Below are 262025 nucleotides of genomic sequence, written 5' to 3' on the forward strand. Positions count from 1 at the left end.
TTCTCTATTCGGCCAACAAAACGAAACGCTTGACGCACACGCACGACCACAAAAAAAAACCGAACCCACGAAGACGTCCGGTACGTTCTCCATGCGAGCCGTGCATCCAACCTCGTCGTTCCGATCTCGAAAGTCCTTCATCCCACACCGGCTAGTTTCCCAGGGCACGTGATCCTCAAAAAATGCGACCTTCGATGCGTTCTCCGTTCTGCGGAAGCGCTAGAAACAAAAAAAGCGCGAATCACGTGTGTATGTGTGCGTGTGTGAGTCGATCTGTTTCATAACCTCACCACTTCTGCCCGGGAAAAGCCGTCGGTTGTCCGGTGCGTTTTTCAAGGCGGCCATTTTTGACCACGTTTTGATCGTAGCGTAAAATGGCCGCTGCGCATACATACACACGCACGCGCCCAAGAGCCAATGGAAGCAGGGATTGAGCGTTCCATACCACAGCTGGCAGGGACGAGGACAACAAGGAACAGAATCGTGGAACGGGTTGATGCACACATTCACTCTCACACACACACACATCACCCCGGCACACACAGGGTGAAAGGTTCGCGAAAAACACCACACCTTGGAGAAAAATCCGATCGGGACGTGAAAGAGGTACGGACGTGGGAAAGTGGGCGAGATGAAAACCGTACACATTTAAGGGAGAGAAGAAAAAAAAAACAGCAAAAAAGCGACAAATACCGCGGCGCGAAACAATGATCATGATGGAGAGGTCAATGGAAAGATGATGTTCAAATGCGATTTGAATGATTTTTTTTCTAGTGTTAAGTAAATACAATATTATACATATTATAAATATATACACGGTATTAGATAAAGATAAAAATCCGTTTGCGTTTGTTTTCCTCTGCTGGCATGCCATCAATACATCCGAACAGACCGAATATGAAGGCGGCATTTCAGCGATGGAGCCGCCTGGTACCCGGTATCGGTGGAGACGCCTGGTACCAGTGCAGGCACCCAAGCAACGGAGGAGCTTTCAAAACATATGGGAAGCTTAAAATTCCGAGGCGTCGAACAACCATTTATCGGACATCTCGTTGGTAGTATAACATTTCCGATTTTTGCTTTAAAAGCAGGCTCGAAAGCTCTCGTACGTTAGCGACCGGTCGACTGTCGAGGTGATCGGATGCACGCATATCTCACACAGTCATTGTACATCGGGTGTAGATTCACATGGTGGATTGCATGCACCGTTTGCACCGGTGATAGAAAAAAAGCGTGTTATTTTGTAACGGACGGAATAGCGGTAAAAATTACACAGGTTTTGTCAACGCCGGCAAAAAATGTAAGGTCAAGCCAAACGTGGGAAAAACGGCCGGCACGGGCCTAAACCTATTCAAATAAAGGCCTCATCCCACTGCAGCAAACGCCCGAATCAGAAAGGGCAACGCAAATGGCTTGCGAGAGCCAAACAGTGGGCTTATTTTCTCGAGGTGTTTTTACGCTTAAGTAAAATGGTCGTCGAATGGAGGGAAAACGGCATGCATTAAATCTTGTGCAGCGATCTCGCTCGAGTTTTGCCAGAACGGGACAAATCATCGTTTTGCGTGTGCCAGAATGATCGACATGCTTGAATTTTACCCTCAATCGAAGGAATGAAACCCTTCGAATCGTGTGACAAGCTCGTGTATGAAAACTCCATGTATCAGAGGAGTTAAAAAGCGCTCGAATTCGGACATCGCTAACATTAAAGCAAAAATGTTTGTAGTGTGATGCCTCGGTGAAGGAATCCAATCTCAATAGAGTCATCCAGTTCGGGTGGAGGCGCCCAGCACCAATGGAAGCTCTCGATGCCGGTGGAGGCGCCTGATCTCAGTAGAGCCGTTAGGTGGAGGCGCCTGGTGGTTTGTACGCTTTCTGGCGTCTATGATAACTTCTCGATTGCAATCAGCTAATGAAAGAAAACATCTTTTCTACCACTGTTGGATTATCGTGTGACGGCAATGAATAACTATAAAGAGTATTTCCTCCCATCCTTTTTACCAAATCCAAATTATATCTGTTTTACACATTATTGCATAAAGTGGCACGATGGATTGGATTTATTTGTTACGAAAATAACGACCACAACATGAATTGACGTTGGGTGAAGCTTTCGTCTCATTAGTTTCGCCAAGAGAAAAAAAACTATAAGGAGTATGGACTTGGCAAAATTTCACCAAAAAGAGTAATAAGTAATAAGGGTCGAAAACAAGAGAGCTTACTCGCATTTCTTTCGATTCAATCCATGCTGACGTTCTCGGAAAGCCTGGAAACAGTTTCGAAATAACAAGCATTCAGCTTTTGACCAAAATGCACCGGGACAATTTAACTAGTCATCACAAAAAATGTATATATTTCCTGCGTTAGTTTCGTTACTCAAGCATGCTCAACCGCTCAACCAAGGGAGTGCCTGCTAGGCCTATGGCGCCACTAAAGCTCCTTCGCACACATCTTAACACATAAACCGGACGCCATCCGCTTCCCGGCTCGGCAGTCCTGGTGCGTTCTACGCAAATCGCGATTCCTTTCCACGTCGGCACCGGCTGGACCGGGTGTTCTCACCCACACGCGGCTCACGTAAACGCCGGCAACCCAAACTGCTCCGGGCGGAAGTCCTCGAGGGATTGTAGCACCACTGTCGCATGCCGGCGCTGATCCTCCTCAATGTGCGGATCGGGTACCATGACGGCTTGCATACCGGCCGCGATTGCCGCCGTCACGCCGTTCGGGGCGTCCTCAAACACGAGACACTGACCGGGTGCGGGTTGATCCGGGAAGCGTTCGGCGGCGACGAGAAAAATGTCCGGTGCCGGTTTGCCCTCCTTGACGGCGGGATCCGACGAGCCCATCACCTTGTGACCGAACAGCTCGAACAGCTCGCGGTGGTTCTTCGTCTTAACCTCGACGGAATCCGCACCGGAACTGGTGGCCAGTGCGATCGGAACGTTGTGCTTGTGCAGATGGCGCACCAACCGTTCTGCGCCTGCGAAAGGACGAAAGTGGTACACCAATTAGTATTCGCCATTTTTAGGGGACGCGTACGGGGACGTTAACACGACATCGAAAAGGGAAGACAAAAAAAAAGAGGGACTAGTGCAAACGATCAGCCAGGACCCACGGAAGGAAGCAGAATGAAATGGAGAGGCGCATGCGAGGCTGATGCTAATGAAGCGACAGGAAACGGAGGCACATGCTAGCACCTAGAAGGTAACTAGCTAGGACTACACACACACACCCACACATACACACATGCACATGGGCACACGGACGGACCTTGCATGAGCGGTGCCCGGCCGAGGTGAAGCAACTGATCGCGACGGAATCGCGCCAGGAACTCCTCCACCGTGCAGGGAAGCTTCAGATCGTTCACCAGTATCGAGCAGGTGCGCTGTTCCGTGGTGCCCATCACCTTCATGCGCGTCGGCCACGGGTAGGGTGAGTTGTACGATTTCAACAGATCCCGCAGGATGTTTTCGTAGATCTTTTCCGTGTCTGCCAATGAGAGCGGGGTTTGTTTTTCGTTTTCCCACCCCGACAGCCCCGTGACAGGTGCATGGTGAGGTAGAAGCAAGCGGGATGTCGCGCAGGACGTACATGCCATATACCGGGACGGGATCGAATGGAAAGTGGGTGGCGAGAGACCGGCGGAAGTGCGGACACAATGCGAAGGATTTTGGAGAAGAGAAAAAGAAAGAAAAGAGAGAGAAAGAGAGAGAGAGAGAAACAAACACGCAACATTAGTTGGGAGGGTTCAGGGCAGGCGCAGATTACCTGGCATCAGCTGGCAGTTTTCCATGACGGTGTTGATCCGCTCGGTTGAGACCTGCACGTACTCGGCCGGAGTTAGTGGCAGCTCGAGGGCGGCCACGATCGCTTCGGCGGCTTCGTCCCGCTGCAGACCCATGATGGTTTGCTTGATTTCCCACGTGTACGTCTTACCGTACGGTTCCGCGATCGATTGCGTGACCTGCGTGTAAAGAGTTTCCGTGTCTGAAGGGCGACGTCGCGCGTGCGCCACCAAGAACACGGCACGGACCCCATAAGAAGGCGCGTTTGTTTGTGTTTTTTTTTTGTTGGTCGGTTGATTGGATGATTTGTTTTAAAAGGATCATGTTACAAGCTGGCCAAGAAGAACGAGTCAAATCCACCAAAGGTCTCATTGTCAAGGCAACCGAACAGGTGCCGTTGAATTGACATGCACGATTGCTTGGATGCACAATGGAACCCTTCGTGCTAAGGCCCCATCGTGTGCATTTAACAAAACTACCACTCGAGAGCATTCGCACGTGAGTTGCTTTTTATTCCCGATGCGTCACCAGCACCGGTATATATCGATACCGGTTTTGTGTTGCGATTGATCGACCCAAGGATGTAGCTGAACGTTTGCCAGCCGTGTTCGTACCTTGAGCGCAGCAATTTCTCTCCATTCATTTGCACATATCAATTACTATGAAATTGGCACACCACGGGAATAAAAAAAAATCCAAATGATTTTACTAGCCTGCTATGGTGCATAAATATTTGTACACCGTTCCTCTTCGACTGATAGCATTAGTGACGTCGTTCCGGGCTCGAGTGCGTGCGTGATCGTGCCGTATTCACTCCCCTATCGGTTCAGCGTCTTATCGCATGGTTGCGCATGTGATGCAAAGCCTGGGTCTGGCGGTAAAAAATCGTGCAAAAGTGTAAGCAAACCACCGTCGTATGTCGTTGACAAGACAGCTGATTATGAGTCCAAATCATACGAGCTCAACAAGCTCATCTGCCAGCACGAGGATTTTCATTTACTGCCTGCCTACGCGGCACGTCAGCCCTGTACCCAAGGACACTGGAGCTTTGTTGGTTCGATATTTAATCAATTTTACTGCACTCCGCCTCCGAGCTGGATGCGTTCTTAGCGAACTGGTGGGCAATGCAATGCAGCAACAAAGCAAACTCACAACCTTCATATGGGGATGATGTCCCCCACGCACTCCCACAGCTTTGAAGGATGAGAACGACAGAGCGAAAGAGAGAGAATGAGAGAGAGAACGCGCGCGAGCGAACATACGACCGTTCGAGTGCATCACGCAATGAAACCGCATCGACCAAACAAACTTGACACTGAACTGAATGGCCTCCCCGTGGCAGGTGCAGAACCTACACATCCTTCAGTTGCCTCCGGAAGCGCCACCATGCCGTAGATGGCCAAAATCTAAACCGAGCAGACCGACCGACCGACTGGGTCCGTCCGGCATCTGGATTCCGGCATACTCACCGAGCAACAGCCCGTCCATATCGAAGATGCAGTGCGTCACTTTTCCGAGCGCCGACATTTTGCTTCCGGTCGCACCAAGCACCGAACTACTACTGCTGAGTAGCCGGCTCATCGTGGCTGCGTCGGGTTATATACGTGCGCTCCTTTGTGCAGGCCCTCCGTGCCAGGAGGTGGATTCGTCCCGCGCCCAGTGGTGCTGCAGTTCCGGCCACACGATCGCGGTGTGGAAGGCGAAACAGATGTTTTTTGTTTTCCCAAAGCTGCCACCACGGCGGGAAGAAGAACAGAACGAGAGAGCCGTTATTGCATCGTGTTGCGAGTAGAACCGGAACCGACCGGAACTCTCTCTCTCTCTCTTAGAGGATTTCACACTCACTCGGGTTCGGGTCGTTTGCGCGTTTTGCCCAAACGGCTGCAAAGAGGCGTAGTGTCCTTCGGAGGAGAAATTCCACTTCCGGCGTCGTGCCGCTTGTTGCTGAGAGAACGAAAAGGAACAAAAACATGATGATATTAATTCTTGCGACGGGCATTTATCATTCGTGTGTACGTTTTTTGTATCCAAGAACGGCTCTTGTTGGGTTGCATCGCTTCATTCAAGTGAGTGGTATTAGAGGGAAAATTCCACAAGGACACAAGGCAACAAAGCCATACCATACAAAGTGCGTCCGTGTGTCATCGTGTTTTCCATCACGCAAATGGCGTGGTGCGTAGTCGATAAACACCGAATTAAGGTCATTGTCAATAGACACTATGATGCACGTACAGCAGCAGCACTGACTAAACAAGGGCACGGAGCGTATGATCGAAGAAGGCGTGCAAATTTCCTAACCACAACGAGCACGGGAATTGTCCTAAGATGAGGGAGTGAACCCTTTCTGTTACTCCACGGCAACCGACCTCAATAGTCCATTCGCACGCGTATCTTTGTAATCAGGAACTATCTCATCTGCCACCGACGGCAGCACGACGCCTGTTGAATGGCCCATGGTGGCACCATCAGAAGATAACGCACAGCAAGTCCACCGGAATGGCGAGCGACCGTTTCTCCGCTTCTTGGCTCTTCTGCACATTCTTATGTAATTGACGGCCCCGATGTCCGCACGACAAGCTGCTTTGTGGTGCGCACCGGAACGGCAACACAAATCATTCCTATCACCGTACGGCGAGGGACGGCTTTTGTTTGTATCGCAGGCGGCTATGGAAGGGATGATTCTCGTTGTTTACCTTTGCGTTCGTACAGCAAACGTACGGATCATGCACGCGGTGGGCAATGTTCTGAGAGACAGCAGCAACGGAAAAACGCACGTGAAGAAAAAGAAGCAACCTTTGGGTGCATACGCGCGGAGCACTAGCAACTGCACACTTGCCAATGTTTTGCTGCACTTTGTCATGATTGCGTGGATCTATTTGACGTTTAGGAACAGCATGCCGAATGCCGTCATGTTCAAATCGGCAGTTAGCAGCCACCGCTGGCGGAAGTAAATTTAAATCGCGAAATTTGTTTCCGAAACATTTAACACAGTTTTTGCTCGATGTTTAAAATGTATTTCAAAGCATTATTGAATTAAAGCTTAGCAACAAACCTAAGCTGTCAAAAGGCCTGCATATCAATATTAAACCATCTGAAACATTGAACTGATCAACAAACAACCATTCACGACAGTAGTGAATGAATGCACCTAACTCGCTACAGCTATCCTATGTTATAGAGTGGTGTGGATACTAAATCATTCAAAAGAAAAATACTCGTACTCAATTGAAGTTCACAAAATGATCGTTTTGCGCGTCTCGATATGGAAAAAGACGCGTTTCGCCAAACGGCAAACACCTTCCAAATTCAGTCTCGTTCTCTGGCCTGGGTAAAGCAAACCTTTATCTAAACATTAGATATTCCTATTCACCCTTTGTCCTAACCTAACTCTTTGTTTTTCGCTCATTTTGGTTTTTTTTTCATAATAGGTGAATAAAATACATAATAGCATATCTTTTTTCTCTCTGCCTCTCTCGTTTGTGCATACGCACTATTATCACAATCACACCTCAATGTATACAGCATATGCTCGGAACAACGCCCCGAAAACCTCACATATTGCGCTGTTCGATTCATGACTTCTTTAGCACATGTATTGCGCAATCGTAGAGACAATAGTTTTATCTCATCGATGCGAATTGTGCATTTGACTTACTAATGACTCTCGACAGATAACCGATGACGACCACACGCGATAAGTCTCGTTTATACGTTACGGGAGCAAAGGTACAGCACTTCCACTCCGGTTCCGTTTGCAGCCCGTCCCATAACCATTTGGCCAAGACCTTGCGGAAAATCGCCACCAACTCTGCCAGCTCGCGTGTTCTTTGGTAGTCCCGAACCCGATGGTTCTTCCTGGCTTAGGCCACCGATTATTTCGCCGGACTCTCAGGGACGTTGTCGATCTTTGGTTCCGTTAAGGCACCACATACTTCCCCACGCAGCTGTCCTTCCTCCGGGTCCCATTTCTTCTTTGCCCGTTCGAACGCTTCCACGATGCACGACCGGAACAGCTTCTGGTGCAGCACGTAAGCACTCACATGGCCAGCGTCGAGGTAGCGAATTTCGGCTCCCGGCCAAATATCCTCCAGGCTCATGCACCCGTCCCGTGGAATGTACGCGTCGTCCTTGGCACAAACGGCGATGATCAGCGAAGTGTCGTAGGGCACGGAGAAGTTCTTAAGGTGCGTGCATTCGTCCATCATCCCGCGCATGAACTGCAGCGCCTCCCGTTCCCACCAGCGCTGCTTTGTCGTGTCGATCGGTTTGCGTTTCTCCAGCGATCCTCCTTCCGGGGTCGCAGCCGTTCCCCAACTGATGTACTCCATGATCTTAGAGCCGACCGATTTGGTAGACACGGGAAGCGCTTCCGATTTGTCTTCCGGCTTCACTTCCAGGATCAGCTTGTTGCTAGCACGCGAGCCTCCTCCTTCGGCTTGCATCTCTTCGTTGTGCCGCTTAAGCGCTAGATGGATTTTCAAGTTCAGCTCGTCGATTTCCTCCTGCGTTAGCTCACACCGGACATTCGACAACAGCTTGTTCAGCAGCGTCTCGGATAGATTCAGCGCGTTCGACTGGTTGATGAGAATTCGATTTTTCGACTGATTCTGCTCGCATTCCGGTGTGGTTTCGCGAATTACGGTCAAGTTCACGTCCGTTGATGGATCGCCGCACACCAGCTCCTTCGTGTCGCAAATGTCCAGCCGCAACTCCTCCACCGATTGGTTGAAATTCTGTATGAAATGCTTGCCGGCCACAAATGCGTCATCCACTACGGTGACCATCTTCGAGAGACGCTCACGGAAGTTGCCATCGGCGAAGTACTGCGTCTCAAGGACATCCCAGTTAATGGAATTGCTCATGACGCCCTCGGTAAACACGGACGATGCCGTCGACCAGGATAGGCATGGCACGAGCACGAGCGGTTTCGGCCAGTTTGTAGCCGCTAACGATGCCATGTGGCCTCCCATCGAGAGACCCGTTATGCCGAGTGGACCATACCCGTTCCGTTCACACCAATTCAACAGTACAAGGGATTCCAGTACCAAGCAGCCTCCCATGACAAAAATGTCGGACACATTTTGCAAACTGGAAGCACTATGAAGGGGAAATGCCAAAAGCAATCATTAATGCATGGTACAAGTGTGATGAGGCTATCAACCGATACCTACCGTTGCTCTTTCGGCTTCCGCAAACCGTAGAATGGGTTTTCGAGAATGATTGCACCAAGATTCGCCTCCTTAAGCAGGGGTTTTGCGATCAAGTTACGTCGTTTCCAGAAGTACTGAAATGAAAACAACGAACATTAATCAACATCAACACACATGTTCCTCATCTCCCGTTCCACATCTCTCGTACATGATCACCAGTCCCGGCCAGATGGATACAAATCGGCTTGAAGCGTTCATCGTTCCACTTCAGGGGCAGCAGGATCTGGAAGTGAGCGTGCTGGGCGACGTCCGGCACCAATCCGGGCATGTAGATTTCAAGCGGCGAGATGAACTTGCCCTCCAGAATTTTGCAGTCCGAGTGCAGTTCCTCCTTTGTGATTTCGACCGGGTAGTCGCGTGGAACGAGTTGTGAACAGGCCGCTCGGTTCGAGATTATTTTCCGAAACGCGAACAGTCTGCATGTTCGGGGAGGGTGGGCGAAAAATCAACAGAAAATCGTCCGATCAGGATATAGTGGTTGAATGGCTTATTTTTAAAATGACAGGTAGCAACGATTTGCGTCAGCAAGTGGGGAAAAGTCCATTCAACTATGCTTCGTAGTGGTTTAAAAATAATGCAACATGAGTGTTTCCACACTTTGAATCAGGTCATTTGCATGAGATGGAAACCACACACCACATGTCGCTACCAACAAGGAAGTAGTTTTCAACGCTCCCTTGGATGGGGGCTTTTTGATAGAAAGGCCTTGTCGCGTTTGAATGCGCATTACATCGTTCGGTTGGCCTACGTGATCACAAGCATGGGCTTACTTTTCGCTGGAAGCTATAAGACGCAGTAGTCTATGCTTCGATTTGCATGCACGGGGGGTGCTAGCTGAGAATAATTTGAACAGAGTAACGTACAAACGAAAGCATTAAAAATTGAATAATGAACATTTGTACTTATTGTTGGTTCGCTACGGAGTCGCCAGGCTTGCAGAATTTAGCATTTGAAAAGCGTTAGTAGAAACCATGTGCCAGTCATGCTGCCGGCGAAACGTTATCAGTCAGTTTAGTTACACCGACAGGTGATAAGCAAACTTCGGGTGCAGTTCTCATTCCCTTACTCAAGTGTAGCTAAACCAAGGCAGGCGGAATAAAGGGGCAACCAAGCATAGTGGGTGTAGGGTGCTATGCTTTCGTGATATGTGAGTGCGAAAGTTGCGCACCACTAGCGCAACAGTGTTAGTGAAGCGGCCGAAAATATTTCTTGTTTTTGTTTTGACCGCGATCTGACGTTCCGCTGGCGCAACCCATCGTACGATGTTTATTTTATCCATCATCCAGCACCGCGATTGTGCGTGTGACGTGCGTAAAAGAAATATTGCGTCTTTGCGAAAACGGATATGTCCGTGAAAAGATGACACGCCTCCCGCAGTTTAGGGGTTGCAAAATTGAAATAACATTCGTGACCGCACATGTTGGATTTCAATTGCTTCCATGAACTTAAAACGATCCAGAAACTTCGTTAACACGTCACACGCGATATCAAATAGTCCTGCCGCCACACGGCACCGGTAAAGAGGTCGTCATTAGTTATTACTATAAATAGCAAATTTGGGAGGGAGACAGACCTCGCCGCCAAGTAGTGCATACTTGGTGGCGGGAAATCATATCAGGCAGCCAAATTATGTAATTCACGTTCGGTCGGATGATTTCTTAGACACACAGAGAAGATGCTGGCTATTTTCGAACGATGGCAGGTTTGGCGTACCTTTCGAGATTTTCTGGCTTGCCCCAGCCCTTGCAGAAGAACTTGGTCAGCAACAGCGACCGATAAAGCCCGTCTAGGCGCGATGGCGGCATATTGGCTCAGCTGGTTCCAGGCAGGTGGATCGGTACGGCAATCAGATTGGCTTCAGTGTTGACTTGTTAGAATTTGTTTTCACTTTTGCACCACCACTTTTCCTTCCACAACACAGATTTTCGAACAGCAGATTTTGTACGATTTTCTTTAATTTGGGAATAATTGTCACAAAGCAGATTCCTTTTTCATTAAGCAGTTTACATACACGATTATCCTCCGATTATTATCCTGCGTTTACTACCACGCGTCTGTTAACATATTCTACTCGGGGCACGATTCTTTGTTGCCACTCCACTTGGTCCCACAGCTTAACAACTTTTTACGTCTTTTAAACCAACAACATTCTACCCAATGGTAGCAAACACGCTGTTTTCGTCTTCACCCTACCGTCGACATCAACAATTATTCGTTTGATTTTCGCGGAGCGTACGCGCGCGAATCTCTCAGCCGTTCGACGGGTTGTACTTTATTGAAGCGATTGAACCAAAATAGAAGGGATTTTCAGTACTTAAATAATTTTGAATAAACAAACGCACACAGATGTAGCAATGAAGCTGATAGTAGAGAGTGGTATCGTAAAAACACTGTTTTGACACTTGGATGAATGAACAAAAAATCAAAACACTGTTTGACAGTTATGCTCCCGAAGTAAATAAACATTACCAGATTCAAACTTTCGGTTATGCTTAGGTGTACGAACTATATGCTGTGCTTGAAGATGAAATCATAAAACCTTATTTATGTTAAAATCAACACATGTTTTTGAGTGATATAGATATTATTATTTAGTACTTTTATGGATACTGAAAGCTTATCTTATCTATAACCACTATTGGTAATGTGCCAATGCTTCCTAACTTTGTGGATATGCGGAGAATCAACTTTCACGACTAACCGACAGCCCATTATTACATCTTTTCTAACTTAGCAAAAAATAAATAAATGAGATACTTCAATGAAAGAGTTAAGCAAAGAGGATACTTGATCAATGCCAATATATAGAGTGCACCAAACACACAGCACAAAAGACAAACAAAAACAAGCCATTTCGTCGAGTGCCAACTATCTCACCTTCTACCTTCAACCACCACTAAGGATCAATAGCGTGTGGACGAGCCCCCAAATATGTGCTCCTTGTTTACGGCTTATATTTATAGCCTGATGAGCCAGGATTATACATTTTATGTGTTCTTTCGGTTTGTTTTCACGATTTCTTTACAAAATACGACTTTGGGATAAAACCTCTCATATATATCTATTTGCACTTATTGTTTACGTCGATCGTTGTTTTACAAAACCGATCTACACTCTGCCCGCATAGCCAGCTATTTGTAGAGGGACTGTTTATTTAAATCTAGGTTATTTTTGCCGCTAGTATCGCTCTGCTTTGCGCCAACCCGGCGCAATACCGGAAACGCAAATGGGTAATACATGAATGTAAATAGCGCTCACAGCACTCTTAAGCCAATTGCGCATCGATCGATATCTCCGATATGAATATCAAATAGATCTGGGACAGCGAAACTGGCACATTTACTACGAATTTGTCATCAACAACTGTAAAGGCCAAATACAAACGATCAAGTCGACATGGTATGAAACGAGGGGTTAAATGTACCTTTATTGAAAAATCTCAAATCGGTATGCAATACATTGAATGTTACAAAATCGGATTTATGGACGCCGTTTTATCCTGTCTTACGTTCCACTGTGCTAACGGATGACACCCCAGCGTCTTCCATCGTTCCTGGTTCGGGGATCGTTACAGCTCCGGTCTACTGATCGATCATGCTTCAAGTCATTATATGTAACATTCGATGCTCAGCCCGTGCAGATCTTTGTAGATATCGGTACAGACGCGATGCTTACGGTATGAGATATTTAGATTTTGTGATTCATTGTAAAGATTAACTCTTTTTTTTTGCAGGGGAATTGTGGAGCTTACATGCGCCACAACAGTTGCTCGAATTCCCTCTAATACCACAGCATGCCTACCCCTTCTACGGGTAACGTTCGCCCAACGGTGCTGATTACTTCACGAAAAGAACCGAAAATGCCCAAGACACGCGTGTTCAAGCCCCATTATGTCTTAATCCGGCTTCCTTCTTGGGCCACGCTCAACACAATGTCTATTTACGATCTTGTGCAATATGCTACTGTTGAAAATATGTAATTCATTCATCGTAGACCTGGCGGCTACGCTACTATGTTGTTTCATATAATTCATCATATCGGATGGTGTTATTTACAGACATTGTAGCGCATGTCGTGAAAGTCAAATAAATGTATGAAATGTGTAGCTTAGGCGATTACCTTTTCCTGTTAATTTAAGATATTGCCTCAGTGACCATGTTTACTTGCTACATACATTGAAAAAAGAAACCCCAAATGTTAAACTATCGATCGGAGGTATTGAGAACAATGTAACCAAAAGCGTAATTGAAAAAAATTACTTCCAGTGTTTCTTGCTAGTGATCGCAGGCCACTGGGCCGAACGGTGATTAAGAAAAAGAAATTTTATTTACATCTTGGCTGTAGAAACAACATAAAATTGAAGCCAGCATATAGGCTAAAATTATCAGTACCAAATAACAGACGCCGCATTAATAACAGTAATGCCTCTGTGAAAAAACTAACCTTAACACTCACGCTATAATTGAGGGTGAGGATCTCGAAGTAGTATGTTTAACCATGTTCAAATGTAGAAATGTTTTGTTTAGTTTTCTGCCTCCTTCTTTTTAATACATGTTTTTAATCTTTTTTCCTTTGAATTCGCAAGAGGATGTACCCGATCCTACGCGTAACTACTTTTCATAATCACTTCATGCTTTTGTGGTTGCTTTTTAGCCACAAAACACATGCTTCGTTTTAAGTAAATTTATCATAAGTTATCGTTTATATCATTTCAAAGATATAATAAACGATATACGTACTTCAATAGTATATCGATTCCGGATAGCTCCGGTACCATACATGCTCACGTATTCGATCGCTACGCATTAGCTTTTTTGTCAACTGGACTCTGCAACGGATTTTCTTACCGGATTTGTCGAATAATATTCATATAAATTCTAGCATGTCTATTGCATTCTTTAGCAATTGGCTCATGAAGCTACTGTATTGTAATGCGGCGTTAAATAAAAAGAAAAAATGCTTCACAAGTTCCTATCAAAATCTTCTGTCCGTGTCGTTTTCTGCCATTTTGCTTTAGCTGTTTAGAACTGTTGCTACTTGGGTAAATTTGGTTGGCGATAAGTTATACAAAATTGGGTAATACAAAAGAAAGATCGCAATAAAAGTCTACATTAACAGCACTATTATGCTTGATTGAAAACAGAATTATTTTAATTTCTGCCTTGAAATCCGGTCGTCCGGTTATAAACAGTGATTCCGGCATTCGTTTTGTTATTTGCCAATTTTATATAACTAAGCAAAGTCCCGCTTAAAATAATGCAATCCAAATCTTCAATGATCATCGAGCAAATGGGGTGATCATGATGTGTTTTTTTAATAGGCAATAGTATTCTAGCGTTCCTCAAAATATAATAATCATTTGAAAACAAGCCAAACGTTCATCCGGGGCATCGTACAGCATCCAAGTGAAATTTAAAAATCAATTTATGAGCTTTTTGCGCTATACTCGTTATTTCTGTTCTAGCTGCAATCAGCATAGTTCGCTCGTTCTATAATCGCATTGTTTTCTTTTTTCGTTTCCAACATATTCTTTCTATCTTTCTACGGTGCTCGTGCTCTGTCATTCTTTCATACTCATCTCCTAAATCTGCAATCGATCAATTATGTACATTTCTCAGGCGTTTCTTTTGTGTCAAACCTGAGCACTTAATACTACTAAATATAATCTGTTTAAGATTCTATATATTCATTTAACCATTTCCTCCGGTCAAGAGCCTGGCGCAAAGTTAAATATTAACCCTCGCATTTACCATTTTTTTCGTCAATGTTGTCCTGCTGTCCGACGCGTGCTGCTGTCGAATCCAAGGTATGCGGTTAGATGATTATTATGCTTACAATTTACAAGAAAGAAAACTGTACTGTCTTCCAGATAATTCAAAGGTGTCAAAGTTTCTTGATTTTTGTTTTAATTTATGTGCTTTGTTCTTCCGCTCACAAGCAGCTATCTCACATTTATTCAACGTATTTGACGCCAAAAAGTCTTACCTTGAAAAGCATTGTAATTGCGGATGCGCAGATACATAGAATGTATCAATGGGCCTTCTTGTCATTGTTCTACGGTACGTGCCATCCATCGTATATGTACTTCCCAGATCATTACAGCTACGCACACATGATTTTGCAGAAATTTATCTGGAAGAAAAATCATATTATAAAAATTAGTGTATTTATCAATCATATTTCATATCGTTTTTGCACTTGATGCCATGAACTAACGTACCTTCAACGAACAAGTTCATTTGCCTTTTGTCTGTTACTTAATAGTTGAATGTTTTCTTCAGTCATTCGCTGCAGTCAACACGCAGACACACACACCAACATTCATATCTGCCAGCTACCTCTATCGAGTGTTACCGCCTTTCTCATCCTACAGCCACCACCGCGATAGCACCTTTTCTCTCTTCTGCTCAGCACGCTACGCAACGGCAGCAGCAACAGCAGCAGCTGGAACAATTACATTTTCCTTCACCTGATCCTTATTACTAGCATCACCATCATCGTCAGAAGGAGATCGCTCATCGTGAGGCGACGAGTCTCCGTTGTGGCACATCGCTTGGCGATGAGTCAGTCATGAGCAGGCCACCTCGGTTGCTGCCGCAGCAGGGGCCGGATTCGGGCTACCATTGTTGCTGGTGCTGCTGTTGCTGCTGCGAGGATTGCTACTAGCGTGAAGTGTCGATTTCGTCGCTTCGTAAGAGTTCTCCTCCTCGATTATATCGCCGCTAGCAGCGGGATCTATTGATGACGTCGATGGATCATTAGTGTCTACCTCTGCGCCGTTTACTGGACATGAAGGGGAGGTGGAGGCGGATAGCTTAGGAGATGAGGATGAGGTGTGATTGCTGACATTATGATCGCTGATGGCTGTCGCATCGTCTGCTTCTATGAAGGTATTTTCGGTGGCCATTCCTATTACTGTCGATGATGTGCTACAGAAACTGCTATTTGAAGCTCCTTCGAACTGTGCGTTAGAACGGATTGCAGGGAAGAAAGACAAAACAAATAAAGTTGTAGAAGTGAACGTGAAAAAAATTTAGCAATGGAAAAATAAACTACACGGGTACGACGACGGGCAAATACGACAACGGTTAGGCAAAATTATTTTACCATCGTCTTAATCGTGTCAATATTAAGAGGAGATTGCATAAAAACTCACGGAATCGTTTCGACGCTTTTTGCTTGCACTGCCATTGGCCCCCATCGCCGAAATACCAGCAGGACTGCTAAGAGGAGTAGTAGCGTTAGACGAGATATCGGTGGATTTTCGTTTGCGAGAAGCAACATCCGCTGGCGAAGCAGAGCCGTTGTTGTTTCCACTGCCTCCGGCGCTGCTCGACTGCGTGTAGCTGTCGGAGATTTTTCTTTCACGCTTCAATAGGTTCGGATCGAGATATTGTGCCAGCTGCTTTCGGCGAACATGTCTGGCTTCTATTTTCATGCCATCCTTCAATAACTTGATGTGTACCTGTAAAACAATTTTAGCCATTAAAAAACCTTCATAAGGGCTGCAGCAACAACAAGTGTCGAGCCCCACGGTGCTTTATTTACTTACCGCGTGCTTGTGTACGGAATCAGTGAAGTTTTGTATACTTTCGGTTAGATCGACGTTTAAATTTTCGGAACGTTCAAATTCTAACCCAATGAACCAGAGTGAACAGAACGCGGTCGGTTTGCCATCCGCCCCGTTTAATGTGGTGCCAGAATTCTGCTCATGCTGCTCATAACATTTTGGATTCACATGTGCCAAGTTGATGTGCTGGTTGCGTTCTAAATTTTGAATCAGGTACCGTATCTTGGATTCAACAAGACCGCACCACTCCAGATGATCATCGGCATTGCTGGAACTCACTAGCAATACGATAAAATGACGATACCTATAACACACAAAAATTAATTTTTATACGTAAAGTGAAACAAATTTGTAACCATCAACGATTTACTGTACAGGGGCGCTGGGCGCTGCTGGATGATTCGCTTTTTTTTTAAGTTTTCTTAATCATCTCAAATTTCTCAACAATCATAGCTCAGTCAAGATTCCTTAATTTTTTTTCCATAACACAATGTCTTTTTTCAGTATATATCGCCACATTAATAACAAACAAGAAACATACCGGTAGAAAAAGCTCGGTGCTTCGAATAACTTTTCCCACGTCTGCTTGCCCATCATAATATCGTCCGTTATCTGCATACCACGATTGAACTCAGTTAACATTACTTTGCGTGTTGAGCTAGAAACGTTGAATGTGGAGTTTTGCTGCGGATAGGCTGGCGTAATGATTGGCATCAGGTGGAACCGGTCTTGAACATTTACTCGAGGATCCCAGACCTAAAAACGAGATACGGATCGATCGTATTATGACCACAAAATTATGAATGTTTTGCTGCACAAGACAAAAACAAAAACAAATTACCTGAAATCCGAGATTTACGTTATCGGGCTGCTTAAGCAACACGGGCTGGGGCCACTTCCATCGAGAGAATACGAGGAAAAATTTATGCACCAATGTAGCGGCTACCGCATTTGGATACAGCTGACAAGTGCGAGCAACCAGCATAGCCCAAGAAACACCACCGAAATAGCCAAGCGAGTTGGAATAAATTCCATGTCCTACAGAACAGAAACAAATGACAAATACGTGCAAAACTTTGCGGCCGTCATTCACTTGTCTTACTCTTTGCCCAAAGTTTAATCGTCCGCAAAGCAAGGCGAAAATTGTCGATGTTAGGTACGAGCCGCAAAATTTCATCCGTCACGCGGCAACCGTTCAAGCTGCGGACAGACTTTTGATCCAGATTCTTCAACAGTATGTCATCACGCAGATCAAAATTGTCGGGAATTTCCTTTAACGCCAGCCTCGCGAAGAGCAAATCTATTTCAATACCATCGAAATTCATCTTTATAACAGGTACAAACGCTTCCTCCACAGCCTGGAATTAAACGGAAAGGATCAATAAAACTTTTCCAACATGCTTGAGGCACATTTCGATTATAAAGGCAACACTTACTCGACACTCGGTGACTTCGGGTTGTTGCTTCAACAGCTCGAAGAACGATCCGAAGTAATCGGATCGCTCAATGTTGCGTGGGGCTACGCACAAGGCGTCGATATCAGCACCCTTATGGTGCACTCCGAGTCGATAGGAGCCGAAGGTGTAAATTTTTCCCCCTAGCTTTTCTGCCATCGCTTCGGGCATGTTTTTTGTTACCGAGACGTCACGCACCCATTGTTTGACGAGTGTATTAAGCTTGGCCAAAATTTCCATCCGGTGATTCAGTTCCGCCTCTGCTTCAAACACATTGTAAGGTTCTGTTGAAAAACAAAAGTACAAGTGAAAACAAAAACAGAATCGATACAAATGCTACAACAGGTAAAATCTAAAAATGATGCATATCTATCACGGTATTCAAGCTAGAAACGTGAAAAAACTGCATTTTAGCACAATGAAACTTACCTAAGCTTTTTTCCAGCTCCTTCGTTTTTTGGAAATCTTCCGGTTTTGGTTCGGCTGTACTAATGGCCGACGTCATGCCGAGTGTTTTCGTGGACGAACCGGCGCCTCCACCATTCGCGTGTGAACGCTCGGAATTCCACATTGTGAGTTGGAGTAGTATCGACTGCTTTAGTAACTATTCAAGTAAAGATGGTCAAGCTATCTCGGGTGTCTTGTCGTATAGGTTAAATTTGTTATACATTCGTCAAAAATAATATACCAGGTTTTGTCTCACTAAAAAATTGTAGAATTTTGGCAATCTGCATGAAAAGAACGACTGGGATAACCACCTTAACAGCTTCCCATTTCTACTGCCAAGTAACGCTTGTTTCTACGTCGCTGAACATAAATATAACCGTTTTAACGATCAACTACATCATCGACAAGGTGAATAGGTTGTAACTTTATCTAAAAAGCATTATAGTATTAGTAGTTTTGTAACATCAATGATGAGAGAGAACTCCCTGCAAATTTCTTCTCTTAAATATCTTACCATAAAACGAAACACAGCAAATTTATACTTTTCCCATTGTAACGAGATCCAATTAGACAGCTCATATACTTTGCAGAAATATCCGATCAAGCAAACGGCAAAAGTTCGTCCTTTTCCACTTTCATTTCTCATGCACAGAAGAAATAAGCATTAACAATATTGTTCCTTTCCGTTTAGAACATACTTCACTCGATCTCCATGAATCGTAGGATTACCGTTTGGCTAAGCCATAGCCTAAGTGAGAGATTTGTTCTACAATTAAAAAAAAAGATTAGTGAAAGTGATACAATATTCCATACAAAGACAAAACAAATGCTTTGAGCAAAATTTATACATTGGCCCCGATACGATAAAAACGATAAAAGATGAACGAAGGATCTGATGCATTGAAAAAATGTTTAAAATCGAATACGAACAACGGCATCCGCGTCCCGCTTCGCTCAGAAAATCTGTCTCCCTTGTTTTAATGACTGATAACCACAAGGATGGGCAGATAATCGTATCTTATCGGTGGCGAATCTCGATCACCCAGGCTGGCCACTGTCAAAGGAACCGCTGGACGCATCTAGAACGCCCGCACAACCCGTCAGCCAACAAGCGGCAACAACTTTCTATGTGACCATGAAAAATATAAAGAAAACGCTTCAATACTCACCCCGTCCGTTCGCGCTTGCTTCACGCCGCGTCGTCGTCGGTGGTCGTAAAAATGAAAAGTCAGCGTTTTCACCAGCAGTACAGCGTAGAAATTCCCTTTCCACAGTGACAGCTCCGGTTCGGATGGCAGACAAGAAAGAAAATTCGGGGTCACGCACGTCGACGGTCGCGGTCTGTCCTCGTTCGGTGGCTACTCGAGGTGGTGATGGAAACAACCACATCAATTACGGACTAGCCACGGTGCTGGGAAAATGCAACAGCCTCGCCGATGCCGCGTCCGTTATCTTCGTCAGCGGGACAGGGAGGAGAGAAGGGCACGGAATAAAAACAAACGTTCTAGGACGAGCGCGGATCCCACGGGCTGGGGGAAGCAAACTAACGAACGAAGGAACTCGATTTTGGCAGCAAAACACGCCACGGGTGGGAAAAAAGGGATGAAAATTGCAACCAAAACTATTCACACGGGCGCTTCCAAAAGGGCACGACACACACGCACACACACGCGCACGCACGCTCCATTTACCGACGGAGCAACCGTGGTAGCGAAGGAGGATGAGTACACGGTAAATTCATCCAGTCAAGTAGGCTCTGGTTCACCGCCAGCTCACTGCTACTTACGACCTCGTGGTTACGATTCCGTCGCTCGTTCGAGGACCTACATCCAACGGTTGGTTGCGTTTTGGTTCCGACAAATACGCACGTACAGCGTTCGCAACACAAAAGAGGGCTCTGCTGGTATGGTGACGATGTCAGTCGCAAGCCGCAGCGGATTCACACCGTTCTACCTCTTCCGGGGCGGCACCATTGTAGGCATCGCGGCGGATAGAAATTAAGGTTGCTACACTTCCTGCAAGCTGTCCGTACCAATCGGAACACCACACGCTTAGCCACTACCGTATTTTGTGTATGATATTCTTTTTTTCCTTGGCTCACTCTTTACTAGCTTGCTTTCTGCGTGTCGTGTTTTGCGTACACAGTAGTGCGAATATGGTGCTTCTTTTGCGACAAGCAGTCGCACAGACCAACCAATAAACACGTAAAACCGGCTCGAACCGAACCGATCTCCGTTTTCGTACACTACGGCAACGCGTTGAACCCGTCCGGAAAAAAGTTACGCGAAATCTTTTCAACACTATTTAACCACGACCGTGCTTTTTGCTTCTTCTTTTTCCAGCCCAGCCAAAACGGGCAAGATGGCGGTGACAGATACGCCAAACGCCCGATACCAGGCAGAAGGTTGACTCAAATCAACGTTTTGGCACATGGTGACCAGAGTGATTGGTTTTCAGTATTGCTTTCATATTCCATTCTTTTCCCTAATCACGTGAAATTACTAATGAAAGATTATAATCATTTTACTGTCCAAATGTTTGGACAGTAAAAATCCAAATGTTACTCAAATCTTTATCTTAAACTGCAATATGATAAAATTACTCGCAGCTATAACCAGCTATCTGACTAGCTGTGCGTCGTGTACTAAAAGAAAAGTTTTAGTACAGCATGTTACAGCTACGTCAGAATTTCAATTCATAGAAAGCCTTAGCTTAGCAAGGCAGACCTTGGCCATACATTGGTTGTTGAGTCGTTCAAGAAGAAAGAAATAAGGAAGGTAGGTTTGAATTGAAAACTGCCTGATATATAGCATTATATTAATTCAATTATTTTCGTTTCTTGATTGCATTACCTTTTGGTTTTGCATAGTCTTTGAAGGCAAATCACAGATTGCGGTCTAACTAAAGTGAGATGACGAAGGGTACGTCCAGCTTTGGAAAGCGGCACAACAAAACCCACACGTTGTGCCGCCGTTGTGGTAGATCGTCCTACCACATCCAGAAACACACCTGTTCGCGATGTGGCTATCCAGCAGCCAAAATCCGGTCTTATAACTGGTCGGAGAAAGCGAAGCGCAGGAAGACCACCGGTACTGGCCGCATGCGTTATCTGAAGGTTGTGCGTCGCCGCTTCCGCAACGGTTTCCGTGAGGGCCAGGTGGCCAAACCACGCAAAGCAGCCGTATAAGCAAAAACCTTTAGTCTACTAAAGTGTTATCCCTACCACCCAGGAAGGAATTCATAAAACGTTGCTATTGTAAAATCATGCTACTGGCGGGCCAAACGAACGAACGCCACACTAACGTGCTATCTATCAGATCAAGAAACAACATCCTCTTCCAGATATTCTATTTGCTGATAGTGAGATTTCCGTGGGTGGGTGTGTAACAGTAATCAAAGATGTTGAATAAAAGTCCATGCTTTGCATCAGACGGGCTTAATATTTATTTAGTATTTGGATGTTTAGTATGGTTGGATGTTCAACATAATTGAAAGGACGAAATAGACATGCACTGATTTATTATTACATACTATTATGAGTACAAATATGTTCATCTGGTCAGCGTTTTCCGTGTGCAAATTCTCTTTTCACTATTTGATTCAAACAAGGAAAACACAACATCGCTACGTAAAACCTGCACAATACCGCGATTTCTCACTAATGATACAGAAAAATTAAGAAGCACTGATAATGAACCAGCCTCCGGCAGATCATTTCGACCTTGTCTTTTCGTTAAGACTTGCAGTACGGGGTTCGTTGAGCGCGTCCTAAAATATTCCATGATTAACACGTTCGTTTCTCGTACGAATTGCTTGGTATCGGTCGGTTTAACCTACACAATTATTCTAACACACTGTTTTTTTTTATTACTGTCCTATATCCGTACCTTTCCCTTCTTTTTGGGTAAGAATACTATATTCGTTCCTGGAATGCGGCTTGTAACCGCACCTGATAAAAATCGCTGATGAAATATATGCATCATCAGCTCTTTTTAATATTTTTCCGCTGCTGGTTTTTTTTCTGACACGATTTGTTGGTGTACAATTAAAATATTTTAAAAAAATATATAAAAATAGTTATAAAATGATGAATATGAAAGCTGTACAATCAAAAAGGGTACTACGGAACAATGCTAGATTGCCGAATATTGCATCTTCATCACATGCTGAGACCTATTAACCAAAGTAACTGTCCTTTGACTGTGAAAAAGAAGAAGAAAATTTACTACAGTAGCAAAATAATTGTTTACTCTACGGACGAGTGTTGGAATTTTTTTTCTAAAATACAATCGCATCAGCCACCCTCCTTATAGTTTCCCGGCAACTTTACTGGGCTGTAAGGATAAATCAATAATCTCCTATTTAAATTATATTAATTTGTTTAGCTTATCTATGTTTAAATCTTGGGTTTCAGTTGTTCTGTTTTCCCTATGTGTGTTGCACTGTAAAGCGTGCTATTTGCAATCAGAAGGAATCTAAAATAATTTCCACAATCTCGTCGTTAAACCGCGACGATCTGGGTACCTTAATGTTCCCACAATCCTGCGATTCATTCTTCAAAATCAGTTCCATCGTCCAGATACTCTTTACTCTGCTAATGCTTCCGCCGTCGGAGTAGGTTCACTTTCGGCGGAGCCTTTTGATTGGATGTATGTTTCTTCCATGCAGGAAGCTTCTGATTGAGAAACTGCCGGGGGTACGACTTCTTTAGGCTCATCGAGAGTAGTGGGTTGTTGCGGACATTGATCACCCTGCTGTTGCTGCTGCTGATGATGATCGTGGCAATCATTGTAGGATTCCGGCATAGAAGCTGGATCCATGGTAGAAGGTGAGCCGCCCCGTTGTAACTGCTGTTCGTATTGCGTAATATGGCTTTCGAACCGTTCGTCGGAAGCTTTAAAGAACTGAGATGAGTCATCCTGTGAACTGCAGCCGGCGGTTGAACGTTCGGCTGCGGAAGCCATCGTTACATGGCTTTCTTCCACGCCGAATTGATGGCGCCTATCTCTTCCGTTACCTTCTCTGTCATTGCCATCGAGATGGTCATTCGGTATGTTCTCATCATTGAGCGGATTGGTGCTGAGTGGTTGCTCGGCTTCTTCCTCTGGTTCCGGCGAGTAAAGGATGGGCTGTGGCCGTTCATCATCCGGATCATTATTTCGGTTACGATAGTGATCCCGCTGGTATCTTCTATCTCCTGAGACATCCGTTTCTCCTTCTTGTCTATCGATTGCACTATTCCCGGTCTCACCGGCATGTTCAGGACCCGAATTACGTTCATCTGCTCCGGGCCGGTCTTCGGAATCTGACTGCCCTCTTTCGCGCCGATGGTACCGCTGTTCTTGATCGTGTGATTGCTCTTGCTCATTAGATTCGTTTTCCCGAGAATGCCCACGTTGGCGCTTATTCGAACCAAACTGCACCTGACGCCCAGTTGTCGATCTATTGCTCGCATCATCCCAGTTCTCATCATCATCGTCCCATCGAGCGACTCCGGCTGGGCGATTTCCTCCGGTTCCACGATTATTGTTTCCTCCACGGGCATTGTTAAACCGCTGACCACCACCACCACCGCCGTCACCACTTCCAGTGCTTTCATCACCGCTGCGCCAGTTCTGTTGTCGTCCTCTTCCGCGGTTGCCTTCGTCGCGATTGCCACTATTGTTTCCGCGCCCTCCGGAGCGATCGTTCCAATTACGGCGGTTGTTGCTATTGTTGCTGTTGTTGCCGCCAGAATCATAGCCGTTACTGCTCTCGTCTCGATCGAAAAAGCCGCCCTGCTGTTGGCGATCTTCATTGAAGAACTGCCCACCACGCTGCTGTTGTTGGTTATTGTTCCTTCCACCACCGGAGCGATTTCCAAACATTCCACCACCGTTGTTTCCTCCGCGGCCATTGCCACCTCCTCCTTGCTGCTGATTAGAAAATTGTCCATTGCGACCGCCTAAGTTTCGACCTCCACCATCACCGCCGCGACCGCCTTCGTCACCGAAACCACCGGTGGAATTACTGTTGAATCGATTTTGTTGAAAGTTTCCACCTCGCCGTGTGAAGTCAGCTTCGCGATTACCAAAGTCTACAACGAAAGAAACATAAATGGATTCAATTTTTATAAGTAACGAAAAAATCGAAAGCCTTCACGCTACAGCGTATGTTCATGAACAAAATAGATACAAGAACAAGGCTGAAAAGAAAATCTGATAGTGCTGCATAACTTACCATCTCCGTCGTTTCCACGCTGGCCGAAATTGCGACCACCACCGGCTCCACCGCGCTGTTGTTGATTGTTAAACTCGAGCACACCAGCCAGCTCTCGCAACCTCTCTGACAGTGGTCTATCATCCGGATTGGCGTTACCAGCGCGGAAATTATTTCCGCCTCGATCATTCCCACCGCCCCAACGGCTTCCACGTTCTCCGCGATCACGACGACCGCCACCATCACCGCCCGGACCGCTCCGATCAAAGCCGCCAGCACGTTGATCGCGATCTCTGTTACGGTCGGTTCCGCGGTTTCTACCATGCTCACGACCATCGTCATTGGAACGCGAAAAGTCCCTCGATCCGCCCCGATTGCCTCCCATATTACTGTCTGCTCCTTCGGCATCATCACTGCCACCGTCCAACGTGCCTCCGTTATCCTGTAGATTTGCGGCCGCAGCGACTATAGCGGAGAGCGCAGATCCGGCCGAACCAACTCCAAAGAAACCACTGGCTCCGACTGCTCCCGGAGGCCCTGGTGGTAAGTTGGCGTTTGGAGGCATTAAAGGCGGTGGTGGTTGATTAAAGAACGCGTTCGCATTCTGCCCTCCACCGACCATTGGAGCTGTGGGCGGATATTCATCCTCCATCTCGATGTCCATATCATCAGCAGACGATTTGCTCATGTTGGAGGCAGAGTTCATCAAACTTGATGAATTACCACCATTGCCCATCATACCAGAAGATGCCGCACCCGCCGTAGGAGGAGGTGGTGGTAAAACACCAAAGCCTCCCATCGGTAAGGGGGGTGGATTTCCGGGCAACAACATACCAGGCGGAGGCACATTGATTCCCAGCCCGGGCACCATGTTGGGCCCGATCGGAATTCCCATCGGCATCGGTAGGCTGCAAAAAACGTTCAAAATTAGTTTTACTGCTGTTATCACAACTACGATGGGTCGAACAGATATACTTACCGCGCAACCGGACCCATAGGAAATGGTGGCATGCCCATACCGAGCATAGCGTTTGGCGGTGGTTGGCTCGTGTCAACTGCACTGAGTGGAAATAGCGTCGAATTAAGCATTCCTGCGGCTGCTGCGGCCGCTGCTGCAGCTGACGATAAATCGGGACCATCTAGTTTCTTCAAGCCCATACCCGGGCCCAGCCCGAGGCTCAGTGCTGCGGCAGCTGCTGCCGCAGCTTGTCCAAGCCCGGCTGCTCCGCTGGCGGATGATTTCTCCTTCATCCACTGGGGCATCGTGTCCTCATCGAACATCCCGCCGTCCTCCAGCGATTCCAGATCCGTGTTGGGACTCAATTTCGACCAGGGAATGTAGCTCACTCCCAGATCGAGATCCCAATAGTCCTTCCATTCCTTGCTTTTGACGCCCTTACCGGCGGCCCACGAAATCGTTATCGCACGCCCGTGCATCTTGTGGTTCTTGAGGCTTTGCATGCATTTGAATGCGTCCTGCCGTCGGTTCATCACGATAAACGCGCAACCACGCGGTGGAATCATGTCAATGCTCACGATGTCACCATATTTGCCAAATGTATCGGACAGCTCTTCCTGCTGAACCAATTTCGATAAATGGCCTACCCATAACGTCGTGCTGCACACTGTTGTGAAAAAGAGAGTATATATGTTGAAAATTATAGCGGCGCAAGAGATAGGTCATTTCTAAATTACGCGTTTCCATCGTACAGCAGCAGCATCAGCACCATGGTCTATGTCATTGATTCCCTATATGCCAATATACTCTACATATCATAAATTTTTCTTTTTGCTCGATAAACATTCCGTCAAATCCCTCTCTTAGTGTTTGTATTTGCGTGTAATTTAAAAAATACAACAAAGCACAAAATAATTTCTCTTCAAAAATATTTACATAATCGCCCACATGTCGTAAATATATTCCATAATAAAACGAAATACGATACAACAAGTACATTCAGTTGTTTAAACCCACATTCTCTCAACGAGAAATAAAAAAAATCACAAAACGAGCTGATGTACTCGTTCTAATCATAGCACCAAAACCAAAGCACATTATTAACCTTCTGAAATGGATGAAGGTCATGGAGAGTATTTGAAGAATGGGAAAGCCAGCCGAGCCTGTCGCCAGTCGATAGCCAATAGCTTGTTTGATGATGCACACCCATAAAACGTGTAATAGAGGGAAGCACATAAACAGTTTAGAACGATCATAACACACAATTGTTGCACGGAATTGCAAGAAATATCTAAATTTCATGTTAGATAAGGCGTTTTCTTTTCACTTTCAAACGCTTTTGCTCATTTCAACGAATTGGCTTTTGCCGCCGCTTAGTCAACGGTCACACGTTTAGCTTGCACGCACAAACCAGGGTTCGGATTTTGGAGCTGTAATTTGCATGGGAAACTCCACTGGAATGTACCGACGAAAAAGCAGCAACGACCCATCGGTTGTTACAGTGACCTGGACATGGACATCAGGGAGAGAGTTGCTGCTGTCGCTTTGAATGAAGTCGCTCGAAAAACAAATCTCGCCGGGTGTAACGCCAGGTCTGCTCGCCTTACCACTGAGGTGCTCTTTCTTCATTTCCGGCAGTCCTTTCCGCTTACGCTCCCGTTCATGTTCCTTCTCTCGTTCACGGTCCTTGGTCGAAGTGCTACCACGATCGCGCGAGGAACGCCTCCTGGAGGACCTCGGTGACGGTGATCGTGACCTGGAGTGTGATCGTCCTCGACCACTTCGGCCACCGGTTCCACTGTTACCCCCACCACGTCGCTCGCGCGGTGATCGTGATCTGCTTTTGCGCCGCGATGAAGAGGACGACTTGTAGCGATCGCTGTTACCTCCTCCGCTTCCACTAGCACCACCGCTGCCACCGTGACTAATGCCTCCGCGGCTGCTGCTGACTGGTATAGGATCTCCGAGTATCTATGATTGTGGAGCAAGGCAAGCAGACATTGGTTGGGATTGTGCGCCGGCATATACAGCCCAGACCGATGCACAGTCACGCGCAAAACACAAAACGTTGTGTGTGTATGTGAGAGAAAGAGAAAGAGAAAAAGAAAATGGGAAGAAAAGATATCGTTTAAACGTGCATATCCCGTGCAATTCCGCAACAGTCGTGTGTTCTCTCGATTCGTTCCGATCGTTCAATCTCGACGGGTGTGTAATATCTTTGTTTTCCCTAGCAACGGCATATGTTGCACTCGGTGTCTTCTAGCCTCCTAGGTTACGCTCAACAGCGCTCAAGAACGTTACGTTCGACATGGCTCGATTAGACTACATTGGCTTTGGCTTTTCCATTCAAACTAGCTTTGGGTTCCCATTTACGTATGTATGCGTAATGTTGGAGCAATCGAATATTTGTAGAAGGGAGAACAAGGTACAACATTTCAATCCTATTCAATTCGAATAGGAAGGAACTTACCGTACATCCAACGTTGGCACACTTCACGCGCTCCGCTCGGCAAAGGCAAATCGCTCTGATCCTTTGGAAGAAAGGACAGAGATCACCGGGCGGATGCGAGGAGCGTTGCAAAGAGGTACATGCGTAGTTGTCGTTTTACGTGACTTTAGAGCGCCAATCTCACCGAACTGTATTTAACCCTACCTTTGGATGCGGTGGCTCGTGTTTTCATCACCATCCTCTGTTGTCCGTGGATCGTCGAAATTCAAGTTTTTTACATACATGCCATAAATAATAAACTATCTGCCTTACACTTAACAATGTTAGCTATCAAAATTCATCACTTATGATTGTATACATCATGTATTAACCCCTAATAAAAATTCTTTGCGAATGATCATATTAAACGATGCTTTGATTTTTTTTTTTCAGTTTACTGATGAATTCATTCACATGAAATCGAATAATATTGTGCTCATTACGGCCGAAGAAAAAAAAATTCTAATCTTATGAAAATGATCTGTTTGACGTAAGCATCAAAATTTTAATTGAAAAAAGCATGAAAATGAAATGCTTTTTTGAAAGAAAAAAAGTTTTCCACTTATATAAAATTGACAACCCAGATAGTTTTTTTTTTAAATGGGTCCAATGCTACTCCGCCATTTGATATCTGGCGGAAACCCATCCAATATTCACAGAAAATTGCAATAAAAAGATAATCTCTTTGTTCTCACAAATGGACGATTGCTACAAACTTGCATTACACAAACGTCGCCATGTAAAGTTTATACTGTTAGATTATTTAACATTACACACCCAAATGGATCACCGATGGACGAACCCAACGTACCACCACTGCCATGTGCTTGCTGTTATTAAATCAATAATACGACAGAAGAAACAACCAACATGTGGTCCATTATCTGTCAATAATATTCACCTCAACTCCAGTTATCGCTACGTCGTTATCAGTATCAACATCTTTCGCTGACGAGTGGCCTAGATGTTGATGTGCAGAGATCAAGCATTGTGAGGATTGGCAGCCGGATGCCCAGGCATGTGGTGTTTTCGTTTATGCGTAATTTAGGGGATAGAAAAAGGATATCAGTAAAGGTATTATTTTGCTGCGGCGTGTAGTATAAAATGCTTACCGGCGTTCAAATCGATCGGTGGTTGTCGACTTAGATCACACTCGTTTGCGAACGGTAACTTCTTGAGGACGCTGGCCAGATGCTTTTCGAATTGTTCCTCCTTCAGCATCATCTCCGTCAACTTCGTTTGTTTCTCTTCCTGCTGCTTTAGTTTCTGCAAATTCTGCAGCTGCTTCAGCACGTTCGGATCGGACAAAATCTGAGCGATGTTGCCGCCCGGAACTTGGGTAAGATCCGGTATACCGGCACTTCCCGGTAATGGTACCGAGGGTGAATTCTTATCATCATCATCATCGCTCCCATAGTCGAAGTCTAAGAGCTTTTTGTTGAATTTAACCTGATCCTTAGCGGCAATCGTACCGGCATTGGCAGCACCGCCGGCTGCCTGATCGCCCGATGTTTGTCGCATCAGTATCTGTTGGAACTGCTGCAGCTGTCGAATGGTGGAAGGATCAAGTTGTTTCTGCGAAAAATGAGATCAACCCTCACCGTAACGAGGGTGAGGCGATACACCAATTGGCATGAGAATATCATTCATAGTTTCACAGCCGCACCGTCGCGTACGATTGCATCGTATCATTACCGTTTCGCCCATCTGCAGCTGACCACCGTGGTCATCCATAACACCGCCCATGGAACCGCCCGCCGGTGAATCGTGTGAAACCCCGCCCGGATTCATGCCGTTTGCCCCCGCCGCTTGCTCCTGCAGCATTTGTGCATTGTACTGTTGGTGAATCGGGTGATCCGGGTTGGCAAGGTCGAACAGCGGTTGGATCACCTCAGGCAAAAACACCATGTTCTTTTGCCATAGGTTCAACACCCGAATGATTTTACTCTGAACGGACGAAGAAAATTCCAATTAATGTAGGCAACGGTTGACGTATGAAACGCGACCCAATTACCAGTGCCCGTTGCCATGGCATCGAAGCCTACCAACGTAGCCGACACAAATTAGCTTACCTTATCTTCTGGAGGACACCGAAACAAATGGGCAAACGTGGAACCCATGTTGCGGGCGAAACGCGGGGCGAACACGTCCTTGTCCGGACCAAACTGGTGACGCGACTGCCGGACAATCGAATCAATCACGTACAGGCCCGGGATCTTGTACTCGCATTTGCACTTTTGGATGAATTTTTCCACACTCTGCACCACATGCTTGTAGAACTTGATCGCCTTCATTGCACTGCGTGTAATCGAGGCCATTTTGGCCTTCGAAATGGGCGGCTTCGACTCATAAAGCCCGGAGAGCTGCAAAAGAAGCACAAACGAACAATGAAACAATGCACTTCGTTATAGAAATTTCGATTCGAACGCATCGCAAAACACACTCGTCTGTCAACAAACATCCCCATGCATTCTACACTACGCCCAGCGGGCACAGGTTGACGTTTGGCCTATGTTATAATTAGCACTACACAATTATGTCGATAATGGTAACTATTTATGAATATTGAGTTCCACACACTTCATCCGACACCACGAGCAGGTGGGTTTTCTGTGCGCCACCAATGACCGCGGATCCCTACATACACCGGTAAAAAATAAACCACACCACGGGGTCCCGATTTATTAGCCAAGGAGGACATCACTTTGTTCACGTTTGCTTATCAAACGCACTTCTTTCCCCGCTACGCAGAAACTTCAGTACGTTCGCCCTTCACCTACTACCCAGCCTCTAGAAACACAGGTTCCTCAAGGGACGGGTCACTTTGAACGTAATTCTCACCTCCTGGTTAAACACCCGGACTGTCTCCATGCTGGTTGCTTCTATAGACGACGCCACGATGATGGATTTTCTGCACTGGGCACCACACAAGAACTTCGAAATGGACCACAATCTACGGCGACGCGACAGCTGCCATAAAGAGAGCAATTTTTGCACACCAAGTCCTAGCCGAAAGGTAGCACGCGAGCTAACACTTTGGTTACACCGTTCACTCGGTGCTAAATTCACTTAACTATCGCCGAATGTCTTCTTCTCGGTGACAAATCACTATTTTACAAACAAATCGGGAGTGAAAAGAATGCTGAAAAGATCCCGATTTGCAGAGTGCAAGCGAGCGTAAGCAGGGAATTTTCAAAATGGCTACCAGCTGTAGTGGTGGACGGGCTTAGTTGGACCTACGCTCCGGAGTAGTACTAAAAGAGAAAACACATTCAGCCCTGGAAAAATGAATCAAACATTAAGCATCCAAGGTATATATGGGTTGTTACTAGTGTGTGATTCTCTATTACATATACATTCCATTGTTTAGAAGAAACTTAAAATACAAATCATCTTTAGGATTGTTTAAAACTCCGGAGCATTTACTCTCGTGCTGATTAAATTACTTTCCGCGATTGTCCACCGCTACCGGCAAATTTTGACTGCAGCCGCTGCACGTCATACCGACAACCGTACGTGGCAGTTAAACGATAATATTGATTGTCGAATCGACTGTTTAAATTCGCATTTTTAATGAACTATCGTTTATGGATATTACATTAAAAATTACAAATTAAGTTAATTCAGATGTAGCAAATATTTTATTATGAACCAGCGAGTCTATCTATACATTAGCGTGTATTATGATTATGTATAATTGAATGTTCAATTCCTTTTTACAAAACTGCGCTGCTATATGACCGTAATGGTGTAACCTTTCGTTGTACTCATTCCGACTATAAAGATGGCGTACTTTTCCGTGTCAAATGAAAATTCGTGAGAAGCGTCGTGATTCGAGAAAAATAACGCAACCGTGTATTGAAAATCGACACAAAACTAAACATTGTGTTAGCATTTTAATAGTAGCTTCATACGAAACCCTGTTTTGCTTGGTGGTGAACTTCACCGAATTTTCCGTGCGTTGGAAAAAGGTAATGAAAAGATGCTTGCCATGCATTTTGTATGTTTGTTCCGGTACTAGTCGATGATCGCGTTTTTGAGTGATAAAAATATATAAATACAACAATACTCGACTTAAATCGATGCCAGATTTCACGTACCATTTGACCATAAGTTAAATCAAATACATCGAAAATGTTTGCTGTGCTCGGTAGTGATACGAACGGTACGATTGCTAATACACCTCGCTTTTGCATCACAAGCTGCATATTAGTAGTAATTCGGAATGCTCCTCCGATATGCCGGCGCTTAGTGGTGGATTCATGCCAAAACAGCACAGCAGACGATGAAGGATGAAAAACAGCCAAAACAATGCAATTCCAAAGCGCCCAAGATCTAAATAATCGAATGTCATAGCTTCGCTCCCAAGCCGAGGTGTTGCTGAATGCGTCGTAGCCAACTGTAACTGGGTCAAAACAGAAGAACGCCTTGACGATGCTTGTGTGGATAAGCATACATTCTTCGATTTTCATTGCCTGGCCTTTGGCACCGTCTATAATGGGTTTGTGGAACTCCTCTAGCGTCGTCGTACGTTCGTCGCATTACAGTTCTAAAATCCGCGCGGCTTACTCGATCGATTGCGTGTCTAAAATGGTCTCGCGTAGCCACGGTTTCTCGTGCGTATTTGTGTAACGTCGTCGCGAACCCGCCTTCGAATATGCTTACCGCGGTCCCGTCTCCGCGCAAACGGTTATCGATTCCTCTAAGCCTACCGCGTTCGGGGTCGAAGTAAACAGCAAGCGAAAGCTGAATACTAACAGACGCCGGGTCTATCGCGCGTACCGTTCTAGGCGCTCGCGTAAACGATCTCCGCGGCGTGTTTTCGCGATTTCCACACCGTAATCGCACGGAACGCAGCTATATTCGCAGGTAGAGGAGCTTCCACAATCCGAGATGGCAGATATGAGGCGATTTACCGACGACACCCTACCGATTCGGTGCGCCAGTGAAACAAGAATACATTTCATCTCTAGTAGCCTGAACTAAAATTTCTTCCATCGTACGAGACGTGGTACTAATTCCGATTGCTTTTCTTGTTTTATCGCTTCGCCGTACCCTCACCTGAAGATGCATACGAGCACACTTTTCACACGCGCTTGATTTGCGCGAAATCCATGTGTCGATTAGATAGCGGTTCTGTGTAAAGCGAGCGAATCAAGACACATATTTCCCAGCCGGCGAGATCTCTTCGCCACTGAAGCGTTAGAAAGACAAAAGGTTGGGTTTGGGTTTCAAAAGGACTAGAAACCTGTGCCGTGTGCTTGCCGGAAACGTGAACGAACTGAAAAAGTATCGCCGAACATTCGCGCGGGTTGTTTCCCGAGATCCGAGCGGTTGTGTACACGTACGATTATTTGTGCCCATCATTGCACGATGTCGGTTCGTCGACGCGAGATAAGTCCTCCGCCGCGTGGAATCGGAGGCGGGAGTGGTGGTGGGCCGCTAGGAGGAAGCAGCAAGTTACGGATGGATCGCAACCCAAGCCGTGCTAAGATCACCGGTAAGTAATAAGTATTAATTCAAGAGAAACTTTTCATTTATTAAAAATAACATTTTTCCACCTTCTAATAAAATAATATTTAGACCCAAGCCATCCCGCAGGCAAGCGGAAGGAGCTTGATAATGTGATGAAGAAGGCCCGTGCCTTCCCGAACGAAACTTGGGACAAGAAGCTGCTGGAAGTAGAAGAAAAGGATCCTAACAGGTGGCGGCATACCGGCTACAAGAAGCTGTACATTGAGGATGATCCGAGTAGTTCCGATTCGGATCGTGGTCCCGGGGGTGGCCGTTACGGGAATGGCGGTGGTAGACGCAGCCGGAGCCCTCGATCACCGCGTCCCACACATCGTCGTTCACCGTCACCGTTACCACCGATGCGGAAACGTCACATTTCACCCCATTCACCGATCGGGATGCGCCGTCGTTCGCCTTCACCGTCACCAGTCGTTCGCAAGCCACCACCTCCGGAACCGAAGCGTCGACCACGGTCGCCTTCACCGCGAATGCGCCGCAAATCGCCACTTGGAATGATGCGACGCCCAATGTCGCCTGGTGATATTAGAAGACGTTCGCCACCCGGCATGGGACCGGATTCGCCACGCCGGTTGCCTCGCCGGATGTCGCCCCATCTGGGACCGCCTCCATCGAAGGGCGGCCGATTGCCGCCAATGCCACGGTCGAAGAGACCTCCGTCACCACCACCTAGGGTTAGTAGGCGTTTGTCCTCATATGTTTGCCGCATGTTTCGGTGGTGCTTCACATATAGAATCAAATCCAGAGGAATCGTGCATATTGCCAACTCTAATTTTAATGTGTTTTGCGTGATGGCACATTTGTTACATTGCATCGAAACGACTTAATCTTGGTCCTTACTATTCAAAATTAGATGAGTGTGTGTAGAAACGAGTTGCTGTAACTAGTTTGATTCTATACGGTTTGCATTTATATTTCATTTCAAGTAACCAAACATTGTACTTATTTCAGCAGAAAATGTCGAAAATCATACCGTCCTATAATCATACCAAATAACCCGCTTTATCTGAAGCGTATATACTGTTGTCCCAAGCCTTTTTTACTTCAAGCATAAATAGGAGTAATTTACAAAAAATAATCAGAAAAGTTTAACTGTGTAATAGCAAAGGCTCTCATAGAATCTTCAGATACGATAGAAATCCGTAGGGTTAACTTTTCATGGATAGTACATTACTACAATTGAGCAGCTGACTCAATTCGTCTTCTTTCAGTAGATTGTTTTTTTAGATAAGCTCTAATTAAATCATGATTTGGGAGTACTGGTATCGTTATTATCATGGCAGACAAAGTAATCAATATTATTCGTCTTTCGTTGATTGGAAATTCGTTATTCTGCTAGTCAGCGGAAAAGATAATCGTTTTATTCTGTGTGTTTCAGTTGCATTTGTTATTTGCGTATGTGTGTGTATGAAGCATGGAAAATTAATATTTTTTTCTTTTATTTCCATCGCTGGAAATTCCCGCCGGTCGGGTGTTGCGTTATCGCTCATAGATGAGTCGATCAGCATCGATGAGCAGCTGTTCCGATGATTCCTGTTCGGGTTGTTCTGTTGACGATCCGCGCCGTCGTCGACGTTCTAGGTAAGTCGTACATTACCCTCGTGTGGGCTAAACGATAGTGCCATCAACAGTGTTATTGTTGATTGTGATGAAAATACGGTCGTCTGAGACGCGTCCGCTCGACGAATCATTAGTTCGCTCGAATTCCGGTTGGTAGAACATGGTTTTTATTTAACATACGTACTGAACTACCTACATAGATCTCGGTCGTTTTCAAATCCGCGTCCGCGTGCTCGTTCGCCGCCGCACAACAACGGTTCGAAAGGCCTCCGTCGCGACGGCCTCGCGGGTAATCACGAAAGTCGGTTACGGCCAATGAGCCCACCACCAGTAGATCCACGCCGAAAACATCAACCTCCACCGGAACCGTTACCGAAGGGTCATCGTGGGCTGGAGAAGGTAAGAATCCTCGAAGAAAATATTGCATATTTCATAGCTCACCGATCGATTTCCTTTCAGGTTCCTCGTGATCATCGTCCTTCGCGATCGATGCCGCAACCGCCACCAACGGAGCAGCGTACCCGGCGTCCGCAAACACCAGATTCCGATCGTGCGTCGTCCCCACCGAAGCGTTCTAAGCACACCAGCAAACCAACAGCTTCGGGTTCACTTCCTGAGGACCCACGACCTGCAAAAATTCGCTCGTCGAAACAGCAAGCGCCACCTCCGCTACCCATTGCGAGCGCTGCGAATGGTCACGATACTGGCATAACTGGTGTGTCATCTGCAAAGACGGTCCTTGCGACTGGTTCTGGGCCAGGTCATAAAAAGCCCCACAAAGAAAAAACTGTGGAGAAGCTGCGTGCGCGTGTAAAAATCGAGGGTGAACCAAAGCGTGCCCGACCACGATCGCCCTCCAGCGGATCCGAGGAGTCGAGCAGCAGCGAAAGCTCCCTTCCACGCTTTACTGCTACTACACGAATGACTCTATCTGAGCGGTTCGGAAAAATGGCTCAGTGGAGCGTTGATCGGTCGAACATGGAGAATATGCGCATTACGAAGAATTCGTCCGGTGGTGATCTTAAAGTGATGATCGAAGAGGAAATGGAAGCACCACCTGCACGTTACACGTAAGTAGTCGTAAATAAATGTTATCTTGGAGATATGATATTTATAGTAATTGTATTTTCTCCATTAGTTATTCGCCCGCACCGGCAGGGCATTTCCCAGAGGAACTTATGACGACTGGACCGAGTGGATTGTCATCGTGGGATGACGTTCGAGTGCGATATGAATATTACAAGGGTCGTGGTTATTTGCGAGATCTCGATTTACAGGATTACATCAAGTGGGAGGAATGGTGGTACAAGTACCAAGAATGGCTTAAACAGGAGCGATACTATGAGTTGTGGGAACGTTCCCAGATGAACCGGCGACGAAAGAAGATCCCTATCACACAACGGTTGAATTAGGATATCGTCGACCCAATGTTGTCGGGTAAATAGAAACAACAACCAACGATGTCGATAATCGAAAAGATTCACAAATATGTGTGTGCGTGTAGATGATATTGAGCTGATCCTTATCATTTTGCCTAATTAGGTAATTCATGAATGATCTTAACAACATAGCTGTTAAAAGTTTTGTGTCATTTACTTGTTTGATACCATATTATTGGTATTTTTTATGTGTTAAAATAACAAAAACAAGTGAAGCAAGCGCAAGTCTGTTGGAAGCAATTTTTTATCTCTCCAACGCATATTCTTTTATATGATTATACAATAGTTTTATAATTTTGAAATCCAATGTTGCACGGCTACATCGGGGATATCATAGTTTAAGAAAAGATTGAAGTACGAGAAGCAATGCCGTGAGTGTTTTTCTACTCTTCTCACGATGCGCCGCAAATAAATAATGTGAAGCAAGGATATCTCAATACACGTAATGCTATACAAAAACTTAAGCAAGTGGAAATAGTAGGATTAAGCATATTTATAGAACCACTAACGTGTGACTTTAGTTCCAGTTTGGCGATGAGTTTGTTTAGACAATGAGTGGATGTGACAGTAAAGAACAAAATTGATCTTAAATAAAAAAGCTTTCTAAGGAAGAAAATGTCATAAATATCCGCATTTCCTTTTGGGGGTTTTCGTGGGTTCACTGTTTTTTTTCACGTATTGTAATGTCTAGTTATTTCAAATTACAATGATTTTATTTACGCGCCGCATTGCTGCTGTTTGTTACATTCTTGGGTTTTTTTTCTAACATTTTAAGATAAACCTCTTCGAACTTCTATTGTGACTTGGCCAATGTTTCAATTTGTTTGGACACATCCTCGGCCGTAGCGTTCGTTAATGCGACAGATTTTTCCTTGCCAAGTTCTGTAAAATGTGATTCAATGATAGTAGGACACGTATTGAGCAAAAACATTACAAGTTCTCTTAGTTCAACCTATGAGCTTACCATAACGGGCCCAAAGTCTAGGTTGTACTCCGCTGCATTCGCGCACCAGTATCGGAAGAGACGGATTGTCTCGCTTCAGCTGGACGTAGCGTGTATTCACGAAGTCACTGCGGTATCCGAACGAGAAGAGAAGTAGTTGCCGCCGCCGGAGGGCGATTGTGTAACATAGAATCACTTTCGTTGAACAATCCTAATACATCGTTAATTCAACGGTGTACTTACCGCACACCCTTCGATTCTTCACCCGTCTGGCAGAGATGCAATCGAAGCTCCTTCACGGACGGGTTAAGCCGTGCAAAGCGAAGCACAGTCAACCTCATGTTGTTTTATCCTTTGGTACAAGAGAAGTTTTCGCAACGATTGAAGAAAATCATGCACCGCAGAAAAACAAACTTGGATTTTGACAGCACATATCAGGTTTATGGACAGTTGTCAAATTGATGGATTCAATTCCACTGTTTGAGCAAGGTCGTGTGCTACATTTGCTATTCTTTTTGTTACGTATGAGAAAGACAAAAAATACCTTAATTTTCAAATAATTTCAATGAGTTAGTACTAGGATTTTGTTAGCAAGGAAAGTTTTTGCTTGCCGTACGAGGAGTCGACATTCGATTTGGACGTGTTTCGTTAAAAGCATGACAGACGGGATGGCCCGAGCTATGCCAGTTGATCCTTTCGTTAAGTTGTCAGTTGCGTAGCACCTATACCCGGCAGTGGACAGAGAGAGAGCGTCCGAAAACAAATCCTTTCTTCCCCCATTTCCTCGACGGTCGTTCCTTACGTCCAATACATTTGCTATTTGGGTAGGAATCGTTTGTCTCTTTGCTATCTCACTTCCACGAAAAACGCGTCCAGGCTGATCTGACGCGTGCCATTCCTTTGAACCGCCTTGATTGCGTTTGGCTGCCAGGCGCTGTGTGGTGATTGTGCTCGGCTCGTTTCACTAGTGCTTGCGTTTTATTTCGCTGGTTCGTCGTTTCGTTGCAGATGATGCACGGATGAAATCGTAATACTGTGTGTAGAGGGTACAAAGTGGTGTAAAGTTTTGTGTGTCGCTGGATACACGACACTGTGCTAAAACGCAGAAAAAAGGCAACGAAGCCGTCGAAGTAGGGCAGAACAAAGGTTCCAATCAGGCAGTGGAAAAGTGTTGCGATCCCCGTCAGCAGAGTGGACGGTTGAGTTTTTGCTAGTGAAAAGGAATCGCTTGCAGTGGTCAACGTTGCGAAAAATGGTGCAAATGAAGGGTTTCGAACGGCAAAGTTCCTTTCCTCCAACATCAGCTCCTTGATGGCCGTAGGCCGTGGCATAGCTGGGTGGAAAAGGAACTGTCAAAACAGTGGTGATGTGCAAATCGCGGCGGTGCAATTAATGAGCCGATATTATCCAAGGCAATCACTGTTCGGCGAGGCCACACTCGTTATATTCGCGTTGTGGTTGCCAAGGTGGCTGTTTAAGGTTGCAAGATCGTACATCCGGCGGCTGGATTGTTTGAAAGTTCTGCCCTAATCCGCAACTCGCCTGGGCGCGGTCGGAACCGAAAATACTAACAAACATGCCTACACAGCTATTCCCATTCGAATCCCTCTTCCACAAAGTAGGACGGTTCCTGCAGCGAAAAGCGATTATTCTTATCGCGCTTTGCTGCAACCGAATCTCTGCTTTGAGCAGTTATTACGAGGTTGCTTCGTTGCGTGCATCCGTGCGTGCGTGTCGAGGAATTTAAGAAAATCAACAACCACTATTCAACTGTCAATAAAGTGAAAAGAAACATCGAATTATTGAACAAGCAAGCACCAGCTAAACTCGTGAAAGGTTGCTAGCGAGTTTTCCTTTGAGTAGTAGAAGAGGTTAAGTACAAATCAAGCAGCAACAGCCTACTATTCTTCCATCTTGTGTGATGAAAAATCATAATCTCCAAAAAAATGTGATCTCATTCCGCAGCCCGGTGGCATTTGCGCTAGGAAGTGTCAACCACCCGGAATAGTAGCTGCATTTAAACCCACACCCCTTCGTGCTATTTGCTTCCTCATGCCGAAAGACCCGGTCTGTGTTGGTGAAGCATATTTTCGTTCTAATACCGACCACCTGAAAAAGTGAGCATCTTTCCGTGGGGTCGGTGTTGACGTTGAGCGAAAGAGAAGCTAAAAGAGAAAACAAAGAGTGCGTCTACCGAAGGGGTTGTTGGGTTGGTTGGTGGGGGCAGTGAGGGATCCACCGGTGCAAGTGCACTGCTGTCGGTTTGTAGTCGCAGTCGCTATGCCCACCCGTAATGCCCCATAGGCCCGGTAGCAAAAGAAGATAGACCGCCGTGGGTTTAACGTACTAATGTGCTGTGGTTTTCATTATAGGAAGTGAAGCGGGGTTGTGTTGAGAAGAGAATATTTCATTGCTCCCTTAAGGGCACGATCGCGATCGAGGGTGGCTGGCTAGTGCGTTTGGTGCTCGGTGTACAGTGTTTTTAGTGGTGGACGGCCACCCCAAACTGTGTACGGGAAGATCCCCCTGTAAGTGTGCGTACGGTGCGTGCAGCGTATTCGAGCATAACATGCCTCCGGGATCGTCACGGGAACGCATCGAAGCAGATAAAGCCGAACGTCGTCTATAAGAATATCTGAACAAAAGCGAAACCGACCAAATATACGCCACAGAGGCACACGCGACACGGTTCCCGGCACATTCGTGGTTTTGGTGGCCTTTATGATCGACGACGGCGCGTGTTCATAATAAGCAGAAAGGAAGAATTAAATCATCATCAAGAGCAGCAACAAGCAGCAGTAGCTGCATCCGCGCAGTGGGCTCGACTCCGATCGTTACAAAATTCCTTCATAGCGTCAAGTCTACTGCGTCCTTGGTGACCAGCGTTGGCCTCCTATCCGACTACTAGATGCATTCGACCGAACCGGTACGGTGTACTACGTTCCGTGGCTAGGAGACGGAGCGAAAGGCAAATCAAGGCATCCTTCTCTATTCGAAACTCGTCGCAGCACCGATTCTTCCTTTGGTGATGGAAAGTTCGCGCAATGAGTCGAAAATGTCGCGCCTGGCGGATTACTTCGTCATCGTTGGATACGATCACGAGAAAGAGCGTAAGTTGGATGGTTTTTTTTTACTGAAGAACCTAAATTTCATGTCATGTTGTCGTCTCGTACTTATGTTCTCGTGCTACATGTATGAGCAGCACACAATTCTGCAATCTGCTCGAATCTGTGAGGTGATTTGTTTTTATTTTTTTTTCTGCAACTTAACATCGTTGCAAATAGTTGCAAGGCGGAAATAATACACTGCTGAAACGGCGTAATTATTGTACAAAGGCATGCGGTAAAAAATACCTCCCAATCAGTCGTTCGAACCTTTTAAACTGCTGACTACGGTCTCAGCTGTCCCCCTCTCCACTCGGATGGATTTCAACGGCATACTGATAAATAGTACTGAGCTTCGCTCAGCGACATCGCGTCCCGGGCAATGGTCCACAGTACACGGGCTACCGCATTCTTTATTTGCACACGTCTCCACACACAATGGTCCCGGACTGGGAGAACCAGGTCCGACTTCGGTTCATAATGGACCTGAGTGTGCTACGATCCGTCCCCAAGTTGTCTATCTACAGTAGGCAATGTTATCTGTAGGTTTGAACCTTTCGAATTGAGCCTACTCGGGTGGGGATGCCTCATTTGGTTTGCCCTTTTTATTGATGATAGAAACGCGTTTGGGGCACATCGTCGTACTGGCGATAAGAATTGAGAATGCGAAAATTCCCGCTAATTGTGTGATAAAAAAGAAACTTTTTCGAGGCTTCGACTAAACCTGCCAGAAACTCTTTCTCGACTCGCTAATTTAAGCGTTGAATTAATTTTGATCTTTTTTATTTGATTCACAATCGTACGCGATCATTCTAAGATTAGACTCGCACCTGAGTCATTGTCAGCGATGTAGCGAAATAACTTGTACTATTATCAACCTCTGGTTATTTATGATTTCAGCCACTAGAGGCGACCGGCAGGGACCGATCGTGGTCTTGATTTTATCTTGCCCTGCTCGTTTTACATGATTGTCTATAAAAGAAGTTATCTAACGAATGACTAAACTACCGTATTCATGTTGCGGCTGCTGATCGGAGGAATGCATTTGAATTTGACCCGTTTGACCTAAGCCCGAGGCCACGGTCCAGCAACTAATCAAACCAATCTTCTTTCTCTTCGCACTATCGCGACACTATGCGTAATCAATCGTTGGCATTCTTCGTGTACAGTGTTTCTTCGTTTGCTTTAGAGCAAATACAACAACAAAAAACCCGCCTTCGCGATCGAGTACAAACGCACACATGTTTCCAGCCGTACACATGTGATCGCGATTAGTGGGAGAGTGTTTATAGTTTCCAGCGTATCGGCAAAAAGTATCGCACGGATCGGTCCCATTATCCCGGCCCCAGTGGAGTATCGCCTTTTTGCGCCTTCATCCGTGGGTGGATAAATCAACAGAGAAAAATCACTTCAAAATCGTCGGCGGCAATGGTGGCGTTATCGGACCTGCACGCACGAAATTTCCTTTTCGCGATCTTTGGATCGTAACCGGCCGTTTTTGTTTCACTTTCGAACTTTCCGTGCCGATTGGTTGCGTGCCGCCAGCACACGATGGTCACTGACACGAGTAATAAGTTGTGTTTCACTTGCAGCTTCTTGTGTTCGTCACGTTCGCTCGAGCATTGCTTACATTAAGGCACCACCAACACCATGGGGAGGGAAATGTGTTATGATTTCGAAAAGCGAAGAAGTAATACTCCAATATGTTTGTTTTCATTTGCCTTAATTTGGAAAATTTCATACCACGGTCGGTCACCGTTGAAGTCGTTTCTGGTGACCGATAAATGTGATGAAGCGAATCGCTTTTTCGGGATTATGAAGTTCATTAGTTTCGGAGATGTTATTCAATGCGAACGTCTGGTCATATTTTACATATATAGATTCGATTTAGTGACGATCGTTCATATTGGTTCAAATTTACTTGAAATTTATTTATTTTTTGTTTATTGAATGTATTGTTTTATCTGTTTACTACAAACAAGGGGGGATGTTTAGTCATTCGTAACAATGTCATTTAATAGCTAACTTTCTCCACGATGCTGCGCTATATCGGTACTTTTGTCGTTGGTCATGAATTGCTTCGTGTTCTTGTAATTCGCTCACTAATCATCGAAAAGCATAAGTGTAGCATTATTTAATGATAAATTTTATTGCAACGCAATTGATTTCACTGTGTATTTCAAGAAAAAAAAATTAAGCCGCGTTGTTTGCAATTAACGTTGCCGTAGCCTTCATTTAATGGCGATGGTGACTCACTTTCGCCATCAATAGCCCCACTCTAGCAAAAAAATCAAGTCTGGCCAGCATGCAGAGGGAATGAAAAATGGCAACATTAGAAAAAAGTAACCAAGGCAGCGTGAAAATGAAAGAAAATCATTGGCCAACGAACGTGTTAGTTTGTCGAAATGAGCCGAGAGGTGATGAAAGAGTTTAGTAACTCACAGGAAGATTTGAGCTAGCCTGGGCATTTTTGCCGTCAGCATTTACGGCCAACGTGGAGTAACGGAAAAACATGTCCAGGTACGATACGAGGGACGTATCGTCGTTTCCACGTGCGGATTGAGTTGGAGAGTGAAATCTATCTCGCGTTAAACCACATACCAGCACCGGGGGGCCACGTGGGACTATGATAGGGTGCAATGAAAAACGACGGTGTTAAATCGCGATCGTTACTTATTTGTTTCTTTAAAAACAACAGATATGGAACATGTTCGTGTAATATTAACCCACACAATGATACAAAATCGTGTGGATTTTATGAATGTGATAATTATTGATCTTTGAACCATTTCTACAATGCAAATTTCTCGCCAACAAGTATTGCGTTTATGAAAGATGTTTTTACGATTTTATCATGTTTCTCGTTTTCGCAAGATGCTTGATCCGATCGGTCGTACATTGCGTCAACTGCCAAACGATTCTGTGGAGGGATGTATGGTCATGCATAAGCTTATTTAAGTGATTTGATGACGGTTTGCTGATTCTGACTCATACAACATCGAGCGAATGCAGTAAGCAATGACTTTCTTGTTTGATTTAAACCAACCATTATGCATCTCCGTCTGCGATATTTTTTTGTATATACTATTTTGGCCACAAATTTACCTCGCGATAGTGTATAGTAATTATTTGAGAAGAATTTTTATCACTTTTCTTTTTAATAACAAATGTGAATGAATGTTTGAACGAACATCCTTATTCAGTTGTTTCAATTGCCTCAAGCTGTAATGATTTTGTATTTTTTTTTGCTACAGGCACAGGATCGAGAAGTGGGAAAATAATTCAAAGATTTCCCGAAAAAGACTGGCCCGATACACCGTTTATAGAGGGCATTGAATTGGTGAGCATATTTCAAAGCTTCGGTGTAGAACCGTTATTAACTGGATTGTCTTTCTTTTTTTAGTTCTGCCAACCGCAAGGATGGGCCCTCTCGACTGTCCGGCAGGAGCCGCAATTCTTCGTCTCGGTTCTTACCGACATGGACGGCAACCGGCACTACTGTGCGTGTCTATGCTTCAATGAAACAATCGCCATCACGCCCAGCAAACCGATCGACGAGGAGGAAGAGGACGACAATTTGTCTCCATCGAGTGGTGGCCGTGGTGGAGCCGGTGGTACAGGAGTACTGGCCAACAATGGTCCTCCTTCAATAACGCACCACAGCATCATGTACGCCCCAAAGTGTCTCGTAATCGTGTCCCGACTCGAGTACATCGAGGCGTTCCGTAACTGCCTCGGGACGATCTATACAGTCTACCTGGAGAGTCTCAAATTCCAGCTGCACTATCTAATCGGTAGTATCCTGGGATGCATTCAGGTTCCACCACCAGGAGGGCCACCGGTGCGCTTCTCGATTGGTGCCGGAGACAAGCAGATCCTGCAACCGCCACTTTCCAATACACTACCCGTGACAGGCTCGTGCGTAAGCTTGCTCTTCCACCAACTGGGTATCAAGAACGTAATGCTGCTGTTCTGCGCCGTTATGACCGAGCACAAGATATTATTTCACTCGACCAGCTATACACGGCTGACGGACAGTTGCCGAGCACTGACGGCACTGATGTATCCCTTCCGGTACAGCCTCGTTTACATTCCGATATTGCCGGCATCCCTGCTCGAGGTCCTAACGATGCCGACGACCTTTATTATGGGCATCCACAGCTCGCTCCGTTCGGAAATCAGCGAAATACTGGACGTCATCGTAGCCGATCTCGACGGAGGATCGATACACATTCCGGAATCGCTAGTGCCCCCGATCGCTCGGCTTCCGGCGGCCCTGTGGGACTCAACCGAACATGCCCTTCGAATGGTGCTGCACCCCGAGTTGGCTCTGGCCGATCTTGCGTTCCCGCAGGGCAGTAATGTCCATGTTCCGGGACTAAACAACAACATCAACCAGAGTATGGCTGTGGCACCGCTCAGTGGCACCAATGGGTACAGTTTTCGTGAGCAGAAAAATGACGTCATGCTCGACAAGGAAATAAGGGCTGTGTTTATGCGGCTTTTCGCGCAGCTGCTGCAAGGGTATCGTTCCTACCTCACGCTCATTCGCATCAATCCGAAGCCCATCATTCAGTTTCATAGGGCTGGATTTCTGGGAGCTCGGGAGCTGCTAGATTGTGAGTTCCTGTCGCGCGTGCTCGACAGCATGTTCTTTACCGGTTTCGTAACGGAACGGGGACCACCGTGGCGGGCATGTGACGCCTGGGACGAGCTATACAGCACGATGAACGATCTGCTAAAAACGGAAGCACACGATCCCGCCCTAGTGCTCGCGCACATACAGGATCTGGCGAAGCAGCTGTACACGAACGAGTATCCTAATCCGCAACAGTTTCAGCTGAAAATTCTGCGACCTCCGGAAGGAGCATTTGCAAGAATCCATCAGCCACCGATGGCGTTGATCGACGGGCAGGAGGTACAGAACGTGATTAACACTGGACTGCAGAATAATGATCTTCAATCGCGTATGCAGCCGCTTCGGGTGAAACTACGCATCGTTCCGATGGGGCCGTATCTGAAACCAGCCCCGCAGGAATCGCGTCCGATCGTTAACAATAGCGCCCGGAAATTGGAAGTTTTGCGAAACTGCATCAGCTGCATTTTTGACAATAAAATAACGGAGGCACGGAAGAGTTTCCCAGCGGTCTTGCGAATATTGAAGCAGCGGGAGGCTCGGCTTACGATGTGTCGAGAGCTGGCCAAGATCGGCCAGGGCAATAAACAGCTTGATCACCAGCAGTTTGATCTCGTGATAAAGCTGATGAACCGCGCGCTGCAGGACGATTCGGCGAAAGACGAGTACGGCGTGGCAGCTGCCCTGTTGCCCCTGTCTTCGTTGTTTTGCCGGAAACTGTGCACGGGTGTGATCCAGTTCGCGTACACCTGCATCCAGGATCATCCGGTATGGAAATCACAACAGTTCTGGGAGGACGCCTACTACCAGGAAGTGCAGACGGCCATCAAAGAGCTCTATCTACCGCTTGCCAACTGGCCGAAACCTAGCGGTGGAATGCTCGGAGACAGTGTCGCCCTAATGTCGCAGTCTATTTCGCGTGACAAACTGGACCGCGCTTCGATGCTTTCCCGTGCGCAGGAACCATCGGCGCTAGAGATTGCGGCCGATCAGATGGGCAAGTGGGCTACGATGGACGTGAACACGCAGCAGGAGCTGACCAATAAGGAAGAAAGCACACTGTACAGCCACGCGATTCACTACGCGTACCGGATGGTGTACCTGTTGATTCCGCAAGACGTTGGCGGAGCCACAGGTCGTGTCCAGCGGGATAAGGACGGTCGACATCTCGAGGACGACACCAGCGTGTCGAATAGTGTGATCGAATCGCGTAGTCATAACAGCGACCGCAACAGTGACGAGGGTTTTGATGAGCACGATCCGGGCGAAACGGGCAGCGCTGTCACGAAGATGGTCTGCAAGTTTATTGATCGTGTCTGCACGGAAGGGAACGTAACGGCGGAGCACGTCCGGAACTTGCACCAAATGGTACCGGGCACGATACAGATGCACATCGAGACGCTAGAGGCGGTGGCGCGCGAAACCAAGCGGATTCCTCCGATACAGAAACCCAAGCTACAGTATCCGGTGCTGCTGCAAGACGAAAAGATCATTGGCGAACTGCGAGCGTACCTTCTGGCAGATGGGCGTGAGGACAAGGAGGGTGGCAGCAGTGGCACAATGTTGCCGGCCGAAGGCGCCCTTTTCCTAACCAATTATCGGGTGGTTTTCCGCGGATCTCCCTGTGATTCGTACTCGTGCGAGCAGAGCGTAGTGCGGGCGTTTCCTATTTCTTCGCTGACGAAGGAAAAGCGGCTAACGGTGATCTATCTGCAGCACCTGGAACAGGTGTTGCCGGAGGGCATGCAGCTGCGCTCGTGCACCTTCCAGCTGATCAAGGTCGCGTTCGACGAGGAAGTACCGCAGGAGCAGGTCGAAGCGTTCCGGAAAGCGGTACACAAGATACGCCACCCGGAGGATGAGTTTGGACACTTTGCCTTTGCCACGCACGCATTCGCCCATCCCGGGCTGCTTGGGCCGGGTCACAAGGTGAAGGAGAAAAACGCTACGTTGAAGGATTTCGCGAAGAAAACGCTGCTACGGACGGCGAAAAAGGCAGGCTTCAAGCAGAAGGCTGGGGCAACGAAGCGCAAGTACATTCTGCCCGGTGCTATCGAGTATGAGGACACGTACGGTAGTGGTGGGCTGCTGGGTGGCAGTGGACCTAGCGGAGGCGGGAGTAGTGGACCCGGTGGTGGCCTGGGAGAGAATAACAACAACGATGATGATGATGCATCGGACGACGGCACCGACACGCTGCCCCGAGTGCACGTGAAGGACGTGGAACGATTGAAGGAACGAAGCTACGTGCGGGATTGGTTGCGACTAGGACTGGGTGATGTTCAGACGACCGGATACCGGATCTCTTCGGTGAACAGCAATTACAGCATTTGCCGCACGTACCCGGCGATGATGGTTTGCCCGAAAGAGGTGACGGACGATTCGCTGAGGTGTATGGTGCGGTGCTACAAACAACATCGGATACCGGTGGCCACTTGGCGTCATCGTAATGGGGCCACACTGTTGCGTGGTGCCGTACCGCAAGCGAAAGGAGTGATGGGAATGCTGAAGGGACACCCGGGATCAGCGAACACGTCTACCGACAGTACCAGCTTCCAGGAGCAGGATCGTTACTTTGTGCAGGTGATCAAAATGACACCACATACGCGCACGATTCGACACCAGGCGTGGGGTGGTTTGTCCGATTCCAACATCTCGCTGGATTCGCTGGCCCTGACCGCAAGCAATCTAATGACACGCTCGGACATGTCCACTCTGACACCGGATGTGGGACGGAAGCAGCATCATCACCATCATCATCAGCAACAGCACGAAGGTGGTAACGGTGCCGGAGGCCTGTACTCGATCAACAACTCCTCCTTCTCGAGCTTTGGCGCGATGCGATCGAACGCTGCAAAGCCGAACAAATGGGCATCACTCAAACCTAACCGCAATTCCTCGGCCGCGGTTGGAGCGGGTGCAGATTCCACCAGCTTGCGGGATGTGAACCACTGGGAGGGTCCTGGTGGCCATCACCATCACCATGGCGCCGTAGCGGCTGGGGGCCAAGGAGGCCAACAGGCGCATTATGCTTTCCAGCGCATGCCACTCTACTTCCTGGGCGAAAAGTCTCAGTCGAAATCGGCCAAACTGTCCGAGATGTACGCGGAGTTCATCCCCGTCGATTACACCGACGTGCGGCATTCGCGGACCGCCTTCAAAAAGCTGATGCGAGCCTGTCTGCCGTCGTGCGATACGAATGAACCGGAACAGACGTTTGCGAAGCTGGTTGAGCAATCAGACTGGCTGCAACAAATTCGCGGGCTGCTGCAGCTTTCCGGAGCTGTAGTAGATCTGATGGATTTGCAGGAATCGAGCGTGACGCTGGCCCTCGAGGATGGGTGGGATGTGACGGCGCAGATTTCCTCCCTGGCACAGCTGTGTCTCGATCCGTACTATCGCACGATCGAGGGCTTCCGGGTGCTAATCGAAAAGGAGTGGCTCGCTTTTGGGCATCGCTTCGGACACCGGAGCAACTTGAAACCAAACTCAAGCTCCGGTTCACCGTTTGCACCGACGTTTCTGCAGTTTCTGGATGCGGTGCACCAGATCCAGCTGCAGTTCCCGCTGGCATTTGAGTTCAACGAGTTCTATCTTCGGTTCCTGGCTTATCACCACGTGTCCTGCCGTTTTCGGACGTTTCTGTTTGATTGTGAACTGGAGCGTGTAGACTTTGGCATAACGGCGATCGACGACAAGCGCGGATCACTCAATTCGCATCACAAGCACGTGGTCGAGGCGCTTACGATCTCGGATGACGACAATCTCATCTATCCCGGTATGGGAGTTGTTAGTGGAAGTGGCCCATCGGGAGGTGCCGGCGTTGGCGGTGCCGGTGGACCCGGGGGTTCGACTTCAGGGGTGGTGCTTGGTGTCGGACGGGGAAATTCGAACACGCAGAAGTTTGGTCCGTCTCTCTTCGACTTCATCGAGCGGCAGCACGCGAAATCGCCCATGTTCTACAACTTCATGTACACGCCGGATCCAGAACGGACGGTGTTACGGCCACAGAGTGCGATCTCGGTGCTGGAAATTTGGTCGTACTACTTGGGTGAGGAACTCGCACAGGGACCTCCGTACGATCCGGAGCTGGTTGGTAGTGATACTATGGAGGACGATTGCGATTACATGTTCTCAACGGCGTCTGGAAGCGGTGGTTTCGGGGCTGGAAATGCGGGAAGCCTTGGAAGCACCACCGGTGGTGGTGGACCATCGGGTGGGATGATGCTGCGGCAGCCAAGACGCCGTGTAGTGACAGTAAATTATGACAGCTTGAGCCGGTACGAGGCAGATGCGTTCACCAAGTTGCTGGATGAGCTAAAAACGGCCGAAGCCGAGCGAGGCCTGCTACCCCAAAAATGGCGCCAGGTATGGGATAAGCTCGAACCGCCACATTCCGACTCGCTGACACGGCACGCATCATTCAGCAGTGCGCTCGTACGATCGCACGGACGGTTGCTGCACAAGAGGTGAGCATTTGTCACGTGAATTCGAATGGGGATGGTGGGTTCTATACACCTCTTTGCTATCTTTCTTTCGAAGATCAACATTGGAAATCCTGATGCGTGGCCGGCAGGCTGGTTTTCATCAGGAAAATTTCCTGCATCCACATCGGTTCGACAAGCACGTCTATTCGGCACCGGTCAACTGCAACCACTGCGGTAACGTCCTTTGGGGACCCCTACTAAACGGCTTGAGGTATGAGAGGGGTTAGGTGGTTTAAAATTTTGAAAATTTTATATTCAAATAATGATGATGTGTTCAAAACAGGTGCGTTGATTGCGGTAACACGTATCATGAGAAATGTGCGGAATCGGCCCCGAAAAACTGTACCAAATACAAGGCGGTGGAAGGTGGCACTCAACCGACACTCGGTCGCACACAGGGTGATAATAACAGCGTTACATCGAGCGTTAATACGACCAACACGAACAGTCAGCATTATTACGAGCAGTACGACAGTAAAGTGGCCGATGATCGTACCCACGAAGGGTAAGCTGTTTAGGAGGGTCGTGTAAAACAAAAAAACAGGATATTAACATTCCATTCTTCCTCACAGATACCTTTACAAACGAGGTGCAATTTTGAAAAACTGGAAGCAACGTTGGTTCGTGCTAGACTCGCACAAACATCAGCTGCGGTATTATGATACGATGGATGACTGCAGTTGCAAAGGATACATAGGTTAGTGTGCGCATGTGATGAAACAGATTTCGCTAGAACATGATTGTACTTAATGTGGTTTTGTTTCGTTTTTCAGAACTTGCCGAGGTTCAATCTGTCGCTCAAGCACCTCCACAAACGGCTCCGGCTCCCTCGAAGAAGGTGGATGATCGAGCATTTTTCGATGTAAGTATCCGCTGGCCTATTGGCTGAAATAGGCCTCAGGTCCATTTTGTGTTGTTGCTAGAGCTCTTAATTGTGGACTATTGTTGCTTACAGCTCAAAACCAGTCGACGCACGTACAACTTTTACGCCCAGGAAGCATCCAGTGCACAGGAATGGATCGAGAAAATTCAAGCCTGTCTTCAGTAGAAACTACTACCTCGTTGTGGTCAAACTATGATATTGTTCGTCATATGGATACATACGACCTCGAAATCTAGATAAATGAAAATGTTCTCCCGATGGAGGGCGTAGGCCGTAAGCATTCAGCAGTTGTTTTGTACTTTTAGCTGTTGTATTTATTTTTGACTATCTAAGATGTCCTCTCGTTGATGTTACGTTACTTTTTCTCTGCAATTCCTGCATTGGAGAACTCCTTCAAACCCCTTGTTGCAGGATGCTAAACCTCTGCTGCAAAAGAGGGCTGTAAAGTTTGCGATAGAATACCGTGCTACAGGGCGCAAGAACATGATAATGCTCAACAAATCGTGTCCTTGCAGCTAGTGAAATGTCGGCAGATGAGCGAAGCGTATCCTTTTCTCAGCAGCGGTATGGACTGTGGGTTGTAGTTATATTTGTATCCACATTTGTACTGCCGCTTGCTATTAACGGAGGGTTACTGAAGTTTATATGAAACCAGCTCGCTAATGTGTAGCCAACGGGACGAGTGTAGTTTCGAGACGATGCGGGTAATCTCAATCATTCTATTTTAGCAAATAAGGTGGTATCAGTTGCGTTATGCTAGAACTTTGCGACTTCAAAAGTTACAGTTACATTTCGTTTGACATTTGCGTTATATGCCAACAATACGACATTGTTGCGCTGTTCTCATGCTGCACCAAAGCGGGAGTCGCTCCATCTCGTCGATTCTTATCACAACATTACGTTCTGCGAATTGCAACCTCAGTGCTGTTGCATTTTTGATTCCGCTCGACAGGAGCAAAGCTACGTTCACGAACAATGTTTTCTATTATTTCAATGTGATATGTGATGTAATGGTAGTTTTCATTGTATGATAAGTGCTAGCAATAACGCCTCCCTCGAAAGAGGAATATCTTCGATATCAGTAATCGTAAAATAATATTAGACCTCGTAGTCAGTTTATAGATGTAAAATTGTTCTACATGAGCAGTTCGCCAAGGGGATATTTAGTAGCAAATGAAAATGTGAAACAGGACCCACTGTTGCGGTTGCATCTGACGGTAATAGGGCGACATAGACCACTCTATGATCTGAATTAAAACCATGGAACACCATTAGTCGCGACTATGTATCCCACGGAGGGTTAGGTGATGTGTTTCCGTGCTTGTCCGTTTTATTCTCTCCTTACACACGCAACATGGTGACGCTCCATGCAGTGCCATGCCCCAACGTTAGGTTACGATCGGAGCACTAATTATTTGATTGACTGTTCCAAAGCTTAAGCATTCAAGAACTGCCAGTGATGGGTGTATTGTTATTCGTTCATTATCTTCTTTCTTTGTTGTTTGTTGCCGCGGCGGTGAATCTAAGTTGTGCTTCCAAAGAAACAACAATATTGGAATAGGCTAGCGACTGGAAAGCAATGATGGATAAGAAATGTTTATTTGGTTATCTTTGTTAAAAATATCAAATTTCCGTGGTATCAGTAAAACATGTCCGTATGATTGCAGGGCGCAATAGTCGTACAATAAAAGATCTACATTAGGAAAGAAGAGATGCGCATATATTTTGTTGGTAGTATTGTTTGTAAATTCCATCAGATGTTTGTGTTAGATTTTCAACACTAATTCAAGAACTTTCCTCAAGTTGATACAAAATGTTAAGGTCAAATTTTGATCGAAAACTAATGCACTCCCGTGCGCCCTATGCTCGTTGATCGGCTTTTTGGCTAACCTTCCCACCAAATAGTTCAATAGAGCGTTATTTGCAAACGGCAGGATAAAGACTCCGCGAAAAAGCTCCCTCATATCCGGGCCATATCTTTGAGCATGTTTTAAGCTAGTTTCATTAAATAGTATAGCGGTACGGGAAACAGAGTAGTTACAGACACCATCATTGTGGCCCTATTTTTGACCAAACTTCGAAATGATATTTATAGCGAACTAAGCAGCTGAGCTAACGCCATCGTTAGAATGACGCCATGTTTAGACGAGCGTATCATCTGTACAAATGCTCTACCAATTGCGTAGCATACTAGCCCACGCAGTATATTATGTGCTGCCGAAAACAAAAGTCTACATGGAAGCCCTGGCCGAAGGCTGGATGGCCGCACCACAAACAAGTAAATAAATGTATGTTGTATAAATCAAGAAGGAATCAGTGGAAATGATGTATTCTTATGCTCATGAAGGACATTTGTATATGCGTTCTACATTGCTAACATTCATTTATTAACATCTAGCACAAACACTGCCCCGAAAAACGTCTCCGAGTTTTTTGGTTTCGTTAGAAATATTCCCGATAAATAACCTTACATTTAAATGGCGACGATATTTCAACACGATTCTTTGCGAGGATTCGCCTCTTAAATAACCGTGGTGTTCTAAACGGCTGTACCATTGACAAAATCGTACTGCTCCATAGTGGTACCACTGGACGCAGGAGTGCTGAGAAATAGCTGCGAATGCGATTTACGGCGCTCCTGCTCGATGCGATCCAGATCGAACACTGGTGACGGTATCGGTTCTACGTGGTGATGAACTTCATGACGCCGATGATGCTGATGTTGGTGATGAACGTGCCGATGATGCTGTGGCGGTTGCTGTACTACTGTCAGGATGGATCGCACCACCGGTGGCGTGGCCGGTTGACTGATGGGTGAGAAAACCTGCGGCGAAAGGATCGTCGGCCGTCGAGAATGATGGTGTGAGGTTAAATCACCGTAGCTGCGAAACGTATGAGAATCAGAAGAAGACGGGCCCTTTCCCACCGGATGTGATTGCTGATGCATCGCTGCAGATGCATAACCGGGAGGATCGAGATATCGCGGGCAAAGTGGACTCGCCCTGACGCTGGAGGATTGATGATGATGCGATGATTTACCACCCGAACCACTCTTCTGCCATCTTGTACCACCGGAAAACGTCTCCTCAGAGGTGAGATCACCGTGTGACGCGTTAAGTCTAAGCAAAAGAAAGGTTAGTTCGCAGGTGACATTGATTCGTTGATTATCCGACTGGTGAACTTACCGTTCCGGTTCCGGCAACAACAGACCACTCGCAGATACTCGCTTCCTCTCGAGCGCTATTCGCTCACCAAATCCACCGGTTTCGTCCTCTGGCTCGCCACAAATCTCCCCGTGGCGTTGGGCGAAATTCCGCGGCAATGTCTGCCGATAGTCTACGGAACGGGCACGTCCCATCGCATCCCGACGACGGCCATAATGATCCTGTACGTCATCCACCAAATCGTCCAGCGAGTTGTCCGACCGTACACGCTGCCTAAACCCGATCCCACACGACGGTGACTGATCCTGTGCGGTAAACCGACGTCTCGTGTCCGCGACGGAGTTACGTCTCCGGTGAACCGGAACCCTGGTACGCCCGGTCACCGTGCCAGGATCCACCACAAACACGCTCCGGTAGCTGTCGTCCCCGTTACGCCCATCGCTCTCGATGTAGTAGATGTTCTTGGGTTTAGGCCGTGGACCGACCTTCTTGCAGAACTCGTTGAACAGCTTCTCCTTCGAAAGCTCGCGTGATAGATACTGCCGGGATAGGCCACAGATGTTGCTCACCTTCCCACCGGCTGTTCCTTCGTCGTCACTGCGCGTGGGTGAGTGGGTGATACCGCGACCAGATCGAGTTCGTCCTCCGTTAACCTCACCAGCGCATTCCACTCCCATCGGGAGCAGATCCGTGTAGGTTGAAACACTGCGCGTGAGTCTTCCGGTTCGAGGTGACCACCGTGATGGAGCGAACATTGCGTTTGGTGATCTAGTGTCCACACCCGACTCAACCCGGTGTCCTTGTTGGTGTCCGTTGGTGCGTTCGTAAGCCCGAATGCTGGTGAACTCTCCGTTCGGACTGAGCTGCGTCGGTTCCATGTACATCAGATCGCTAAGACTCTTCGACATGCCATCTGACGCACGTCCCAAAGAACGTCCCCGATGAACGCGACAGTCGAGATCGGTTTCATGCTGGTGCTGTTGATCCTGCTGCTGTTGCTGGTGCTGCTGCTGCTGCTGGTGCTGCTGCTGTTGCTGCTCGAAATAATACCGTGGTGAAGCTTCACAACCGAGTCCATCGTACGGATAACGATAATCGACGATCGGTGGACCATCCAGGACCTTGGGTGGTTCGTCACCGGCCGGATGTGGCCACTCGCGCCGATAATGCAGATTGTAATGGATGCCACCGGACAGGTTCTGGTACGTCGGATAAACGGATTGACCGTCGTACTCGTCCTGCTGCACGTTCGAGTAGATCAGCACATTCAGGATGCCCGACAGCTCGGTGATGATGAACCCGAACACGTACAGCAAAAAGCTCTGACCGTACCGGAACGTAAACTGGGGCGCTTGCAGGGACGACCTTGGCCGGAGCTTGGAACCGATCTCCGCCTTCAGTATCGAGATGTACATAATCAGGCCAATCAGCATCAGTAATCCTGTGCGATGCGAAATGGATCCAACCGTTGAAAGTCATCCCTTGGGGCTGCAACGGCCACCCCCACCCCCGGCAACTTACCCGATATTATAAATAGCACCCCGGACACGAAGTAGCAGATTTTGTGCTTCGTCGAGCACATGGCCACCAGGAACAGGCCGTAGCTGACGATGAGCACCCCGTTCGAGGCGAGAAAGAATGGTGACGAGTGCGTTACGGTATCTGCAAATAAGGAGGCCGATAATTATTTCCCACCACCCGCCATTGGTGCTTTCGTGCCCTTCTTTTTCTCGTTTTGGGAGACCGGAGAGGTCCTGACGTGTGCAGGTACACCTCAAACACGCCACGTGTGGTTCAAAAATAACAACGGACTTTGCCGTACGGTCAAGGCGGGGTGGAATTTATTTTTTGAAAGCCCGCTCAATGCACACTCCAGGTAGAGTGGCACTGGGTTTTTGGGGGCTTGCTTAGATTGGGGAAGTGATTTTGGGGACACACCGGATGCGTTCAACCTTCCGTGCATAATTGGATTATCGGTGCCGGATTGTGGCGCCTCGCAAGGCGTTAGGTAATGTGTGCGACCTTCTCGGCACGGGAATTTGGCTTCTCTTTGATCGGCAAACGGCGCGTTTGGATTGTGATCGGAATCAGAAACAATTGCGGCAATGAATTAATGGTGAATTTCCTCGTGCCGACAGTCTACAGTGAAGTAGTTGTGTGGCTTGCTTGGATGAAGCATTATACAGGGTGTCTCGTCACTCGTCAGGGGTTTTCAAACAATCTGGCGAGCAACCACGGGGAAAAGAATTGCAGCGGTCGTGTTAAGCAGCAGCAAGCAAGGAAAATGCTACGGTCGGTAACACACGGAAAGGAAAATCTCGGTCACCTGGCACCCGGCAGCTGAAGTCGAAATTGACCCAAGAGGGAGATCGGGTTAGTAGCACCCCATACCCCATACCGGACACAAGGACACCAGCAGGACGAAAGCGCAGCATCACACCTAATTTGCCAGCGTCGCCTGGCTGCTGGGCGAACATCAAAAGGATTGTGGACATCGATAATTATATTACACCATAATGGGGGCAACGGTCTGTGGTTCACATTAGCATGGAACCGGGTGATCCCGTAGCATGGGGTAGGGAATTGCGAAGAATACAGAGGAAAGGAGGACAAGGGTGCAAAATAGTGACCCCGATCTTAGCGGCGGAATAGAACAATTCGCTCAACAATCGATAACCACCTTTCTGTGGATGAATTGCACACGGAATCAAGCCCGTAACGAAGGGCCTCTAGAGATGGGTTTTTTTTTGTTTATTTCAACAGTTGCTTAGAGGACGATACTGTTGAAGAATATTAAGAAAAAAATCCCGAGTGTTACTTACATGGGATTGCATTCGACGAATCGTTCGGATCGGGACTGTAGCCCTCGGTGGGAAAGTAGTCGATGCTGGCGCACTGGAAATCCGTACCGACGGTGTGTTGCTGCGGTTGTATCGGAACGGTGCCACCTGTGGAAATTGGGCAAAAACACAAAAAAAAGGGAAAATAAAATCATGAGCCCCTCTGAAGTTCTCACTCTGCATGCTAACGACCGTAATCGGTGTTTAAAATATGAACACTAAGCTCGCCTCCAATGCAAGGCTCCTGACGAAAGGACGAATGGTGATGGGGTTTAAATAAAACACCCACACAAAAAAAATCCACCCATAATGAGCGTTGGTGAATTGGATTAAAGGATGGGGAGGAAGAAAAAATGCACACATACACACACACACGCTCGCGCGGATTCATTCAATGTTCCTTCTTCAAGTGTCATTTCCGATGTGTCGAACGCATCCGGCGCAGGGAGCTGTAAAACATGCCCCAAAACCCGCGCGTTTTCGCTTCCTTCGACGGGTAAGAATCCTTTACCGTAAGTCGTTACGAGCCCTTTCCACCTGCCGTGATGAATTCTGGCAGGTGTTAAAGCCCCCATCCCGCCCAACACAACGCCTGGTTTCTGCTCCGATTTCCGATTTCCGGTGTTAACGGTGAACCGAGGTCGCTGTTGGGCCGATGCGCGCAAGGCAGTACCATGGCGATGGAACTCCATCCATCCGGGAGCTTTTATTTTACCGCATCGCTTAACGGTTCGGTTTTTAACAATTTAAAGCCACCGCCGCTGAGAGCACGCGGAACGAGGAGGCAGGATTTATGGAAATGATTTGGCGCTATTTTTCGAACGCACTACGAGCGAAAACCCAAGACCACCCCGGGGTTGTGTTTCCGAAATCGATAGGCGTCACTGGGTGAACCAATGTTCGTTGCCTCGAGCGGCTGCAGCTTGGTAAATTCTAACACCCATTCTCGGTGGCTAACGTAATGCAGAAATTTATGAAATCAGCACCGGACGTACCCTTCGGGCGTACTAGGGCATCTGATTTGTTCCGGATCTTTTCACCCAGGGAACTGAACGCCTTATAATCGGTGCGGGTGAGTTTTTTTTCTTATTCTTCCTCTGTTCATCCCTCGTCTTTTGTACGTGTGCGACCGAAGAAGCAAATGAAATCAGAAATCAATTTTCCATTAATGATCAACTTGGCCGTTTCCATCGCGACGCGATTTTTTTTGAGCGTGTGCTGTTGTTGTTCTTTTCCTGATGTTGCTTTTCTCTGTCCTTCCACGCCCTCTTTCGCTGGTCGGGAAAACAGCTTCCGGTGGTGGTAAGTTTTATTGCATTCCGGCTGGTGGAGGCGCAGAATGGATAACTCGATAGTTTAGCGCTCGACGATAAGCTTCGGTTTGGTGGGAGCAATTTTTGTTTTTTTTTTGCTTCGAATGCACATCCTTACGATTTCCGTTAATAACGACGACTTGGCGTTCGACGATCGGGCTTACTTACCGGCGTACTTGCTGCACAGCATCCAAAGGGACGATTTGGTGTACTTCGTGAAGTAACCTCCGCTTGCGTCGTCCTTGGTGGCCGGTATGAGATGCGGATGCTGGATGTTCAGCTGCTGGTTGTGTAGGTGACTTCCGGTTTGAGCGGGTGCGACTGTACCGGCCGTTCCGTGTGAGCTGTTCTGGTATGGGGCGATCGGGATTTTCTCCTCCGTCAGCAACCACTGGGGGCCAACTACGGCAGCAATGACCAGGGCCAAGGAAAAGCTGCAAGCAGGATGCATGCGACAAGATGAAGCTCGAAGCTCGAGAACCGGAAGGACATATTTCACACACACACACACGCACCTTGAAACAACGGGGGTAACAATCAGCATCCAGTGTTGGCTGCGACTGACCCCGGTTGGCTGATCCGTGTCGGAACCTACCCCAGAAAGGGTTCCCTGGAAGGAGCACATTTTTTTCAACCGCTCTAAACGACTTCCACGACTTCCTTCGGCGGTTCCATGCGGGTCATGGATGCTGATACCGGAATCTTCCCTGCACAACCGATTACCGATCATCGCCAGTTCGCCATTCGCCAACTGCACTTCGATGCCATTCTCGTCGTACGGATTGGATCGCCGACCGTACGCTCCTGAAACTATCCGTTCCGAAACCGTGGGAACTGACCGCGAACCACCCAACCCATCCTGTAAAGGTCTGTGCGGTTGCTCCTGCTCGTACTCGTCCGACCCCGGAGCTAGCCCGTTAAAAGGATATCGTCGTAGAGCGGGTGGAAATACGGCCGGCACGCTCGTATCCAGCAGGGCCGGATCAAGCGGACTGTCCAACGGATGAGACGACTGAACGCCACGCTGTGGTGCCGAGTGGACACGCATCACTCTTCAATTGCCCCGATCCTCGATCAACCTTCACCAACAAGCTCTGCGATCACAGACGTGTCACTAACACTCCCACGCATCGGTGCCTCCCACAGACGGTTTGGCGCAAACACTGCTGCTGGTACGAAAATGGCACACACTACCGATGGGATGGCGGGAAACGACTGCGAGCAAAAGTGCAAGTCGACGACGACGACGAGCGAGCGAGCACGTGGCAGTTGCGGGTCGTTTCGCAGGACACGACCACGGCGGCGCGAACGTCACACCTCGTGCTTTCTTCGTGCACGCGAACGAACGACGATAAGGAGGCGCACATTGGATAAAACATGCTTACAAAAAAAAATGAGTTAAAATACTACCAGGAAAAATCTTCCCGATGCACTGAGAAAACAGACAAATGCAGCACTACACACTTTCGGATTTTCTTAACCGTTTTTTTTTGTCCGAACGCAACAGTCGTACCAGCAAATAATTCGAGTGTCTGTAAGTGTGTTTATTTGAATGCTGTATGTTTTACGTTCGATTTAAGACCACCATTCGCGTCGTATTGCAAACTCTACTATGTACTATGCATAAATTGCTGTGTGTACTTAAATATTTACCATGCTGCTGCTGCGTGGCCCGTTTACTAGCCAGGTAACGCCGGCCTGCCCATTTTGCTACGACAATTCCTGCTTCAAGGATGGTTTAAGTGTGCTTTGTTTTTGTTTACTTTCCAGTAACTGCCTTTGCTTCGCCGTTTTTTATGTTACCACGAATGCGTTTTTTTCCAGTTTACGTTTGTTTTGCTTCCTGCTTCGCCCTGCATGGTGCCTAGTTTGCTGTATCTCTTAATTGTGTGCCATTGCGTGTGTTGTTCTGTTTTAGGATATTCGTTAAACCATCCGCCTCTAGGCTAGTTAGCTTTTTTACCAAACGTTTTTCGCTTTTTGACTTGCCTTCTCGTCCCTGTTTCCTCCAGCGGCATTTCCTTCCTTTCACGTGTGTTTCATTGTAATTTTCGCACCTTCGTACACTATTTCTCGCCACAAAACAACTACGATAAAGCTCTTGCATTGTGTGTGTGTACTTTTAATTCGTGTTTTCTTTGTGTGTGTGTGTTTCCTAAGTAGTTCCATGTAAATATTGTAGTAGAATCGTCCGTCCGCGCTTGAACGACTAAGGAAACTGGGAACGCTATAGGAAATAGAGAACTCAAACGCAGTACAGTAACGGTAACAATGTAGGATGGCGTTCGATTTACTTGGCTGTTACTTGTTCGACCATTCGAAAGAATGGAAGACTGGGACGATTCCAGGAGAATAGTTTACGTCGAATAACTACCCTCCGCCACCTTTCTTTTCCCCGCCCAAGCTTACGTTGATACGGTTTAATCTCGTTTACATTCCGATCGTCCTCTTTCTCTCCTTTCTCTTTCTATTATTAAGGCAACCACAGTAGAAAAGCGTGGATAAGTAGAAGCGTAGAAAATGCGCCCACCCAGCATGTGCGGAGCAGCGTGCTTATCTAAGGACATTGAAGAACTAATGAATAACACGTCGCAAGTAAAACCAGTCGAATAGTCGTACCGGGGCTAAGGTGCAAAAAACCTAATCGGTCTTAGGCTACGAACAGAATTCGGTGCAAACGTAACGACGACAAAGTAATCTCCCAAGCACATTTAACATTTAAAAGTTACAGTACAATTTTGTCTAGATTGTTCTAGTAATCTCGGAAGAAAGAGGGTTGACAAGGACCATGACTGTCGCTGACTGGGTATACTTCGATTGGATTGCTGCTAAATATCATCCTTGCGTGGTAATTACTTTCATCCTAGTGCTACTAGAGCGCCACTACCAACGGGGAACGTGTGTTGTGAATGTGTGTTTGCTTGTTTAAGTGTGAAGTTTTATACTTTATATAATGTTCTTGTTAAGGTTAATACTAATTAATTTTCCTCTCTCGTTATTATCCATTCTAGTGGCTCGCTGCTTTTCATAGGTTTTGTGGATTTGTTTGTTGAAATGCTAATTATTATTCTATTTTCTAATATCTATACCATATGTTCTACTATCTCCTCCCAATGCATCACAAAATGGCTTTAATAGAAAAGTGAAAACCAATCAAAACGATCACATTTGACCTACGTTCCATTTTAACAACTAACAACAACCAACTATGTAGGATGTGTGTTCTATACTTGAAAGTTATCTCTTCTCTCTGGCGCTTCTCTGCATTGCTTGCATGATTTTCGTTACTTCAAATCGTTCCAAAATAGCAATCGGAACTATTTGATTCACTCACTTCGTCTCTACTAGATTTTGCAATTAGAATTGTGATTCCGTTTTTTTTTCTCTTCACGTAAACCGCGCAATACCGATATTGCATCGATGTGTTCCCTTCTATGGCAAACATCCTTCTCCACGACTTCAATCAATGTTGCATTCTTCTCCTTTATATTGTTTCGTATATTTTAAAAACGATTCCTCATTAGTACTCAACTCAATTATTCCGCTGGGGAAAGAAATTTTGTAAGCTGCTGATGTAACACTGATTAAACAAATCAGCACAGATTCACAAATTCGCTGCGCAAAAGCCTAGTTCTTTATTGTCTGCCTTTCAACTTGCTGCAAGTATGACCAACTGTTTTACAACAGTACCAAGTCAGAATAGGAATATCGGTCGTAATTGGTTCAAGAGATAACAGAAGGATATTTTTCACACCTCGATCGTGTGTTTTGATACTGGACGTGGAACGGTGAGAAAATTCTATACTGGAAATATACACATCTAACTGTACCTACGGTACGACAAGTTTTTGTTGAAAGTCTTCCACTCTTCCAATGAATACAATTGAGTTAGTTTCGGTTCAGTAGCGTTAAGAACGACCAAGAGTACTAAAATACATCAGTTGCCACGACGACCCGGTAACAAGGATTGAGAATGGATAAATGTTGGTAACAGTTTCTCAGGTGAAGCATGAACCAAGAGTGCCTGAACGGCATTTCATCCCCGTTAGGATCCTACCAAAATCGTCAAGACTAGTTGGGAATGAGGATAGTTGGGAATCCGACAAACGGTCCAACCATCAACACGAACGCACCCTAGTTGAAGCATTCGTTCCACCCTTCCGCCGGCAGGTTGGTGGTAAATTGCGTTATTCCATTGTTAGCCATTGATTCCAACACTTCGCTCACGTACGCCGCTACGTCTGTTTCACTTTTTTCGGCTAGCTGAATAAACGCATGCTGCAGTAGCTTACCGTATTTAGGACGATCGCGTTCGTCTTTGATTAAACTAGAAGAAAGAAGAATAAATAAAAAACCATTTATTAAATCAATACAATGAAACAAGTGGCTTTGATGGTTTCGATCGAATGCTTACCAGGTATTTACAAAATTTACAAAATCTATAGAAAATTCCATCCCGTTGTACGTAGTAGACAGCCGCGGTGGAGCCCCTTCAACAACCTGCGGTGAAACGAGATCGTATTAGCCCATTTACCATTTACAGGGTAACTAGAGTAACATCTCACCTGCGAAAGCTGCTCGAACACAGATCCCCATTTTGGATAGGGGAATTTTCCCGTGGCCACCTCCATCAGCGTAATCCCAAGAGACCACACGTCACTACGCACGTCGTACCCCTTGGCTCGCTGGGGATCGATACGTTCGGGCTATCGGAATAGGAGAAACACACACACACAAACAATCTATGAATGCAGAAAAACAAACAAAGGATGGCAAATCTTACCGCCATGTACGGCCGACAGCCAGCATCTTTCGTACGTGCGATCGAATCCACCAGCTGACCAGAAATGCCAAAATCGCACAGCTTGATATCGCCATTCCGTTTCAGCAGAATATTGCTCGGTTTTACGTCTCGGTGAATGATTTTCAATTCTTCCTTCAAATAATTTAACGCTCTCACTGTCGCAAACGTGATCTGCGCCAGTATGGGTTCCGGTATGCGGCTCGATTGACACTCGCAAATGAATTTATAGAACTTGTCGAGCGAGGTGTCCATCAGCTCCATGCAGATCCAACAATCGCCCTCCTTGAAAAGCGCGCCGTAAAAGGTGACGATAGTGTTACAGTCGTTCGATTTCATCACGACCTCCAAATCCATCAGGAGCTGCTTTTGCTCCTTTTCGTCTACGGTCGATCGGATCCTCTTGACCGCCATCACCGTACCGGTGTGTGTGAATTTCATCCGGTTCACTGCTCCGAACGCGCCGCGTCCGATTTCACCCTCGTCGATAAGATCGTCGGAGGTGAAGTCGTACGTTTGGTTAGGAGCGATCTGTAGCTTGCCGGCCGCAGCTTGCATCCGGATGTGATCGCGCCTACGATCCGCGATCACCGTTGTTTGCCCACTTTGACATCCTAGGAAGCTGAGTTTCTTTGTCGGTTTCTTCCGATCCGTGTTGTTCAGGTCCAACGGTAGTGGCATGGAGGGACGTATTGATGTTGGTGTGGTTGCTGTTATGCATAGTGAAGCAAGGACATAGCATTTATATGCGGTACACCGTTACCGCACGGAACTATTAGATTCCCACGATGTGTGTTACTTACCTGGCGATGATTGTGAATTCTGATCGTCGGACATTAGCGAGGACTGCGAGCTAGAGTGGCCAATTCGATTTACAAGCGGTAGGCAGTTGACCTGTGTGATCCTCTGAACTTTGTATACCTCGCTACAGCTCCAGCACAAAAAATCGGATCAGATTTCGTTTAGCACCAACAAGCTATGGTAACGTAAAACTGTCGGGCGGTAAAGTTTCTTTTCACACAAATCTGAGATCGTCTGGTTGGGTGGTTGAGTTGATCATTCGAGCGCATGCGAGCAAACAGATTCAACGTTGGCTGATTAATATTAGACAACTCCAATCAGTAGAGATAAACCCTTTTTTGAATAAGAGTACAATTGCTCGGAGAAGAACCTATTTACGGACGGATTAGATGTGTACGTCGAATGGTGTTTAACGGTGGCAGGCGACGGACGGACACACAATACAACCCGATACAGCGACGATGCAGAGGATGCAGCACGACGGTTGAGAACAGGAAAACGCAGGTCACACCTTTCAAACAGGCGCTGTCCGTCGGTAGCAGAGCAGGATATCCGTACTCGACTGATCACCGACTCGTCCTTTTTTCACCTGCAGTATTTTTCAATGCATAAAACGCACTTTTCACCGTTCCAGGTCGCTTTTAGCTTTACTGTACCTCTCACTAGTGTCTAGCTAGAATCTTCTTCCTCTTGCTCTTCAATTTGCAAAACAGGATATTGTCTTCTGGGCCGCACAAATACGGCGTTTGCACAAGAACATATGTGTAGGCATACCACTTCTTTGGTGTTTTGTCTGGCCAACTCCCAATGAGAAAAGAGCTGGAGTAAATTTTAAATAAAGCAATTACAAAATTCTTCACAAGCAACAATACCGACCAAAACAATCGCAAACACACACACACGGGAATATTTTGACGTAACGACGGGCACATGAGAAACGTCAGCATAATTATTGTTCTACATCTGTTATATTGCAATAGTAACTATATTTAAATTTAATATTGTAAAGAATACAAATATTGTATTATACTCGCAAATATTGTATATGCTACACGAATTCCGTATTACATGCAGTACAAAATTACAACGTATAACAGAAATCTGAAACAGCCATGGCAATGATTAGGCACACCTTAAGCTTATTCACTTTGGATGGGTCATACTGTCAAAGGTGAATCGAATTGAGATTCGTCGTTTTGTTGGAGCTCATTATTTACATTTACACTTTGATCGTCGATCCTCCGTAAATGTACGGTTTTTTGTAGAACAATTTGAAGCAGGTTTTTGTTACACTGCTTACGTAAGTTATCTAAAACCATGGCTGCTAAAGAACCCTCACCCATCGTTAAGCTTTATCTGATTATCTACAACGCTGCACAAGTGCTAGGGTATGTAGTCTTGTCCATCTGGGCTGTTGAAACGTGTTGTAACTTTCTCTTTTCGAATTTCACGTAGATGGTGCTATATGCTGTACCAACTGGTAGCTTACTACACCATTGACAAGGGTTCGGAAAAAACTCTCTGGGAATATTTAGGATTCACCGTCATCCTGTTCCAAAATGCAGCCCTATTAGAGGTATAGTCTAGACAACGACGACTTTCCATTATGATCAATTATAGCAATTTCATTCGTTGTTTGCTCTGTCGATGCAATTTCAGATCGTCCATGCTTTCACTCGCATCGTTCCCAGCAATCCCGTCATCACCACGTTCCAGGTGCTATCGCGCGTGATGGTCGTTTGTGGTGTCATTATGGCAACACCGACTGGCAAAGTTTCGCCCGGTCTTCCGCTCGCTATTCTCGCCTGGTCGGTTACTGAAATCATCCGATACGCCTACTATGCGCTCAATCTGGTAGATGCGGTCCCGAAGCTGCTAGTTTTCCTTCGTTATACCACCTTTATCATACTCTACCCGACCGGTGTGACCGGCGAGCTGCTCTGCTTTTACTGGGCTCAATCGCACGTGTCTGAAACGAAGCAATGGAGCATCGAAATGCCCAATACGTACAACTTCACCTTCTCGTACTTCTACTTCTTGTGGCTGGTGATGCTGCTCTATATTCCGCTATTCCCCCAGCTGTATTTGCACATGTTCGCCCAGCGGAAGAAGATTCTAGGCTCGGGTACCGTAGCTGGCAAGCAGAAAAGTAATTGACTAGAGGCTTTTGGCTTCCCAGCCTAAATGATAAGCCGATACGGCGGCTTGATCGTGACTAAGATCGTGTTATTAATTTATTCTTCTTCTGCAATATTTCCATGGCTTCTAGTGTTTAGGGTGGGTTCTATCTCCGTTCATGTATCAGGGGCATTTATAGACTGATAAGTTTAAAGTATTTTGCTTTCTTTTGTCATAGGTTTATTTTTACTATTTCATTCCGAATGGTGATAGTGTGACTTTAATCCTGTGTGCATTATGGGCGTGGGTCGTTCGAAGAGCAATAAAATATTGTAAAAAATTAAAATCTGTGTGTTTTACTATTTCATTGTAAAAAGACAATCAGTACTTCTTTCAAAAATTCTCAATGTTAGCCAGTTTAGTGTGATTTGGCTGCTTTCTGTTGGCCCGCACGACCGAGCACCTTACGCCGCTGGGCGAACATGTGCAGGTACATCTGCGGAAACAGGGGCAAATAGCAGATAGCCATGATCCAAACGAAATAGTAGAAAGAGAAGCTAAAATTAAACCGGTTCGGTAGAACCACGCTCCATTTTCCAGTTTCGCCAAAGTGGCTCTGCGCCCAGTAACCGCACAGAAGCTCGCCCAAGAAACCGCACGGATACAACGGGATGAAGATCGTGTAGCGGAGCCAAACGAGCAGGGATGGGACACTGGAAAGCAGCAGATGGCACACATAGTAGCTGTATCGGATGGTTTCGGTCAGGCTCCAGCAAAACAATGCCAACGGTAGTCCCGGCGACTGCTGCCCGGTTGGTGTTGCATCGATCGCTCCCGCTACTACCATGCAGCGTCCGAACACCTGAAAGAAGGTTATGGCCACATTGCTCGGAACGATTCCGATCATAGCATGCACAACTTCCAGGCATGACAGCATTTGAAAGAAATAGGTTGTCGTGCCCAGCTGACTCCATAGCGTTTGCAGGGACCGGTCGTACACAAAGTAGTGCATCACTAGCTGCACGTAAATGTAAGCCCAACTAAAAACGTATCATAAATGTAATGAATGAACCTTCAGTGACTGTACCCAACTGTATTGGACCAGGAATTAGGAACACTTACCCTGCAAGCTGTGCTAAATTGTATAGCACCAAATATGCTTTTATAAGCGGAGTAGATTTAGTTTTTGCTTCTGATGCCATATCGATGTTACTGTAACTATCCGGTGCAGGTCAAAGGGCGTTTTAAACTGACTATCACTCGCGCACTGTGCACATGGAAGCTAACATCCAAATGCCTCTACTTGTTTTTATTAACTGTTGTGTGACAGTGAACATCGAGGAATGAACATAAGCACGTGCGATAAGACGGATGAATTAATGAATTTCGCTAACACAAGGCGTATTCCTGCAGTTGAAACGACATCGTTCAGCTCCAAAATCACTCATGTTAAAATTCAAATATCATAATCCTCAGAACCATAAATAAATACATTCATACACAATAGTCATCATGTAAAATAAATAACAAGGTAACAACATTTTGTTAGACAATCCTGCTTTATCTGTGGAAATCCGCAAGGACAGCATTTCTTTATTTTATTTTTTTACACTACTCACTGTCCAGTCCCATATAATGGAATAAGACAACAAGCAGGATATTTACACCCCCGTCATCCTTTACTGACCACCGGCTTGGGCTTCCGGCAGGCTGCGAATAATATCGGAGTCTCCGGCGTCGGTGATCGAGAGGGTGCACACGCGGAAATATTTACCGCAAGCCGTTCCCAGCTCAATGTTGTTGCCGTTGTAGTGATGCACGCCAGTCTTGGCCAGCATGGCGTAGTACTCAATTTCCGACTTGCTATATATCAAGCGTTAGGTGAAGAATCAAAAGATGACTATTAGCAATTTTACTCTTACCTGAGAACGAGAGTTTATCCAATTGTTACCAGTCGACATGGGGGCACGTTTTCATTTAGAACCATTTAGAAGTTTGATGACGACACGTAGCTCCAAGACATAAGCGCTTTCCAAGTGCTTCCACAAAATGATTACTCCATAGGTTTTCCAATGGGACACATTAGCGGTAGCTGAGTGTTTATGTCAGCTTGGAAGCATACTTCTCAGTCGCATACGACTCCATATGATTCCAAAAACGTTTCATCCACGTTCGGAAAACTCTACTTCTCAGTAATCCATCAGTCAATGTAAATTTACTCACCGGAGATGTGGCGTGTTATTGGCAATGATAACCAGCTTAGCCTTTCCTTGGCGCAACGTTCTGAGCGTCTGCTTGTAACCGAGGCAGGATTTTCCCGATTTCATCACCAGCGCCAGGCGAGAGTTGATGCTCTCCAAAGCCTTTTTCTGTAATTGTCCACATGGAAGAACAAAAGTAAGGTTATGGCCACACCGTCAGAGGGAAAGGTATCTTATACACGAAATAAAATAACATACCTGTTTCTTGGCGGTCACCATTTTGAACAATCACCGAAGTAGACACGGGTAAAAACCTGAAAATCAGACAAATGTATTAAAGTACACTATTTCAGCGCACAATACAGGAGATTCCATATCACCACGTCTTACCTGCTCAAACGTTTTTAGCGAAAAGAATCAGGTTAAGTTAATTGACACATATTTGACAGAACAACAAGATTTCTACACTACATGATTATGCAAGGTGTGCAGTAGAAAGAGATGTGATTGTTATTGTTTATTTCAATTTTAAACCCCACAAACATGTTATAATAACATCCAATGGAAACAACAATAAAACAACAACTAATAGATATTGCCATAGTCATAAGTCGTCTAAAAAGTTCTTCAACACTCGCACCCTTGGAAAAACTTCATTTCAACAAGGCATAAAAACACTTAAATGAATTAACGTGCTTACACAATTTTAGCTATCAACTCCAAACGGTCATCAGCACAATATAAAAAAGAAAAATATCCAGCATCTAATAAATTTTTTTGAAATTTTGCAGTTCTGATTTTTCAAAAGACCTGTGTTTAATCATTTTTTTTTCGCCAATCAACTCCATTACACGGCAAAAAGATAACACACGGCAAAAAGATCCAATTCAGAAACATGAGATTTTAACACAATTTGCATGAATGCATATTAAATTTTAAATATACTATTTTCAATTACACATTTATTAACGATTTTTGGATAAAATCGCCCTCAAACAGATTCTGTAATTACCTTGATAGAAGCCACAAATGATGCCCATGCAGCAACAGTACATGTAAATTATAACTTATAATTCACCACATATAATACAATTGATCATCATACTGGCATTAGGTTTGTAACTTATTAGATAGCTCATTATGAAAATATTGTAAAATAATGTTTATTTATTGTATTATTAAATTTAAGACGATATTCAATCGCATCGGAGAAATCCATGCAGCATAAAGTACTCGAATTTCACCCTACGTTGGAACATGATTTCAAAATTGTTAAATAAGGTAGTTCACTCTGAATAAAATTTTAGAAAAAATCCAAATAGTGTTGACTAAACTAGTATAGCTTGATTTAATTTAAAAAAAAATCTTTGAAACACTCTAGCTCTTCATTTTTTGCAAGCTTATAAATCATCTGTTGTGTGAGAGATTCTGTTCGTCAAGAAAATTCACTCCCCATTATTTCACCCAAATAGTCTTCACAAATTGGAGTTATTTGGCTGCAAAAAAGTCCCAAAATCTGCGCTCATTAAAAAAAAATATTTCAAAGCAGAAGAGCACAACTCCCCGATCTAGCAGGAATTTGTGGCTATTCGGCCCTACAAATGTCAAACGTATCTGCAAGATGGCGATCATGAAAAATCCATGAACCTACCGCATCTTGGCCACCACTTTAAGTTCGCTGTCTGGCTGGGTCGGCCATATTGTGAAACGTCGTCGCCGGAAAAAAAGAAACGCATCGACAGTGGCAGTGCCGTGAAGAAAGAGATCATTTTCAGCGATTCATTGCGTTTGCAAAAAGACACTGCTCGCCTCGGCTAGCTACTACCGTGGACGCTTAAAAGCTCGTCGGGCACTCGTGCAAAAAGTGTTACTCGTACGTACGCGAAGGGCGATTGCTTTTTCCATTTTCAACACCATCTTTCTGCAGCCGCCCGATTTCGCCCGTCTTGTGCCCACAGCCCGGGTCGAAGAAGCGCCAGGAAGCGTTTTGCTATCAGTGCCGTGTGGCCAGTGTAGTGCTGGCGGAAAATCTTTCGTGTCTCCTGCCATTTGTTCACCGTTCGTGGTTTGCCAATTAGGTGCCTTTCGGTGCCACCCTCGTGAGCGGTGCAATCGGTCGCAGCAGTGTGTAGAGCAAGTGCTCGAAAGTGTAACCGAAAAGTCGTCCACCCGCACCCGTGTCTTCGGAAGTGCGTTGTAACCACAGCCACCGCACCACACGCCAACACTAGCGCTACCGCACACCACAGGGCGGTTTATGCTTGATCGCATCCGTTTGTTTCCGTTCTTTTTTATTCCCCTCTTTCTCTCTCGCTCTCGCTCACTCCTTCGCGTCGTCCCGTCGTTGTTGCGCACCGCTCGGCAAGGCTCCAAGTGTGCAAGAGTGCACGCGCGCGTGTGTGTGTGTGTGTGTGTTCTGTCACCGGAAAGCCATCGAACATCGAACGCCGCCGGAATAAGGTGCACCGCGTTGTGGTCGCGTCTGGGCGTTCGGGACAAACCCAAAAGGACTGCCTCCTGGCAAACGCGCCAGGTAAAAGCAAGGAACGTTTAAGGTGAAACCGCTCTGCCCTACCCTAACCTCCGTATAACCAGTTCCGGGTGGGAGAGAACGGCACAGCGAAAGAAAGAAAAACACACCCTCCAAGGTTAGGCTCGTCTCGTCTCGCAAAGTGAGAGCGTGTGCGAAGGAGGCGGAGGACCTGACGGAACGAAACGAAGCGGAGTGTGCGCTGGTGCATTTGCAATTGTTGCCCTTCGTCGGTATACTAGCGTGTTTGGTAGAACTTTCAGCACACACCAGCAGCAGGAGTAACAACAACTACCAATGTCAACCGTGTCAGATCAGGTAGGCCGGGTCGGAAAAAGGAAAACAAGCGAAAACAAAGCGCCCCCTCGCTTGTGTGGGAGTGGGCGTGGGAGGGGGGGGGGGGTGGCTGATCGTGGCGGTCAATCTAATTTGTTTCTTTTTCTCTCTCTCTCTCTTCCTTCCCTTTTCCCCCTACTTACAGCGGATGAAAGGACAAGGAACTCATGGTAAATCTTCTTCTTCCCACCCAAACACGCAGCATTTAACATACATACAAGCGGTGGGTGGGGCGTGGGGTGCCAAGGTATTCCGCATTGGCCGTTGGGGGTTTCAAGCTGGCGATGGCGCATTCCAAACTTATTTCCTTTTTGGTTATTTTTTTCCTCCAAGCTTCACGCATTGATATTTTTGCGTGTGGTTCCCTCAGTGCCCCAGTTGACATAGTTTGGCAATCGACGACTCAGAAGCGCAATTCGCTGGTGACCCAAAAAAATGGGAAGCAAAAAACAAGCACCGTGAACCGTGCTCTTATATGATAACACTGCTAGGCCGAGGTCCCTCCCTCCCACCCCCATTTCCCCGTTCCTCCCTCACAAAGGGCATCACGTAGTTGAGCCGTTATCTCAGCCCGGCACCATAGATACGGCCGGCCAGACAATGCGCGGGCTTGCTGCAGGTCGTAATTGGCGTAATTGAAATGAGGATCGAGGGTTGAAAGAGGGAGCGTTGGATGAGTGCGGAGGATTTTGATCATTTGCCTACAACCGTGATGAAAATATGGTAAACGTAATTGAACCCAAACCACATGTGTCTTCTTGTAGACATGTTGGGCTTCATATCGGAAACATCGTAACGCAGCAGTGCTTTAGTCAGCTTTGTTTGGGGCAACGTTTTAGCCGAGGATCATAGCGCTGACGTCGAACGGAAGATCCGTTTCCGGTGGGAAGGACAGAGCTGCACACCAGTACCAGTTCCTTGGTGGTGTAGCGAAGTGTCTACCGTCATATAGGGTGATGTAGTTAGACGGACATGCAGTTGGGCACTCTCTCTCTCTCTCATTCACACTCCATTTTGCGGTGTAAACGAATGTGTTGTTTGGAGATCGGCGCGTGCTTTGTGTGGCTTAATATAACCGCGTGCAGCGCGGGCTTGTTTGCACGGGTGGAGTAGAAGGGACAAGACTTAGGGCGACAGAGCACAAACAGGAAGAGAAAATAGCACTGCAGTGCTCTTCGCGATACGAAGATCACCTTCCTTCCACGTTCCGCCTATCCTCAGGCCATTCCGAAGGATCGAAGGGTCTGTCATCGGTCTGGTTTCGGTGGCATCGAGGAACCCGGCATCGAGAGGTGCACATTCCCTGCGGCGTGAAACACTGGTGGGGGGAGGGGACATCAATGCAAAGATCGCAGAAAATAAACGCAGCAGCAGGCACCCTTCGTCGATGGGGTCGATGCTGTTTTTTTACGAGCGAAGCCGTGCGCTCTCACAACACGTCATGAATGAGGAACGGAGTGCGCACACTGCTGCAAGAAGGCGAAGTTAGCGAATAAACACACAGCATGGGAATAGCGCGACAGACTAGCCGATGGAGCAGCAGCAGCAGCAGCAACATCAGCGTCTTCGCGGTTGATGCGAGTGAAAGAAAAAGGAAACTGCGGTTCATCGTTTACCGGTGGTGTGGGGTACTGGCTCTGGCAGTAGAAGGGCACAACCAGCATCACACCGGACTGGCATCGCGGAATCGCTATAGCGTTGTTCTTTTGTGGTCGTATGTCGTCGCGTCATCGTTCGCTTGAGCCGCCCTGAGGCTTCGGGAGAAGATTATCCCACCGCGAGTGTGTGCAATGCTACGAGGCGACGGTCAACGCTTCGATCGTGCGGGAAGACGCTGTGGTTTGAGTTTGAATGTGTGCGTGCGGGTGCGCCCGTTCACCGATACGCCGCTACACCACCAGCCGTGTTAGTGGTGGGAGAAGATCGCGTTTTGTTGCTAGTGCTACCAGTTTGTGGAGGCGATCAAGCGCCAGTGAGAGTGGGGGGAGAGAGCTGGTAAAAGTACAATGAACTTGAAGCTGTGAACCAGTTTCTTAAGACCTTGGCATAGACACACACCCCATCGCGTTTGTTCGAGCGTGCAAAAACGGATGCTCCTTGAATGGTTTTTTTTTGCTCGAGCTGGTTGTGAAAAATTTGACAAAACATGTATACTAAATCGGTGGCGCATATCACGTTTGATTAAAATCAACAAATATGTTTGGCCCACCCAAATGTGGCCTACTTCGTTAGTATTTTTATGTATAACTGTTGAATGGCTATTCCAACGTTAACATACACGCAAATGCAACTAAGCTGCTTGAGTAAAGTGGCAAAGAGTGCCCCTGACAGGCAGGCAGTCTGTTCCAGACCTTCCTATTTTGCATTTCCATGCCGGAAATTGCTTCACACACATCGAAGCAACCGTGTGGTCCAAAAATGCGCAACGCTCTGGTGTCTATCCCCGTGGAGAGAAGCAAGCGTCGGGCGAAATTGATGTCGTCCGTGTGAAATATTACTGTTTGATTAGACGTGGGTGCGTGTGGGTGCGTGTGGGTGTGTGTGTGTGTGTATGCGAATGCGTGAAGCAAGAAGCAATAAATTGTTTGCGACGTAACTGACGGCTGCATTGTCCCTGAGCGAAGGTTGCTATGTCAAATCTTGGATTGGTGAAATATTACAACGCCGAGACATTGCGGCACTGTGACAGCAATTTCTCACGCTTTTCGCTCTCTCTCTCTCTCTATTTCTCCCACAGGAAATGGCGATTACAATTCTTGGAGTGCGCAAGTGAATCACGGTCCTGGTGGGGTCGGACATCAGAAAAAAGCGGACGACGGCTACTACCGAAATCATGGGGCTTACCAAAGTCACGATAGTGTCAGGGTAAGCATGCGCACGGGTTTGGATCGGTTAAAGACGATGCTTCATGTATGTTTTTGGTTTCCTCCGATTCCGGCAGAATGTCGAAAAAGGTATGCAAGGACTTGGACTTGGTTCCTCAGCGCACAACACCGTCGGTGGTGGCAGCGGTGGGGGCAATACCGGCGTATCGAAATACTATCAGCAACAGCAGCAGCAAAAGGAAGCTCCCAAAAAGATGACCTGGGCCACGATCGCTTCGCAGCCGGCGAAACCCCAAGTGAACACCACCAGCACGACGGTCAAGAAGAAGGGCCCTGGCATGCCGCCTCCACCAATGATTCCTGGCAAGCACAACATGGACATCGGCACCTGGGATTCGTCGTCGAAGAACGGCCCCAGCGTTATCGTTCCGACGCCGCCACCGATGATTCCTCCTCCGGTAATCGAGCCGTCACCTCTAGCTGAGCCCGCACCGCCCAGGTCCGGACCCGGTCGCGAGATGGGGGGCGCCTCATCGCAGCATCATAACAACCACCAGCAGAACGTGGGACCAGCGGGCATGCAGAGCGCTAGATGGCCAACGCCGGGTCAGGCCCAGATACAGCAGCAGCAAGTAAACGCTGCGCAACCGAGTGGCGAGAGGAACAACGGTTCTTCCTCGGGAGCCACCCATGCCGGACCCGGTGGCAGCGCCAATGCCACTGGTGGTGCTGGTGGTGGCTCGATGTCGTCTGGACCTCAGCACCATCACAACCAGCACCAGCAGCAGATGCAACAGCAGCAACATCAGCAGGGTCCGCATTCGCGCAACCACCCGTCACAGTATCAGCCACCTCACGCATCACAGCCGCAGCATTCCCATCACCAGGGGCAAGCACCGAACTACGAACGAGCTCCTATTCATCAGCAGCACCATCACCAGCAGGGACCGCCGCCGCACCATGGTAACAATTACAGTCAATCTCGAAATCATAATGCTGCCTACCCTTCGTCCGGTCCGGGTGGTCCTGTTTCGGCGGGTCCCGGTTTGTCGTCGGGGATGAGCGATCGGCACAACAGTGGAGGTTCCGCGGGTGGAAGCTTCCAACAACCCGGCGGTGGTTCGCATCAGTCGCACCACCAGCAACATTCGGACAGGCCATCGTTCCACCACCAACGTGCTTCGAACCATAACAGTGGCGCAGGCTACCAATCCGGCGGTTCCGGGGGTGAACGCGGACAGTACCCATCCAACAGTGCATCATCCGACGTTGCTCCACAGGCTGGCAGTGGTGTATCCGGATCTTCTGTTGCGAATGCCGCTACTGGACCAGCACGATCGCCTTCGCCTTCCGTCTCGGAAAGCGAGATGGCCGTGAAGCTGGCTGAGTCGCAGAAAATTCTCGACCAACTGAAAACCAAAAACAATTATAATCCCGCTTCGCTCGATCTGTTGAAAACGGCTGAATTAGCTAGGTAAGTCGCTTACTGACCACACGTGTTGCTCTATTCTCACGGTAAACGTCTCTTCACTCGTGTTGTTCGTATTTTAGATTCTTTGTCATCAAGTCGTACTCCGAAGACGACATTCATCGTAGTATTAAGTACGAAATCTGGTGCTCGACTGAGCATGGTAACCAGCGGTTGGACCAAGCATTCCGCGAGCGTGAAGAAAAGGGCGGCACGGTGTATTTGTTCTTCTCCGTGAACGGTTCCGGACACTTCTGTGGTGTGGCTCAAATGATGACTGCCGTAGATTACAACTCCAACTCGAGCGTCTGGTCGCAGGACAAGTGGAAGGGTACATTCAAGGTGCGCTGGATTTACGTGAAGGACGTACCGAACTCGCATCTGCGCCACATCCGGCTGGAGAACAACGAGAACAAATCGATGACGAACTCGCGTGACACGCAGGAAGTACCAAATGCGAAAGGCATCCAGGTGCTGCAGATCATCCACAGCTTCGATCACCAGTCGTCGATATTCGACGATTTCCAGCATTACGAAAAACGCCAGATGGAGGAGGACACCCGCAAACACGAGGCACCGCCTCCATCGAACCACTCGTATCACAACCAGCGGGACCGTCGGGAGCACCAGGGTGGCGGCGGAGGTGGTCAGTACTACGATGGGCCAGGAAAGTATCACGGCGGTGGCAGCAGCGGTGGTGGTGGATACAACAGCAAGTACAACGATCGAGGTGGAGACGACGGTTACGATGGCTATGGTAACCGAAGCGGAAATTATCATGGAAATTACAAGGGTGGCAACAGTGGTGGCTACGGTAAGTGTATTTGTTTTCGTTTTACGTGTGTGGCACATCGTGGCTTCCAAACCGTTCCCTAATAACATCCCTCTTCCACGTTTTAGGCGGCTACAATAATCGCAACAGCTACGGTCATCAAGAAGCGGGACGCGGATATCCGAGCTTTGATCGGCGCAACAACAACGGCAACAATGGTGGCAGTAACAACAACAGCGAGGATCATCACGACGGTTCGGCACCAGGTGGCGGAGGCGGTGGTGGTGGCTATCACGCACGCGGCGGCGGTGGCTACAACAACCGTCCCCGGGAGTACTATAAGGATGAGCGTCGGGGACCGAACGACTATGGGCGATCACGAGGCGGTGATTACGATAATGGTCGTGATAGTGACGGGGGCGGAGTGTACCGAAGCGGCGATCGTGATCGCGGATCTTCGCGGGACCACTTCCGGGTAAGTAAGCGCAACGGATTCGTTGAATTTAATACTCTTTGCAAATCGAAGCAGGTTACTCAATTAAGGTACCAATCAACCGTCGGTTCAGCTGAAATGTTGCTACCTTTTTATGTCAAACGTGTAAAATGAAATATTTTCGGTTGTAAAAACAATACAATGATCAGCCGCAGTTAGGGTTTAACATGCAAACAAAAAATATAAGATTTTTTTATATTGCCAGTTATAAAAACTCAATAATTAAAATCCACTCCAAAAACTTAAAATTTAATCTCTTTGTTGGTGCAAATATTTGTAGTTGCTTGAACAGGTTCTATGTGTAGGTTCTTGCTTAGATTTTATATGCTGACACTTATTTTGTTATATCATTTTCTAGGATCGCAATGATCGGATGGGCCCGAACAACAGTCGAGGAGGAGCTGGCAGCAACGGTAGTGGCTCTGGCTCCAACATCTACAGAAATCCGAACTAATCTGAACGTGTATTGTCACAGCAGAGACTGCAAGGTGGGATATTTTAGGGACTTTTGTGTTCGATTCACTGCCAGTCTCGAACACAGTTCAAAGGAGCACCAGCAACGGGGCCGCTCTTTTCTCCATTCACAATTGTGGTTAGAACAAAAATGGCTACAAACGCATTATGGTGTAAATTTGATTGGCGATTGAAATATGTTGGTCAATTGAAAAGATTATCACACATCAAAAAGAAAGGAATGCAGACAAAAGAAAATAACACCGAAAAATAGTACGCAAAAACGCATTAAACAGTAAATTGCGTAGATGTTTGGTATATGTATTAACAGGCATCTACTAACCTACGTCCAGTGCTGTTACGTTCGCTTCATTGGTAACTCCCAATAAGGCTATCTAAATTCGCCGACATAAAAAAAATGAAAATTAAGACCACAGTAAAGTAACGAAAAATTCATAGTTATTCGACAAACTGTCCGAAATCGCATACCCTGCAAGTAAAAAATGAGTGTACAGACAAACCGAGCGAAGAATCAATGCAGTTCATAAACAACAAATATGTTTTAAACAATGAAGTATGTTTTTAATTAATAGGGAAAACGCGGTAAAAAAATGATGAAGCAGTAATGAAATGATGTAACAAAGCAGAAAAAAAGCATCATTAGGAAACAGTAAACACGACGATGATAAGGAATTCTTTCTCCTTTTTTTCCCACGTATGAGATATATAACAGGACGTTGATAGCATCCCGTAGAGATACATAACATACATGGTGTAAACAACAAGAAAAAAAGAGGATAACCCTGATGCGCATCGTATGTTCTATAAATATTGTTAAGTTGTAACTTAAATTATATAAGCTAAGTCGAATGTCGATGAAAAAATTAAATGATACAAGAAGGTAGACGAAGTGGAGCTTGTAAGGAAACGATGCATCTTCTAAACCCAGCAACATTAACAGCGCAGGATGAGAAATTAATACGACTGGTGTGGCACACATAAATACATGAACTTGCGACGAATATGCTATTACTAGGCGGATACATGATTCGAATCGACTGAAAAACGATTAACTACGTTGTTCTCTGCTGCTATAGGATGGTGTCGTTTTAGGGCAGTTTATTGATGCAGGTTCGCTACAATAGCAACATTAATAATACCTGCGTTACTTCTTGATAGGTGAGGTGTATAATTCAACAACGTAAATACGTCTTTTTTTATTTTTATGTTGTGTTCCTTCGACGAGTAAAATCTCATTATACACAGACACCCAATTCACATTACGAAGTGTGGAAGTGAAACGAATCATCCAACTAATAATTGAGGCTGAAAATATAAAGTAATAACCCTCTTCAGCGCGCCCATTGACGACTGATGACTGGTAGGCACTATTTATGGTTTCGATTGTGCTTTAATATATCATGAGAGGTCTTTCGACTGGCATGTTTGGTTCAGATAGTGTCACATTGGAAGATAGTGTCGCCGGCAAATAAGGGTGGTATTATACGGCTAGCGGGGCACGCATGGGGCCACCGTGCGACTAGTAGTGTCGTGAAGTTAAGCTCACCTAAAAAAATGAAGTTAGATAATTTAAAAATGATACCGAAACGAACAAGAACATGATCCTGCATTAAGTGCACACGAAAAGTATTTTTGTAACCTTCTTATTTTTTAAAACGTACGTGCGAAGAAAGTTCTTAACTCCTAAAACTAACTGAGCGTGAGTGTAGTAGTAGTTGTTGTACTAGTGTGATTAAGCTGTTATACACAAAACAGAAACGGCATAATCAAAGCCCAATTTTCGGCGAAAGCAGTGTGTTTGAAAGTTGTAATGAACGGAATAAAGTAAACACCAGGATTACTACTGCGTGCAGGCAAACGAAAATCACATATTAGATCCTCCCAAATGCCACGAAGATAAAAGAAAGATACATGCTTACACAACACACGCAATAAGCTGCAATCGAACGGTTCCTGTAAAATTTTCCAACATTTTTTTTTCGTTCGAAATCTGTAGAAAGGGTTGCTTGAAAACAAGCAAAATAATTGAGTAAAAGCCATTGCATACCCGATCGTGGCCTCTTTCTGTGTGTATGAACGTTTTTGTCTATCGTGTGACCGTAACCTTCAAAATCGCACATTTTAACCACTGTCCAATGACGATTAACCGAAAGAATAAATTTCACGGGAAGCAAAAGATTCACGAACGAAGAATTCTCGTGTAAAACACTAGGTGTAGGTTTTGTGTGTGAGAAAGAGGCATTTACGTGTAGTGTGTACATGCTTGTGTACCCGCGTGTGCATAGATCTCTGCACCTCTGTATTGGCTTCTTTTTTCTTCTTTATCAGGATTTGTAGTTGGAACAAGTGTAGCGGCGGCAGTTTTGTAGCAAAAGTAGAGAAGAATATATATAAATATATATAAAAAAAAGATAAACTCCTAGGGACTAGCTAAATCGTCAAAAACTCTATTCTGCCTGGGGAAAGGAAACAACCGTGAATTCTACACCCCCGCCCCCAAATTATACGCTACTGTTGAACAAAACTCACAAAACATAAGATCGAAAATGAAACAGAAAGCCACTGGTCGTACGCACGATACATTATTTCGTTACTGCTGGATAGAGAAAACACGGAACGACGATTGGAAACATGGCAAATTTGGAGAGTCGCAGAAAAGGGGCAGTCAAGCCAAGGGTGAGTAGGGAGTAAAACCAGCAGTTTGCTCATTGCAAAAAAGAAGAGTTGCTCTTTGCGATGGGTAAAGCGAAAAAGTAATGCATTAGCCGAGCAGAAGGAGGGATGTAGCACTCGACTGCATGCTGCTGCCGCCACCACAGTTGCTTGAATACAATTGTTCCTTCGGGCAGGAAGGATACCCTTCCTGTTGGGTGGCGTAACGCTCGCGGCCAAAGGGGGATGGACATGATTCCCTTACATCGTTAACAATGAGGTATCATACTGTTGATGTTAGGAATAGTTATGTTGCGCTCCCGCGGTACGCGACTATTTACAGCGAAAGGATCGCAAAGAAAGTAGAAGTACGCAGGTAGTACCTTGGCGCAATTTAGAGCGCAAGTAACGATCGGATATTGCAGCACTGTTTGAGTAGCGTAAAGTTGTGTGCAAATCAACCGCGTATGCTGGTTGGGGATGGAAATTAAACAAAAAAAAACTTTACTAGCAAACGGCCCGCATTACTCCTACCTAATGAACCACACACAAACCAATAGAAAATGAGATAGAGAAAAAGAAGGTTAAAAAAAACGAAACTCTACTATGAATCAATGAAACATTCTGCAAAATACTAGAACCACAGGAGCAGCATAGAAGCACGTCGGTGTGTGCATAAAAGAAGACAAAAAAGATTAACAGAATATGCCAACCCACGTAATAGGGCTTACGCTGGGATCGAATTAATGCCTAATGTGTGATGATGAACAAACAAACAAACAAAAAAAAACAAAGGCATGACAAACGAATGTCGCACCAATTTGTGGTAGGGCATGAGCGTAGGCAGTACTTTGAGATGCACTGAATGAAAAGTAACAAACATACGATGAAATGAACAAAAAATCGTAATAAACCTTATTAATAATAAAATTTAACCTAATGGGTGAAATGTAGTGTAATTTTTTCCTGAGAAAACGGTCGTCTGGTTGGCTCCACTGGTGTAAGGGTTAAATGTAATTTTTTTTAATACCATCCTGATTGATCAGGAATTATTTGATATCTGCTTTTCCGATATAAACAGATGTTCCTAAGGAATATGCTCAAGTTTTTATATTAGAGAATTATTTTTTCATTCTTTTTTAATTGTGATAATTTTGAGATATGTTAGCCAACAATGTTTGATCTGCATCCTCGCAAATACTTTTTTGTTGTAATGAATCAAAGACACATGTTTGACGCTGTTGATAACATTGAATTGCTTCGTTTATCGATTGAAAAGTAATTGACATTATTATTTAAGATATTGTGGGGTTAGCAATGTTGGCGTGAAAGAACACAGCAGTCACGTGGATGTGGGAAGAACAACATTTGTCCCAAAACATGTGTTTTTTCTCTTGTTTTAAGTTTATGACGTGATTTTACTATAGTTCGATTTTATCGAACTTTGCTGCACTATGGGATTATGCGTGACAAACGAAACCCGTTTTTATTCATTACTTTAAATTCATCCCAGACATTTATTACAAAAGGCTGTCTTCGTTTTGTGTTCAAAACGAAGCTGGTATATATAACCAAATAATTTAATTTCCATTATGATCCCATGACTTCTGGCCACTGAGATGCCTTAGTACGCTTAGAACGATATGAAAGACGAAATAGATAACATGCAGATAATCACGCATCGAAAAGAGCGAAGATATCGATCATGCTCTGGAGAGAGCTGACCTTCAAATTTGGGAAATGCGTGGGAGCGAGATCACTGATAGTGCAGAAGTACCAGGCGTAAAGCAGCCTCTTTAAACCATGTTCTCCTGGTGTTATAGTCGGTTTTTGGATAGCAAAATTTGATTTTGATAATCTTCTCCGTACAGCGGCGTGCCACGACGTTGTTGTCCTACTTTGGATTTTTTTTTATTTTTGTCAAACATGATCTTTTTGTTTAGTATATAAAATGCACGTGGTTTTTATGTTTTTTTTAAAAATAAAAATGTTTAGAATATAATTTAGAAATTAATTTTTCTTTCTTTAGTATATAAAACGCACATGTGATGTTAGGTTTACATATTTTTATTAAAAACTACCGGCACAATATTACACTTTCACATTTTGTGGGATATTGAAATATTTAGAAATGAAAATTAGAAATTAAATTTTCTTTCTTTAGCACTTGAAACGCACATGTGATTTTTATATTTTTTTATTAAAAAATACGCGCACGTTATTACACATTCAGTGGGGAGGATGGGTTACGGTTGTGTCGGATATATAAATGATTCGCATCTTAATTATGTAAAGCTGAAACAGATACTAGTCCATGTATCAACAGGTAAAATTTAGGGCACGGTAAGTAATATCAAGTGCAATTAACACCACGCCAAATGAGAGCTCTTTGTGTAAGGATAATGCATAATTCGCGAAACATTTGATCTCGGATAAAGAAAAGCAAGGTAGCCTCGCTTTACCACCGGAGAGCAAGTTAGTTTCTACGAATGATGTACATATCGAATTTCCGAGTTAAATCTACTTTTAAGATGCTAAACCTCCATGGTGCCCTTGGTTTATTCTTGGTATGATACTATTAAGTAGGCCATGCGGTATAAGCCTATTGACCAGCATGAGCCGACGTTGGAGCCATATATGTTGCGGAATTTTGGTTTGGTGTGCTGTTCCTTTAATGATATTAATACTCATTTAACTCGATACACTGCAATCAGCTACGAATCTGTTGCAATATAGAGTCTTACTCTCTGCTAATTGCCGTGAAAATATGTGTATATATTTATGTATATATATATATATATATATAGTCAATAGCATCTCTTAACTCGTTTCGCACCCATTTTTGTGGAAATTGGGGCATTTTGTTGTGTCTGTCACAAACTCAAGTGCTTCCAACACTTGATAATAAACAACTATTGGCGGTATTGAACGCGGATAATCGAGATAAATTTTAAAATCATCCCAGATCGACGGATCGATTCCTACACAGGTTAACATTTCGAAGCAACAGCACAGTGGCTGGATGTTGAATAAAATTTAAAAAAAATGCTTTTCATGCAACCGCCATGATGGCGCAGCTTTTCTTCAGCAGGTCAGACCGATAAAGGGTAAATCTAGGCAATATTGTCGACGTATGTTTGTGCTTTTCGTATATTGATTTCTATTTTTGTTTATATGATTTCACCGTGCGATATACTTTCTTTTTACAGAACATACAAAGCAGTTCGTGCGCTCCACCAGTGCTAACGATTGCCATTGGCAGTATAACATGCACGAATATATCAGTCAACATTGTTATTGCTTTCCAGGACAGAATGGAAGCATTATCCTATTTTAGACGATCGGACGGGTCAAAAGGGAATGATCAAAGGAGAGCGATACACTTAGATCCAAAAAGAATGTTACCGGAATCTCAAGTTCGAGTGCAAGAAATGATTTGAAATGAGAGATTCTGGCTATTCGTTCGTTTTATAAACGTAGAGTTGAAATTCAATCAATGAGAAGCACAATCAGCTGCAGATTATCGAATAGTAACAGAAGATAGAGAAAGAGTTTTTTCGTTATTCATATGCTACTAATCACAAGAGCATCAGCATAGGATAGAAATGGAATGTATCAGCTACATTTACCAAGCGTTAAGTGGAATGAAAAAAGAACACTTTAAAATGAGGTAATTCGAGAACTAGAGATAAATGCACGAACAAAAGTGAACAACAATTGGTGACCTTATTTCGGGCGCTCTTATAACCCTAGAATTCCTCGAGGCTCGTTTTTCGAGCCATCGAGAAGCGGTTCGTGAAATCGTCACCAAGCATCACTTCCACCTTAAGGACTTATCGATCTGCATTCCTTGTTGCTTCCAAACCAGGCTCAACCTCCAGTGCTACTGCTGCTGGTATACGACTGCGATGGATTTATCTGAATGCGGATTTTGTTCGAGTCCGATTGAATCTGATGCGCCGACCGAGACGAACCAATCCGGTTGCCGGCTGTTTCAAATGGCATCGACGAGAACGTCAACGAGGCGGGACCTGCCGAAGCTACCGCACCGTATTGGTACTGGGGCAACCGATCGCTGCCGGGAATGCGCGCATCCTCCAGCTGTCTCGAGGTCGGCAACTTAGAAGTCTTTTGCGAGCGCACATCGGACCGGAAGGAGCTCTGCAGCGAGCCAGTAGGCGATGTGGGCGATTTCATGCCAACCGGAATCCGCGAGAGTCCCGTAGGTGAGGTCATGCTGGCAGAAGCGTTCGATCCTCGACGACCCGTGCCACTCGGGGTGATCGAATGCGATGATTCGGTGGAAAACTTCCGCTTAACGTTGCTAACCGGAATCGAGGACGTAGGAGAGCTGGAAGTGCCTCTACCGAGTGGATTTGCCGGCACCGCAGAGGTCGATGACGAATGCATCAGCCTGCCCACTATGTTGGTGGCCGTTGGCGATAATTCCAGCAGTGGTACCGTTTCGTTCGACGGCGATGTTGTGATCCCGCTCAAGTGGTCACCGTGAGCTGGAGGTTGCCGCTGGCGTGGCCGTTGTCGTTGTTGACTACCCGTTCCGTAAGCGGACCCGTGCCGCTGGTACTGTGGCAGTTGTGAGGGACGGCTGGTGGTGTGTGCCGGTGGAGGACTGGTCGATGAATCATCCGACGATTTGACCAACAGATTGTCCTCCTCGTTGGTACGCCGATGACGGTAGGATGGCGTAGCGCCGTTAACTTCCGCCAGGTCCTCCTCTTCTTCGTCCTCTTGATCCACTTCGTCGTTGTTGAAGAATCGGTTGTAGCGTTTCGAAGGAACACCCGGACCGCCGCCTTGACCACCCGCCAGGAGATCGCAATCGAACGGGGAACTGTCGTTGCCACTATTCTGCCGCGAGGATTTAAATGCCCGATAATCGGCTCCACTGCTCCACTCGCCGATACCATCGCTCAAAGGCGACGTAGGTTCGCCTTCTCTCGCTCCCTGCGGTGATAGGTTCCGGTACTGAATATTGTAGTCGCTTTTGTGGCCACGTGTGTCCTTGTGATCCGGGGCTTGCTCACGCTGTTTCGATGGCGCATTTTCTTGAACCCGGCGCGGATTGTCGTAGTGAGATGATTCTTCTCTACGCTCGTTCGCCTCATAGATCTCGCTTCTCGTCATCCGGTTGGAGTACGCAGTCGATTTCGAGGCCACCACCGTCGTTTGTCGTATGGCGTAGAGCTCTTCGGTTGTCTGCTTTCGTAAACTACTGGTGCTGCCACTCGCGATCGTTCCACATCCGCTTCCACTGCCCGACAGCTGGTGCTGGAGTAGTTTAGCCTTGGCCAGTTCCTCGAACGATGTCATACGGTGAATGTTAGATTCGGAACCGTTGCGGCTGCCGTACGATGCTGGAGGCAAACCGCCGCCTACGCTTAACACCAAACTGTTGTGGCTGCTGTGGTGTTCTGGCGGCACATACTTGCGGTTCTTCACGTGGCTGCACTCAATAATGAACTCGCTGTCCAGCGTGGGAGCTGGCGATTTGCGGGACATGCTACCCCGACGGGAGGACGAGGTTGAGCGTCCGTTCGAGGCGTAATGCTGTGTTCCAGGCGGGGACATCGGAGTCGATGGGCCCGGCGCTGTTGGCAGCTGGCCCGTGCTTTGGAAGTCTCCGCTTGGGCAGTCGGAAAATTTTTCACTGGCATACGATAGCATTGCGCTGGGATCTGTAGGTGCGCTGCCACCGTTTCCAGCAGGACTAACGATTTGCTGGAGATAGAGGTCGACTTCGCTGTTGCGTCGTGTTCGAGATTCATCCAAATCGTCTTCGTCGTTGTACGAGGAACGCGAAAGGTGATCTACCCTATGTTTGGTAATGTTCTTGCTGGAATCGGAGCGGTGCGTTAGCCGATCATGGTTATTTGGCACCCCGTAGGTGACGGAACCGATGGCCGAATGTTGCAACTCGTCCGGTGGTGCCGGTGGAACGTAGATCCGCACCACGTCGTGCGGGGACATGGCCCGCGGAGTCATCAGCTGCAAGACGGACGGACTGCGCTCTACCACACTCGTTGAGCCGATGGCGGATCTTTAATGGAGAAAAGTGTAAAACATCTATTAGTTCGCATATTTTGACATCTTTGCAAACCTAATATTTTTCCTATAATACTTAACATAATTCCCGCACATGCACTTCCCATCAGGTACGCTATTACATATTTTCGGCGTCCGTTTCAAATACCAATTAGTGTGTCTCGTGAATTTTTTGTCCTTAAAATATTACCAATCTCACAGAAGACAATTATTTATCATTATCTCTCTGCAACTCAGCAACGTACTGATAAACTCACACACATGAAATTCATAAGGAAAATGCACTTATGAACAACATAACACAGGTTTGAGAGTTATCAATTCTTTAAATATAAGTGTTGAATGCCGCGAATATAATAGATAATATCATCGAAACTAATATCTATCTTGCACTTGCAAGTTTTCAAAACAAATTCGAAACATAAGAAAGTAACAATTTTCTAGAGCAAAGAGATGATATTTTATGCATCGAAATTTGAAACGACTATGAGATCTGAACAAGAGGTTTCTGTGGCAGTATATGATTTTCGAATAAAATAGCGAATATGAGTTTCTACCAACATACTTTCCCAATCCAAATATTATAACTATGTAATAATTAGGTTAATATTGGATACTTCAAAAATTTGTCTCTTGACAAAGTATTGCACAAAAAATTCTCAAAAAAAATATCTATACACACAAAAATACGAAAAAATATGTGGAACAGCAACGTAATTGCATATAATTAAGAAAAACGTAACACAACACAAACTTTACTACATTTCGCTCGTGGGTCACATTCGAAGTTCACGCTTCGAAGAATGTATGATTGATCGTACAACCTACTACTTTGGGCAACGTGCATGCTGCAAATCAGGGCGCACGCCACCAACACTCAACTTACGTTGCGCTTCTAAGCCTGCCCGCCCACGTCGTGGAGGCGGTGGAGGTGGTGGCGTGCGAGGCACCATTACCGGTGCCATACGTCGCCGGTAGCATCGTCGACTGTTTTCGCTTTGATCAGGAACAGAACGACGTCTTGAGAGAGCAGAGGGAAAACGGTAAAACAATACAAAAAGGCACATTATTACATTCTTTCATGAGGCGCAACGAGAATGCGATGGAAGCCAACTGTAAGACGCTATTCTAGGCTATTCTAGCATCACTCGCTTAAGCCTGCATGTTGATAATTGACAACATGTACCAGGCAGATACATAAACAATTACACATACGCTCTAATGATGTGGATATAATAAAATCATAATCGAGTAGGATTTGCATTGCAATGCTAACGTTTAAAAGTCGATGTAATGCGACACTAGTTATGGGCACACGATCAACAATAAAGGACAGATGTGGCTAAAAAAATGTCAGCCAGTAGTTTCATGTTGTGAATTATTTCTGCCATAAAAAAGAACATCAAAGAAAAACACAAAAATGAAAAACGAATTGGTTACTTACACAGGACTACTTTCGCCGTCGCCTTCGTCCTCACTGGGGATAACATTTTGATCCTCGACGCAGAAATCAAACGCTTGATGCGATCGCTGGCTTTGACCACCGGAGAGCACGCTCAAATCGGCCGTTGATGTAACGGATGTATCGGCTAACGATTTTCGAGAGCTTCCTAGCAACGACCCGCCATCTTCCGATTCGGGAATGTGTACTGCAATAGACAGGCCAAAAGGAGGAAGGTGTCCTTAATAATTTAGATTTGAAAATTATTGCTCGTTTTGCTTTGTTGTGTAGTAGTGTTTCACAGAAAAAAAGGGGGGTGCGTGAGACCGCAAAGGTGGCGCAAATAGGAAAGGATAATAAAAAGTATACTCTTAGTGCAGGGTGATTTTTAAAAAATACTGGAAGAAGCGGTGCTCCTGCACGTATTATGAAGAAATGTACAGGCAAGTTTGGATCATAAACTTAGTTACACACCTCTTGTATTCAGTTATGCCACAAGTAAGCGTCAAATAAGGTACGAACCGAAAACGCAAATTATTGAAATTGTCTGTTCAAATGCAAACCCGCGGTAATACTGCGTGTAAAAGAAATGGAACACCCGTTTATGAGAAACATTACTTTAGTGCGGTTTTCATCAACAATAGATTGTAAGAAACATTGAGGTGAAATAGGAAAATCATTGATGATGTAAAGAAAATAACGACATCCGGATGGTTTTAAGCAGTTACCCGTGTTTAGTTGTTGATTCGATCCGCCTGAAGCAGTAGCAATCCGATTGAGATTGGCGATTTCCTGTTCCGTTATTTCACGTCTGAAAAATGAAACGTAAAACAATAATTCTTGGGCTTACTACATAAATGTTTAACCTAAAACGAGAGACCTACTTTAGCTTCACCGTTTCTGTCACCTCCTTTTCTGTTTCTGTAAATTCCTGTTTTCGCCGGCCAATCTGTAAAATAATGCAATGAAAAAAAAAGATTATAATTCCAACACGTTCATCAATGTAAAATAAGTAGTAGCCTATATATCATAAAAGGTATCTTAAAGATACTTCCATTAAAAAATGAGAATACATGTTAGACTGTTTGTGTTAACGATTTGGGATTATTAAATAAACGAGGTACCGTATGTTATCGAGTATAGTGCACACTTAAAAAAAATGCTGCTAAAATAGTACTTGCGGAATAAATTTGAAAGTCACCAAATCAGCAAGTGAGGTTAGTTGAATAATTTTGTGCAGAGAAAGATTTACTGGGTGAAACAGCATATTGAAAGATAACATAATTTTTTAACGGAAAGTTCTTCCCCAACAATTGGTTGTCAAATTTAGGTCCGCACTATACTCGATAACATACGGTATTTTTATCGGGGGAAAACACTAAAATTCACTTTCGTCCAGGTAAAACAAACAAATTATATCTCGCTCAAGCGTTAACCCTAAGCTTTGAAGTTTTAGAACATTGCTTCATACCTGCGCAGCTGCAGTCGGTTCCACGAAGACACCAAACTCTTTTTTTGGCAGCTCAATTTCGCTTGGAGGTGGGGGCAGTTCTAGACCTGCCTTGCGAAGTTCTTCCATGCATTGCTCGAGATTTTTAATAACCGTATCATCATCGTTGCCAAAGTCCTCGCAGAGGCTTGTCTGAAAACAAAACGTGAAAAAAAAGCGTGAGTTCAAGGAGTTCACTGAATTCAACCATCAGGATAAAAATTGAAAGTATAGCGGCAATGTTCCTCTTTACCTGTATATATTGCACAATTTGGTCCATATCACGCAGCTTGAGTATTACTCTCTTGTGCATACGCAGTATGTTGTAGGCCATTGCAGTGACCACTTTTTCCCCATCAAGCAGATAAATGTCCCACACACGCAAGCACAAGCTAAACGGTATCTGCACAATGGCAAGCCACGATGACAATTTCCACGAAAGAGCAGCAGCAAAACGAGTCACGAAACACACGATGGAACATAGTACCCATAATAAATTGCCGAAAACAAACAGAGTACAGAGAGAAGCCCAGTGCAATTAGTGCGAGGATATGATCAGCACGATCGAGCAACGACAGTGCCCATGTAGCCGCAGCGACAAGAAACAGGAAAGAAACATTCATTAGATGGCAATGGAAATTTGCAAGAAACCGACAGTGAACACACACGTACCCTTTCGATAAACATAACAAAGAACCACTTCAACGAGTACAGGATCGAGTCGAGATTGCACTGATCGAAATGTTTTTTAAGCTTTGGTATGAATTTGGTTATGATTTTATCGTGATGTGCTAGGAAACGAGTCAGTTTCGGGAAGCCTGCGAAGAAGAAAAACACCGTGCAGCAGATTAGCAGATAGACCATCGTCATACCAGCACCAGATGGAATAGTTTCGGATGAGACTAATGTAACCGTGCGTCTGCTACGCGTCCCCCGTGCATACCTTCGATGAACAAGCCATGCATGGCAAACTTGGAGTCTGCTAGCAGGATACTTAGAGCCCAGAAAGCTTCCTCTTCCTTCATGTACATCAGCAGCACTCCCGCCAATCCGGACATACCCTGACAATAGCCAACCTAAAAGGTAACAAAATAAACTACTGTAACAACATTTTCTACACGGAGAGGATGTTCGTACAAAAAAAAAATACCTCAGAATTGTACATGCTGTATGCCACCAGCACATTGAACAGGCTTCTCTGCATGTCACTGTATCGCTCGCGGTAGAAAATGTGATCGCGAAACTGCCTATTGACGTCCTTATCGATCTGACGGGCTTCCGTGCTCCAGTTGCGCGCCAACTCCAGCATTTTCTTGTACTTGCCCTGTTCGCCCTTCATCACCTCTTCGAGGTTTAAAAGCTTACACCAAACTTTACCGCGTACCTTCTCAGGAATGCCCTTAAATACTCGTTTGCGTACCTTGGCCTGTACTGCCTTGTCGTTCCAGGATCGCTTCGATGGCTGTGACGACAGACCGAGCAGTTTGAGCCATTTTTTGACGCGCTCCATTTCAATCTCCGTCGCTTTGGCCTCTTGTGGTTCTCGCTTTCGCGGTAGGCGTTTGTCATGGATAAATCCATACCTTCAAGCAATATTTAAGGAGGGGAAAAAGCAGATATATTTAAATAATTTATGTATTCAACGCTTGTAGCTTTAGTTAGCTCATACACGCTAAAAACTAATAAATGGCATCCATAAAACAAAAGCATATCCAGATCCAAAGCATTCAATGTATGTCAAGTGTTGATAAAACTGTTAATAAACCATAAAAAGACAAAACAACAAAATCGAAAAGATTCTTTTGCTTGTGGACAGTTTCAATAGTCAGTTTTAAAGATAATTAATTGTGTATACCATCCATCAATAACATGAAAGATGATTTTTAAGTAAATGGTCATTTCATAGAACCATGTAAACTAAAATTGTTTCATAGAGTTTTATGAACCGTTACATTGTGTGGCACAAGAGGCCTATGTTTATGTTTATCTGCCCTACCATGTTCACTTCGCAATATTAAAAAAATCTGCCTACGCTCCCTGCATCCACCTACTGAATGTTCGATTAGTCGCAAAAATCGTGGGCTCAACTCTGCTGGTGCTGCACCATAAAGCAACGCCTTTGGCAGCCTCGCAACAATCTTCATATTTCCCAATGCATCATTGTAAAAACTACGCCTTCAAAGCAAAGTCTGCTGCATGCTTCAATAATACTAAAGGCTAGATATTGCAAATAGACGGTTATAGATGGGACAGATGAGGCTAAGAACGAGTGTTTTTACCGAAACCTACCAGCAATCGTTTAAATAATACAACAATAGAGCTCAAAATAATTTACGACTAGTCCACTGTACCTGGTTTGGCGATCAGGGGACGATGCAACAAACTTACCTATCCGTATGATGGAACACTTCAAATTGTGGGTCCTCCCACGGATCGATCTCGGCCCCCGGTTCCCGGCCTTTATCGTAGCGCTGGAAAATTTTCTCTCGTTCCTCCTTCGCCCGGGCTATCAGAGCTTCTTCGTCCATACTGCGTGGATGTGTTTACGTAAACGAAGTATCTGGTGGGGAAGAGAACAGACTGCTCACTGTTGCAGCACTATCACTTTGTAGAATAGATCAAATTTGTTCCACGAAGAGAGAAAAACATACAAATAAAACCCATTGTGCAAAATTGCCATCAGTTTGTTCTAGCTTGTATCCGATGATAGTTAGTTTTTTAAGCATTCCTTAACTTTAAGATAACCCGTTCTTCATGGCCGCTTCACATACAACGGTATCACAAGGATATCAGTCACATTCTGTTATTCGCCGCATGACTAATTTAGCCAAATGACACCCAATAGAGTTATTTCAGACTATCTTTCAACAGTCTCAAGTCAATTCAACAGCGCGTGTAATTGTTTCACTTAACATTTGACCACCGACCGACGCATTAAGTCAAGAGTAGAAATGCATGCAATTTTCAGCATTTTAATCAGTTCGCACTCCCTGAAGTCGACGGGTACGTGCTTAGTTGTTAATCATTCGCACTTTCATGCCGCCTCTCAATGAGGGAGTTTTCTCCAAGACTACCTTTGCATCCGGCGGATGGTGAAAGGCAAAACCACGCGTATGCGTTAGTTTGCTGGGCTGCCCAATGATTAATTTCACTCGGTCAACCTTTCGCTAGAAAATTTAATTGATACAACGCCGTGCTACTTTTTGACAGCACACTTAAGAACGGGGATCATAGTTGGCAAGCATCAGATGAAAACACAAGAAAGGAAGTAATACACATCACTCTTCACACCATTCATCTTCGACAAATACCCTTAAATAAACCACCCTTATCATGCGATAGTGCTTTTGGTATCGTGTTGTCGTCCGCTGCGTTATGTTGTTCACTTTCTTCCTGCGTGAAACAGCCTGCCGCCACTTATGTTGTTTGCCGATGCACCTGTCATGTTTTTTTGCCAACTGCCAATAACACCAATAGGAGCAGATACGCCAGCCTACTGGGTTCTCGTTTGTTCGCCCCACTGTGTATGCTTATGGCTCTCGCCTCGCTGGTTTCTACGGGTACCCGTTTTACCCATCACTATAGCGATCTGACCCACTTCGACCCCGGGCCCGGAAGCGTGCCACATTCATTAACCGCCTTCCAGCGCAAGTTCCGGGCGAGAAAAGCTTGCCAGTACGTCAGTGGTAACAGCCGCAGGGAGAAACACTGCACGAATATTTTTTTTCGGGAACACTTCATGCCCACTACACAGAGTCGTTGAACTAGTAACCATTCTGTCCGGTTGCTTGAAATTAAACAATGCTAAAAGTATCTACACTGTCTACTATTCGAATTGATTTTCATGACTAAACGTGTAATACCTTCGTTCTAGTAAACGTAATCAACGCATATCACTTTTCTACGTACTCAATCAACTCTGGTCATCGGCTCACTTATTCACGTGCAAACAGATGAAATTCTTATAGCTGACGCACTTGCTGCTGACGGATTCCACACACTTTATTTATTCTTTTGAAAAATGGGTTAAAACTAGTTTAAATCGCACTGTTTCGGCAAGCTCATCGTAATGGTTTTAAATTGTATGCACGCGCACTGGGGATCGATTGACATTTTGACGGAGAAAGACGACAGCAAACCGACTGACGAAACGACCGCAGTGCAATGCTTAGCTTCACCAACACTTACCAAGTGGGCAGTAAAATCCAGCTTGTGAACCAAAAAAGGAAGCGCACGCAACGTGAAAGGGAGGGCGGTATTTAGTGGAGTTGATTAAAAAAGTTCAACTTGTGTTTCACAAGCACATCACACAAACATTCACAACCATCCATGGTGGGCAGGATGAGAACGTATTGTCAAAACCATTCTGAAGAAATTGTCATATTCGGAAGGCTTGAAACTTTAAGACATCTTATAATATTACTAAAATAATTCTACACAAACAATTATCATTCAGACAAAACTTATAAAAAGCAAACAATATTTGATAAATATTTGTATTAGGTTACACTAAAACATGCGTTCTTCCAAAAATAGCTAGAATAGTTTACAAATATTAACATTTTAGATATTATTTTTATAAAAGTAATGAAGTAATGAAAATTGACGTTCTGAGAATCGCATCAGCTGTAAACACTCACTTGACAGTTCGACACAATTTATAAACATTACATGAACTAGTGCAATCGTGTTGTGCCGTGTTTTGTCATATCACTAGGAAAATATGAATGTACTTAAAAGATTGAATAATATAGCTTATCATTCGTTTCGACGAAGCCTTTGGTAAATGTGAATTGTTTCATCGTAAAATAAACTGTATAACAAAAGCGGTTTCATGATCTTTTAGCACCACCCGAACATGCCGGAGCACATACGAAAGTGATGGTAAAACTTCGGTAACAATCCTTAATAAAGAGGTGGATGCCGGGTTGATGATTAATTCTTACAGCCAGTTTGGATTTCGGTTAAACAACGACATGGTAGTTCTTGGACCGATGGCCATCTTCTCTCGAACTGTTCTATCGTGGAACGTCGAGAGCCACGAGGACATAAACGACCAGTCCTTGAGTTTATTCTGTGCTATTGAGCCAAAAATTGACGTACTGGTGGTAGGCATCGGAGACCACATAATCACACCTGGCTTCTCGAAAAAAATTATCGACTTTATGAAACGATACAAAATCAACGTAGAAGTTCTTGGAACTGAACAGGCCTGCTCGACGTTTAATTTCCTCAACGCTGAAAATCGTGTCGTTGCAGCCGCAATGATTCCCCCGATTACGATGCGATTAAACGAAGATGATCTCATGCAAAAACAGATATCGATCAGTAAATCATTTGAAGTAGCCGATAAATAGATACAAATCACTGTTAGTTGTTTCCAATACTTACAAAAGTTAGCACGCAACAAATACGCGTATTTTCTGTACATAATAAAAAATGCCAGTTCGAGCGTAGATAACATTCATAGGACTGAATTATTGAATTTAAATATCACATCACATAGAAACCATAATTACAAATTATTTGAATAAGACAAAAAAATGTCAATTTTAAAGTTAAAAATTTAACGGAGAACGTAATCGTAAAACAATAAAATTGAACAAATGGTTTTAAGAGGTCTTATTCACTATAAATCAATTTTTTCTTTTATTTCTTTTTTTATATTTTTATGGTATCTTTTTACACAAAATAAAAAGATATTTTAAATCACAATTACAGCTTTCCCGCGCTTCGGTAATCTTTTTCTTCTTTAGTCAGCTGGCACCTCAAAACGGTGAACCAAGAAGGACTCGCGAATCATATCTGCTATTCCGGCGTGCTAAGAAGGCATCTAAAGCTGCCCGTTTCAACACGACCGTTAGGTTTTTTAGTGGGTTTATACTAGAAATATTTTTTACATTTTTTACGTACATTTTTGGTAGTATAGTTGACGATCTGTTTAGTTGTTGTTGTTGTCATTTTGCCTGTTATATCACCCTTAAGCTTAGGTTTTCCAGTTTTAATGTTTTTTTGTTTGTTTTTATGTTGCTTGCTCTTAAAGCTATCCGATAAATTGGAATTCTTAAACAAACTAGTTCCGCTCATATCTAACTCGTAACTTTAGTATTTTATCTGTATTAAAATACGGATAATCACGATCTATACCGAAGCAACGAAATTTCTTAAATAGCAGAGAATGTTAAATAAGAAAAATGAAAGTTTTTTTGTATAACGATAAAGTTCCTTGTAAGCCTAGAGCATATTAACGACGTTAGTCAAAAAATTAAGATTTTACTCTACTCTTCTTCACCTGAGGGTAAAGCTAGACAAACCCAAAAGGAGAGGAGCATGACTTGACGAATGATACGATGCTTTGAGAAGAAATAGATGAATGAATTTTAATTCACTACGTTTTTAGTTGTATGTCGGTTTCAGTGCCCTCGATAGAATTCTTTTTTATGTTGAACATGGCTGTGGAAATATTGGATTTGGGCTGACAAAGATGATGCGAATGGTTAGTGATTTCAAGCGAATGCGTGTAACGGCGAAGAACTAACAAATAACATGTTTATGCTTTGCACATCTTAGTCGCAATTGCAGTTCACAACTCTGTCCTAGAGTACTGCGTGTGCTACTGCATTGTTTCGTTTGTCCGTAGGTCATGCTGTGATGCGAATGTTGGTCTGGCTGGATTGAACCTCTTGCAAGAGCACGTTGCGACCGCTGTTGCGCATCGGCGTGCTGGCACTGCTGCCAATACTATAGCTGCCAGTCGTGGCATTCCAATCGGCCACATGATACGGAGCCGGTGGGTGGTAAAGTGTAACCGAAGCGATATAGTTGTTGGGCATTACCTCGAAAATGATATCCTGATACCCGTAACTAAAGGTTGAACCAAAAACGTTTGCCGTATTCGTCGAACCAACCCGATGCAGAACGACGGGTCGTTCAGCCGGCGCCAAGCGAGATGCGATCGCATCCCACTTGGAATAGGCAGTTATCGTTACGGGAGCATCCAACGGCGCATCTTCGGTGACTCTATAGTGAATAGAATATGCAAACCAATTTAATGTTATGCTAAACATGTTTGGGTGTTTCGAATAATTAACTTAATAAGATTAGCAAAACTTACTTATCCGCAGCCAGCTGCAACTGAAACTCGCATCGGTGATACATGTTGAAATTGTAATGGCCAGGATAGTTTGTGTGCATGATAATCTTCTTTGTTTTGTGAGTTCGTGCGTCAAACAGGACGTCGATGCCTATTGTAAAGTAGTTGAAGAAGAAGTCGCTGCGCTTAGATTGAACACGGCGATGGGCACTTGGCGAATGGATTTTCATTTTATCTTCGCTTTTGAAAAACACCCTGTAAACATTGATATTGTTCGTCATTACCGCCAAGGATTGTATGTTCATGTGTTGTGCAAAATTTACCTTGAAGGAGCACCAAGATTGCTAGCCACGTCTTGGCAGCTATCACCAAAAAGAATTTCACGCGTTAGGCACTGTTTCCGGGGTTCTAATGAACGAATCGAGCCCTCAGTATACAACTGCAACCGAAGTCCTCTCGAACCGTGTGCATTCCGAAGCACGGTTGCGGCTTCAAGATAAAGTTGTTGATGGTAACAAGACAGGGGGAGTGCCGGTGGACGACTTTCGACTACGTTTACACCGGAGTAAATGGCCATTTTGGACACAACTGGTGAGGCACCACTCGGAAAGTGCAGCGAACCAAGACCGTGTGCGTAGCCAGGCTGTAGCTTGCTATCTACCGGAAAATAGAAACTCAGCCCGCGAAAATGCAGCGCAAATAGTTGCTTTGCTGCATCGTACACGCCGGGATGAGTTGCTCCGAACGAATGTTCGATCTCCTCAATCGATGGCACTACTTCGGGGGAGTTGAACGGCATGGAACAGTACTTCAGCTTCACCAGCTTCATGTTGAACACCTCGATCGTCTTCAGCCGTTGCTGAACGGGGTCAAAGATTAGACGGATCCCATCCTGGGGCAGGTTTATGATAATATCTACATTAAGTGGGTTCTGGATGTAATACGCCATAAAATATTATGAATTAGACCTATGTTGCACTGTTTTTTACAGACTCGAGCCTACCGTATCCGAATAAAGAACCTGTACGCCTTTAATAATTCCTACTTGAGATTGAATGATGGCAACAGCTTGAGAAAAGTGCATTCCTGGAAAAGATAAACGATAGATTTAAATATTAGCCACAGTAACATCTAATGGATTTATTTTAAAAGAATATAATGCCACTATAAAAGATAACTCAAAATTAACTAGCTGATAAAGTACTCCTGATACATGAGTGTTAGAAGATGCCCGAAAGCATCAAGCCATGGTAAATGCATTATAATTTGATATAATCTTGACTAATATTTTAGAGTTTTTCAAAAAAAATTATATATTTCAGGACTTTATTTATAAGTAGCATAATTTTTGTTATTGTAAATAACATTCTGATAAGAAAAATGAAACAGAATCGACCAATGGAACAGAATCGGACCAAGCAGAAAAGGGGCAGGGCTGGGTTTCCTATGACTGTATACGAAATACACCTAAACCCAGACGCAAAAAAAAACATTCCGCGTTCGCAAGTGTTGTTTATTTTCATCCAGCACGCAATCTCAAACAACTGTCAGCTGATTCTGCTTAGTTGTGTTGGTGTGAAGCAACAAATTCAGTAGCTACTCCGATTACCACCACACAGTAAAATTGAGCGCAAGCAAACCAGCAAGTAAAAGAAGAACCAACACACAACAAAAGGAATCGAAATCAAAGGCAGGCACGGACATGAAAATGCGAAATAAGGCACGAGTCCATTTCGAATTAGCGAATGTTCAGGTAGGCAAGCCTGGTTGAGTCAATGCCAATGCGTTGAAAAATATTTCTCTTATTCGTACCTTCCCTTTCCAAGGTCACAGTATAGCAGGGCAGATCTTAAAACGCAGATACTACGTTTTGAGCATCTGTAGAACCTGCCAGTTGTTTTTTAATGCCTTAACATTGTCCCATTTAAGGCCGCCATTGAATGCCATGGAAAATCGCATTAGTCATTTCATGGCAGACCAACTGACTAAACAAAAACTGTTTGATAAAGATCCACAGCCATCTAATACGCAATTTAAAGAGTGGTCTGCTACACTCGTTGGGCTTTCGTTACTTAGATCGAGCTTACCTAGAACAAATTCCCAATTCTCCGTAGTAGAACCGAGCGAACGCTCCGGAGTCACTTCGAGATCGAGCATATTACCGTTCGGATTAACAATTTACGTCTCTGAGAAGAATAAAACGATATTTTATTCACACTGGCACCAAGGAAACTCTGAAAAACTGAATTTTTCACACTTTGCAACTCTTTTACGCAGTTTTCTTTGTTTTTAATGCTACTTTGCTTCTACACTACCACTACATTGTGTACTGTCTCTTTGCTCTTCATAGATGTTGCTTCTCTTTCGCTCAACGTCAGTAGAGTGATCAAAAATGATTGGAAAATATACGAGCTGGGAACACTGCAAAAGTACACTGTTATTTATTTTCCTCTTATTTAAGTAAGCAATTTACGTTGGTGTATTTAGAAAATGCATCTCAATGTTAAAAAGCTTAGTATATGAACGATCAATTTACCATTCAAACGAACAGCATCTTTGACACAGATGTTAATTAATTTATGATTCTTTTATTTACTTACCTTTATTTTAGCCGATTTATATGATCGTCACAATGGACTCATAATAACACTTTGAATATTTAAAAATTAGAAGACTCATCGTGAAGCGAAGAAATAATTTTACATTCTTGGAAATTAAAATAGAGAAGAAGAAAAAAATGTTTTCAAATATCCAATCTCAAAACTTGTCCTCAAGTACCGACCACTGTTTCATCCGTAGCATCCTTTGAAATTGTCAATGTCTGATTTGTCAACGAAGCGCTGTAGCAAATGGGAAAAATCGAACTTCGTCACAATTTTCATTTTCGCACATTCAGGTCGCAACTGTAACAAGTATTTTGTTGAATGCATGTTAACTTTTCGTAAGTGCATACAAACTGAGTGTTTTCCGTACGCTATCTTGCTACCATTTTCATGTGCGAGTACACAGGATTATTGATAAACATCGCGGTTCTGCACAAATGTGGTTCACTCACTAAAGCCTCTTCTTTTCAGAGGTATCCAACAACAGCTCGAGTGTTTGCGCAACAATTCTTAGGCATTTCATCGTTAAAAACGTGTCGTTTAAGACGCCGTCAGAAGAAAAATCGATGCTGGTGAATCGATTAATAGTGGTACAAGAACGCCAGTTCCAGTGTTCATTTTTTGCTGCAAACATCTCACAAAGCATTGATCGGCGCGGTTGTGTACCATCCGACATTTGATTTATCGTCGTCATCGTAAACACCACCAGTGTTGGCCTCTGCACAAACGTCACATTCCACAGCAAATAGCAGGAGACAAGCACCTTTTGTATTGGAACGGCAGCAATTGGTTTCAGTATTTTTGAAACATTTCCATTAGTGTGCTACGGGATTGCGTTCGATGTTTTAATCCGGATTATCTGGGAGTGCGTACAAAATCTTAACAATTTCTCGTAAATGGTGGTGTCGTTCATGAAACCAACACGTTTCGTATAGTATCGCACCTTCTCAAAACACCCTTCGACTGCGTTCCCTTCTAATCAGCATCAACCACAAGCACTGCAACGCATAAATCGCTAGCTAAAAATTCCATCAAGTGCCTCTGCAAACCGCGGTCATTATGTTCTGCTACAACTGCAAAGCAATGTTATGCTACGTTTCGTAAGTCCATTGACGGAATACCTACTGCATACTGGTTCAAACGATCGCATGGGCTGGACGGAGAGAGCAAAAGGACCACCTTACGGAGCCGCCTTACATAAGCCACTTGTCGGGCCCTGGTACCCCAGAGCTGCCTCCGGCGTGTCGCTCCCCACCGACCGACACTGGATTTAGCTTAGTGCAGATTGCTGGTTTTTATTCGCGCCTTTGGTGATTATCGGCAGCTCAGTGCACGGAATCATCCCCAGTCTTCCGTTTGCAGCTGTATGAGTGCGGTACCCTGAACTTTGGGACGATCAATCCCGTTACTTTGACACTGCAGCAGCAGCAGACCATCGCGAGCCTGCCTCGGTGGCCCCGAAACTGCAGCAATGAAATGCTCTCACCTGCATAATGTTGTGCAGCTCTCGCTGATAGAGTTGTGCAAACTTAAAAAGGTAAGTTTTTTCTCTTCTATGCTTCACGACCCCACTAGCAGCTAGTATGTGATAAGAAAATGCTATCTTTTCGAAGCATGAATGTAAACAAATTGCCAATCACATGTTGTTGTCCTTGGCAACAAGATATATCAATTGAGAAAACACAGAAAAACATCAAAGATCCCTATATTATCAACTTAAAAAAAAATGTTTCCATAACATATGGGTCATTCAAGAATATTCAAGAAAGCGCATAAACAATGAACATTCAAAGTTCAAATCTTCTAAAAAAATGAGAACCCATCGTATCACTTATATTATTTTACTGTTTTCTTTTGCAGTCCATTGTTAGAGTGACTTTTGGGTTTTAATTGTACGCACGACTTGTAAACGTCTTGAAGAGTATTTGAACATTTCTCATTCACTCTTGTTTTTTATGCATAATACGCTGATTCATAGCTAATCCGTTATGATAATCAGAATCCGTAATTATTGAAAGAGACTCATCGTTTTTCGGTGAGTCATTGTGTGTGTTACGATTTTTGTTCGTGCGAATATCATCTGCACCAAACCTATTACAAATTAAACCGGACAATCTTTGATAATTATTTCGTATTATATGCATGTTTTTCTTAAAACTATACTACATACAATTGAATATTTGCCTTCGTGTTTGATTTTAGGATGAATCGTGTTCAAACTGTCGAACCAATGGGCCCAATCTTTGGATATGCTTGCAAAAGAATTGCCTGCATATCGGGTGTTCGGAGCAGTACAAGGACCACAGCACCATCCATTTCCGGGCTAATCGGACCCACTGCATCCACATGAACCTTTCCTCCCAGAGGGTGTGGTGCTATCTGTGTGAAACGGAGCTTTTCCTCACGAAACAGCAGCAGCAGCAGCACCATCATTTTCAGCATCGGCGGACATCCGTCGTGAGCAACGATTCTAGCGAAGCAAGCCGCTATTCGTCCGTCAACAACGATAAGTTAATCGTGCACGCGGACAAGCTGATATCAGGTGCATCAGCGGCAGCTGGGTATAGCGGTACGACGACGGGCGATTCCTGTGATAGCAGTGGTGAAGAGGACGATTTTGACAAGCACGGCAAATGGAATGGACTGGTTGGTTTGCAAAACCTCGCCAACACATGCTACATGAATGCAGCTCTCCAAGCGCTGAGCAACAGTCCTCCCTTAACGGGCTACTTCCTAGACTGCGGGGCCATTTTAGAGACGGATTTGCTCGGAGGTACGAACCCGGCATTAACCAAGCCAGGATTGGCAAAGCACTATCACAAGTTGATACGGGAGATGTGGTGCAAAAATCGCCGATACGTAGTACCTAGTGGCATACTGTGTGGGATTCGCATTGTGCATCCGATGTTCCGTGGGTACCAGCAGCATGATACGCAGGAGTTTTTGCGTTGCTTCATGGATCAGTTGCATGAAGAGCTTAAAGAGGTCATCGCGCCACCACCGCCTGATGTGCTGCCCAGCGGTGCACCTGAAGAGCAAGAAAACCTTTCGGATGAACACCCATCACCGTGCTCGTCACCTTCGCCGTCGCAATCCGAAGGCGAATACGAAACGTGCGACAGTGGCGTATCGGAGCGTTCAAGTCTCTCGGACGATCAACTGTTCCCCGTAGATGTGTTAGTGAGCAAGCGCTTTCGAAAGCTATCGACGCGGTCGTCTAGTCCTCATGGATCGGGACTTGGCAATTCCATCGGTGGGGAGAACCCGGCTAACCAAAGAATGGCATCATACTCCATGCGGCAACAATCGCCGGTAAGCAGCAATCGATCGAACGCTAGTAGCGTGTCTTCTGGCAGCGCAACCATTCTCCAACCCAACAGCTCTTGCGTTGGAGGTGGTGGCCCGGGTGGTGGAGGTGGCGGTGGTGCAGGGGAACCTGCTAACGAAATCACGGGAAAGGAGAAGCTCCCACAGCGTTCGATCATTAGCGATATTTTCGACGGAAAGCTGCTCTCGTCAGTGCAGTGTCTAACATGCGATCGAGTATCGACACGTGAGGAAACATTTCAGGATCTCTCACTACCGATTCCTGGCAAGGATCACCTGGCTGTGTTGCATCAAACACAGGGAATGAGCGTTTCGTCGGGATCTGGACCGGGTCTTTCGTCGCACTCGGTAGGAGTTGGAAATTCGGTCACATCCGTGAGTGGCCTTGGAACAGGATCGAGTGGGGGTCCCAGTACGGGTTCCAGCAGTGGCATTACTTGTTCCGACGCGGTCTACGCGGTCAACGGCGAAAGCTGGATGTCGTGGTTTTGGAATTTAACTCTCGTGAGCTGGATGCGGTCGTGGTTCTGGGGACCGGCAGTTACACTACACGATTGTATGGCGGCATTTTTTAGCGCCGATGAGTTAAAAGGAGACAACATGTACAGTTGTGAGCGTTGCAACAAGCTTCGAAACGGCGTCAAATACTCACGCGTACTAGCTCTGCCCGAGATGCTATGTGTGCATTTGAAACGCTTCCGGCACGATTTGTCATATAGCTCGAAAATTTCCAGCCCGGTCCACTTTCCTTTGTACGGTCTGAACATGCAGCCGTTTCTGCATAAGGACTGCAAGTCTGAGGTTGCTATCTACGATCTGTGTGCGGTGATCTGTCATCATGGCACGGTAGGTGGGGGCCACTATACGAGCTTTGCGAAGCACGACCCGACTGACAAGTGGTTTGAGTTCGATGACCAACTCGTCACCCAAGTTACACCCGAACACGTGCAAAGTTGTGAGGCGTATGTGTTGTTCTATCGGAAAAATAATGCCAAGATGGCAACAGTGCGAGCGCAAGCTAGTAACCTCCTGACGATGCAGGAGCACGCATCTGACATACGATTCTACGTTTCACGGAATTGGCTCCACCGGTAAGTGTTTCAAGACGAGGCTCCAACACATTTGTATGCGTAATAATTAATTGAACCTCTTTTGTTCAGGTTTAATACGTTTGCCGAACCGGGTCCGATCGATAACTGGACGCTGCTCTGCCCGCATGGTTCCTTCCCGCCGAATAAAGCATCGCACTTCTCCAAACTGGTTGTCCCGTTCCCGCAGGCATTGTGGGATTTTTTGTACAAAAAGTTTGGAGGTGGACCGGTGTGCAATCACATCTTTCCATGCCACATTTGCAAGAAAGCCGCCGAAACGCTATCAAGAAGACAGCGCTATGAGTTGGAAACATTTACCGCTCACAACGATGATTTTCAAGTATGTGGCAGCACAAAGGCAGAACTATCACTGCGTTCCAGAGATACATGTATATATTGTGTTCTTTCTTGCAGTTTAATGATACACCTACCACGATTTATGCCATTTCGATGGCTTGGTTCCGGCAATGGCAGTTGTTTGCACGCGGATTAACGACGGATGATCCAGGACCAATACAAAACCGGTCGATTGCTATTGTGGGGGACACCAGTGTGCCGCTGCGTAGCGTTCGTCCCTTCTCCGATTATGCTCAGATTAACGCAAATCTTTGGCACTTTTTCCACGGTATCTACGGTGGCGGGCCGGAAATTGTGTTACAGGGCAATCCGGTTCCTCCGCCGATACCCCAAGTGCCAACACAGGTAGATGATCAGAACAAGCAACAGCAGCAATCCCCAATTGTACTCCCAAAGGTAAATCATATCAATGCAACCATTGAAACCATTTGTTTAAGCGGAGGTTGTCTTCTTATCTATAATTAATTAATTAATTAATTGGATAATTTCATTCAAAATTCTTGTACAGCAACGAGAGAATGAACCGATGGATGTAACGGAGGAGGAATATTCGCCCGATGCACGGTCAACAGTCGTCGTCAAGCAAGTCGACAGAGACTCTGCCATTGAAGTAACGATTACTGAACCACCGTCAGTACAGCATTCCATTTCGTCTATCATGAATCCGGCAATCATACTCAATGAAACATCTAGCTCTAAGCCTCAGAAGAGCGTTTCGTTCGAGGATACCGATGCTTACCGCGATGATGAAAGCAGTAGCGAAGATCCAGCATGCGACGATAGTAGTTCGACACAAAAACAAACAATTCTACCATCCGATCGCACGAATCCCGTATCATCGAAGCGGAAAGCGCATGCTAAAGCTTCCTCGCGCCGCAATGACATTTCGGGCAAAGCGTTTTCACTACCCGAAGCGATTAAACGCAAGCAATATCAGACAGCTTCGTCTAGTTTGAAGCACACAACGACGGAGACCAGTTCGTATCCTCATACGAACGGAGGCAACTTGGGAAGTACAACGGCTCCTACGCCAACAACGACCGTTCACGGTGTAGACCATTTGGGAATCGGAACCAGAAAAGATCGTCGATATAGAGACAGCTTTTTGAAAGCTAATGGATTTTTTGGGCCCGAAGGTGAGACATTCGCAGCAAGATGGTTTGATTTAAATGTGTGCCAATGATTTAATGTGGATTGTTTTGAAATGCCCTTATTTTCAGGCAAATATCAAAGTTCATCCAATGAATATGCAAACGGTGCAATGGAAGGAGACGGGAATTCTTCCCATCACAACGATGTCAATGCCGGAATGAGTTCAAACGGACGTCCCATAGTCAGTTCATCTTCTGTTCCCACTTTCATCGGACAGTCAGATGAAACGACGTCGGTCGTCGGGGACGCTGGGAAAGCAAACGTAGATGAATTGACTCCTATGCTAACGCATTCACATTCCGCGGATGCTGCTGCAAACACTAACGTGTACGAAGCAACCGCAGATATGCAGGATGATGAAAATAGCAGCAAAAACGGTAGCGTATCGGTGCCCTCAACAACTTCCAGTGCCAAATCGTATAATCAGCAGCGCAAGGGCCACCACCGGAATGTGACAAATGTTGACAACACGTCAGATGCTCTATCCGGCGCAATGGCGGAGAAGGTTTTGGAAGGAATGTCTTTCGGTCGACGAAAGATGAAGTACATGAAAAAGCTAGCTGGCCGGGCTAATACCAGCGGAGGGCGGGGTCGTAATGGGGCGGTGTTTGATGAAAATAATGCTGACGGAGGCACCGTGCTGCCGTTGGCAATTAATGGGATTGGGGAGCAGGGCGTGAAAGGTGAGGGAATCAAATGAGAACGGTTGCGCCGTTTCCGCTTTCCATCGTTTCGATGAATGTATATCGTACAGCGACGGAAACAATGGAGCTCGGAAACTGCCCGCGCCTTAGCTAGTTTCGTTTTTGTTCTGGTAATATGCTTTTATGTTAGGTTACCTGGTGACGGAGAAATGTTTCTGGTGTTTGTTGAATAATAATTCCATTCATACATGCATTCTCTAGCACATGCGTTGCAGGTCCTTGTTGGGTTACTATGTTTTCTCGTATATGCACCATCCTGGATGAAGATGCAATATCGATGGTGCTTAGGTTTAAGGCAGGGAAGACGAAGGAGCTCTGTTATTTATAATTATCTAAGTAGTGGTTAACGTTCTCGAACGAATGGTTGCTAGGAGTACACTCCTATTATCCAGCATCGAGGGAACTCGAAAACGTATTGCTTGGGAATACGCATTGTTTGGGTTATAAATTATTTGTGCTATCCAGTTCTGTCGCTTGCTACCTTGTGAGCAAGATTGTTTTTGTTGATTTTGGGTGTTCTACTGGAGGAATATTAAGGACAATGTACTATGCTGAGAAGGTTATATGCTGTGAGCGATGCATACGCGAGAAGAGCGCAACAAAGGAAACCCCGATGAAACGAGAGCATTTTGAGTGTCAAAAAAAGTGAAGCCAAAAACTAACGTCTGCAGAAAGCGAAATTAGGAAAATTATGCAAAATCAATTACTGATGGAACGATTCGTTCCGTGGAAAGTAGTTAGCCATAAAACGGGCGTAATGGTGCACGGAAAGGTAGTGAAAAGGATTGACAACTCCCATTGAACAACTTCATTCCTCGGAGCTTGTGATTCGGGTGTCCTGTGCATTTGAGACCTTTGAAATCGATCGGTTCAAATGCACCTCAAGAAATGTGAAAAAAAAATTGTTAAAATTGGAGTGATACTGTACCAGGGGATCAGTAGCCGTCATCTCCCACTGGTAACATTATTCGTCTACGCGAACGAAAGGTAACTGTTTCGATTTTACATGTTTTGTTTTGTGATTTTAATGGCTTCTTTTCTGAAGATAGTTATTTCTACTTTAAAACAGGCGGCTTTTTAGAACGTAAGGGCTCTTTCAATAAATCGCATTTCAGGGGTGGTATGTCTTAAATCATGGTTGAGGTTAGAGATAGAAAAAGAACGATTGCCTAAAAGCAAAGCAAAGGCACATCGCCTAGCTAGTAATACAAGACGTAAGGTATTTGGCCAAAACAGTATGTCCGTTGTTGGCGTTGTGAAACTGTAGCGTTTTGATTCCAGGCACAGTTGCACGTATTGATACCAATAAATTCGCTACAAACCACAAAGTTTACCAATTCCAAAGAAAACAAAAAAAAGCAAATGTTTTGTTTCTTTTAACATATATACATCATCATTCCGAATCACCATTTGTATCTAAAAATAAAACTACTTCAAATACAGAAAGTCAATTACGGTTGCTTTTTCAGTTTCAGTCATCGTTAATTTTATTCCATCCTAAGGCAGTATATTATAAAACAAATAATGAGAAAAAATTCCATCTACTAGTTTGAAATGCGATAGTCTAGCAATAATGCGTATCAACTGTTCTTACGTATTGATAATGGAGAATAATTTGGTGTGGTTGGGCCAAAGAATGGACTCCGTTAACGACATGGAATGAATGGACATGGTAAAAGTCACGTAGGCTTGGCTCGAAAGATCTCGCGTCCGTCCGTCATGGTTTCCTCAGTAACAAAATCGAGCCAAGTTGCGTCTTATTGGGAGATCAATGGGCTGCCCAATTATCTCCCGACGGAAGTAATTTTGAACCCTTAACGAGAGATACATTGATGTGTTGCGCAGCACCTTTGTGACATTTTGTTTTGTATTTACAAGCCGTTTGTGATATCTCAGTATATATGAAAATAATAGACCCATTTTTTACGAATAAACTTATTTATATTAACATACATCTTATATGATTTTAAAATGTCTCACCCACCGGTAAAGCCATGATCTGTAATTATAAAACAAATTGCGTTAGTTAAAACTGCGCTAGTAATATTATTCACCACACTTACCGCACTCTTCTTCTTCGCGTTCTTCTTCCTTCCTTGTTGAGGTTCGGATCACCGGCATTTCAGCTTTTTCACGGAATAACGCGTATGGAAGTGGCTCCTGCGTTTATTCCTCGCTCCTTCGATTGCAGGATCTACAAAGTACACACGAAAAGAAACAATATCGATTATTTGAAGGTTTCATTTCACAGTATGCACGGAATATAAACTTATCTTATTTAGATTCTTTCGATCCTTTTCACGATCCCGTTCGTGTCGTTCGTTGATTTTGAATCTTCCGTTGAATGAATTGCATCCATACAGCTGTGATTATCTGAAAATAATAAGTAAATTTAAAGCACCAACTTTATCTAGCTGCAAACTATATTTATTTCAAAATAAGTTTAACCCTTTCCGATGCCTCAACAAAATGGTTCAGCCATTTAAGCAAATCACTCAGTAGAAGAAAACCGGAGGGAAAACCGTATGGGACAATTTATTTTATCAATTTTGTAATCGTCGCGAAATTATCTAAATTACATTTACGATAGCTTTTCCTATAGGAGAGATGCATTCATAAGATGCCATGCATGAGAAATTCTATTCATTGATTTCAATTTAAAGCATAGACCGGCAATTGTTTCTACGATTGGTTTGCAAAGCATATTTTCATAACGATTCAGGTGCTTGTTTATATTAACAAAATATGGTATTGAATTTACTCATAACCGAGGGTAGGCTTTCTGGTTAAAGGTACAGCAATTCGTACATTTAGCCAATCGCTTCGATCAGAAAGCTATTGGATTGGTTTTACCCTTAGCGAAGGAATTCTGTTTATGATAAACACCGAAGAAGCAAATCCAGTACAATTGAAAGTATGCGGAATGATAAGGAATGAATGATTGGTTGGCGATGGTAATCACGATATCGGGGGATCGATGGATATTACCTACGTATTTATTACCGATCGATATATTACCTACCGAGCTCCATCACCTAAACATGGGAAACGGAAGTCCTTCCCTGCAAACCAGCCAGATATGGATAACGGTTTTGTAATGTTGAGTTAAAGTAATTATGTTCAATGTTTTTTTCTACTTTCATATAAATAATATCGACTGTTGAAAGATTAGTTTTTTATATTGTCAAAGACATATGATTTTAACTGAAATATTTGCGCTCATATCTCTTGATGGTTCCTACTCATTTGCTCAAAAGAAATAATTTAGTCTGTAAGAAGTTTAATCCAAGCACACTTAACGCCAAATACCCTAATCATTTTTTTTAATCCACTAAAAATATCTGTCTTTTTGATTGTGATGTGCCGACCATGAACGTAAAATAATGGTGCAGATCAGAAACAAACTTGCGAGACGGGATTTTGCTAGGCAAATTCAAGTCAGTTTCACGTTATGTTCTCAGTGATCTCAATATATATTTTAATCGGCGTCATAAGTTGGCCTTAAAAGAAAGAAAGTCAAACGTTAGCAACTAGTCAAATAATATGAGACTCGACGGCTGAATCGGTAAATTTTCGACGCTCAAACATTTCAAGACAAAACTTCATCTCATCATCAATTCCAATTTCTCCCCTCTCTAATTCGACCCGAAATAATTCAAATTTGCAAAGAAAAGGAAGAGAGGCAGAAAAAGCAAAGGCGGCAGCCAAGCACAATAAGACCTAAACAGAACGAATAAAAGATCATGGGGAATCGTTTCGACACTTAGAACACTCAGAGCTTTGTTCCACTCCGACATGCACACGGTCAATAAGAGCTTGAAGCGAAAATAACGAGAGCGCGTACGGGGCCTGAGCTTCCTTTCCACATGGATTTTTTTTTTATTTCATGATCACTCAATTTTACGCGAGCGCAATTGATTTGCAACACAACACATGCTAGGCAACATCCTCATAAAACGTCGACTTTTGACTGCATCTCGACGTCGACGCGACGGTCGAGGCGACGATACGAAACGTCGGCTCGACGGTCGAGCCGACGATATTTAACGTCGCCACAGCCCTAAATGCTCGTCGTGCGGCTCGTGATCAGCTGCGGTTTCGATAGCTTCATCATCGTGTGGGATCATCGCATGAATCGTAAGATGAGCATCATCACGAAGGCTCACACGCAAACCCGCAACAGAGAGCTCGATGCCGTCGAGATCACTGCTGGGTGCTTCGATGAGAAGCAGCAACTGCTGCTGACTGGTGCACGGGACGGATCGATGAAGATCTGGAACATCAGCGGACGTTTCTGCATACGCACGATGCAGATGGCTGAGGATTGCGAGGTGACGGCCGTGTTCTGGCAAGCGAATCGGATCATAGCGATGGGCTGGAACCACCGAGTGGTCGAGTTTGCGGCGTTCTCGGAACACGATGAGTATCCACGGGGTTTGCAGTGGCGTAAGCTGCACTCGGACGATATCCTGTGTGCGTCGGTCACTACGACATCACCAGCTGCCCTAGCGACTTGCAGTTATGCGGGAGAACTCGTATTCTGGAAGCTTGAAACGGGTCAACCATATCGCCGGTACGATGCGAAGAGTCCACTATCCCACATACCGGTGCTGTTCCACAGCAATCTTGAGCCACAAGAGCGCAAATTGCCATTACGGCAGTCTATTTTTCGTGCCAGCGTAAATCGACCCTGGCAGCGACGATTGTCAGGTATCACGATGCCTTCGGGATTGGAGCAGAGAACCAGCCACCGTGGTGGAAGCGAAGCTCAGTCTACAGACTGGCTACACACAGCATGCTGAGATCGGGTAAGGGCGTACTGTCGAGTACCCACGTCTTGCAGCGTTTTAACTTCGACGGCACCGATCTGATCGTCATGGTGTGTTTCCAATCTTCCGTCCAGTAATTTATCACACCTTCCCGGGACGTGGTGATCCAGTGTCCTTGTGACCAGCTTATACTTCCGTCCTACATACACGCATAGTGTGCGAGTGAAAGAACCAATTTCGATCGAACAATTTCGAGGTGCTTACTTACGTAATAGACCATGGGACAGAAGTCCACCTTCACGATGGTATAGACCTGACGACGAAGCTTCAGTACCAGATCTTCTGCGATAGGCGGATCACGCGATTGCTTCACCCCCAACGGGTCATCATCCTGGAAGCCGAGAATGAGGTAGCTGAGAAACTCATCCCATTGGCAGTACTCGTCGTGGTCGGTGTTGATCTGCAGCCACAGTGTTCGATACTCCTCCTCGGTGTACTGTAGTTTGATGCGTCCCAAAAGTTCGCGTAACTCCTGCGAGCTGAGGCGGCCATTATGCGTCCGAAAGTGTGCGTAGAGATATTCTATCTGCTCGCGTGTTACGAAACGATGAACTTCCTTATCGAACTGTTCGGAAGAAACGCTGTCAGCCGCCATTACGCTGCGCAGTGTACTCGCTCCCCGTGTACTAGTACTCCAACGATGAACTTTTTTTTTTTGTGTATTTTTATAGAGACTTTGAGCCGGCGTGGCTACATTCGCCTCCCAACGATGAACTGATGAAATTTCTTCCGTTGCATCTTGTTTTATAATCGGCATATTTCCATGGTAACAGTGATGCACTTTTATCTTATTTTTGAACATATTTAAATTTGAATAATTATCTGTGAGCTGAAAGGCATTTATCAAGTCAGTTTCACGTTATGGGTAATATGGGGTTCTCAGTGACCTGAATATATATTTCAATCGGCGTCATAAGTTGGCCTTAAAAGAAAGAAAGTCAAACGTTAGCAACTGGTCAAATAATATGAGACTCGACGGCTGAATCGGTAAATTTTCGACGCTCAAACATTTCAAGACAAAACTTCATCTCATCATCAATTCCAATTTCTCTCCCCTATCTAATTCGACCCGAAATAATTCAAATTTGCAAAGAAAAGGAAGAGAGGCAGAAAAAGCAAAGGCGGCAGCCAAGCACAACAAGACCTAAACAGAACGAACAAAAGATCATGGGGAATCGTTTCGACACTTAGAACACTCAGAGCTACTAATAATGTTCCACTCCGACATGCACTCGCGGCCACACGGTCAAAGAAGAGCTTGAAGCGAAAATAATGAGAGCAGAGCGTACGGGCCTGAGGTGTGTGTGCCACATGGATTTTTTTTTATTTCATGATCACTCAATTTTACGCGAGCGCAATTGATTTGCAACACATGCTAGGCAACATCCTCATGAAACGTCGACTTTTGACTGCATCTCGACGTCGACGCGACGGTCGAGCACGACGAGCATTTACGGCTGTGGCGACGTTAAATATCGTCGGCTCGACATAGCATTTTGTAAAAAATAAATATGAAAATTGATGTTTTCATGAGTTTCTTCCTTTAACAACAAAAGTTTATTGCATTTTTGATTTTTAAAAATCCTATAATTGTAAATTCATAGAGACTTGTAATATTTATTGAAAAAGCCAGTTTATGTATCATTTAGGTTGAAATGTCCAATAGGCTGCCCATAAGTGCACGAAATTGAAACGTCATATTTTTGAAGATGAATAAGAGGTTTGTAAACAAACTGCAGTTGGGCGAGTGCACCGTAAAATTATTGTCCGAAATAAAAGCAATTTTATAAACAAAAATTGCTTTTCGTAATGTGCAATCTAGTGAAATGCTTCGAAAAAACTTTTTCAAAGTGATAGATATAGTTTGCAGCTAGATGAAGTTGGTGCTTTAAATTTACTTATTATTTTCAGATAATCACAGCTGTATGGGTACAATTCATTCAACGGAAGATCCAAAATCAACGAACGACACGAACGGGATCGTGAAAAGGATCGAAAGAATCTAAATAAGATAAGTTTATATTCCGTGCTTACTGTGAAGTGAAACCTTCAAATAATCGATATTGTTTCTTTTCGTGTGTACTTTGTAGATCCTGCAATCGAAGGAGCGAGGAATAAACGCAGGAGCCACTTCCATACGCGTTATTCCGTGAAAAAGCTGAAATGCCGGTGATCCGAACCTCAACAAGGAAGGAAGAAGAACGCGAAGAAGAAGAGTGCGGTAAGTGTGGTGAACAATATTATTAACGCAGTTTTAACTAACGCAATTTGTTTTATAATTACAGATCATGGCTTTACCGGTGGGTGAGACATTTTAAAATCATGTAAGATGTATGTTAATATAAATAAAATAAGTTTATTCGTAAAAAATGGGTCTATTATTTTCATATATGCTGAGATATCACAAACGGCTTGTAAATACAAAACAAAATGTCACAAGGGTGCTGCGCAACACATCAATGTATCTCCCGTTAAGGGTGCAAAATTACTTCCGTCGGGAGATTAATTGGGCAGCCCGTTTATCTCCCGATAAGGCGCAACTTGGCTCGATTTTGCTACCGGGGAGCCCATTGATCTCCCAATAAGACGCAACTTGGCCCGATTTTGTTACTGAGGAAACCATGACGGACGGACGCGAGATCTTTCGAGCCAAGCCTACGTGACTTTTACCATGTCCATTCATTCCATGTCGTTAACGGAGTCCATTCTTTGGCCCAACCACACCAAATTATTCTCCATTATCAATACGTAAGAACAGTTGATACGCATTATTGCTAGACTATCGCATTTCAAACTAGTAGATGGAATTTTTTCTCATTATTTGTTTTATAATATACTGCCTTAGGATGGAATAAAATTAACGATGACTGAAACTGAAAAAGCAACCGTAATTGACTTTCTGTATTTGAAGTAGTTTTATTTTTAGATACAAATGGTGATTCGGAATGATGATGTATATATGTAAAGAAACATATTTTCTCTGACGGTGCGCTAATAGTGTGCAGTACTGTTTCGCTATTTCGTCCTCACTATCGCCGCTCATGACTATTGCACGCGGTGTGGCAAACAAAAAACAAACAGTAAGTTTGAGCTTAGATATTTATGATGACACATATGATACGATTGAAATGGTAGTTTAGATGGTATATTATGCTTCACACGCAAAAAATGCGATAAAAAAAGTGCAAATTGGATAAATTTACTTTGTTAGCGACTAAACGAGCACCGGAAGAACGAGACGGTTCGAGAAATAAAGAAAGAGACAGGAAGGTGTCCAAAACCGGTGAAACGAGAGGAAATCGCCGCCACCCGTCGGAGACAGCACTACGCTCTCCATACGCGCCCGCCGGCCGCCATCTGCCATCTTTTCCGTCGCTCTCACACTGGGTATTTGTCGTTCGTGCGTGTCGGAGCTCTGTCTAGCATGTGCTGACTTTTGCACCGTCAACTCGGCTACGTATTCGTGCGCAATTTCCGCGTGAGCATTTGTGCGATTGCATCGTGCACGGTGCACGTCCTGTCATCGTGGGAGCATTTTCGTTCCGGGGTTTTCCGCGGTGAAAGAAAACGCATCGGTGCATCAGAGATTATAAAGTGCCAAACACTCGCCCCCTTAAGTGAAAACGCAAATCCGCAAGGTTGTTGTGCGTTTGCGAAATTCGCCGGTTGTTCACCGTGATCCAGTTACGAATTTGAACACAGTCTTTGGCGTGAAAATGGTGCCAGTTTTGTGACGCATGATCCCACCCAAGGTTCGATCAGCGCACGTATCTTATCGTCTCCGGCATCCAACAGGTATGTTAAACCGGTCATTTGCCGCTCATTACACGGGGGGTTTTTGCCTAGCGAACATGGCCGAGCGAAACGCCTGGCCAAGATGGACGTTGTGCGTTTATTCCGTCATTATTCTTCCGTCCAGCAACCGTGGTTTCCGTGGGGTTTGCAGGATCGCGCTCGAGGTCGTTGGAGGCCGTCTGTTGGCGACGCGCGTGCGGTAAGGCGTGATTCCAAGGCATGCTATTTACCGTTTCTTTCCGCGCGGCTCCAGTGAGACGTGTGTGTGTGTGTGTGTGTGTGTGTGAGAGCGTGTATGCGCGTTTGCGAGAATCGCGCTGGAGCGTATCGTGCGTTGGTGTGTGTGCGCGTTTATCGAGGGGAGTGAACGCGCGTTACGTACACACGAAACACGCATTATTTTTCGCACAAAACAGCAACACATCATCCAGCGCTGCTGTTGGAGGCAAATAGATGCTGGGTTGGTGGGTTGGCCAGGGCCCTTCTTCACTTATCGCGAGTGGCCGATATCACTCGAAGCAATGGTGGCGATTTGTCAAGCATCAAGTAGAACCGCGTGCTGTAGTCAGGCACGCGCACACATGCGAATGCGAAGGTTGCTCGTGGAAGATGTCGGGCTTCGTTGCCGGCACTCCGGCCTTAAACCCTTGTGGAAGCAAAACCACCCTCCATGAGGTCCACACGTAAACAGCAAGGAAGGTCTCTTCAACTGCGCCGTAACGTAATTTTCCACGAGTAGGCTCAAGCTGAGTAGCAAGCTGTCAGTTTCGTGTGATACACGTGCGTTATCTTTTTCTGGTGCACCATGGATGGGCGAGAAATGCTTGCCTGCCAGCCGATCAACCCCTATCCCCAGTGGGGTTATGCTGAACAACCACAGTGAGATGATGGTGGTCTCTCGAACGAAACACGTTTCAACCTTCGACGACGGGAAGGCTTCGTGATAGTCTCTCATAGCTTTCACTTTGTGCCAGCGCATCATTCATGTCCGGAGTTTTCTGTGGCACTATCGATTCGTCTTCTTTGTGTAGCAACAGAATTACGCTGTATCGACGATCACACAGAACAAGAAGCCGTCGAAAGCTACGAGTCCACGTGGCTTTATAATGCAAAAACTCTCTTTCAAATCTTTGCAGCATGGCATGACTAAATAAAATTTTCCAATTCAAGCAATTGGCCAGCTCACAGCCGACCAAACGACGTCTGATGAACGCAACTAATAATTCGCGCCGAAGCCCTAGATGCCGCGTGCAGAAGCCACTTCGAAAAGGCAGCCGAGACAGAAGTATGTCAATGACTGACCTTTCTGTCAGTCTGATCTCTGCCAGTGTGGGCGTGCTCCCCGTGGCCGATCCAGACTGTTCCTTGCGGGGTGACTCTCCGCGACCTAAACTGTTTCTCTTCCTTCGAGCCTGTCGCACAGAGTCTTAGTATAGAAATAATTTTTTTTTCTTTCAACCGTTGAAAGGAGACGATTTTTTTTCGATTTTCTGGTTTTTCTCAATTGGGACAGGAGAGAACTTTTTTTCTTCTATTTGCACAAATACTTTGGGGTAAGGCAGATAAAACAGATATGAATGCACGTAATGTTGTGTATGAGTGATAATCAAAGCATTGAAAAATGTATTAAATCAAAAATTTATTAAATTAAAAATGTGTTTAAAATTAACTCCATCAATTTGATGAAACATTCATCCGTCATTAATTAACAGCAGTTTATTAACACACTGTTTGCAATAATTTCGGCTTTTAATGATACTATCCACGGTGTAAAAGGCGTAATTACGAGGGGAGTACTGCCCTGGATCTCATCACCTGTTGAAAGATTCGACGAGCATCCGCGAAAGATGCTCTGGCAAAAGCGGATGTCATTCGCTAGCCGTAAAAAATAACCACTTCACATCAGCAAAAATATGGACCAAAAAACAAACACATTTCAAAACGTGATCCCCAAACAGAAAAAGATGCAAGATCACACTCCACCCGACCACGCTTTCAGTTCAATACGAGAAAGCAGGAAATGGGCTATTATTTATCGAGTTTTCGTTGTCGGTTTTATTTTGTTTTGAGGTCCGCGTGCACACGCGTAGAAACGCACTGCTCGAGACCTCTGCCGGCGAGAGAAAAAAAAAGAGAGAGAATTCTCCCCGGAGAGTCTGGTTTGCGATGGTTTTCCAAAGCCGGTGCCTATTTTCCGAGAGCATAGGCGCCGCTTTGCGTGTTGAGGAATAAATGTTCATTTACTCTGTTCGGTTGTCTCTTTGTTCGAATCTGGCAGCGAACCCATGCGTCCTTGTAACGAATCGATTTTATTAAGGGGAAATATTTTCCTCCACTGTACGTGCTTCATGAGCGACAGTGCTGGAAATAATAGTTTATTAGCTGATAATAGTTTAATTATCGTCAGTCATATTTACCCAAGGAATGTAAGATGGTTGCCTGATCTTCAAACACGTAACGAACTGGACCAGTTGATGAATAATATTTTGTCTATTTCAAGCAATGCTACCACCACTGTGTATCGCTGTATGCTGTTCGATCGATCTTTCCCTCGGCTGCATAATTCACTGCTTTTCATTTCCCAAACATCGGGAGAGCGCGGCGAGAATTGGAGACGATAGATGAGAGGAGCAGGGTGGTGGTGTCCCCAAGGGAGGGGAGACAGGCAAAAGCAAAACATAAATAACGAGAAGGCAACCAGCGGGAGCAAAAGAAAATTTTCTCTTGAGCTCCTTCTCTCTCTCAGTCTCTCTGTCTTGCTTTTTTTCGCCTCCTCTCAGTCGCCATAAGGCACAGAAAAGCAGCAGTTCTCGAGCTACGAAAAGATACGTGGGGGTGAATATACTGTCTTGATACGAGCCACAGGAGACTTGATGCGAGAAGATTTGATATAATATCGAACAGTTTTCCTTGGTGGGTGGCTGTGTTCCGAAACGCCTCAACGCAGATACTTCAGTTGGTTATCAATTCCAGACCGCGATTTCTCAGTGAACCTGTGCGAATGGTGTAAGGGTGGGTTAAATCCGCGACGCCACAATTCCGAAAAGGTGTCACAGTTTGAAGGTGGAGTCGCCTGGTGGTTTTCAGGCGTTGATGAACACACGGTGCAGTGTGAATGTGGCACACGGGAGATGAACGAACAACGGTGCCACGAGCAATTTGGGACCAGGTCGATTCTTCGTGCGATTGTTAATAGTGCGGTGGAGCTGAGTTACGAATATGTTGGCCGAGAAAGAACTTCCTAATGCAATCAGCAAGCCATGCTGTTCAGCAACGCCTACTATTATCGATGGTGAAAAACGCAGCAGCCGTACGAGACTATTCGAAGGGTCTTCGCATATTACCTGCTACCAGCCGGAGCGAGCGTAACGGAGAAATAGGGCAGTTTCGCGCATTCATCCAAGACACCGAATAATTATCCGTAGTTCGATTTCCAGTGCGTACTGTGCCAGGTGACGCCACTAGCAAGCTGGCTGAACAGAGTGCAGAAACAATCTTCTCCAAAGGTTTTCTCTTAGGTTCGCCTGTTTGGGATTTTCCACAATGGATTCAAGGCAAGCATTATATTTGTGTTTTTTTTTCTTCTTTGAACACGCGCCACTACGTGTCGGTAGGATGCCCGTTTTTTGCCACATGCTTTCCACATACAGTACGTTTCTGTCATAATACGTCAGACGATGGCATGACTAATGCACGATAATCAATGCAGTTCGCTGGTGCAACAGGACGAAGAAAGGACCTACGGTTCGCTATTCAGTACTGGCATTTACGTCCATTTTGCGTGACTCACGACTGATGCAAACGGTGACCCTTTGCACCCAATCACGGCGCTCTATTTTTAGTGTTTCCGTCGCGTTACGCCGGAATTTCGATTTGTTTTTTCGTTTTTCGAATCGAATTTCCTCCACCGATTTGTCGGGGTTTCGTTCGGGGTGGCCGAGTTTCGTCGACCGGTGAGGTTATAAAAAAAGTTCATTCATACCTCATTGTAGCGTTTGCAGAACATTTCACTTCTCTGACCTATTTTTCCGTTGGTTCTACAAAACTGGAACAACGCAGGGGGTTCGTTTGCGGAGTAATTTCGTGATGGTCTTTGTCTCCAGTTTTTTAGAAATTGTACAACATCATGTAATGCCACAAAGATAAGATGGTTTGTCAATTTGTCGATTGTATTCGCCATGAGGGTAGCTGACTAAGCTAGGAATATTAAATAACACTTGAGGCAGATTGGCATCGTATGTATTTACTGTACATCAGCGAATAAGAAAACGTCACTCCATTAGCACTTGCTGGCACGTAAATCAATATTGAGCATGTCACTTAATGACTCATAAAGAAACTCCCCCCACTGTGTCATTACTGTGCTCAGTTGAAAGCGCCAAGTTCTGGTTGGTTTTAGAATTAATCTATTCCGATAAATAGCTGAACAAATTTTAAATCCATTCGTATCACTCCGGGTTGTAGATATGGCTTGTTACCTTTTTTTCGTCCTCTTTGTCTTCCCAGGGGTGAGCTGTTTAACGCCTTCGACCACCACAACCTGTTGACGCCATCGGCTTCATCGTCTGCTGGGATCATCCCGAGCAAATCGAACTCCATCAACGGTATATCGCCTATCTCTCGCAGAATGCGTCCCCGCATAGAGAATTCCATTGGTGGTAAGTAAGCTTTGCTTGGAAATTTTACTTTGATCCTTTGTACAAATGATCGAACGAACGATCAGGAATAAATGATTGTAAAGTTAGGGTGGACATTTTCAAAAAAAAAAAATCGGATTTATTCTGCTCCAATTTGGCTCGTGGCAAGATTTGATTTGTCTTCCACCCAAAGAAGTATGACAAGCCTGAGCCAATGTATACACACTTTGTTTGAAGGTGTGTTAAATTTCAGTATTGCTTTCGTACGATTGCTTCGTTACGATAGCATTGGCATTACCGGTGATCGCCTATTATCAGTTAAAAGAAATTTGTTTTCAAACGAATGTCTGCACTACTCGATCGCGCAGTAGTCGTCGATCATAGTCTGCAATCGAAAGTCTGCTTCCGGAAGGTGCCGAAGCGTGCCAGCAATGCTTGCAACTGAGGGTGGAATAAATTTAGAACGGCATTGTCTTCGAACAAACCACGCGTCGAACGTGACTTTGCCGGCGGTGGAGCGCGGGAAGTATTTTTAGTCACGTCGTACTCTTCCCGTAGTAGTAACGTAAGAGAGAGCATGTTTTTGTGTTACTCTTCGTTCCGTAGTAATGTATTTATTTTAGTAGTACCTACATTCTTACCCGCGTCATCGTCCTGTCGACGTGCTTAGTGCACGACGGAAGAACTGGCCGTAGTCGTTGTCGCTTGAGATGCCTGGCCCCAAATATCATCAGCACGCGAGCAAACGTTGCCCTTGGTCGGTCAATCAAACGATTTGGTGCCGTTTATATTTGCAGTTCGAATAGTCACACCATCGACCTGACGGCGGCAGACGTAGCTGTTTTTTCAGTATCAATTTCGAGTACATTTGTGTTGATGTAAACGACACACGGTTGGCTCAGTTGAATAAAAAAATATGGACCATCGATCCACAGTCGAATGGCCTTCCGAGTTGCTTGCGCTTACGCACATGTGGCGGGAGGGATGTTTTTTTAATGGATGCAGAAATACGATCGTACATGATCGTCACATGCCTTTGCATAAATAGTCATCAATCAATTCAATGTGTGTCGATCGCTCTCGATACAAAAGATCAATTGATCGAGGGTCAAATGGAAAACGAAAGTTTAAGAAATACTTTGAGGGCGAAATAGGAAACAAGGTCTAATAGTTTGACGTTCGAAGCGAGATGCTTTTGCTAAATTTATTCTTGATCCCGTTCAGTTGTGCCTTCTCACACGACCACGAAGCTATCTTTTTATCAATTTGACACAAGGGTACCATTTCATTCAACCTCACTGTCTCAGATTGAGCTTAGTTGCTAAGGCATACAATCTCCGTTGGGCCAAATGTTACACCAATTGTTCGCTCATCCATCAACCTGCAAAAATGATACAGAACGCGCAAGAAGCGGAGAAAAAAAAAGTTGTGAAAAATGGGATAAAATTTAAACACAAAAAAAGCTGCTGAGAAAGATTTAGTGCGAAGTGTAGCCGAGGACGGAATTAACGCGTCCGCTCAACAATGGGGTGACATTCATCCCCCTAGCTATTACGCGCACCATTTAGCACAACGGGTTTCCCCCTTGCGAGAGAGTGGGTGAAAAAATCGGAGCACAATTCCTCATCCCCAAGAAAAAGGGGAAAATGATTTGCTGAATCTCAACCACCATGGTAAAACCTGCCTGTCTGACTGACTCCCGCGACTCACATCTCACCATCATTATTGTCACCACGTACATTGAGGTGGTGAGACGAACAATTTCCCGCCAATATCCACACGCCCCACACGGCCACATTGTTGTCAACGTGCTGCGATCGTTCGGCGTGACGTTTCGCGACGCATGAACCCACACATACGGCTTCGGATTGATTTTTTCTGCACTTCGCATTACGAAAGCGACGAACGGATTCGGATGAATTGCAATCCAATTATCGGATCCCCACGGAGAGAGCATCATCGTAATAGTATGGCATGTGTTTTTGATATGTTGGCGCCCTGGCTCATTATCATCGACACGCGTACTTAAAGCATGACGAGAGTGTCTTTTGACGTTTGCAGATCCGTGACTTTTCGATGAACTTAGTGTCTCCTGGCAATCTTATGTCGAGTAAGAAATGAAATCATTATCTAATTATTTGATCAATGATCATCTTAATTATATCTACAATATCGTTGAATTGATCCAAAAACATGTAAATGTTGTTGAAATTAGCAAAATCAATTTGTTGAATTAACTTGAATTCATCAAATGTTGAAAAATGGACTACACACTAAATGAGAAATTGATTCATTTATTAGGTAGTAACTAATGTAAAATTTCAAAGCTTTTAGTCAATATACATTGCCCATGTGTCCTGACCGAGCCGGTTCGGGAATATATCTGGCCTCTGTCTAGTCTCTCGTTAGTCATGTTTGAATATCAAGGCCCTTTTTTCATGAGCCGGAAGCGGCTCGTTAGTTCGCTCCGTATCATACCACTCCCTTCGATAGCAGCAATAGTTGTGATTGAAGTTTCCCCGAAGCGTATGATTTGTTCTATCTGTCAATCGTACTAAGCTCTCCAATGCTAACCGGGCCATACGGCTGGCCAAGTGGAAGATCAAGGGCAACCACATATTAACGAGAAGTGTCCAGCGCTGGCATTGTACAATGTAGTGTTGCAGATTGCTTATCTACTTCGTACCACTAACGCCCCATGTCCATGCACTGAAGTGCGTGGAGGACATCTTCTTTTTTTGCGAACGAGACGACCTTAGTTTCTGCTCCTCCAACAGACCCTAATCCTTTTACGTGTGCTAACCATTCAACTAAGCGATGATGTTGGATGGTCAGACTTACGTCATGAAGTGTATGCTAAAGACCAGTCCAGTAGCAGTTGGACCGAAAATAGATTAGTTGAAAGGTTTCGCAGGTCGATTTAGCCGAGGATGCTGATGGAATATATCACACTGGTACCAACAATCAATTTTTGTTCATTGCAGAGTCTCTATTTTGTGATGTGTTTACATTTTTTTCAATCATGTTTTGTCGCACGCATGATACTCGTGGTTATATTCTGCCCTCAACTCATAGCCGTGTAGTCTGCATGTATATTATATAAAATTAACACCTGGCGATTCAGCAAAATCGTGCCAAAAGTAGTTTTGAATGTATCAATATCTTGACCATTTTCGGGAGCCCGTAAATTGATCGTTTCTGCTTGTTTGGCGACAGGCTGGCATTTTTCGTGGACGTATGCTAAATATTGTGTTGTTAAATTTATCACCTCGATAGCACTCGCAGGCAGCACTATCACGAGTGAGGAAAGATTTAAAATGGCGCCACATGTTTCGATTATTTTTCCACCCAAACCTATTGTATGTTCATTGGCACAACCGGAAGTTGTACCAGAATAGTTGTTCGTACTATTTTTCTTTTTTTTTTCACGTTCCAATAGCATGCGCAAGGTGACACATGGCAAGGCAGTTGCCGATGTAAGGTTTTGTGTTAAATAAGCGCAAATCCGGCACACGTTTCTTTGCTTAAAGTAATTGAATTAAGCACAAGAGGCACAACCATACCATACCAGTCCATAAAAATGGACACACCTCCACGGTGCCGGTTGTGTTTCAATGAATCACGAAGACAAGGTTTCTTTATTTCAAAAATGAAATCGTCATAAATGTATATAGAGTTTTCAAACGCAATGAAATACATAGTCTCAGCAGCGGCGTTACAGAAATTTCATAAATCCATTCATAGAAACCCATAATGCTGGACCAGTTTAGTCATGTTGACGTGAAGGTCAATAAAAAACTTCCAAAGGGCTGAAAGGAAACAAAAGGAAACTATTCTTCACGCACGGGGATCGGTGTGCACGAACTTTTATGATTGACTTGCGCCTTCCCGTCAGGATATTGATCGATAATAAGTTCGAAGGCCGATGATGAATGGTATAACGAAACCATCGCAGGTCCACCTGCTCCTCTGACGGGCAGAGTTTGCACAAACCATGATTGCGTCGCCCTCCTCCACGAGTCAAAAAGTTCATAAAGTTATCAAACGGCGGCTTAACCGACATCTTGACCTCCGAAGGGAGGCTTCACGAGTTTCGTTCGCAGCTCGTGGTTCGTTTTTCCTATTTTCTTAACCTCTCTCAAACGGCCTACGGTATTCTCGCAAAAATTATCTTCAACCGGGGAAGCACCGGTACCACCGAAATTGTGCCAAGCAGCGAAAAGGAGCCGCATCAACCCTTTTCCACCATCTCCAGCAGCGACAGGTCCGTGTATCGGTGTGAGTCGCTCGAAAGGATGATAAACAACGCCTCACGGCAACGCCTGCCCACTAACACAACCCTACCGGCACAACGCTATCGGAGGGTGGATGTGAGAAAGAGCGAGCTTTTTGAACGACGCCGCAAAACACATGCAACAGACACAAGAAAGGTGTTTTTTTTTTCACTCCACCCCACCGTTTCAAGATAGCCGGTCACCATCATCCCCAGACCCCCAGATCCCCAGACTTGTCCACCCACTTGTGCCCTTCGGACCTGTCCGCGAGCTCTAGTCTCCCGCCGTCCGCGTATCGGTGGTGCAGGAGGATGGCCAGCTCCCGATCGAAACCGCGTACCAGCAAAGGCAGTGTGTCGTCAGTCGATGGGTAGTACTCGGCGGGAAAACACCTGACACCGCGTGCTGACTGGTTGGTTCTGCACGGCGTTGGTACCTGATAGGTCGGGGTCGAGTTTAGTTTCGGGAGTCCACCGGAAGGCGGTTAGTCCTTCGCCGGTAGAGCCACGATTCATCCACCCACGGATTGGACGCTGGATTCCCAGACCTACTCAGAAGTTGCCGAAGATACCATCGGTCGAGTGGCTAAGTTCGGTTATCACAAAACCCTTAGTGCACTAACGCGCACCGATCAAGCTGTCAGCGATTCCGGGTTCACATGGAGACGAGGTCCTGGCGACGGAACAAGTGTGTGTACCCGTTCGGTCGATCTGTCATCTCGGCTGTCAACGGTTTGTGGCCTTCGACGACCTGATCTTGAGCCGGGACACCATTTGCGGTGGTGAACAAGTGCGAATGTTCCGGCGACCAGCGATGACACGCTGATGGATTTTGTTCTCCACACCCCTGCGGGGTTTCTGTCCCGTGATCTTTCGATTTTTGTTTTCCCTTCAACGGGTGTCTAGAGGACGGCAAAGGAGCGTGACCGAAAGGAACCCCGAGACGGAAGCGTCCGTGATGGACGTGTGGCTGTGTCGGTCTCAAAAGAAACCCCTCGAAACTCTGTCATCTGTGATAACGGAACGGGGTTTCCGCCTCTAGCCGGGATTGGTGCCACCACCAAGTGTGATATTAGTGTTTGTTGTTAGCTTAACTCTCCCGGGGATCCCTGGCAACCTCCTGCACCCGAAGGTATCCCCAGCGCGGAACTCAAACGTGACCTTAAGGGACGAATTAAAAATAGGATCCCCTTCACCACCCAACAAAGCTTGATAGCAATCGGGCGAAGATCTTTTCCTGGGTAGTGGCGACTAACGAACACAGCAGGATGACGCGAAAGAACGTCGTCAAACTATCGTACGACAGTGGTAAGTAGTGTACCCTGGTTGGGTCTCTTCTATGGAACAGCGCCATTTCATGTCGGTAAATGTCCCAAAAAAGGTTTTTGCCATCGTTCAAAGGTTCGTTCATCAAACATCGCCCCCGTGCGCATCATTTGCGGGACGTACTTTTGGTGGATGGTTCTTTCCGGAACGGGCCAAGGTTTCACTTTTGGTTGACGTCCAGACTTTGTGTGAAAAGCGAGAGGAAACTGAAGCACGCGCAAGCACTCTTTCTCTGTGCCATCGAAGGATGAAACAATTAGCTCTAATTGCATTACGTTGCTGGGAAGTGGCATAATTTTTGCCCTCGGAATTCTCCGATCCAGTTATCGGCTGACGTCAAATGCCGTCGTGACGATTTGCGGTGGAGGCGCATCGTCTAGATTATTTTCATTTGCGTACAGATAGTGCCGAACGTAGAAGAAGGCCAAACCGAGCGAGTGTAACATTTTTCTCGGCCAATTATTTGCCGCCTGTGTGCCTGTGTGCTCGGTGGGAAGTGAGAATGGAACGTCTGGCGGGGTTTGGTTTATTTTCTTTTTATAAACAAAGTTACGATTTTTGCCCACGTTGGCGCCAAACACCGGATCCCAGGCCCGTGGTTTGGCGGTATTGGAACGTGGTATTGATGCATCGAACATCTGCCCGTTTGGCGAGCTCGTGAAAATAAGCCAAACGCTCCCCAATAGAGAATGTGCGAGATCAGTAAGATTTTCTTTCCACACCACCGTTGATCGGTACTTGCGGCGTAGTAAGTTAAATTGATCTTTAAGAAGTAGTTTCTCAGTTGGTTCCAGCTTTACTGGGGATTGGTTTGTTCAATTTTGGCCACAGAAGACACCGGTTTGAATACCGTTTTACTCGAACTGGACCCTCTAGAAAGGTTCCCTTTCTAAGCAATTAAACTAATCTCGTTTGAACAAGTTCCGAGCGTGCAATTTAAAGCCACGTGGGCAGTTCAATTTCCCCGTACCAGCACGTGAATTGTGCATGGATGTCATTATTTCATTATTGCCGCGCCTCTGGCCACGCGTTTGAATCGTTTCCCTTTTCCTTATTGAAAGCTGCCGCAGTAAACACGCGTGGTAATTGTGAACACACTTATATGATCGGGGCACGATCGGATTACGAGTCGCGTCCGTGTCCGCGTGGCAAGATGAAAGGAAGGACTGTCGTTTTTCTTTACGACGCATAATGCCCACTTTGCTAGGCTTGCACTTTTGATGGCTGATGGCGGTGAAAGACGATTGCTCACATAAAACACTATCTAAATCATTGTCCCGCATAGCATGACGAACAGAAGCAGTGTCGACGAATTCGATGCGCGAATTTTGCTTACCAATTCAGCCACGTGCCGACGGCTCCCTGGCGTTTACGTTTATAATTATAGATAAAGGGTTTTTTTTAATTATTTTTAGTTTGCTAGACTGATGACGGATTTCTTTGGATAGAGTCGTTTCGTTATCGGATGTTTATAAGAGGGAACCAGAGTAATGTCTGAAGGATATCAATGCGCATTTAGAGAAACAAGGGAACACCCGAAAGATACCCTTTGGTTTGCGCATTATGCTCCTGGGGCAAGGACTGTGCCAAAAAGTGCAATTTAAGACCCCACGGCAAATAAAACATTGCATTCCGTTGAACGATCCAAGAAAGTTAAGAATTGTTCAAAGGTTGTAGAACCTCCTGAACCATCGAGACGTCTCTTAGCTCGTAGTTGAAGCATGCAACTATCTTGCTCGTCCTGGTGCTACGCTTCATTTACCGGCTAAAATCACCGGCCGGGCCGGTATGTTATGCGACCATTTTGGCAACATTCCCGACCGACCGACGGATCACGTCATCTTCGGTTCTCATAATCAAGTGAACGTCCTAAAACGAAGAAGAGCGAAAATAATTACAGCCAAAATGTGGCCTACATTTATCGCTGCCCGGTCTTCCCCGGTGTTTTCCCCGGTATTTTCCGGCCGAATAAGTTGCACTCGCCGATGCATTTGGGCCGGTCAATGCAGTAGACCATCAGACTCGCCCCCCTCAGGTCAACGGCCGGATGAATCGAGCGTGCATTCAAACCTGCTGGTACATATGCCGTACATAAGACAGACCGTACATCGATGCACTAGAAAAGGTGGCTTTCTGCAATCATCAGCTTAGCTTCTTGGCACACGCGTGTGCCACACGATCGGACAGGGCGGTTTCCCAACGTGCTTCGGAGTGTGCTAATTTTAGCTCATGAGAATACACGACACCAGAAGCCGCCAATGCATGTGTCTAGTGAAAGTTTTCGCCCTTTCGTCATTGCGAGTGGGAAATGCGGAAACGAGAACCGTTTGGCGAACAGGAACGCTCTAGTAATGCTGTCGGTTAATCAGCGTACTGATCAGCGTATCTGATGATGACGAAGAACCGGCAGTTCGCCACAACGATAAGCAGCCGTCCCGGGAAGTGCTGGTTGTTGAATTACTTTATCGCTTTACAACCGAAACCGCTCCGGCAGGGGCCTATTCGAGGAGGTGGTCACGCGCGACAGGACAGACTCTACTCGCTGTCAAATTACGCGCCATTTCCCTTGGGGGACATTCATACACAATGGTTTACGGCGGCAGGAACGTGACTTTCGCGTGACACCTCTTGCGTGTAAACGGTGCTAGTGTGTGGGTTTAGTCAGTGTAGGCGTACTACGCTACGACGCCTGGTCTCCTCGACCATGTGGTAGCAATAAGTGCGCTATCATGGTGCCGGATCACCCGATTGTCTTTCAAACTGCTATCAATATCAGGTGGCATTAATTTCATTTAATTGGTACACTAACGATCTGCCGAGCAGAGAGTGATTGGCGTTTTCGGTAGTACGCGGGGGAGATGTGGATTTCGATCTTTTGTTTTTTCCTTGAGCGAGGATAACGATGTAACATTGAGTTACACTTTACTGCATTCTGTGGGTAGGGATCTGTAATTTTCAGTACAGATGAGAGGTCATTTTTCAAATTTGAAGCATGGACACAAGGGGGCACATTTCGTTTAATTTTGTTTTTATGCATCTCATTTCGACAGGACACGAAATGTATGTGTCCTCAAGCATACATTAGCAGCTCCATTTGAACTTTCAAATTCTCAAGGACACCTTTTAAGTCAGCCAGTACTACCCTTTTGCCGCACCAAACCATTCATCAAACCGTTATTACCGTGGATCAATTCTAATCTCGAAATAAAAAGTGAACCAGTAATGGAAGGAATTGGTGCTTCTTCCATCCTTCACGATCGATAAGGCTACTTGATTGATTGCCCATGCACCCTGCGACCTCCTTTGGTCTGAGGATTTTTTTAAATGGTGCACAACCGTACGATTCTGGACTATTGATTTTTCTGTATATTTAATAGAACGTATCCCTCCTTCAACAGCAGTAATAGTTTGCTTAACCGGCGTAACAATACGGTCGATCATCACGCCATCACCGACGGAACTGCGTTGTATGTTGGAGTTTGATTTCCCTTCACATGCTGGCTTTTTTGGGTGTTTTTTTTTGCCACGCGGAAGTTGTTGCATGCTCGCAAAAATAGTTCGCCTTGAAAATATTCGCAGTTCGACGATTTTGTTACCCTGCCCCAGGATATGCCGCTTGTCATATCAAAGGCGCTGTTTAATCGATACACGGTTTCTTTGGTGCGATGTAGAGATAACCCGGTAGAAGGGCCACATTTTACCTGACGTTTGCACCCAAAACGTGTGATTCTGGTTGAATCGCGCCATCCGGCTTTTGGCGAAAACAAAAAAAAAAACGCCGGACCACCGAATCGAAGCAAATGTTATCTAATCAGAAACCAAAGGAGGCAGAGCGCTCGGGGCTGGACCAAAATAAAATGCCCCCCCCATGGCCACGATTGTCTCGTCCGTGTCCAGCTATCCCAGAAAATGATTCCATTAAAAGCGCGAGCCATGGCAAAATTAGGCCCCAGGCGACGTTGGAAGCATTTCTCACAGGCCACGTGCTTTTGTTTCGCGGTAATTTCGTCCCAGGGGTCTTTCCGGTGTTGCTCTACGAGACAGGAACGGCACAAAGCCACGTCGAAGGACTGCTGCTGTTTGTTATTGATTCGCGTTCGCGTTCCGAACTCGGTCGCATTTGGGCTTGTTTGCGTGCGGTTGTTTTGGTTACGTACGTTTTTTTTCCCGTTGCCACGATCGCCATTGCGCATCATTTTGTAAACAAACCACAGCCGTTCTGCCGCGCCGACTCCCGGAAGGCTTACCTTCGTGACTGGTGTTCGTTCCACCCACGAAACTACCATTTTGTTTGCATTTATTCTTTTTTTCCCACCCTCATCACGCGCGACTTGTGCTTCGCTGACGTTATTTTTTTGCTTTACCTCATGCGTCGGTGTGCTGCGCTTTAGGCGCGCACTAAATCCCGCTCGTAAAATGCGAATTTTCGAGGTCAACTGTCAACCGCAACACCAGCCAGACAGAGGCACGCAAACACGCTCTTGAAGGGTTTTGTTTTTGACGTTTCCGATTCGTTCGAAACGGGTTGATCGTTTGGTTTTTTGTTTTGTTTTGCTAACCACCCAGCCATGTAAAAGACGGACAGCCGTTTTTTTTGGTGATTTCCATGGTCAAAAATGCTACCGATTTTGCGCTGCCCGCCAGCTCGCTCTCCTTGCCGGTTGTTTTAAATCGGTGTTCTCTAATATCGAAGGGAGAGTCGATGGAGACAGTGTAACCACGTGTTTCACAGACACGTGTGCAGCAATGTGCATGAAATTATCTGAAACAGCGTTAACGTGGTACCATCGAACTAATAAGCTGATGCATTCCGAGCGCCGTTTCTCTCCCTTTATCACCGCTAAAGGAAGACTAACTTCCCTCTTGCTCTTCCCATCGAGCGAAACGCGCGAATTGCGCAAATTTGAATGTAGCATGTGGTGGATGCGAGAGCACATTACGCATGACCACAGCAATACGCTATCTCTGAAAGAGCAGACACGCTAACGTTTAAAGGCGGAAAGCTTTTCTTCTTCGCTGGACAAAGGCCGATAGCGTTGCTGAGTGTGCTAAATTATCTGCAATGATAGCGGAAACGTCCCCGAAATATGCGATAAGCGAGAGGTTTGCGTCACGGTGGGATGTTCACACGAGCGGATTTACGAGTGTTAGTATTTAATATGGCGGAATTAGTGACACATTAACCCGAAACCCCCATTAATCTGGAAATGTTTAACGTGTATTAACTGATATTTGTTGTACGCAATAAATATTAGAATGTTTTGTGATGGGAAATTTTAAACACTGGAGTTATCCACCGTTTAGATGCATTATGTCCTCAATACAAATAATATTAAAATTTTCCTTTTTCATCTTACTTTCCCTCTAGACGATGCCATGGAAAGCTGTGGCTATCTGAAGTTCACGGACGACAACATGAAATCGAGCTTTCTGCAGAACCTCAGCACGATGCGCAAGAACCGTCTCTTCTGCGACGTGATCTTGCTAGTAAGCAACCTTTTCATGCCGTCCCAAAACAATGCAAATATATCCTAACGCAATGTCGTGTTTGTAGGTGGAAAACACAGAAATCCATGCGCACCGGAATGTGCTAGCCTGCGTGTCCCCGCAGCTGATGGAGCTGTTCACCCCGGATGCGGTACGTTAATGGAAGCGTCGGCCGGAACCGGATAACGCTAGGTGTCCGCGGGAAACCAAGTCAACTAATTGTTCCTTCGTTTATCTGTGTCTCTGCAGGGAACGCTGAACGGTGGTGTGACCGCGGCCAGTGACGGTAAGCTGCCGTGTTACCGGTTGAACGGACAGATCACGAAGCACGGCTTGATGTATCTGGTCGAGTACGCCTACACCGGATCATTGGAAGTGCCCGATGAGATGGTGAGTGTTAGTATGCGTTCGCATCTAAGACAAGCCCGCAGATTGTTTCCGTTCGAGGGCGGCTAGATGCCGACACAAGTTAATGCATAAAGATTAAGAAGCGTACGCATTACATACAATCAGACAGGGGCATCTATGTCCTTTGAGCGGCAAGAGGCCCGCTGGTCGGACATGTAGCAGCCTCAGTAACTTCTACTGCTGCAGCTGCTGTTGCTGGTGTACATATAGGACAATACAGTTGCAACAGCAGCATCAGCTTCGAGTGAACCCGGTTGCTGCTCATCCGATCGGCACCCTTTGCGCTCCAATCGCTCGTGGCTCATCTGGCCCGGGAATGTGAGACGGTTAAACGGAAACAACGGCGCCCTCTCTCCCCTCTACCGCTTCCCTTGGCGGTGGCCACACAGACACACACTCGCACACAGACGCGCGCCGCCGAGTGTGGCTCGAACCCGCTCGAGCCCGAGAAACACACAGGCACTGTTACGACAAAAAAACATTTTCTAGATCCGCGATGTCTATCTCGCTGCCTGGCAGCTGAAGATCGATAGTGTGGTGAAGGAATGCGCGCGCCATCTGGTGGGCGAGCTGGAACCGGACATCTGCATCGAGACGCGCTCGCTGCCCGGCATCGAGCGGAACCGGCGCTTTGTGCAGGAGGTGGACGCGTACATTGCGAAACACTTTCACCTCGTATCGGAGACGGCCGGCTTCCTGCAGCTGCCCTGCGTCCTGATCGAGGTGCTCTATCAGACGCGCCAGGAGATGTCGCTTGTCGCGGAGAGCTCCCTTGGCCGGCTGGTCGTCGACTGGATCCGCCGGCAGATGACGGATGAGGACGTTTCAGTGAGTACCGATCCAACCGTGGCTGTTGGCGGTTTGATGGTAGGGAAAAAAGAGTAACGTTAATGTAACTTCGTTTGTTCTGTAGGTGTCAGCCCTGCTGGAGCGCTCGCATATGCTCTATCTAGCGCTGGACAACTCGTTGCAGGACTGTGCCGACCTGCCACCAGGGCAGGAGTCAGAAAGCGATCTGGTGCAGGACTACAAGCGTCTGGTGCTGAAGTGCCCGAGCAACAAGAAACATCGGAAGGCGCTCAAGACACCAGGGCGACCACGCATGATTCTTTACAGCCGGGATATCGGCGATCGCAGTGAAGCTACCGATTCGGCTACGACCGAGATGGATTGGAGTTTGGTGGGCTGCAGCAAGCTTTCCGGTTAGTTTGCCAATCTTGGGGCGTGTTGAGCAAACGGTGTCTTTTTTTTATTAAATAGTATGGGTTAAGCTTCCACTGGTTGATAAGCGAAAGTGGGCGTATTTGGGTATTTTTTGTTTTGAGATTTTTAATAGTTTAATAATTTTCGCAGATCACACGTATGTCGCGCTTGTCACATTGAATGGCAATTTGACGCGATTGTCGATCCAGCTGCGGCTGAATGTCCCTACGACGCCCTCTCCAATTAACACACCAGACGTCATGAGTACCAGTGTCAGCCGGGATGAAGACCTAAGCGAGAGCCAACAACCGGAGCTATTCTGCGAGGTTGCAACCATGTCTGGGCCGAAATGTGGCCTCGGAGTGGCTGAGCTCGAAGGGAAGCTGCTCGTGTGTGGTGGATATGACCGCGCCGAGTGCCTGCGGTCTGTGGAATCCTACTGCCCGGAGACAAACAGCTGGACACAACAGTCTAATATGAGCGAGGCGCGAGGTCGCGTGCAGATAGCCGTTATTGACGGCACAGTATTCGCCGTCGGTGGCTGCAACGGGACGACGGAGCTGGATTCGGTTGAGTGTCTATCGAAAGCGGAACGAAAATGGAAGAAAATGTGCAAGCTACCTCTCGCCCGCAGCAACGCGGGCGTGTGTGCACTGAATGGCAAAATATTCTGCATCGGTGGATGGAACGGACAGAGTGGCATCAAGCAGTGTGACGTGCTGAAACCGGATGAGAACCGATGGTTCTCGGTAGCCCCGCTAAATACGGGCCGCTATCAAGCTGGAGTGTCACCGTACGGTGGCAAACTGTGGGTTGTCGGGGGCAGTGACGCTTGGAACTGTCTCGGGTCGGTGGAAGTGTACGATCCGGAATCGAACCAATGGACGTTTGGACCGTCGCTGCTGACCGCTAGGTAACATCGAGCTGCTACTCAGAAACCTAGTCAGAGGCTAAGAAAAGTGTTTAATTTATTTTTGAATTTCTCGTCAATAGGCGCGGATGTGGCTTAGCCGAGTTTAATGGAAGGCTTTACGCGGTCGGAGGCAGTGATGGCACGCATTCGCTAAACTCGACTGAGTGTTACGACGAGGAGAGCAAATGTTGGATCGCTGGTCCAAATCTATCATCGCCGCGTTCGAACGTATCTGTGGCCGTAGTGCAAAATCGACTGTATGCGATCGGTGGCTTTTCCGGCAAGACGTTCCTCAGCACTGTCGAGTACCTAGATTCGGCTACGAACGAATGGACCACTTTTGTGCCACAAACGAGCACCAACATCGACTCTCTGCTGGAGAACTCTCTTCGGGCGGCCCTGCAAAACGTGCGATCTTCGTCTTCCACCTCATCGTCACCGGACCATCTGAGTGGCAATGGTAATGGTAACGAGAACACCTTCAAACCGATACACACCGCCCTAAACAACGAGTACAACCTGCAGCAACACTCACCGAAGGTAACAACCGGTGGGCAGCGCGAAATATTGTATGCAACGGCGCAGAACAATAGCAAAATGGAGTCTACTTTACTGGCCAGCAAAACGGCTTTGCTGGACGACGAGCAGGATGATCATAGCATCGAAGAACTGGGCAGCAAAGGTGCGATCAAGACATCCCAGGAGAGTGGTATTAGCTTGCTGCAGCAGCTGGCCGCCAACAAGTGCACCGAAATAGCAACGGCCGGCAATCAATCCAGCTAACCGACGCTGGTACCAACCGCTGAGACCGTAGTTTCGCTCGACGCAGCCTGTAGCGGAATCGTCGTAACCGATGTCGATAACGACAACGATGATCTGCATGTTGACGACACAGTTGAAGTAAATTAGTTTCCACGCATTTGCGTACTTGCCAATCTCGGCTGGTTCTTGAAAAGTTGTAAGAATTTTCTTATTGGTTATATTTTAACTAAAATAATGACGGGAAATCTTTCCACTCTCAATGAGGGGCAAGAGCGTCATGCTGGGATAAAATTAAATCTTTCCAAATCCTCGATTCTCGAGCTACACAAAAATAGCTATCAGGCAAAAAAAAAGTGAGGATAAAATAAGGCTGGATGATTTCGAACAGTAGAGTAAAGCGAAAGAGGCGAAAAATTGTTTTTATAACATTTCATGTGAAATCTTATAGCTGATAAGAGATGCGTAATGATCGATTGTTCATAGAAAGCATAATTTCCAGTAATGCGAGCTCATACCTAGAAAGCAGTAAGGTGGGCTTATTATTTAGACAAATCGTAGACGAGATGCAAATGCAAACCATCACGCAATTTACAACACAGGAGACACTTTGCAGCAAGATGGGAAAAGCAATTGTTCTATTTTTTTCGACATACTTTGTTCAACAATTAAAAAATAATAACAAACCTAAACTCGTCTAACCGATCGTGTGACATACACATAAACAATATATGCTACGATTGTTTTTACAGTTGCTTTCTATACGGCTCGTTTAGCACTTGTAAGAGAATATTAGCATGCTATATCTAGAGCACAGCACTTTACGCTCTCAACGGGGGGTTTATTTTTTTCATCATTTTGCAAACATTCGATCGGCAGTGCTATGTCGCATTTTGTGAGTGGATCGTGGCTTTTGACGACATACATGGAAGCACGTTAAATGTTTATAACCCTCTGCACCCTCCGCCCAACGTCCCATTGCGCATTCCAAACGAGTCTATTAGCATTCATCAAGCTGCATTACTTGCCCTAAGAGAAAACTTTGAAGGATCAATTTAATTTCATTTTTATAAGAGCTCTATAGAACCGTCAGCACAGGGGTTTTCTAAACTAAATGTTTACCTTTATCAGATGGGCGTGCGATTACACAAAATTAGACTCATATGATCAACACACTCTTAGTGTAAGTTAAGAGATGCAGAAAAATAAAGCGAATGTGAGCGAAGGCATGAAAAAAGAGAGCAGGGGTCCATTTTATATAAGTGAGAAGAATATTGAAAATGTGTGGAAAATCACTCATTTCATATGAGAGCATATAAGTTAAGACAGTTCCTCTGGACTGATGCACTACAATGTTAGGAAGAGGCAGATTTGTTGGAAAGAATGTTAAGATTCATGCAAATATTCATTACGATTGAGCAAATAAACGCAGAAGAAGAAACCTGTAGGTTTGTACGGATGGATTTATTTCCAACAGCAAATACTGAATGCACGTAATAATATACGTATAATTTTTACATCGGTTCGCCGAAAAGGAATTATTTGATTGTTTGTTGTTCCAATGAATGAAAGAAAAGAATTTTATACATTATAACGGATCCCTTTATTCGCCATAACCATTTTTGTCCCGTCTTTCGGTACTTTATCACTCTAGCTATTTTATGAACCCATTCTTGCCATGTATACCTCCTTCTGTCCTATCCTATATTAAATGAACAAAATATGTTTGGAAATACTAATAAAAGAGCTCAACATTATCCTCAAAAGAAGGAAAAAGGACCCACACTTTAAAGCTCACGAATTTAAAAAAAACTTCAGAACTTTAAAAAAACCAGGAGAACATGATTAAAAGAGGCTGCTTCTTGCCTGGTACTCTTGTGCCATCAGTGATCTTGCTCCCACACATTTGAAAAACTTGAATGTCAGCTCTCTCCAGAGCGTGATCGATATCTTCGCTCTTTTCGTCGCATCATTATTCGCATGTTATCTCTTTCGCCATTGATCGCACATCGTTCTAAGCGCACTATGGCTTCTAAGTGGTGTGAAGTCATGGGATGATAATCGGAATTAATTAATGAATACAAAGCATTACCCCATAATACAGCAATGATCGATTAGTCCAATCACGTCGCTCGTCTAGAACGAGGGAAAGCACCTTCCCATAACCACGTGGGCACTATGTTTTTACACGCCCACGAGCTAATGGACATATTTCAGTCACTTTTAAAAGTCTACAATATTTATCTTTGCCACGAATAGTAGGATTGTTCCCACCAATTCACATGTAATCAATGCATAATCTATGAAACCAGTCTCGCTTTCGACGAAAAGAGTTCTAAATGAAATTTTTCTGATTTATTGTAATTAACAGTTCTTGGTTATTAACATGAATATGTTACATAACATGTTTAAGAATATCGATGATGAATTTCAAAATGAAAATCGGTTAGTATGCTGTTGTGGGCATTTATTTCGTTTCGATTGCATAAAAAAAAACACTGGCCATGTGGCTGAAAAACATTGTGTCTCTAACAATATTCCTCAAAGTTTATCAAAAACAAAACTGCGGAAGTATTTACTATTTCGATTAAGTAGTTGAATGTTTTTCCTTGATATAAATGACGAAGGCGGCTCCTCTTCTTGATTGGTCAAAGGTATTATTCAACTCTTTTTTAGCAAACACGCTAGCAAAACAGATGTTTTTGAGGTGATTAAACTGTTCTAGAAATGTATGCATATTTGCGCAAAATTTTAAACATCATCGGGAGAGTTGCTAAACAGCATTATCAATTTTGAACTTCATTAATGGGATTTCAAAACGTCGGGAATCTACGAGGGTTTGTTACGTTTCACTTGATTCTTGATCTGGGGGAGAATGTGTGCTAAAATACGTTTTTATCTTTTTTGAATTGGGTTGAATTGGGTGACAATATAATGGATAATTTAGTCAACATAGTCAATCGTCACTTTATACATCAATATCATCTTCATTTAAAAGTTGATTTGGCTACTTCATGGCTTTTGATTCGGCCAGTAACCCAAAGCCGCTTCTTAACTCAATGTATCTATCACGATGGTTAATAATGGAACTATACTCAACATTAATAGTTCCAGTACTCACATACATGGGCTCTGTTCAAAGCGAGGAAGACTATTAAACGTATGTTTGATAAAAGAACAAAAAAGAAGCCTTTAACATTATATGTCTCATCGTACACTGAACAAAGTTTACCTAATAGTGTTTTTTGTTATGTTCTGCAAAAATGATGACATTCTCGCGTGCTAATATATGTGATGTTTGCACATTTTTAGATATTGCGTTTTGTTTCTTAATTGTGCAATCGCAGTTGAGACGAAAAACTGCCGATTAACTCCTAACGATGAACGTTTTATTCGCGTACCATATATATTATTCTCTTGCGTATTTTTTTGTTTTTATTGCAAATCGCATGCAAAATCAGACATAAATTGCACTCTACCTGTTGAAAATGCCTAGACCCGAACGTATTAATTATTACCATTATCCTGCCATTATACATTATGTTTTGAATTTTTCGGGTCCTCGATTTATAGCTTCTTAATGGTTCTGGTAAGATCATTGATTAAATGTGTTTGTTTTAAATAACTAAATTAACATGCGATTAACGATAGAATTGATAAATTTGACGGTAAACTTTTTTTCTCTTCTTCTCTCGTTTATATTTAATTTATATAGCTCTTTAAAAAAATTATCTCATAGAATTCCTCTACACTCAGATCCGTAACACTAAATATTGCGGAAAATAAGATTAACTCAAACTAGTTCAACATTAGGAGAAAAACCAACAGGTACTAGCATTACCAGTCTTATTCTTGTGTAGCCAAAAAATGTAGTAATGTGCGTTTCAATTCGAATCAATTATTGATTTCTGCCAAACAAGATTAATGTAGCATTTAAATTTGTATACCAGTATTCAACTCATCCTTTTAAACAAGGTGCTTCTGAGCTAACCCAAACTGTAAAATATATCTCGAAATGCTATACGTGTTGCATACAAGTAGGCGTAAGTGTTTACAGAGTTCTGTCCAAATATGGGAGAGAGGCTTATTTTGCGTTTTAACCGCAATTTATATCACATTGCCTTTTAATTGTATTTAATTACCGGATGAGACTCGCTGTTTGAATTATCAACTGTCAAAAAATGTATGGAGTCTGTTTGCGGGTCCGGTCCGATCAGTGGAAACGCAACGATTTCTTGGTGCTCATTGAACTCATTTTTTGACATGGTTCCCCTGGTCATGACAATAAATAAAGTAGGGCTATTTCAATGAATGACGCAAATGGAATGAAAAAGCCGGGCTTCAAGGGGGCTTAGCTGCGTTTAACTTGATCAAATTTGCATGCGCACGGGAACGATTCCTGCCATTGAAGACTAAAGAAGAGACCAAACGACAAAAGGTTCTATAAAATTTTAGGAGCATCTATATATAAGTAAAAATATATTTCAACACATGTTCATTCCACATGTTTTTGTGCTGTTTCTTCATTGCAGCCTTTTTTTATCACCAATGGATTGTTAGCAGCGATTTTGCTTAAGAATTTGAAAAGATTATTTATGTTGTTTATCGGCATACTAGCTATCAATAGAACATTGCAAAATCTCTTACGTTCTCATCGCAAGTAACCCTTCTTTGCTTGGTGATAGAAATTTCCATCATAATAACAAACAAGGTTAACAAAAAAAGGTACTCAAAACCCTTGTACTGTAAATTTGTTGTTGCTGGCAACTCTTTAATCAACTATTGCGTACAGCAAAACGCAGTTATCAAAAAATAACAAACGACTCTGTGAATTACCAGGCCTAGAACTAGTCATTCCGCTTGTTGCTGGGACTGTAATAAAGGAACATGATTTAAAATCATGCAAAGATGGGTGAACTCGTGTAAAATGCAGAAGGTGAAGAAAAATAAGGATCTCAACAGCTTTGCGGGTATTCAATTGTCTAAACGTCGTCCTGAGCCACGCCCGCTTCTGGGGTGTTACATGTAGCATGTGTTTTCTTTTTTTGTAATGACTAACATATGCGTAATCCTTTGGAATTGTGCATTTATTTGAAAGATACTTCAGACCCCATGAATTCATGTAGCGTAGAAGCATGACATAAGGACACAACGCAATCTATTTGAATCACTATTGCGCATATTAAGACCAATTACGGTGTGAAGTGCGCGAAATAACAAGGTTTGGACAATATTTCAAAAAGCGGACAATAAATGCATGTGTTTTATCTTCACTGGGTGTTTTCTTTTTGCGTGTAAACGGAAGCTATGTGGCCAAAACAGACTCACATAACAGTGAGGTATTTTCGAAAACTTCTATGATTAGGTTGAGCAAGAACAATACTAATTGCAATTCTAAACTGTCCGTAATGCAATCGAGCGTACGAACGTGACAGACTCGTTTGCTTGATCGATTTTTGCTTTGTTTGCAGCATATTTGCAGTACGTTTGCTACCAGCAGCAATCCAGCAAGTACGATCGACAACACAACAAATATGAACAGTGCGATAAGAACAGGTGCGACATTGTTGCTGGCGTTGTACGTATTTATATAAGTAATCAATTGCGCTATGTTAATCATCAGTATGGTTGAAAACTTTCCGATAAAGAAAAACATCGTCGTAGGTGCTTGGAAATGGAATGGAATGGAAGCTATGCGGAGCAATTTGCAAACGATTGTGGCTGAATAGGCGGAAGGGCCTGATTCATAAGAACTGTGCACTGGCCCTTCAGATCGGTAAAAATCTGCAGTCCCAGATTCAACAAGAAGACGAAAAAGATTAAACCCCCAATCACATAATCTCTGTACGAGCCGAAACAATTGCTACGCGCTCCGGTTTTCAGGTGTCGGAGAATGATAAGTGCACACTGTGGAGAAGAAAAAAAATATAGCCATTAATCGTATATGACGCATCGTACGAAGGGAACCAATCGAGCTTACCGCAAAAAAAATTGAAAAGCTCACGAGAACAATGTTGAAATAATATTTGAAGCCCAGCTCCGGTCCGACGTTGATGAGCGTTTCCAATTGGTGAAAATTGATCGTTACTATCGTAATTAAACCTGATAGGCTGCTCACGTCTATCGATGATGTAGCTTGAAGCCTTTCTCTATTTTGTGCTCTTCTGTTGCCGTTTTGCGCCATAATAAAATGAAATCTCGTGTCGAGATACACTAACCATGTGCACTTTATGCAGGATCCATTCAGCACGTCAGTCACACCCGAGAACTTAGCTCATCGATCGATGATTGACTACTATACTTAGAGCTTGAATTTATCGAAGAGGTGGATTTGTGCAATGCAAGAGATGCAGCTGCAATAAATTTTGGCAATGATAAGATAAAGGCCCTTCCTGTTCCGTATACAGATGATAGCTAAATAAAAAGCATTTTAGGAGATAAGAAAAGCAATAGTATTCATGTTCAAATTGGCGCTAATTCGCTAGACGCCGTTACCATAAGGCACCTTATGGGTTGTAAGATAACCTCACAGATTTGACTAACCAAGTTCCTGTGATCTGGTCATGTTATAAGAATAACATAGGGCGACCTGTCCTATAAAGTCCTTTTAGCTTGCCCTTATTGACAGAACCGGCGTGTTAGGCTTAAACTGAGATGTAAGGATAGCGCTGATGCCTAGAAGTATGTGACTGTATTAAAAAGGGTGAAAGACGCTCATATCAACCAATAAAAGGTAAGCAATTTTAGAGCTATGTTAGATGTTAGATGTACATATTCATCTCGTCCTGTTTCGTTACATTATACTATACAACATGGCAGATGATTCCAGTTATACAGACCTGCGTAAAATATAGCTACGTTTCGCGGCTAAGAGGAAGAGTATTAACGGTACGATATTGTTAGAACCTGGAAGCTATATCCTCATTCTTTTCGGCCCCTCGATTGAAGTCAACATCTACCCTCTTGAAACAAATATAGGCTGCCTCACATCTAAGGGTCAAATAAATTGCATATCTTTAGGCGCTTTGTTTCGGATGCAACCTCAAATAGATGTAAATAAGATCCTTCGAAGTCCTTACGTAGCAGTTGATAAACACGTTCTCAGTACAAATCAAATAGAAATCCAACACATTGGTGAGTTAAAATAGAAAAACGAATGAATTTATTTGGATCAATCTAAATTCATGTTAGGCTTTGTAGAATCTAATATATAACCGTTATCTTGAATTATCGTTTGTAAATCCTTTCTAGTACTTATGTAGGAAGGGAAGTTGGTTCTGGATTATATCATTTATTCCCAAGCTGTCCAGTCGTTTCTCCATCGTTCATTAGCTTTAGTCAACCGCTCCACTTTCTAACTGGCATTAAACTGTTACGTATTCCCAAACGACTTGATTTCGCCAAAAAGGGTATACTGCAACGTGTTGGAGCACATGCGCAGCGGACAATATAGGGTGCGTTATGGTTCTAGCTCTTAATTACTTTCATCGTCTCAGATTCCGTTCGCAAACATCACACGTGGAGCCAGTAAAACTTAAATCAATTCCATACAATCACATTTTTGGCTTGCTAGCGTTACCGTCGCTGTAAATATTTTCACTACTGCTTGTGATTGTGCAACTTTTTTTTGCATTATTCCAGCAACGTCTTGGTTTATGTTATCTTTGTTTAGCAAACCAAAAACTGACACACAAAATGGGTAATCGAACATGATTGTCTGGTCATGACAATGAATAAAGCAGGTCTTTTTTAAATGAATAACACATATGGAATGTAAAAGGCGGGCTTCAAGGGGGCTTAGGCGCGCTTAAGTTGATCAAATTTGCATGCGCACGGGAACGATGATTCGAGACAGGATTAGTTATTGCTATATTTGTATGTATATAGATATATGTACGAATGCATGTATATATTGTTCCATCATTAAACTGACGATTGTAGATCGATTCGCTTAACGACTAGCAAAATCTGAATAAAGTGAAGTGAAAAATAGATCTTTAAAATGCGTGCCTCAGAAGTGCCGAACGGTATAGATGGTGCAGATATAAAAGTGTTTCTTAGTAGAATATATAGCAATGCTTCAAATATGCCCAAGCGCTTAGCGATTTCAATAGCTTTAAACACTGACTTGAGAATGTGGCCTAGCAAGGAGAATAGAAAGTTTGCTTTTTTTTTCTTCACTTTTTCGTAAAGTGCCCATGCTTACGATACATTTTTTCTTCTTTTGGCATGTTTACTTTCCATTGCATTTACCTACGAACAAATGTATTTTACTTTTAGTGTTTTAGTGTGTTCCTGCCATAGGGGCAAGAATGGACCAAACGACAAAAGGGTCTATAAAATTCTAGGAGCATCTATAGTCGTAGGAAGGGCTTTGGAGTCATAAGTAAAAATATATTTCAACACATGTTCATTCCACATGTTTTTGTGCTGTTTCTTCATTGCAGCCTTTTTTTATCACCAATGGATTGTTAGCAGCGATTTTGCTTAAGAATTTGACGAGATTATTTATGTTTGTTTATCGGCTTACTAGCTACCAATAGTGCATTGCGATTTCCCAACGCAATTTCTGGGTTTGTTCCATCTTATTTTACATGCCTGGCAACTTTCCAGACTTGCATACGCTTCATACGCTCTTTCTTTCTCTCTCTCTCTCTGCGACCAGGGACTCGCTCAATGATATGCTTCAATAGGTGTGATGTATTAAAATAGAGTTATATAAAACGACCACGTTTCTGCATTTGCTCGCATGCTTGTTTGCGTTTTTCTTTTGTGGTTGTGTTGTGAATCTGCTGGTTATAATCATGCGTTAGCGCTGGTTTTTTTTCTAATCATATTTATATGTATCTGTCAACGCCGTCGCAGGACTAAAAACTTTGCTGCCACTCATGCCGGTTCGCATCTGCTCGTAGCTGTACACGAAGAGTCAGCGTTTTTTGCGAGCAGACACTGGCTGGCGTCTGATACAATAAAATTTTTTAACAAACATCTATATTTTGCATTTTGCTCCGCTCTCCATATTCGCACGCTTCCTCCCTTACGAAAGGTACACTGACTCTAGTTTACAATGCAATGTAATAACTATTTAAAGCATTGGACTTGGTTCAAGTGCTTGTCTTGTAGCGTTTATTTGTGCGGTTGTAAAAATTGCAATATTTTACGATTTATGTCTATTCATCTCGTCCGATGTTGCTAACGTTCCAACGTGTTGCTATTGTTATAGTTTTCTTTTTGTTGCTGTATGACTATAAAATCTAGTTGAGTTTAAACCAAAATTTCGACGTCTCGTTGTATTTCAATCACTGTCGGGTTCAACAAACTGTTTATTGCCAGGAGTTAAGGTACATTTACGCTTGGTGGGGGGGAACTGTTGAACAGGATTACTATAAGGAACGAGAAAACATTATGCAACCATGGACGACTTCTCTCTACTCATACACAATACACCCAAATGTAACAGCAAACCAAGTGAACGGCCGATCAACGAAAACGGCATCGAAAGTGTGTTTCCTAACCGTTTCTGTGTTACGAAACAGGCTCAAACGTCGTTTCGTCTATTGCTCTGGACACATCAGTCACGTCGGTATGCGTGTATGCTTAACAGGATAACACGCCCTTCTTACTAGCATATGCCGAGATAGTGGGCAAATGGTCACGTTCAGTTAATGTCTAACAAGAAAACAATGTAAAGATTAACACTAAAACCCGTTTCTTTGGAGGAAACTCGTCTGATTAATTAAAAATCTACCAGTGCACTACACCCGAGTACCAACTACGCCCAAGGGGATTGCTCATTGCACAGATCTATCATCGAATAATCGTTTTTTTAACGGGCTGACGGTGCCAGAGGAACGCCAAGCCCATAATTTACGTTGTTTAAACCTTTTCCCTCTTCGTATTGCGAATGTAGCTTTATTTTCATTTTTTTATTTGCCTCAAGGTGGATAACTTTGGTAGGAAAAAGCTCCCCCCAATTATATCCGTTTCAAGGAAACGGCTTCAGTTATAGCCTTTTGCTGCTGCAGCTCTCACTTAGCGTAAATAACGGACAAATTTATGCTTGAATGTGTAAGGACAAGTTGTGTGCAGTGTGGAATATTGTGTTGTTACATAAAACAATGCTACACGGTCGGGTCCCTTGATCTAATCTACATCGTAAAAGAGTTTTCTTCTTAACGTAATAAAGCGTAGTCAATTCTGAATTTTTGACGTTTTTTTTTCACCATTTGTACAATGGAACGTCCACTAACGTATAACCCCCACAGCTACTTATCTCGACGAGTAACAGTTATGATAGAATCGATTTAGGTTCCCCAAAACGGTGAGGCAGGATTTGCAATTGCATTTTCCTTTCTCCCCAAAAAAATAAAAATAACATTCCTACAATAACATTCAGAATCATTACTAGTCTTGGTCGATGTAACCACACGCCGATCGTCCGCTCGCTCTGGAACGCATTTATCGCGTGGACATAAATGCAATAATTACACCGGGAGGTACGAAGCAGGAACAGGCGTACCTCCCGAGAGGGCTGAGGACAAGCTCAGTGATGGATGAAATCAGTTGACTTGACTTGAGTATAAAGGTGTGCGTAACACGTTATTGGATAATAGTAACTCTGGTGACTTGTGCTTTTCACAGCGAATTGAAACATGCTAGCGTACCATGAATCGAGTCTTACGAATAAATAAACTACCCAACTTAACCCTCCTGGGAGGAATGTGTGTTTCTCTTCGGTCGCCTATTGCACAGCGTTTCAAACAACGAATTTTTACCGTGCCGTTTCGTCACACGTGCGTCGGTTACACCACCGCCAACAAAAGCCTACCTTGCGACGCAGAGTATATTAAAGAAAAAAAAAAAGGAAAATGGAAAAGCTCTCACATCCCTCGTCTAGTGTGCATTGCGCGCTCAACAACCATGTTGATGACCAGCGGCAGCGCCTACTTGAACGTCTGTCGACGTTTCGCTTAGCAGCAGCTAAAATCTAAATGAGCCCGCTCGAGCGAGGTCTTGTCAATTTTCCGCGGGGAAAATTAGTGATTTGCCCTGTTTGCGATTTTTGTGTACAAAATACAGCCTTTCCTCGGAAGCTTGCTGACGCCGGCTTGCGAAGCCTTCGGTTGCTGGTGGCGCAGCTGGAAAATAGGCAAATAAAACTAAAGCAGTACTTCAAAGTAGGACGCGCTGAGTAGGGACTAGGAACGAGGGAAATCATGTACGTCATCAGTGTGGTACGGTGTGGATTGTGGAAATCGGGAAGTGTGTCAGAAAAGCGAGAGAAAGAGAGAAAGAGAGAAAATGAGATAAATCGGAAGTGAGACCGCCGCGGGTCGCGCTTGCGGTGGCAAAAATAGGCAAATACGCCGCACAATCCGTACGGAATAGCGCTCTAGAGTACTACTGGCAAGCGAATGGCCGGCCAGCAACGGCCAGCCTACGAAGCGCGGTGTCTACTTTGTCTACGCCGAACAGCTACTCTGGCGGTGTCGTGATAATTTTTACCGTAGTGGTGGTGTCGGTGTCGATGCTGGAGGATGGATTGGACTGGTCCGATCGAAGCGTAAGGCTGTCCATCTCAGAAAGGATGCTCCCGGTACCGGTGTGATCCGGTGGACTACCCAGCGGACTGGTGACGCCTTCGGTAACAGACGGAAGTAGCGATTCGTTCGACGGTTGCCTGCAGGCAATGGAAGAGATCGGAAGCTTGTGTTACGTGATTACGGTGGAAATGAGTCCGTGGCCGGAATTTTGAATGCGCTACTAGCTGACTGACGGGACGCGTACCGGAAATGCACCAATTGTCAGTTGGGTTGGCAAGATTACCGGCCACTTACCGTTCGGAGGTGTGATAATCGCCTGGGGCGGAGTTCGAACGGCCTGATCGACAGAACCGCTCCAGTCTGGATCCGCCCGCCTGCGGTGCCCTACCGGAGATGCCCTTCGTGAAGGGATTCTGGAAGGAGTGCTTCTTCAGCATCGTCTTGATGAGTATCAGCGTGTCCAGCTTCGGGATGCTCTTGACCACGCTGCACATGTCCTCGTCGTTGATCTGCACCGGCAGTCGGCAATTTTCCTCCTCCGTCGGCAACCGTACGGAACCATGCCGGGTGAGCCACGGGTGTTCCTTGATCTGCGGCAGCGTTATCCGTTGCTGCGGATCCTTGTCGAGCATGCGGCCGATCAGGTCGCGCAGTTCCTCGCTGATGTCGCTGGTAGCCGGGTACTCAAGTGGGTCGTTTTTGATCTTCTCGTACACGCCCGGCACGGAGGTGGCGATAAAGGGCACGTTGCCGTGTACCAGCGAGAACAGTGTGGCCCCAAGGGCCCAGATATCGGCCGCTTTGCCGTTGTAGAAGTGCTGCCCTGGCAGCAGGGTCTCGGGAGCTCGAAACGCCGGTGTCCCCGCGGTCGAACCATTATTCATGGCGGCGTCTTCGCCGAGAAACTCGTTGCAGACACCCAGATCGGCTACCTTCACGCTGCCCACGTCGGACAGCAGCAGATTGGCCGGTTTCAGATCCCCGTGGATGATACGCTGGTAGTGCACTAGTGGACAAAAAAGGAAGGTGTTAGCAAAGCGACGCTACTATCACCAGAAGCCCCTTGGGCGGCCCAATTACGCGCGGTATAATCGGATCCCCGGTGTTGATTGTTTTCCCGACCAGTGATTTGGCGAATGCTCTGCCCCCCTAAAGCAAAAGCACCGAAAATCCGTGTCACAGCCAGGCGAATCAATCACACGCGGACGGGCAGCAGATTCGGTCGACAAATGCCCGTGGGATAGTACAGCAAAAACACATTACTTACGATATTCGACTCCCAGCAGCACGTCGCGGAAAACATTCCAGGCACGTTCCTCGCCCAGGGGCGTGTCCGTCGGGATGCTCAGCACCTCGCCCTGTTGCACCAGCTCGAAGACTAGATATAGCGAGTCCTCGAGCGGATCGTCGAGGACCTCCACCAGCTTCACCACGTTCGGGTGGTCCAGCTGTAGAGAAGGGAAAAACAAATGAATAAAAAGGACACCCGACATCAAACAACAGCCCGAAGGGAGGTTGGTCAACCCAGACAACACGGATTCGTACCTTCTTCAGCACAGCAATCTCGCGGTAGACCCGGTCAAGTGGGGACGTTCCTCGTTTTGGTCCCCGGCGCATCAAACCCGCCTTGCGGAGGAGCTTCCGTTTCGACAGGATCTTCATGGCGTAGTGTGTGGAGTCTTCTTCGGAGTACGCCAGCTTCACCAAACCGTACGAGCCCTGCGGAACGGGTAATGGTAAATGGTAATCGAGTTGCGAAGGGGGAGTAAATCGAATTTGCGGATACCGTGTGATACGCGGGCATAATTTACGTTAAGTTTAAGTTGTTTTTTGTTTTTTGCTCTGGAAAGCTTTTGCACCCCTCGATCGCTGTCAACTGCTCGACTTTTTCGAGCAAAAAATAGTAAACAAACCAAACGAAACGATACACAAGCAACATCAACTGTCAACTGACCTGCCCGATCTGGTCCAGCAGTTTGTACTGATTGAGCTGCAGGAAACTGCCCGACTGCTCGATCGAAACGCGCCTGGATTCACGCAATGGCGTTCGCCGACGACCACTACGCGGACTTCCGTACGGGCTGTTGTACGGACTGTACGGGACATTCGGGTAGATCGGACGCGTCGTCTGATCGAGCGTCTGCAGCTTCGGTAACACTCGACCCCGTAATCCGGGTGGTACGATTCCGGCCGCACTGATTTCGAGCTGCGATTCGGAGCGATTGGACGCCTCCAGCATGTCGTCGTTATCTGCCAAATCGAGGGATTGAGTTTTGGGAAGTATTTTAATGTGACGCGTCATGAAGCGGGCACTGTGCGCCCGGTACGTTCCGCCTCCTGCTACCATCGGCACTGTGCCACCACCGGACGGCAACACCGGGATTACTCCCCGTACCGCCTCGACGGTTGGTTGCTGCTGAGGCTGCTGCTGTTGCTGCTGTTGTCCGTGGTGGTGGTAGCTGTGGTAGTGCTGCTGGTAGCTGTGCAGAGGCGGCTTACTGGGCGGTCTTCCCGAAACCGTGCTAGTGGCCGTAGTGGTTACGATGGGATGGTATTGGTTGCTGGCGGATGATGGGACGTTAGTGGCATCGAGCGGCACGTTAGTGGACACGGAAGGCATGACGGCGCCGGGCGCTGGATTATGGTGAAGATGGTAGTGATGGTAATGGTGGTGTTGGTGGTTTATATCACAGGGTTGGTGGTGGTGGTGGTGGTCAATGCTCGAGCCCGGCGGCTCGCAGGATACCCGTGGGGTGGCGGCACCGTCTGGGTTAGTCGCGAAGGTAGGGTTAGTAATGGTGTCCTCGTCGGTTAGCTGGGAACCGTCACCTGACGCAGGGTTACAACGGGAGACTCTACTGCTGGGGGAGACGGCCGCAGCCGCCGCGGCCGCCGCCGTCATCGCTACAGCCGCCACGGCTGCTGCCGTCGCGGACCGGAAACTAGTACCTGTGGCGCCGTCGTCGATCGTTTCCGGCTCGGTACGGATGATCACTGGCTGCGGGACGCTGGTCGACACGCGGACCACGTCAGCGAAGCCTCGTGTCAGCTCCTTGCCGGTTTCGTCACCGGCGGCCACGGACCCGCTTGTGCCCATCTCCCTGCAGCAGCTAAAGCTATGGTTCACGAATTGATTACTCTTTGCGCTATCTAATGAATGCACCGGCGCATCCTCCAGCGTACTCGTCGCTGTCGTCGTCGTCGTCGTCGATCTCGTCCTCGTGGGATCCTCGCAACCATGGGAATCGTGTGCGCCGGATGAGGGTGAGATGGCGAAGTTGAGGCATTTCATACTCGAACTGTTGTTGTTGCTGTTGTTGCTCCCATCGCCTCCGTCACTCCCATGGTCTCTTCCGTTCCCGGTGGCGTTTGGTGAGTCGTCCTGCGGTGATCCTAGCCGGGCGAGGTCTTTACGATCGCTTGCGGACACCGCTTCAGATGCTTGGGCCACAGAATGTACGCTTGTGCCGGTTACTGTTGGTTCGATGGCCGCTTCTGCGTGAACCGTGGGAGACATTTCGCCAGCAACCGGTACTCTGCTTGCCATAGCAATTGGCTAGTGCCTGTTGCAGCAGGGTGGGAAAAAAAAACAGGACGAGTAGTAATAGTAGTTAGTGTGTGATCATCAGGATAACAACACTGGGCGGACCTTTCTTACCCAACGAATGCAAATGCGGTGACAGCATGCGGAGTTCATTGACCTGAGCTAATCGTTTGATCATTCCAGTGAGTCGGTTGTGGGTTGTATCTGAAAACAAAAAAAAACAAATCGAAATAAAGCAACATGTACATTAAACTAGTGCCAAGTGGCTTTAATCTGAAATGGAAATCCCCTTTACGCTTACGATCCGCGACGCACGGCATCTAAGCATCTACAAATTGTGAATCCAACTTGAACCGAGCATTATAAACGCTCGTGCGTGCCCGCATTACTTCACATCTTTGAGCACGTTTCAGTCTCAAATGACGCAATCGAAACGGAGTATTAAACTGCACAGGAGTCTCGTTTAGTTCCGACAAACCTCGTGCATAGCTGCTGAGCCGCGTGAAGGGAGTTCGCTAAAATGTAGCTTTCAACGATTCGCAACGATTTTAAAGACAGACACCGAGAAGTTTACTCGGAGCAGCCATTCGCAACGCACCATCCATTTTTGTGATTTCGCACGGGGTTGATCTTCAGCTCACTTAGCCCGTGGCGCGCACTAATTGATTTATCCAAATTGAATTCCTTCCAACACGCTGTGCCGCAAGCCCCCGTCCGAACATCACGACGATTGTTCTGCGCCAGCCTTCTTGGCCCACGCCAAGGACATTTTCCACCCGCCAGAGGCTGCGTCCTGTTTGCCAGCAGTGAACAGCTCCTTCGTCGTCGTCGTCGTCATCGTCGCGATGGTGTAGCGTTTTCGCATTTATAGCGAGCTACTCTAATTGAATTCATTACGGATTGAATCGTCCCGAAGTTTGGCAAGGCGCACTCGGTGCAACAGCCTTCGGTTCTTTCGCGTACTAAAATATTTACGCCTCGTTTCAGGCGGCTTGTTAAAGCATGCAGGCTTGCTGGAAGGATGAGGCAGCTGCGTAACGTAAAGCTACGGTTTGGTATGGTTGGAAAAAAGGGGGCTAATTAATGTTGCGCTGCTGTTTGGTTTTGGTTTTCCTGCTTTGACTACACCCTTTTATCAGCCATTTTCCGGCGTCTCATTGGCAGCGGGTAGAACACTAGCCACACACACACAGAAAGAGGCCATTTTTTCATCCCTTTCCCTTTATCCAGTGTTGCCAGAAGCTTTAATAATTCAGGCAGAATAAACGAAACAAAAAAAATCAATCCCTCTCACAACGGTGCGCCCTAATCTCCGGCAGCTTCGAGCCATATGTTCCGGTGGTCTTCGACCACGCTGCTACCGAGGAGCGGGAATCACGGTTATTAGATTTATGTCCTGTGTGCCATCCTGCGTCATCCTCCGTTGCTGTGCCAGGTGCGCAAGGACGACGGCGTGGAAACGAACACGAATAGAGCGCAAATAATGTGTGGCAACTCGAGCGATACTACCGCCCCAAGGGGACATCCCGAAGGATCAAAGCACACAAATCCCGCACACATGATTTTGCTCCTGACCTGGCGCTGTGGGGGCTCTGCTGAAGGTCCCGGAGAGCGGGGATGGCCAGATTCTTTATTCTGCGTGTTGTCCCCGGTTTCATGTTGCAGGTGCTTGAGGCACAGCACGCTGAACGGCGAAAACGGAAAAGTGTTTGAACCTTCGCTGAACCAAGGAATTTTAGGGGTAAGAGAACACCCTTCTGGCCTCAGTCTAGCCGGGGAAAATGGGAAAGGAGCTGAAAGCTTTTCCACCGGTGGGTGCAGGTCATCACAACACACCATCGTGCAGGGGACGCAGTTTTGAGATGAGAAAAGTTTTTTCTTTCACTCGCGTGGCACTCGGCAACATGAGCCAGCTTAGGAGTCTATCGGTGTATGTGTGTGTGTGAGGCAATCCAGAAACGGGTGGTCAGTTTTGCTGCGAACAAATTTCTGCAACGGCTGATGGCACCCAGCTTGAAGCATTATTTGTACCATATCTCCCTAGGTGGAGGTACTTTTTACGCAAAGCGCAATTAATAGAGCGTTTGAACTAACATGAAAGGGGCCTTTTAGTGACCTGTATAATCTCATCATCCCGTAGGAGGAGGAGAAACAGAGAGAGTGAATAAAAAAAAAGGGAACACGACCGGACCATATTAAATATCTTTTTTACCGGTGGTGCCGGAGCAATAAACGCGGCCCAAGAGCGTTCCCCCGCACATAAATGATACAGGAATAGATCAATGAAAGGGCGAAAGGGTGTTTTTTTTGCTATCCGACCCACTCACGAGAAGCCCTGCACCACCGAAAGGACACGGCAGCAACATTGGCTGTCCACTGGTGGTACTGAAGTGCGTCCTGGACGTGGTCGAGCGTTCGCTTCCAGGTCAGCGGGCTTTTGACAGATTATGCTGGGCTTATATTTATTTTTTTTTTGTTGGTGTGTGCATCCACCAACAGCACTCATCGCCCCATCTCGGGGCGTGGGGTGGCACATTTCAAGGTATCCCCTGCCACCCACATCGATCCTGCCCGAACGGACGAAGGCTTAAAAGTTCATCAGGCTGTTCGCAGTACACGATGGGCACTCAAATGTGTGGGAACGGGAGTGCCGTGAAACTGACCAGGAGTGAACCAGGATTTACGGTTCAATGTGTTATGCTTCTTGCGTTTTTTTTTGGTTTGAAAATTTCCACGAGAACAATTAGTAAAGCCCCCTCAGCGAAGGGCTATTGTCCCTTTATACAGGCTACTGGCCAATAGTTGGAAAACGCACAAAGCTGGTTTATTCTCACGTTTCCTAGTTGGTTTTATCCAGCAACAATAGCTCTCGCAGAAACGTTTACAGAAACTCGTCATTGTGCCGCAACCAATCCGGGAAAACTTTTATTTGTGCAAGTTCGATTTGCAATCGAAACAGTGAAAGCAGCGCAAAAAGAAAAATCCTGCTCCTGATGTGATGAAAAACGTAGTGCTTGTTGTCGAGGCATTAGTCAATTAGCTGATTATAGCGTCGTTGGTGCAGAAATATGTAATTATTCACTTCAAAGCTACGTGATAACGGACATAGTCGGATAAAATAAATAAATAAAAAAACCGCTTTACGCAATCGAACGTGCTCATTCACAGGTGGTTCGTGCTTATCGTTATCGTGTATTGTGCAGTGTTTGTTTATCAGCCAAGCAGAAATGTTTGTGTAGCGATTTTTTTTTCGCTCACAAAAAAAACAATATTTAAATAAGATATATACATTTGTATGCCGTTTTTTTGCTGTACAAAAAAAACACAATTTAATCAGATAATCGATTAAGCGGAGGCTTATTAATAATGAGCTACAATGTATCGATGGTGCTCCAAAAGCCGTAATAACATTGACATGCGGTAACGTACGCTCAGCAGGATATTGTCAAAAGCACACAGTTTCCCGACAAACTCTGCCATGCTGAACAGGTTCGCTTTGTGTCTTATATCACTATAGCTTGCTTTTACCTTCTCTCGTTCCGAGTCGGACGAGGTTTAGCGAAACGGAAGAAAGAAACCATTTCCAACGTTTCCGTATTGTAATTTATGTTGCTGCCATTCTTCTGCCTTCCGTGTTGTAATTTAGTTTTCTGCATTTCTGCTGTTCCTTGCCGCGTTTATTTCCAAAAGCGTAGACGTCCTTGCCAGCATGGGGCATAAACATAAATGCAGTTATTTATAAGTTATCATAACGAATCATGCCACCATTAGAAAGCTGAATCCATTAGAAAACAAATCTAAATCGATCGACTATTGGCTCCACACGCTTGTTTCTCATCATTAAAGCTACACGTTACGTTCTATGTGCCATCAATGAATCGCATCCAAAGATAGATCTAGTGAAAAGAAAAACAAAAATACCCATCGAATGACCGAACATGCTATACTACTTGCAGTGGTTCCAAGTGGAATAAATGAATTCGATTGACGACATCGATGTAGTATTATAACATCTCCGAAATTTAAGCACCATCATCAACAAAAAAAAACAGTTCCCAAGGAGTATAAGTTTTTTTTCCAGTTGATTTTTATTTTCAAATAAAACACTCCAAATCATCAATTCTCTAGATCATTTCGCTTCCGAATGAATCGAAGGGGAACGAACTGAACTCAACGGGAACGAACGAAATTTATGGAGGGGATTTATATCCGTGTGTTTTTGCCCTTACTTCTATTGATTCTAGGAAATTACTTCCTTTGTGGTAAACGGACTGTTTTAGGGCCTCTAGAGCATCTAGGTAACAAAGATAAAACAGCAAGACTAGCTAAACACAAAACATCATAAGAATTCGTTTTGCTGATTACATTCGCCACGGCGGCGTGATGCGAAATCAAAGGGAGGCGTCGCTTTTCTATACATGATACATGAGCATGAGGTCTATGTAGAAAGGTCGTACAATAAGATCACCGCCCACGAAAAACCATCATCTGTGTTGTGATGCTGTAATAGAACTTTTGAAAAAATCGTACAAACACGTGGATGAACTTTCCATGGAGTGCTATATCATTCCTATATACGGACTAATGGTGGTGGAACAAATGTAAAATAATTCGAACCTGTTTTTATGCATCATAAAACGGAAGATTGACACGAGTTTTATGGATATTGACACTTTGACGGCGGTGTTAGTGCTCTTGCTGAGTGCTTAATTACTGCCCGTACAATTACCGTCAGAAACAGACATGAAAGCACTGGCAAATGTTATTAGAATCATAAACGAAAGCTGATTAAAAGTTTTTGCCACCTTTCGTAGAAACAATGTTTCGTAGAAACATACACTCAACGTAATCATCAATCACAATTTTCATACGCTTTCTCGCTTCCGGTACATCGAATCGGTATCGAACCGAACCATGCATGAACGATATGATTATTGCCGATTCGCCATGTCAAAACCATTCGAATACTAGCCAAGCATTCTTCGGTCGAGATTTGGTGATAAGCCGGCTGTCAAGTGGAATGGGGTGGCAAATCCAGTCAAAGCCAACAGCCACTTCACACTCGTGCAACTCAATTGACTCTTGACACGGTGAGATGCATGCAATTGACAATGCGCACGTTGGTCTTCAATCGAGAACCAACGTTCCGTTGACCGTCGTTTGTGAAACGGAATGGATTGTGGAGTTTGTTAAGTTTAGAATATAACCTAGCATAATATCGCATGCTTACTTTTACACCCTATAAAACGAAGCTATATGTGAGAAAATGCCTTTGGAGACCATACAGCTCTGGCTTCCTACATGAAAACAAGTGCTTAACGAATGCAATTGGGTTGAAATTGTTAAAGTTACGTTGTGAACAAAATATTAATGTACCAACATTCGGTAGCATATGAAAGTAATCTCGTACATGAACTAACGAAGTTCACGTGGAATAACCGCAAACCATCAAACCTAGACGTACGATCAACATTTTCTCGTAAGTCAAACAAATGCAGTTGTTTATTGGAAGTTGTTGAATTTCGCAACAGTAAAAATTTGCACGAAACATCCGCTGCCTACATTGGATGCAGATAGACTTGTAGCTGAGTGTGCAAACTATTTTGAGTTTAGTTGTGCAAAAGCGGATAACGGTTAAACTGCATTCTCAAGTTAATCTGGCAAAAGGAAGCAACACTAATGTGGCACCGTAACACGCTGTACGATTGCATTTTTGTTAAGTTTCTTCCCGTGTTTGGTGAACTCTTGCCTTGGGCACGTCAAATACGACGCCAATCCGCTCAAGTTCGGCTTCCGGGAGGCTGGATGCAATTACTTGCCTTTCTTTCCGGTTCCTTTTTATGTTTGCCTGGCGTATATCTTGGCTTTTCGTACCCAATTGATAGATGGTGTATCGTTTACCGGCAGCTGATGGCATTATCGTCTTCGCAGCAATGCGAACGAGGACGCCTCTTGTCGCTGAGGTTGAAGGGATCGTACCTCGGGTTATAACCTTTTTGTTTCACTTAGTTTCCGCTTTCATCTTCGAAAGCCCGTGCAAGGACAAACGGATGCCTGGATTCCGGAACAACACGCTGGTCAGAGCGGTTGCGTGGGATGATCCATTTCCTTCCATACAGGAAGAAAGTTATATTGAGTTGATGCGAAAGCAAACTCATGCAGTGATATTATTTGATTTCTGCTCCATGAGGCCCTGCTTGCTTATTGTTTTGCTTGCTTTTTTTTTGTCTTCGCTTCTGAGCAGTTCAAATATAATGGCAATCAAGTTGTATGTAAATATCATTTTTAGTTTATTGCTTTCTGTAGTAGAAAGCCGTGTCGCGATCGAAGGAAATTGATTTAAATATAAATTACTCGAGCCACAACCAGAGCAGGCTTAGGGGGGCTTAAATTGAAAGCCTATTCGTTGATTTCACAATGAAATCAGCTCTGTGTGCTCAATGCACATTTTTGTGAGGAATATTTATATTGTGTTTATTGTTGTTATTGTTATTTATTTAGGAAAGGCCTGGCCGTATTTAGATTTGGATAATTTTTTGTGAGCTGAAAGGCATTTCCTCATTTATATTGTGTTTGTTAGCTATTACTTAATGTTAAGTAGTATGGTATTTTCAAACGAATCGTAGTATAAGCTTATTTTTACACAGTATACGCGAGTTTAAAAAATGGCTTTCTTTTCGTTTAAGTTTGTTTTTGATGACACTATTTCACAAGCTGCGCTTAATGTGGAAAGCGCTGGCTGTAACTAGGCAACCGTGGGAACGCAATGAGAGACCTGCACTGCCGATGAAAAGCAGACTGAAAAAAACCGACTGAAGTAGATGTCATGCGATGGCGTCTCGTAACTCGAGAGTGGGCTTTTCTTCCACAAGTGGACGCGAAGAAGTAGTTGACATAGTACAGATAATGTACGAGACTAATTTGTCGAGTGGACGAGATCTCTTACACGATTAAAATGCGTTGCTTCCTCCCAGCATTCGACTGAATGAGTGTGCGAAGCCTCTTGCCAGTTTGGCGCGAATGTGTTGCTAATATAGTTGTCTAACGGCAAAGGGCGTGAATACCCGGGAGAATTAGCACGGCCAGTAGGCGCTGAACGGGCGAAGCCTCCAAGTGCGAGTTTGTCACAGGAAATCCACGATACATGTCCATTGTGGGAACGCCGTTGCTATGCCAACGGCCTGTTCGATCATAGCTGACTATGTACGGTTGGTGATGAGTCGCGCGAAAAGGTGAGCGTGCGAAGAAAACGTAAAAAAAAACAGAACTTCACCAGCCAATTACAGCCCGCAGTGAGTGAAGAATCTTAATTGATGCCACTTTTCGTCGTAGGCTTAAAGGCGAACTGAGCTGGGGTGTTCGTCGTCGTGGGGAAGAAACTCAGAGGGAAAAGTTCCACGTTGATAATGGGTGCTCTCGACGTAATTCACGGAGTACGAAGCGACGTCTTGCGCGTCATTTGCTCGGAGTAGGCTGGAAAGCGTAACTGACTGACTGATCGACCCAAACAAGGGCATGTCGCTCAAACTTGTTCCATCTGCCGGTTGGTGACACTTTCCAGCGAGCCGCGCAGAGAGAGAGAGAGAGAGAGACGCGTTAATGCGATTTTAATCATGAGGCAAATTGTGGTGCCAAAGTTACCGAGATATTCGCGCCAATTTCTCTAATAGCATCGCTTCGCCGGAGGGCAGGGATGCGCAATTCATTTCGGTAATTTATGCGACTTTAATTAGGTTGATTTTCACTCAAATCCACTGCAAACGCTAAGGGGTAGGTCGCCCATACGGTGATTGATAATTATTTCCCAACAATGACTTGTGACAACCACCATGTAAGATTGGTGCCAATAAGTTCGAATAGACTGTTGAGAATAAAATCCACGTCAGCATTGAAGTAAACATTTTGAGAAAATGGAGCGCTCCGATGGGTAAATAACGAGTCTATTTCTACCTTGAAGCCATGAGTATGAAAGTTCATTTATAGTTCGGCCCAAAAAAGGATACCACACGATGCGAGATGAGGCGGAATGAATGTTTGAGTACGTGGGTTTTGAGCGCATATTTACACAAAGCACATCGCACAATGGCCATTGATGGAAACACAAGCCAGTTTGTTTTACAAGTGCGCACTAAGGGCTGGCTATGTCGTTCGCTTGGCTTGTGCCCTCCAGGGTTGGGTTAGGTACAAGCGCGCCCTTGCGCCAAAAGCTAGAGCTCCTCCCTTCTTGAACTTGTGCTCGTAGTATCGCACGGTTCTACGTTTGGACGGAGTGGTTTTGAATTTTAATTTACATCCTGTGAAATGTTTGCGCAACAAAGTAAAGTGAAGCTTTTGATAAAGGCTTGAGGGAGTTGCATAATTAAGTCATGTGCTGTAGCATTAATGGTAATTACCGAATGTAGGAAGGAAATGCCATAGGGTTTAGGGAAGGCATAAATCTCGCATCGCTTGGTTGAATAATTCACGACATCAAGCTATTCATCACCAACCTCCCAAAATCTACTCGTTAGAAAGCAATTTTGGAACCAATTAAAATTTGTTCATAATTTATTGAGCGGCATTCATGAAGAGGTCACGGGCGTAGTGAAAGAAACATGATTAATAATGTCAACCGAAAAAGGCCGTCTCTGTACACTTTTGTGGAGAGTTATAAATTTGTTGTGCATCAAAACTTATGTTCTAATACCAGCGTAATGAATGTTTCTTTTTGCAAACACTATCGAAAAGGCTCCAATGTTAAGCAAACAAGGACTTTTAAGATGAAACTAGGCCTCTGTGTATCGCTAGAATTGTGCTAACAACCGTAGACTCTCATTTCGTTTCATGCTCTAATTCGTGCCCCCTCAACCGAGCCTCGAACTAATAAGGCCTGGATTCAGCAAATAATGTTTCACTTATTAAAATAGATTGCCATTCCCTACAACACCACCACGGTCGCATGGTCGGCCTGCCAAGTGTCCCGTGCAATTCCAGCTTTTTCCTGCCTCACTACTTCCGTAACGGTGAAATAGGTTCGCTTGTTTCGCAGCTTAATATCAACAGCAGCCCACCTTCGGGTTGAGCTCATTTGTACCGGCTCGGTAGCCCGCAGCCATTCAACCCTTGGCTGGGGAGCTGTCACGTCCAATGTGACCTCCGAAAGTTGATCGAAAGGCGATTGCGAACCCTCCGCCCATTTTCCCGTAATGTAATCTTTTCTCCAGCTAGCCGTCCTGACGTTCTGTCGTTGTTTTTTTTTTCGATTCACATTTTCAACCTCTTCAATCAGAAATAATTCTCCTCGCCCCCATGTCCGATACGCAACGAATGTTTCGTCGGCCATGTGTAGGAGTTTCGGGTCAAATAGCGACCTTCTCATGTAGATTACGCTTTACCGTTTGGACTGGTTAAATGATTGAATCCGATTCAGGCGTGCCACTACGTTTTGTATGAGAACAGAATTTTCTCCGTTTAATTTGAATGGGTTGTGAGTTTTGAAATGGCTACTACTTTTTCCTACATTGATGATGATTGATGATGTTTTGTAGAATGTTAGATTATGACCATGAATAAGTATAAGAAAGCCACTAACGATTAGTTTTTCATATAACATTTATCAAAAGAACAACCCTTATAATAGCGGCTTATTAAAAACCTTTCTTTTGAATATGGATTTCTCAAAAAACTGTTTGTGATTTTGAGTTTAACGTACCTGTAATGTCTTAGTGATAAAAGTACAATCGTATGACATGATAATGATCAAATTTTGGTTTATTATCCTGAAGAGTTTTGCTCAGTTGCCTCCAAAACCATCTAAATGTCGTTAAGAATTGACTATAATAATGAATCTGCTTAATATCAATTACCGGGCGTCTCCTTTGCTTTTTTTTTTAATATTTTAGAATAAAGAGGAGATCTTGTAGAGTTGTTTGAAAGTTCGCGTTTATTAGTTATAATTCGATTTCTTACACATAAGTATAGTTTATCTTGGCACTCAATTTAAATATTAACATAATAATGCTTATAAACATCGTTGATAGTTGTTTGAATGCTTTAAATTGAAACGAGCTAAAAACCAAGTAGAGTTAGAATAATAAATTATAAAAATATATTTATCCGAATTCGGCTATAGCCTGTAGCCTGTAGGACTGTTTTCATACAGCTTCTTGTTAGTGTGTTATTGAATTGATGCTAAAATTATGTAGCTTATTAATCACTAGTATTAACGTACGAAATTAAACATGTCTTCTCACTGGACATCTTGCTACCTTTTACGAACCGGTTAGATTGATAATTAATACCCAACAACAATCATCAAGATACGCCCTCCGGTATGTTAATACAAACATTGACAGCTAAGCCCTCTAACGTTGCAATACTATCTATTACATCGTTCGGTAAATCAATTATGCAAGCAGAAGGAGCCAGAGTGTGTTAGTTTTGCATTGCATTCATACATATGTTCATTAGCGCAAATAAAATGTTGCAAAGACTCTGCTATAATGTATCACATAATGGATACACGGGGAACGATTTATGCATGCCCGCAGGTGTACATGGATTAAACACAACTCCCTTCCAAGGTGTGTAATTAATCCTTCCGAGGGCTGAAAAGTGATCGTTTAATTTCAGTTTCGTGCCTCCGCTATTGTGCCCCACTTCTATCACTCGCTCGGGATTGGTGCCGATATTTTCCGCCGAGAAAGGCATCGAATTTTGTAGTAAATTGTTGCAAAAGTAACACCTCATCATGCACGACGTGCAGATACTCGGGTTTATTGTATACTATATTAGCACTTCCTCAGTCACTGCATCAGATTTCTATCAGTTTGAAACATTTTGAATAGCAGAATGAGGGCTACTTATTTTGTCAATTTGGATAAAGTTTGTTCAAAGATGCTGTAAAGCTTTAAATTCGTTAAATGCAATACATTAACAAATTAATACTCTTTGATACGCCAATATGCAAAATTTAGGTATGAGCAAAATGTAGATATATGTAAATGTACATAACTTATACTCATCCAATCCGTTTGTAGTGCTAAACCATTTACCATGCTACAAACGAATGTAATTAATTTTATTCGCTAATTTCAATCACTCAACATATTTTTCGTAAAAATGATATATATCTTGCAATATATACCATACTATATATAAAGCTGACATATATAGTTTCAGCCATTGGACAGCATTATGTATGTACTGCTAACTCGCTTAATACTTTATTGCAGCATTTTATAACATCATTAAGCATTGTAATATGCACAGATTTGAATTTACTTCAAATCAAAATATCATCATCAATACCAGCTAACAAAATGTCTGTTGCCTATTGTGAAGTGTTTTCAAAAATGGCCTAATGAAGCGATTAACGCAAAATGGAAAGAAAGAAAAAACGACTATCTAAGAATCGACCGCATGCATTTCATCATAATTGGTGCCTCTATTATCACTTGACGAATGGCGTTCGCGCCAGCATTTATATCCTACAATCCGCAGCGATTTATGTCCGGCGGTCGTTCCGCACCGGTAATAGCATGTGATTGCAATTGCATTCAAGTGCGACACCTCCCGCGGCCACACTTGAATCTTGTTCAACCGGAATCGGTGCCTGGCACGATGCAGATGCATCGTAAAACGTACCGCATGCACATCCTGCCGCCAACGATCGGTGCGGATGGCTAATTACCGGCATGTGTGGTCATTTCAATCAACCGACGCACAATCATCAGTGAATCTGTAATTTCGCTGGACAACGGCGACGGCACTAAACCGTGCGGGACTGGCAGTGTAAGATAAGTTGCACAAATTATACTTAAAGCAATGATAGGAGGAGATTTCTTGGGTTGCAAAGCGCAATGCAATATGGTCTATGCTTGCTGCAAGTTGCCTCAACGCAGCGTAATGCAATGTGCATTGTAACTATTGACAAAAACAAGCCTTTAGATTTTTCTATTTCGAATATAAATAGAATAATTCAACTTCTCAGTGAATTAATTTCCATTATTCGGTATAAGCTATAACTAACTGTATTTTCTGTTTAATGGTAGGAAAAGAGTCATTGCACGTGCTTGAGAGAGTGAGAAGGAGAGAGAATACAAGATCTGTTTGGTTGATGAGCTCGTGTTGTCACTGTGCATTGCCTGATAAGAAGAACGTCAATACGATTTGCATACCAACTATTTACACGGCATTGATTGTTTGTCAAACATTTTTGATAAATCGCTATCATTCAACATGCGTGATTTCGTTGCGGCATGTTTCCACCAAAAAGGCTGAAATTGACTGAAACCGAAACGAACTGTTGATAATATTCACAGCCACGATCAATCTAAAGCGAACTGTTGTTGAGACAGATTGTACGCTTTTAAAAAAAACCTCAGATTGATGAACAAAAGCATGTTCGCCAAGTAGAAAACAAGGATGTAGAAGCTAAATAATTCAGATACAATGTCCATCCGGCTTTTTATGGGTGAATGCAAATTAAATGCACGCTGGCCGTGGCACGCGATGGTACCGGAGGTCAAAAGCCTGTGCTCTCGATCATGTGGAAGGAAAACTTCGAACGTCGTGGAAAACTTCTATCATCGGGCGACAACGAAAGTGCACTGCTTTAGATTTCAATTAAGATAAAGCGCATCTGAGCCAGCTGAGCGCGGCGCATTCGCACCTTTCCCTTAGCCATTGGAAGTCGATCGAGCCACCCAAGCACAAACTAAGGATGGATTTCGTGCGTCACGCAGCCCTCCGGAACGCCCTTTCCGAGTGGCTTCTGATCGCGCAGGTCGGTCACCGATCGTGGATCGCGTGGAGACAATGAGAAGAAGAGTTTGGCAAGGAGCGACGTGCAGTTAGCTAAACCGGATTAACCAGTCCGCGCGTCGAAGTGAATCACGCTTGCTGCAGTGCCTTGCGGTGGAATCTCTGGCGCGCTAAGTGTTTTGCAGTGAGAGGTCCAATTTATGAGACTGCTTTCATTGCATTCAGTCAGTGCGGCCACGACAGGAAGACATCAAGATGCGTGACATTTTTCTTCGCGTACATTGCGATCGCCGGAGTGCAGTGTCTCGTATCCGCTAACATTCGAGCTAGCTTACGTATTTTAACATGTGCAGAAAATAGATCTCTTTTTCCGCACTAGCTGTTGATTGGTGAAAATCTAATCATAAATCTTAATTAAAACAAACTAGCATTAATTATTTTTTACCAAATCATCGATCTCCTCGTTCAGCTGCATTCCATCACACGCGGAAAAGTTTGTTTTTCAACTAAAAAGACATGCAATCAACAAAAACTAGCATCGTCCATGTTTCATTTAGATTCTATGGGTGCTTATGGGTCAAACTTGTGCTGTTCATGGATATGATAAAATTTCATATGCACAGGATGGTTCAACATCCAGCATACACAACAGAGAAATTATAACCTCACCGAGCTGGGGAAGCACTGACGGTGATATCGATAAACGTATTTACTGTGCCATTCATCGACCACGCGTAATTGACGCAACGGATCGTGGGACGAACGTTCAGTTGCGCTTGGAAGCGAGTTTCATCGTGTGGTTTGCGCACACATTTCAAAACATACAGCTGCCCCATTTTTTAGCTGCGAGACGTGTACATTTCGGCGACGGCTGCAAGTAGTAGTTCCCGGAACGGGGCAGTTTCTGTGCTAAAGGTTCACTTCTTTGGTTCACATGTAGGAAACCGGAATCGCAAATATTGGCCTGAAATTTCGCCCACCTTTCAAAACAGGGCCCGTGATAGCCACCGAGGGTGAAAATGGAAACAAGTGGACCAGTACACCTCAGTACGGAGCCGCTCTAAATACGGGACATGACAGAGGCAAGTGTTTACTCTATCCCACCTTACGCAGACGGCTTCGATCGCGTGAAATGATTCTGTCGGCATATGGCGATTAGCTAAGCTTGCCTGCAATAATAACCATTAATTACATTCCAATATAAATGCAATAACATACGTGAGAATGATTGAATTGAGTTGCACATTTGAATGAAATTATCGCTACTTATCGGTAATGATGCCTATAAAAAATCATCTAAATGCTTCTCGCGAATATGCTGACTTTAATGACGTTCAAACGGTAGAGAAAACAGCCACACTATTAGCGTTTTCTTGTATCAATATTTACCCAATGAGTATGGCATGTCGAATGCAAAACGTACGATCCAAATGGGGTAAAGAAAAATTACGTTTTTCACTGAAAAAGACGAGCAAATTGCAAAAAAAATCTGGCTTTTGTGCTCCTTCCAAATACATCAAACAAGACGCCAACTGCCATTATCCATTAACTCAACAACTGCGCCATGCTGAGTTATTGCACGCAGTAGTTATTTTAATCCCACAAGAACAAGAAACAAGCATAAAAAGCCTCAAGCAAAACTTTTCACTGTTTGCGACGAGAACCAGGCACAACTGAGACGCGCTTCCATATTCTTTCGTTCGCGCGGGTACGATGCGACGAGGCGGCCAAAGAAATATTTTAATCGGTAACTTTCAAATCAAGTTGTCAAGCCGCTCGTTTTACTGCATTTCAATAAGAAACCTACGCTCAAAGGCATATTACTTTGTTGCTGTTGTCGCCTTTGGCAAGGTAAATATGTAGGAAAACTTGTAACGTAGGCAAGAATGAGCTATAGTTTCAAAAATGTACATAATAACGAACAGGAACTTTATTAAAATACACTCAATGTGTTTGTTACTCTTTTTTGTCCCAAATTGTGTTTGTTTGCCTTTTTTTGCATATTGTATTGTAAAAGAACTTTTGCTTGTAAAGATGCACAAATCAAGATTACCGACAAACATAAGCCACCTGCCTACAGTTCAGAAGTGAAAATATATTGCAGTAAACTAATTCCACAATCTCGCGTACTATACAAAAGGAACGTAATTGTCTCGTATCAAATAAGTCACTATTAGGCGGGTAACATGTAATTGTACGAGTGATGATGTCACTCAAGCATGGCTCATCCTTAAACCTCACTCAACCAAACGACTGCTGGCGCAAATCAACGCAAAGTATGCAAATGTTTGGATGGGATTGAACAGACGGTAGAATTATGCCTAAAATTCTGTATAATCATCCACCCGAAACGAATCCTCAGCAGCGCTACGAATTATTGCGACAGCAGCGCTCTACTCGGTGCCGGTTCGGTTGAAGCATCGGTGTCCCGAGAGCTTCAGTGAGCTTTTAAGATTTAAACGAACGAGAAGGAAGAAAAAAAAACAGCAATCCTCGGTCATCCTTTCACTCCACTCGAACAACCATTTGAAAGCCCCACTTGCTCCCGGTCGGTGTGGTGAGATTCAGTTGAACTTGAGGATCTTTTTCGGATGCCGTTCAAGTGTTATGTTTTTATTTATCACAGGCACGAACATCTCATCCTTTTTGCCTGGAATGTAGTGTCTTCCTTCGCCCGGGGTGTTGCTGCTACACGGCTTGTTAAAGTTTGGACAGGCACACAGAAGTCAGTCATGCCTGAAAATGGACGACTGAGTTTGGTCGTCGGCCGACGCTGTTTCGTGTTGGCTTGGCGTTCATTAAGGCGTTCAGATTAGATATTTCCACAACCGAAAAGAGCGTGTGTGTGTGTGTGTGTGGTGAATGTGATTGATAAAATTACAGCTTTCCTTGCGTTGTTGCTTTAGCTCAAATCCAAGCGGGCAATAGAAATGGCAAGTGCGGATACCAAAAATAAACATACCACTCCCGATCGCCATCTCTTCATAGTACGCGAGCGCTAGAATTTATTACCTCGCAATTCATGTTCGAGCATTTCATCCCGTTGAGTGGGAGGCAACAAAACAAGAAGCAAAAAAAGGGGAACAAAAATACAACATTTATCCGTCCTCAAAAGCAACGTTGGAAAGCAAACATGCAACTCTCTGCAACCGCAACCGAAACACGTCCAGTCGTCGTCGTTGGGCCCGACCCAACTACGAAAACGGAAGCCACCGTACATAGCTACATCTTTATTGCCTCAAATTTCAGCCACATTGCTAACCGAATGTTTTTTTTTGTTGTTGTTGCCCACCGTGAGCCCTCGCTGGTGCGTGTTTTGTGCCGTTTCGAGTGAACAGTTTGTGCTTCGGATACTGGTTACGTTTTCCTTGGCTTTAGTTGCTTTTTTTACTCTCTCTCTCGACCATCCTTTCTCGGGCTCATGCAGTCTCGGAGCGAGTTCAGTTTAGTTTTGAATGATTTACTGCTCCGCAAACAGAGCCCTTATTTACCGTCCATAACTCTTGGCCCGTGGTGGTCTCGGTCACCATGAATGCAGCCGAAAATGCTCCCAGACTCCAGTTCGTGAGCCCATCCCGGGCGGACACGATCATTCGGCATCCGGCAGACAAGCAGTTTGAAGAGCCTGGATGGGAAAATAAACCATACGCTGGCTGGGACCGAGAGCGGTTAGTACTTGGGAACTGGCGACGCGCTGGCTTGCGAAAAAAAAAAAACGTTTCCGGTGTGTGCGTGTATTTAAGTGCGCTCGTTTTTACACGGTCGAGTTGGTTTTCCCGCGAAAAAGGAAAACCTCCCGCTCGATCGGGCAAATTATTCGCCGAAAGCATCTCCATCCGGCGGCTCATTCAAATCAGTTCGCTTTATCAGGAGATATTTTCCCAAGCACTTCCAATGGGTCTCCCCAAATCCACTGCCACTGAAACAATGAGACACTCCTGAGGTGGACTGGAGCCGTCGTGGGCGAGTGGGAAACGACGCACATAAGCCGCCCTTATTCCGTGGAACACGGGGAGCGCATTATTTATTTCATCAATTGTTACGATTCTGCGGGCGAAACCATGCGACGCGATAAGCTCGGATAAGCTCGAACGAGCAGCCTTCTAAGGGAGTATTTTCACCACACGGAAATCCCTTCCGTGACCGGCGAGGACGAGCGTCGGCGGAAACCTCACTAATTATGGTTTGGGCAAAAGTTTCGACTCAATCTGGAAAGCTCTCGACCCGCTTAATACTTGCAAATTATGGAATTCACTCGCCCACACACACACATACACCAAACGTGGGCAGAAAAGCCGTTGAAGTTGAGAACGACCGCTAATAAATACGTTTCCGTGCGATTTGCATGCGGCCAGTTCTATCACGCGCAGATGCGATGGAAGGCAAACTTTTGCGAAAAAACCTAAAGCATAATCGATGCTACATTCTTTGCATCATACACACGAGTTGTTTTTTCATTTCTCTGATGTCTTTAGAATGAGCTAAGAGGTGCTGGATGGTTGAGAAATAGCCTAATAACTGAAATACCGGCATACGTTGAGAAGGAGGGGGGTTTCTAGAGTATAGTCAATTTTAGTTCCCATTTTTTTTAAAGGATGTTCTTCGTTCGATCGTTCTCTAAACAACTAGTTTTTGTTTGTTTGAAAACCTCTCAGCGCTCCACAGATGTTGAAAGTAAATTAACGCATAATAGACAGACGATTCTTTGCATGAAAGAAAGAAAAAAAACGACGCGCTTTGCAGCTGGCAACTAACACCTTCACAGTGCCAATTGTCAGGGGCTCAATTTTCACGCTTCGCAACACTTTTCCAATTAACGATAGGCGACCGACCACGGCCCGGCAGGCGAGATGCAGTGGAACATCTTTCCGACACCGAGACACGGATGAAGGCGAAACCAAACTTAAATTGCTCCCGCTCCGGATGCTCCGGAAGTCAAATCGATATTCTATTTTTAGCCATTCACCCTTATTGAATCACCCTCCACACCGGCACTGTACCACTGTCATTGTAACCGGTCCTAGTTGGCTGGTTCCGGTCCTTTACGGTTCCCGTGAGACAGCTCTCGTCGGCGAACTTCGACGTCGTTCACGGTTCTCCTTTTCCGGCTGCGTGCTGTGGCTGGTCTGCTGGTGGGAAGTTCGTCATCTCAAACTTTCCGACGCTTCATGTCGAACTGTTGGGCGAATGGACAGCTCGTTGAGTGAGCTGCTTCCAGCTGTTTGAAAAAGTAAAAAGTGCTTTGACATGTCGGTGGTTATTAGTGTGTACACGGCGCACACAAAAATAACAATAATACACCACCAATCGATACGCGATCACACACTTGATGCTAGGTGACACCTTGCTCTAAGGTATTACCGATATCATCGGTCATTTCTGACAGGGCGACCGGACGCTAAGTTTCCCAGAAGTTTCTGGTCGAAGTCGTGTGCAATTGTGGCGTCACGCAACAATAAAATTCTGCCTTCCGCAAGTTCAACCCTCGCGCGATACCGCGGCTCGTTGCCATGGTTGCAAATGAGCGTGAAACAGAAGTAGCCCGTGGAAATTGTGGCGCTTCATAAAGCACATAGCACGCGCCGTTACCTCTCGAGCGACAAATGAGTTTTTCCTCCCGGGGGTGGATGTTTTTTTTTTCTCCGCGCAGCCCAATGAAAGGGAAAATATGGCCAATAATCAAGATCCGAAGGACGGGTTGTGTACGCAGTTTTGCCGCTTTGTCTATCCTGCCCTCATCCGAGTACAATGGAATTCGTGACAAGTCGAATTATACTCTGCCCGTTGGGACGAGAAACTAATTACGATTACGGTCAGGCACATAATCACAAATGCAACCAGGCATCTTCATGCTTCGCAATGATTAGCACAGTCATGACTCGTTGGCACGACAGCGGGCGATGGTGATCGATAGTGATGGCGATGACTTGGAATGACATTTGGTTAGGATTGAGCTTGCTGGCAATAATAAATATTAATACAAGATTTCTCGACGCGGCCGGGCATCGTTGGAATAAGTTATGCTAAGCAGCAAAGTATAACGTTAAACATCTCTTTAAATTCCACCCGGACTATAATTACACATACACAAAAATCTATGTTTATCATTATCAGCAATGGGTAAACTTGCGTTTTGTTATAATTAGGTTCGGTTTAGGTTTGATTTTATTTTCTGGCACAATTTTCTAAGTGAAAAATATTAACAGCCTCCCGGCCAATACACACAAGATCAAGGCACAATTTGTCGCCATTTGCAATTTACTGTACTGTATTCAATGACAGTGCCTGTAGTCAGTAACATTCCCAATTTATCAGCATTATTGTCGCAGCATGTGATTTTTCTCAATTCTGAATCCGATGCGAAAAAAATCTATAAAACGTAATTAAAAGGCGCGGAGCTTGTGACGCCAATGTGACAAAGGCATTATTTTTGGAACTGCCGAAAATGTTGTCAGCATAACGATAATAAGCGGAACAGCTCTATTTACATTGATAACGCGAAGGGAAACTCGACGAGATTCAGCACAAATTAAGGTTTTCGGGAAAACCCGACCCTGGAAGCAATAAATGGAAAACAATTACGTACAGGAATTTCAAAGCAAGTACACATGCTAACTGGCTCGTAGGAATATAAAAATGAGCACTATCTATTTTAAACGAAATATAAAGTGTTTTCAAAATGATTATTAGGAAAAGAACAGATCTTATCAATATAGTCATCTTTTCGACATTTTTGACAAATATTTTGGCTTTTTAGGGGCCCTCATAACAAATGCTTAAAATCTTTCCAAACAAGTTCAAGTGGAAATGAATTACCTTAGAACATTACCTTCCATTGCTCGGGTCGATATTTTTTATGTGATAAAAACCGGTTTGAAAATACACACATTGTATAAATTTAAATTTAATGCAATTTAAATTTAATAATATCATAAACTAGTGTGCAAAAAAATATCAAAAGTACATATTTTTCAATGTCATAAATTTGATTGACTAAACATTGTGACGAATGTTGTATATACTGTACTATATGATGATTGTTATATTTTGTCATACAATCATACTGAACGCTACACACTTCGCAAGTCAGTCACGATTACAATAGCACCGCTTTAGAGTCCGTTGTTCATTTAACGTTGATCCATGTCAAAATTTTCAATCAATCTTGGGTTGGGCGGTTTTATCAAAGCATCAATTCCACTGGCATTATGCTGGTTGAGTCGTGAGCTTTGCCGCAGGTCACTACTCAAATCTACTCCACCTATTATTTCCGAGCATCCAATCGCTTTTCAAGACTCAGAAGATCAAGATCACGATTAAGCTGTTCCCAAGCTTAACAGCTTACCCAGCGAACAATCAAACACAGAGCAAAGAAAAAATAGAAAGGGAGATAGTGAGAAAGAGAGAGAGAGAGGCAAAAGAGAAACAAAAATATAAAAGAGGATTGAGGTTGAGGTAAACAAGCAGCAATTGAAGACACGCGATCGTAACAATCATCGTCACGAGAATGGACACCGGCGAATGACCAAAGGCACAATTGATCGCGCATTTTGTCGGTGGCTGCTCTCACTCGATATGTGCTTATGTTGTTAGAGCATATTTAGATGGCAGCGAACTCCCGTTGATTGCGCTCTGCTGAACACTCTGGGCCACTGAAAGTGTGCTGAAATGATGCCCCAATAATTTCATTCATACGTGATCGATGCAAATTGCATACTCCAGTGGACATCCGAAGGGTAGCATCTTTTTTGAAGGCATTAAAGTTAACATTTCTCCCGGGTGTTAATGATGATAGATGGCAATTCGATTGACACACGCGTCACAAATATATTATCGACTGCGTGTTGATACGCTGCCGACATATTGATGTTAAAAGAAGGCAGTTAGAATACCACTGCTAATAGGCTTAACACCTCGGTGCGTTGTTAATGGTCGTGGCGGTTTGTGGTGTAAATAAATGGGTCCGCTTTAGCGAACGAGAATGTTACACCGCAACAAACAATCATACGCCAACTAACGACCTTCCGGTGCTGGGTGCCAGTGCGTTTGATAGCTTTGTGGTGCTTTTCATCAAAGCCATATGTGCATTCGCATGCACCGTATGGTCCAATTTCAATTACATCATACGGCGCATAACGGTACCGCATACCGCTACAAAGTTGCAAACGCTTGCAAAATATCCCCGATTCCACGTCTCAATCCACTGCCAAAGTTAGTCGTTGAAAGAGCGCGTAAAAGGTCAGCAACGGTTTGAACCGTACCGTACCTGCTATATCCTGGCCAAATGTTAACTCCTCATCATCCTTTCTACGAACCGTTTCTGACGCTCCGTTGAGTGGGCAGTGGAACCATATAGCTGTTCTTGCTGCCCCCGACCAGCATTACCAGTGCGACAGGTGGAAAAAGCAAACGAACTACGAACTAAAGTCACCGTAGCGTGCTGAACGTTGACACAGCGTTGATTGAGTCGCTCTCCGTCGGTAGGAAAACGAACGACACAGCATTGGTCCTTGATGAGGAACACAAACCGACAAACGTAACTGCGCCGGAAATGCTCACTTTCTTTGGATGCGATGTAAATTACCAACGAGAACCTTGGCCAACGGTTACCGTTGTCGTTACACGGACAATGAAATTGACCCCGACCCACTTTTACGGTGCTAGATGTTTCGAACCAAAATTCGAACCAAACGAGTTCTTTAATTTATTCCGTCAATTTCCAGCGCATGGTTGCATTTGCAATCCTAACAATGCCTTCAAATGTTTCACCATTTTATTCCCTTAAGCCAGTAAGAATTTACATGCTAATAATTCAAACTATAATAAGCTCCAAAAATAAAACCAGGTTTATATATAGTTTGCATGTGATATGAAGCATTAACAATGGCAATTCGATACTCTCCGTTTGTAAGTCCCTGTCTGACGTAGCATATCAATTTAAAAATACCCACCAACCACTCACGATAGCATAAATCGTTAAGCAGCGTAAAAGGGGTTCCCTCTTCTCGCTTGGAATAGAATATGTTGACTATCGAATTATTTGATAACAATCATAAACAAATACATCTACAATAAGAACTGTAAAAACTGTTCTGTTTAATGTTCCAATGTTGATAAACGAGTTGATACGTTCCGAATATTAACATTAGCGATATGATAAAAATTCTAAAGCTTAACACTGGAACGCAACATTCGTGTGTACTGTGCTAAAAAGTGGTACAAGGAATAGATTACGAGCCGGTTTCATTTGAAATTTCCGTTACAGCAGAAGTATAACTATCACACCATCCGGCTATCAACCTAGCAAGTCGTATAGCAACGCCATAAAACATGTACTTTAAGCTACTAAATATGTATGTGCTTGGGGGATGAAATATTTCAGAGAATTCGTTCTTCCCACGAGATTCCACGCAATATCGTGGGAAAATGTGCCACTGAACGTGTCGCGAGTACGTGTTTGTGGTAGCTATTAGTGGGTTTATGCTGGCAGGAGGGTGCTATATATTCTGCATAGTGAGCTTACTTGAGCTGTAAAATATGGCCACTAATATCAGCTTTTACTGCCGCACACGAACGGCACATGGTCTATAGACTATTTATTCGTGTGTGGTTTGTTTCATGCACAGCGTTATTGCGTGCCCAACATATTGGGGATCGGTTTGTAAAATACTGGAATACCGCTCGCCGAGCGTTTACGATGCCTGTGCGGGTTAGCAGCATGTGGTTTATTCATGGCAAATTTTAATGATCAAACTTGAACGATTGCGTCATTACTTTCAATGATAATCATCCCGAGTGGGCCAGGCACTACCAGCAGATTTCGTTATTGAAATATTAACGATAGTGATAATGATTTATGGTCTCTTCTTAAGTGATAACCAAATACTTGGTGACACCGGCAGGCATTCCAAGGCGAGCAGGAATAAAAACCATACCAGCATACCGTAGCTGGGCCGGTTCGTGCCTAGAAGGGAATATTTTCAGCACATAAACCAGAACGCCCACGCTCGCCGGAACCGTTTTCTCCAAACTCCAAAATGTGGATGGAGGCCTTTGCGGCGGTGGCGTGCGTCCCGACATCGCCTGACGAACAACTTTATTCTGTGCTGCGGGGCATATTACTTACGCTTCTAATCTTATTGGACAGGTCCGTGTACGGTACGAGCATACTTCATCTTTCCACCGATTCGTCGCAACAACCCAAAAAAAAGGATGAACGGCTGAGAATTTGTGCAATGGCGGCGGTGCTTCGCTTCTTCACTTTGTGTCGAACAGATTGAGCGAGCGTTCTGGAAGCGTTCTTTAAACAAGGGCTCTCTAAGTGGGTAATCTGTTTATACCTGACAGGGCAATCGCTCGTAAATTATCTTACCCATCGTAAGTCGATCCCCTGAGAAGCTGGTTGGAAGAGGATTACTATATTAGGAAAGTTTCTCGGTTTGAGAAACATCGCCGGTACTATTAGCACGAAACGCATCGCTTTGGTTATCGTGGTTATGATAATTTCAGCTTAATTTACATGAATTTTTGTTACAAAACACACAGAAGTGCCTTTCTTGAAGATCGATTAGTTTGTTCGTGTGTTAATTGTTGGTTTGTCACTGCAGTTTGCTAGCTGTGTATCACTAAACTATTTCATCATTAACCCAATAAGTTGATCAACATGTACAAGTACATAGTAAATCAATTTACGTTCGAAAAATGGCAGAATATGGGAAATATTTAAAAGATGTATTCCATTGTTTAAATTCTGTTCGATTCAGCTATTTTTTCTCTAAATCATGCACCTTTGAGCAAGTATCAACGTAAACCGAATCAAACACACTACAATTGATAAGCTTGTGCGTTGGTTTTAGTTGCAGAAGGTTCCACTTGACTATTTCTCTACAAGTATCTAAGTTACTTACTAAATTTAAATGCTCGACAATTAAATAATAAAAAAGAGAGAAAGAGATAGAAACTATCCCATCGAGATAAAATTTCTCCTTTACAATAATTGTGCACCAATACGGCAATGTACTTGCCCTACCATACGCATATCTTTTTCCTTTTCAGTAACAGCCGCCTCTCACTAACTAAGCTGCACGTTTTGTTAGCAATCGCTACAACGCCTAATCGTGTATCCGCCGACACTCAATTAGGCCCTATCGTACGGCTTAGCTACGGATAACGGGAACGGCACTTTAGTGTCTGATGAAACTAAAGCCCAGCGCAACACGCGCAACAACGACGGCAAGCTAAGGTGCATGTTACATTTAAATTAATCTTCTTACGAATGAGCTTACCGCGCCCACCCCGAGGTCTTCACCCGATTGTTCGGGCTTGGGTCTGAACTAATTTACGCCCACCTCCAACAACCGTGCTCATCCCTAACCAGTCGACAAGTTGTTCCCACCTGCGAGGTAAATGGCAGGTCGTGCGCTGACACTGTTTCTCTCTTGTTGCATGTTCTGCTCACTCGGGGGTTGTTATTTAAGCCATCGCATCCTTGCCATCGCCAAAAACTACGGCTACGTGCAAATTTCCAAATCTACCCGCAAGCGTACCCGCTTGATTAGAACCTTACAGCGCCTGAGTTTGAACCGAGATGTTATCATCGAAGGGAAACCGGAATTAGCAGCAATCTCCGCGGTGTTGGCACAATGCTGGCTCACCAGAAAAGCGCAAACAAATCTTTTAATTGATTTAATTATTCGCCAGTTAGACCAGTTCGCGCATCACATAACGCACGACACTGCTAAAGCGTAAAGTTTCAGCGTTTCAAATTTGGCGTCCTGCTAAATGGGTTCGGTTTTATCGGCACAGCGAAATGAATCAAGAAAACAAAACCGGCTCACATTTCACATCAGCAAAATAGCGCGTCGTTCCGGAATGAGCAGCGAGCCGGTTTCAGGTTTGATTATTTTCTCATTACGCAACACGTGCAATCGATATGCGATCAGCGGTTTTGATAGCATAGCATCATAGAACCATATCAGCATATTCCAATCAATCCCGTCATGCGCGAGCTTTCGTTCGTGTTCCTTTTTTCATGCGTTTAGTACCGTGCCCGATATGCCTTTGTCCTGCCGTCTGGGAGCGCTTTGATCATCCTTAGCTAATGTGTCTGCATTAGATTGAGCGTTCCATCATCATGACCGGCGTGTCTATCACCGATCGATGGCATTGGAGGATATGAAATCCTAATGTTCCCGGTTCTGAACCCGATCCATTCAACTGGAATGATAATTCCGACGCATTCACGCGTGCACCAATGGCTGGATCGATTATCATCGCACGAGCCGCTTATCAGCAAAAACCCGGTAACGTTGCAGAGCGATCGGAATGTGCCTGATATGCAATCTATCGTCGTTGCCAGCCAGTTTGGAATTTAAATCATCGGTTCAATCGGTTGTTCTGCTTCACCGACGACGATGCATCCTAACATACCCATCAAATGGGCCGTAAATAACGCATTTCTATCTCAAATCCCCCAAAAGCTACCCACTCAGCTGCCCACGCCGTGCTATGCGAGTCCTGCAGAGCGTAGCACTATCGAATCGAAAAATGAGATAAAAACAATAAAAAAAAAACGTTCGTTTGAATCGAACATTTCTGCTCGCAATTGCTTTAGATTCGCCCCTTGCCCGGTAGTGTATTATTGCCGCATGAACTGTTGCAAACGACTTTGTTTAAAGTATCGCAATATTCTTCACTCGCCGGGGGCCGTCACCATTCGCCACAGCCAGCGGTTGGGAGCTACTGTGAGATAGGACATCATATTCCACACCGCACCGGATGCTGTTAGGATCCGTCGTTGTCCTTCGATCATCAGCTTCGCTTTTGCGTCGAGGAGCTGTTGTGCCCCATTTATTTTCTCGGCAAATCCAATCTGAAACACTTTGCCACACTGCTACCACCAGCTGACAGTATAATTTTCGCTGAAGCTGTACGCTGGCCGGTCACAATAACGGGAAGCGGCGGATAAGAGCCGAAGCGTGGCGATGGAAACTTCCATCCGGCCTAACGCGGCCACCGGCGGTGCTGACCTTTTATATGGTGTTGTTGTTGTTTTTTTTAACACAGTTTTTCACTTTCCACTTCGTGGTTATCGGTTTTCAATTTCCCTTGGGATGCCTATGGGGCGCGTTGGCGAATGGTTTCGCGTGGTGGTTCCGGAGGGAAATTTTTTTCCTTCCCTCGGCGTAGGATGTGCCGGGTTTTATTGCGGTGATGTGATAACAAACTTGTGCAATGATGGCGCTTGGAAATGTTTTCAAGCACGTTGAAATTGCAAGTGAGTGATAACAAATTGAAACACCGTCCACCGTAACATTAACTTTTACCAGTGGCCCCCGTTGCACTGAAACACCACCAGCGGTATTTAAATTGTGGAAATACTGTCAAGTTTATCGAAGTAAATAGTGAAAATCAGAAGCTTTTAGCCTTGATGTCCACGAAATCAGTTTTGGAAATGTACAACTTCAAACGAGGCATTTCTTTCCGTTTTACAATTGCAATTCCGAATAGGTTATTTTTTACCAGAGAAGACACACTTCTCACAAGACAGACAACCAAATTATGAAATGTTTAATCCAGTCAAGTGATAATTAAAATTCACGCTCCGAATAACGTTTAAAGCACACGTTGTAGGGAATTCCATAAGCAATTATGCCTTTCACGCTATGATTGGCATTAGCCTCGCGCAACATATTTTCTCTCTCTCTCTCTCTCTCTCTTTCTCTCTCTTTCTTGTACACCATCATAAGCAGTCAATTTGTATTAGCTCATAGAGCAGGAGCACAAAAAAGGGGGAAAAAAGTGAGTTGAAATGACTTTGCTTGTTTTTCGCAGTATTCCATCAATTGGCACCCGCTGGCGATCGAGGCCATTTTCCCAGCACAATTTTCCATGCCGTCTCACCAGGACCTGTCACCTTGAGTATGACCCTCGGCGATTCACTCGAGGAGATTGCAAACTCGCCGGTCTATGTTCCTTTCTATTCATTGAAGTGTCACGATTTTTTTTTTTCATCCCATTACCGCGACCATGGCTGTTTTTATGGCCGCAAGTAGTTTTGTTTCATTTGGCTCCAGCACATCAATCAGTAATAATTCTTCCAGTCGGCAGTTGACACGCAACGCCTGTTTTTGTGGACCGTGCAGGATGGTCGGGGTCAAACAGGCTTGTACCGTACCTTTCACTTTATCACTCAGCACAGCTTGACTCACATTTTCTACCGCTTGTGTTCCTTCCCGGGGGGTCATTTATTATTTCCAGTGATCCGAGAAATTCGGTATCCAGTTAAATAAGGAAACGTAATCGGTGGCAAATTCTAACGACACTAAAGGTACCTTATCATGGCGAGGTATGAAGTAAAAGCCATTATTAGTACGAAATTAAAAGTTCTTTAATTAAAATAGATGACATTGATGCAATAAAAACAGAACAAGAGAAAAGTGAACCTTAATCAGTGTAACACGCGAGAGTGGAAATGTTTTATTTCATTTGTTAAGCTCATTTTCTCACGACATGAAGTGGTAGTCATATTTTTACAACCATCCTTACTTCGCACAAATACAAAACGCAATGCTATCATGAAGTGGCGTGAGAAATGTCATTTGTGTAACATTTTTTTATCAACATCCCGAAGCAGTTATTTACGAATTTCCGCATAGCGGATTCATTCAATCTATCTCTATGCGAATCAGACTCAGGAGGAATAAAAAAGGACACAAATGGTCTGCTTTGAGCGTTATATTGCGTTTCAAAGAATAATTAAAATTTTAAACACAAGCGCTCCAAGTCGTCACAATGTTTGCTGTTGCCATGGTTACAAAGCCAAAACAAGACGCAAGGATGTGAGCGAAGAATCCTGCTCAAAATGGATCTAGAAGAAAAAGAGTATCGTTTCAATGTCTGCAGAGTTAATAATTTATTTCAATGATTCTAAAGCACCCTCTGTGATGCACTGCAACGAATATACGCTGGATGTAAAAATTGAATAAATGCTTTTCACACAATAGGTGCGCAAGCAAGCGACGGTGATCATATGATGTGTCGTCGTTTCTGTCCGTTGTCAACTGCTGATGTTGTATCATGACAAAGTGGTTTTCATGAGAACAAAAAGAATGAAAAATTGAATTGTGCTTACGTGTTTCTTATATGGTAGCACTTTCATAGATGCCATAGAGGAAGCTCGACGTGTGCAAATCCAACCAACATCCTCGGAACTCTTGGTGCAGCACCATCTTTGGCAAAGTGTTACGTCTGTAACACAGCTTACATTGCAAAATGCAACGTCCTTTAGATAAAAAAATTATTTCACTTACGTTGGAAAATGGAACGCTTAACATGGATGCGGATGTCTGTGACTGACAAAACGTATCTCAAAAATTCAATTCCGGTTTAAGCTATAATGCTTTATTTTTACAGTGTTACAGAGTTCCATTTATGTAATTTGATATGTATGTATGTGACATGTATGTACATTAATATGTATGAATATAAAGTATATTATGCATATCAACAATTAAAAGATAGATTTTTAAATTAACACAACCAAGTACTGGGCGCCTCCATTAAACAGTTGAGTTTTTATTTTTTTGTCACTCCTTAATTTATTTACCACTCAAATATTACACAAAACCAAAAATATTTAGTATCTTCAAAAGATTTAGTTTCTTTTGATAACAGATCCAAACCAGTTGAAATGTGCAAAAAATAGGCAATAAATTGAACATCATAAATATTTGCTTAAAGGTGTTATCTGAATACATTGCATCCGAAAATTTGACGTGATATCATGCATGCAAAACACGATGAAAGCAATATAGAAGGTCGTTCACATAGCCAAGCTTTCCCATTACTAGGAACAAACGCTCACACGGCACTTCATCGCTAGAAACCATAGCTTGGTTATGATAATCTGATCATCAGTCTCATTCAATTTGCGCGTTAATCTATCTGAAACCAATGGTTACCCTTAAGATGTCTCTTCAACGAATCACTCCTACAGCGGTGTACAGTGTACTTTAATTGGATTTTAATTGTGACAGCCTATTGAGTTATGCTCATCGTACTCGACGCCATAACGAAGCAGTACTCAAGGCATCTAAATGAGTGTTACTAGGAAGCAAGATGTAGGGCACAAATCATGGGAATGGAAATGAACTTATTCTGAGTACAAACCACATTCCAGCTGGTGCGTTATGAAATTTCTCTCGCATCTCTGTGGGTTCTCGCTTTGAGGATCCTACCTGAAACGATAAAGATACATAAAAATTAATGTTTCACTTCTGGCGCAATGAAACGCTACAGTATCTCGTTAGAACTGAACATATAATTCACAAACCTTGTGAATGCGAACAACTTTTATCTAGTAAGCGAAAAGAAACGGCAAACAAAAGTTGGCTTGTATGCAAATGAATGAACATTTCCCACTCGAAACCTTAAAATGGCGAACGGAAGCTACCGTCCCCAGTAAAAGCAGATCCAACCAACCGTTCGCTCCGACGAGCACCCGAATGTAATGCCAAATATAAATTTTGTTCTATCAAGCCCCAGTGAGCTAAGGATGGAAGCGTTTCTGTTAAGCCCTGCATCGGTCTCGGGGGGAAAATGACGGCGAGAAGGATATATATAATTTTCACTATTCATGGTTATAATTTTAAACGGATACGCTCTCGGGCCCGGATACGGAACCGGAGCCGCTTGGGGACGGATGTTGGGCAAACGTCGGTAGTGACGCTTCCTGTAGTTTGTACGCTGGAGCTGCTTTTTCGTTGGGCCGTGAAGATGACTGTGCTAGTAGGTGATCTCACTGCAAGGTTGAGAACGGCCCACGTTGCCTGGTGCTGGTTACTCCGGGACTAACGGATGTTTGAAACAAACGATTTCCCGTAGAAACGGAAACAAATCATACACCCCAGTGGAATGGGTTTTGCAGTACTGAACATGTCATATGACCAAAGTCGGGAAAGTCTGAATCTCTGAAGACAAACGCAACCTACGAAAATGCAGCGCACAGGCCACTGTTAGTAAAAGATTCGAATAAACGTTACACTTTCGTTTATGGGTTGATGAACCAGATCTTTTTTGTTATTTACAATTGTTAGTGTTACATCAGTCAAATCATTAAATAAAATACAAAATTTATGTGTTTATGATGATAAGCCGCATTATTTTTCTACTAGTATTAGAGTATTTTTCTTACAGAGCATAATAATCAATTGTTATGCTGAAAGATTTCTCTCCTTCTTTTTGAACGTTCATTACTTTCGCACTTGTTTCAGTTGACTACAATGTAGACAAAAATGCGATAAGTGCTACGGGATGTAATCACACGCATAAATCTTATTCTTGCCGCTACGTAGGAACCATTTAGCGGTTACGCCTGAAAAGGATGTATGATGACGCTTTCCATCATTAAGACCGAGCTCGTTAACGTGAGTCGCTGATGGATCGGTGGATCGGTCTGATTGTGAAATAATTGCATTTTAACTTCACTTCCAAGACATCAACTGATGACGGCCTACGACCATTGACAACACGTTCCCGATGCAAAGTGGAAGCAAATGTATCATACTTTGTCTCCGCGAAATGGTTGCTTCACGGAGACTTCAAACCAAACGATACTGAGCAATGTGATTTTATGGTTGTGGGAGTGCTTGCGGAAGAAAAATACTTGCTTTATTACGCTCAAAACCCCAACCCAGATAGGCTAAGGAAAAGCACTCCGAAGTACACTCTCCTGTCAAATGATGTAGCCTCATTCGGCGGAATAATAAAAAATAAAATCTCCGGCGGAAGTACGAGCAATTCGACATCATGACACATTTCATTAACCGAATTTATAGGGGCCTCTGTTCTCCGTAACAATAATTCATCAAGTCTCAGCCGGTACGCCATCGAGTTTTTGAACAAGCAAAATTGAATAAAAAGCAGCAGGAGATAAATTGCAACGTTAGCAAATGATACCATCACGCCCTCGAGAATGTGTCTGCTGACCAGCGTAAAAGCATAATTGATAACATCTTCATAGAAAATAGAGGAAATAAATTCTAAAATTGAATTCTGCTCACATTTTTTTGACGTACGTATACAATGGATAAAAAATAATTTACATGCAACAAAATAACACAAATTAAACGTTTGCGCGTTGTTGTTTTTGTCGATGGAAGATTAATTTCCTTAGACGAACACAATGTCTAACACCACTTGTACAATTAAACACGTTGCGCTTACATTGTCGTTCAATGCAGTAGCAACGTCGTTTCCTATTTATATGCCCATTTGGCAAATTTGCGCTGCATTCATATGGCATCGTATTGAATTCCCTAGTACTATTGACCCGTGTTTCGCATCATTGCCCAAAGTGTACACACCCGCTCGGAAGGGGCATGTGCTGGCGACTGCATCGGTAATTGCATGTGATTGCAATTGCATTCATGTGCCACCTCCCCCCTCGGCGTGTCGCTTGCTGCCCTACTCCGCGACGTGCAAGCTCCATAAAACGTACCATCCACATCTCGACCGGTGTCGGTCGAGCAAACGAATAATTACTGACTTGTGTGTGGCCATTTCAATCAACCAAGCCACCATCACGTACCTGAGTGTAATTTCATCAATCAAGCATCAACACAGCTCTTTCCTGCAAGCGTTGCGGAAAAAATCCGATCCATGCATCCGAATACAAATACATCCGCATTGCGATAAGTGTACGACACGGAATGCAAGCAGTTTTTTTTGCCACCAGCGACCTTGGAAGGACCGTTTGATACATACTTTCATGGAAAATAAAATTAATTTATCTCTCAATAGAATTTTTTGTAATGCTGAGAACTAATAGCAATAACTTAACCACAAAAGTTTTTCAATTTATTAGATTAAATTTCATAAACTCAAGAATCATGCGTTCATTCGTCCTAGTTGTCATTTACTGGTGACCATCTTGCAACCCGCAAAGACACTTAAGTGTTCAACTGTCAAAACTGTCATCATGTCACCAGATCTAGTAGCCACGTGCGAAGTCTATCTAAGTCCGTTACATCCTCTTGCACGGCAAAACACCCAACGGAGACGTTTAGATGCTTTTACAGATCCCCCCCTGTACAACTTGCAAGCTGAAATGCATCTCACGACAGCTGGTGCTGCGTCTTGTACCCTTTTTGCCATACGCCTGGTTTGGTGCACGAACGACAGAAACCTAGCACAAGGAAAAAATGCGCTTGACACGGCGAAGGATCGCGTTTCTGCTGGTGCGCCCGTCTTATCCGGGTCAGCGGCTGTTATCCGTAATGCATGGGCATTAAAAATCAATTACAGACGCGTGCTCGCCCTGTGCGTGATAATTATGAAATGCGTGAAAGTTTAATGGAGTGCGAGTTTTATTTGATTTATTCAGCCCCAGATAATTAACATGTTGCCCGGCTCGCCCGTCGTTCGGTCGAAGGTGCCGAGATGAATTCTTGAACTGCCGTTTTACTGCTCGCACGAAGATTGAGAAAATGTTCCGGACGCCGTCGTGGTCCTAAGCGAGGATAAATCCCCAAGTCACAAAGTGTGAAAATAAATAAAGCTAGTTCAGTACGGCTGAGAACGATTCGAAATTACAATGTATTTAAAATCAAACCCAATGGAAAAGAAGCTGATTTGTGGAAGAAAAATAAGGAAATAACAAACGCAGAAGAGCTCTGCCCAACAATCACACTGCCGATCGAATGAGTGCCAAGAAACAAGCAATTAAATACCAATTAAGCACAATGCGGCTACAAGCGCCAACGAGGCGCCGAGCTTTTTGCGAAACGTGATTTCATTTAGAATTCCACTCACGCACCCCAGTCCGGCTGACGAAAATTGATCCCTTTTGCTTGCTGTTACACTCTCGTTTGATACAAGTCGGCATCGAATGACGCATGGGAGAGGCGGCTTTGTACGTATTTTTGGAAACCGGTATTTCCGTACAAGGCGATCACCGTCCCGGTTGAATCGTTTAGCACACGACGAAAGCAAAAGAGTACCGGCCGTTGTTTTCTTTCTTTGCGCCGCCATAACACGCATCCTTCCATGTCGGGTGTCTTAAATTACTGAGATAATTATGAAGTAACGCGAATCATTGGCAGGGTGCTCCGAAGTGCGTTTCCATGTATCTTTTTTTTTGTTTGTTTGTTTCACTCAGTCCTCCACACCTCAAGTTCTGAAGTTTTCTCGCTCTTAAGTAGCACTCTTGCCAATGAGCTCCAACACACAGTTTTGTTGTCTTGATTTTGATATTAACACAACATCATGATTGTAAATTAGATACAGCTCCCCCCAAAAAAAAAAACACAACACTCACGATGTTGCCTTTGAAAGGTGGCGATAGATTTTATTAGCTCTTTTACCCATGTTCGTTTGCAAAACCACATCTACCCGAAGCTCAGCACATTTCCATCTCTCTCGCTCTTTCTCTTTCTCTTACCCAAACAGTGGAAATAAAATAAAATATTAAACAAAAAACATAAAATCGATCGTTGTCGATGCGAACACGGTAAAGGATCGTGACTGCCGGAAGGGAGGCCCATTTTCAGGTGGCAACAGCAGCCAGATCTCGCTGAAACACGGGCGCGAATTGCGAAAGCGATCGGTCCCTCCCAATCAAGCACAATGGCAAGGTAGCGCGTTGGTAGCGCATGAATATGTAGTTTTCCAGTGGCATTCTCCGCCATCCGCAAGGGCCTCCCGGAAGAGCCAGGAACATAAAATGGTTCCATTGTACTTGGGCGTTCGCACCCCGGGGAGAGCCACATTTCGAGATGGATCAACATTTTAATTAATGCCTTTTAAGGACTCGCCAGCTCGCGGTGAGTCGTCGTGCTGCAAACGCTGGCCATGGTTGAGGACGCGGCTTAAAGTGTAAATTGCGAACGAACCGTACACGTCCAGGCACCCAGGCAGGCTCACGGTGAAAGGAGTTAACGATTCGCTTCCATCGAACATGAACGATTCTCTCTACGGCTGGCGAATGCGAATATATATGCGTTTGCTAATCGCCACAAACCCATCTCCTTTCATAAGCCATTAAACCACCGTTATTACACCGTAAAATTTTAATACGCTGCGGCAGGCTGCAACTTTCCGCACGGCATTAACTATTAAAAAGATTGGATGCCCAATTCAATCTCCTTCTAGGGCTATCTTCTGGACACCGTAAGTGGTTTCGTTCTGGCAGATAAAATTTCGGACCCACCAAAACCCATCTTTATATGGAAACCGCGCGTTTCAAGTTTTCACGCGGGGCCATCATTTTTACAACCCACCGCTAGAGGGCGCTCCAGGCATCGATATCGCGCGCGAATCGCGCTCAAGAAATATGGCAATTAAGCGACGCTGGATAAGGTAAGGTCGTTGACACTGCCGTGAAGGTATTTAGCATGCTTTTAAACTTGCGACCGATGAGAGATTACATTTAATAGCCTCTCGCGAGACTTCGCAATGCCGCTCGGGAAAGGACCGCCGCCATACACCCAAAAAGGACGGAGGCCCCCAAGCGCACCTTCTCTGGAAAAGCAAACAACACAAAGGTAACATGTCAATAAATCAAGCTATACATATCGGCAGCAAGATTAATTGTAGCACTTTTCCCTTGGTGTGTTGCCCACCTGCAATTAAGTTGCCCCAATTGACCGCCGAAATTCGTCACACAACGCAAGGCTGGTAGACGGCTTTCGGCTTCACTTTCCGCTCGACATATCGATCGATACGGAATTCGTCGCTGGAAATCCGGGACATGGGCGCAAGGGCGACACAAATCACGGGTTGAATTTAATTAAAACCAAGCCATCAAAAATCCACCGAAACGAACAGTACATTTCGGCACCTCCTCGACAGCAGCACCGAGGAGTGTGACAGTGCCTTCTTCCCGGTGGCTTTTTGCTCAACTTCAACGGGCGAAAAAGTTTTCTGCGGCATATATATATATATATATGTTCTGGTGCGGCCGCTTTGGTGAACGGGAAAAACCCCCTCCCTGCGAGCGTGTGTTACGCCAGGCGGGGCGTAAATCGTGAAAATTTATGGAAATTTATTGTTCGCCCAAAATAGCCGGCACAACAGGCGTCGCACGGTGGCGTGAATTTTGGCCATGCTCACCGCGACCTGGTGGGTTTCGGTGGCTTGCAGAACTGTGCCGCCAAAGTCACCTCTTCCCCTTTTTGAGTCATTCATAAATTTAAACTGTCGGGCGCATAATTCACGATCACCACAAAAGGAATATGGCACGGAAACGTGGAACACAACACCGTCGAGAGCACGATGGCCACCTGCACCAATGGAGCCACCAATAGGCAGATGAATAATCGCGGAAAGGACTCGGTGTTTGGGCGCCTGCCTTCAACGTTGCCAGTAGCGCTAGCATTCAATTAAACGATTTGAATCGAACCCCCTCGATAGCTCGATGCTTAGGTGTTGCTTTTCTCCGAGGCTATGCGAGCGCTTGAACGATCCATTACCTCCCTGACATCTTAATAACGGATCGAGCCGCCAGATTCGCCCTAATCCCTTCGTGTGTGCGAGCTTTAGTTAAGGGAGTGGGTTTTATCTCGCTCGCTCGCTCTCTCTCTCTCTCTTTTCATAATTCCACACTTGGTGGATTCCCTGGCGCAGTGCACACGCAGTGTAATCACCAATCAAACGATATCGAATCAGTCTCACGCCGGCAGCAGGAATGTAATTGATTTCAGCCCTCTAATAGAGCGCTTTTCGAAGCTTGATCATGGCTTGAACCGCACGCCGATTGCCAACCGGGACGTGGCACACCGGTATATTTGAAGACCAGCGAACGAGCGAAAGCCGTTGATTACAGGCCGCCCAAGCGTGTGTTTAATTTGCGATCGAACCTTGCGAACGCGTGCAGCTGTAATTGAGCGGCAAGCCGAAGGCAACCTGGAACGTTCCTTCGAGGATTGGGCTCACCGTATCCTTACGTGTAGCAAAATCAACCGGGCTGGTAAACATGGTTAAAAGGATTTCGTGCTCCAAAAAGGTGCATCTACATGGTGCCGGCCAGCAAGGGTGGATTCGATTCTCTCGGTAATTGATAGCGCGCCTTCACCGAAGCCATCCGGCTTTTTATGGGTGAATGCAAATTAAATGCACGCTGGCCGTGGCACGCGATGGTACCGGAGGTCAAAAGCCTGTGCTCTCGAACATGTGGAAGGAAAACTCCGAACGTCGTGGAAAACTTCTATCATCGGGCGACAACGAAAGTGCACTGCTTTAGATTTCAATTAAGATAAAGCGCATCTGAGCCAGCTGAGCGCGGCGCATTCGCACCTTTCCTTTACCCATTGGAAGTCGATCGAGCCACCCAAGCAGAAACTAAGGATGGATTTCGTGCGTCACGCAGCCCTCCGGAACGCCCTTTCCGAGTGGCTTCTGATCGCGCAGGTCGGTCACCGATCGTGGATCGCGTGGAGACAATGAGAAGAAGAGTTTGGCAAGGAGCGACGTGCAGTTAGCTAAACCGGATTAACCAGTCCGCGCGTCGAAGTGAATCACGCTTGTTGCAGTGCCTTGCGGTGGAATCTCCGGCGCGTTAAGTGATAAAGGCAAAAAAAACTGCATCACTGCACTATGCTCTGACTCGTCGGTTTGACAATAACTGCCATTTCAAACACTTCGTTAAGAATATAGCCTTCCATGAATACGTGTATGATACAGATGATACGAGGATGATACAGACAAGAACCAATAAATTGTACTGCTGCAACAGGCTCTCATCTATTTCAAAATAACTGCCATTTTAAACACATCGGCAAAACAGCGTTCCTACGGATAGACTCTGACTTATCAGTTTGAAAATAACTGCCATTTGAAACACTTTTCGAATAAAATAGCCTCCTATGGATAGGACGTTGATACTTCTTTTTATTCTTGCTCTTCTAGTAGGTCGAAAGCAATATGGCCTCCAACAATGTAAAAACACGATGCTCACTACACTTCAATCGGACTATTGTTTAAGATTTTTCAACCTAACAATTTTGCTAGCCTCTTCTCTGATAAACGTTGGAGCCCAAGACTGCATGTAAACGGCTCAAAAACTGGTAATTAAAGCAACACGGTTTTATCGACCCTGGTAGGTAAGGGTTTGCATTTTATCCTCAGAATGTCCCATGATACAAATATTGCTTCTGCTTCCTCAATTCCTTTGCCAATTAATGGATGTACTTCTACGCGAGCGTTTCAAATCCGGAAAAGAAAACAAACATTGCACGTTGGTTTATCGCAACATTTGCTTTACCGAACGCACCTCCCGCTTGCTACATTACTTTTGGGCAATGAAACAGTATGCGAAAGCGGTAAAATCAAATATTGATAACGCAATAAGAGCGTCCTTCTTTGGCGCAGGCACTACCGCGTCCTACTTGAAAACAAGTGCTAACAGCGTAGTTTGATTGGATACTGCTCCTTCTGCCGGGTTTAGGTAGCACATGATCCGACAGGTGGCCTGCAGGTATGCTCTCAAAACACGGGCTAGTGGGAATGTTTTGAGAAACCGTGTGCATAATTCATGTTTCCACCCATTCCGGGCTTTTGTTGTGCAGTGCGGTTAAACATATTTGCCCAGCTATTCGCTGGCTATGCATAATTAAGGACGCCGCATCCGTGGGAAGCCAGAGACAACCACCCACACCAGGGGTGAGCTGAAGCTGAACCATAGCCACTATTCCGTGGCAGGCATTATGGTACAACGGCGTGACCTAGTTCAGTTCACTCTGGTGAATTTGAGAATTCGCGAAGGCAACTCCCCGCAGATGTACCTCTCGTGGAGGAAGAATTATTAACCATGCATCAGTTGAACGGTACGTTGCGCCATGTATGGTGAATAACAACTAACGAAAAAAAAATCTCCCCCGCACACCATCTTAAAACGAGTCGCCCGAGTGACCCGAGGCAGAAGATTCTAATCTGTTTGTTTAGCTGAAAGGGGTTTACAGGTGTTTCCACGTTCCACTTTCAGGGTTGGTTTTTCCGGCTCTCGGTGGTGCTCTCGAGCCTACTCAAGCTTGTTATGTTAAAACTAACCAACATCTGGTTGCCCCTTTTGCCGGTAATCCGTGCGAAAATGTAGCAAATTCCAGGCCCAGTTCCATCAGGCGGCTAATCGGCGGGTGAGTGTTTTCGTTTCGTTCGAGTCGACTACCATCAGGTCCTTTCGGGAGAGTGTTTTTCTTTTTTTAAAAAAAAACCGATAACCCTCCGTCTAACACCGCATCGCGCATCAACCGATCTGACGGTGGAAAAGTGAAAAGCAATCTCACAGCCCGTCACAGGATTTCAGGTGTGTTTTCCAAGCTTTTCCATCAAAAACAGGGCGGACGTGTACAAGAATGGAAGAATTCATCAGTTCTTCTTCCCATTCGCATTACGGTCCCGTTCGTGAGGCTTTGCAAAAACACATTATTTGGAACCGCTCGCAAAGACCTAGTGCGTGGTGAACTTTCCGCAGAATAGCTGTGCCTCTGGTACTGGTTTTACTTGGTAGAATTTACACATCAACCGCGAGTGGTCTCTGCTCCTCATTTGTGCTCCTTAAAGCTCCCAGAAGCAGTGCATAATTGATGAGCACAAAAAAAAATACAGAAAAACAAACCTGCTATCCTGCAAACACTCGACAAGAAGCTTCACTCCGTTCTCGCTCACGCCCGCTGACCAACGGAGGCATCATTCATCGCCCGAGTGTGAGTCTGATCCTCTCGACACAGCGACAACGACAGCATCCTTAATGTGTTATCACTTCACATCGTAATCGTCACTTCCTACGTACATACTTTGCAGCTTCCTTTTTTTTGCCGTGCCGTGCCGTGCCGTGCCGTTCCGTTCTGTTCCCCGGAAACAGATAAAACAGAAATTATCATCCGAAACGTACAGCATCAGCTGCAACACTTACAGTCGTCTTTCGAGATCTAGATACGGGCTCGCGCGGCTTGTTTGTTGACGCCAAAGGGCCGTTACTTATTTATGCCGCTTCATAATTTCCCACTTTGAAGCGTCGTTTATGAATGGCGTAAGGGCGGAATCAATGTGTAACAACAACACCAACAACAACAAAACAAGCAACGTCCTGCTTCAGTTCCCCCGGTGGAGTCCTTGTGCTTCTGTGGGTACGCGTGTGATGCTCATGTCGTGGCCATCATGGAAAAAAAACTATGGTGTCGTTTTGCATACGTGTATGCACATTTCAGATGTTCTTTACAGCATGCGAGTACGAGTAGTGTGGAGTACTCAAACCAAACACGCCCTTATCCCTTTATGTGGAAACACCACTCCAGCTGTTTACCTTGTACCCGTTGATTAGTTTGTTTTTCATACCCGTTAATTCCTTTATTCATCGCACTTGTTGTTTGAACCGCTTTTTTTTTCTTCAAAAAAACGCATTCATAGTAGTAGAGTGGCATTTTTCCTACTGCTTTTTTTCCTTCTTCATGTCGTTCCATACGATTATAGGTTACCTTTATTTCATCATTTAAGGGCACAATCCAAACGCGTTAACCTTTTGGGCAGTATCGCTTCTTCTTTATCGGCCTCAAGCCGGGTAATATCTGGATTTGAAAAACACCTTTAACATTTACCAGCATTCTACTGCGAGAGTAAAAAAAAGCAAGCTTTTACCATTGAGCTGAGAGAAAGAGTGCGCGCGTGGAGAAAGAAAATCCGCGCGCTGCATTTCCAACAATTGCGGAGGAGTTTGTTTTACGGTTACGATATTCCGAAACGCCAACGCCATACCAGCAACCAGCTGCACAACCTCCACAACGGCAGGCAGAAAACATTAGCTCGACATTGGCCCGGCGGCTGCAGACAGGGTCGTGTTATTGAAAAGCAGCTCAAATTGGATACATATCTCAAATTTCTCGTACATCGAGCGAATGACATTTGAAGCCTTGAAGGAGCCGCCATCAGAGCCGGCCGGGAGAAGGTTATTAAAACGAGCGTCCTGATGTTTGAAATATATCAGTGAGTACGATATGTCTCATCTAAATCAGATATCAATAAAGTTTGGCGAATGAGCTCGCGAGGAATGAACAATCGAGCCCACCCTGATGTTTGCTCATTTCGATTGGTTTTCGATCAACCTGTTTTTCTACTGCCAGTTTTCTAGGAAACGTATCTTTAAATTCCAAATGATTTCAATTTCAAATGATGCACCGAACGTGTACGTTCGATTGAGGGAGCCCTTTTCGTTGAATGCAGATATAGTTTCAATATTCCCAGGTTTTCCACCAGGTTTTTTTATTTGCTGTTTTATCAGCATTTAATTTCACGCATCGATAGAATGCAGGTGTCTGCTTGGAATGAGAATTTTGTTTCAGTTTGCGTTTATTCGGCGTTCTTCGAAACGAATCTCCAATGGATTGTGATGCAAAAATATCGCACACTTCATTCCTTCATACATATACCATTTAAGGCTGATTTTCTCTTTCGTCGCATGGTGATAAATAATAACGAGAAGCACCCGCAAATGAAACACCCGCAGCTGGTTGCGTATTGCGGCATTATTGCAGGCCCATTCAATTCTTCGCTCGAGTGGCTTTCGATTGCCGAAAACCCATTTCAAAAGCTCCGAAAAGCAAAGAAAAACCACAAGTACAACAACGCGCGCATCTGCCGCGTACCACAATCATCGCCCATCGACGTCTGCAAAAACCACCACAGCTCGCTGTGTCCTGCTGTGTGAGAAGAATATTCTTCTGCTTTTTTCCTAATCAATACAAATATCAACCGTAAACATTCGCCGACAATGGAACGCAATCTTCTGTCGACCGACGACCCCAGGGAAACAGGGTGTGTTGACAAAACAACGTTAAATCTGCTTCCTGTGAGACGCAGTTTATCGATCGTCCGAATTCCCTGCTACCTTTCACCGCGAATTGTACTTTAAGTGCAAAATGTGTTTTCTTCTTTCTCTTGCACACACAAATAATAAAATTTAAAATCTCGTAAACCATCTCCTTCTCGGCAACTCTCACAGCCTAATTTTTTCCACGTACCACCGTTTCAAGCGTCACATCTCATCGCAATGATATGCAAAGGTTGATCAGGAAAAGCGTACCCCACAACGAACGTAATTAATTGCAAAAACCAACCTTTCGGCAAACGAAAGCCGCTCCGTTCGCTCGTTCTGGTTCCGACGAAAGTGAAGGACTTCGAGCATATCACACGGCACTTGATTAGTGTTTAAAGCTAAGCTTAGTTGGTAAATTAAATTACCTTTCTTCGCGCAAACTTTAATGAGGTTTTAATGAGTGGAGACCACGTTACAGAAATCACCCGAATGGCCTCCGGCAATCCGGACCGTTTGCACTCTAAAATATTACTATAGCCCCTGCGGGCCCCGGGGTCAAACGCTGTGAGTGGTATAATTGGGGGAAAAAAAACAATCCTCCTGCTAGCGGGAATAAAACGTCGCACAATTTTCATCTCATCATCGTCGTCGCCATACAACAATGAGCCCGGGCATCTACTTGGAGCAATTACATGAGGTGAAAGTTCATCATCCGAATCAACATAATTATCCGTTGTTTCATTGCGATTTACTCGGCTGTGGTTGCCTGACGAGGGTTTCGTTAGATTTAGACCCTACCCCTGGTGGTGGTTGTTTTTCTTTCCCACCGTAAAACCATTCCTTCCTTCATGACAGCTTTTTTTTTCGTTCGTTTGTTTGGTAGTGCAAGTCCACCAAGGCCAAATAAATCTGGGATCGCTCGCCGAAAAGGTCACCGGAAATGTTAACATTTGTGTCAAGCGCTCCTTTGTAGCGCCCTTTTCTTGTAGCGAGTGAAAATGAAAACCCCACCGGGAACACCGACTGACGTTTTCGGTTTGGGTTGCTTTGATTAAAATTAGCCACATTCTCTGCACCACGAAAAACGATACAGAACCATGTTGGGAAACAATCTCAGGCTACATCAAAAGGATGCCGGAAGACAATTTCAACTTCGGTTCGCTATTTTAGCATGGAAATTTCACCCAATCGGCCCACTTTCACCCCGAGAATGGTACGACGTGTCGACTTGCTTTTTGGTTTACTTGCTTTCGCAAGCTTCACAAAACTTTGAGAGCTTTTAAGCTCGCGACAAATTGGAGCGCTCGATCGCGCGGACCCGCTTTGTTTAAATGTGTGAGCATTACTGATTAATTACTACCCGAGGAGTAATCGGAAGCCAACCGTCGATGCTGCACATGATTGAACAGGTCTGGGGACAAGTTTTATTTGCATAAACGCCGCCCTATCTAATCACACGCGCTACGTTACACGGGTAAGACGTGCAAGAATGGCCAGGGGTTCGCTATCGAAAAATACATCTTGTCTGCGCACGGGAAAACAGCACGCACACTGCCGTCACACGGGCAAAAAAAAGGCACTCAAGCGCTGAAACGTTCATAAAAGCAGGTTATTGCTAGCTTGCGGCGTGTAACGACGGAAATTCCCATCGACGGTCACCAGGCCCAGCGACCTCCTGCTGCGAGGACGGCTAATGTATGCCGCCACCAATCGTGCGGCCCCATTAAATCGGGAAAATCTAAACCACCGAAGGAGCGTGTTTTATGCGCGGCTGACCCGGCGATTGGTGGGAAAAATCGGTGAAACTTTTGCCCCAAGAAGCCTTCGCCCGAACTCGCAAGACCCGCCGGCCGGGTCGCGATGGATGGAAGTTTTCCCAAGCTCTCGAAACCAAAACAAAATGGTGCCGAAGTGATGATCTATGTGTATAATCCGTATCATATTCTTTATTTTTGTGTTTTGTTGGTAAAAGATTCACAAAAAGCTCAACACGCTTTTTTTGCAATTAGTTTTTGTTTTGTTTGCAAGAATCACTCTCAAAGTGCCAACCTAAACAACCACAACGGGAAACCAACGCAGAATTTGTTATCGGTTATTCGTTAAAAAAGCACATTATAGCAAAATAGCTACTTTTCACTTCAAGCAGAATAAAGAAGCCTCCTCCGTGAGGTACGTTCATAGCCACGAAACACATTATCACCGACTCGACTTTTCCCGTCGATTGATTTATCCTTCAGTTTTGGCGTCGTGCACGGAAAAGCACACCCAAATCGAAACACCATTCGCAGTTTCGTAGGAGCTTTTTCTCATTGCTTCTTTAGCCCGTGCTCGAACGGAATGGAGACGGAAACAAAAGGGGATAAAAGAAAGGTACTCATATATCAAACCGAGCTTAACGTTGGAGCATCCTGAGCCACCTGCCGCACTAGAAAAGAAAATCACACACCCACCCACACACATACAAAACGTGTGAAAATTCAAGGAAACCCTTTCGCCTTCCCGTGCCACCTCAGGTTACGGACATTTCGCGCAACGCTTTTGGGAAGGGAGACGCCCCAAGGATGCATTTCGAGATTACGTTCCTGATCTTCGTTTGTCTCAAATTACGGCTCTGTGTGTGCCGTACGGTTCGCTTTGTAGGTTGCCAATGGCGCTTCTCGTACCGAGCGTAAGCTGGTTCTATGTCTTGAACATACGAACAAGCCGGCCCGATGTTGGAATACTAAACAGAACGTTCAGCCGGAAAGCCGTTTAGAGCTGAGGCAGAATAAAAAAAAGAAAAGAAGCTGAATGAAGAACGAAAAAAAAAAGAAATTCAAACACAGAACTCACTCTCGCGTTCGGGGGATGAAGAATGTCGTCTGGTCAGTCGACCTTTCGTTCGCCTTGAATGGATTGACCCAATTCCTTGGTATGGCAGCAAAGCGCAAAAAAAAACCCTCCCACGTTCCCTTTCGGCTTTTCTTCTTTTCTCATTCTGCTGCAGGGGTTCTGGCAGCCATTTTTCGGTTGTTTCCCCTTACTCGTACCGGTTGCAGGATAATGGATCGACTCTGTTTACGAAACGGGGACAATATTTACGGACCACACAGTAGCAAAAAAAGGGACGCGGCGATCGGAAAACGCGAATAAGGAGCGCGTCAAGAATGGGTTATCTGATATTCGCAAGGGCCCCCCCACCCGTCGAAAGCCAATAAACCCTTGGTCTATTGTGATGGGGTAAAAAAAAGATTGCCCAAAATATGTTCATCTTCGACACGTCGATACCGTAAACGCAGCCACCACCACTGGCTTGAAGGATGCAAACACTGTCGCACAGGAAATTTGATTGACCGGTTGAACATTACTTGATTGGAAGGAATTTTCATACTACCAAAAGAAGCATGTTCTTACAGGCGCGGACTATGTAATTGCATTCCAGTACATTGCTAAAGATTTTAAGACGATTTCACGGCGTCCGCGTGTAGTTCTTTTGGTGCTTTTATCGTTCAAACTCAACCGTAGCCTGTTCACGAAGTTAAGCAAAAGTTATGTTGCAGGAAGGAAAAATGTATGCTCCAACCGGTGCTCATACACTTCAAACAACACTTCAAAATTAGCATCCTCCCACGCGTCCCATTCCGAACCTAACAATTCACAAGCTCCGGTGCGTAATTCCGTGTAGCACTTTCCTGAACTATTTCCTCCCCAACTTGCTGCGTAGTTCCGGTGAGATGGCAACCACAAACGAAGCATGCGCCCTCGTTGGCATTAATGTGCTTACCCAGGAATTAAATTATGCATCCGTCTACATCCACCCACGCGTGTGGGTGTTTTCGTTAAATTAATTTTACAAATTCGTTAACCAAACGTCGGTGGCGTCCCGGTACTCGGGAAAAACAAAAACCCCTTCCGATTAGTCGGGTGAATCCTGTGGGAAAATACATTAGGCACATGTCTGGTGCTGTGCATTTGAATTTGAATTATTAACGATCATGTTAATAGCATCCCACGCCTTCCATCGATACCGTGGCCTAGGGCACGTGTGTGGTCGCGCACGGGGTAAAGATCTACCGGAAGTGCTGCGAAACGCGGAGCTAATATAGCACATTTACTCAGTGCTGCCATGGGGCCGGTTACGTGGCGTGTGCGAAATTTATCCAAATTGTTCATTTTATTAATTCTTCATCAACTAGCAAGTGGGTTTGCTAATGCCGCCTCCGAAATCTTCTCGAGCGCGAGATGGTTTAGTTTTTTTTTTCGGCGGAAAATGACCCGAAATCCCGACCCCATAAAGATGAAACATGTCCGGCATTTCTGAGGCAAGAAGTTGCTCGAACCCTTTTTGAGCCCGGGATATTTTGTTTTCCCAATGGAAAGGTCCAAAGGACCAGCTCGCGGAAGAAATTAACGCTCGAAACAGCTGGAACAAGTCTGCAAACCTCCCCCGAGGGCTAAGCCCCCGTCGAGAAGGTCGGCGCCATGCCTTGCGTGAAATGGAAATTTGTGCAGAAATTTGTGAGTGCGTGCGGGTGTGTTTGTTTCTTTTTATCGCCTTAACAAAAACATCTCCATCTGCTTTTGCTAGCCGAGTGTCCATCATTAAAAAAAAAACATCTCCAAAGCATAATTCACCAAAATGTCAACGTTGGACCGCGTTGGAGTTCTGCGGGAAAAAGGTTTCGGTCGAAAATAAAACTGACAACCCGTAGAATCCCGAGCCACCCGCGTAGCGTCACATCAGCCAATTTGTGCCTCAGTTTCCTGCTCATATTTCTATTTCGTTGGGCATTTTCGTTGCCCCACCCCCGAGAGGCAACCGTTACCAAGGGCGAAGTCATTAGAGAGCATCATCAAACGGCTTATTAAATTAAAAAAGCTCACACATTCAAACGCAAAACTTTCGCCGCTTAAATGACTTTTTTTTCTTCCTCTTTCTTTGACCATGCACCACCGAGAGCAGCAGGCTGCAGGAAGGATAAAAAAATGGCATCCTTGGATGGAACCGGAAAAAGTTACATCGTTTGACAGTTTGAACCGCTCGGTCAAAAGTTGGCGACATAAATTTAGACTAACCCACGCCCGAAGCTTTCATCCGTGTGGTGACATTTTATGTGCTAGAGCGATGTTGTAACAACAACAGCAACACAAAAAAAAACAAGCTACACAGTATGAAAAAAAATGCCTTAAAAACTTGAACACAAATCCACCTGATGCCTCCCAACTGAATAAATGCATAAAGCTGTTCGTTCGAATTTCCTGCGTATGTTTGATAATTGATTTGGAAATCGGACAAATGAGATGATTAAACAGGAGGTAATGATCGGTTGACGATTGATGGCTTTGGGTAGTTATATAAACAACCTCTCCGTAAAATCAACATCAACGTTTGTTTGCGGAGCAATAACAATCTGTGCGATGATTTGCGCTTCGTTTTGCAGAGATTTATGAGATGAATGTGGTCTATTGAATGCCCCCAAAAATGGCCAAACGTGTGGGTACGGTCCATTGCTTTATAGATATTGTATCAATATTGGCGCTGCTCGATCGCGACATGCGTCATTCAGTGCCACGAATCGACACAGCAAGCCAGCAAACGAAGGGATGGATACATTTGGAGCTAGAAAACCCCACCCGAAGAAGAAGAAGAAGAAGAAAAGTAGAAATAAGGATCGCTTTATGGATTAAACAAACCGGACGGAAGACGACCTTAAAAAGACAATCTCGCGAATGCGCCATCGCTGTAACATATCGTTACAGCGACCATTATCGTCAATATTATTACATCTGCCAGGGTTCACTGTTAACCGAAACCAGTTTTCCCACCACCACCCGGTTGCCACCGGTTCGATGTCTTAGTCTCTCCTCTCCGCCACACGCGCACTTGTCAGAAGCAGCACGATCCGCATTACGACGGTTCGATTGCGGCGCGTTTGCATTGCATTACGCCCTTCGCGGTGCTCCCCGATCGTGGCTTGTGGCCCTCTGCCTTGGAGGCCCTGTAACCGAGTGCCCCTACTTGCGAGCGACACGGTATTGTCACATTATTAGGAGCTGGTGAGCAGAAATTGATTATGAACATACGCGCAAAGCCATTTATAGCGCTCGGTTTACGCGTTGCAAATGGACTGAAGCGTTTTCCACGCAGCTTGCCTCGCTTCAAGCTCAAAACAATCAGTAGGCTTTGCCGGACCAAAAGGCACCACCTCCCGGAATGGTTCACTTTTCCGGCCGTTCTGCATACCACCATCAACCCCACCAAGAGGGCCTGTTTCTCTCCCTACATGAGGCGTGTGGAACATTCGGTCGCGCTAAGGGCAGGCGCGGTGAACTTTTCCACTCTAACGAGCAGTAAAATATGATTTCCCTCTTGCAGGGGTGCGCTTGACCCACCAATGCACCCCTAATTGGCATCAAATGTCCGTCCGGTGGAGGCCGTTAGCTGTCAAGGCGGGCCATAACGGCGACGACGTGCGAACGTATGGAGCAGGCCACAATTTCTCGTCGCTTTTGATCCCCCCACCCTGCCAGAGCCAAAGTCAGCAATGTCTCTGAAGTTTCTACAGCCAGTAAGAAAAAAAAACAAAAAAAACCCAGGCACCTTGAGATGCGCCCACTTTTTGAAACAATATAATCATAATCTCATTCCGCAAACATTGCGACTTTGCGCACTTATGCTTCAACCACCACGTGGGCATGAGCGCAAATGGGCGGGAAACGCTCTTGAACACGGCAACAGGAAAAGCGGCACTCATCAGAACCACGCCAAGCATTTCCTTCCCGGGGAGCGGGCGGATATTGTACCACAATGCCGCTAAAAACGGGCGTTCCGGTATGTTGGGTTGACGAGTTACACATTTCTTTGCCGAGCTCGTGCTCACGCCACAAATCAAACCCCCAAAACACACCCCATCCCAACAAAACCTCTCGAGGGCCTCGCTGCTGGATCCAGCCAAGCTCAACCAACTTTCCTTGCCGTGTGTGCGTGTGTGTTTCGCTTTGAAGATGTGTTGCCCCCAAAAAGTGTGTCACCAAAAGCCGCACATCCTAAAAAGCGTCGTCGTGGCTCTGCAAGTTGGATGGAATTTCACCGACACCGACGGCTCCAGAGAACGGTGAAGTTGTTGTTCCCTCCAAACATCGCATAATTATTCAACCAAGTCAACCACAGGCCCCTCCGGATGCCACCCGAAGGCTTATGCGAGATTTAGTTGACGCAGTTGACGACCTGGCCTCCAGCTCCAGGGTAAAACCACAAACTCTGCGAAAAACCTAACCTCAACTGAAATTGCAACCCACTCATCTTCGGTTAATCTCTTCAAAGCCTTTAATGGGTGGACCCTCCCCGGTGAGCCGGATTTGACCTTTCTGGTCTTTTTTTTTTGTGTGTGTTTTTCGCAAAATACGTTCGCCACTGCACGACTGCTTGGGAAGGTAAAAATAGAACTGAACAGATTTGCGAAACAGGGTGCTGCCGTTTGAACGCTTTTTATTACCCCCTTTACAGCGGGTCAAATTTGTCCATTTAATAATTAACCGATGGTACGAGCTCGTCCCGGGTGGCATTAGCTTTAGCGCAAGGCGTAATTGCTTTCCGAGTGAGTTTTGTCATGCTTCATTGGGATTTTTAACTCTACGCATTCCCGCAGTGTATATGCGCAGTGCCATTCCACTTCATAGATTCGTTTAACCTGTTGAAATTAATGTCCCGTTTTTTTTTGTGTAGAACCGCTTGTAAAGCGTCACAAATAAGTTCAGTTGTATTAGTAAAAGCCTTCCAAAAGCTTTCCACCCAACATTCGGAAAAGCTCAATGCTCTTTTGATGATTTTGCGATAACATTTTACACAAAATTCTTATCTTACCGGGCACATCTATTCGACCCACCACGCGCCAAAACATTTCCGACCGACCATTACAATCCACCGAATGCTATTAAACGCGAATATAAAACGAGCCCTTCGTATCGCATTTAATTGCTTTCCGAATCCTTGGCCCACCGAAATTCATTCATGCTCATCAATCACAGTTTCCTGAGAAAGAGCGAAAGAGAGATACGCCAGCGTATTCGGTGGCACGCTGGCAATACAAAAGACCCTCCCAGTCGCCGTCAGTGTCCCAGTCCAGTCCCAGGCGTTTTGGGAAGTATTTTCCGCTGTTTACACCTTCTCCCCAATGACTCGGTCACTCTTAATTTTCCCAGCCCCGTCCATTGGTTCATTGGTGGGCGGCGCGCACTACTACGCTTTAAGAATTCATCGCCATCTTTCAACAGGGACAAAACGGAAGCGTAACCGAACATGACCCCTCCCCGGGTCGGTTCGCGTTCGACCAGTGGCGCACGGCAGGAAGTCAAATCGATAATCTATTTTTAGCAACACCTCGCATTGCATCATCTGCCTTCCTGTCCTTGCAGCAGGTGCTGAACCGGGCTCGTTTCCGCTGACGCGCGCTGTTCCGGCACGAAAAAAGGGGTCCTTTTGCAACCTCGCCGCCGCACGACGTGATATCTTTCTTCACCCAACCACACACACACACACACACACCGTGATGAAGCTGCCCATTTTGCTTTTTGCTTTTGTTGCGCTACGCCCGCTGTCTTTGAACTGACAATCGCTTCCGCTAATCTGACAGACAGACAATCGGGGGCAAACAAACGCGATTCGGTTAGCGAAATTACTCCTCTCTCTGAAAACAATCACTGCGCGAGATAGAAGCGTGGAGCTGCTCGCGGGGTTTACCGGCTTTCGGCGGGCATCCCCTCTTTTTCCTTTGATGTTATTACGGCCCTGGAAAATAAACAGAACAGCCCTGACACGCTGGTGGTCCTTTCGCAACGGTACTCCGGCACGAGCGAAAAGGCAACCCTGACCATGGTTACGATAGTAGACGAGAAAATAATAGCTCATCAGTGAACATAACCACACTTACCAACGGCGATACCGATCGCGGGCTTTGGCGTGCTTGCCATCGCCCCATCGCATGCTCCGTCAATATTAGACACGAAAGGAACAACGACGGTACAACGCCAGCAACGCCCCATTTGCTAGCAAACCCACTTGGGTACATACAGGACCTTTTGGTACAGGACCGCCTTGACATGGCGGTGGTCTTTTTCCGCTCTGTTCGAGCGGATGAATTCGCAAAATCACATGTTTGCGATAATAGAAATTCTGGCACGAAGATTTGGAGAAGTACGCCATGGAAATCGTCGTTCCAAAAATCAATGTTCCGTTCATCCGACGGAAACGGAATCTCAAATCACAGGAACTTGAACGTCGTAGCTGCGTCGTGCTGTGAAAGATTTCTCAAAAACCAATTAACCGCATGATAATTTGATTCCAAATCCAGCCAAGCATCACACAAACGTAACACGTTCTAATTAAAAGTTGTTCGCAGCAAATATACTGCCAATGCGCTTTCATGCTATTGGCTTTTGTTGTATGAATGTTAAATTTCACTGCCATGAAAGCCATCTGAAAGTCATCTTCGATGCGAAGAGAGAGTTTTGTTTTATATTATTTTGCCCAATACAGCGAATAACTATACGAAGCGACTTAAATAAAGCATTAAAGTAATCACATATTCAGGGTTGATTAACCGGCTACGGGAAACATTTCAAGTCCCTGAAAGCCTTAACAAGGCAGGCCTTGACCGTACAACGGTTGTTGAGCCGTTGTTATTATTTAAGGACGCTTGTTAAACCGTTGGTTAAGAAAAAGATAAAGAAAAAGAACATAACCTAATAATTATTACAAATAAATATAGTCAAAATATAATGACAATGTAAGTCTGGTAAACTGAAGCATATCAAACTCTGCAGGGAGTTGCAACCTTGCATACATAGCTTAAGCAACTCAATGGCAATGCAAGAGCTCGAGCTATCCAATTCACCCTTTTTCTAATAAAATATAGAGCTCATAGCTCAGCAAATAATCCCTTCTCAGAATGATGTTCCTAAATGAAAAAAAAAACTCAGTGTGAATCATTCGAGCACGATGTAAATCGAATTACATCCAACGGTTGAATAACTAACGGCAATAGTTACATCCACCCTTAAAAGCGCTACAACCCGACAAGCCACGTGTTTTCTCCACCCAGAGACCCACCCATGGCTGTGATAACCGACAAACCCAACCCCAGATAAATGGTCTTGGACGGGAAACAAAACGGGCTCTGCCCGAGTAACAATTCCACGATTTCTATCAACATCATCGTATCACGATCGTGATCTTCATGGGTCACGTAAAATCGCGGGCGCTTGCTTTCAGCTATCAATTACGTGCCACCAATGGGTCCGCGTTCGCGTTTGCTGAAATGATCAATATAAAATGTCCCACCAAGCCGCTCAACCGATCGAGCGTGTGGATGGTGTCCCACGTCCGACTATTCCGACCAACGTGGAAAGGTGTCGAGAAAATGATTCACGCGGTTTGTTTGCGGTCCACTTAATGTCGGTGAATAGATTCTGTTACAGTAACGCGCTGGCGTTGGCTGTAATCGATTGAATCTCCACAGATCGACCTGCTTGCGTGATTTTGCCGTGATACAGGCCAGTGAGTTTCAGCTTACTTCACAATTATCTACGCAATACAATGCTACGAATACTGTCACTAATACGAAACAGTTATTTAGTGAGCGGAACGGGTGTGCAGATAAAGCTATTATTACATTCCAAGCAACGTATGATCGGCCAAGATGCAAAGGTCAAAAGTTCTTCCTTGATAAACCAGTTTCCTCGCGTGCTGGAAGGCTTGTGGCCGTTGTACTACCGGAAATTCTATTCATAAAGTGCTCAACCACATTACCCAGCCAAATGGCGTTAGATCGATGCCGTTTACGCGAACATCAGTGCTCCTTGCAAGCTGCTTGAGCGCATCCAGGACGAGCAAAGTTTGGTTCTGCTTTATTAGATCAAAACTGCTTCTTCGTCGCACAGGTTTTCTGAACGACGCAAACGACCACGAGCAGATGATGGAAAAACGTGGCGTCGTTCTCATTTCCCTGTCGCCATCGTTGGCTGTTGCTGGATGCTGCAACCCTGTGAAACGATGCAAAACTACATCAACCTATCGGAGTATCGATTAATTTAAAAATAATAAATGTACCGTGTGCTCGTCCCGAAACGCGTACTTGGCGTATGCAGAAATATTCATTTAAGTGTTCGCAAACGTATCGTAACGAGCCACACGTTCTCTCGACCATACGAAACACCTCGTGCGATGTACGATGGGGATGAAAATAACGAAATTATGTGCAAATATCCTGGTTGGATATGCTTCAAAAAAGCATGACTCCTACTTCAGAAAAAAAAGGCACCCTAGAGGTGAATGCGAAAAACTACAAACTCAAACCGTTTTGCTCCGCTCGTAAATTTGATTCCCCGGCGATGATTGAATTGTGGAGTTTTCCGCGCGTGAATGTAGAAAAAAAACACACACAACTCAAACCCAGTTGATTGAGTCCCGGCTCTCGGGTCTCGGGTCCCAATCCGGCCGGCTTCAGGCACTTTCAAAAGTAATCATTGCCGGAATGTTTCATTGTGCTGAAATGCTTCCCAAAACCCCGGGCAGTTGCAATCAACATGAAACCGTGAACCGGACATCAGATGTACCATGGAGTACCGCGAGTGCCCAATTCGTTCGTTATTCGCTCGCTATCAAGGCTCCGGAGCGGAGAGGTTAGACACACACACAACACTTATCAGTAATCCGGGGTCAATGAAGGGTATCAGCAGCAAAACTCTGCCCGAACCACTCGCTAGTGCCGCTCGGAACCAACTTAATTGCGAATGACGGCATCGGCACCGGTCGTAGCAGATGATCATCGTTGTGCATGCTTGCCAGGATTCACCAGGAACTGGCCGGAATGGTTGCTTGTTCGCGTCGGATGCACAATATACTAGCAGATACCGCTCGTTTGGTGGGACGTACATTCGCTGCACTCGAGAAGATCTACGATCTAACGTCCGGAGCGTCCTGCATGTGCACCGGACAGTGCGATAAAAGCAGCAATGCAGCTGTGTTTGGTCTTCGGCACACCATTGAGTTGGTCCTTACTGTGTTCCGAAACCGATCCCGGTGTGGAAACTCTATTCGGGAGTATTCCCGAGATAAAAAAAAACGCACAAGCACGTCGTGAAAAATTACGATTGCATGAAAACGGATTGCATTCACAACACAAAAGCACGCCAGCTGCGCAGTTTCTTTTGCATTAAAGCCTCACACGACACCCACGCGAGTCACCACAAACATTACACGGCGCTAATACAAACGTCCCCAGGAGGGCATCTCGCAAGCGTGGCCAGAAAATTCCCAGCACTAAAAGAAAAGCGACAGCCGGCAGGCAATAAAAATGATACCATCGCCCCGAAAAGGGTGCCGCCACGTGGCCGGCAACTAGCGTGTAATTAATATCATAGCTCCCACGAGGCTGCGAGGCTCGATTAATGGACATCCATCCGTCCATCCGTCTCGAGGGATGGGGAGTTCTCAGAAGGCCAATGCCACGATCTAAGTGAGACAAATAGCCTCATCAATTACGCGCCAAGGTTAACGGAGAGCCCTCCACCAAATATCAGAGGCCTCCACTATCAGTGTCCTACTAGCGCCTGAAAGCAGGCAATGTGCGGTTCTCTCGGTCGTAGTTGGCCCTGCAAAAGCCACCTTTCATTAGCATCGATCGGGAGCACTTTTCCGCTTTCTCGTTCTTGTTGTGTTTTCATCGCACGCATTACACCGCAATGGCTGTTCACAATGGCGTTGGTTTAAAGTGTGCACGCACACACACACACACACGCCAGCTATCCATCCATTATCCGTTTACTTACTCCGCCGGAACCGGTAATGGGAAGTAACAACAGCAGCGAAAGGCTTTTCGCGATCACATTTCACATTTTCCACCGATCTCTCTTTATGGGTCTGGATGGAGGATTGATTATTTCATCTTCGCAAACTTCAATCGCGCGGCCATCAGCGGGTGTAATTTATTCGCCCGATAAATTAAACATTAAACCAATTACGCTCATCAAAGGACTACGCAAACGAGGGACTGCGAAAAAAGGCCGCGCACACTCGAAACTAATTTTCGCTAACGAGCAAACGGGGAATGCTTTTCCATCGTCAATGCTCCAAATGACGAGCGCAAAAGTTTCAAACAGTCTCGCAGCACTTTGCTTTAACGCAGCGTTTCTTCGACGTGACGGAGGGCCGCGTTTTTCAACGCACCCGAGTCGGTCCGGTCACTGTACGGGAGAGAGGACGAGGCGGTAACATTCCCAGCCCGCCGGCACCGGACAATTAAATGAAAATAAATCTTCGCACACAACTCGTCGAGGCGCGTCCTGCTTTGCTGGAAACATGCAATCAATTCTCATTCCCTGCGTTCCCCGAGGCTGACGTGCAATATGGGACTGGACTGCGATTGCAGAATTGCCCACCCCTTTCCATTCTGCCACCGTGTGGTTGAAGCGAGAAAAGCGGCACTAAAGATAATTGACCTCCGGTTGTATATAGCTGGCTGGCTTTGCAGCTGCGAGCTCCGGTATCGTGTCCGTCGGACGTGCTTCTCAATTTGCGACGCGAACTCAACTTGCTGGACCAACACAAAACGCCGCATATCAATTCCGTGCTGCGTCAGGGAATGAGAACCATCGAAGTGGCCCCACCGTTCTCGATGTTTATTGGTCCGGTTTGGCCCTCGAGGCGGTGTACGGAAACGTATCAATTCGTCAATTAAAACTGGACCTCAGCGAGATCGGGGTGCAGAGTTTAATTAAACGATACGATCGGGACGATCTTCAGCAATCGCTGCAACAGACCGCTTTCAATCGACTTCAGAGCAGAGGTTTTTGCTAACTTCTTACCGATGCGACGCGCTCTTAGAAATCTCGCACTGCTCATTAACCATGCAGATCGGTTTTACTGTGCCAGGGAATCGAATTTTCCAGCCGATCGCAACCATCGCGATCGTTTATCTATTTTTAACAGTAAACCTTCTTGAGATCGCGTGAATTTCTCCAACGCCACGCTTCGCTCATCCAGCAGCCTTGGACGACCTGGGTGCATCTCTCTCTCTCTCTTTGGGTGCTATCGCTTTTCATTAATATTTTTAGACGCGTCCGGCAAAAAATGCGATCAAAGTTCCGTACCCCGGGGTCGAAGATTATCGCAGCTCCCTTGACGAGCTGCATAATGGAACGTTATTTTTAACAATTTTCCCTATCAGAAGCAGCGCACTTTCAACGCAACAGTGTGCTGGATGATCTGTTGTTTTTTTTCATGAGCAGCACTTTTCATCAACTAATAGCCCACGGGAAGCTAAAAATGCACCCAAACGCCCGGGGTTCGTTCGTCGATGGCATAGTTTCACGCGTCCGTTTGGCTGACGTTCTGATGGACATCCTCGAACTCGCAACTGGCAGCGTTTATACCGTGGCTCCGTGGGTTTTTTGTCGCCTCCAGCGGGAGTGGTTTTTTGCGATAATAGCTCAGCAAAATGAGTTTTCCGTTCCAACAGCAGCTGCAGCAGAAACCCGAAAGGGCAAGAAGCAACAGCGATTGAAGGGGGAGAAAAAAAAACACCACTCGCTTCGAAACTGTCGCGTTCGATTTATCCCCATTAAACGTCGAAACGGGAGGTTCAAAGTTTCCTTGATCATGCGACGGTGGATGGAAAAGGTGATAGAAACGTTGGTGGTTTGTTTTTTTTTTCTTTCTTTTTTGCTTTCCACGAACTGAAGCTCGAAAGAGCGCGCTGATAGCAACCACCCACCTGAAGGGGAGAGGAGTTTACATCCCTACGACCTGCTAAACGCGCCCGCTAAACGATAGCGATAGTGCACTTGTGTTCGAGCGATCGAGCTCAATTTTTTCCATCCATTTCCGACGGGATCGGCAGGTTCACCTGAAAACAACACAATCCCGACCGGAAGTGCCTGCAAATCCCATCAATTCGAGCGGCGGGTGCAAAGTGAACCAAGCAAACCCAGGCTGGTGGGTAGGTTTTTTAATTGCATTAAACGCTCGCCCTCAATGAAGGGCATCCATTGAAGAGTGTGTGTGTGTGTGCTACCGATGGAAGCTACGGGACAAAAATAATCATCATGCAATGTCGTCAGCGTCGATTCCGTCGATTCTACCCCGATTGCCGGGCTGAACATCATGCAATATTTGCTTTGCAACTGAGATGATGCGCTCGAGAGACAACATTTTTTTCATCTTTCCTCCCCTACACACACACACACGAAAGCAAACGTCCATTCGTCCAGCAAACAAACCACGACATCAAAGCCAATCCATTAGCCATGTATCGAGCAGCAAGCGGGAAAGCAAGAACAACAAAAAGGAAAACGGCCAGAGGATCCTCAAAGGCGCCCACACGAAAGTGAAGGGACGTGTTTTTGTGGCCACGGTTTTTATTCTACGAACGTCCTACATATTGAAATTGACCCCCTCCCCGGGGCCATTGCCAGATGCAATGAGTGTTGATAAACATTTTAATCTACTCATCTCGTCCGGGCGAAGCGATTCCAACTAAAAACAAGCGCCTGTCGGACAGCATTTGTGCCGTGCCGAAGCGTTAGAAGGACGAACATTCCGCGGTACAGCGCCGTAGCCGCCGGTAATGGTAAATGATTCTGAAATGACAAAATACCGATCCGTGGTACGGACGTTTCGAACGGCCCACGTAATCTTTGGCCCGTATTCTTTGTCACCGTACACCGTCAACGGTCCCGTGTCCTTAATCGTGCTGCAGAGAGAGAGAGAGAGCATACTCGTACTTCCCCAGGATGTGCTTTCGTTGAAGAATGCTGCTTTTCCACCGTACACCAGGACATCAAGCGATGCCCACACGTGCGCGCACGCTCGCTCATTCCTCACGGTGGCCATTGCTTGCGTTTAACGAGATTATCGGGAATTATTCGCCGCACGTGAATGCATTATTCGCCTTGTGGGTGTCTTGGCCAAGGGCCTGTTCTCGGCTGGCATCGGCATAATTGAAGCGATCGAGAGAAGACGATAAAAAAAAGAGTCCTGCGTCCTGTGCGACAAAACAAGCCCATGAGCCGTGAAAATGGGAAACCCTCAGCATCGGGGTGGGTACTTTGAGCGTTTGATTTCGTCCTTTCGGGCTTCATTGTCCGGGTCGCCTTTTCACCGATTGCTTGATTTCGGAACTGTGAACATGAAACAGGAGCCATCGGGGCAGCTCGGCTCGACTTCCGAGAATTTGCCTTTTGGAGGAAGAAAAGCGCCGTAGAACAGTAGAAAAAAAGGACACTAAATCCTTTGGCGTTATCGCGGGTGAAAATGTCTCGGAAAAAAAATGGATGGTAACCGCAAAAGACGAACAACACACCATGCCGATGTACCATCGGGAATTAGTCGTTCAGCTGCGCCGGATTCAATCAGAAATGAGATTCCATTTACGCCGCACCCGAATGGAAGACGCTCCCATCCCATTTGGCGGATCGCGTTCGAAAAGAAAGCTCCCGATAAAGCGTCCCGTAAACCAACGTAACGAAATGACGCCCATTATCACCGCGTGGGCGAACAGGGCCAATACCGCAAATGGCAAACTCACCTGAATCAATAGCTGGCTTGGAACCACGGCGCTCATTACCCTGATCGGTGTGATAGAGCCGATTAGCACTCCATTTGGCCAACCGTACCACCACCCAGCAGGTGTGTCCCAGAAGGATCAGAGCTTGAGCGTAGTGAAGACGATCCCTAACGCACCTAACGTCAGGATGCCACGCCCGTCCAGTCGAGTCGGGGATATAATCACTTCCTGGCTAGCCTTCGGGAGCTGGGAACCGGAACTGGGTGTCTTATACCGTGACCTAGGCACCAGCACCGGACACAGTTGCACTCACACTGCCGCAGAATCACCGGGCGGTTGTTCTAACAATGCTTTTCCCGCACTCACAACCGCACTTATTTTGCCTCGTTTGGCTTGCTTGCTTGCTTTTTTTTATTCACGCCACTTGGCACACCGATACCACTGATCGCTTTTTCTTTTCCTCTTTTTTTTTTCTCTCCAAGTGCCTCTTTCACCAACCAAATCCACTGTACTGTACCATTGGCTTAGCGGGGTGTTTGCTCTCGCTCCACAAAAATAAAACGCAGCAGAAAGCCCGTCCAATGTTTGGTTCTGGAATAGGAACACGCATTAATTACCTGCGATGGATGAGCCAAGCGAACCTTCGAGCTGGTGGGTGGGTGGTTTTAAGGCGTTTTTTTTCTTCTTTCAAAAATGCCCACCCCTGCTAACGCCTTATAACTGCGATGAAACCCCGAAACAAACGAAGAGCGCCCCCATTCAGGAGCGTTCGATCGTGCGCCATAAATTATTCAACACAATCAATAACGGCCACGTCACTGAGGGCGGATGATGAGCGAAATGAGACCCGCAGACAGACCTTCAGTTTGTTGTTTCCCCACCCAAACGACGATGGGGGATTTTCCCATCCCCAATGGTGGTGGTTTAAATTCAAGCCTACCCCAAAACACAGCCAACCCGCCTTTATATGCTGGCTCGCGAACGTTCGGTTTGACGTCGAATGAATATGCATATACGAGCGCATGTAGCAACGTTAGCAAAAGGAAAGGATGGATTTATGCTAAAATCTGCCCCATCTCGAAATGTTTCGATAATGTCCTTCCTCCGACGAACCGGTGGTCGGAAAGCTTTTGCTGTCAGTGCTGTCAGTAAAAAAGAGAAAAAAAAACAGCATAAACAAAGCAGGCTGTGTGGCCGCCACTAGCAGCACTTATTCCGTTGTGATGTCCTTTCGTCACCGTCCACCAGGCGTCACTTCATTAGCTCGCACGTTTCACTGATTAGATTCACTGTCCTTGGGTATACGTAGAGACGCTTCAAACCTTCCTTTCAGCAGTCGTAGACCCGACGCCTGCACTAATGCTTCATTAGCTCGTTTCGGTGCGAAACGCTTTCCAAGAAAACATTTACGGTCGGTGTGAATAATGGCCGCCGTGCCAGGCGATGATTTACAGCATGCACATTCTAATTATCTCTTGCGCGGTTCGTACGAGCGGGTGGAAAAACGGCCTGTCGGGGGTTGCAGTTATTACAGGATCCATGCCACCATGCCGCCACATGGCACGGGTTGGATGAGACGTGAGATTAATTTGGTATGGACTGGCATGACATCTTCGCGCCCTTTACGAGGCCTTACGAGACGATTGCATTGCATTTGAGGCCTCCCGTCCGTTCGTACCGTCAACCGAGCTCAATTAATACGCGTGTCCAAATAATGCGGGCCCTTCACGGATGAAGCGCTGTCCTGCCGATGGTTGATGGAGGGTACGATCCTTCGTCAAACTGTGGCGTTTGGGGAGATGGTTTTCTCGGCACGATACCAAACCCCATCCATGCAAGAGCTAATCAGTTGGCGAACTGTCAAGCGATGGCCGCCTCCATTTCTGGTTGCTTCATCAAGTCATACCCATTTACAAGCCGTTCTTAGGCCACAACACCCCCGCAATGGTGAGTTAATGTTGCGAACATGTTGAAGCAACATTTTGGGGGTGGATGTTTTGTAATTTCATGCACCCGAACGGGCAAGGAAAAACGGAGCGAAACTGAGCATAATCCTGTCCGCCTTGAGATCACGAGCACACGGAAACCTTCTCTTTTAATAAATCGAACCGTGCGGTAATTTTAAATCATCCTCTCTCACGGATGCTGAAGAATGCGACGACCCACGGAAGGCTCAAGGATTACCGCTCGAATGATGGTATGAGAAAATTCGCCACAGTTTGCGAAGCGTCATCAAAGTCAATTCGCTGCGAGCCCGTTCTTTAAATAGCACCCCTTTTGCCAGAGACCAGTTCATCTTTTTTTTGTCGGGCTATTACTAGCTCAATTTTTTGTATCGATCGCTTCAAGATTTTTTTGTCGCCCCATCGACTTCTCTAGTTTGGCTTGATGAACGCCGTTTATTGACGTCAAAAATAGTATCCCCAATCCCGCGTGCCCGGTGGCTTCTTACGAATCCACAAAAAGTGACAAAAAGCCCAGCGCAACACGCGCCAATAATACGCTTCACTTCGCGTCGTTTCCGCAGTTCTGATCACAATCAAAATCCATGACGTGGCATGATCTTCATCGCGAGAATAGGACTGCGTGAGTTTCTTGAATGATTTTTGAGATTTTTTCTCCACCTGCTTCCAGGTGGCTTTTTACGTCTCCACGTCACAGCACGTGGGGAGAATGAGCTGGGCACGATTCGAATCGACTTGCAACGATTAATTGCCAACAATTCGTCGGTAATGCCAGTGGCGCACATGACGGAACACCTGAGCATATACAGAAAACTGTGAAGGCTGTGAGTGTACGCAAACGGTTATTTTTTTTTCCAATAAAAAAACGGAATGTTTTAACGATCGATTGCCTGAAGCATCACTAGTGATTGTGTGTGAGAAAGAGTCAGAACAATTTTTAACATTAAAAATTCAACCGATCCGTAGTGCTATCCGTGAAAATGCTACGTAAATTTAACACACTTTCTGCGGCCTTTCTCCACACAGCCTTCTGTTGAACCAACCGCCTAGTATTATCATAACTCTGACCCTAGATTGTGTCACCTCCATTGTGTGTCGAAGTTTTCCGCCATCTAAGCGTAGCCCGAATGCTTTATTCATACTCCATATACGGACGTACGGTCGGCGAAAAGTACGTGTTCGTATGCACACACGCGACAGGCTCATATATGCGGCTGAATGCGGGCCAATACGGGTCCTTGGGAAAGCGATAGTGAGCTTTTGCCCGCTTCTTGCGGCTAAGTTTAAATTTGTGCCGAGAACAAATGGGTGCATGCGGTACAAAAAGAAACTAAAAACGACGACGACATGTCACCGTGCCGGGTTGAAGTTATTGCGAGTCCAAATCGAGCAGCATATCTGCAGGGCCGTTTTTTGCACGGTTGCAGGAATTGCACTGATTTATGGCGGGATTGTGCATGCTTGTATATGCGGTGCGTACGTTTCGCTTAACAAATGAGCACTTTAATAAGGCGCAACTTGCTGCAAGAGAGAAGGAAGCTATACCTTAAGCTTTACTCGTTTTTTTTTTAAGTCTAAAAGTGTACTGCAAAAATGCCAGTCAGCAGGTACGAGCAGGTTGCAGTGTAAAACCTGTCGTGTCATAAATCGCACCCCCATTTCGATTAGGCTCCCTTACAGGTTCGAAATGGAAACTCCATTACCCGCAAAAGATGCACGAAAAAACGACCGTTTGGGGAACCACTATGATGCTGATGCTCTTTTCCTAATGCGCTCTGAGGTCATGTTCGATCGTCAGCATGCACCGGTGCGGTGGAAAATTGGGTCATCCACCCGATCGATTATCATAGTGCACCGTAGGGGAAGTGAAGGGAGAAAAACGACAGAGATAAAAAGAGCAAGAATGAGAGAGTGAGAGAGCGCGAAAGGAAGGAAGTGCAAGAGACATGCCATAGGAAGCCAAAAGTCGATCACTTCAACAATCGAACTTCTACCCACGTCGCATCCAAGCAGGCATTGCATGAAGAGAAAGGCACTCGGTTTGTTCGAGGACCGGCAGCAGCTCATTTCGCCGGTGCTTTATCGAAGGACAAGACTATCCAAAGAGAGAGAAAGAGAGACAAAAAACAAAACTGATGCTGGCGAACGAAACCACAACGTCAACAACGTTCTCTACTCTTTGCTGAGGCACACTGAGCCTCGATAGAACCGGCATTCTGCCGCGAAAACAAGGATGGTAAAATTGACCTACCCCTTTTTGACTCATCAAGCAATATCGATCGACCGGTTGGTATAAAAATGTGCACAATATTAAATTATTATTCTCCTCCGGGCTCGAGTTTCCTGTCCCACCACCTTTTCGGAGTGATAATTCGATTCAAATCGTCCGCGACACGTCAAATCGATTGAGCAAACATTACGCGTGTTATCAAGCTCATTTCACGAAACCTTTTTTCATCCCTCGCCTTGTTCGAGGGCCGACTTTGTGCTAACCTCGTGTTTTTGTTTTGCCCTTTCGGACGCCCATTTTTGGGATACGGTTACATCTTTATATGGATGAATAATTTACGCGCACCGTGCAGATTGGCTAGCCGTGTTTTGTTATGCTTCTCGGCTTCTCGAGTGCGCGGGAAAAGAAAAACAACCAGGAAGTCCCACGTACCAAGTGGCTCTGCCCAAAAGACAAACCACCACCTTCTACGAAATGGTGGGGAGTGAAATAAGAAAGAAAAAAAACCGCACCACCGAGAAGACCGGCATCGAAGAAGGCCAGCATCTCTTCGAGGTCATGCTGCGCCCGACCACCGGTTTGTTGGTGGCACGAATCATATGGTTGACGGAGTGTTTCCTTCTCGCTCTTTTTCTCTTTGTATTCTAGCTGACTCTCTATCGCTCTCGCTCTCGCTCTCTCTCTTACATACACGCTCAACACCGTTGCTACGACGCGTGGACGTTGTTGCCGTTTGCACAACTTGCCTTCTTTTAGCGCCATTCATGCGACCCCATTCGAGGTTTACCCTGTGCCACCCATTGCATCGGATTGATCGGCCCACCCGGTCCACCGGTGAGGCCCACCACCATGACACCGGCAAGCTCATCATCCGCGTGGGATTTGGCCGTATTTTGTGTCTTATTTTTATTTTCACCCCTTGTTTGAGCCACTTTCAAAAGGCCCTCGCTGACGCTTTTACGGCCGTTTTGCTCGCGCAGGTCGCGACGGATTTCGCGAGATGCAGGAACACAAACAGAAAGAAAACCCGGAAACACTCTTAATGCCCGGCATCTTCGCGAACGTCACAGATCGAGCGTGCAAGAACATTTTGATATGTTCTGCCTTTGGCGCCCTTCATATGGCGAGCCGCCAATGGGTGGTATGAAAGGAATGAAGCGGAATAAAGCACACACACACACAAATACGCACACACAACGCACAAAAGCCACTCTCTCCCACCCAACCGCCATCCCACCCAACCGTTTTTATGTGTGCCTTTTGTTCGGTTGGACCTTTGGCGCTTCACCGGTAAGTTGCAGCCGGTTTTGCGCGTCTTCCTTCTCTCGAACGCCACGCTGCCTTCTCTGACCCACGCCAACACCACTTCACGCGACGATCGCACACTCGCACGCGAAACAAACGGATCCCCACACCGGACCGGGCTCCAACGCGGGCTTTGAACACGGTTTCCGCAAAACACCAACACCGGCCGCACGCATCGTTTTGCTTCCGAAACCGGGTGGCACCTTGAACCGGGATGATCGAACAACGAAATACCTGTCGAGCTCACTTGGCTCCGCGCTACTCAGACGAGTCTCGTTCGCGTGCGGCCCTTCCGATGGCCGTTTGTTATGCCACGTGCCGCGCGGCAGGCATCCAACCACGGCAAAATTCAAAACTCATGTGTAAATTCAAACGTTTGCTTCAGCCTCCACCAGCGGGGGCTGTGTTCGCGTGGTTCGTGCGTTTCCCGAAGCGGCCAACCGGTCACCGTAAACCAAAACCGCTCGGCTCCCGTTCGGGATATCAGAGAAAAGCAACCATGGGCGCAGTAGGTCAAAATTTGAAATCTCAACCATTGCTATTAGGTGCGCAAATAAGTATACAATCTTTCTTTGGTGCGGTGAATATTTTGAGGGTGAGAAACGTAAGCAAATCATTAAATTTAAACTAATTGGAATTACTTATTTTCTATGCTAACATAAGCAATTTTTCTGCCCATCGCACGGATAGTGTTTCTAATGCAATTTGGTAGAAACATTTTGATTTGACGCATGTTCGAAAAGAATTAATTCCACAAATATGGAGCTTTGTTCCATCGATAGCTTATTTTTCGTCTCCAAAGCTAACTCTTTATTCTAGGAGTTTACCACCTCTGCCTTGCAAGCTCGTCGTTAATTCAACTTTGTAGTGTAAACTGTGCCATACAAGGTTTCTCTAGACAAAGATGTTGCAACGCAAAATGGCTATGCAGGATTCAAATTTTGCAAATAGTATACACTTTATTTCAAGCCTATCTTTCCGCTGAATAACCTGCCCATGCTTTATTTCAATGTCAACACCCTACGGTGGTGTACCTATTTATTGTACAATCATTTTAGCAAATTGCTCTGAAAGCACATTATCTCTAATTGTCCGTTTTGAAATTTACACAAAAATGGTTACAAAAATTGCTAAATCGATAAAAAGTGTATCTCGATATAAACACGGCATTTATTAACATCTGGCATCCGTATGGTCAAGCATGGATGTTGGAAGGCAAGGGCTGAAGGGAGGATGTATGGGGAATGTTTTCAAACACCTGCCGGTGCAATATGCCGGTCAGCTGCGCTAAGCTGCTAACTTTAAGCGACCAACCATGGAAACATTGTAAACTACATTCAGTTCAAGCAAAAGTATACGTTTATTACGAGGAAGCATTTCGAAAGCTTTCCTTTCCATGATCTGAAAATATATCTGTACCCAACTAAGCACCGCAACATCAATCTCCGGCATTAGCTACGCACGTGCTGCTGGAAAACGATGAACATAAGTTCTGCGCAGACTCACGTTAGCACGTGCATTAGGCGACGATGTTGTCACGCACTTCCTATTCCATGAATGAAGGCGTTGTGTTTGTGTTATCATTAGACGAAAGCGTCAGATAAAAGGATACTATGAACAACAATGATTGGACTTTTCAACAAGTCTGTAATATGATATTCAGCTGTATGTTCATATCAACCTTCTATATGTACCATGCCATAAGAATAAATACGTACAAAACTGCGAAACGGATCAAGTTTTTTTTATTCATTTTCAAAACTGGTTATACTCATATGGAAACTATAGAATGATAGCATGTTTGTACAAGGATGGTTCAACTCTAGGTATTCTCCTAGGCGGCATGATTTTGTTGAGTCCGGAAGTCGAGACTCCAATCAGCTTCGCATAGCGTCCACTCGTTGCCTTTTCCATTCGTTGCCTTTTCCCACAGAAGAGTTCAACCCACATAAACGAGTAATGAGCACTACGCACATTCTAGACTACTTTAATTAGTTCAGATGTAGACCTTCTTTATTTTTAATGTAATTGTTTTACAATTATCTCACTTGTACGCTCAATACTTCTTATGCTGTTATTGTGATCGCATACGTTGCCTTTCCGCGGTAAAGAATAGGTGAGATGAAAAGTATAGTTTTGTGAAGCTACGTTGCTTTGAGAAAAAGTTCATGTCTCAAAAGGAACCTAACCGACAGGGTGCCTAATTGGGAAATGGGAGGGGGGCAGCAAATGCACCGAACGGGTATCAGCCCTGCTTCTTGCGCTTTCAATGTGGGCCAATTGCTGCTACCAATTGTGGATTATTTCCTAGTTAAGCTATAGGTTGGTAATCCTAACGGTCCTTACTGCATTTAGTCGTTGAACCAGAGAGGGTTCAGGTTGCGTATCCTTTCCTAAGAGCTGATTGCCAAACCCCTCAATGTCGAATGCCATTCGTTTTCCTTTCTTATGCCTAACTAAGCTGCCTTTTGCTAGAGTACCGTGTCCCACCAGGTTGTTATTTCTTCCATCCGTTCACGACTGCCTCAGACATAACGTTCCTTCCTCGTGTCCTTTAGCAATACATACACACACACACTCAAACCTTTCACTTTCCCGCTTTATCATCTATGTCAGTAATTTTTGTTGTTGTGTTCCTTTAGTACGATTGTGGTTACAAGAAGCTATTGTTAGTACGGTAGCAATACCTATTTCCTACGCATTCCAGAACGGGTTTCCTTCTTCGTTCATTCCAGCAAATACCTGGCATCCTGTCATTTGAGCTACATCTTCCATTCCCGCACTGTTACTAGAATCAAGTAAACGACATCGTCCTCCTGCCAACGCTCTTTACACCAGATAACCGCGCCACATACTTTCAGTCCGTGTAGTCCGAAAACCGGGGAGCAAAATGTGTTCACCGGTTGGTGCTTCACTGTTCCGCACAATTGCTGCTAGACTTTGATTGCTTGGCTTTACCACCCAGCTTCAGCTGATAATAGGTATATTCTTATCGTATGTTGGATCAAGCATCGGGGAATACGAGAGTTGGGCAAGTCAATCCGAGCTAGCCGATATTAAAATCAGATTTTCGCTGGATACTCGAAGCCTTACGAAAGTATGATATTTACACTACCGAGCAAGAAAAGCCTCGCTAGAAAAGCAAAACATACAGATCTAGAAAAGGATCGAGAAAAGGAAGTCATTGCTCGAAATAAACAAGTTCGCACAATTTTAAGATGCATTACAATAAGCGTTCACCTCGGAGAAGCGATTGGAATAAGCCTAACTTACAGTAGATTTTCGTATGCGATTTTCAACCGGGTGAAGCGTCTGTACTGAAAATCTGCATAACGAATGGGTGGATTATGCAAAACGGAACACACTCATTCGATGAGAGATTTTGCTTGTTTGTTCTATCTTGCGTCCTTCATGGGACACGTTCCGACCATACCGGCACATCCTCGTCTGTTCAGCTTATGCTTTTTTCTTTGTTTTTTTAGCATGCTTGCAATTAGCTTAACCTGATTTGTAAATGTAATAAATGTCGTAGTTTATGTTCCTGAGTATCAAATTCTCTGCTCCGGCTGCATCATCCACCTTACGATTACTGGCGTTTGGTTGCCGCCTTCCAAAAATCCTCTTTTTTGTCTACAATCACCATCTTTTGCGTTACTGTATCACTTCTCTCCTAGCATATCGTAAAATTTTCACAACTTTGAGCCAAACACACACAAGAATTACAAGAACTCGTGAAGATAGAACTGTGTTCTCCAAGAGACATAAATTATCATGAATCCATAGCTTAATAAGGACCAAACGGCGGAGTTCATATGTTTTTACATCCACTTTTCGTTGAAACGGAGCGGAATTGGAACGCAGTATTCCTAAGGAAACGTGGCCTTGCTAAAGAACAAGTTCTTGGATACTATTCGTTACGAAGTACGTTACTTTTCTTCACTGCAACCATCCGCGACATCACTCGTCCATTACACACCCCAACACTTGCGTGAGGTAAGCTTCTTCGGGTTCTATCTCTTTCCCAATCGAATAGGTGTTTTTTTTTTGTTTTGTTTACCGTCCTCACCAAATCTGACTCCAGTTTGAAATGGGGTTCACACATCTTGCGACATCCTGGATATCTATCATCATCCTGCTATTACGTTAGTACGTTAGTAGTGATTTTATACTTTTTCTTTCCTTGCCTTCTGTTATTGTTGCTCATTTGGGACGCAAATATCGCGCTCACTTGCACCACCAACACGAGTTTAATACGGGTTGCGATTACACTTCCGCAGTCACACCACACCGTTACCACAGGGCTGGCTGGAGCATTTAATTAGGAAGTAAATTATGTGATTTCCCTGACCATACTCTTACCACAGCTCCTTTTACACTTCCATACGGGATGTTAAAGTTGCAACAGTAGCATCAGCAGCAGCGATAACAGTAGTGGATAGCCAGTCAAATAAGGGGCAATAGTAGTATAGACGATACCGGTACTTGATCCTTTCAATGCTTTTCTTTCGTTCATTAAAGGTAAGTGTAATCGTACAATAATTAATTAATAAATATAAGACAATTTAAAAAAAGAATTATATAAATGCTACTAACAATCTTCCTGACTCTTTCGCACACACCGCGCTACCTTTCGTTTAAATTCGGGATACGCCTCTCGCCATTCCTTTGCTGCGTCTACATTCGCAGGCGACTCATCGTTAGGGTCGGCCAACATCGAAATTACCGATATCAGAATCGTTTCGACCGTGTGCACCGGCAGCCAACGCTCCGACGCCTTCTCGTAGCCCCACTTATCGTCTCCCGGTTCATGCAGAATGCTTATACAAACGTCTCCGTTGCGATCGATGTTGGGATGCCAAATCTCTGTGACAAATTTCATACGTGGCGGTCTTAAGGGGTACTCCTTAGGGAAGTGCAGATGTGCCTTGAAGAAACCGCCCTCACTGAAAATATAAAACAAAATTCGTTCGTTACAACGATTAGCTTAGTAGCGATTGTATAATTTACGTTATTCGGATATTCCGAAGACAAAAACACAAGCTTCTTAGAGTGCCGTATGATCATCTACAAGTACTGTTGTAATCGCTAGTTACTAAGAGCCTGAATTATAGAGCAACTCTATCAGGCCATTTCAACCAACGGTGGATATACTTTTCTCACTTTGAGCACACTTGCATTAGTTTTTACCATGGCAAATGTTTTCTATTGTGAGTTTCGGTGTACGATTGCAATGTGGATCTCAATTGTTTATGTACACCTCATATTTCAATGCAACTTGCTTATACTGTTCTTCATTGTGAGTATTTTTCCCATATGACAAAGAGTTATAAGTGATTACTGTATCAACCATCTCCCAGGAGCTAACTTCCATTACAACAGCTGGGTTGCACATATCTATCAACATGACACATCTCTATCAATATATTCTTTTCCAGCTATTACTTCGTCTTTTTATTGCTATTTCGCATTGCTATTTCGAATTTGCTATTTCGATTTAGGATTGCTATTTCGCATTTGCTTAAGATTTTCTGTAATCATTAGCTATGTTGAGCCTGCTGAATAATAGAATAATTCTATCAGGCCATTTCAACCAACGATCGATATACTTTCCTCACTTTGAGCATACTTGCATTCGTTTTAACCATGCCAAATGTTTTCTATTGTGAGTTTGATTTCATGGAATGGAATGTTTAGACCCAACGCTATGGAAACACACGTGTTCAAATGCAATTATATGTACGAGATGACTTTTCTCAAATTTAGATGGAAAAGAAAAAAAATGGAAAAAGATCCATTGGATAGCACCTTGAGTCTGTTTATGGGTAGCAGATAATACAGCGATCATAATTAAAATAGAAAATATACCAATAAGTAACCTTCGTCAATGGTGCGCGAATGCTACGATTTATATCCTTTACAAACGAATATGATCAAAATATGAGAAAACTAAGCAATCAACTTTATCGATCGAAACCATTCATTATGCGAATGGAAAGCAACAATAACTTTGAATGTATAATAAAAAAAAATAAATCAATGAAGCAACCTTAACCTAGTTGAAATTATTATTGTATTTGTAAATTTGCACTTACTACAGGGTATCTGGAGGACCGATGATTAGCACTTCCCATCGAAAGATGTCATTATCGTCGATTAATCCAGCAGAAAATCCCTCAACAGGATTTTTGCTCAGCTCTACAATGATAAAAAAGTATGTTTTTAAAATAAAAATAGCACACAAATTACAGTATAATAATATTTTTGTTTTAGATGTAAAAGCTGGTTCCCTACGAGTGTTGACAATGCTCGAAGTTTCTTCGATACGTGTATATTGCTGGAACAAGAGAGCAGCAAATCGCTTGATTATTGCATCAGTCTTCCATGCCTAATTTAGTGCCAGAATGCCCATCCTCTCGTGAATTAATGTTTGATAATATTTTAATTTCACTATCCACATTTAAAATATATTCGGAAGGAGATTATTATACATATTAGCCGTAATTATCACTTAGCGCACTGATATATCTTGTCGGCTAAATATTCAAAAATGTTCATTCCTTTATTGCAATGCAGAAGCTATACGCATTACATTTATGTGCGATGTTACAAGACCATCGAAAAAATGATTAAAATGACCACATGATTAATATAGCCAATTATTTGTTAGACAGACATCTACACTACAATCAACAGCATTTCGCAATTTGGACTCCACAAAAGGATAACCGTAGCACCAGAGTTCATTGACACTCCTATCCGGTTTCAATGAAGGCAATACAAAGAAATATCTAACGTTCAACCCTTTGAAACTATCACTTTTGTCGAGAAAATTAACTCACAAAGCACACCCAACAAGGATCAACACAAGATATAAAGAAGCAGGAGAAATGAAGCATCATTTCATCATAAGGGTTATAAGAAAGTCTCCGAATAAACGTGTTCTTTGCTGGCTAAAAGCGCACGGCCCACAAAACGTAAGAGCACTCGCTTTGCACCACCAGAAAAGAATGAAAAATGGCACAAGGCGACAAGAAGCCCCACTGGAACCGGGGGCTCTAGAAATCACCAGTTCCGGCAAAATGAATGCTTGATAATGTGTGCTTATCGATTTCCATCCTAGCAATGTTTCCGCATTCTCCACCAGAACGAGGACACATACAATCGAATGGCAAAGGCTGCTGCTGCTCCCTGCCATTCGATATGCCACCGTTTACCGGTGACAAGGTCCTCGGTACGGCTTGGTAGGAACATAAGTTTGTAACACGCACCACCAAAGACAAGGACGATGCGAGGACGATGACGACGACGGCAAGGACTTTTTCCGTCTGGCAAGCCGTCGTCTCTCTTCCCCTTCCCATCCACGGCGACCCGTACTCACCCGCCAGTTGTTTCTTGAGCAGGAGCGATGACTGAGGTTCTGACATTGGATGTCCGGGATGTGGTTATGAGAAACTGCACTGCTCGAAGCCAACCAAGAGGAATATTTAGAGTTTTACTCTGCACTGATGATGCTCGGTTGCCGCTAGGTAGCCCGGAACAATAATTGGTGCTCTATTTTCTTCGCTTTTGCGATTACTTTCAACAAGCGTACTTAGTTGCCTCTTTGTCTGGCTCCACCGTACGGCTCTCTCTCTTTCTCTTTTGCTCCCTTGCTCTTACAGCTGGTGTCTGTCGTCTCGTTTCTCAGCACGCTCCTTCCACCAGCTTCTGAGTGTGGCGTACGTCTTTTGCACTAGGGCCCTTCTTTTTGCGATGTTCCCGACCCCTGTGGTGGCGGATTGAAGGAATTAGTTCTTTACTGTTCGATAGGAAAAGCCTCCGGTAGTACTGCGCGACACCATACGTGGTATACTAGAGAGGGATTACCGGTCAACTTCTTTTTTCTTTTCTCTATATATCGCATTCACTTTCTCACTCTCTCTTTCTCTCTCGCGCGCGCGTTCTCTTGCTCTTTCTCTCTTTTCAAATGCACAACCCTGCTAGGCTATCGTCACGAGCAAAAATGTATATCATTCTCAATTTAGACAGATTTATAATTAATTCACGCCTCGTGTGAATGTTGCTACAAGCTGAGCTGCAAAAAGGTATAGTACGAAATTTTTGCTTTCGATTTCGTCAACCACCTTCTAGAAAAGAGATCAACCGTTCCTTGCGCACTAGATAGCAACAATTCGTGGTAAAGCCGCTAACGACACGGACCGACCGATATCATCGGACCATCCGGAGGATAAATTTGCGCAATATAATCAATGGATGACTGGTCAATAACGCGGTTAGCCAACTAACGGGGAGAAGACCGATCAATGGCACGTGTACTAACCACCGGGGCAGGTGAAGAAAATTACTAAAATCAGAATAAAAACCGATGGTGGATCCAGCAGACGAACGAGCGACGACCTTTTCCGTGAACTTTTTTTTATTGAAGACCCAACGGGTGCTGTCAGTTGGTTGATGTTTGCTCCGAGTCGGATCCGGCGTATCGATCCGATGTAGGATTGGAATGATTCGCTCCGATGAACGACCCTGCAAGGGCAATGCGCAAAGAATAGTAGGTTTTTGAGCCGGCAGCTGAATTTAGTACTGAAACATTAAGTGAACAGCTCAAAAATAAAATGTATTAGCGGTCATCAAAATGAAATACAATGAAAAATTAGATCTTGAAATAATAGAAATTGTACCAAAACCCATAGATACTTTGCTTTTTGTCCACCCCTAGTCGTTGTTGACATGCGCTTACCGGAAGCCAGTTCAGTGCTACCAACATATTTTTGCACGGTCATGAACTTAATTAAGTTATTTCGTTCAAAGTATGTTTATTCAGTCGTATGGACATATGTCCATTTGAAAGCTGGTCCTAGAATTGCTACTGTGACGTCATGGCAAGCTTGTAACATGCGAATTAAAAACATTTTCAAATTTTTAAATTCAAATTTATTATTAAGGATTTTGAATACTTAAATGTAACATTTGGCTCCTTTTTTCAAGATTGCGCATTGATTTGATTAAATCATTGAATTCGTGACTTCAAATTTGTCATATAGCATCACACTTTTTGAGTTTTAAAAACACGAAACTAGATTTTCTATGGGACGCTGCCCAATAGGAACATATAAAATACGAGTACAGTACAAGTGGTTTTATAAAATCCATAAACTGATTTGCTACATCAACAACGTAATAGATAAAGATATATGTTTAATTGATGAGACCAGATTTGTTTTCAAACAAAAAAGCAAAAAAAAGGTACAGCTTTTTCGCAATTTCATTTGTTCCCTTCTATACTGTATGTTCAACGAAAAATGCTTGATAGTACATATAATTTATAACAAGGATCCTTTTCCCGATTCTAAAAAATCTTTCGACATTGGCTTTTATTCTCCTTGAACGCAGTTTTTTAACAACTTGGCGATTAGATATAACATATAGATCTCAACTATCATGGCTATCCCAATATGAATTATTGTGATTCAATTTGGTGAAACACAGGTTGGTGATTCCTTATTAATACATTAATACAACATTGATTAGTAACTGATGACTAAAAATAAGCTACTAAACCATTGATTAAATATGAAGCGTGCTTTATCTTCGTGGTAGTATTTGGCTTCCTATGTCAATAATACCCATATCGCCCCTACCGCAGCTACTACAAAATAAGCCAAACCAATTGCCAGGAACATATGTTGAATAATACGTATTTCTGAGCTGAATAATAGATTTTCCTTTACTTTTATATATTCTAATGCGCTCCAATTAAAGTTAACAGTTCATATATATGCCCTACCAACAATAATGGCGGCTAGTAGTTTTCTCCGGTTGAAAACGGAAAAAAATTCAGGTGAATTTAACTATTGAACATAAGTTTGTTGATTTTTTTTCTCAATTTTACTAAATAATTCAGTCTTGTGAAGCATACTTATTTGCTTAATAGACACTACAATCGCTTTGCGGTCTTGAGATATTCTAGCAGAAACCTCGAGGACGATCATCGTCGTCTATCAACCACTAATCCCAACCTTATAAGGCATTAATTATCTTAATTTAAACCTACCTTATTTAAAGGCTCTCTGAACACGTGGACCGCCTTAAAGGACTTTACGGAACCAGTCGTTCCATGATATTCGTATTATGTAGCCAGTCTACCGGTGCTGGCAAGTTTAACTCGCTCATGGAGTCAACAAATTTTCTCACCATCTTATATTCGTTAGTGACTAGAGGGGTTTCATAGGATTTGGGTAAAATTCATGTCTGCGTGTTGTAAATGTGCTTATTGAAACATTGCATATTTTGTATAATGTCGGTTTAAATTTACACCTATTTTAAACACATTTGTTTTTAAATACAATCACAAAACTAATGAGAAAATAGTCATGGTAAAAATTTGTTTTGTTTTATTAGAAAATTCATGCGAAAAAGAAATCCACAGAACTAAAATATCTACTGAAGAATAGCGAATGGAAAACCATATTTTCAAAAGGATGGGAGCACTGGTAAGCGAAAGTGTCGGTATAACAAAGGTAAACAAATTCAACTCCGAAAGGCGGCGTGCATTTGACACATACCGTTGCTTCAGCTTTAGCTGTTTATGCGTGAATTGTTTGATCAAAAATAAGGTTTAAATTACGTACGGAAAGCCCGCGGTGAGGTTGTAACATAGTTTCGAGCGGAGTGTAACTTGTGAACTGAAGTGCAAGCATCGTGTAGTTTTGTAAATGAGCTCGTTTACGCTATTTGACGCAGTGGAATCTCTGTTCGGTAGGATCCGTGAGTCTATTGTCGCTAACCACCAAGCCGGTGCAGAAACAGCTGATCGTAAGTAGTATATATTACAGATAAATTAGAAGCGTCTAATACGGTACTAGGGTTTGAATAGGAAACAAAAGGATGGTACTAGACGACTCGCATATACTAGAGCTCGGTCATATATAATTCCTAATAAGATCAACAGCAATTTAATCTTCATAAATAATATTTGAATTATCTTATTTATTATTAAAAATACTCAATACCTGACTCTATTGGGTAATTAGTTATATTAGTTATATTATTAGTATTTTTAAGTGATTTATTTGCGTTACTATGTTCCTGATTTGAAGATTTCATTCATGACTCACGTCCAGGATCCGTGGATCCAACTTGATCCAAATCGTAGGCTATAAACGCGATCCATCTGTTTATTTAGTTGCGAAGCAACAGGTATGTGGATGGGAAAGGGTGAAAACGTAAACGAAGGGACGCAAGGTGCGGAGTCTCGATCGCGATCGTGGAACGCCAAATCTGACAGCGATCCCATTCACAGTCAATCCACGGAACAACGCGTATAAAGATGGCCTCCTAATTGAGTCGCGTTCGGTCACAATCAACAGGTCGTCAAATTCCTCGCGTTTCGAAACGTCGCGCGTATGTGCAGCTCAGGTGCGCTAGAAGGGCGGTCAAGTGGTTGAATTAAGTTACACAGTGAACAGTGAAATCAAAACCAGTGCTGATTTGTTTAGAAATCTCTGTTATTTAGCAGTGGGAAAGTGTACATGTTTGCTAGTGTTTACCTGTGTGCGTGAATGCCTGTGTGTGTCTGTTCATAAACGATCAAATAATAATGATCGCCAAGGGCTACTTGCAGTGGCTGATGCCGCGACGTCAGCGAAGGTGCTGTCGGCGTCTGCAGTGTGTGTAACAAAAAAAAACCTAAAAGTGTCTTCCATCCATCGTCCGTCACCACTGAATGTCTGTGGCATTCTGCGCGATCGATGATAAGTGTGTGCGATCGAGCCAGCACACTGATGAGGAGTGGATGCCGAAGCGTATAGCTTGTGTGTAATTGTTTACATACGATCGATCCCTCTGGGTTCAAATCGCAGCCGCATCATGTTAACGCTATTGACGGAATTGCGTTTCTGGTCCACCAGGGAAGACATCATCATTCAGGATACCGATCTTGGAACGACAAAGTAAGCCCCCTGGAACAAGGATGAAAAGTTTGTAGCCGTATGGAACCGAACGAATTCAAGAGCATCGTTTGCTACGTAGAAGCAGATTTCCTAATCGATTACGACAAAGGCATGCCGGCCGTTTCATTCGTGTATATTTTGTTTGTGGATTTTTCCCATCGCATCCACCCAAAACTGCGTCGTGCATCTTTGCATTAATTCCGGAGCTTCGCAATGCTCCAAACGAGAGCAAAGCAGGGGAAGCCCGTGAGGTGGACGCAGTGCTTTTAATCTATTGTCTTTGTGAGATGTTGTGACGTTCGGTTGCGGTTTTGCTAGCCGTGGGGTAGCTTCGTTCCAGTGCCTGCTTTGCTTACTTTACTACAGAGCCCCGATGGGTGTGGGAAGTAAACGGTTTACGTGTTGTAACGCAAGCCCAAAAGGCAGAGGTGTAAGAGCGAGAAAAAAAGTAATGTAAAAAAAAAATAACCACTATAGCCGAAATAGCAAGACACAGAATAAGTTTTAACGACGTGCCTCCCAGGTGGCGTATGCAACCAGCACCCACTTAAAATCCTCCCATCGGTGCCACAATTGCAGCAGTGCTGAAGCAAAAGTTTGCTTACAATTATGAAGTTTATTTCTTTTCAAATTTTAACTAAACCAACTGCCAAGACGAACAAATTGATGCATCAGTGATCTTTTTGAGCTGTCCAAACAATAGTTTGTAGACACTTACCTTAGAGGGAGTTTTGAAATATTAAATTTCGTTTGAACCGAATGTGTCTAGCCTTTCATTGGGCATGAATGAAATTTGATAGAGAGAGAGAGAGAGAGAGAGAGAGAGAGAGCGAGCGAGCGAGCCAAGGGAAACTAATTTATGATAAATTATATTTATCAAGCAGGTTGCAGGCTGCATGCTTCCCATGCAATCGCTCAATTTTCCAAAGAATATATAACATTAAAGCATAGACGGTGTCGCCTCGATCGTGTCATGTTATGATGTTTACTGCCGCTGGAGGCAAGTGCAGGGCCAAGCCCTGCAGGGCACCCACCTTTGCATGAGCTTCGACGCGGATGCGTGCGATCGTGATCTGCAATTAAAATGTACCGTTCGTTCATTATTATACCGCTGAGATTGGCCGCCTGGTTGGTGGCTCGTTGGCAAAGGTCATTGGGAATGACGTGCACCCAATGGGGACGGTGCACCTCGAAGGAAGTGTTGCTCCCATCAAGAGCAGATGAGGTACATAAGGGCAAAATGAACGCATTGCACTGTAGATCAAATCACGACAGATTTTTGTGTATTATGTCCCAGTGTTGTATGTTGTTTTTCAACATAAGCTGCATGGGTCGAAATTGTCAAAAAACTTACACTTGATGCATTGAAAATAACCTGCTTTAAAGGTGATCTAGTTTTATTTCGGAAGATCAACTATGCTTGCAAATAAGCGTGTGTAAAAACATAGGAACTATATGATCCTCATTCTCCTGGGTTTGCGAGTATAGTTTGCGTGTGTTTCCTTGGGCGACAAAAAGAGATTCAACATACACCTACGTTGCAGGTATTCCGAAAAGAAAACCGATTCTAACCGGAACCTTCTAAGCGAAGGAAAGCGAAGCTACTGCGAATCACGTGGCCTCAAATGGAGCCTCGACAACAAAAAGCCAAACAAACTACGACATTCGCTGCGGCTGCTGGAAGAAGAGCTACGCCAGAAGCGGCTGGTGTATTGCAAATGGAAGAACAACTTCCTGCTCCAGCTGATGCTCTCCAACGGGCTGCTGGTGCACGTAGCTATAAACCCGTTCACGGGCGATATCAATCGGATCTACTTCGACAAGTATCTGATCGGCAAGCTGATCTCGGAATACATTACCGATGTCATAATCACCCAGAACCATCTCCTGGTGGCGTACAACGAAAATCAGATCACGTTCGTGCAGCTGCAAAAACCAACCGCCCGGAAAAACAACCTCGAGAAGATCAGCCTAATGGACCCGAAAATCTACAACGTGCTGCTAAGTGGCACGGGAACGACATCGCGCAAGGTACCGAAGCGGTTGGTTTGCAGCAGCAGCCTCAACTTGGTGATCGTATGGACCAAGTCGTCCCAGAACGAGGTTTATCCGTGGCGTCCCACGGTGAAAGATCAGGATCGAGCAAACCTGCACGTGTACAAACTGAACGGGGCTCGCATGGAGCTGCTGTGCTACTATTGGACGGAGTATGATCCAATTTCGGTGGAATTTTCGCTCATGAATGATTACCAGGTGCACTGCGTGGAGCAAAAGATATCCAAAAAGGTACTTCCATCGTCAGTCTCGGCAGTAGACGAGTCGTTTTTTGTACTTCCGTGCTAATCTCCCCATTCCTCCGTAGGGTGAAGTGACCATCGATAGTTGCATTTATCAGATAAATAAAACAAAAATGCGTCGGGTCGCCGTTACTTCCATTCCGCTGCAGACGCAGGTGTGCTGCAACGCGCTTAGTCCCGACCACGAGAAACTAATGCTCGGTTGCATCGACGGCTCGATCGTACTTTTCGACGAGGGCCGCGGTATAACGCACCTTGTGAAGGCCGCTTTCGTAAGTGATGCCACGATGATTTATGCTTTTCGTTCTTGGTTAAGAAAAAAAAAAGATGTTTTAAATAAAATGTTTTGTTCTTTTCTATGGCTCCCACCGAACCGCACTTGTAGATTCCCACGTACGTTGCCTGGCACAGTGACTCATCGGTGGTAATGATCGCGAACGAAAAGTGCCAACTGCAGTGCTTCGATATTGCCCTGTCCTGTGTGCGGATGCAGCTGCTTAGTGAGACGCACGACAGCATACCATCGGGGACGTTCGATTTGTCCAATTACTTCCTCGGGCACCACGCGCCGGCCATCCAGTTGGGGCGTCTTTGCTGGAGCAAAAAGCCTGAATTGGTCAATCACGGAGAAAAGTATGCCACGACCGATTCCTTCCTATTCTGTGCCTTTGAGCAAGGACCGTTGGCGTGCGTGCGCGTCGTTGGTGGTTCCGGATTGAAAGGAGATGTCCACACTTCCGGTCTCACGGCGGACGTGTTGGTGCACAAGTACATTTCGCTAAACCAGGTGGAGAAAGCCATCAATATCCTGCTCAGTCTCAACTGGGACACGTACGGGGCCATGTGTTTACTATCGCTACATCGAATCGCTAACTACATTTTCAAGCAGCCGTTAGGCACGGAACGGGAGCTACAACTGCAGAAGGCACTCGGGAGCTTCCTCGTGCCGGTGAAATCGCTATGTTACGAAACGGAGCTCGAGTTTGGGGATCAGGTTAATGATATTACCCTCAAATTTTTCCACTATCTGCTGCGTAATCGATCGTACAATAAGGCGTTCAGTTTAGCCATCGACATAAACGATGCGGATCTGTTTCTGAAGCTGCACGACAAAGCTAAGGCAGACGGTGATGCTGAACTTGCGAGGGAAGCTCTGAAGAAGGTAGACGATATCAACCGCATCTGCACGGATCGAAGCGATAGTGAACGTAAGTCTATCGCGCTTCTGGTAGTAATCTTTCCGTTAATTAACGAATGCCCGTCACTTTCATTCTAGATTCATTGTGTTCGAATTCGTCCTGTTCCTTGTGTGCGGATAGTTTCGATGACGATGATTACGAGGACCCGGAGCGCGAAAACGGTTGTGACGATGAGGAAGATATGGTCGACGAGGAGGAACAAGAGCACGAAGGAGAAGCAATCGAAGGTAACCAAGCTGTACGGCGTCGTTTGAACGGCACGAACGGAAACCATTTACGTCGGAAGGAGAGAATAGTTCCTGAAAAATCTCGGCCCGATTTGTCGAGGCAACATTACGCAAGCGATGGTCGAGAGAAAAGCTTTGCAACGTTCTCGACCTCTTCGGGTTCGTCCAAGTCGTCGCAAGTTCAGCAGTGGAACGAACAAAACGATCGCTCGAAAAATCGCTCTACTCTCGCCCATCCGCCACTACCGAAAACAAGCGAACAGACGGCCAAGGCTGGCAGCAGGATCGAATCCCCTTCGTCGATTAATGCTAGCAGAGCGCAAGGTGCTGGCTCCTCTAAAACGCAAATGCATACCGACTCCTTCTTTGTGCACCAAGATCGTCCACCGTTGCCGTTTATCTCTAAAAAACCGACGCATAACAAACAAATTGCGCCGCCACCGTTTGCTATGCAGCGCAGCCAAACGGCCATGGCGATGAAGCTTTCGAAGCAGCAACAATCGAGGATAGCGGAATCGAAACTGAAAGGAAAGTCACTGAGTTCTAGTAATTTGTTGTTGCTGGATGACAATCCTTTATCCTACTCAGCAGCTGGTATGGCAGTGATCAGCTCAGGGGCACGTTCGCGTCAAATCGTGAACCCTCGCGAAAAGGCGGCCAAATTCAGCTTCTACTCCTCTGCAGCCAACAGTTTATCGCTCGATCAGCTGGACAGTTCGAGTGGTGTAAAAAATCGTTCCTCTTCGATTGTGTCGCCACATTTTGCTGAAACGGCTGCGATGAATGGCACCCGCACAAATGGTCCCAATGCTGCTTATAGCCCAGAAAATCTTCACCCACCGCCTCTGGGACAGCAGCACATTGTGATCGATGTTGTTCCTAAACCTCCGATGGGCAGTGCGTTTGCTCATGGATCATCGATGGCTTATCCGTTGCAATCGTTGGGTGGCATTGGGCCACCGGGATCGGTAGCGAACATTCTGGATCAAACGATCGGTATACCATTAGTACAAGATGAGCCGGACTTCATAAGGCGCTCGGTTGGTGTACGAAAACCGCCACCTCCGCCGCAATCGTCCTGGTTCCATTCGAGTGCAAGTTCCCCTTCGAGCAACTCGAACAGCAACAACGCACCTCGCACCATCATCCATCAGTATCCGCTGATCTCTGGCAACATTCCGTCGAAGTTTCAGTTGCAACAGCATCAGCAACCGTTTGAACTGCAAATGGCCACGGCTGGAACCGGAAAGTACGGAACCAGGAAAAAAATGGACGCACCTACTGCTTCAATTCTGTCCAATGGTGGAAACAGTCATTCCAGCGTTGCACAATCGCAACAGTCAGCCATGAGCGCAGGCTCCAGTAACGGTGGATTGGGAGCTGGTACGAGTTTGACGTCGAGTAATCCAAACGGTGCCAGCAGCGGAGCGTCCTCATCGTCCTCGGCTGCTACGAAACGGGACGGTGCGGAAAAGAATAAAGTTAAATTTTCCGACACCGTCACGGTAGCGGTTGTACCGGTAAGAACTCAACATTCGCGGTTGAAATCTGGCCTTTTGTCCTATGAGCAGGGAAAATGATACGTATTTGTCTGACAGGAAATACCACGAAAAGAAAAGTTGCTGGTTGAAAAGCTACGTAAGCAACCTATCCAGCCGGGGCCGGTAGGTTATGGACCATTTCCCATTGCCGACCCGAAGCGTGAGCTAGCGGAAAGTTTGCCCCTGTGCCATCCGAACGAGGACTATCTGAAAGACTTTACACCAATGCAAGGTAACAACCAACTGAATTGGCCAATTTGAAAGGATATGGTTGATTAGCTGGTGCTGTGTTTTATTCGTATAAATGTTTCGGACCCACATGACTAAATGAAACGATTGTTTGTTACCTTTGCAGATCTTATCAGCAACGGAAGCAGTGAAATAGAGAAGAAAGAGGAAGAGAAAAAAATTCCCAACATTAAGGTTGTTCACTTTGGTGTGGTTTGAATGCCTGAACAATTTACAAGCCTTTAACGAAGCAGTATTCCATGTTTGGTTTTATATTTATGTATTTGTGGGTTTACCACGGTGTATTTTATCGCTGTATAATTGTTATCCGTCCAGTAAGTGTTATAACATTCCAGTTACAAAGCAAGGCTATTATGTTGGCAGTTGTATATTTATTGTAATTATATTACTGATAAGACACTGCACAGGTGTACACAATTGTTTAGCGGGTAGATACTGTAATAAATACCTCCTCTTGGGTACGATTATGATGAATAATTTGTGCACATACGATTTGAAAGAATTGTTTATCATATTCTAGTATCTTTGCTTTAAAAAGGGAACTATTCATCAATTGTCATCCACGCGGTCTTTCAAGAGAGTATAAATTACACGGCACTCGCTTTCCAAAACTCTCATGATGAGAGCCACTATTGGACTGACACTCAATGTAATCAGAGCCACGCTGGAAAGTGCTTTAATTCGTATCACAATCTTGCCTATAACCAAACGTGCCTTAAGATGATCATTGATCGCCAATTTTAAAAGTGCATTACCGATTTAAAATGCCACCCACTAATGAGAATGCAAAAAAAACAAGTGCGTGTATTGGGCATGAAACGCTGCAAAGGATGAATTTTCTTTATCAAGCAGCAGCGCATATGTCTGGAAGGGAAAGACATCTTGCTGCTTACTACGGTAAACTAGCAAAGTCTATTGGCAAGAAAGCTTTAGTTCGCATGTAAGCAAGCAAGTAGAAAGATCAATATATCGATATCAACCGGCACTTTGTGATATTTCCCAGGGAACCTTCGATCAAACGCACACTGTGCGTGTGTTGTGGAATGCTGCTAAATCCGGGTTGCACTGCCGACGTCCAAGATTATCGCCACAAAAAATCGTGTTATGTAAAAGTAAACTGCAAGCTGTGTGGATATTCCAAACGGTTTTACAATTCCAAAAACCATAAGCTGTGGCTTGATAATGCAGACTCGGTTGTTGAATATATCGAATTTTCGTAACATCGTGAGTCGAGAACTGGCGCTATTGGAACCCGTAGGATCCGGTCGACGGAGTCAGTGACAGTTATAAATTGTAAACAAACAGTTGCCTAACCGGAGCAAATTAGAACTATCAAAAGCCCGCTATCACACTCCAACCGAGTTCCAATTATCGGTAGAGAAAATTGTCACTATGTTTTACAAAAATAAATCATTCATTTATTGAACTATGAGTTTGAATAACTTACACGATCAATTAGTGATACACTTTATACAATCAAATGATACATACATTGGCGTAGCTTATTTGAGACATATAAAGTATGGCACTTCCAGCGTTGATCGGCTGGGTATAATATGTATATTATATTTTTTATGATTTTGCCTTCTATTCTCTATTTATCCTTTCGTGCATTCATTTTTCCATCTGCCACATGCATTCGACAAATTCTAACATTGACACCCAGTATTGAAAACTACTCTTTCGAAGTTACCCTTTGGCCGTATAAAAGCCGATAACCCTTCGTCTGGAAGACCAGCTACTGCTTTTTTTGTTACACGAAACATCTTTCGCACTGAGTTTTACCATAATTCTCTTTGCGTACCCTACGAAACGAACGCTACACGTCTGTGCTCTCTTGCTCATCACTTGCCATGCACATGATTCATGATGATCCTTCCGTGCTCAGTCTTTCGCTTGATTCCATATTAATAACATAACTTGGCTACAACTATACAATCGCAATTATGCGTTTTGAAAAATCTAACAAGTGTAGGGCTATGAGAGTATACAAACACAATACGTTTCAAAAGTTAAATTGAATTCTAGCAGAAGGAGTTTGATCTTCCAATTGAACCTGAGCCTGATCAATTGAAGAAAGATTGTACAAACAAACAAAATATCACCATGAAGTTGCCTATTTTTGCAACGCAGTAACAGAGTACCAATGTACAGCTGTGAACTAAGCGATGCATACCTCCTCCTGATAATAGATACGCTCATGAGATGTATTGCCTAGTAGTTCATGAAACGTAGGTAGATGAGATATACCCCATGAATTTAGCACATTATTACTCGCACATTCGTCCTCAGGACGCCGGTGTTAATGTTACCAAATCCTGTGTGGATTGATCTTTTTCGCCTTAAGGATGTCTAATTTACAGCCCCATTAGTATCATCAACATGAACTGCTAACGAAACATAAGTTAACATGTCTAACTGTCCGTTCGTCGAATAGTTTGCTTTTTGCGATCGGGCTCATTTAACTACCTTCAATCCAGCCCACTGAAAAATAAGTGTCTATCATGTTCTAACGCAAAATAATAATAGTGATAATAATAATGATAAGCATCAAACTTAACTAGCTGGTTTCGAATCGGAGAAAAATCGTTTAAATATTCATCAACTTGTTGTCCGAAGATGATGTCGTTCGTGATGTCGCTGTTGCTTGCGTTGCCAAACATCGACATTGCACTGGCGTGCGTAGTAACCTCCAGGAGAGCACCATTATTGCGACAGTCCAAACAGCTTTAACGCGTTGAATGCGGTAGCCAGCGCGACATCTTCCGGTTTTTTGTTCATAAACGCCGCTATCATCTCGACGATGGCCGGCAGGCTGCAAGGTTCGTTGCGCTGAAACGTGCAGTAGCGGTGCAGATAGAGCAGCGATCGTTCCGTCAGGCCGCCCTTCACGTGCTGCGGCAGCTTCGATGCCCGCGTGTTCGGATACATGAACGGTGAGTCGGTTTCGACCAGCAAACGCTCCATCGGCAGCCGGCCGTCCTCGAGCAGCTTCCGCACGCCGGTGTCGGATTTGTCCTATCGAGCGAAGCAGAAACAAGACGGCGAAGGTGTTACGGTTGGGATTCACGCAAACACGTGTGTAACAATGAATGTTCCGCGCATTCCTGCCATATTCGCGTACACGTACCTTGCACAAGTAACCGGTCAGTGAGATGTAGTAATCACGCTCCAGATACTTGAGCGCTTCGTCTGTAGTGCCCATGAAACCGCGCACGACGATCGGCTGGGCTGGTTGGAATCTAGAACACGCAAGACACATACACAATACCATGAATAATGTGCCCACCGGAAGCCAACCCAAAATCTCCAGGGAGCAGGGCAGGCAAAACATTCCCGGCTTACTTCGTTAGTATCTCCAAAACATCTTCCTGGGCCGATCGCTCGTGGATCAGTATGGGTTTCTGCAGTTCGCAGGCTAGCTTTAGCTGCCGTTCGAAGATTTCCTTCTGTACGCATGGCTCGGAAAAGTCTCGCTGGTAGTCCAACCCACAAGGACCGATGGCGACACACTCGGGGGCGCTTGCCATCACCTGGAAGTCGTGCCAGGTGCTCGGTTCCTCGATGATCGATTTGGAGTCATGCGGGTGAATGCCGGCCGTCGAGTAGATGATGCCGGGATAGATGCGGGTTAACCGTAGTGCTTCTTTGCTCGATTTCACCGACGTACCGGGGACCATGATTTTTTGCACGCCTAAAAATAGAGAGAAAAAAAAACATTAGCAATTTTGAGCCGTTTTAGGTGCATGGATTCCAGGACATGAACAAACAATTCTCCAAAGGCTGGAATTTGCATCAACGAATGTTTTATTATCAGTTTGTAATCGTACATGCACCAAGAACAGGATTCTAACGTTCTACGGTACGGTGGTTCGAACCGAGTCCCTGAACCGAAACCAAGCAAACATTGTTCATGTTACAAAAACCACCACGGAACCAACAAAACATGAGCATTCAAGAGTGCGACATGGACGCGTCAGAGCATATATGCTTGCTTCTCGACGGATAGCATAATAGTGCACACCACACCACTGTTGCTGCTGCTGCTGCAGCTGGTCGGCCATCCGGATCGAGCATAAATACGGACATCACATGTTTCCGCTCTCATTTACCCAACCTCCGGCTTCGGGTTCTCGACTTGGAAGCCTTCGCAAACGAGTCTAGACAGGCGTCCTCCCTCTCCCCGTTTAGTGTGGTTTTGTGTTGAATGGCCATAAATTATGCGCCTAGTAAAACTATATTTCGCGTGTGCTACCGCTCTCTCGTGGGTGATTTGGCGATTTTACCTTACCAGCCTGATTTCCATCCGCCACAGGGTGCCTATACCGTGGCAAGACAGGCGGTCGTTGCATTCGTCGTGCCCTTTTGCTGACGCTCGTGTGCATGCAAATTCACCTCACAGAAACGTTTCGCTAGACGGATGGGAAAGTCAGCATGGAAAACGTGCACCCCCGCATACGTCCAAAGAATGCGCTCGCAACACGAAAATAGAAGGAACCGTAGAACGCAACAAAGCGGTGTACGTTGGAATGGAAAATCAATGGCTTCTTACCGTGGGGCTTTCTTGGCCACGAGTGGGTGGAACGGGGCGAAAAAGGGCTACCCTGTAAGATGCCCTCCTTCACCAGGGGGAGGGAATGCACCTCATCGCGTGCATGCATTCGTTGGGGCTTTTTTCCCCATTTCACGGGAGGGGGTTATTTTTTATATTTAGTTACAAACGGACACATTTGAATACACGGTGGAGTTATTTGTTTTGCCAGGAATTGGTCGCGTTCAGGTCGCGGTGAACGAACAAGCCGTAACATCTGTTCTGTTATGATGATGTTATTTGCATTTACGACAGCGAGGGTGGACCCAAAGTTATTAACCTTGTTCGTAGTGGTTCTAATGTTTCACTAGAGCACGAAGAAGAAGAAGCAATGTCCAACCCCACGAGTAGTCGAAAGACGTGGACCTATTGATCGCCAGCTTTAATGAACAGCACAGTTTCGGTGTCCTGAAGTATTGCAAAAGGCCTGGAAATAACCGTGACCACAATGCCACGACACGTTTTGCTCGCAAGAGGACAAATCAATACACCACCAGTTGACAAAAATTGAGTGCGAAAATCGATTGTCGAAATAGATTTTTGTCACGACTCTGCGTCAATCCGAATGCGCCATAATTTTACCGCAGTCACAAACCGACAGGTTGGCGGCGTGGCGCTATTTTTCACCAAACTAAAATATAGATCAATGTCACGTGACGGTAAAGGATTATGCAATGTGATCACCCCACACCGCCACGGATGCACTTTTGGGCCGAGGAGCCATTTATGATTTTCCATTTGCAAAGAAAAAAAAATAAACGTTGCTGTTTTTAATTAGCAAAACTTTCAGCCGCACACATTTGGCACGCGCAGCGGCTGCAACTGGCCACTCTAAAGTGTATCATTCCACTCCACTCCGCCGGATAGGTTCGTTTTAGTTACGCACCATTAGAGGCGAATTTTGCGAACCAATGAGGAATGGGAAAATCCTGGCCCCGTTCGCTCGAGGTCGATTTCTATTGTTTTGAAACCCGAAGAAAATCCAATCGGCGAATGGCTAGACGGAGCTCTCTCGGTAGGTTTTATATTGCGTACGTTAGCGCAAGTGCGAGTAGAGCGATTTACGTGGCCTGGTGCGGAATCGCAAGGAGACCTGAAACTGGCCTCATTCAAGGCCCACTCGGTTCCGGTAAATGGAAGAAAAAAAAATGCAAGGCCTTAGTGAGCTCCCTTATCAACTGAGCCTGAGATTCAGATGATAGGCGATCCTCCACCGTACGGTGGGTTGGAAGCTGAAGATCTCCTTCACAACGGAAGCGATCGCGATCGTATGCAAACGAACTTGTATCTTCTAGCCAGCTGTAGGCACGACGACAACCACTGCTGGATTTCCACACGAAACGCCTTATATGGAAGTGAAGAACATGCGACCGTGTGCTCAGGGTTGAAAACCTCATCGCAGATAGTGACGCTTGGTTAGTAAGGTGCACCTTGAAGTAGAACCAGTTTATGCTCGCCAGAGACTGCGTTATATTGCTTCTATTTTTTTGCGAACTAACAAGAGGACGACGCTCACACACCGATCGAGCCGTCGGAAAAGTGTTGCATAATATTACTCGAGAAAAAAAAACCATAACACATACGACGTTCCTCCACCCACACACATGCTCGTGTGGTCCGTGAAAGGGATTGCGAGAAGGACCCTGAGGGAAAAAGCCGTTCCTTTTCGTGCTGTTGCTCATGAATTTAGCTTGGTATCGGCGTCAGCACCATGCACAAGGGAGTGTGCGTATACACACACGACGTTGGGGCGTCGTCTTGAAATAAAAATCCGTTTTTCTAACCTCGTAAAACGGACGCGCGCCATCCTCTAGCTGCTTGGTGCATTTGCGCTGAAGTGCATTCCGGGCGCTGGTGTGTCACGGTCTTGATTGAGTTTAATTTCTCGCAGTCTCGAGTCTTCCCGTGTCCTCCCCTCAGGCTGACCTCATGCTCTGCTGGTCAACAGCAGCGGATCCGCTGCGTTCAATGTCGCCTGTTAACCATCAACCCGCGGGCAACAGTTGTTCGCATTCTTCTGTGTCCCCCCTTGGTCCCAAAGGATGGTCATTCTTTCGTTTCGTTTAGCCCCGGAATAAATAACAAGTGGCGTAGTTCGAACGTACACACAATTTACGAGGAACGTTTCCATTTGGGTCGGGTTAAATCTGGGGGACCGACGACCCTTTCTCGATGTGTGGATGGAGAACCCCCTTGCTTCGCTAAGCTGGTTTCCGATCCGCGGCAAATGAAGCAGAGCCTATTCGTTCTCCATTCCAATTGCGAGGGAATTGAATTGAAACGCTAAATGCTAGAACGGTTCCCTCTCCTCGTCTCGAATTGGTTTCGACCTCACCCTGGGCTGGGAAACGCGACCCCCAAAAAAGAAAGTGCAGGAAATTCCTCACAAGCTTGATCCTCTCGGAGGATTCCCTTCTGCGGGAATGTTCCTTCGCGTTGAACCCGTGCGAAATCGTGCGGTTGGGGGAGCACCCCACCCCCACCACCCAACAAAAAAGTGAGTGTGTGTGCGCATGCGGTCCGACCACATGGCCACACAGAATGCGTTCGCAACACCGGTCGGTGGCGTTGTTTGTGAGTCGAAAAAGAAGGTTGGTTTAATTTTAGAAATGCGATCATATGCGATCACAAACAACATCGCATCATATCGCACCCCGCGCCAAAGCGGGTGGGAAGCGTTTGGGGGTTGTTTCGCTAGAAATGAACCGAATTTCCCGCACAAGGTTCTACCACATATGCGCCAAACCATCCGGCATCCTGTACGACGCGGGCGAAACGGATTCTGGTTCTCTTTGTCTTGCGCCATTGTTTGCTTGGTTTATTCCTGCATGATGAAATGTATTGACCAGCATCATACGCTTGAATTCACTGCTAAATTATGTCGAATAATTTAGGCTTTGATTTACACATTTGACAAATTGGCCCGAGGTTATTTCTGCCAAGCATGAAGTGATCACAACAGAGCATGGAGTAGAAAGTGAACAGGTTAATTCTTGCTTCCAGCAGCAAATGTGTTGAAAAGTATCGTGCTTGAATTTTAATATTCACTGCTGAATTATGTCAGATGTTTTACACGTAAATTTTGGTTGCATCAATTTACACATCCAATAATTTAGTCGAAGATCATTTAGGCGATCACAAAAATTGCTAAGAGTATGTGAATGTAGTGAAAGCAGCAGGAATTAGTTTAATAGGTTTACTCTTGCTTGTAGCAGCAAATGTATTCAAAAGCATATTGCATAAATTCCAACATTCACTGTTAAAATACGTCAAACAATTATGGGATTATTTCCTGGCAATATTGGTCGCGCATGAAAAAAATCCCAAAAATCGCCAAGAATTTTCCAATATGATTAAAGCTGTGGAAATTAGTTCAACCGTTATCCCATCTAAGCACAATTTTTTTACAGCAAACAGCAAAAGCATTACCCTCGCAGAGGATCGCAGCAACGCGTTTGTGAACCCAGAAGCGCTCAAGTGAACGTCCTCCAGGGGCTTACGGAATCACAAACCACGAGAAACACGCGTAACACGTGCGATAAAAAAGCGCATTATTATTACTGGGTGGTTGTTTTTTTGTTTCTTAATTCGAAACTGAAAGTGCTCAAAACCCCGGCTGGTCATTACGCGAGCCCACCAGACCAGATGATGATGGATGCTGGACGGAAATAAATCACACTCACAGCTACTCACAGTCACAACCCCGGGGGCACAACACGGTGCATTGCGCAGTGAAGCGTTTTGTGTATGGCAAAAAAAATAAAAGGAAGATCTCTTGTTTTTGTTGGATTCATCCATCCGATTGAAAGTGAAAATCAAACACTTCTCATGCGGAATCGAATAGCGAACACCTTCTTCTCCGGTGTTTTGGTGTGGGGCACGAAGTACCGTTCGATTGGAGATGAATAAGAGGTTCGGAATAATTCACATACACGCGTGGTTCCCCTCCGGGAGCGTAGCTCAATTAAGAAGCACTTTAGCTAATGCCGTCAAAAAACCTGACCGCTCGCGATCGTCGAAAGTGATCGAGTGAGCTTTGACACGCGGAAATGGCTTCACGACGTTCCGCTTGAAAACCGAGAAAACTGCCCATTATTACCGACTACCGCACAATCCGCGCGATCCGCGCATCATCATCCGGTCCGCCGCAAGAGCAACGATCACTCATGTTTTTTCCGGTTTTACTTTGTTTTTCCCCTCCATCTTTGGTGGTAGCCGTTTTTTTTGGGTGTGGTGGGTGGAGGATAATAAAATGCACCTCCCGCCATCTTCGGTGGGGTTTTACACACACCCCCACCAACACCACCCACAGGTGTGCTCAATTGTTGATGCGTTTGTTTTGTTTTTCCTTTCATTTCCTGTGGGTTTTCCTTTCGCTCGTACGCGATATCTCTGATAAATTATCATAAATAGAGAAAATCGGCAGTGGGCAGACTTTCCACGTGGCTGAATCGAGCAGCGATAAAAAAAACATACACACAAAAAACCAATTACTCTGACAACTAGTCAAACAAAAAAGCGAAGTAAGCTTTCTTTACATTGGTGTTAGAGCCCAGTACCAAGAACCAGTTTCCGGCGCCTTCGATTTGACGGTGCATATTCCAAACCAACCCGGTGACTAACGTTAATCAACAAACAAAAAATCCTTATCCGCTTGTTTGCTTGTTCATAGCGAAATATTAGCTAAGCGACGCGTTCTTATCGTACGTAGAGACGTGGCTATTTCTGCACGCATTGCTGTACCAGGTAATATTACATTGCTTTGCTTTTTGTTAGTCACCTTTCAGTAATTCCGGCGCCTGGAGAACTTATTCTTTCGCCTACTCAGACGTGCTGTAAGGAAATTCTCCCATCAACGCCTACTACGATCAACGACGGAGGTGCTAAGTGTTTGGTTCTGGACATGTTGCTGCTAACCGGAGCACATCAACAGCTCCCTGGTTTCGTCTGCCAACGTATGCAAGACCTCCTATTTTGCAGTCAAGCAAAACGCAAACGATTACCGGCGGGTTTAACGTGCTTTCGAAATTAAGCAATAATTCAGCACCGACACGCGTGCACCCCTTGGAACGATGCTGATCATCACGATCATCGTCTGAATCACTTCCTCGCCATGTAGAGTGTACGAATGCCTTTGCATTTATGACGATCAGATCGGTTGATCGATCAATCGATCGATGGGCCGTTTCTATAGGTCGTTGGTTGGCTGATTAAAAGTCCCGCAGGATCGAAGGGGGCTTGGTTTCGGGCGATTGATTTTTATCACCCAAACTCGGCCCAATCCGTCCGTGTACATCCGGTTCACTGAAACGTACGTACGTACGGAAATGCAGCAAAGCGTGAACGAAGTTCGGTTACTCAATCTCGTTCACCACCATTTCCCTACCATCGGAGGCAATCGTACGTGCCAAATTCGGTTTTAAGTAACGTTCAGCCACTGGTGACGAAAATGCCACTAAAAAGACATGTTCTACCGCAGCCGACGATCGCGAATATTTAATGTTGAATTAGCTTCTCGATCGTATTCGCATTTGTTCGCTTGGAGACATCCACCTTTCGGCCTTCGCTGGCCTTTTTCCCAGGTTGAGGTGTTTACGAGCTGGGTCTGGGCTGGGATGAGTTGGACGAGGGAAAAGACTTCGCGAACACCCAGCAAGAAGTCACGGAAGTCGAATTAATGACCACCTTCACGTGGAACTTCTTCGCCTTCTGTTTCGTCCCGGAAAACGCAATCACACACACACACACGCCAAACTTTCACGTTTTCAGCGCAGGAAATTTCGATAGTCCCATATAGTCAGCTGATTGCGTGATCACGCAATTGCCACTTTCGGTGCGTAGGCCCGCACACAGGGATGGACGATGGTGGGGATTTTCTCTGTGATTCGCGGAAAACACCGTGTGCATTGAGCGTGGTGGCGTAAGTTCACGAACGTGGGGGTCTCCTTGTGCCGTTTCAAGGGCCGGTTCGGTGCGGTAGTATTTACGGTGACAGAAGAAGCGGTGAAGTTGAAATATTGTTCACCTCTTGCGACGAAGCGAAAATGTATGATAAACAAACGCGTCAGATGCGTAAGGGTATTTCTGAACGACGACCGAGGGGATTGCGTGCTAGGACTCGCTGTTCCTTGCTATTTAACCTTGATAGTCAAACCCCGTTAACTGTACAACATTTGTTTCTACTACAAATGCGTAAAACCTCACGCTTATGGAATGAGGATAACCCGTTTTTGTTAACAACAATCGATGACTAATGCGTTAAATTGGGGCACAAATAAGAGTGTCTTGGTACACGAAAGTAGAACGATCGATTGCTTAAAAAATTTTAACAACTAAAGCTGATCAATTTTTATTGAAGATGCGCTCGTCTTTTAATGCCCTGGCCAGCAATCGCCTGGGTTAAACGGTTTTGATGTTGTAACAATCGAGCAACATAAATTTGAACCCGTTTGATTGTCAACATTGCCAAGAACCATGAAAATGAATTATTTTATCACATTTTATCATATCGCTGCAAAGCAACAATATTTTAACATGGAACATTGTGTGTCAAGAATTTTGATTAGCACCAACGATGTGCAACGATAAATATAAAGAAGCTTTATTTGATTACTATTACACAGCCTTCAAAGGTTCTTATATTGTTGTAATTCTGAGATTGAGACTTTCTATCATTTGCAGCTCATTGTATAAAATAAAAATCATACAAATGATCGGGTTTTCTCGAACTTGTCCAATAATAGAAAATGATAACCTGACGTCCTTTTATAGTCCTTCGACATTCTATATCAATTATAGCGATATTAACTGACGCTTAGTTTGTTTACTAAACACTCATAGTTGAATGGTTTTATAATCATACAAAAATATATTCCACATCGAACAACTTTGTTCTGACACCGAAAGATTTCGTTCAAATTTGGACTAGGATCTAAATTTCAGAACATGGTCAGAGGGAACCAAGCCATTTCCACGCAACGATTGGCTCGCCCTTTCGCACGATGAGCAATTGAAGTTGCGTTTAAGACATTCCATTCTACATTAGATAGCGCTGTTAGAGATTAGATAAAAACAGAAATCAACCCGCACGCCTAGTGGCGCATTTGGCGTGAAACTACTACACGCCAAGGACAAACATGAACAGCAGCAACAGTCCGGCAAGACCCAATTGGCACCTTGTTTAACAAAAGTTGCCCATTTTTTTTGTTGGTGTACTTTAAGCGTTGGCTTTCACCACCAACCACGTTTCAGTGCCGATCTGGTTCACTGATCAGTGTGTGTTTTATTTTTTTCTTCTTCTCTCTACCCATTTTGCAGCTCCGGAGTTCGGTTTGCCCTTCCACCGGACAGCGCGAAGGAAAAGGGCCCCTTCTTTTGAACGCGCATGCATGATGCCAACCCGTTTCCTCGTTTATGGTGGTGTTCTGTCTTCGCGAAAAAAAAACGTGCCACTAAAGCACCGCATTCGCGCTCTCGCGGAGAGCAAAACCTGATAAGATTAGTTTGCAAGTAGAGGCAAAGCTAAGAGCTAGTAGGGCACAGGGCCACTTGGGCTGGGCCCCGGTGGGCATAAAAAGAAGAGCGGTTTGCTCCTTTTGGATTTTTTTCCTTTCCTTCCCCATCCCAGCGAACTTTCCCATTAACGGACTCACCGGAATCTTTGGCGCGTTGTATCACCGAATCCAGATCACGGATGTACTTCTTGTTGGTCAAATTCGCACCAACGTCGACGACGATCAGGTTCTCGTAGCAGTGTTTCATTTCCTCGTCCTCGTGCATGTTGGCCATCGTTGCTGGCGTTGGGTTTTCCGGAATGTGTATTGGCTTGTATAGAAACGGTCGGAAAAATTCGACCCGCTTGCTGGCTTGTGTTAACCACACACACAAAATAAAAGAAGGTTGACCTTTGTCTCTGAGCTGCCTGGGATATGGTGTGTCGCGTGTCGTAGTCCCGTTTCGTTCGATTTATCGAAGCTCCTAATCAAGCCGCGAATGTGGCCAACCCCAACTCTCAATTGGTTGTCTCCTTGCGGTGCAATGTGATGTGAAAAGTGCTCCTCAGCAGCAGTTACGAGTCGCTTGGGCAATGAAACACGGGCCCTGAACGGCAACCTGATCACAAACGATCAAAACCGCAAAACATACCCTGCTTCTGGTGCACGGGTTGGCCGGGTAGATAGGCACGCACACGCGAAATGACGTCGAAGAAAACCCCAAAAACCACCACCTTCAACACACACTACACACGCACGCACGTAAAGGTCGAAATCCGGGTGCCCAGATCAGGCGCCAGAAGGCAGAATACTTCCAACCAAATTCACCTGGTTAGCGTTTCTGGGTCAGAATGTTGGCAGATCAGATCGCACGTTAATCGTGTTATTTTTCCCGTCGCTTTTCTGCCGAGAGACAAGTTTCGTTATTGCGGTTCGTTGTGTGGAGGGCGACTTTTTTTTTTGCTTCTGCCTGGCGCTTCTCCTTTCACTGTTTCGTATTTCTGGTTATTATTATTATTTTTTGCTCTATCTTTAACTTATGTCGTGATCTTGACCGCTGTTTCGGGCTCGTTGTTGAAGAATGGGACTGTGTGTGTTGTGTGGTTGTCTGCTTCGAAGAAGATGCGTTCAGTTTGCACACGTTGAGAGCGGGACGTTGTTAATGAACCTAAAAGGGAAGCAGGACACGGTTTTGCACCTTTCGTTGCTGTTAAGCGCGGACGTTTCGGTTTGGTTAACTTTTTGTTTTCGTTTTCGAACCCAACCGTCAGCTGTTGAATGGCTGTTGAATGAGAACCGACCTAAATGGACGATGGAAAATCAACTACGAGCAGCACGCGGAAAACCCCTTATTTCGATCGAGCGGCACACTACTACGCTGTGAAAACCCCCGCACTGGCGCGACGCGATCGAGATGGACGTTCCTCGACGACGGATCAACACAGAGAACGAGCTGGCGGCTCTTTCGAACCCCGCGGGTTTACTTTCGAGAGCAGCGCGAACGCACGCGAACGATCGCGGATCGGACAGGCCTTCGCGGGTCCACGGCATGGATCGCGCTTTTTGCTCAGTGTTGGTGATCGCAGCTTTCGTGCTCTCTCGCTCACTCACTTTTAGCTCCCTCATTCCCTCGTCTCATTTACTCTCGTTTAATGTAAACACGCGATCGACCAAATGCTGGGCGAATTTTGCTCCTTTGCATGTACACGCACAAAAATCGGAAACTCGTAAACACAAACACACCAGCGGAGCAGACGCGAGAATGAACAGGCGTAAAGAAAGAGACGCAGCGTGCATTAGACGATCGTTAGATTTAACGATGTAGAGCGGTGGAGAATGCACACACAAAATATGATCCTTCGAGGGATCCATGAGATGAGGAAACTGCGAGTACTGCTCAATGCTGATGACGTTCAACGTGTACGTTTGATTTGTAAAATTATTTTCTCAACGATGATGTAGTGTAAGTGCAAAGGATATGCAAGAGTGTCCTTGCAATAACAAAAATAGAAGAAAGTCCCAAAGTAAGCAAGGTTCTCGATCATGACATGTGGCGTTATGCATTTATCGCTTCTGCATAATGCACGACTGTACGCATGTTCAATCTCCTGCTTTACCCATACCACCAGTTGCGTTTGCAAAAGACGATACCGTTTGTCGACGTTGCTAGAACAGAACGTTGCACAAGTTTGTAACAACATTCGAACATGGACAACGCCTTGTTTAGGTGAGCGTTTAAGGGGTGGAACTTTACACAGGCTGTTTCGGTTCGCTTTACTTTTGACATGAGGTTCACTCTTATCGCTGAGATGCGTTCTGGTAGTTCCGTTCGCTCGCTTTATTACCGTTCGCGCCCGTCATCGATTGAATGCGTGATGATAAGCGCGAATTCTACCTAGTTTGCACCTCTCCTTCTCTCTCACTCTTACACACGATAACGAATCACCACTGTCACCAACGGTAACGCTTGCTTTCATTCTCTAATTGTGTCCTTTGCTGCGTTGGAATGTGTTCGATCGACGACCACAACCCCACTCATCCGCGAACATCACGGCGATTCCAGCGAAATAATTATGTCCCTTGTTTCTTTGTTCTCGAACAAACTATGTGCTAGGGTTTGAACTATTTCCTAAACTTGCGCGAGATCGTCACCTAGCTTTGCCCCCGGATTGTTTGTGCTAATAAAACAGAATGTACCTAGCCCGAAACAGAAAGCACCAATCGTAGCCGTCGCGTACTATGGCACAACGGACAATACAACAAATAACACTGCATTCGAGTTTAAAGGGCGCCCACGGTGGAAAGTGTAAGCGAGAGGGCAAATCGTAGTAAGAATATGTGCTACAGGGGTTGGTTTCCAATTTTGTAAATCAAGCCATACGGATCATGTAATGAATTCTCTGAGGTACCTACACATATTGTAAAAGTATTCTCACATTTTACGATATTTGTATATCAGTTGCATAGAATTGGGCCGATCATGAGAAATACTTGAACACCCCTCTCCGTTCATAAACAAAAAGCTGTCACTAAATGTTCACATGTTTATATATTTCGGTTCATTACGTGGATTTATTTGAGATGAATCCGTTGTACGTGTTCTCATAGGTACTGTTTCAATATTTTTGTATACAAAATCAATATCAACTTTTACACAAACTAATTTCTTGCTTACAAACTGTAAGAATGTATTTTGATGAAATACTGATTGAAATACTGCTGTTTGAACGTGTATCGAATGTATTACATTGTGTAGTTGATTTGAACCGGTATTCTGCTCAACGTTGTTTTCTTTTCAGTTTGTAATCTGCACCTGTTGGAGCTGGAAGCGCTTTTTGGACACCGTCTGCTACTTCGAGCGATCGAAATAATTGATGGAAAGCAGCTGATTACCCTTTATCGCACACCGGACGGTGATTCTGCTCTGGTTGAAGTTCCTGGGTCGCAACTAGGCACGGTGTACAAAGTTTTCCCACATATCAATTTCTGCGCGTGCGAATCGTTTAGAGGAAACGTGTTGAGTGAAAACAACCAACCCACTTGTAAGCACGTGTTAGCTGCTCGGTTAGCTCTCATACTTGGTAAAACGACAGAGAAAGTCCTTTCCGAAGATACGCTTATTAGCCTGAAGCAAAATTTTGCAAAGGATTGTTTTAAACAAACTTCGAAACACTAATCCCACCGTTTGCTGTAGCAGAGTGTTTGATGCAAAGAACAAAGCGTCTATTTGGTAAAGGGATAATTTCAAACCCAAAAATGGTGACCCAATCGCAGTACAGCAAGATACAATTCCAATCTGTGTTGAATAAATTCTCAACATTTTACAACGTCATGAAAGCAATTAATTTTGTTGATGTAAGTTACAAGCGAAAAGCATAATCGATTTTCACACGGATGCTGAATATGTTTTAATTTCATTTCCTTCTTCTTCACTCCAGAATGCCATGATGCAGTTGAGCAATGATGGTTTAAAGATCATTGTTGAGGATGCTAAGAGTATTCAGGCCTCAGCGTACGTTACTCGCGCATGTTTCTCCGATTTTAAGCTTGAGATGGCTGAACAAGCCTGTCCTGATGCCGCAAATACGGATTCCACACAACCATTTGTTACGTTTGGGATCAACTTGAAGGTGTTTACAGACTGCCTGAGTATGTTCACTAGTTGGGACAATGATTCAAGTCTTAAGATGATGCACAAGGGTAATGGCGCTCCTTTAATTACCATATTGGAGCAGCACGGTGGAGCGGATAATCTCGTTACGGAGTGTTCGATGCGCACGATTGAATCGTTTGACTGCATGGAGCTGGATTTCGAAGATGATCAGATTTTAAGCAAAATCAACGTGAAAGGTATGGAGTTTTTCCAACTGCTCAGTGAGTTGGATCGCAATTGTGACGAAATTGAAGTTAGTATCTCGCCCGATGCGCCACATCTTATGTTAAATTCGTTTGGAGAGCTACACTCAGAGTCCTGCGTACAAATAACAAATACCAGCGACATGCTGATTACGTTCAACTGCTCAGTTGCGAATCGTAATCGGTATAAATTTCAACATTTCCGTCTCGCAATGCGTACTCTAGCATTGGCGTCCAAAGTATCACTTCGTACGAACACCGAGGGTTTACTGGGACTACAGGTTATGATAGAGAATAGCGATAGTTCTCATATCTTCGTGGAATATTTCATCCTGCCGCTGATATCGGATGATGATCAAACAACTGTAAACTAAAGGTACAATTCTTCGAAAGATAATAAAACACGTTTTGATATTTTATTAAATATTCAATATTAAATGCGAGAATGCATTCATTTCATACAAGCAGTAGGTTAATACAATATATACAAAATCAATTGTTCTTGATCTAACATACTTCCAACGTCTTTTTAAACTATTCTCTTTATGAGCATCCAATGCGTACAGCTTGTTCGTAACCAAAATAGTTGGAATACGATAAACTGATTGATATGAAGAAAGCACAATTTTAATCTGCAGTATAACAGTTATGATACTGTTCGTAAATTTGAATATGTGGCGATTTGCTTGACTTCGTAAACTGTATATACCTTGGGAAGTGAAATCTTTGACAACCATAAAAACAAGTTTTGTGCGAGTGGTAAAATAACAAAACGATTTACCGCTTAGAAATTTTCGCGGAAAATTGGATTGTAAACAAACAAACTTGTGCTTTCGTATGCACCGACGGTAAAAATATCCAGAAAAAGTGTTGCTTTTAATTCGTTGGCATTTTCCTGTTGAAGCAATCTATGCAATAATTAAGCAGCAGTTTGTTAGGTTGGAACTACGCGAAAGCATTTGAACAGTCAGCATGAGCGAAGACGATAGGACGCTTTATTGCGGCAATGTAAGCGAAAAGGTTACGGAAGAAATGCTGTATGAATTGTTCCTTCAAGTGAGTAAAGTGGTGTTTTTTTTTCAGGCGATGGCAGTTATTTTCATACTAACTTAAATGTCTCTTTTCTATAGGCTGGCCCAGTAGAGAACGTTAAAATTCCCCGTGATGCAGATAAACGACAACGCTCATACTCGTTCATCACATATACGCACGCTTGCAGCGTTGAGTACGCTATGAAAGTTCTCGATGGCACGTCACTCTTTCAACGTATGCTGAAACTGGACAGAAAGACTGGCAACGGGCCGAACTGTGCGGCTTCTCCTTTGATTAACTTCAAAAATCCAACCACTACCAGCGGTAACCGTTTTCACGATGATCCTCTGCATGATCCACCAGCAATGGAGGCAAACGGCTTTGCTCCGGATGCATCATCTACGAATGAGAGAATTCTTAACAGCTTAGGCTTTGCTTACGGACAAGCTGCCTTGCCAGGCACAATGAACATCGCTCCAGACATGTTTCATTCGAAAGTTGGCGCGTTGATGCGTTTGGGTCCACATTTATGCGGGGCAGAATTAGCGCCATACGACGACCAGTCGACGGCGTCTAATGAACAACAGACTTCCCTGCGCACGAAAATGCTTCACAATGACCGATCACACTACCCGGATCGCCATCAAAAGCCATACTCGCGCGATGATCGCTATAGGCACAGTAACGACCGACATAACGATTCACACAGTCGTCATAGGTACGATAAGGACAGCAGAAGAAACAGCAACGACAGGGATCATCATCACCATTCTAATCGCAGACGAAGATAGTGAAGTATTTTTATTATTCTTGTTCTAGCCTTAAACCTGACTGATCGATAAATGGTTGGTTAAATGAAACGAATGAACTCTGTTTAAAATGGTTGTAAATAAAGGTAACTAGTGTTACATATTTTTGGAAGCATGGTATTCACGAATTTACTGGCTATATCGAACTAAAGCCAAGCCGATAAATGAGGGGAACAGGTCTAAAGACTCAGCTTAAGTTCAAGTTTTAAGTAAAATGAACTGAAAACATGCGTGTCTTGCGAGTGAACAATGTGTAATGGTACAAATTTCAAAAGTGCTATGCCAATATGCAAAATAAGACAGAGTATAGTTTTTATCTTCTCCACTCCTTTTCTTATCTTAAATAAACTCTGGAATAACCTCATTACTACATAGTTGGAGACAAACGAAGGCTCCCGTACAATGCTCTTCCTGGAATATTATATCATCCGAATTGGAACATATACAACTTCCGCTTTCATCCTTGAATACAGATTAACACTATCACTAAGCAGAGAAAATATGTTTTCATCGTATGTTGTTCCGCAAACAACTTAATCACTTAGCGTGCGAAACTAAAGAAGATATTGAAACGACGGAAAACCGGCTAGCTAGAAGTAATGCAAAGAGTATTTTGTACACAGTTTATGACACGATTTTACGTTCTCTTTATTCATTTTCAAATACCTATTAAATACAATTCTATTGAGCTTTACAAATATATGACATAGAATTGGCTTTACATTCAAACCAGCAGTCGTCACGTTCGTTTTCATAGCCCTTCGGGCATTCTCCGTTTTCGGGCCACGTGTCGTTTCTCTAAAACTTTTAAACAATACTTGCAAGTGAGCTGGCAGGCTCAAATGCACAGGTGGAGTTATTACTTGTTGATTATTTCACTACATCCAGAAGAAACATCACGAATGAAAATGCTTGTTTACGGGTAGTTTGTTATATTTGATCTTATGCTGCTCAGCCCTCTGGCGCGAACGCAATTTAGAGATTTAAAATGAGATACATGGGTATGGTTTTGCTATGCGTGCGCAGTAACCATCGGGGATCCGGCATGACGAGATATTACTTCGTGAAAGGAACCACGAACTATCAGCTACTTAGTTGGTCTTACTATCTTACAATTTCGAATGCATGAGTGATGTTGCCGCATGGAATTTGCAAAAGATTACTAATAACAGTCTACACAGTAGTTTACGCGCTCAAGCGTACTTTATCGTCTTTCGTTTGTTATCATTCGGGGCTTCTCTTGTGCATATCAGTCGTTCTTGTGCAGGAGAATCGATGAGAAATGGAATAATACAAGAGCATTAGGAGCAGAAACTGAATGCATACCATTTAACCACCGTCATAGTCTAGGGCGGCTGAGGCGGATCTACTATTTTACTAGTCACCCTTCTATCATCTACCTCCCGTTGATGCTTCAAGGAGATCAAAAGCATCCTTGGTTTATCTGTTGAGATGTTTTAACATTTGGAATGCAGCTAAACTATTATCGTGAGATGAAACTAATCGTAGATTAACGACGCCCAAACGTAGCAAGAAGACTTTCGAATTCACTTTCATTAACTCACGAAACATAGAACACATTTGTTTCTCTCTTTCTCTCTTAAACATCTACTAATTGTCCATCGAAGGTAGATTATCTTGCCTTTAGTGTGTTGCATTGCCTACGTGCCCATACTGACGCTTGTCTAAGCTTTAAAAACATCGCAAGCTAATGATCACACAGGCGAAGCAGGTTTCGATTACTTAACCACAGATTTGATTTGCGCAAATTCAAACCACTCTTGCGATCGCGCACGATCGCGTGGTAGGGGAAATTGGAAGCCCACATCTTGAGCAATGCAGAGCGGGTGCTTTACTCAGTCGCCTTGTGCTGCGAATAAGATGAAGGAAAATAACGTGCTGATTTGTTCATGTTGCCGTTGTGAATGCGCAGACTTGTTCTGAAACTGATTTTGTGCCTTGCAAGATTTTCTTTCTGTTGTTGCTTGGTCTTTTAATCTCTCTCTGTCTATCTTTCTCTTTTTTCTCTCTATTTCGCGCGTTCTTGCCATTGCCTGCGTGCTCTTTGTGGTTTTCATGCGCTCGCTGCTGCTAGGTTGCTCATACTGGTCGACCACCACTTCCCCACCCCACGTAAATTCACTATGACCAACTACTCTTCTGCAGATCGATCTGTCCTTCGAGCGTCTTGGCCAGATAGATGACGAAAAGCTGACTGATGGCGGCTCCGAGAGCGATGCCTGCGATCAAGTACAGGTTTCGTTCGGCCCACACGCGCACAATTTCGATGCAACCGTTGGTCCAAATCTTTTTACTGGCCGCCGCAACCGACTGCTGCTGGATATGGTAGCCGCACATGATGTTCACCAAACCGGAGGAGATGTCCGTGGCATTGATGCAACAGCTGTACGGCACGCCGCACTTTTCCACGCTGGGCGACGAGCAGTTGAAGTACTCGTTCTTGCCCCAGTCTAGGTAGCCCTCGTTGCTCAGACCACAACAATTAAACTCCTGCTGAGCGAAATCGATGAGATTCTGCAAATCCGGATCGTCCCGATAGGTCGTAATGATTTTGTCCGTGAACGACTCCTCAAGCACAGCGTTCACTTTGTGCGGGAATACGAACGCGGTAATGGCAATGGCCATTTCGCAGAGGAAAAAGATCAACAGGCAGAGCGAGTAGAACTTCAGCAGGCAGGTGTTTTCACGCAGGGCCCCAAGGCACCCAGCGAGACTAACGACGAACACGATGGCCCCTGCGATGATCATCACCAGCGAGAGGTTCAGCACAATGTCGTAGAACGTTTCTAGCTTTATCAGTCCGGTGGCCTGCCATTTGTCCACAAACGCATAAAATCCAATGCCGATGAGCAATCCCCCGAACAGCCAGAACACGAAGTTGAGCAAAAATATCATATACTTTACGCATGAGCTAACGTAAGTGAAGTTGTTGGTAGGATATCGATACGGAGGCATTTTGCTGCGCTGCTGTTGTCCTTCAGACCTGAAAGCTCTCCTTATAGGGAAGATACGTCCTCTCTAGCGTTTGCCACTAGACAGTGCTGTTTTCAGGCAAGCAAGATGCTACTTTGCTGATCTGTACCAGTGGCATTGGCCGCGTCGATCCTTTGTTTACTACTTTTTCAATTTTACACTGCTCCTTCACACTGCAATTATATGGAAAAGGGTCAACACACTACGCCTACCCATCAGGCAACCTGGGGTAGTTCGATTTCACTGTTCTTTACGTTGAAAAGGTTTTTTCTCAAGCAAAAAGGAAAACTAGTCTAACCAACTCACTTTCCACTTTCAACACGAAAATGTCTTTTTCTTCTTCTTTGCTTTGCGTAGGAGTTAGTTACTCAGAGAAAACAGCACATTAAATTTAAAATGTCATCACGTTTGGATGCACATTGATTGTTTTTCCTTTATACTACAAATTAAAAAAAGAACGCACCGTGCACGGTTTCGCTTGAAAGAATAAAATAATCAAACTATTAACATATTCACGACGAATAATATTTTTCAAACCATTGCACGAACATACACACATCGAATGGTACAGAATGATGACATTTTAAACGTCATGCATGGAATGTACATCATATCAGAAAGTTCGATTCGTTGCAATTGAACGTATCCGATAGGTTATTGGACAAACGATTTATTTTTGCCTTCTTTCTCTAATCTAAAGCCGTGTAGAGTTAGAAAAAATATGTAATCTCGCGTATTATAGAATGAAACGAAATATTTCATTTCGAACATTACCAAGGTTATTATGAACCTATCGACAAGGATTTCCGTTTGTTCGGATTTATATCTTCTGTGAGATCCTTAGAATTACAGACAATAGTCAATCTAGAACATGCCTTATTCATATCTAGTGCATGCTGTTATATACTGTACAATAGATTAATACACAATTTGCATTTGAATTTGAGAATTTGATTTAAACAGTCTGGCATTTCGAATAAGTCGATTCCTATATGACGTTTGATAACTCATAATGTACATTACGGTATGTGTATGCAATTGTTTTGGCTGGTACGTATTGTTGTGGGCTAGGGTTTTTATAATTTTGCTCAATTAAAATAAGCTTAACCCCCTTTTCTCGCTTTGCGCATACAAAAAGGCATCTGGATAGACGTAGCCCGTCAAGTGTTTCATAAATGCAACACGTGTTCTGCTACCATTAAGGACAATAATGCCGCTTTACTTGGTCAAGAAGTAAAAGAAGAAGTTTGTGTGAAAGTGAAGGAAGAAAAAACGTTTTTGCGAGCAAATCTGTCGACAGAAGCCGCGTGAAAAGTGTTTGCGGCTACGTCCCGATGGAAAACGGCCGTTCCTTAGAGGATACTCGAGTGAACCTGTATTGAAATCAGTTTATGCCGCATATAGCGGAACTGTGGAATGTCTATAATGAACCCATACGGTCGTGAGTACAATTATGCTCCTGCAGAACATAAATCATATATTTTACTTATTATCTTCCTGTGTTTAGATGGCCAAGTTATGCGCATACATTGCACTTTATCTTATGTGTACATGTTCAGTTAAATTTTGTTGTAATTGCTGATGAATCTTTCCCCTTATAGTGTTAATCACTGCGTAGCCTTGTTTACTATTGAAGTTGCTTTTTCGGAAATCTCATATACCCGGCAGTTGATGTTCCCCATTTGCTCCGGCCTTTTGCCTTTGTAAGTTGTATACTTCTCATAGTAAAGCTTGGAGGCGCATTTGAACAAATAATGCCTTAATCGACTGTTCCTGTTGTTGATTGCAATTCTTCTGAGTGTGGCTTATCGATGTTTAGCGAAAACAAAACTGTACAACCATCAATCAATAGCAAAGATCATTTATACGACGCTAGAAGTAGAATTGCAACATAAAAAACAGTTAATGCACGATATATTCATAGAAAAGTTCGTTTTCCATCAGCAACTAAGATTTGAGCGAAGAACCGATTGGGCTTTGACTATAGATTCTTTTCTAATTGAAAATTGCTGTCTTTTGTAAGTTGCACGCTCAACCAGTGCTATTGGAAAACTTAGAGATTGTTATTAGTGTACATAAATCTCTCATACGAACACACACACAATATATGTATTTCCTTTCTAGCACCGTTCTTGTTATGTTGTAAATAATGAGCTCCTGTTTTGTTTTTCTTTCTCTCTTTTCTTCCTCAAATTAAATGGTCGTCCACATTTTCCTGCTCTAGCTTATGATCGGCGTGAGGGAAGCGGATAGCGATTGAATAGCGAAATCCACCTTTATTATCCTTATCGTTAGAACCTGACAGTCACAATATCCTGATCTATCGGGGGGATAGTATTGCCTGTTTTACCGCAGATCAGTAAACGTTCTGTCTGTCATCTGACACACATATTTATTCCGTTTTGTTCGCATTCAAGCTTCCCTTTATCTGTTACTCTGTCCAGCACTTTGTCCCGGTTACAAAAAAGCATTGGTCATAGACTAAAGCGTTAGAATTTCTTACTGTTCAAGTAAAATTGAAGCACATACATCCATACTCACAAATCTTTAAAAGCCATGGCTAATAAAATGGTCGGGAAGGGTAAATGTAAGTACTTTATGTTATTCTATTTTTTCTATTCCATTCTATTTGTTTTCTTTCACTATGCTGTTTTTATCTTCAAAATTATGTTTTTTTATTTACTAAATAGTAGCAAATTCAACAGACAAAAGCTTGCGATTGGCAGGCTATATTTAGATTATGTAGAACATGAAATTACCTTTCTATCTGCTACTGGACTAAGATACCCCTAATTGGCATGCTCACTCGGTATACTCATTCAGTTAGCTCTCTGTATATCGCTTCCCTGTGTACATGAAGAAGGGTGACGTTTTCTAACAAAACATCTCATCACAGTATTAAAATTTCGACATATTTTGCTGGATATATTTCTTACGTTTCAGTGCCGGTCGAATCGGAAGATGCGCAAAAGCTCAGATTTCAGGTCGAATTAGAATTTGTGCAATGTTTAGCCAACCCCAATTATTTGCACTGTAAGTCAATAGATTGATGCTACAGCAGAATTGGATGCATTTAATTCCTCAACATCCAAACTTTCAGTTTTGGCGCAACGCGGGTACTTTAAAGATGCGGCATTCGTAAACTATCTGAAGTATCTGCTGTACTGGAAGGAACCGGAGTACGCAAAATATCTCAAATTCCCCATGTGTCTCTACTTTCTGGACCTTCTGCAATACGAACACTTTCGGCGCGAAATTGTAAGCGCCCAGTGTTGCAAGTTTATCGACGATCAGGCCATTCTACTCTGGCAGCACTACACCAGGCGGCGTACGAGACTCACAGCGCTTGGCACAACCAGCCTTACCGGGTTGGCTGTAGGTGGTCAACCGGTCGGAGGTGGCGTTCAAGGCACGCTCCTATCAAACGATCCAGCGATCATGCCAAACAGTAACAATGGCAGCAATAATGGTAGCACCAACGCCAACAACGGAGCCGGCGGTGGTGGCATCAGTACGAACAACGGTAACAGCAACAACGGTCCTAATGGGGGCAGTGTGAATGCTACGTCCTCTCTGGCACAGCAGCAGCAACAACAGCAGTCGCAGCAGCAGCAACAACCGCAGCAACAGCAAAACGGTGCTGGAATTACGCAACACAATGGCGTGGGAGGAGGTAGCATGTTAAGTAATCCGATGGGCGGCGGTGGTGGCATTACAGGCGGAGGCATCAACCAGAAAGTTCCTTAATCAAACGGTTCGTTAGAATCGATGCTGTCCATCCGACCTGTCTCGGAAGACGCTGGAAGCTGTAGCGTTGCAATCCGCGTAACATGCGAGCCGTTGATGTGTAAAGACTGTTTTTATAAATATTGTATAGCGTAATTTGTAGGTCCTAAAATACAGCTGTATTTAAATTTACTATCGTTGTTCGTAATTGATTTTTGTGTTTCTCGGAGTACGACAATGCAATATCACAAGAGCTAGTTAGTTGTCGTGTGGTTATTTGGTATAAATAAAAAAAGTTCACACAATTTCTTGGTTTCTCTAGGTTTTGGTTTAGAATTTGATAGACCTGCTAAATATTATACTTCATAAGCCATTCGATTACTAAATCCAGCGCGAGAGTAACACTTAATTAGGGTTTAAATTCGTTGGGCTACGATGCATTTGGTCAATGAGTTTATCTTGCCATAAAGATTATGTGATCATATTTATAAAATGATAATTAATACGCCATAGTCTCTATAATACTCCAATGTGTAGCCTTAAGCTCTGCAATCTCGTTTAGCTCCTCTTCATTTTGATTTGTTTTTAATTGATCAGTTGTTTTTTTCATTTTACATTGTCATTGATAATAAACATTTTTGTTATAAATCCAACGTTATCTTAACGGTATACGGTAACGGTACACAATGTAAAAGTATCATATTATATGTTTAAAAATTGCTTTGAAATGAAGTAAGTTTTGGCTTTTCTAGTTTTAATTTGGGAAAGATTTTTTAAACAACTTTTATCTTGGCTTGTTTAAGCTAATGATCACAAACGATCACCAACAGTTAAAAAACCACACATTTTGTTTTACTTTATTCCCTACATTTCTACATCGATCTGCAAAAAAACATTGAAAACCAAATCGATCATATTAAATTGCAAAAATAAAGTTGAAAAGGAAATTTGATTCAAGCTTTATTTAGCTAACGTTCTTAAAGTTGTAGTAAAAGAATATTTTATATACGAAAAGGATAATATGATCACTTAAATCGGTTTGAACACATTCGTTAGGTAGAGTAATTTATTGAGAATATTCCACGAAAACAGATTCAGATACGGGATCAGATATATTCCGGTATAGCAACTGGAGAGGAAAGGAGATGATATTTTATTAAAAAAAAATATTCCGCATGATGTAACCCATTTAGGGTTGGCATTTTGATGAGTTCCTTCTTTTCTATTGTTGCGAGGAATGACCAGTTTTCGATAACGATTTGCTGGCCTACTCTCCGGTCAGTAACGAGATCTAACGGGTGTTCCGATATTTATCGGCATGTTTCGAACGGGTGAACGATCGATGATTTTTTTCACAAAGAAGAAAGCAAACTAAAAATCACATAAATGCTGCCAGTTGCGATGGGTCCGGCGCCACGTTCGTTCATTAACGGTCACTTGAAATCACTTTCAGCACTTAGCTAAGGAACGCGATTTCATGGGAACGATCGGTTCAATCGAAAAGCTGCGAACGTAGATTGGCGGTTAGATTTGATGACACTCGAAATTGAAACCGGCCCCAGCAACAGTTGCTGCACGTTCATAAGAAACAGTTAGTTTCGCTGGGGACTTTGTGGATCCATCTGATATCACTCTTTCAGCCTTTAAAATATTTGTTCAAACGAAATCTAAGTGAAGTCAAGGGCATCCTATGTATTGACACTTTACTTGAGAATTTTTTACACATCCGAAAATATGCTGGTTTTACGTGTTTTCCACGCTATGAAAATATCACAGTTCGAGATATTACGTTGCAAAAAACGACCTCCTATTGAGAAAATGCTCTTGCTCGGTTAATGTATACGGTACTTCTATGGATGAATTCTTCACATTGCGAATACTATTACAAGTGAATAAGTTGTATTAATCATAAAAATTACTAGAAGAAACCGTCATCGTATCGATGTCGTTCCGAACGTGCTGAAAGTGATATGTTTGGCTTTCACTTGTCTTATTCGTGAGCTTTTTCAGCGCTTGCAAAAAAAACCATAGTTAAACAAAGGTCACATTAAGGCCCGATGCTACATCGTGAAGGGCCAGGCTTGGGCGATGAAGATGACACTTTCTTTCCCCACACCGCACAAGTTGCTCATATCCCCATATCCGATCCCGGCTGTGCACGATTCGTTTCGTATGCACCGGAATCCAGGAGATTGCATTTGCCGCAACAACCAAGGGCCAATCGAAGGTGAATGCTTCGTGGTTGCATTTTGCAGGCGAGCTTTCAGCTGCCCGAGTGATCGTCGGAAGATTCGGACGATTGGCCCCCTTGAAGGGGCTAAGCACATCACCTACCGGTTTAAAACGACTAGCTAAAGGTGAATCGTTTGTCATTCACCTTCCGGCGGCAGCTGATGATGGTGGAGAAATTCTAGTAGGCCATGAAAGAGAAAACGGTGTCGTCACGATCTTTGCGCGAAATTCCGCATTGATACTTGATACTAGTGGTAAGAAAAACTCACACAATCCCTTGCGATAGGAAGGCAAATTGACCGACTGAGATGTTCGACCTCGGGATGCTGCCCATTCAACGGTCGGTGCAGGAAATTTAAATTCTACATTCCAGGTGTACTCAGGCGTGTGTGACAGGGACAGTACCGCTTTGTAACCGATCCGTACTGTGCGTTGTTTGAATCATACGGTTAACATTCCACACCGAAAAAATACGGAACATGTCAAATTAAAGCAATTGGCAACCAAACGTGGACCAATTTGTGCTAGTTCATTAGACTTGCTTCACTGCACAAGTGTTACAAACAAATATTTATGGCGTCCAGGGCATATTTGCGCGAAAATGGTTGTGCGTTATTATACCATAATCACCATAGCAACCAAGTTTATGTTGAATTTCTGATCACTCAAATCGTCCTCATACACTCGGTGCTGCAATTATGCAACTAAAATGTGTTAAGAGATAAAACTTTACTGCTTTCTTTCATTGACTTTTCCGCATTAGAATGCCGACTGGATTTATGCGGACAAACAACACAAATATAATATATTTCCCCGAAATGTATGTGTGGGAAAGGAAATTTCTCAATAGAACAAATAAAGAGGAGAATACCAACAGTATTGTAGTATATAACTGCTTAGCTCTGTATTTGAATATTTTACACTATGTACAGCTTTGGATGGATGCAATGTTTTTGTTTTGTTTTGCAAATAAATACATTCCCTTACGACTAATGGTTGCTCGTTTGCAACCGATAACCGATCGCTAACTGAAATAAATAGTTTACCTAACCACTTGGGGCGCCTTTTTTTTCGGTGTCCTCCGCGCCGTTTTAAGAACGATGGGAAATCAATTTCCCCCTCCCGTTCCAGCACCTAGTCTAAATCGAATAAGAAGATGCCAAATCCCGTACGATGGGTTCTCAGAGCGCTCTCAGGTAAATATAAAAAAAATACGGCCCCATCCTCGGACTCCCGTAAATCACCAAAAAACAGTTACCGGGCCAATTGTTCCAAAATAAATGCTACCTAATAGCCCAGAAATTGTGCACGTCCCTCCATTCCATTCACTCGGGCGGGGGAAGTCCGAAAAAAGGCAGAAAGAAAAAAAGCTAAAGCTGCGAAATAGAAAACCCCTCCGGTTTTCCTACCAGCCGGACCGCCATCGCGAATGGACAAGGCAAAACAAACACCGGGACCTGGCCTGGCCTTCGGGTTTGGGTTCCTTCCTTTCGGTGCAGATTTACTTTTCTTTTCGACAGTTTAATTGCCAAAATCAACAGCAGTTAGTTCGCGGGGACCCGGAGTGCATCCGGTCCGGTACGTTCGAAGGGCCTTTTTCCCCTGGTTCTTTCGCTAATGGTGCTGTTAGTCTTCTTCCAGCGTGATCGACCAATGCATTATACGATCGGACGCACCCTTAACTAGCCTTTCTCGAAGACCACCTGGTTGGGAAAATGATCAGCACAGCCGACATGGTGCCTTATCGCTGCCATGCCCATCTGACGACGGCACTCCGGTATGGTGGTGTGTCGTGGGGTTAAGCAGGGAATAACATACAACAAAAAAAGACCGTTGCCTGCGCCGAGAAAAGTCTGCTATTTTGCGCCCCTCGACGCCCCTCCGGGCAGAAGCCACGCATCGTTACGCCAAGGTCCGATTTTCCCGGTTCGATGTGGCTCCGGTGATGGTTCCTCCCGGTTACTTCCTCAATACTGATTGAATTTATTGTAGTGTGCTTTTTTTTTTCTTTCTATTTTTAGTACTTTCCGCTTCCGCTTTTTGCGATTCGCATCGATTAGATCCGTTGGCGTTTTTTTTTGTTGTTTCGTTCTCCTCTCCATCCTCGCCACGCTGTGATGAAACGATCGGGTTCTGTGGTATGGGTGAAAAAAAATGCAAAAATAAACGATATGAAAATGTGAACAAAAAACAAACGCGCAGAATCCCCTATCTCCCCTCGGTTTTGATGAGCTTTTTCTCTTTAGCACAAATGATCTCTGGGGGCGGTCCGGTGTATGATTGTGCGCCCGCGTGGTTTTATGGCTCACTCATTATGATAGTTCCTGTCTCTTCTATCCCAACATGGGGCGACTTTCTCGATTTCCGCACGCCAACCGACACCAAGACCGCAACGGTATGAGCAGAATATTTAAATCGCTTCGTCCGGAATTAGGTCGGGCAGGTTGTCGCTTCACCGGCATGTGTGGCTTGAGACGGAACGCACCAGACTCCTTCTACCCAAAGGAAGATTCCGAAGACAACGGCGGCTTGGAACCTACCGTATGGAAAATGACTGACTGCCATTATGCATTCCAAACGGCAGATCAATGGAAAATGTATGCAAAGCAGTCGCGAACGATGAATGCAAAACGATCACAGCCGTTAGCTGAAGCTAGATATCGTAGTGAAGCGCCTTTTAGCGGCTAGTTCTGGCTGGAAATCGGATCGCTCCGCTACTGCAGGTGTTGAAGAAGCGTGTTTTCTCATGGGGCAAGAATGTCTTACATGCCACACGCAAATACCGCACGTGTATGGCGTTTTTGCTAGCATTCCGTCTATTGCGACCGGCGGAATGCATAATGGCACCAATAAAGTAAAGGTAAATGGTAATACCCCTGGCTATGATATAATAGGTGAGCATCAAATTGCAACGAAAAAATTCCCAAAAACAATGTGATGCCCATTTTCTCATTTGACTCAACATAAGAAAAGATCTTGTTGTTGTATGGAAAACCTCTGTTCCTGTTAGTGCTTTTCTTCATTCGCCAAAACAACTCTTCATTTGTTACCTCCATGCCCATTCGTGATAAATCCACCGTCTAATTGAGAGTTGTTGATGTTTTTTTTTCCAAACGGAATATTATTAACAGCCAACCGTAAGCTCACGATCGAGCGCACGATCCGATTTGCCGATCATTTGAGTTCGAATCAGCTTTTGTTTGGCAACATTTGGGCAGCTTTCTTGCCCATCATCTCCAATCTCGCATATATCCGACGCCTGTTGGTTGACGACCACGATGGATGGAGCACACGTGGTTTTGGAATTGTTAACGATCAGAAGCAGAAGCAAAAAAAAACCCCGTTCGCTACGCAATCACTCAATTGCGAATGAACCCTCCGCACACACGCACTGTGAGGCTCATTGCAGTGCTGTAGGTATACAATGAGGTTAAATGCTGTGCACCGAGAACACCGGCGATGAGTTTGAATGTGGGCTAAATTGAGGCAAACATGCCGTTAGCGGTTGTGGCTTTTTTTCTTTCTTTCTCCCGCCTCGAACGGGATCTTGGGCCTGCGAGGCATACATGTTGTCGCCTTCCGGTCGACCTGTGGCTGGTTCGTGCCGAAGAATGGGAGTGACTTTAATTTAGAATCGATAGAAAAACTAATTTGCTATCCTCCCCCCCCCCCCCCCATTCGTCGCCACGAGCTCGATCGCTCACCTGTGACCAAGCTGTGACAAACGGTGACTTTTCCATCGGTGGCTCGATTAACCGCCTCATTGCATCATTCGCTCGACCGTACGCCAGCACTAATTCGATCAAGTTCAAGTTCACCCCACCGTGGTACGATGAGTGACGCTTCTTCACCATCGACAAATTGAGGTTAATTTCATTGCTCCACCGGATGGATCGGGCAAAAGGCAGCGAAAGGCGGTTAAGTTATGTTGTTGAACTCGCGCGAAGAAGCTGGAAGAAGGTCGAAGACCACAAATTATCCACATTTCATCACGCAACCGCGGAAGATTGTGTGCGTGTGTGGGTTATTAAACAATTTGTCAGACTCCCGGGGGTACGTGGCTGCTCCACGGTACGTCTATTCCGGTTCCGGTGGGTTCCGGTGTGGGAAAATTGTGTCAAGATACTGTCGTAACTCGAGGCCACGTGCCCGTGACGCCATACCGCTGGTATGAGGCAATAGGCTAAGTAGGTGATAAGTGAAGCCCGCAGCGAATTATCCCATTTTCATTCGGATGCCGCTGAAAAATGCTGGAACTGGTCCCCGTAGAAAATGCCTTCTTTTGCCGCTGATGATCGTGTGAACTTAATCGCAAAAAGTGTTGCAATCCGGGACTGCCACTTTTTCTGTCTAATTTCTTTTCGGTGGGGATTATCCCCTTTTTGCTGGCGTGCGATTATAAGGCGCAATCTACCTCCACTGGGCAGCTTCTCTGGTGGCCGGAGATGGTAAAAATGTTTTGCAAAACCCGCAATAATGCTCCCCAAACCCGCAACCCTTCGGGCCAGTGAAAGTTACGGCCGAAACCAATTAATGCTATGCCGCGTTGTTAGCAGCGCTAGTAAACAAGATGATTGCTCGATGATGTTGTTAGCGTTTAGTATGCCTAAGTCAGTAAAAAAAATTTATATACGACGGAAATGTGAAGCGCGCTCGAGGCATCGCCGCTGGTGGAGCATGAAACCGATCCCGACGGGTTTTTTCTTTTCAAATTTCTCATGCCGCGGGGGCAGCAGAATGGAAACAATGTAGGACCGAAATCGCCAAACCGATTTCTAAGGTCTTTCTGTCTCCCAATTTCTCTTCGTCTTTTTCTTGGGAAGTTTTTTGTTTCGTTCAACTGCTGGCTGGATCAAACAGAAGCAAATAGCCATACGAGAGGTGGTAATCCACACCGGTGTTACATCTTTCTTTTGCTCTTGACGTAAATTAGCCAAAGGTTAATGTGCACCCGGGTATATGGAGCTGATGACGTATTGGCCGTGGAAACAAGAAAAAAAACCTCAAAATGTAAAGTTTGATTCGCCGTTTCTCAATTAGCTCGCACGATGTTGTATTTGGATTGGAAATTCGGTTTTTTAGATTGCGCTCATTTCCTCTCATCAGGCTGCTTCAGTTTTAGTAGCACATTACAGTTAATTGTACTTTCGTGCATTTTCCTAATCATTCGACCTTTTTTGATTTAGGATCTTCGATTTTAATGTAGACCCGTGCGTCTTTCACCCGCTCGAAAAAGGAAACGCATGCCGTCGGTGGCTAGGGAAACCGTATCAGCCCGAAACAGCGCCGTATAATTAAATTAGCATACCAACCAACCAACCCCCAGCAAAAGAGCCATAAATTTTGTGCTGAGAAATTGGGTCTTCATGCGTTGCCGTCCGAGGGAAACTCGCCTAAGTGAGGAAAGTAGCATAGTATCGATACATTAGGGATGCATATTGATCTCTGATGATAAATTAGTGTATTGTTTGGTTTCTTTTTTTCTTTTTGTTTTCTGGGGTGCCGTAGGCTACATTCACACATGCTAACAAGGCGTCATCGAGGCTCGTGGACTGATGGCATACAAAAATGTGTCCTCGCGATAAGTGCTAATAAAACTCTAACGAGCAATCGATAAATTATGCCCACCAGCGTACAGCAGGGAGTGAAATTAAAGCTAGCTGTTTGCAGGAAACCATTCTTCAGCCATTTCTGTGCGTTGGCTGACTGTTTTCTCTCCGTCACGTTGTCACGGTGCACGTCGTCAGCGCGATTCGCTTCGATCAAATGACTTCAACGCCGACGCAAGCGACGAACCCTAAGCTTCGGACGCGTTTTGACGGCCAATTGCTACTCATTCGCTCACGGCGTCACTAACGGTGTCAGGCGTACCTTATGTGGGTGAGTTTCATTTTCCACGAGTTTCAATTCGTTATGCAAATTTCTCTGCTCAAACCACAAAGCAAAAAAAAACAAAAATATGAAGGCAATGCCAACAGATCACGTTTTCGATTATTTTCACCTTTCGATCGGTGGCGATCGAAAGCGTTCCATATCGACCTAAGTCGGTTGATCGAGCTTCTGGTGTAGAGCAGTGTGTATGTGTGCGCATATTTTTCCTTTTGTTTCGTTTTCAATCCCATGAATATTCTCTCCTCCATTTGCGCTCGTCCAGGGTGCGTAGCCTACTACGTTTCACGCCTTCACATCACCGAGAGTGTCATCGGTTTCCCATGACGATGACGGTGGATGTAGGGACAGGTTTCACTTTTTCACACAACGCCAAAATCGTGCCAAACCGGATGTAACACGACATTTTGGTACCAAAATGATGCAAAATGATAAAAAAAAAGAGTATCACATTCACCGCACGTCGGGTGAATGCACTTTCTCCGGCACGCCAAACGGGAAACTTCAATACAAAACGTATCGAGACGGACGGATGGTTCTTAACCAAGCTTGGTGCTCCAAAATAATCTCCCCGCCTTGCTCGTTGGTTGTGTTTCCCTTTCATCGCTTTTCCACCGTGCGGTGGCGATAATGGATGAGTTTAGAACCGAACCGTTCCAGAGATGAAATAGAATTATCCACAGCATACGGATCATTTCCCGATAATGCGTTGCGCAATTCGATCGACGCGTGAGGTAATTCGTTCTCGGGCTGGCTCTTAACGCGCTGCCTTGCCGCTTGTCCGTACGAGTTGAAGGTTCTTGGCCCGTCTGGGGCGCGGCCACAAAAGCGGCCGCCTTTTGGTCGATTCTTTTCTTTTCCCAACATTCAAACCTTCCATCCCACTCCGGGGGGGGGGGAGGTGGATTGTTTTTCCGACAATTGTGTGTTCCGAGGAGCAAAACCGACCGACCGTGTGGAATTACCGTTTCGGACCGGCGATGCTATGAACGGGCGCCACATTTAACGTGGGTCCCGAAGAAAAGCTTTCCACCCGCTTGCCGTAGATTGATAACAATTCTGCGAACAAATGCGATTTATGGTTGGCGTGTAAATTCTGCACGCACCACGAACATGAAAGAACGTGACCATGAAAGAACGAATCGGTTTTGGTGCCTTACCATACTGCGAGTCTGTTCCGGAACGCTACCGCAGCCGTTGATAAGCCGTTACGCGCTGTTACGGCGGGAAAGCATACGCACGACATATAAATATATTCTAGCATTCCCGGCGTCGGCATGCATAATGTGGCCGCGAACGTTTCGGTTGGGGAGAACCGCACTGGAGCGAGGTTT

The 262025-nt window shown here is 44.9% G+C and overlaps 28 protein-coding genes across 31 annotated transcripts; 13 read left to right on the top strand and 15 right to left on the bottom strand.

Moving 5' to 3' along the window:
- Positions 1 to 2327: 2327 nt before the first annotated feature.
- LOC128721243 (probable pseudouridine-5'-phosphatase) lies at positions 2328 to 5811 on the bottom strand. 3 transcript variants are annotated; one of them, XM_053814979.1, is made up of 4 exons: positions 5802 to 5811; positions 5255 to 5293; positions 3769 to 3987; positions 2328 to 2980 (listed from the first exon to the last, which is right to left on the bottom strand). In XM_053814979.1, exons 2-4 carry the CDS (start codon positions 5271 to 5273, stop codon positions 2571 to 2573), a joined length of 648 nt encoding a protein of 215 aa, XP_053670954.1. In that variant the 5' UTR covers positions 5274 to 5293; positions 5802 to 5811; the 3' UTR covers positions 2328 to 2570. The 3 variants fall into 3 exon arrangements, with proteins under 3 accessions (XP_053670954.1, XP_053670953.1, XP_053670952.1); XM_053814978.1 differs by lacking the exon at positions 5802 to 5811 and adding an exon at positions 5631 to 5728 and having other exon boundaries at positions 5255 to 5514; XM_053814977.1 differs by lacking the exons at positions 3769 to 3987; positions 5802 to 5811 and adding exons at positions 3271 to 3489; positions 5631 to 5726 and having other exon boundaries at positions 5255 to 5514.
- A 972-nt stretch (positions 5812 to 6783) lies between these two features.
- LOC128731012 (protein ABHD18) lies at positions 6784 to 10819 on the bottom strand. Its single transcript, XM_053824107.1, has 5 exons — positions 10709 to 10819; positions 9144 to 9411; positions 8957 to 9069; positions 8129 to 8882; positions 6784 to 8059 (listed from the first exon to the last, which is right to left on the bottom strand). Exons 1-5 carry the CDS (start codon positions 10798 to 10800, stop codon positions 7658 to 7660), a joined length of 1629 nt encoding a protein of 542 aa, XP_053680082.1. The 5' UTR covers positions 10801 to 10819; the 3' UTR covers positions 6784 to 7657.
- A 4744-nt stretch (positions 10820 to 15563) lies between these two features.
- On the bottom strand, positions 15564 to 18590 carry LOC128731830 (poly(A) polymerase type 3). Its single transcript, XM_053824976.1, has 8 exons — positions 18449 to 18590; positions 18002 to 18303; positions 17668 to 17923; positions 17407 to 17603; positions 17107 to 17321; positions 16548 to 16869; positions 16152 to 16460; positions 15564 to 15956 (listed from the first exon to the last, which is right to left on the bottom strand). Exons 1-8 carry the CDS (start codon positions 18588 to 18590, stop codon positions 15564 to 15566), a joined length of 2136 nt encoding a protein of 711 aa, XP_053680951.1.
- Positions 18591 to 21186: 2596 nt separating this feature from the next.
- On the top strand, positions 21187 to 22806 carry LOC128723834 (probable 60S ribosomal protein L37-A). Its single transcript, XM_053817603.1, is given in 3 exon segments — positions 21187 to 21243; positions 21336 to 21653; positions 22780 to 22806. Coding segments are annotated over 2 exon segments (303 nt in total). The 5' UTR covers positions 21187 to 21243; positions 21336 to 21377.
- A 246-nt stretch (positions 22807 to 23052) lies between these two features.
- LOC128723844 (SR-related and CTD-associated factor 8-like) lies at positions 23053 to 30981 on the bottom strand. Its single transcript, XM_053817614.1, has 9 exons — positions 30952 to 30981; positions 30183 to 30473; positions 29806 to 30057; positions 29223 to 29685; positions 29012 to 29070; positions 27230 to 27593; positions 25644 to 26289; positions 24686 to 25572; positions 23053 to 24542 (listed from the first exon to the last, which is right to left on the bottom strand). Exons 1-9 carry the CDS (start codon positions 30979 to 30981, stop codon positions 23053 to 23055), a joined length of 4482 nt encoding a protein of 1493 aa, XP_053673589.1.
- A 2741-nt stretch (positions 30982 to 33722) lies between these two features.
- Positions 33723 to 36859, top strand: LOC128722169 (serine/arginine repetitive matrix protein 2). The gene is made up of 6 exons (XM_053816007.1): positions 33723 to 34316; positions 35135 to 35223; positions 35403 to 35601; positions 35662 to 35896; positions 35963 to 36272; positions 36341 to 36859. The coding sequence occupies exons 1-6, from the start codon at positions 33738 to 33740 to the stop codon at positions 36612 to 36614; spliced, it is 1686 nt and encodes a 561-aa protein (XP_053671982.1). The 5' UTR covers positions 33723 to 33737; the 3' UTR covers positions 36615 to 36859.
- A 372-nt stretch (positions 36860 to 37231) lies between these two features.
- LOC128722170 (NADH dehydrogenase [ubiquinone] 1 alpha subcomplex subunit 2) lies at positions 37232 to 37970 on the bottom strand. The gene is made up of 3 exons (XM_053816009.1): positions 37828 to 37970; positions 37606 to 37712; positions 37232 to 37523 (listed from the first exon to the last, which is right to left on the bottom strand). The coding sequence occupies exons 1-3, from the start codon at positions 37923 to 37925 to the stop codon at positions 37435 to 37437; spliced, it is 294 nt and encodes a 97-aa protein (XP_053671984.1). The 5' UTR covers positions 37926 to 37970; the 3' UTR covers positions 37232 to 37434.
- Positions 37971 to 40639: 2669 nt separating this feature from the next.
- LOC128731531 (myotubularin-related protein 13) lies at positions 40640 to 50859 on the top strand. Its single transcript, XM_053824656.1, has 13 exons — positions 40640 to 40706; positions 43943 to 44028; positions 44092 to 45057; positions 45142 to 47401; positions 47471 to 48065; positions 48258 to 49146; positions 49228 to 49464; positions 49561 to 49793; positions 49867 to 50022; positions 50095 to 50316; positions 50384 to 50508; positions 50585 to 50673; positions 50767 to 50859. The coding sequence occupies exons 1-13, from the start codon at positions 40640 to 40642 to the stop codon at positions 50857 to 50859; spliced, it is 6018 nt and encodes a 2005-aa protein (XP_053680631.1).
- A 2307-nt stretch (positions 50860 to 53166) lies between these two features.
- Positions 53167 to 59059, bottom strand: LOC128720296 (uncharacterized). The gene is made up of 6 exons (XM_053813957.1): positions 58527 to 59059; positions 58180 to 58445; positions 56681 to 56806; positions 55380 to 55520; positions 53880 to 55299; positions 53167 to 53813 (listed from the first exon to the last, which is right to left on the bottom strand). Exons 1-6 carry the CDS (start codon positions 59057 to 59059, stop codon positions 53234 to 53236), a joined length of 3066 nt encoding a protein of 1021 aa, XP_053669932.1. The 3' UTR covers positions 53167 to 53233.
- Positions 59060 to 62145: 3086 nt separating this feature from the next.
- LOC128730708 (dual specificity mitogen-activated protein kinase kinase 4-like) lies at positions 62146 to 63711 on the bottom strand. The gene is made up of 5 exons (XM_053823785.1): positions 63616 to 63711; positions 62795 to 63522; positions 62577 to 62717; positions 62426 to 62511; positions 62146 to 62338 (listed from the first exon to the last, which is right to left on the bottom strand). The coding sequence occupies exons 1-5, from the start codon at positions 63647 to 63649 to the stop codon at positions 62146 to 62148; spliced, it is 1182 nt and encodes a 393-aa protein (XP_053679760.1). The 5' UTR covers positions 63650 to 63711.
- Positions 63712 to 64846: 1135 nt separating this feature from the next.
- On the top strand, positions 64847 to 66075 carry LOC128730641 (very-long-chain (3R)-3-hydroxyacyl-CoA dehydratase 2). Its single transcript, XM_053823717.1, has 3 exons — positions 64847 to 65001; positions 65069 to 65189; positions 65273 to 66075. The coding sequence occupies exons 1-3, from the start codon at positions 64931 to 64933 to the stop codon at positions 65768 to 65770; spliced, it is 690 nt and encodes a 229-aa protein (XP_053679692.1). The 5' UTR covers positions 64847 to 64930; the 3' UTR covers positions 65771 to 66075.
- Positions 66076 to 66149: 74 nt separating this feature from the next.
- On the bottom strand, positions 66150 to 67023 carry LOC128730642 (very-long-chain (3R)-3-hydroxyacyl-CoA dehydratase 2-like). Its single transcript, XM_053823718.1, has 2 exons — positions 66854 to 67023; positions 66150 to 66771 (listed from the first exon to the last, which is right to left on the bottom strand). Exons 1-2 carry the CDS (start codon positions 66931 to 66933, stop codon positions 66150 to 66152), a joined length of 702 nt encoding a protein of 233 aa, XP_053679693.1. The 5' UTR covers positions 66934 to 67023.
- Positions 67024 to 67279: 256 nt separating this feature from the next.
- Positions 67280 to 68337, bottom strand: LOC128721851 (60S ribosomal protein L30). Its single transcript, XM_053815651.1, has 4 exons — positions 68323 to 68337; positions 68191 to 68246; positions 67955 to 68100; positions 67280 to 67594 (listed from the first exon to the last, which is right to left on the bottom strand). The coding sequence occupies exons 2-4, from the start codon at positions 68209 to 68211 to the stop codon at positions 67411 to 67413; spliced, it is 351 nt and encodes a 116-aa protein (XP_053671626.1). The 5' UTR covers positions 68212 to 68246; positions 68323 to 68337; the 3' UTR covers positions 67280 to 67410.
- Positions 68338 to 70652: 2315 nt separating this feature from the next.
- Positions 70653 to 76957, top strand: LOC128730269 (YTH domain-containing family protein). The gene is made up of 7 exons (XM_053823308.1): positions 70653 to 70780; positions 70944 to 70968; positions 73536 to 73663; positions 73740 to 75097; positions 75175 to 75905; positions 75992 to 76338; positions 76715 to 76957. Exons 1-7 carry the CDS (start codon positions 70760 to 70762, stop codon positions 76808 to 76810), a joined length of 2706 nt encoding a protein of 901 aa, XP_053679283.1. The 5' UTR covers positions 70653 to 70759; the 3' UTR covers positions 76811 to 76957.
- A 6115-nt stretch (positions 76958 to 83072) lies between these two features.
- Positions 83073 to 92726, bottom strand: LOC128732298 (uncharacterized). The gene is given in 12 exon segments (XM_053825485.1): positions 83073 to 85540; positions 86432 to 86565; positions 86986 to 87194; positions 87715 to 87797; positions 87871 to 87935; positions 88458 to 88628; positions 88729 to 88878; positions 89148 to 89293; positions 89419 to 89551; positions 89626 to 90058; positions 90864 to 91035; positions 92664 to 92726. Coding segments are annotated over 11 exon segments (3852 nt in total). The 5' UTR covers positions 91004 to 91035; positions 92664 to 92726; the 3' UTR covers positions 83073 to 83352.
- A 472-nt stretch (positions 92727 to 93198) lies between these two features.
- LOC128720449 (NADH dehydrogenase [ubiquinone] 1 alpha subcomplex assembly factor 3) lies at positions 93199 to 93832 on the top strand. The gene is made up of 2 exons (XM_053814119.1): positions 93199 to 93257; positions 93322 to 93832. The coding sequence occupies exons 1-2, from the start codon at positions 93199 to 93201 to the stop codon at positions 93830 to 93832; spliced, it is 570 nt and encodes a 189-aa protein (XP_053670094.1).
- Positions 93833 to 94073: 241 nt separating this feature from the next.
- Positions 94074 to 97725, bottom strand: LOC128730953 (PHAF1 protein CG7083). The gene is made up of 5 exons (XM_053824044.1): positions 97656 to 97725; positions 96572 to 96654; positions 95892 to 96499; positions 95590 to 95823; positions 94074 to 95534 (listed from the first exon to the last, which is right to left on the bottom strand). Exons 1-5 carry the CDS (start codon positions 97723 to 97725, stop codon positions 95117 to 95119), a joined length of 1413 nt encoding a protein of 470 aa, XP_053680019.1. The 3' UTR covers positions 94074 to 95116.
- Positions 97726 to 99642: 1917 nt separating this feature from the next.
- Positions 99643 to 106172, top strand: LOC128730528 (ubiquitin carboxyl-terminal hydrolase 20). Its single transcript, XM_053823580.1, has 6 exons — positions 99643 to 99708; positions 100374 to 102589; positions 102659 to 102929; positions 103004 to 103342; positions 103455 to 104082; positions 104167 to 106172. Exons 1-6 carry the CDS (start codon positions 99643 to 99645, stop codon positions 104796 to 104798), a joined length of 4152 nt encoding a protein of 1383 aa, XP_053679555.1. The 3' UTR covers positions 104799 to 106172.
- Positions 106173 to 116969: 10797 nt separating this feature from the next.
- Positions 116970 to 133964, top strand: LOC128722061 (influenza virus NS1A-binding protein-like). The gene is made up of 9 exons (XM_053815879.1): positions 116970 to 116980; positions 117933 to 118084; positions 129031 to 129149; positions 129217 to 129300; positions 129399 to 129539; positions 130047 to 130385; positions 130471 to 130759; positions 130911 to 131673; positions 131754 to 133964. The coding sequence occupies exons 1-9, from the start codon at positions 116970 to 116972 to the stop codon at positions 132454 to 132456; spliced, it is 2601 nt and encodes an 866-aa protein (XP_053671854.1). The 3' UTR covers positions 132457 to 133964.
- A 9790-nt stretch (positions 133965 to 143754) lies between these two features.
- LOC128723855 (uncharacterized) lies at positions 143755 to 205672 on the bottom strand. Its single transcript, XM_053817625.1, has 7 exons — positions 204631 to 205672; positions 147634 to 147723; positions 145930 to 147538; positions 145521 to 145694; positions 145243 to 145423; positions 144270 to 144981; positions 143755 to 144112 (listed from the first exon to the last, which is right to left on the bottom strand). Exons 3-7 carry the CDS (start codon positions 147520 to 147522, stop codon positions 143908 to 143910), a joined length of 2865 nt encoding a protein of 954 aa, XP_053673600.1. The 5' UTR covers positions 147523 to 147538; positions 147634 to 147723; positions 204631 to 205672; the 3' UTR covers positions 143755 to 143907.
- Positions 205673 to 214696: 9024 nt separating this feature from the next.
- On the bottom strand, positions 214697 to 218513 carry LOC128721895 (ubiquitin-conjugating enzyme E2 G1). 2 transcript variants are annotated; one of them, XM_053815697.1, is made up of 4 exons: positions 218472 to 218513; positions 217487 to 217873; positions 216204 to 216303; positions 214697 to 215051 (listed from the first exon to the last, which is right to left on the bottom strand). In XM_053815697.1, the coding sequence occupies exons 2-4, from the start codon at positions 217530 to 217532 to the stop codon at positions 214697 to 214699; spliced, it is 501 nt and encodes a 166-aa protein (XP_053671672.1). In that variant the 5' UTR covers positions 217533 to 217873; positions 218472 to 218513. The 2 variants fall into 2 exon arrangements, with proteins under 2 accessions (XP_053671672.1, XP_053671671.1); XM_053815696.1 differs by having other exon boundaries at positions 216201 to 216303.
- A 2307-nt stretch (positions 218514 to 220820) lies between these two features.
- LOC128723866 (zinc finger SWIM domain-containing protein 7-like) lies at positions 220821 to 243329 on the top strand. Its single transcript, XM_053817636.1, has 2 exons — positions 220821 to 220920; positions 242953 to 243329. The coding sequence occupies exons 1-2, from the start codon at positions 220821 to 220823 to the stop codon at positions 243327 to 243329; spliced, it is 477 nt and encodes a 158-aa protein (XP_053673611.1).
- Positions 221974 to 228015, top strand: LOC128721031 (WD repeat-containing and planar cell polarity effector protein fritz). The gene is made up of 7 exons (XM_053814736.1): positions 221974 to 222056; positions 223601 to 224342; positions 224419 to 224625; positions 224739 to 225561; positions 225630 to 227299; positions 227378 to 227552; positions 227676 to 228015. The coding sequence occupies exons 1-7, from the start codon at positions 221974 to 221976 to the stop codon at positions 227765 to 227767; spliced, it is 3792 nt and encodes a 1263-aa protein (XP_053670711.1). The 3' UTR covers positions 227768 to 228015.
- LOC128721032 (3'-5' ssDNA/RNA exonuclease TatD) lies at positions 228830 to 241144 on the bottom strand. Its single transcript, XM_053814737.1, has 4 exons — positions 239813 to 241144; positions 230915 to 231263; positions 230700 to 230811; positions 228830 to 230587 (listed from the first exon to the last, which is right to left on the bottom strand). Exons 1-4 carry the CDS (start codon positions 239946 to 239948, stop codon positions 230276 to 230278), a joined length of 909 nt encoding a protein of 302 aa, XP_053670712.1. The 5' UTR covers positions 239949 to 241144; the 3' UTR covers positions 228830 to 230275.
- Positions 243330 to 243358: 29 nt separating the features above from the next.
- LOC128723877 (cell cycle checkpoint protein RAD1) lies at positions 243359 to 244383 on the top strand. The gene is made up of 2 exons (XM_053817647.1): positions 243359 to 243508; positions 243592 to 244383. The coding sequence occupies exons 1-2, from the start codon at positions 243359 to 243361 to the stop codon at positions 244381 to 244383; spliced, it is 942 nt and encodes a 313-aa protein (XP_053673622.1).
- A 571-nt stretch (positions 244384 to 244954) lies between these two features.
- LOC128723890 (RNA-binding protein 7) lies at positions 244955 to 245929 on the top strand. Its single transcript, XM_053817658.1, has 2 exons — positions 244955 to 245065; positions 245140 to 245929. The coding sequence occupies exons 1-2, from the start codon at positions 244982 to 244984 to the stop codon at positions 245830 to 245832; spliced, it is 777 nt and encodes a 258-aa protein (XP_053673633.1). The 5' UTR covers positions 244955 to 244981; the 3' UTR covers positions 245833 to 245929.
- Positions 245930 to 247376: 1447 nt separating this feature from the next.
- Positions 247377 to 249092, bottom strand: LOC128722113 (tetraspanin-33-like). Its single transcript, XM_053815946.1, has one exon. It carries the CDS (start codon positions 248824 to 248826, stop codon positions 247993 to 247995), a length of 834 nt encoding a protein of 277 aa, XP_053671921.1. The 5' UTR covers positions 248827 to 249092; the 3' UTR covers positions 247377 to 247992.
- A 2213-nt stretch (positions 249093 to 251305) lies between these two features.
- LOC128731076 (mediator of RNA polymerase II transcription subunit 31) lies at positions 251306 to 252756 on the top strand. The gene is made up of 3 exons (XM_053824172.1): positions 251306 to 251431; positions 251788 to 251877; positions 251945 to 252756. The coding sequence occupies exons 1-3, from the start codon at positions 251401 to 251403 to the stop codon at positions 252589 to 252591; spliced, it is 768 nt and encodes a 255-aa protein (XP_053680147.1). The 5' UTR covers positions 251306 to 251400; the 3' UTR covers positions 252592 to 252756.
- The last annotated feature ends 9269 nt before the right edge of the window (positions 252757 to 262025 follow it).

The sequence above is a fragment of the Anopheles nili genome, chromosome 2 (genome assembly GCF_943737925.1).
Source record: "Anopheles nili chromosome 2, idAnoNiliSN_F5_01, whole genome shotgun sequence".
NCBI classification, from domain to species: domain Eukaryota; kingdom Metazoa; phylum Arthropoda; class Insecta; order Diptera; family Culicidae; genus Anopheles; species Anopheles nili.

Excerpts from the sequence above, each read along its gene's own strand:
- LOC128723866 (XM_053817636.1), top strand. The coding sequence starts at position 220,821 with ATGAGCTCGTTTACGCTATTTGACGCAGTGGAATCTCTGTTCGGTAGG. Across the intron at positions 220,921-242,952 it reads CGGTGCAGAAACAGCTGATC|TTTGTAATCTGCACCTGTTG; the intron begins GTAAGTAGTATA and ends TTTTCTTTTCAG.
- LOC128723855 (XM_053817625.1), bottom strand. The coding sequence starts at position 147,522 with ATGGCAAGCAGAGTACCGGTTGCTGGCGAAATGTCTCCCACGGTTCAC. Across the intron at positions 144,982-145,242 it reads GCTGCTGGGAGTCGAATATC|TGCACTACCAGCGTATCATC; the intron begins GTAAGTAATGTG and ends TTTGTCCACTAG. Across the intron at positions 144,113-144,269 it reads GATTATCACACCTCCGAACG|GCAACCGTCGAACGAATCGC; the intron begins GTAAGTGGCCGG and ends CATTGCCTGCAG.
- LOC128721243 (XM_053814978.1), bottom strand. The coding sequence starts at position 5,366 with ATGAGCCGGCTACTCAGCAGTAGTAGTTCGGTGCTTGGTGCGACCGGA. Across the intron at positions 3,988-5,254 it reads TATGGACGGGCTGTTGCTCG|ACACGGAAACTCTTTACACG; the intron begins GTGAGTATGCCG and ends GTCGCCCTTCAG. Across the intron at positions 2,981-3,768 it reads AAACTGCCAGCTGATGCCAG|GCGCAGAACGGTTGGTGCGC; the intron begins GTAATCTGCGCC and ends GTCCTTTCGCAG.
- LOC128731531 (XM_053824656.1), top strand. The coding sequence starts at position 40,640 with ATGTCGCGCCTGGCGGATTACTTCGTCATCGTTGGATACGATCACGAG. Across the intron at positions 45,058-45,141 it reads CGCAGGGCAGTAATGTCCAT|AAAAATGACGTCATGCTCGA; the intron begins GTTCCGGGACTA and ends TTTCGTGAGCAG. Across the intron at positions 50,674-50,766 it reads ATGATCGAGCATTTTTCGAT|CTCAAAACCAGTCGACGCAC; the intron begins GTAAGTATCCGC and ends TGTTGCTTACAG.
- LOC128731012 (XM_053824107.1), bottom strand. The coding sequence starts at position 10,800 with ATGCCGCCATCGCGCCTAGACGGGCTTTATCGGTCGCTGTTGCTGACC. Across the intron at positions 9,412-10,708 it reads AAGCCAGAAAATCTCGAAAG|ACTGTTCGCGTTTCGGAAAA; the intron begins GTACGCCAAACC and ends CCGAACATGCAG. Across the intron at positions 9,070-9,143 it reads TGGCCGGGACTGGTGATCAT|TACTTCTGGAAACGACGTAA; the intron begins GTACGAGAGATG and ends TTTTCATTTCAG.
- LOC128730708 (XM_053823785.1), bottom strand. The coding sequence starts at position 63,649 with ATGTCCGACGATCAGAATTCACAATCATCGCCAG. Across the intron at positions 62,718-62,794 it reads GCTGTCGGCCGTACATGGCG|CCCGAACGTATCGATCCCCA; the intron begins GTAAGATTTGCC and ends CTATTCCGATAG. Across the intron at positions 62,339-62,425 it reads GTAAATTTTGTAAATACCTG|TTTAATCAAAGACGAACGCG; the intron begins GTAAGCATTCGA and ends TCTTTCTTCTAG.
- LOC128730953 (XM_053824044.1), bottom strand. The coding sequence starts at position 97,725 with ATGCTCGATCTCGAAGTGACTCCGGAGCGTTCGCTCGGTTCTACTACG. Across the intron at positions 96,500-96,571 it reads AGGTTCTTTATTCGGATACG|AACCCACTTAATGTAGATAT; the intron begins GTAGGCTCGAGT and ends TATTACATCCAG. Across the intron at positions 95,535-95,589 it reads TTGCAGCTGGCTGCGGATAA|CATAACATTAAATTGGTTTG; the intron begins GTAAGTTTTGCT and ends AAACATGTTTAG.
- LOC128721851 (XM_053815651.1), bottom strand. The coding sequence starts at position 68,211 with ATGGTGACCGCCAAGAAACAG. Across the intron at positions 68,101-68,190 it reads TGGTGACCGCCAAGAAACAG|AAAAAGGCTTTGGAGAGCAT; the intron begins GTATGTTATTTT and ends GGACAATTACAG. Across the intron at positions 67,595-67,954 it reads AATAACACGCCACATCTCCG|CAAGTCGGAAATTGAGTACT; the intron begins GTGAGTAAATTT and ends CTTGATATATAG.
- LOC128723890 (XM_053817658.1), top strand. The coding sequence starts at position 244,982 with ATGAGCGAAGACGATAGGACGCTTTATTGCGGCAATGTAAGCGAAAAG. Across the intron at positions 245,066-245,139 it reads TGTATGAATTGTTCCTTCAA|GCTGGCCCAGTAGAGAACGT; the intron begins GTGAGTAAAGTG and ends TCTTTTCTATAG.
- LOC128722061 (XM_053815879.1), top strand. Across the intron at positions 129,301-129,398 it reads AGCTGTTCACCCCGGATGCG|GGAACGCTGAACGGTGGTGT; the intron begins GTACGTTAATGG and ends GTGTCTCTGCAG. Across the intron at positions 129,540-130,046 it reads TGGAAGTGCCCGATGAGATG|ATCCGCGATGTCTATCTCGC; the intron begins GTGAGTGTTAGT and ends AACATTTTCTAG.
- LOC128722170 (XM_053816009.1), bottom strand. The coding sequence starts at position 37,925 with ATGAGGTTGACTGTGCTTCGCTTTGCACGGCTTAACCCGTCCGTGAAG. Across the intron at positions 37,713-37,827 it reads GAAGAATCGAAGGGTGTGCG|TGACTTCGTGAATACACGCT; the intron begins GTAAGTACACCG and ends CGGATACCGCAG. Across the intron at positions 37,524-37,605 it reads TAGACTTTGGGCCCGTTATG|AACTTGGCAAGGAAAAATCT; the intron begins GTAAGCTCATAG and ends CACATTTTACAG.
- LOC128723877 (XM_053817647.1), top strand. The coding sequence starts at position 243,359 with ATGCAAAGAACAAAGCGTCTATTTGGTAAAGGGATAATTTCAAACCCA. Across the intron at positions 243,509-243,591 it reads AAGCAATTAATTTTGTTGAT|AATGCCATGATGCAGTTGAG; the intron begins GTAAGTTACAAG and ends TCTTCACTCCAG.
- LOC128730642 (XM_053823718.1), bottom strand. The coding sequence starts at position 66,933 with ATGGCATCAGAAGCAAAAACTAAATCTACTCCGCTTATAAAAGCATAT. Across the intron at positions 66,772-66,853 it reads AATTTAGCACAGCTTGCAGG|TTGGGCTTACATTTACGTGC; the intron begins GTAAGTGTTCCT and ends ATACGTTTTTAG.
- LOC128731076 (XM_053824172.1), top strand. The coding sequence starts at position 251,401 with ATGGCTAATAAAATGGTCGGGAAGGGTAAAT. Across the intron at positions 251,432-251,787 it reads AATGGTCGGGAAGGGTAAAT|TGCCGGTCGAATCGGAAGAT; the intron begins GTAAGTACTTTA and ends CTTACGTTTCAG. Across the intron at positions 251,878-251,944 it reads CAACCCCAATTATTTGCACT|TTTTGGCGCAACGCGGGTAC; the intron begins GTAAGTCAATAG and ends CCAAACTTTCAG.
- LOC128730269 (XM_053823308.1), top strand. The coding sequence starts at position 70,760 with ATGTCAACCGTGTCAGATCAG. Across the intron at positions 73,664-73,739 it reads AAAGTCACGATAGTGTCAGG|AATGTCGAAAAAGGTATGCA; the intron begins GTAAGCATGCGC and ends CGATTCCGGCAG. Across the intron at positions 75,098-75,174 it reads AAAACGGCTGAATTAGCTAG|ATTCTTTGTCATCAAGTCGT; the intron begins GTAAGTCGCTTA and ends TTCGTATTTTAG.
- LOC128723844 (XM_053817614.1), bottom strand. The coding sequence starts at position 30,981 with ATGGAGACAGTCCGGGTGTTTAACCAGGAG. Across the intron at positions 25,573-25,643 it reads CCTATGGGTCCGGTTGCGCG|CCTACCGATGCCGATGGGAA; the intron begins GTAAGTATATCT and ends CGTTTTTTGCAG. Across the intron at positions 24,543-24,685 it reads GCGTGGAAACGACGGAGATG|ACTTTGGTAATCGCGAAGCT; the intron begins GTAAGTTATGCA and ends CTTTCGTTGTAG.
- LOC128730528 (XM_053823580.1), top strand. The coding sequence starts at position 99,643 with ATGAAATGCTCTCACCTGCATAATGTTGTGCAGCTCTCGCTGATAGAG. Across the intron at positions 103,343-103,454 it reads CCCCAATTGTACTCCCAAAG|CAACGAGAGAATGAACCGAT; the intron begins GTAAATCATATC and ends ATTCTTGTACAG. Across the intron at positions 104,083-104,166 it reads TGGATTTTTTGGGCCCGAAG|GCAAATATCAAAGTTCATCC; the intron begins GTGAGACATTCG and ends CCTTATTTTCAG.
- LOC128730641 (XM_053823717.1), top strand. The coding sequence starts at position 64,931 with ATGGCTGCTAAAGAACCCTCACCCATCGTTAAGCTTTATCTGATTATC. Across the intron at positions 65,002-65,068 it reads AACGCTGCACAAGTGCTAGG|ATGGTGCTATATGCTGTACC; the intron begins GTATGTAGTCTT and ends AATTTCACGTAG. Across the intron at positions 65,190-65,272 it reads AAAATGCAGCCCTATTAGAG|ATCGTCCATGCTTTCACTCG; the intron begins GTATAGTCTAGA and ends ATGCAATTTCAG.
- LOC128721895 (XM_053815696.1), bottom strand. The coding sequence starts at position 217,532 with ATGTCAGAACCTCAGTCATCGCTCCTGCTCAAGAAACAACTGGCGG. Across the intron at positions 216,304-217,486 it reads GCTCAAGAAACAACTGGCGG|AGCTGAGCAAAAATCCTGTT; the intron begins GTGAGTACGGGT and ends TTATCATTGTAG. Across the intron at positions 215,052-216,200 it reads GGTCCTCCAGATACCCTGTA|TGAGGGCGGTTTCTTCAAGG; the intron begins GTAAGTGCAAAT and ends TTATATTTTCAG.
- LOC128721032 (XM_053814737.1), bottom strand. The coding sequence starts at position 239,948 with ATGGCCAACATGCACGAGGACGAGGAAATGAAACACTGCTACGAGAAC. Across the intron at positions 231,264-239,812 it reads ACAACGCGCCAAAGATTCCG|GCGTGCAAAAAATCATGGTC; the intron begins GTGAGTCCGTTA and ends CTCTATTTTTAG. Across the intron at positions 230,588-230,699 it reads TGACCGGTTACTTGTGCAAG|GACAAATCCGACACCGGCGT; the intron begins GTACGTGTACGC and ends TTCGCTCGATAG.
- LOC128721031 (XM_053814736.1), top strand. The coding sequence starts at position 221,974 with ATGTTAACGCTATTGACGGAATTGCGTTTCTGGTCCACCAGGGAAGAC. Across the intron at positions 222,057-223,600 it reads ACCGATCTTGGAACGACAAA|GTATTCCGAAAAGAAAACCG; the intron begins GTAAGCCCCCTG and ends CCTACGTTGCAG. Across the intron at positions 224,626-224,738 it reads ACCTTGTGAAGGCCGCTTTC|ATTCCCACGTACGTTGCCTG; the intron begins GTAAGTGATGCC and ends CCGCACTTGTAG.
- LOC128722169 (XM_053816007.1), top strand. The coding sequence starts at position 33,738 with ATGAAGAAGGCCCGTGCCTTCCCGAACGAAACTTGGGACAAGAAGCTG. Across the intron at positions 35,224-35,402 it reads CGCCGTCGTCGACGTTCTAG|ATCTCGGTCGTTTTCAAATC; the intron begins GTAAGTCGTACA and ends CTACCTACATAG. Across the intron at positions 35,602-35,661 it reads GTCATCGTGGGCTGGAGAAG|GTTCCTCGTGATCATCGTCC; the intron begins GTAAGAATCCTC and ends ATTTCCTTTCAG.
- LOC128720296 (XM_053813957.1), bottom strand. The coding sequence starts at position 59,059 with ATGCGTGTCCACTCGGCACCACAGCGTGGCGTTCAGTCGTCTCATCCG. Across the intron at positions 58,446-58,526 it reads GTTACCCCCGTTGTTTCAAG|CTTTTCCTTGGCCCTGGTCA; the intron begins GTGCGTGTGTGT and ends TCCTGCTTGCAG. Across the intron at positions 55,521-56,680 it reads TTCGTCGAATGCAATCCCAT|ATACCGTAACGCACTCGTCA; the intron begins GTAAGTAACACT and ends CCTTATTTGCAG.
- LOC128722113 (XM_053815946.1), bottom strand. The coding sequence starts at position 248,826 with ATGCCTCCGTATCGATATCCTACCAACAACTTCACTTACGTTAGCTCA.
- LOC128720449 (XM_053814119.1), top strand. The coding sequence starts at position 93,199 with ATGAATGTACTTAAAAGATTGAATAATATAGCTTATCATTCGTTTCGA. Across the intron at positions 93,258-93,321 it reads TCGTTTCGACGAAGCCTTTG|CACCACCCGAACATGCCGGA; the intron begins GTAAATGTGAAT and ends ATGATCTTTTAG.
- LOC128731830 (XM_053824976.1), bottom strand. The coding sequence starts at position 18,590 with ATGTGGAATTCCGAGCGTTCACACGCGAATGGTGGAGGCGCCGGTTCG. Across the intron at positions 18,304-18,448 it reads GGAGCTGGAAAAAAGCTTAG|AACCTTACAATGTGTTTGAA; the intron begins GTAAGTTTCATT and ends GTTTTTCAACAG. Across the intron at positions 16,870-17,106 it reads GCACCGAGCTTTTTCTACCG|GTATCGTCATTTTATCGTAT; the intron begins GTATGTTTCTTG and ends TGTGTGTTATAG.